The sequence below is a fragment of the Hemibagrus wyckioides genome, linkage group LG19 (assembly GCF_019097595.1).
Source record: "Hemibagrus wyckioides isolate EC202008001 linkage group LG19, SWU_Hwy_1.0, whole genome shotgun sequence".
Taxonomy (NCBI): domain Eukaryota; kingdom Metazoa; phylum Chordata; class Actinopteri; order Siluriformes; family Bagridae; genus Hemibagrus; species Hemibagrus wyckioides.
In genome coordinates, this window is record NC_080728.1 from 9,941,858 (window position 1) to 10,230,215 (window position 288,358).

Sequence of the window (288,358 nt, forward strand, 5' to 3'; positions counted from 1 at the left end):
CAAGAACCCTTCCTGGTCCCTTTACACATAGCAACCATCATCCCACTTGGTGGCCGATTACCAACCTTCCTGAATCATAGTCCCACACTGTCATTATGGTGATCATAGTCTGCTTCTCCAGGTCCCTCTGCCTGATTCCAATGCCTACTGCCTTTAAGACTTCCATGCTCATGTTGACACATGCTTTATTTCCCAGAATACACTGCAGTCTTCCACTAACTTCCACATCCATTGTCACTATCACATCACCAGACTTCTAATCATGCACTAATAATTCACTTTTCTCCAGTCACACCTGTCACTATATAAAGGACTCACAAACACATTGCCTGACTTACCAAGCTTGTCTCTTTTCTACCTGTTCTTGTCCTTGTTTAGTATCTGGTTCCGTGAGATCTGTCTTTGCCTAGTTTCTGCTGATCGCCTGAGTCACTGCCTGTTTTTGACCTGGACCTTTCTTCATATTTTGGATGGTACGGAAATTGTAAAGCAGCTCATCTCTTTTAACCAGAATGAACAAATGTGGACAGTGGATGAAATGAGCTGGCACTTAAGATGACATATCAGGATTAAAATCTGACTATTTTCTACCTGTTCTTATCCTTGTTTGGTGTCTGGTTCCATGAGGTCTGTCTTTGCCTAGTTTATGCTGATCTCCTGAGTCACAGCCTGTTTTTGACCTGGACCTTGCTTCATATTTTGGATGGTTTGTCTGACTGCTAGATCTAGAACAAAGTTTGCGGTTGTAAAAAGTAAGTCTACTGGTGGCAAATATTTATATTTAACAATTTATGTCTAAAATGTTTGAGAATATTAACAAAATAATATTAAATTACAAAATAATTCCATTATTCAGAAAGGTCTGATCTAAAAGAGAGGAATGTGTGTTATTTGGGAAAAAAATCTTGAAACAGGACAACAGAGCAATGTTGGAATTGTATTGAACATTGATTTAAAATGGGTTTAACCACTGAAACATTACAACACTGTCATTGACCTGCTAAAAATAAATGATATGCACATGATTTTGAGGTGGTTATTAAGGATATATTGTATCTGTCATGTCAGATAATAAAATTTATTTTATAACTTCATAATGGGATTCAGTGGCGGTTTACAGGAGTCTTGAGTGTGACAGCAGTATGAGTCTGACTGTGCTTTAATTTTGATCTAGTGACCCTAATTTATAATAATTAACAGATGGACTGATCATGCAGTGACACTGTCTGAAAAAAATCTGTCTCTCTCATCTATCTATCTCTTTCATCAACTACCAATCCCTCAATCAAGGAAAAATAAGGTATGTGACTATAAATTAGTCATTTCTTTCTGTGTAGATTAATATTCTAAGTTCTACCTATTTTTTTTTTCACATTTATTTAGTTATTTATTTATTTTCATTGGTTGATTGATTGATTGATTGATTGACTATTGATTGATTGTAGGCAGAGTAGCGGATTGTAAAGGTGCAATGACACACTACTGTGGTGTAAAATATGCACTGGGATCTTCCTCTTAAGTATTGTGTTTCACAGTACACTGGCATTTCCTGGAAATCTCATTATAATAATCATCTTTTACTGATATGCAGTGGATTCCCCAATACCCGACTGTGTAAACATACGGTGAAAATGAAAAGGCAATTATTTATTTTTAAGTGTAACAGTAACACACCCCATTCAGTCCTTTCCCTTGAATGTACATTCACTTCTTCAGCAGAGTGAGAACAGGTTTTTCAGGGAGACTATTGAGATAAGTAGACAAAAAATGATCTGCCTATACCTACTGCCTGTTTTCTGTTTCAAAATCTGTGACTTAATGGTAAAATAGGGGGTATATGCATCCATATAGAGGGGAAATGAACACTAAAACTTAAAACACTAAAACTAAAACTTACTGTAACCTAATTTATAAAACATCCTCTATGTGGTTACCATCTCTCTGTAAACACACGTGGAGTCATCTCTCCCAACTTCGGCTTCTAGTGTGGTAAGAGTGTCATGTTTGAAGTGCTTGCCAAGTTTCCTGTTAAGATACATATCAACCTTGCAGTCTGATCCAGTCATTAGAATGAGTTCATTGATGTCATAGGCGTTCTTAAAGGCTGTCTGAAAAAATGTAAACTACAGTAATAATAAAATATTTTGGAAGACATTTTTTTGTATGGAGTTCCCCGATGTATGGAGACATTTAGGACACCCTGTAGCCCAAGAAATAGGGCTTGGCAGGTTTGTGAAACTGTTTTGTAATGTGTATAAAAAATTCCCATTGTATGAAATTCCCATATCATCGAAATTGAAACGAAACCCTGGCACTGATTTGAATCCTGGAAACACCTTGAGATCATGCCCTCACCTTTAGTTATATAAGGCATTGTTGAGATAAAAATGATTTAATTACTTTCAAATAGATTTCACCAGGTTCATGAGTAAGTGTACTGTATGGGTATTGTAAGCATCAAGCTTTTTGACAGAGGTGACCTATGAGAACAATTAATTTGGAAGTGGCTTTGCTTATAAGCTAAATGTTACCATGCCTTGATACTGTTACAAACTGCTTTCTTTAAATGCTTCTGTTTCAATATCAATTGTTTCAACAGATCATTTGTTTGAAATTTCAAAATAGATAGATATAGTAGATATAGAAACAGTTTAAGCCAAAGGAAAACAGGTCAGCTGATTAAAAAATGTACTCATTTATTTATTGTTAAATATACTTCCAGTTACAAATGCACTCATTTTCCCACATTACTCTTTCAGTTTCCTCCCAAGATAACTCATCCACAGGATATTTGTCTTTCACATTCTGCTCAAGGTCTCTGCTGTACACCAGGACAATGCAACAGTTTGTGAGTCAATAATCTTTTTTCCTTATTGGTTATGTAATAACTGAACTTTGAACTACAATACCAAGCCTACGCTCCGCTCCACAAAGGTCATTTACTTTATTGGTTACGTAATAATAGAAATAACTTAAAGACCACACCTTACACTCCTCCCCTCCCACACTTACATTATCTACTGATTGATACAGTACCTGTTTCGATTACATTAACCCTTTTGGCACAAGGAAGAAAATTGTATAAGCATTCCCACAAGAAAGACAATCACTAATTTTCACTGTCCAGTCAGTGTAAGAATTGTTCAGACTTGATCATAAATGACTACAAACCTAGAGCTACAAATGCTTTAATTTTAGTTTAACTCTTTAACACAAAGTGTGCAAAAATCTAAAGGGATTTTAAATACTTTGCAAACACACTTTAACTGGTTATTGCTCCTAGGAGCCATACCCATTAATTTAAGGTGTACAGAGTTTCTGGACCATACCACAGTGTGTCACAAAAGTCTTCATAGATAGGAGACTATACATGCCAGCACTTCATCATCTGCAGTGGTGTAATGTAACAAAGTAAAATTACTTCATTACAGTACTTAAGTATTTTTTGAGAGTTTTTGTACTTTACTTGAGGTTTTATATTTCTGTCAACTTTTACTTTTACTTCACTACTTTTTTGAAACAAATTCTATAATACTTTTACTCCGATACATTTTCTGTTCTGCATTTTCGTTACTTACTACAAAAAAACCTGCATCCAAATTTGCGGTAAAGGAAGTTTGTGGTTAGTGATGACTTCAGGCTATGTCCACACATAGCTGGGTATTTTTAAATACAGAGATTTTTCAACTTCGTTGTTTTTTTTTTAATTCTGTCCACACAACCTACGTGTTAAAAATATCTTTGTCCACATGAAAATGCAAAACGCCTGTTAAGTGCTGTCAGGAGCATGCCTAGCCAATCAGAAGCCTAGACAAAACTTTATTACCGGGTTCCGGTAGTTTAACAACAATGGTGCGTCGCGTGAAAGCGATGCCCTTGACATGCGAAAATTTCATTGTAAAATGTAGAAGTCCAATCGGGTCTCGTCCAAAACTGCCATCGCTGTGTGCGTTGTCGGAGTTTTGTATGCAGCAGCAGTGAGCTTTGTATTACATTCCGGCCCTCTGTTCATGAAAGTAATGTGTCAGTAACTGCACGTGTATGTGCACGCATGTAAAAAGTCCAGTAAACAACATTAACACAGTCAGTAGTTTACATAAGTCTGCTATTGCACAAAATATCTTCATAAACAAAGCTCAGAAAATCAAGGGGACCGGCACACAGACAATGACGTCAGTTCATCAAAATCTCCATTTCCCCATCCAAACAACACCACAGAAAACGGTGAGTTTTGGAAAATCTTCACTTTGGCAGGAGTTTTCCAAAAGCTCCGTTTTCAACGACCTTAAACTGCATTAGCATGTGGACGAAAGGCCAAAACGTAGAGAAAAATCTCCCTTCTTAAAAATACCCGGGTACGTGTGGACATGGCCTTAGTTGTAAGTGCACATGTATGGAAACACTGATACTGTACACTTCATTACAATACAGTTCTAAAGGCCTCTTCTTTCTTTCAGGCAAGTCTTATTTTTTTGGTGGTGCACTTATTGAGAAGTTTAAGAAAGAAAGCAATACAGAATAAAATTCATAATTCTCCAAATTTTTAGTCTTGCTTTTTTATTAATTTACTTCTACTTTTACTTTCCATACTTGAATACATTCATAAAAATACTACTTTTAATACTTAAGTACAGTTTATTTCAGATACTTTAAGACTTTTACTCAAGTAGAAATATAATGGTTGACTTTAACTTTTACTTGAGTCATTTTCTAACAAAATACCTGTACTTTTACTCAAGTATGGCTTTTGGGTACTTTATACAACACTGATCATCTGTGCTTTCATCAGTGGATGTTGGTGGATGTTTGTGAACAGTTTCTTTTTTTTCCTAATGTTTGGCAATAGTGTATGATATGCTTGCCATATTTCCTGTAAAAGTCCATTGCAACCTTGCGACATCTTCTCATGTGAATGATTTCAATATGTTCTTCTTTTTCTTCTTTGACTTCTGGGATACCCTGTAGGATATACAAATGAAAGATTACTTCACAGCTCGCACAGAGACATCAGACAACAACTGCTGTTGTTTTTCTTGGCCAACTTTTTCAATGGTTTATCCTGTCTGGTTGTTAGTGTAACTGTTTTTCTTTCTTTTTTAGGACATTGTTGTGTTGCTCAATGCTTGTGCAATGGGTCTGATGGATTTTCCATCTTTTCTGAGCTTTAAAATGGTTTGATTTTCTCACATAGCTCTTTTTTCATGTTGATTTTAAGAGTACAAATACAAAACTAGTAACTGTTTAAACAATCAATCAAAGAGGGTACATATGGGTAACACGAAACTCACATTTTGCACCTTTGATCACCTGAAAAATGGGTCGGTTCAAACAAAAGGTGCCATGTTCTAAGTTGTTTAACACATCTAGATGTAAATATCAGAAAATGAAAACATGTTGATCTCACATTTATCTTTTGATCTTAAAACCAAATGTCTTCAGCGCATAGTAAAAACAAAAGAGTTGGCCTTGCCATCCCATTACATTCAGATGGCACTGTATATTGGGGAACTCTGTTACCCTGATATGGACACTATGTGTGTATGTGTTTATAGCAATTGCAATTTGAAAATAGGCATCCATTAGATGCATGAATATAAATTGTATGTATTGACTGCCCACATCTCATCTAGCATGTAGCTTATAGAAGGTTAAAAAAGTAAGTTTATCCTGTGGACCCTGTGCTCACTAACCACTAGTCTGTTTTATAATGCTCCTTGCTCTAGTTACAGTGGGGAAAATCATCCCACTGTCAGCTAAGGATTTTAACTGATGCTGAAACGGTGTTGGGATCTCCTTGCAGTTTCTGTACGCCATGCTTTAGACGCTTAGACACACCTTGGTTTGTCCTAAATCCACTTTTGTGTTTTCTTTGTTGCCATGGTAGTGCCTATGTAGCTGTCACTGGAACCTGCCTTTCATTCACTGTTTCTCCCTTTGAAACTCAACTCTGCTGAGAAAAATGTGTCCCCACAGATGAAAGTACGTCACAACTTTATGATGTCAGACAGAAGCAGGTGATCGTTTACCCTTCCTGGTTCAAATGACAACTACCAACAATGGCATCTGATCCAGTCAAACTTGTATCCTCATCTGTGTTAACAACCTGCATGATTCACCACACCCTGTTGCCTGATTCCCATACCTTAAAATACTTAAAGTCAGATCTCTGACCTCATTGCATCTCTTTCTGAAGTCATTATTTCCTTAAGTGCTAGTAGTAAGTGTGCCACTGATTAGTAATACAACTTACACTCACTTATGTTTTATGTGCTTCATAAACCAACAAGTGGACATCAGGTTCAGTGAATGAGGGGAGGCCACTAATAACAGATCAGGGGACATGTCTGCATGTAAGGGGTTGTACTAGGCGCCATCAACCTTGTGTTGTTATAACAGCCCTTGTATTTTGTCTCAGCTCTGCTAATCTGTGTTCCAATGCAGTACAATATTCCTCCTTGTAACTGCTCAACAAAGTCTTCTGCTCACTTTTTTTTTTTCTGCCACCCAAACAGTACAAAAGAGCTTATCTTTTTCCTCCTAGCAGGCTCAGCAGCCATATTGTCTTTTTACTTCACTTCTCACTGTACCAGAGGAAGGTGATGAATGAACATCAGTATCTTCTAATTGATGGAGATTGTCACGGGGTAATATATTGTGTCTATGCACAAGAGTGACTCAAATGTGATAACATTAGTAAATATAACAGCTTCTATCTGCATGATTTTCATCTTCTGTTAGGTCACAAGGTTAAACTGCAAATTAAACCCCTTTTTCTTTCCCATTGCCACTGGCACTGAGAGATTGTATCAGTTGTACTGACATCTGTATGGTGATAATAAAATACTGGGTTTGAGGGATTAGGATCTGGAGGTAAACTTTGGTTTCCACTGCTTTGGTAGTCTTCACAGTTTTGAAGTTGAAAGTTGTTTGCATTGGGGTTAATGAACACTTTATTCTTTCACTAATGTTCATTCAAGAGACACATAATGTATAGAGATTCGAAGTTCAAATTAAGATACATGGCCAGGAGAACAAGAGAGTAACCCTGGCCACACTTTCATTGAGGGAGTGATGGCATAATCTCTCTACCACTGAATCACAAGACACTAGCCAGTCTTCTGCTGTTGTATCTTTAAGGTTTGCTGTGTTGTGCCTTCCGAGATGCTTTTCTGCTCACTGCAGTTGTAAAGAGTAATAATTTCGATGACCATATCCTTTCTGTCAGCCTAAACAAGTCTGGCAATTCTCATCAAGAAGCCATTTCTATCTGCAGAACAGCCTCTCATTAGATGTTTTTTGTTTTTTGCACCAATTTGTGTGGAACACAATCCCTGCTCTGTGTGAAGATCAGCAGTTGTGAAAATTTCAACCAGGGTACCAACAAACATGCCAAAAAAGTCATTTCAGTCACCAGCTGAATGTAGGTGTGTAAAGGGTTAATATGGCTAGTAAAACAAAAACAGACATGTACATGTAACTTTCTGTTTCAATCACTAAGGGTTTTGTCTGTGAATCCTGTCCAAGGGGGAAATAATCCCACTCTCAGATTAAATAATTGTGCTCTCAACAGTTGGCAGTTACCATGTGGAGCACTTTATTGATAGCTTCCTCATACAAAAATGGCAGTGTTAAGAGATTTAAACATGACCTATAGCACAACCATAGGATAACAACAACATTCAACAGAAACAATAAAAAAATAAGTCTATCTTACAAGTATATAAACCACATATCACATAAATAAATGTATTTTGCTTTGTAACACAAAAGCAGAAATATACGCAACAGTCTTGTGATGGATGATGTCATATTTGTTTGTTGAAGTCTGTTCATTTTACAGAAGATCATTAATATGCTCTGTTCTATCATGGTATAATTCACTCTTATTAAATTGCATATCAAAAGAGAAATAAGTGCAAAATGGTCATTCAGTATAACAGTCCACATCAAAATACATAAACAATAACAATTAACATACAAATAAATCTCTGTGGGATGTTTTCATGAATATTTCCTTTTCAAGGTTTTTTTTTCCATTTTCACAATACAGGAACATGAAATGCAAAGCAAAATGAACACAGAACATTCAATCTTGAGCCATCTTTAGAGCTACACTTCTATGTGGTTTGTGAAGTCATTCAGTAGATTGGACCTCTCAGAGTCTTGTATCTCAGATCTTTCTGAGATATTTCCATCAGCAAGTACTGTTGTGGACATCAGCTCAGTTTTTGAGTTCACCTCCTCAGCCATTGTTGAGAATAAGGCTGAAATGCAAATGATATGATGATATGCTTTAGAGATGTCTATGGGTCAGACATGATTTGGTTTCCAGTTTTAATCTGCTTACATATTCAGTCAGCTGTAAATAAAAATTGCTAACTGCTTGTGGTAGGTTTTACCCAATCACTTATGCTCACATGATGATGATAGCAAACAAACTAATTTACAATAAATTCATTACTTTCCCATTTGTACTTAGTGCTAAGTGGTTCTTAAGTGGCTCTGTACTTCATAACACAATCATTATCTAAAGGAATTTATTAGGAACTCTTTGTGAGCTATATTTGTTGAATAAACCTTGACTCAGGTACACTAGATGTACAGTGTAATGCAGACTCTCACCTGTGTGCGGTCCTTGGAAATGAGCAATGACCCGAGTCTTTATTGTCCTTTTGATTTGGTAACCTGAAACCAATTTAACATGAGCATGATGTTAGTTTGAGATAACAGAGTATAATTTTTTATTTAATTTCTGTCTTGGGTAGTCAAGGTATGTGTTCCAAATGAGAGAAACTATAAAAGTCTCACATACTATACGAGGTCTGTATATTTCTATAGACATGCTTTTGTGTTCTGTAGTATATTTAGAAAATACTGGAGGAGAAAATGGAGTAGTATTGACACAGTGACTGACTCATTTCCTAATAAATTTTTGATGGGATGTTGTGTAAGCTTTTAAATTAGCTTCTATTATCTTGTTAATCAGATAATAGATAATATAAGGTTAATCATTCAGCAACCTACAGGATTGTAATATTACAGCAAAACAACATTTATGGTACAGCCTAATGAAATTGATACCGACCAAAAAATTCACATATTGACGACATGTTGACCATGTCCACATTTACACAACAGTGCTTTTGTCTTTGCATTGCTGTATCACACAAAAATAGACATATCCAACCCACCAAGCATCGCAATGGTCATCACTGCCGCAGCAACGGCTACAGCTGTGGTCAGTGTCATTGCCGGCACAATGAAGTACATCATCTGCCATTTACTGTCACGGTCCTTGGGCTTTGAGGAAAAAAGGGCTGTAGGGAGAAAAGAGAAATACATGTTAAGTTAATGTGCATACACTTCTCAACAACTTTTTGCATATTTTAGGAAGGAAGTGAATCTAACAAAAAGACTGTTTATGTGCTTTTTGTTTGAGGTCATGTGGAGGAAGGAGCTGTAACATGTTTGGAGGGCTCTTTTATAAGGCATTGGACACAAGCCAAGGTGATCTCACATGTTGTCAAGGTATGCTAGGACTTGTTTAGTAATTGAATACTATTTTCCACTCCCAATTTGCAGATAAAAGTTATAAATTCACCGGGCTGTCTTTTCAGGACAAAAAAGATATCAGTATAAGGTGTCATTATTGGCAACAACATTATTTACTACTAATAAATGTCTTAAGATGGCGACACGATGACGCGACAGGGTGTGTTGCCGCCTGTAGAGTTTGTCAAGTTCTGCATTGGCTTTGTCCAGGTGCTCCACTTTTCTCCCACCTCCCAAAACATGCTGGTAAGTGGATTGTGTAAGCTAAATAGCCCCTATGTGTGAATGATGATGTAAACGTCTGTGGAAATATGCAGTTATGCTGAGGCGGATTTATTTCTAACCCCAACTACTAATACTAATAATAATAATAATAATAATAATAATAATAATAATTGAAAAGGTAAACAAATCTCAAAACTTACAACATGCAGGCTGGCAATACAGTGTAGTGACTCCATATTTTACATCCACACGCTTTGCCTGAGAGAAAATAATGTTTAAATTAGTGCCAAAGTATTAGTATTAAGTATTTTCGGGCACTCTGAAACTTCAGCTTATTTACCTTGATGCAAAGACCTGATGTACAAAGATCCAAAGCCAGATTTGGTTGCACATGTTTAAATTTCTCCTGAAAAAGCAGAAAATTCAATTCATTGAACATTCAGAAACAAGAAACACTCAACTTAAAACGCACACAAACACACACATCTATTCCTATATGTTTGTACTTATATCTTGAATAGATCACTGCACCACTTCAGAAGCTTCACAATGTTGTTTTTAAAGATGTTTTACATGATAATAAAGGGATGGGATCCTTGACATTCATGCTTGATGACTCACTGCCTCGTGTATTTGTGAATGGTGCTAGAGTTAATGTCTCTCTGCAAGTGAAAATTGGAAATGTTCGATAGAGGTCATGTTTTTAAGTCATAACTTTTCCTAGTCGAAAATCTCACAATGCTCTCATGTTGAGAGCAATGTTGTGTAAACACATTGTTGTTTTGCTAAAAGGAATTTCTTATCTATCATTTTGACACAAAAATCATACATTTATAATACTTTCACAATTCTGTGTTCAGGGTATTGTGAATTATTTTACACATTGTGTTGCTTAGCAGCTGTAATAAAAAAAAAATGTATACTATTTTTATACTCTTATAGAGTATTGCCTTATAACACTTGCTGTACCTTTGCTGACATTGTTAATCAACCAGTATCTGTCTCACTGAAATGAACTTTGGATTGTCAGAATGTTTGAAAGTAAAGTTTATGTATACAGTTTACTACAAAACTCTTTTGTGTTGGAAAAGAAAAACACCGTCTCTAGCCCATTTAGATCCAAGACCTTTGTTGTATTTCATCCATTTTCTCCCACAGACACAGTAAGGCCCAGATGCGGTATCTTTGCAAACCATATTTAAAATAGTGGTAGCTGATATTTTTGCTGTAGAGCTCATTAAAGATGAACAGGCCACTACCTCTGACTGATTTCAACTCACCACATCAACTAAGATGGTTTGTGTGTCCTCACACTCAGACACCCCAGTGTTGGAACATACACTCAAAGAAAGGCTTGTTTTCACCCGGGAAGTCACAAGCACCTGTGGCATGTCCTCTTCATTAGAAACCTTTACATCCCAGGCTAAAAAGACAGAATAAAAAGTAAAAGTGTATTTAGTTACACAACATGTTGAACAAGTGAACTTCTAACAAACCTTTTAATATATAAATGTTAATATAACATTTGGCCAAAGGAATAATTTAGCCAAAACCCAGGATGTACAGAATTTTCACATAACCATTGTAAGTGAATAATGTCGCTACATCATCCAAGACATCCACCATTTATTTCACTATCTTATTGAATTATTATGTTTTAAAAAGTCAAACCTATGAAGCTAATGCAGCTCATACATCCATACAAAGCTTGAAGGCTTAACCATTACAGTGGAAATAATAATAAAGGTCCAGTAAATTTTGAGATTGTACTGGCCATATAGCTATACATAAATGAACATTAACTTATTTGTGTGATTATGTATCTTAATGGATTTACTGGCAGATTTTGTCGTGAGAATGATTTTAGGCAAACATCTAGTGGATTTTGATATAATATCATCTTCCAGTCTGAGTTATGAAGGACACTTCATACTGTTCCAGAAAGACTGTTTGTTATCTGCTATCTAAAAATCAGAGCAGGAAAACTGTTTTTTTAGGAAAACTCTAGGAAATGATGCAATTCAAGAAACCATTGTTTTTCAAGTTATTTAAGAGCCAAAAAAAAAAAACACGCAGGCCGCATCATGAACTCACTTTCAGTGAAAGATGGAGGTTTGATGACATTGAGACTTGCATGCACAAGTTAGTATATTATTAAGTGGAAGTTAATTACCTGGGAAATTTCCATCTGAAAATGGACACTTTATCCATGCACCGCTCTCTGTGATGAACTAAAAAGGCAAAATACATCAAAGAAAACACTGTCTGAGAGTTGAATGGAAGCATCAATTTCACACAGTAGAGGAGTGCCTACAATAAAATTAAAGCACGAGGACACACAGAGACATCAACAGTGTCTGATCAAAGGCATTTAGGTTAAACAAAAATATTTACCTTCATGCAAAGCTTGGGATGTGGATCCACTGTTGAATATGACACCTGAGAAAGGTGTGGTTGCATAAGTCATTTCTGGAATTCTTTTGTTTATGTTCCTTGTATATATACACTTTTTCAAAAGCTTTAATGTTTTCATTTCTTTGTATGCAGTAGCTTACCATTCCTTTGACATATCTCTGTGAAGAATTGGCGAGGTCTTGGCACAGACCTTGGTCTTGCATCTCACACAGTGAAATGACAGCATTAACTTGGCATGAAGCTTCCCATGACAGCGTTTCCTCCACAGGGTCAAAGGTTATCCCAGACCAGAGTTCCTCAACACCTGACAAGAAACATTTCTATCGGTTGCTTGTCCATCATTATGCGAAAAGAACCTTTACCTGTTCTGCTTATTTATGAATAAACGTCATACTTACGGTTTTTGAAAGGGCAGACTTGAATTCGGGAAGCATCAGCCATGGCAGACCAGCCCTGTGACAAAATAGCACAGTGATTTCTATCACTGCTTTTAAAAGAGCAACTATGACATACCTAAAAGGTACAGATCTAATCAGTTGTTACCTCAATGCACAAGCAGGGCACTGGTCTGGAGTACTTCAGGGTTACATTTTTCACTGGATTCTCCTTTTTTAACTGTAACAGGAAACAGGATTGATTGAAAACATATTATGTGTGCAAAGTTTTTGTCCTACTTTATCTTCCTAGCAAAGATGGTAAATCATAAACAAGTTGGCATGTCTTTATTGCCATCATGACAAAAGAATCAAGCTCATCATGCCAACACCCTGTGTGCCTCCATTATGCACTTAAATCTTATTCATGGTGCAGCTGTAAGTGTAATAACTGTAAATCTAGGTTCTTGACCTATTTTTAATCTTTCCACTAGTCCAGTCAACCTCTAGTCTATAATATATGTTTAAAACTAATAAATACTCTAGCATGGTGATTTAACCGTAAATGTATAACTTAAAATTTCTATCATCAGCATTCATGAATTAACAGTAGGTTCACATATCAATCCGAGGCCACTACATTGTATACTATCATATTGCATTATATTGCAGCAGATTCAATGATATCAAATATCAGATCATTGCCTCATGAGATGAAATTTTATAATATTGTGTGGAAGCCTGCTTTTTCATTCCTAATATTTACAAGTAGGAGCTTTGTAAAACTTTTACAATTATTTTTTTAAATAAAAGTTACTTGTACTAGTCAATAATTTACATTTTCATCTATGGCATTTGGCAGACAGCCTTCTCCAAAGTGACTTACATTCTCATTTATACAGCTGAGCAATAAAGGTTTAAAGGGCCTTGCTTACTATTAAGCCATAGGCACCTACATCTGCTAACTGCTGTTTACAGTTACTGTTTTATAAGAGCTTTGCAGCAAGTGTATAGAAATGTTAGAAAAGCAATTCACCAGTACGTGAGCTCCAGTGCCGGTGCAGATGTAATTCTTGTGGCAGAGTCTAACATGGTAATCCCTGTCCTCCAGCATGTCTGACACACTTATATGCAACTCTTTCCTCTCCGAATCCACCTCATAGTTAATCTTGCCGGCTGTGAGAAAGACCCAGATTTTCCATGAGACCAGAGATACATCTTTTTACAAGGGTATAAATTCTTGAGATGGATATAAAACTTTAGATAGTAATCTCAAACTTACTGGTGCACTCTGGGATGTTTCCTTGTAGATCTTTGTTGCTGCAGTCTGACAGAAGAAATGGAAAAAAAAAAAAAAAAGTTTAACCTTGTGTTTGGACGGGTTAGCAATCAACTAATAAGTAAAACATCCAGTGTGTTGCTAAATTTGGCATCATGACATTTCATTTAACAAAAAGGAAATTCTTGGTCTTTTGTATTACTACTAATGTAACATTACACCACACCCCGCCCCATACCTGGAACCTGGTATGATCTGGAATAAGACACATCACAGAATTGGGGCCAGGTTTGGAGGGTTAAGTGAACATCTTGGCCTATGCCTACTTCCAGGCAATCGTCCTGAATGTTCACCTGCGATAGAAAGTCACACAAAACCAGTTAGTCATCCATTCTTTAAAGTCTCTAAACAAGGACTGCTAAATCTGCAATATCTGGCACAGAATGAATTAAACAGACTGGCATGAACTTGCACATGAAATCCAATTTGCTGCAATCCATCCTTGAAGTGCAGACAACAGTACCTGATTGCCCACCACTTTTTCTTTTTGTGTGCGAGAGAAGGTCACGATCCTGCAGTGTTCCATCATTGCTGCACTGATTGTGCACATGTAGACGCCGTGGACGTGCTCTGGAAGATAGGAAGCGGTTTGCCGTCACTGATTCAAACCAGTTTTTTTAATCATGAAAGAGACCATCAGAAATGCTGTGTTGTGAAGATAGATGACAATGACTACACTAGATTCTTTGAAGATTAGCGGGGACATCCCGATAATCACAGTAACTTGAATGTGCCTGGCATGAGTCATTGTGCACAGTAGGACCATGACTCATAATGCATCAGGAAACAGAACTGCTGTATGTAACCTCCTACACCACAATGACAAGTGCTAAATTAACTTCCACAGTTTAATCTTAAACTAACTCATTTAACTTGCAAATAAAACACAAAGTCATTGTTCCGAGAAGTTTAGACCTACTGTTTAACTGTAGATGAGTGCTAACTCGGAGGTAAAGAGAGCACTGTCGAGCCCCTTCACACCTCATCACTGTGGAGATGCTTGTGTTCCTGAACACGTCTCTGGTCATGCCATTCGGACGTTTCCTGCATTGCTCAAATGACACTGTAAAGCACAGTTCCCGTCAAGTACATGCCAATTAAGTGAGGGTTTCTTAGTTTTCAGTAGCATGCAATATGATAGCTGCAATATTTCTGTGTATAATAATGTTTCATTATATTATCTTCAAAAGCAATGGCTCAATGGTAATTCTAAACACTGGTGAAAAGTGCCAAACCAAAACATACCTGTCATAGCAAGCATCAGTCATTCAACAAGATAAGAGTTTTTTAACCGTTTTATGTCTAGGGCCCACCCACATCACTATTATTTGTTAGATCCTATGTGACACAAACTACACAGAAGTGTATGATGCAAAAATAAAACAACAATGCAACAAAACGGTACTTACAGTGCGGCTTCAACTTGCAACGGAGTCCCTATAAATAAAAAAACAACCAAAATACAGTTGAGCGTCATGCTATCTGATACACAGTGTTCCCAAATGATACACAGAGGTGCAGTAATACTGATTAGATTTAGTCACAATAGTCCTGGCAAGAGGAAGCAGCTGAGACAGTAGGGGTTTGCCCAAAGTGCTTTGCACAGGCCAACATCCTGGTTGTTCACACCTCACATGAAGTTACGGCTATATTTATGCATCCTCAACTATAAAGTCCTTACTGGATATTTGTAATGTGACTGGAACTTTGGCTGTATGATTCCTTAATGTGAATGCCAGTAACTTTAAATACAAATGCTGCTTGAATGCTGTATTTCTTTAAAAAACATTGACAAGTAAAGACAAATGACATAAGCATGAGTCAGAGCTTCTCTTTAAATAGACGTGTAGAACTAGAAAAAAAAAAAGTGTAGTTCTTCCGCAAAATTGTGAACATTTACTATGGTGGGAAACTAGGACCGAAAATGGAAGAGGAAAATCACATCACACTTTCATATTGTGTGTGTGCGTGTGTGTGCGTGTGTGTGTGTGTGTGTGTGCGTGTGTGTGTGTGTGTGTGTGTGCGTGTGCGTGTGTGTGTGTGTGTGTGTGTGTGCGTGTGTGTGTGTGTGTGTGTGCTGTGATAGATATGTCTAACCTATAACATGATGAAGTAATTGATTAAAAACAATCTTACTTAAGCTAATTTAAATGAGTGGTTTATTTAAATAACACACACCAGCAAAATAGTTGCTAGAAAAATATTGCCTGGAGCTCTTTATTAAAGTTTAGTTATTAAGGGGAAATTGTAGAGATGACATGTCTACATGCCTGTTATAATTAAAAGATCCATTTAGGCTTGAATTCCATAAAAGGATTTGAGTTCAGAGTAATTTCCAACAGATTTCCATTACAATAAATTCTGCTTTTATTGGGAACTTATATAGTCATCATAGTTAATGAACAATGTATTCCGATTGATCTTGCCTTTTAATTGCATACCCAAGTTTGATTGGACCACTATAGTGGCAATTACATAAAACATTCTAAAGAGAGGTCAGATTTTTTCCCCCCTATTCAGTGTTAGGTCTTTTTCAAATCATTTAACAATGATAAATATATGCAACAACTATAAGAATATGAAGTAAAACATTAGACCTTTGACATGAAAGACTCTATGACCCACATCAATAGAACTTGATAGAGCTCATCTCATACAATCACACATTGGTATTTAGCCAGAATATTGTGTAAATGATTTTTAAAGAAATACCTGCGAGCAACGGGATTCACATTGCTCAATCCTCTTTATCCGTTCTCCCTGTAGTCTGGAAGTGCAGAAAGCCAGCAATAACAGCAGCAGTGGCAGTAACACACTCTTCATCATTAATCAGACTTAAGACTGGAGCTGGTTGAGGGGTAAATAGGTTGAAGGTGCTGAAGGAAGAGAACCCAAATGGTGGACCAAGGGCAGGTTAAGCCTGTTTGTACAGTCTGCTGTTTTGATCTGTGTTTCCTTCTAAGGCTTTATGGCCATTTCATTTAAAAGTGAAGGTGATGAGCTCTGATTATATAGCCATGGGAGGGTGGGACTTTCTCTCTCTCTCTCTCTCTCTCTCTCTCTCTCTCTATCTATCTCTCTCTCTTTCTTTCTCTCTCTCTCTCTCTCTCTCTCTCTCACACACACACACACACATACACTCTTTCCTCTATTTACACTTAGTCTACTCTGTTCACATATTTTCTCTAAGCACTTATGTTCTCTTCCTTCCCTCTTAGCAATATATCTTTCCGTAAAGCACCTCTACAGAAATCTCTTTCTCTCTGTCTCTTTCCTTTAGCCATATACACAATATACAACTCTTTCTCTCTCTGTTTTTACCCTTCTCCCTCCTGTATTTATACACACATTCTCCTTCACACTGTACACGCCCACACATGTTAAACCATCCATACACTTTCAATTTCTACCTCTTCCTCAGTCTTCTTCTCACACTTTCCATTACTCCCTGTCCCCTGTTTCTTCCTTTTATAGAGCTGGCTATAACTAATAAGCGAGGTAATCAACCACTAGAGGGCCCAATTGTAGTGAGAGGAAACAGACATGCATTTACTAGGGTGTAGGAATAAACATTCTAATAATGTCATACTACTGACACAAATTCATCCAAAGAACTCAAAAAATGTTTTGTGTTGCTTATCGTGTCTGTTCAAACAAGCATTTAAAAAGTTAAACTTGCAGATTTCCATCTAGTTTAATATCTTTGTTGTTCAGCCTAAGATATAACTATGTGTTAGGATGAAATATATGGAGAAAAGGGGGAAACAGACTGGAAGAAGCTCAAGCCAGGCATAACGTGTTGGTACTGATTAACTGATCAGCCTCTGAATTACTGTATTTTTATATCCTTCAGAACTGCTGTTAATGTGTTAATGCTGATTGTAAATGTTAAAAGGAATTAAAGGTGAACATTTTATGGCATTTGGTGCATGTGCACAAGGAAGTGATACAGCTACTGAAACTGCTGCTGAGGTTAGTTAGCTGTACAGTGAAGTGTTTTTTTCCGTACATGTTTTTTATTGTCCTGTGTTTTGAGATACACCTACATTTCATTTTCAGCATGTTTGTAGATAAATTGTGTAGATAAACTGTTACATATGCCTTGTATTCCCCCAGACATCATGAGGGTTGCAAGCATTTGCACAAAACTGTGCTGTAGCTAGATTAATGGTATTCATGCATTTGTATAGTTTAATCTGTGGCATTCTATGGTGCATTGGTGGCTCAGTGGTAGGTTTCTTGCCTACCATGTGGAAGGCCAGGGTTTGATTCCCAGCCAATGCCCAAACCGGTGCAGTGCTGGTCGCAAGCCCGGATAAAATAAGAGGGTTGTGTCTGGAAGGGCATCCAGCATCTAACCTGTGCCAAGGTGTTGTGCGGCCCAGTTGGTCTGCTGCGGCAACCCCCCACACACAGGGAGCACCCGAAAGATCAACAACAAATCTACGGAGTTCTATATTAACATAAAGAAACTCTTTGATAAACCACAGCCAGTATCGCATCACTGATCGTTCTTCTTATCTGAAATTCTCTTTATCATCTTCTTTTGCCTGCAATAAGATTGAAAACACTGATGTTTGCTGGAAAAGTCAGAAATGCGCCAGCCACCTCCCACCAGAAGGTGCTTATCAATCTTGCTTTGCAAAACATTTCTTACAATTCTCCATCATGGTTTAACTGCAGCCACTGTTGCTCAAAGACACAAGGAACCTGCAGCAAGACTTCTCCCTGTCCTGTCCCCCAGATGATGAAATAAACTTCTGAGTCACTGGATGTCTTCAAATGATCTGCGTTCTTCCCAAAGAACGCATATAACAAATACAAAAACAAAATGTAAAATAAATACTGTTTTGTGTTGCTACTGACTCCACTATAACAGTGTTTTATAACAGTCTAGCATTAGGATAAGTTTTGTATGGACTACTACAAAGCACTTTTAAATTGCTCTTGATAATGGGGACGATGATCCCCCTGTAAATGTAAACCTAGTTCAATCGAATGCTTTGTGAAAATATACACCTTTGATGTACAGAAGGGATCTGGTTCCAGTGCATGTGAATGTTAGTGCACGTGCCAGCGGTCAGGCTCCTAAAAAGGTCATGCAGAACTGTATTCATTTCATTTGGCCTGTACAGATACCACAGACAAATTCAATTGTCTATTATGTCGTCATCGCAGCCGGAAGGAGGGTGCTGAGGTACAGTTGATGGTCTGGTGGGAAAGGCCTCCAAAAACCATTTAAATTGGAACATGGAACAGATAATGTGTTTGGTGTGGATTTGTTTTTAGTTAGATACATTTTATTATCATATTTCACATTACAGATTTTGTTGAGTTCTTTTTTTTATTCGTTCATTTATTCGCCTTCAGTAACTGCTTTGCACTGATCATAGTGGGTCATAGTTGTAATTACATATCTGTGGAATATTTCCATTTTCTTAAATCTGTTCATGAGGATTACCCTAAATTACTTTGTTAGAGATAACAGGCTACACTTTCCATAAACACACACACACACACTTTCAAAAATAGGTCAATTTAGCATAGCCTTTCCAAAAACACACACACACACACACACTTTCAAAAATAGGTCAATTTAGCATAGCCTTTAGCACCAGTATCCACTATCATCAGAAGACAAATCACCATTGTTTTATGGGGTTATTGTGTTTGAGTCACATATCTGTGGGTTTATGGTGAGCTGATGGTATATGGAAGTTATATATGTGTGCACCACAGCTACACCACAGAGAACTGAATCATTCATTCTGCTGTACAAATTTCTGTTCTGTTCTGTTCTATTAATCATATATTAATCAGATACTTTACAGGATTATGTATTTGCTAAAACTATAATAGAACGAAAAATAAATAGTTTAAATATTATACAATTAATGCTAAACATACAATGAACCCTGGATGTTAAGACAAGTGAGTTTTCACCTGTTTTCTAATCACTGAGAAGATCTAGAACCAGTTATTAGAAATGTTAATACTGGCAAAAATGTAAAGTGAATATTATCTAGAACCTAGCATATCCCAGGACCACTGGGAGCAAGGATGCATCTCCAGTCTATCACACATACACATTTATTTATTGCTGGGGCAAGATAGTGTAGCTACTGGTGTGTTTTTGTTGTTGTGTTGCATTAATCACTCTTTGTGGGGTCGCCACAGTGGGTCATCTGAGCCACACATTTGATATGGCACAGGTTTCACTCCGGATGCTCTTCATGACACAACATAACCCCTCAGTGGCCTGCCCAGGGATTGAATCTGGACTATGGCAGTGAGAGTGCAGGATCCTAATGCTGAACCACCAAGGAACAGTTATGTTAGCTTCATTATTACTGAAAACAGACCCATCATGTTTTATTGATAAGTGCTTGAGTAGTCATTGATGATTGATCAGATATTTTTGCTTTATTGTACGACTAGGCTGTCTAGATAATTCAGTGTAGAATATTTCTTCACCAAGCTTCAAAGACACAATATGGCCATTAAAGCTGAATAACAATCATTATACTGGCAATTGATTTGAAGTGCAAAGGTCACATTATTAGGAACATCAGACTGAAAAAAGGAAATGCATCTCTGTTCCTCAACTAATGTTTTCTTTAGATCCCTTTTTTTTAAGCCAAATGTCAGTGACTCACAAAGCCCAGTGTAATTAAACATAGTCTCAGTCAATGTTGATGCAATCAGAACATTTCCTAATGAAGCAGAATGTTTATGAAACACAAACGTTAAAAGTTTTTAGAGAATATATTCATTTAAGACCTACTCTATTTGATCTACCCTAATCATAATCACATAGACAAGGCTGTTTGGGTAATACAGTCTCTAAACACTGCTGTAATATTAAAATTTGACCATGACATTCCTGACAGCACTGACTTTATTAATTTCACAGTATTAAGTTTCAGCAGAAGTAGGTCACTAGTGTCATACTGTAAGCTTCCGAGTTCTTCGTGCATATTTACTAGATTATCTCCAGTCTCATGTATACCTGTAATATGCTATTACCTTAGTGTAGAAATAAATAGCAATCTGAGGGCCAAGGGCCTAAGAATGAATTCCTTTACTGTAAATAGCTTGTGATCTGATAAGTCACGTTATTTTCCCCAGGAATAGTTCAAAGGGGGTTCAGGATTTTTTTAGGCTCTGTAGATGAGATGTCTGTATGGCATCGAATTAGCTGAGTCACTGGGCTGTATCTGCCAACGTACATTCTTTCAATACTCCAGCATCTACCAGGAAAAAGGGAGCCAAATTTACTGACTGCAACATCAGCCCACTTTGACCGACTTGCTTAAGAAAATACTGCAAGTCATTATGAGTCATGCAGTAGCCTTTATTCTTACCCTGTATTTACATTTGGTATATCATATGCTGTGTACTTTCAGTGTCTTTTTTGTTTATCAATTTTCTATTTCTTATCGTTTTCATTGTAATCAGCAACCTCATTTAGGCTGGTGAAACTTAAATATTTGCTGATCATTGGTAAAGGACTCCACCTACTGGATATGATACACAAATATTGTTGGGTTGTGCCAAAATAAATCTGAGTAAACATGATAAATAAAAGGATAAAAATTGATTGCTTTGTTTTCCAGCATTCTGTGTTATTTGGTATATTAACTAACCTCATAAGCAGCAGTTCTGGTTTTGTTGCTTCGTAATAGATACCTTTGAAAAAGACAGAGATTACACTCTATAAAAGTACTATCATAGATTGGTAATTATTGGAGCTACTTATTTGTAGCTGTTGTTTTATTCATTCCTTGATGTGATCAATTTAATTTGCATAAGGACAGAATCATTTACATGTTATGTCCAGAAGAGGGCATAAGCTCCCAAAATCAGAGGAATTCTGAGCAGACTTCAGTCATTTGGAGTTCAGACTCTACTGGGAAAGACCCAGTGGTTTTAATAAACATTTATGTTTATAACATTTATATCTAGATCTATAGTTTTATAAACTAATATTTCTTTTAATGATATTTATTTTAAATGTATCTCAGCTAAGTCAAAAATTTATTTTGGGATAGCTAAACCAAGTATTCAAATAACAATATAAGGTCTACAAACTACACACTGGTAAGTAAGCAGTAATGTTTCTCATTGATTTAGTATGACAGTGTTGCATTCACTAGAATGCCATCATTAAAATGGGAATTATAATCATAATATAATCAAGTGACTACAGTAAGTGTGCCATACTGAAATATTTGCTTGGTTTTTCTGTAGCAAGGGATTAAACTGAAATTCCTTAGGCCAGTCCACTGGACAGTGTATTACTGAATCTTACTTCATCACAGTGACTTTTATCAGGACAGTTAGGACAATTTGATATTAAATAGAGAAGAACAGAGAGTGACTGGGAATCTTGTTGGGTTGTTTTCACATTCAGCTTTCATGAATCTTTCACAAATCTCATTCCTAATTCTAATCCATTCTTTTACTGACAAGGCCAGGAAAAAGGGGTGTATCCATTTCAATATACCCCTATTGAAACATCCAGCTTAGTCTGACCAACTACCAGCTGTCTAAACACAGGTTGAGCTGGTCAAACTGGTAAACCATATTTAACTGCTGATACAAAAGAAACATTATCTTAATTACTGTTAGTAATGTTACAACATAGTTCTTTTAAGACAATAACACAACAGTAAGGACATTAGGAAATAGCATGCATTTACTGATTTTCGTGAAGTAATGAGGAAGCTGGGAAATGATTCACCAGCTGGGAAAGATGCGATAGCTACTAATTTGACTAGCTGTAGCCTGTGACTTGGCATTCATTTGGTCAGGCCAAGTATATTATTCATGAAGTATGCAAGGATTACATGAACAATTTCTTTTTTTTATACTATTATGGAATGACATGAGAACCTTAAAAAATATTATGCTTGCTTGTTTTGGCTTGCAAGTATGTAGTTTAAAATAATGACATCAGGCTGTTAACAGCGTGGTTTCTATCCAAGCCAAACAACTAAGGTATTTTATATTGTAGCCTATACAGTCAAAGTCTGAGTCAAAGCTTTTTACTGCCATGTCACTTTTTACTGCACAATGAAATTCTTACTTGTGTGCTGTTACTCATGACACATACTATAACAACACAGACATATTCACACACATATTCACACCCCGAAGACAATCCAAAAGCCATCCATCATTCATACAAAGAGGACACTGTATATTGTTAACATAGCAAAGTAGAATAGCATGTGTAATGTAGAATGTGGCATGTGTACTGTGTAGTGTTAAGAAACTGGCATTTGCTTTGTATAATTGTAAAGCAGCATGTGCATTGTAACTTGAGTGGCATGTGCAATACCAGAGTGGCAAGTGGGATGAAACAAGTTAAGAAACTGACATGTGCAGTGTTAGAATGGCATCTGTAATGTGCAATGCTAAAGTGGCATGTAAAATATTAGAGTGGCATCTCCATTGAGCAGTATTAAAGGAGCGTCTGTAATGTGCAGTGTTAAGAAAGTGGCATGTGGTTATGGGTAGTGGTAAGTGTTAAGAAGGTGGCATGTGGTTATGGGTAGTGGTAAGTGTTAAGAAGGTGGCATGTGCTAGGTGAAGTGCTCAAAATGTGGTATGTACAGTGTGCAGCAGTAACAAAGTGGCATGTGCAATGTTAGAGTGCCATCTGCAGTGTGCATTGTAAAAGAAATCAGCGTAGGTAGTGTGCACTATAAGGGGAAAGCACAATGTGCAGTGTTAAGAAAGTGGCATGTCTAATGTTAGAGTAGCATGTTTAATGTGCAGTTTTAGGAAACTGGCAGTGGTGTGCGGTTTTAGACCTGCATGTGCAATGTGCAATGTTTCAAGAAGTGGCACGTGCACTGTACAATGGTATGAAAGTGGCACGTGCATTGTTAAAGTGGCAATATGCAATTTAAAAAAAAAAAATGTGGCATGTGCAACGTAGAGTGTTAGGAATGTGGCATGTACAATATGAAATGTTAAGAATGTGGCATGTACGGTATGAAATGTTAGGTGTGAGTGGCATCTGCATAGTGCCCTGTGCCCTGCGCACTGTCAGACTGGCATGTGCAAGGTTAATAAACTGACATGTGCACTGGCCAATCAGAGCGCGTCAGATTAAGCAGTGGGCGTGGATATCGGACGCAAACTGATGCACAGTGGCTAGTGAGGCTTGGTCCAGCTCGCTCTCTGTCACATGACAGATAATCCACAGCAGCAGTTCCGCGTTTATTGCGACAGGCACAGAAGACACAGTGACAGGCTGAATGGATACTTAAAGCAGTGTCTATATTTATGGTTTTGTTGGATCATTTCCGCTGTGATCGCCTCGCGGCGTCGTGTTCGCCCTGCTGTGGACCTCTGTGGAAAAACGGAGTGGCGTGGGGACGTTCAGCAACATGTTCAGCAGGGTCAGGTCGGCCGTGGCCAGTTTAGTAGGCGGCTTTATGCCCGGCTCATCCAGCAGCGGAGAGCGAGCGAGCGGCGCGGATTTGCCTCTGAAGTTCCCCTACGTGAGGCCGGAGTTTCTGGGACTGTCACCGGACGAGGTGGAGTGCTCGGCTGATCATGTGGCGCGACCCATCCTCATCCTCAAAGAGACGAAGAGGTTACCCTGGGCAACTGGCTACGCAGAGTAAGTCTACACTGAACAGATGTAATGAGTCTTCATTAACCTCCATTATTCCTGTGCCCAGGGTTTGGTTTCACTGGGTTCAGGCTGCAGAAGTTGTGGATGCAAAAACACATTGAGTTTCACATGTGCAGCACGAGCACATGAGGAAGATTATTCTGCTGCTCTTACATCAGTTCAGTGGATCGCTTACATGCCACATGTCCTTCTTTTTTTCGGTCCCATAGGCCCTTGACATGCTGTACACAAAGCACATGTTGTCCTTTTGGTATGCACTATGTTTGTTACCCATAAGCCAGGCATGGTGAAGCAGGATTGATCTTTATTCAACTCTAACTTGGCTTTACACTCTTGGGCTTACTCTAGTCCCACCCTGAAGTTCCTGCTAGGAAATCTATGCTGCAAATGGATTCAAATTGCTACCCTCAATCCACTTAATGAGCACTTAAGTCTTTGCCGAAGCATTATGTCAAACTGAGAGTTTGTTTGGTGGTGGTGTTTATTTATATCATGTTATCTGACTAGACTCATTTGTATCAGCATGCACAGGTGGAGATATGTTCACCCAGCGTGCATCAGTGGCTAAATCTCATATCCAGGGTCTCTTCTTTTGGAATATTAATAAGAAATACACATTTGACAGTTTGCAATGTATTTTATAATGCAAATGACATAAACGTTGTAGTATACCTACAACATTAAAGTAAAAGGCCAACCACTGGACTGTGTGTTACTACATCGTACTGGCACATAGTGAGTTTTACTACGACTGAGAATTTTGAATTAAAAATAGAGAACTTTTCTCCAAAAAGCGTGTGTGTGTATATATGCCAAGTTTGTCTAAGAAACGCCACTCCAAAGGTCAAAGTGAACTCTTAGCTGTGATAACACTGTTGCTCTGCTGCTTTTCAGTTTATTGAGTTTAGCTGAGAGAGATTTTCCTGGATAAAAAAAAGCATTTGTTTATCCTTCCTCCATTTTTTTTCTTGTTGATAGGGTGGGTGGGGAAGGAGTGACTTCTTGGGCATTGTTTTAACCATCTAGGAGTTCAGTCAAGAAGAGAATGAACTCCATCATAGATACCCATTCAGAGATTTCTGGAAACATAGTATTTGACTCGTCGTAGGGACACCATAAAATAAAGTCCGATCATGTTTTCTTAGAAATAGTTTGACCAAAAGACAGCACAGTTGGCAATTTACACAAATGACACACATTTTCATTGTAGCATTTCAGCCTCATATACTTGCAAGTGATCTTTGTCTGTGTGTAGTAATGACATCTGCTACCATTAAACAAAAGCCATCTATCAGCCTGGGTACAAGCTGTGATGAGTAGCTGAAAAATTCTCTGTGTCTCAGGCATGAGTTATGGTTTCAGTTTGTCTTCTAAACTGATCTCTGACAAAGGTTGTGTTAAATCATTCATTCTTCAATGTCCACAAAGCTGCTTACACCCTCATTACAATTAGTTTATTTTTATCAGGGCATAAATTGCCCTTCTAATTCTTTTAACAAACAAATAATCAATACAAATATAACAGAATACTCCAGTTCAGAAAATGTTCAAAACATTCAGTAAAGAATTAATTGGGAAAACGAATAAGTACACTCCATAATTCATAACATGTAGACCCACCTTTAGTTATATCTCTGAGCATTAAATGGTCTGTCCTCGGTCTGAATTTGCTGGCAGCTGTCTTGAAGGCTTTCTATTTCCAAACATTATATTTCCTTTTCTGGTTCTGAATGTTGGTTTACTTTTTGAAAAGTAATTGACTGTTTATATTGAAATTCTTGCTGTCACCTGAAGTAATTAATGAGGTTATGAAATGAGGGTGTATAATTTTGTTTTTGGTCTATGGTTAGTGTTTGTGCTAGATTCATGTGCACTAAGCCACTGTGTGTGTATATATGTGCCCCTGTGTATGTACATGTGTACGTGTTTGTGTGTATCTACACACACGAAAAAAACAAAAAAAAAACCTGGCTTTTCAGCAATAAACCATAAATCTTTGTAAATGTTAAAATATTCCAAGTGTGACCAAGCCAGAAAATAGATGTTTGGGGTGATGAGGCTAGAAGGGTTGGAGTTGTTTGAACAAAACCCCCATGAGGATGGGATTGTGCAAAAATAAAGCTCTAGTGCATGGGTTGGTTTTGTTAAAAACATGTCTAAAACATGATATTCCTGCACATCTGTGAGTCACCCTGACACTCCTGTAATAGTAATTCACAGTCAGAGCTGTTGGACTCGATTTGGCAGGAGCTTTTAAACACTGGGTCAGATACGTCCTACTTCAACACACACTCACAAGATGAACAAGCAAAATCTCGCCCCCAAATTTTTGGTGCTGTGGGCATCGAAACACAGAGTAGCATTTCTTCTTCCGAAAGGCCATGTTGTTTTTATTTTTGTCAAAATGCTTGTTGAATTTGAACTCGAGAGCATGTGCAGAACTCGATTTTGACCTGTGCAGCTTACCACAATAATGTAATATTATTTTGTTGATAAACAAGATTCTATATTGATTATAAAGCTTCTCACGTGCACAAAGCTTCCTGCTCTACATTGATAGATTAAATGGCCGAATTCTGCACAGTCATTTACATATTTATGACATTTGTAACATATTTTATTATATGTGTTTGTCAGGGTGATCAATGCTGGGAAAAGTGCTGTGAATGAGGACCAGGCCTGCTGTGAAGTCATGGTGGTGAAGAGGAGGCCCACCGGATCTTCCACTCCCTGTAAACCATCCAAGAGGAGATCCTCACTGCCTAATGGAGAGGGTCACAGCCTTGCTGAAAGCTCAGTAAGTGCTGTGCTGTGTCATTCTTCCTGTGTTTTTACACGATACACTCTTTGACTCTTTGTTTGTTACTTAGAGCTGGCATTCACTTAACCTTTCCCGTTTTGATCACATTATTTTCTGAACTTAAAAAGAATAGAAAGAAAATGATAATTGAGGCATGTGCAAAAGTTTGGAAACCCTATTAATCAGTATTTAGTAATATCACAGTTTGCAAACACTTTTTCTATCAGTCTAGAGGATCCTTTTCTTACTTTAGGAACTTTAACCCATTACTCCATTCAGAGTGCTTCTAGTTCTGAGATGATCTCAGCCTTTCTTGCAGATATTCAATGACATTCAAGTCTTCGGACCATGTGACAAGTAGTTCATGGTGGATTCTGAGATTTTGGATCGTTTGACTGACTGTCTAGAGCTTTCTACATACACTTTTCTCTGTCATTGTGTCACTGGCTGCTACAATCCCAAAGCATAATAGATCCAGTCCTGTACTTAATGGAAAGGTGTTCTTCTTATCAAATGCTGTTGCCATTTTTCTCAAAACGCACCCTTCTCTCCAAACCTTTGACACAATTATGCAAAGTATGCCACAGTTACTGTTGTTTTCTGTTTTTGTGTCCATAAAACAAGTCAGAAACTCAGACGCTTTATTGACACTTCCACCATATATAGCTGATGCAGTACACGGTGAAGTGAAACAATGTTCCTCAGGGACCAGAGGTGTTACACAGAACAAAAACAAGGTACACGTGACGCGGACAAACATAGAGCTAAGGTGCAATTCTTTAAAAACGAAACATACAACATAAATGCACAGGATGACAAGATAGTTCAGACAAACGAGACACATAACACCGACTATGTGCAAAAAGGACAGTGTTAGACAGTGAGGAAACAGGGTTAGGGACAGTGAATAAAAGCAGAAGAAGTTATTTTAGTTATAATAGTAGCAGTGGTGGTTATTTTAGTTATGACAGATACAAATATTTATCAGATTTATTGTAACAGTGCATTGTTTTTGAGGCTGTTTATTTCTTATGGCTTCAAAGAGCAACAAAGGATGCCAGGGGCGCTCATACTTTTGCTCAGCTGTACCAGTATAGTTGAGTACATAAAGGGAGACAACATTATTTCTAGGTAATTTATAGGTGCCATTGAGTCCATTAATAATAACTAAAACAGTAGGCAATCTTCTAAAGAGCAAACATGCTATGAGTGTGGATCATTATCAGCTTTACTAATCTAACAGCCACATTTGAAACGCTTGCTATTTAAACATCCCAACAATCAGCAAACATGTCATGTTCATTACTAAGGACCGAGCCTTCCGTTTTAAGTTCATGTTGATGTTTGCACTGGTTAGTTCATATCTTTTTCCCTTTACAAGACACCATATGCCGAATAGCTCAACAATTTAAAATAAAATTAGAAATTCTATACTTACATTTTCCATCATATTACTAAAAACTAGAATGAAGATGTTTAATAATATGCATGCAGTGTTTCCTACTGTAGAAAAAAAGAGAGATTGATGACCTTTCAAAACCGTGAAATAAACCAGTTTGAATTATGTGTCAAAACCATTATTACCATTGTGAAATATACTTTTATTATATAACATCTATTGGTCTTGTAAACCACTGGTATAATTAATATAACGTATTTAAGATACCCAAATGCAAATCAGCAGAAAAAAACAAAATTGTCCCTTGGAAACAAGTCAAAAGTAGTACAATTGTACAGGAAAAAACTCCAGACCTGGCACCTATGTCTGTTTGGACAAGTGGATAAGGAAAGTGTTTCCATATTCAGCTTCATGGTTTTGTTTTGTTTTTTCTTTGCTTGATGTGAGACTATCAGCTGCTTGTGTTTCAACATTCTGCTTCTACATCACATGTTCAGGCAAAAATTCCATAATGATATATGATACATGATTCATTTATACGGGATATCCAAATATTTCTTTATCCATGTGCATCCCTGAAATATGACACACACACACAAAAACCTGCTGATGGCTAAGAGCCTTCCTCTTTAAAATAATACCTTGGCAAATAATGTAATCCTTGTAGTCCTTCAGTGTTAAATATAATATATAATGTCACCCTGTTTACTTGACAAAGTTAATATTAGTTATGCAGCAAACTATAACATTTTCTCTTACATTTCATTTCTGAATTCATCAGTATCTATGACCATGTCTCAGTTACACTGGACCGTCTTGTTTCCTTTATCTCCTCCACATCTCCAGCTCAGACTAAGGCACTTGGTGCATGTCTGTCCGCATTTGAGCTCTCCAGAGTCCCTGCAGTCACAATTACATTCCTGGACCTTTCCAGCTCCCACGCGTGTTGTTGAGCCACATGAGTCATGTTCCATTTCTCCTCCACACTCTCTGTCCAGGATTGATCAGAACATAGAACATAAACATCAGTTGGCATTTTCACACACAAGTCTAGAGTTTATACCGAATGGTGTGAAAGATAAAAAAAAAACATCCAGAGAGTTCCTCATCGTTATCTTCAGCTGTTTCATTGCTGTTCTTGTATGATAGGCGTGGAACCAAATAAGGTCACATGAAGGTTTGATGTAGTGCATTGGATAGAGTGGTTATTTGAGTTGCTATCAACTTACTGTCAGCTCGAATCAGGCTTTTTTTCCCCACAGAAAAGCTGTTTTTAGATTTTGTTTCTTTTGCACCATTCTGTATGATCTCTAAAGACTGCATAAAAAAATCCACAAGATTTTCCCTGGAGAGTTTGTCAGGCACTCCAACCTGCCCATCCGGCACCAGCAACCAAGCCATGGTCAAAGCCACCCTGTATCTGTATCTGCATGAATTTATGCAGCTGTAACATGATAGTTTCATGGATGTGAGTATGGGTGTTCCTAATAAAGTGGCTGGAGAGCGTATAAACAATCAATCATGTAAAGCCAGAACACTTTATCAATCTGTGAAAATAGACAAATTAAACAGTGTGGATGTTTTCTGAATGCAGATCATCCCTAGTTTTGGATTCAGTTATAACTGAAGCAGGTTCGTTAGACCAGATACAGAGTTAATTGCAGTCTGTAAAGGGTTCTTCTTGATTATTGTGTTTAAAGATAGTGTTATGAAGGACTTTGAAGGTTTATTGATTGTCTTCAACAAGCTGTTGTTTGTTGGTAATTATGTTCAAAATTAATGGTTTTAGGTCTAGGGTTACGGCTAACCCAAACCCCTAACCTTAAACCTGACCCTAACATTTCATTAAAGGGTTTCACCTTTAGGTTTTTATGAGTAACAGCTATAGTGGGTTATTTTATTTTAGTAAACAGCCATTTTCACCAGAACCTTCATTATTACAAGTATCATCGGCCCAGTAACAGTAAACTCATTTACTTAAAGTGTGTTAACATGTCGTTCTTATTAATTATTCAATAATCACAGTGAGCCTAATCAGAAAAAAGTGTGTAGACCTGTGTTTATCCATGTTAAAAACATATCTCACTGAAACCTATAAAAATAGGAAGTCTTGTTTTTTTTTACTATGACTTCTCTGAGGTTCCAGTTTTCAGTGGGTGTGTTTAAAAGTTGTTCCACTGAACTGATTAAAAATACAGCAAAATGTCAGATTAGTTAGCAGGTTAGTCTTTAACTGTGATTTATCCCTTGTTCACAGCTAATATCCTGCACATTGTAATTAGTGTGCTTTTTTGTCCTTAACCTTTATCTGTTTCCAGCATGTTAATAATAAACTCCCTTTAACTCTTTACTCATCCTTGACTCGCTTAACCTACTGCTCAGTTCACACCTCCCATGCTGTTTGAGTTTCCTCAGCTGTGGTTATTTGTATGAAGTAAGTAAACGGAGCCATCAAATGAAGCATCATATATTCACACACTGCTAAAATATATCCTTCTTATCAAGCTCATTACGTAGTATGATAGGTTATATATAGAAATACTCCTGTGAATTGCTCATTTTCTGTTCCCTTTGTGTGCAGGCTAATCCTCTTATGTCTTGAGTCTAGCTTTGAGCATTGGTACAGTTAAGCGCAAAACTATGTACACCCTTACGGCAAAAAAAGAAAGATGAAGAAAAGTAGTTTGCAGCAGCAAAGATATTTAGATAATAATGAAGAGGTACATGGTCATAAATTATGCACACAGTGTGTTCTTGTTTTGCAGGGGAATAACAAAAAATGACATGTGCAACACAATAGCAAAACATCTAGTCATTTCAACCAGATGTAGCTGATGCAGTACATAGTGAAATGAAACAATGTTCTTTCAGGACCATGGTGCTAGTTAAAAACAACACAGAGCTAAGGTCTAAAAAAGAAAGTAGGTTTACTTAGCCACATGAAGTGCATAGTGTGCAGCCTAGTGCAAACAGTGCAAGACAAATGTAAACAAGGTTTCTGTATGCATTATATGTTCTGGATAGCCTTGGTAATCTCTTAGACTTAAATTAAGCTAAGAGACTAAAGCTAAACCTTGTTCATTTATGCATGATTGTCCATCAAGGATATGTCTGTAAGATTCAGAAACAATGTTCAGCATGCATACATAACAGACAACATATCAGACAACATATCAGACATAACATTATGAGCACTGCCATAACACTGATGATCTCCTCATCATGGCACCTGTTAGTGGGTGAGATATATTAGGCAGCAAGTGAACATTTTGTCCTCAAAGTTGATGTGTTAGAAGCAGGAAAAATGGGCAAGCGTAAGGATTTAAGCGAGTTTGACAAGGGCCAAATTGTGATGGCTAGACGTCTGGATCAGAGCATCTCCAAAACTGCAGCTCTTGTGGGGTGTTCCCGGTCTGAAGTGGTCAGTATCTATCAAAAGTGGTCCAAGGAAGGAACAGTGGTGAACCGGCGACAGGGTCATGGGCGGCCAAGGCTCATTGATACACGAAGGCTAGCCCGTGTGATCCGATCCAACAGACGAGCTACTGTTGCTCAAACTGCTGAAGAAGTTAATGCTGGTTCTGATAGAAAGGTGTCAGAATACACAGTGCATGATGGGTCAGGGCTTTTTTGGCAACAAAAGGGGGACCAACACAATATTAGGCAGGTGGTCATAATGTTATGCCTGGTCAGTGTACAACATGATTGCAAAGTAAAAGAGTGTAGGTTTTGTTCATAATGTCTTTCTAAATAAAACATTTTCTAAGTTTCTGTTTCAATTTCGTGAGAATTGGAGACAGTATGTGGTAAATGTTTAATATGGAAGTAACTTTGCTGCAGTTGTATCATGAGATCATTTTAAGAAGTATTTTGATCATTGGGGTTCTTAATAAAAGTAACAAGCTAGTGAATGTTTGATCATTTTGGGTCGTATTAATTTGCTTATGCAAAACGCTGTGAAGGGACTTTCAGCTTTAGTAAATCAAATTGCAGGTGATGAAATAATATACCCTGTTACCAATTTAGTTTGTTTTTCCAGATGAATAAATTAGTAAAATATATTTTATGTATGTTCTCAAGTTTGTATGTATATTTTACATGCAAACATTAAGTAAATCAGGTAACACATAACAAATATTGTCAAAAAGAGTTAGTTGAATATAAGATTAATAGTAAAAAAAATAGTATTAATAGAAAAAAATGTTAATAATGTGTTTTAAAAGTTGCATCTTCCCTTGTGAATGTGATATTCTCTAATAACTTAATATTGACCATTCCATATTTCATCTTTGTTACTACTTTAAATTTATTTTGTCTTCTTTGTACAATGTTTGGACTTAATCAGATACAACACACGATTTTATAAAAAGTCATTAAAAAGTATGTCTGTTGGAGGTTCTGTAGAGTGTCATTATTTATATGCCTTGCTATATAATGAACACTGTTTTGCTAAGGTGTCTGTGTTGTCTGCTGTGTGTGTGTGATCATCAGGAGAAAGAGGAGCTGGCCTTCCACTACTGGGCTCTGTTTGATGGGCATGCTGGCTCAGGTGCAGCTGTAATGGCCTCCAGACTGCTCCATCAGCACATTGTGGAGCACCTTCAGGAGATTGTGGATGTCCTGCGCAACCTGGCATCACTGCCCCCCACTATACTGGGAGATGATCTGGATCATACCAGTACCCCCTGCATGCCTCGAGCCCTAACACGAGCATCCTCGCTGCGCAACTCACCCTGTACGTCTACGCCACGCTTTTTCACAGAGAAGAAGATCCAGCATGAGAGCCTGGTGATTGGCGCCCTAGAGAATGCCTTCAAATACATGGTGAGGATTGTCAGGGATTAAAAATCTTAAAAATTCCTGAATGTAGCTTTTTAAACCTCATATCTTCAGCTGAAAGAAAGTAGTATAGCATATAAATAATGCTGCAGTTATTAAAAGAAATCTCATTATTATATCAGTGTCAGGTGTTGTACTATAATCAGAGCTATGATGCTGGTATTATATCTAGAAAGGCTCTATATCTAAATATCTCTTTGAGCAAGTTTGACAAGGCCCAAATTGTGATGGCTAGATGACTGGATCAGAGCATCTCCAAAAACTGCAGCTCTTGTGGGGTGTTCCCGGTCTGCAGTGGTCAGTATCTATCAAAAGTGGTCCAAGGAAGGAACAGTGTTGAACCGGCGACAGGGTCATGGGCGGCCAAGGCTCATTGATGCATGTGGGGAGTGAAGGCTGGCCCGTGTGATCCGATCCAACAGACAAGCTACTGTTGCTCAAATTACTGAAGAAGTTAATGCTGGTTCTGATAGAAAGGTGTCAGAATACACAGTGTATGACGGGTCAGGGCTGTTTTGGCAGCAAAAGGAGGATCAACATAATATTAGGCAGCTGGTCCGACCAGGTGTTATGCCTGGTGCGTGTATAGCAGGGGGAATCAATACAACAGTATTCAGCTCTATTGTTGTGAAACCCCTAAATTAGTTATATTGGAAACAGATATGGTTACAGAATCAAATGTTTAGTTTAGTAATGCAGAACTACACATCATTAGCACATTTCTACTGAGTTTATGGCTCTGAGTTTATTACTCTTTTTTGCCTTCTAGTGAAGAAACTGAGGAGCTCTGTTTATTATTACTTAGTATTATTATTTAGTAGTAATTTTTTTTAGTCACTTGCATAAATTGCAGATATATTTTATAGACAAAATCTAAAACATTTTATTGTAAAAGTCATCATTTTCAAACCTCAGTCACATAGTGCAGTTCAGACTGTAAACCAAATGCAAGTCTTATTAAGATGCCATTGACTGTGCAGTTACTCTTCCATTCACATTCGTCTCTGGCCTGATGATCCCTAATGATCCTGTGACCTTGTCCTGTGTCATATAAGGTTAAGCACAAGGTAATTCTCCACAGTTTATGGTTCATTTCACATTCTTCTGATTACATGTATTTGTAGTTAAGTCAGTATTTGAATATCCAGGCTGAACAGAGTTGCACAGTTTGGAGTTCATGCATTACTGCAATGTGCTGCTTTACCACTAGATGGTAGCACTTGTCAGTGATCTGATGTTCAGGCAACTTGCCAGTTGTCTCTGCAGTTCTATGTTTCAAGTGATGTTCACTTCAGTAAATTTTTGTAAAGATTTTTCAGCATCGAATATAAAAAAGGATGTAGTTAAGGATTAAAAAGCTTGTTAAACCGTCATATAAAGCCTTCTTCGTTATATAAGGTTTCCTAGCTGATAACGACTGTATTTTGCTCTTAAGCAATAAGTTACAGGATGGGTTTTTAGCATAAAATTAACAATTACAGAAAATGCAGTTTAGTAGGATCCACACTGATGGTACGTGGGACACTATAAACATTCTCTTATTTTATCTCTGTATTTTAATTTTACTTTAATGTGCTGTGTTTCAGTTAACAGATTTGTACGTTCAAAACAACCTAATCACTCATTATAGCAATAACAAAATAAAAATGAAGAGCTTTCCTCTTCATAATCCTCAGGAAATTTACATGAAATAATTAGATAAAGTTAAAGAATGCATAAAGGTGAATGCGTTCAGGTTGAGGTAATGTTGGGTGACTAAATTAAAATGTACACTTTTCATCATTTATGAAAAGTGAAATGATGTTTCAGGCATGAGATGGACAAGATTCAGTAATATTTTCGAGGTATTTTAATGATAAGATTTTAAGTGATGTAGTTTTACAGGGTGATAATGGATTTTGTCACAGCTCTGATAGAGTGGGAGATGATCGTGGAATGAACTAAACATTTAAAGTAATACATAAAGTAGCTTCTGTTGTAATAACAGGCTACCATGGAAACACACACACACACACACACACACACAGTATTAATACACTCATCAGATGGTTCATTTGGAAGCTCAAGGGGGAGCTGGACAGAGCTGCACTGCACTTCCTCCCCCCCGCCCCGAGACCTTCTGCTCAGTCCACCGCCTCCTCCTCGCACTCGCTCCATCTTCGATCTGCCTCCTACACACCTCTATATGACTCAGCTCTCTGATCCACTCCTGTGCTGGCCTGGTCTCCCCAGTGACTCTCTCTCTCTCTCTTGAGATGAACAAAAATAAGTGTGGTATCACACTAGGACTGGGTAATAATTTCAGTAAAGTATGTCACCAAAATGTCATTCATTTATGAGGCTATTGTGCTATCAGCAATGCTTCTATGTTTTAAGTTTAGACAAATTATAAAACATCCCTAGTACCAGTGTGTGTATGTTTTTGTGTGAGTATATATCTTGCACCTTTAGACTTATTCCTATAGGATTATTTTTATGGGCTAATTCCATTTTTTTCCTACTGTATACTCAGTGATAATATTATATATGAGTGTTTCTCTTAATTGGTCTCCTCCTTTGAGAATTTGCTGGCTGGAATTATGGAATTATCTAGATTTTTTTGAAAGTCTCAGCAGTAGTCTGTTCGTTTTAATCCAGTCCTGATAGTATTCCTGATTATACAGCATACAGGTTATTTGACCACTGCTATTCTGCTGATATAGTTTATTTCAGGCAACCATAATTTGGGGGGAAAAAATGATGATTTTTATGATTTGGAAGAATACTAATAATTTAGATGTGTTATCTATGTCACATCACTTTGTGTACACATCTTCAGAGAGGGATCTTATTAGATGGAGGAATAAAATGATGAAAAATCAGCACAATTTTGCAAACTGATTAAATTGAGCATTATATGATACAACTACAGGAGATATAGAGCCTTGCTTTATGTTTGCACCTCCCACAAAGTCATCACTATAAATTGGTTTATGATACATTAATGATATTTGCGATATACAAGTTTGTAGAAAACAAAGATGCTGCAATCTTACTCTTCTCAGATTTCTCATACAGAAGAAATGCAGATATTTTATTATAAATATCTTATAAACATATTATGAACATGTTAATGTCTGTAATAATAAGAAACACAATTGAGCTTTTGATCAAAAGCACTGCTATACTGTGCATCAGTAATTATTCCATCAGTAGGTACAAGGCTTTGAAGGGTGATAAAGTTTAAATACACGAGTAGAGTGGGTCATACTTCTTTCTGTTGTCAGTAGGCAGCGGGAGATATTTTATAAAATGAAAGACCAATAGCATGTGTGTTGAATTTTACTACTAATACAAATACTAGTTTATGCTTTATTTTCCTCTGGCAGATTTACAAAAGACTTTCCCTCATCGCAAAGATGTAAAACTGGTGCACTGTCCAGCTGGAAATTATCAAACCGAGACAATTATGTCAAACTGTCACACTGAGGCTGTTTGATGATGACCAATGCTCAACGTTAAAAATCCCAGTTATTCATCACAACACTTCAAACTTTCAGGAACTAAACAGTCGTATTAAACCTTTTTCATTTCAAGTATAGTTTGTAATCCTACATTCATTCAATTGTATAAATACACACGCACAATCATTATATACGCATAACATAATTGTATTCATGTGTGTGTCTGTGTGTTTGTTACAGGATGCCCAGATTGAGAGGGAAAAAGCTGTATATAATATCACGGGTGGATGCACTGCACTCGTGGTGGTGTTCGTTCTGGGCAAGCTGTACGTGGCCAATGCAGGGGACAGCAGGTGAGTCACACTGACTGTAGCTCATTATCCCACTCACAGTACATGCAGCTTTCACACGCAGAACTCTCTTCTTTCTCATTAGTGCTCAATAAGGCTTGTAGTCTTGGTGACACTAGTGATCTACTCTCTGCTCTGTTCTAGCAGCATGTGAGGTTATCAAATAATTAGAGCTGTAGAGTCAAGCTGGTTCACTGGTCTTAATATTTACTGTATGATGCAACTATTCTGACTCACAGTGTTTATTAGAGAAAGTTGGGAGACAAATGTAGTTTAATCATTATGGGTGACTTTTTTATTACTAATATTGTTTTATACAATGTTGACACAGAAATGTGGTTATGGCCTCTGTACCTGTCTGTCCCGATAAAGAAGGCATAGCTTCTTTGTCTGTCAGTCCCAGTAAATGAAGTATGGCCTCTGCAGTATGGAGTCAGTTCAGTAAAGGAGATTATGGCTTTATGCTGGGAAGTCCCTGTGAAGGGGGTGTGGTCTTATGCTTCTTAGTCCCGTAAAAGGAGGTGTGGCCTTATGCTTGTTAGTCCGGTAAAGAAGGTGTCGCTGAATTTTGCAACCTCTGTGTCAATGCCAGTAAATGAGGCACGGCCTCAGTATGTCTCAAACACATTAAAGGAGGTGTGACCTCTGTATGTGTCTATCCCAATGAAGGAGGCATGACCTCTGTATATGTCAGTCTCAATAATGGAGACGTGGCCTCTGTAAGTGTCATTGGCAGTTAAGGACATCTGGCTTCTGTGTCGCAATAAAGGATACGTGGCATCTGTGCCTTTCAGTAACAGTGAAACAGGCATGGTTGCTTTTTAAAAACATTAACAGAGAAATTTGGGTGTGGCCTCTGTGTCCGTCAGTCCCAGTAAAGAAGGTGTGGCCTCTGTGCCCAGTCTCAGTAAAGAAGATGTGGCCTCTGTGCCTGTCAGTCCCAGTAAAGAAGGTGTGGCCTCTGTGTCCGTCAGTCCCAGTAAAGAAGGTGTGGCCTCTGTGCCCAGTCCCAGTGAAAAGGTGTGGCCTCTAAGCCTGTCAGTCCCAGTAAAGAAGGTGTGGCCTCTGTGCCTGTCAGTCCCAGTAAAGAAGGTGTGGCCTCTGTGCCCAGTCTCAGTAAAGATGTGGCCTCTGTGTGAGTCAGTCCCAGTAAAGAAGGCGTGGCCTCTGTGCCCAGTCCCAGTAAAGAAGGTGTGGCCTCTGTGCTTGTCAGTCCCAGTGAAAAGGTGTGGCCTCTGTACCTGTCAGTCCCAGTAAAGAAGGTGTGGCCTCTGTACCTGTCAGTCCCAGTAAAGAAGGTGTGGCCTCGGTGCCTGTCAGTCCCAGTAAAGAAGGTGTGGCCTCTGTGCTTGTCAGTCCCAGTAAAGAAGGTGTGACCTCTAAACCTGTCAGTCCCAGTAAAGAAGGTGTGGCCTCTGTGCCCAGTCTCAGTAAAGAAGGCGTGGCCTCTGTGCCTGTCAGTCCCAGTAAAGAAGGTGTGGCCTCTGTGCCTGTCAGTCCCAGTAAAGAAGGTGTGGCCTCTGTGTCAGTCAGTCCCAGTAAAGAAGGTGTGGCCTCTAAGCCTGTCAGTCCCAGTAAAGAAGGTGTGGCCTCTGTGTCAGTCAGTCCCAGTAAAGAAGGTGTGGCCTCTGTGCCTGTCAGTCCCAGTGAAAAGGTGTGGCCTCTAAGCCTGTCAGTCCCAGTAAAGAAGGTGTGGCCTCTGTGCCCAGTCTCAGTAAAGAAGGCGTGGCCTCTGTGCCTGTCAGTCCCAGTAAAGAAGGTGTGGCCTCTAAGCCTGTCAGTCCCAGTGAAAAGGTGTGGCCTCTAAGCCTGTCAGTCCCAGTAAAGAAGGTGTGGCCTCTGTGTCAGTCAGTCCCAGTAAAGAAGGTGTGGTCTATGTGTCCGTCAGTCCCAGTTAAAAGGTGTGGTCTATGTGTCCGTCAGTCCCAGTGAAAAGGTGTGGCCTCTGTGCCTGTCAGTCCCAGTGAAAAGGTGTGGCCTCTAAGCCTGTCAGTCCCAGTAAAGAAGGTGTGGCCTCTGTGCCTGTCAGTCCCAGTAAAGAAGGTGTGGCCTCTGTGCCTGTCAGTCCCAGTAAAGAAGGTGTGGCCTCTGTGCCTGTCAGTCCCAGTAAAGAAGGTGTGGCCTCTGTGCCTGTCAGTCCCAGTAAAGAAGGTGTGGCCTCTGTGTCCGTCAGTCCCAGTAAAGAAGGTGTGGCCTCTGTACCTGTCAGTCCCAGTAAAGAAGGTGTGGCCTCTGTGCCTGTCAGTCCCAGTAAAGAAGGTGTGGCCTCTGTGTCTATCAGTCCCAGTAAAGAAGGTGTGGCCTCTGTGCCTGTCAGTCCCAGTAAAGAAGGTGTGGCCTCTGTGCCCAGTCTCAGTAAAGAAGATGTGGCCTCTGTGTCAGTCAGTCCCAGTAAAGAAGGTGTGGCCTCTGTGCCCAGTCCCAGTAAAGAAGGTGTGGCCTCTGTGCTTGTCAGTCCCAGTGAAAAGGTGTGGCCTCTAAGCCTGTCAGTCCCAGTAAAGAAGGTGTGGCCTCTGTACCTGTCAGTCCCAGTAAAGAACGTGTGGCCTCGGTGCCTGTCAGTCCCAGTAAAGAAGGTGTGGCCTCTGTGCTTGTCAGTCCCAGTGAAAAGGTGTGGCCTCTAAACCTGTCAGTCCCAGTAAAGAAGGTGTGGCCTCTGTGCCCAGTCTCAGTAAAGAAGGCGTGGCCTCTGTGCCTGTCAGTCCCAGTAAAGAAGGTGTGGCCTCTGTGCCTGTCAGTCCCAGTGAAAAGGTGTGGCCTCTAAGCCTGTCAGTCCCAGTAAAGAAGGTGTGGCCTCTGTGCCCAGTCCCAGTAAAGAAGGTGTGGCCTCTGTGCTTGTCAGTCCCAGTGAAAAGGTGTGGCCTCTAAGCCTGTCAGTCCCAGTAAAGAAGGTGTGGTCTATGTGTCCGTCAGTCCCAGTTAAAAGGTGTGGCCTCTGTGCCTGTCAGTCCCAGTGAAAAGGTGTGGCCTCTGTGCCTGTCAGTCCCAGTAAAGAAGGTGTGGCCTCTGTGCCTGTCAGTCCCAGTAAAGAAGGTGTGGCCTCTAAGCCTGTCAGTCCCAGTTGGCATGGTCTTATGCCTTTCAGCTCCTATCATGGAGGTGTGACCTTTATGTCTGTCAATCACTATGACAGGAGTGGCCTGTTAGTTCCATAAAACAAGGTAAAGTTGTATTTTTTTCCTATTGTAATCAGTCTGCACAATATTCACTCACATTGTAGCATAACTGTAAATCATATTTTATTGGCAGCTTTAAGTTTCATATAGATGAGATGCACATCGGACACCCACACACAAGTGATTTAATAATTAGCAAATTATACATTTAAAATCTAAAGGAGTGGAAATGGTTTGATAGAACGTAGCTCAGAGCTCATATTTTTCTGGCAGCATTGTTAGTAGTCACAGTTTAAGTGGGCCCTTACAGTTAGCTAGCCTGTTTTCTTACACTGTATAGTGTTAATGAGTGTTTTTTGGAGCAAGGAGTCAGTGTTGTAAAAATAATTGAGTCTTACTCACTTTTCTTTGGAAGCCCCCTGGAGAGAGAGCACTCCACCAAACAATCCCAATGTTGGCATCAAACAGTGTGTGTGTGCCTATTAATACACACTCTAAACAGACTATTCTCCCGACATCCTTAATTTGTGCTGTCACACACTGAGAAACATGGCTTGGTGTAGCTGTTTCCTTTTTCATGCAAGCAGTAGGCTGTATTTAGCGGTCCTAGCCGAGCTGCTGTTAGAATCAAAGGGCTTAATTAACCTACTTTTCAGTGTTGATCAGTTTAGGATGAACTCGGGTTGGTCTTCCTCTGTGTGTGTATTTTCAGAGCTATCATAATCAGGAATGGTGAGATCATCCCCATGTCTGCAGAGTTTACTCCTGAATCAGAGAGACAGAGACTGCAGTTCCTGGTTAGTATAAGAGCAATAAAAAACATCTGCTGAATTATATATATTTAAAAAAAAACATTTTGGTAATGAAGTAATAAACAATTGAAAGGAATGCATTAGTTTTGTGGGAGCAGTTATCTTCTGTCAAAGTGGTCATCATCATGATTAATACTTGATGTAGAGTGTATTATAAGTAAAATATAACCTTATCTTATATCTGTGTGAAATTTTGTGCAGGGTTACATGAAGCCTCATCTGTTAGGGGGCGAGTTCACACACCTGGAGTTCCCTAGGAGGGTCCAGAGGAAGGAAGTGGGCAAAAAGATACTGTACCGTGACTTCACCATGACCGGCTGGTGAGGATCTCTTCTAGTGTGTGTGTGTGTGTGTGTGTGTGTGTGTGTGTGTGTGGCGTGAAGTGTTATAATAGTGTTATAATAGAGAAAGTGTGAAAGAGAGCAATGGATGATGATGATGGGTGTCAGAAAGATGGATCACTATAGTAACTACAGCAGATCACTATAGTAATTGTAAATTCCTTGATGTGGTGGCTTCACAGAAATGCCATTTAATCAACAAGAAAAGGCACACTTGCTGTGTGCTCACATTAACACGTTTTTAAGCAGTAAATATTAAAATATTCAAATTCAGAATGGAAACATTCGCAACCTTAGACACCCACTTCCGTAGTTCAGTAATTCCCCGTTTACCGTGGGGGTTACGTTCCAAAACCACCCGCGATAAACGAAAATCCGCGATACACAGACACCACTGCCAAATGCTTTTTTTATTGTTTAAGCCTCCCACATTCTGTAAACACACACACAAAACATTTGCAAGCATATAGCGAGATGGATTTTGGATAAATTTGTAGAAATATCACATTTATAGTGAGTACTGTATGTATGTATGTATGTTCTTTGCCAGAAGCCTTAGAAGGTGCAGAGCGTTTGGGCGATGATAGGGCTTGTAGAAAAACTGTAAAAATACAGCGTACACAGAACAAAACCAAACAATCGGGACCGTGACACGCGAAAAACTGGGATGCTGGAGAATTCTGCTTCCCTTTCCCCAGCTGCACGCATAGCCAGCAGCCAATCACAACCGTGATTAAATGAATGGGGCATTCTGATTGGTCAGACGGTCCAGCCGTACTGTATTTTGATTTTCAGCATCCCAGCACCGCGCTTTCCTAAACAATGCGACATGTTCTTATTAACATTTTACTTTTCAATTAATGTTTATATTTTGTAATCAATAATTATATTTTTATTAATACATAACCTTATTTCAACATAAAAACAATTCACTGTAAGGTCTGCGGATACCGCGATATACCGGGAAAATCTGCGGAAAAAAATTATGTATTATATTATATATTATGTTCCAAATAAAAATCTGCAAAATACCGGGACTGCGATAAATGAACTGCCATATAGCGGGGAATTACTGTATTCATTTTCCGGTTGGATAAAAACATACATGTCTCATGCTCAGTTTAATACTCAGCTGTGCGTGTTATTTTCAAAAATGCTAAGACTTTTCACACCTTCACTCTAATGAATTTTAATAAGCTCAGATGAATTCCCACAAAAGAATTATTAATATTATTCATCTACTAACATTAACAGATTAATAATAATAGTTTAAATAAAAGCAGTTTTGAACTGTAAAGTACACTCCATGTTCATACGAGTTTCCATCTTAAATTCCGTATTGTCTGCTTTTGTTTTTGCTCCTTTCATCATTCTTGCTTGTGTTTGGAGTTGTTTCGTGTGTAATGCAGAAAAGTCATTTCATCAGATAAACAGTCCACTCTTCTCATACTCTAATCGTAGAACATCAGACCTTTTTTTTTTGTTGTTTACTCGTTTGCTTTGCCCCATAGGATGACCTTCGTTTCTAACGCTCTGTAATTAAAAACAGCTTTAGTTGCTTTGTTAGGAAACAAATGTTGGTTTCAAAAGCATGATTTTTTTAACCCAGTAATTTAAGTGCTGAAATGGTTTGAACTCCACCTGTTCCTTAAGATCATTATATCCTTATAAATTACATTTGTGTGTTATTTAGGAAAGATACACAAGATTCTTTAAGTTACACAAGGCCATGGAAATGTAACTGAGTTAAAACGTAAGACTTAGAAGTTAACATTACAATTATTGACACCCTTAAAAAGAATGAGCAGCATTTTTTAAAAAAATGCTAAATTTCTAGTGATTGATAGCCTGGTGGTTCTCATTCAATACTTTTGGTGGCACAGAGAAGAAGGGCAGTCCACGTGTGCAGGTCTAAGAATATAAAGGTAGTTATATAGAGTATATATATCTTTGACCTTGTTATAAATTAAAGGAAGACTCTGTTTTTTTATTCTCTCCCTATTAAAATGTAGGGATGCCAATAACGTTAAACCCATTGTTATATAATGTGTGTGTGTGTGTGTGTTTTTTCATGCATGTGAGAGAGACACAGAAAATGCACTCAAAACTCTGAAATCAGTTATATTTAGTGTGAATGCTCAATCAATATTGTATAAAAGAGCACAATTTTAACAAGCCATCCAACTTTGTTTTGTTTTCAGGGCATATAAAACCATCGAGGACGAGGACCTCAGATTCCCTTTAATATACGGAGAAGGAAAGAAGGTGAGAAGAAAGCTCAGAGTTTACGGAGGGGTCCATAGAGTGAAAAGAGTGAAAAAACAATAGAGCAATTTGACCAGAAAAACAGCACAGGGGTGCATTCGTTTCAGTGCTACTCTCAAGAATATAGTACATATCAGACAGTTTGCTAGCGAGAAAAAGATAGATAAAGAGAAAGCAGTTAAAGTGAAGTGGTAAACTGATAAATGGAGGCATAGTGCTAAGTCTGAGAGAACGGGGGCAAGGGTAAGAGTGGGAGAGAAGAGATCTTAAGTGTGCTTGTGGGACCGATGAACAGAGAGCCTTTCTGTGTCTCCCTGAGGCTCTGTCTGCTCTCTGCTCCAGTGTTAATGCTCTCAGTGGAAAGCTGCTCTCTTCTGCAGACTGTCATTAGATACCACTGTCACTCAAATCACCCAGCTGCTGCTCCAAAAAACCGGAGGAGCTGTCTGACTACACGCCATGAACGCAATACATCTTTCTCACAGACACACACAGACTCAGACACACACACATACAGACTCAATCTGTTTTTCTGGCTTCTTCCACAGAAGGTTGCACTGGGAATAGATAGTAACTCTATCTCTGACATGCTGGGGACAGCGGCTTTAGAGAAACAGCACAAATAAATAAATAAATCATCTTTTGGAATGCTCAACTCTGATAGACTGGAAATGTAATAATAATAATAATAAAATAATTTTATTATAAATGTTTCTGACCTAAAGACTTAATTTAACCTAATTTAATAAACATGCCCAAACATTAGCTCACTAGTTTGTCAGTTTTGCAATCATCTTTAGTATTGCTTAAATTATCTTTTTGCATCATGGAAGGTAGCAGGAACAAGTTTTACTGTTATTTCTTTCGGCACACATCCCATTTTAATCCAATGCCATAATTCTTGCCACCTTAGACAGATAAATCTTTTTGCAGCTTTCATACTTTCTTAGAACTCTCATTCAGTAAACGGAATTATAAGGTACAATATGATGCTGTCTTCCAATCTGGCTAAAATAAGGAGCCTTAAGCAGTCTTTATACTGGTGCCCAGGCGGGACACAGACATTACCTCAGGAGTATAAATGCTGCCAAAAACAGAGCCGACTCCTGAACAGTATGAAGGGTTCGACTTCTTTTTTATTTTTGTATTTATTTATTTTAGTCAATTTGGTTTGCTCCGACATGTAAATAGGCCCTTAACATTTACATAATATACATTATGCTACTACAGAAATTGTGTAAGATAAATTCAGCTAGAAGACATCTGATAGGTTAGATGTTGTGGCAATGTCCATCAATACCACATTCAGGACTTGGAGTTAACTTTAGTAGCTGCTTAAATACTTGGACATAGTTGGATGTCAGGGTGAAAGGATTTGTGACATGATAGAAGTTCACACAATATGCAAATGGACTAAATACTGCAATTATATTGCTAGATATTAGCTTATTGAATAATAAAAGAGCAGTGTGTCTTCAAGCATATTAAGAACGCATTAGTGAAGACTTTATGGGTTTTAAAGTGTTCTCTAGATCAATTGTGATTGATCCAAACAGGCAAAAAATCTCTGTTGGAGTCTGTGATCTTGAGGATATCAACCTTATCAAGAGTTTATTAAATACTAGATAGATGGCGCATATTTATATGAAGCCTTGTGTAAAAATTGTAAGAACAACTTTGTGTATATTAGGCAGTCCTTAATGATGTGCTTAGCAGGTTGGACCAAATTTAAAGGTGAGGAGACGGGATATTAACTCTAGGTGGGGTGTCATGGGGTGTTTTTCCTCCACAGGCTCGAGTGATGGCAACAATCGGCGTGACTCGTGGGCTCGGTGACCATGAGCTGAAAGTGCATGACTCCAATATCTACATTAAACCATTCCTGTCCTGCTTTCCTGAGGTAAACTACCTGACTCAGCTGTACATGCAGTACATCTCAACCGAGATTCATCAAAAATTCGTCTTTCTCATACTCGAACTCTAGCTGCTCCACAGTTTGTCATTGTTATAAAGTAATGAGGAATTTTGTCAGGAAGAACGTGCAAAAATATAATCCAGTTGTGCAACATATTAACCCAGATATCACACGATACCAGATGTGATATCCTAACCCTTGTTAACACTACACAGTGTGAAAAGGTTTAATGGTTATGCAAAAAACTGTCAGACATTGGTTTTTTCTAGATTCTATGACATGAATGTTAATGAATGAACCCCGACTGCCATCCAGCTGGAGTCTCTTTATCACTTATCATTTTACATCTGCCATCATTTTGTAGGAAGCTGTATCCCTCAAATGCTGTTAAAGTTGAGGTTTGAACAGAAAGACACCTGGTATCCTGCTACTTTTTTCTTTCAGCTTTCAGACCTGATTCTCAGTTGCAGTAGAGGTTTTTTTTTGAAGCGGTGTCTCTGAGTCAGTCCTAATGGTCAGCTGTTTAGACTTAAAAATGTAACATGAGAAAAGATTGTTCGTTGATGTAGCTTCACTATAATAAAGCGTAACTTTGTTGTGCTGTAGCGCAGCAGCCGTTTCTCTAAATGGTCGCTTTCATTTTTAAACCAGCTTTTTTTTTGTCCGCCGCTGTCAGGCTTGATGTTATAGTCGCTTTGGAGAAAGTGCAGCACTACAAATTTATCGTCAGATCTCATCTTGTGCAAATCTTCATCTGATTGCAGTGTGGCCTAAAACTGTTCTGGACGTCGTAGTCACAGACCATCTCATTTCCTCACATCCAAAATTAAAAGCTCTGCTCTGTATCTTTGCCTGCCTATTCGGATATTCTGCAGGCTTTCCAAACCTCCCTTTCTCTCGCTTACCGCAGACTCTCTGATCTTTCTTTCCACTTCTTCCAGGCAAACTCCTTTGATTTTTAATTCATTACACTTGGAGTTCAGTTAGAGTTCATTTGGCAAGCTGCTATCTATGTCTTCGCAATCCTTGCCCTGAATTTGCAGTTTCGTCATGTTTTTTTGTTTTTTTTTCCCTTCTTGACAGCCTTGTTATCGATACAGCCTATGGTTCTTGACTCCTGTGTGCTAATGAGGTGCTTTAAGCCTCATACTTGTGCTTTTACACTTCATCAAACATACTTCTGTAGAAAAGGCTACATGGGGTGCTGTCAGTGCATAATACACATGCTCTCTTTGGCTTCTGCCCTACAGCCTTCTCCACACAGTTGATATGTTATATAATCAACTGCAGTAATGTAGAATACCTATGCTGCTTGTTTGTGCAGGTGAGAGTATATAACCTGACGCAGTATGAGCACGGCGCTGATGATGTGCTAGTGATGGCCACCGATGGCCTGTGGGACGTTCTCTCTAACGAGGAAGTGGCCGAGTATGTCACTTCTTTCCTCGCCAACTGTGACCCAGATGACCTGCACAGGTAAAAAAAAAAAAAATGCACATAAGATTATCGCACATTCTAAGAAATAAATCGCACCCCGATTTCTGCTTTTTAAACAGGTCGTATTAACAGACGTTTTAATTCCACATCACCGTAATTTACTGATATGAAAACTACAGCATAACCTAGTGGTGGCTGCAGGTGTGTAGATTTTTCACCTACATTATGTAGCTGCCATGCAGAGAGACATGAGATTTAATTTGGTGTTTTTGATAGTGTACATTAAAAGGAAAAATACAACACACCTTGTTGCAATGTAGCTAGCTAATGATGTTCGTGCTGAATGCAACTCTGGCACTGATTCAAATGACAACTAAAATGTTTTTAATAGACTGTAAGCTATCTGTTTAATTTGTTAGGTTTCCATATCACAATTGTTTGATAACATTAAATGTTACTTTTAATTAAATTTAAATCTGCATATACCATTACAGGTCTATGGTCTATGTCTTTAGTTTTGTTGTGAAAATCCATGTAGAAATCATTTCCTGATCTGAACACTAGGCAGGAGGTGCAAAAACACCCCAGATAAGACCATTGCAGGGCAATATGCACACACAGTCGCAGCTAGGGGCAGTTTAGCATAGCCAATCTGTACCTCTAGGAATCCCACATTGATTCAGGTGGAACATACGAACTTCCAAACAGAGCAACCTGAATTCAGGATCAAACCAAATTATAAGCATTTAAGTTGAAATTTGGATGTTTTGGTTAATCTACTGCTCACAGAGTAAAGCTAAAACTGTAGATTTTAGGCCAAATTGCTCCTTTACATATTGACTGAATTTTGAAAAATGTCTGATCTAGTAATAGCAGTATTGTGTCTGCAGGTACACAATGGCAGCACAGGATGTAGTGATGCGTGCTCGGGGCGTGCTCAGGGACCGTGGATGGCGTATAACAGACGACCGCCTTGGCTCCGGAGATGACATTTCTGTTTACATCATCCCACTTATGTATGGTAACCGACAGCCATAGAGCAGAGACTACTCTACTGAACCCTTTTCTCTTTCACTCTCTCTCCCTCTCTCTCACACACACTTAAACATCTTTCCACGCCCTGCGATACACAGTGTACAGTGTTCCTCTTTGTACTGAATTTTTTTTTTTATACATTTCCTATTGCCCATCACTTAGTAGAAATCCTAGTCATGTGACTCCAGGACAGGAATAATGAGTTCTTTAATTTTATTTATTTTTTTTTTTTTGCATAGATAGACATATTATTAATGTTTTGTTATTCAGAAGGAAGTATGGATGTATGAGAAAGTGTTTCCAAATTAGTCATTCTTTCCTGATCTTTCTGTCATTGTTTTCATTCATGCCCACTAAATGTATTAATTTAAAGCAATATAGTAGGCATATTTTAATGACTGTAAGTTGTAAAATAGGTCATCAGAGAAGGCTGAAGTCAACTGTGTTCGTTTTCAGCTTTAAAGCCCTTTCTCTCTCTCTCTCTCTCTCTCTCTCTCAGACACATGCACTTACATTATGATATTCTGAGACTTGATTTGAGATTGTGGCACTTTTAAGCCTGGATTATTTAAATCATAGGGAAGGTCAGTTTATATTTGGGAGATTCATTATTCACTGTTCAATCATGACCAAAATGCATAATATCTCAGGATGACATTGGTGCATAGACTCTGTGTATATATACTGTCTAAATGTGCTCAATACCGTCCAAAAACAATGCATTCTGTGTATATTGCAGTGTTCGAGACAATTTGTTATCACTATGGTATAGTCACAAGCAGCAGTTTACACATTTTGTAAAGTACATTCACTTGCCACTGTTTAAGGTAACACTACCTTGTATGTGCACTCAGTGGCCATTTTAATGGGATAATCTACCATCAGTAGGTGCAGGTGTAAATTTACTGACTGTAGCCCATCTGTTTCTATGAACCATTTGCCAGGGACCACAACAGGACCACTACAACCTGACATTCACAAAATAAACTCTATCATAAATGCACCTGTAATAAAAAAAAAAAAGCCTGTAAGTGTAGCTACACAATAGGTATATTGTGTCTCAATAAACTAACTTAGTATAGGTCTAAAATTCAAAATGTATTATTCATGTTTGCCAAGTCACATCGATTGAGGGTGTTCGGTTTGGATAATATAAATAAAGCAAAGCATTTAACGCACATTTTCAGCCAATCAGATTTGAGATCAATGTTAAGCTGAATGCTAACCAGCTATGTGAGAGGGGCTAGTTTAGCTGAAACATCTGCTGTAAATGTGAGAGGACCTAAGCATTTAACCCCACGCCTGTAATTACATTCCACTTTCAATAATGCCCTTGCATGGAAATGTATTCTGCACAGTATTGTAAATACTTTTACAAATATTTCAGTTTCAGTATATAATTGCAATTTCATTTGGTTAGAAAACGATATTTACATGTAAAATGCTATGAGTGTTCTGTTTGCTCCCCATGGGCTAAACTGCATGTTTTGTATGTATGAATAAAAATACAAGTATGTTAATCATATTAGAAAACTATGCCACACCATGCCAACCCTGCAAACGGAAGAACTGTTAAACTCAGGGGTTTTATGGGGTTAACGGTATGGAACGTACGAATGCAAAAACACATTTGTAAATGCTGGTTTTTAATCAGAAGCATCAAAATGTTGTACGCCGCGTACGAGGTTCCGCATCTGCAGCACAGTCTTTTGTGAAGAAATATTTCAGCATGTGCGGAAAAGGCTAGATGTGTACGCGGTTGAAACGTGGGTATTTATATGACACAAGGTTCCCAAGGATTTGGTTTGCGTGAAGTGCCAAATTGAGCATTACTAGTGTGCGTTTTTAAGTGAGTTTAAGAGACCTTTATATGTGAAGTAAAATATCTGTCCATGGATGTATTAACTGCTTCCAGACTTCCTTCTTCCTGATTTTGCTATATTTGTACATTGTTAAAGGACAGTTTTGCAGACTGTATGGGATGGGTATTTATTTCATATGCTGTACAGGATCATTATGCTTATAAAGAGTGTGGTTTTGAGTAATTGTTCTCCCATGTGAATGTGAATGTGTGTACATTTTGTAATGTTAATAAGGTGAAAGGATATTTTTAATGTTCATGGTGAAATGAAAATTTCCATTTCTGTGGGTTTTTTTTTTTTGTTGTTGTTTATTTGTTTGGTTCCGAAAATAAAATTAAATGATTATGGTTTTCTGTTTAAATCCAACTCTGTATATCTGAATTCTGTAACAACTTGTATCTTTAAACATTACTGGACATCTGTAGTATTCTTTCATTTCTTTTCTCTCACCACACACCAAAGAAACATTGTGTGGTGCTTTATTTGTTTCTCATAGTCTTCCCCACATCATCACATTCTGTGCTGTTGATTCCTTGACACCTTGCCCACTGCCCATGGAGGGAACAGTTTGAGTGTGCTAGTGGAAAATTCACTGCCTGCCGTTGGAGAGGTGGGAGATTTCCGAGGGTTGCTGCGGAGGCGCAGAATTTGGATATCAGTGAGCCATCTGCTCAGGACGTATACTACTTATTTCATCACCATTGCATTAAACTCCATTCTAATCTCCTTATCCTCACTAATGCCATTCTTAGCAAGTCCCTTTACAATTTTGCCATGCAGAGCATGTTTCAGAACAGTGTACATTTATCATCACTGCCTGGATATTTTTACAGCATCCGTCTCAACAGTCTTGCTTTTGACATTTAGCAGCTTCACTCCTGTTTTCTACACTGATAAACATTCATTTTGACATGTTAGTTATTCTGCTTAAAATGCTGGTTAATTAAAATTCTTATTCTGATGTTAAATGAAGAATACTTTATAAATCCTGGATGCAGATTTGTCCAGTGAGTCCAGGAACTTTGGATTTCGCTCATTGGAGCAGGATCTAAATCAAGTTATAAGGTACATTTGGACACTTATCTTTTAACACATGCATTTACCTACATTTTAAAATACCAGCCTTGGTACTCAACACCATAAACTGATCAGTAACAACAATGATTATGTATACATGGGGTATAGCTGAGGAGCCCGTGTGTGGTTGGGTATCAGGTATGTCGTAGAAAGTTCATGACTGCTGAAATACTACTACTGCAATGCCTCCACTCCACCATCATTCATCCTGATGCTCTGCTTATGCTTGGAGTTTATTGCATTGTTGTGGAAGGACCCACATGGATTAGCCTAAAGAGCTAGATTTCTCACTCTTTATTCAATGAACAGCCTCGGGCTGGATATTGTAGATTTATAACTGATCATAACATCCCAGGTTTTCTTTAGATGTTCATACAGAAAATCCTTTCAACAGAATGTCATTTCTCTGTCCTTTATACTCTATTGTGATTTGTAATCCTACTATAAGACAATTTTGAATCTGGTTCCTCTTTAGGATCTCTTCCTCGCATCTTCTCCAGGGAGTTTTCCTCAAGTTCCTACTGGCTTGTTCATTAATGGTCATCCACATTCCTGTAAAGCTGCTTTCTTGTGAAATGCACTATGCAAATCAAATCTGATGAACCATGGAGCTGGAGTTAAGAGTTAATTTGGATATTTTAAGCTATACACAGTAAAGTACAACTTTCTCGTTTATGTTAGCTAGCCACCATAACTGAAGAGAATAACGTTCCTCAAAGGATGTATTCATTTTTTTATTTTTGTTTTTGGAGTTTTGCTTCACAAAACAACTTGCCTTTTTTTTCCCTATGACTTCACATATGACCATTTTTTGAAGTGTAACCTTATTTCGTAGTTTATTTTAATTTACTCCTTCCAACTTATAACCAAGCTGGCACACTAAATACATGCAAAACGCCTAGCAGTGTCTCCTAGACCTAAAAATGTGAATGAAAGAGTGCCTCGTCTTTATGATTTTTTTTTTTGGAAAATAAGAGAGATATTAGGATAAAGAACAAAGAGAATGATAGAAAACCTGACAAAAAAAAAAAAGTTATTTGGTTAAGATTGCACTACAGGCAAAAGTTCAAAAATAAGTGGACAGAAGAAATGGCCATAGATTCGCTGCCACAGAGACACTGAACACACATGTAGGGTCACGTTCGTTTATTTATTAGAATAAAAAGTACAAAAGTTTTCCAGATAGAAGAAGAGGTTTAGTAGATTGTAGGCGGTTCATCACCAGCTCTAGCAAGGCAGTGTTTTGCGCCGTCATCTCCATCAGCGGGCAGAGGAGCGACCCGACCAACAGCACAAAGCACTACCTCAGCCAGCACATGGTGCTCATCTCCATCCCCGGCAGACACAGGACCACAAAATCATCAATAAATGCACCAGAAACATTTCAGGGGGGAATTTCCTTTCTTTGGCAGCACAGAAGCCGCAGCACCGCGTTTCAGAAATGAATAGTGAGTGAGAGGAGACAGTAAAAGCTGACCGCATCCTCAACCGACATCAAACAGCAGCAGTGCCCCGATGCGCGCGGCGCCATTCCGGGATTAAAGCCACGCGATAATCCGCTGCTGCTCCTCGGGAGAGACGGTAGTGCACGTGACGCCCTGCTCTCACTGCTGCATTAAATCAGTGCAGAGATTCGCATGCGATTTATCACAACTGTTAAAATCGCTCGACCCTCATTTAAACAGTTGATCACAGAAAATAATCGTTTATACTTACACAGGAAAACAAATTCCTCAGATCTGCAAATAAACCGCGAAAAACATCACGAGAAACAATTACAGATTTAATTACTCAAACCTGTGCACGTGGCTCGTGCCTCCTGATTTTTTTCCCCCCTTTACAAATAACACAAAAAAAAAATCGTGACTAATTTGATTTTTTTTTTTTTTGTATGAAGGAATCAAATAGCATTGTCTATAATTATAGCAAAAACAAATAAGAAGAAGAATAATCCTGTCCGAAACCACGCACACCTTCTGTAACCGAAACGAAAAGGACAAAATGCCACCGCGGCATAAAATTCGCGGGATCGTCAGGCAACCGGAAAAGGGCAGGGCCATGTTTGTTATTGGTGGAGCTCGTGTGGAGGGCGGGGAGATGTGTGTCATTGGTGGAGCTCGTGTAGAGGGCGGGACAAGGAGTGTTATTGGAGGAGCCATAACAGAGGAGGACGAAATCGCATTCAGTCGCTTTCTACCACAAGATGGCTGCATTGGGGCAGATTCTAACTAGAAATATAAAGCCAAAAAAAAAATCTTCAAAAAGGTTTAGAGAAAAAAAATTATATTTCACAATGAATAAAATTCACAGTTGATGATGTGCAATTCAATTCAACGTTGAAAAACATTCAGTCCCTGTTAGTTTTCGGAATAAACTACAAAAATAAATAATAAAATCTGAATACGTGATCTGACAAAAAATACGATTGAATATTGATGGTTGTTCCATCACATAGTATATTGTTACTTATATTTAAAGGTTAATTTATTCAAGCCCCAGCACCGCCAAGTTGCCACTGTTGGGCCCTTGAGCAAGGCCCTTAACCCTCTCTGCTCCAGGGGTGCAGTATCATGGCTGACCCTGCGTTTTGACCCCAACCTCAAAGGATGGGATATGCGAAGAAAGAATTTCACTGAGCTGTAATGTATATGTGACAAATAAAGGCTATTTCTTTTTCTATTTCTAAGTTCTGACCTAATATACACTATATTGCCAGAATTCAGGTGTTGTTTTTTTAGGGGTTAGGCTTGACCCCTTAGTTCCAGTGAAAGGAACTCTATAAGAGGTCAAGCCTCTTATCACTCTTGATAGAACACCTTTGGGATGAATTAGAGCGGAGACTACGAGCCTGACCTTCTCGTCCAACATCAGTGCCTGACCTCACAAATGTGCTTCTAGAGGAATGGTCAAAAATTCCCATAAACACACTCCTAAACCTTGTGGAAAGCCTTCCCAGAAGAGTTGGAGTTGTCACAGCTGCAAAGGGGGAGCCAACTCTATATTAAATTCATGTGCATGTCAAGGCAAACGTCTCAGTTTTGACCTGGCTTTCACCATTTTTAGGTCTCTTTTTAATTCCAAGGTCTGTCTTCCAAGTTCTGTGTCTGATAGTGCACTATGTGCAGAGAAGTCACAGTTTCATGTACGCAGTGGTGCACTGTTATAGAGCGCAGAGCCATTTAGGATTCAAAAGGAGTGAACCTTTCTATGGGAAACCTATACATAGTGGAAACAAAACCATTAAATAAAATCACGTTTGTTCATACAGTTTTATAACAGGCTAATCAAAATGTAGGAAATAGCAATACAGACTATTAACACATTAAAAACTCTAGGCAGCCTTTAAGACTTATAGGTGTATATGACAGGTGAGAGTTAGACTGCAGGCAGTGGGAGACTGGACAGAGAGCAAAATATGTCAAAATGATGTGTGACATTTTACTGAGGAGCCTGTTATTTTAACTCCTGGGTCCTACAGTACCACTTTTCCCAAAGAAATGGATACGGTTTACAACTGTTTGTGAGAATACACCAAAACAGCTAGGAACAAAAATCAATCGTACTACAATTTAAAGAAATACCCATATGGAAAAGCATGGTGAGGTACTTGTTTAAAACATTTTAGTCAGGCTTAAGAGATTAATCTATACAAAAGTCTTCAATAAGAGTGTTGTGTATGGTGTAAGAATATAGGGCATGTGACCTGATGTGACATACACCACTCATTTTATATAGGCATGAAGAATAATTCTTTATATGATGACAGATAATCCAGCTTGATAAAAATAAACGTTTCTGAGTGTACTGTAATTAGGACAAAGAGCATATCTCTCATTACTGGACTGAGTCAAAGGTTGGCTAATTTGCACTAAATTGGAAAAAATTCAAAGTGACACCTTAATACAGTACGTGCAAGGAGAAAACGGCAGCAGAAGACTTTACACAACTTTATTGAAGTTCTGTATATAAATACACATGCACATTTCAAATGTAAACCCAAGTGAACTCAAGTGCAGCCAAACGCTGAAACCCCCTTCGTCATGCAAGGATGTCCGTGTTTTAGCTTTACAAAAGACTCCAAGCAATAGCACATCCTTTAACAGGTCTAAATCCCAGTCCCGTTTATACTGCTGGACAATACATATTCTCTCATGTGGTCTTAAATACATTTTGTTTTGTAATGCTTACATATAAATAAATAAATTTATCAAATGTGCACTCACAGAGTGAATTCTTATGTACATTATTTATAAAGCCTACCAGTCTCACACAGTCTGATTATCCCCGTGCCCACGCTCCCTATTACACAAAGCACATACAGCAGTAGCCCCACTTTTTGTGTAGTTAATATTAAAGGCGATTCAATCACCCTCCCCGATCCCCTAAACTAAAACAAGGAAAAAAAAATCTTTCCATTGAAGGCATCAATCCAAAAACAGGTCAATTCCTTAGTCAAATACATTCTGGCTGCCAATCTGAGAGAGCAGGCAAATTTCAGCAGTCACTAGAGCATGTAGGTTTATGTTAAGAAGGGTGTGTGATGAACAAGTGAGCTTTCACCTATGGCTGCATCTACATTAGGTGCGCGTGTATGAGAAATGCAAACAAACTAACATCTGTGCAAACAGGCAACAGTCTGAGATTAGATTTAAGGCGAGGTGATGGAGGCAAGAGACAAACCTATTGCATCACCAAAATGTTCATAATCTCATTAAAAAGCATCTATGGTGAAAAAGAATGAGACATACATCTGAAGCAATGGTAAAGCTATGGTTCTTAAAAGTCACACTTTTAAGAAACCTTTGTTTTTGATGTGGCTTAAAGTCAAAGAGTCAGGGGACTCTTATTTGCCAGGCTTAGGTTACTCTAAAAACCCATAAGGAGGCATACAGCAGCACAATTGACTAAAGTTTTTACATTACGTATCAGTGCTCTCCTGACTTGAGTGAAATAGCTTCTTGATACATTTGCCATTGGTTTAAAAGACATCTTTCTGAGCAGCTGAAAGACTGGACACCCGGAAAGCTATATTCCGCTTCTGCAGTATGTGTGGCACTAATACTAGCTCTAAAAACAAAATGGAGTGTGCAACAATAACAGTCAATGAAATCTCATTTTCCTTAAAACCCAGAGGTTCACTGTCCATCCAACATTATATACAAGGCAAAATAACGATAAAACCTTTAAATGAACACCACACTACAATGAAGGAAACCGAAAGAGCAACATTGCAGACTTTCAGGCATCACATTTAGACCTCTGTTTAGCCGGTTCAGGCTTTCTTTCACCTTTAGAGCTTTAGACGCCTAGAAGGAGCAGAGGCAGGGGGACCATGTGGAAAACTAAAAAGAGGAAATAATAAAAAAAAAATCACCCTGCTGTGTTAGAGGCTAAAATCACAAGGGCTCTCATCACCCAGCCCATCCAGCTGTGGTACTCTCTAGTCTCGTTGCTCTCGATATGGCTTCAGATGACCGACACCACTATCCGGTGACGCCAGGTCTGTCCCACCTCAGTTGGTGTTCATGGAAATGTCATTTGGCTCCAGCTCTTCATCTTGCTCGTTGTCGTTTAGATCTTCCTCTTCTTCGTCGTCATCTTCGTCACTCTGGCCATTGACCCCCTGTGTGTCTGGCTCCTCGGGGTCCTCACGGTCGAGAGCAAAGTAGCCTGTTCCTTTTACTGTGTCCTGACGCTGGTAGAATAGGACATATGCTGCTTTGGACTACACACACACACACACACACACACACACACACACACACAAATGGTTTGTACTAGCTGTTTTTCATATCCAAATAAACCTTATCTTATTCCAAAAAAAAGCTAAAATAAACTGCCTGTAACTGTATAAAACATTTCTCACCACAATCTGATCCTCACTGACTGGAGATACAATGCTGTCATCAAAGTTGTACCACTTGTCATCGTCCCTGTTTTTGGCATAGGCCGTATCTGACAATTGCATCAAAGTTATGTGATTCAATATGCATACTAAATTAACCTCACACTGGGGACATTGTGTGCGTTTGTGTGTGTACACACTCACAGTGGCCTCCTCCCATTCCTCCATAGTGGTTAGATACAGCAATGAGGTTGTAGCGGCATGGCCCAGCATTAGGGTTGATCAGGAACTCGGACATGTCTAGGTCACTAAACGGATCAACAGAAGTGACCACAAACTGCAGCTTAATATTATACATAATACTTACAAGCATCACATGATAGCAAATCTAAGCTTATGTAAACCTACCGAAGGGGAAAGTCCACTAATGAGTCTAGCTTATCCCTCATGTAGCGGCTGTAAGAGAAGCGCTTCAGATGGACCACTAGTACAGGAGGCAGGGACCACAGGTCTAACTTCTTAGTGGCCTGCTGATGCTGCTTACAACTGGGACAGTACCTGAATCCACACACATAAAACCAGTTATACCCACACATATAGCGCTAAAAGCAGTATCTTTAAATCTATGCAGTGTTTGCTCAGTTAATAATTAATCAGCAGTTAAACAACTGAATCACTAAAACATCAAGGTAAGCATATACACTCACTGGTATCATCTGTTCACCTACACATTCATGCATTTATCTAATCAGCTAATCATGTGGCAGCAGTGCAATGCGTAAAATGAAATATGCTGATACAGGGCATCAGGTTTAATATAATAGCCTCTAGAATTTACTCAGAGAAGCGCAATAAAAAACATCATCCAGTGCACGTTATGCCTTTAAGCATGTTATGAGAAAAGCTGGAAAAGACAGAAGAGAGAAGCAAAGTAACAGTAATGAAAATTCTTTGGGGAAAATGGGGTATTCCCAATCTCACCATGGGTCCTCTGCTCCTAACTTTTCTTTGGTAGTGAAGAGTTCTATGCAGTCCTTTAATTTAAAGAAGGCCTTCTTTTGAGGTTTGTATTCCATGCTTTCATGTTTATCACAGTCCTGGGGCAAGAGAGGCATGAACATGAACATGTGATTGGGGAGGAAAAAAAAATAAAAAAAATTCTGCAAATTTTACCTCCACTACACTTTCATCAAAGTATTTCTTCTTTATTTCTGGTTCCCAGTCCAAGGAGAGATAGGATCTGTCTGTGAGGTAGAGGATAAAAAGATACAGCTCATAACTGGAGGTGTTCATAATCACTGTGCTGATGGTGTATAATTATTAAAATTATAGAAGAGTGGCAGATTAATGTTGGTTTGAGCTTCATACCGCTGAGTCGAAAGTGTCCCTCATCAAATCGGATCTGCCGTGGTTCTTCTTTAATAAAACTCAAATCAGTCTTGCCCATGTTGTTGAACTGGAATGTGAAAAGTCGCTTTTTGTGGCCTGTGAGCTGCTGGCCTTTGGTCGTGTTCTCTGGGCCGACCCCATTCTCCAAGTCGTTGTCCCCACCCACAGAATCTTCTGACTGGCTGTTGTCATTCTCTGATGGGAGTTCCTGGTCCTGACTGGACTCATCATCCTGCTCATCAGTCTCCATTTCACCTGAAATCAGATTCACTGCTCTGTAAGGGCCAGTTTCTCACTCCACATCCTCCAAATATATTTGCGCAGACAGATGCCCATATGTAGTGTCCATTTCAAACTTAAGATACAAAAGTCTTTCACATGAAAATCTTTGGTGTAAACACATGCCTATACATTTGTTTTAAACTGCATCCAGTTCTTGCATAATGTCATGTAGACGTTTATGCAGTTTAGTAAAGTTTTGCTTTTGTACATTGCAATGTGTAGCTGATAGATTTCAGCCACCTTGGACGTCTCTTTAACCTCAGACACTTTGCAGCCCATAGGTGGAGCATCTGATATCTTTTGTATACTTCTTAATCAACAAACCTTTTAGGTTGCAGTCTGACTAGCTGTCAGCACCTTTGCTAGTTTTCCAGTGGGACTTGAGCAACTTCACAAGTCAGTGAGCTGGTAAAAGCAAGATAATGTCACTGGAATAAAAAAATATTTCCCTGTCTTTAAATTTTATTGAAAAGTTTAAAGCAGTTAACAGTCTTTGGTCATTTGCCATGTCAATTCCCCCTTTTCTGTGCAAGTAGCTGGGTCATGGATACATTTATTGAAACATACCAGACTCCAGCAAATGTAGCAGACTCCAGCAAATGTCCACATGAGACAAAGGAACAGGGATAGTTGTGTGGATCATAGCACAGTTCAATTTTTGCACTTTTATCCACTAGGTTGTAAATACAGATGAGTCCTTCTAATTTTACAAAATGCAGCATTGCCATTTTGAAGCAAGTATATGTAGATTTGGGCATGCATTTATTTATTTACAAAATCGTGGCTGAGCCAGACTTCCATTGCATATTAACTACATTAGCTTCATTCTTTTGTTGTTTTTGCCAAACCATTGCACTTTTTGACAAACCATTCACAACAAAACTGTGACATGCTTTGTTAGTAGTAGCAAAATCCTGGAAAAATGATTAATACAAAACTAATTATAAAAACAAATGTCTGTATATCTGTATACTTAATAATCCCACAGATGGCGTATAGCTTGTGCTGTTATTGAGAAGATTTCTAAATGTGGAGCTTTTCATGCCTACTTCTGTCCTAATGCTATGGAGGACTTATTTCTGATGCCTTCAGTGACGGTTTATGTTCCAACAATTCTTACATGTGTTGCATCTTACATCCAACAATAGAAAATGCAAACCAGAGCTCACAGAAAGCAGATATGAGTCAGCAGAAATGTCACTGACGGTGTTTTTAAGGTGACTTTATGTTATCTAAATCTACCATGAAAATTTACAATCAAGAAAACTCTTCATACCAAATTATTCTTGTTAGATTATATAAATCGGTGCTGTCTTTACAATAGCACTAAAACTAAAATTTATTGCATCGTAAAAATGCAGAGCATATCAGCTTGTTTAAGTGTAAGGCACCTTGGGCACAGGATGAGTGTGCTTGTTTGCTTGAGCTTGCTTGTAATTAAAGTGATGAACATGCTTTCTGTGAACACAAGGGCATGAGATTAAAGGATGCACTCAAACAGCATGCTTACTGGGCGAGCCCTCCTCCAGAATACCGTTAGTGGCATTGCCGTTGATGGCGTGCTGCTTGGACAAGTGCGTTTCGTCGCAATCCTCTTCTCCCACAGCGGAGCGCACAAAACGACTGCAAATGAGACACCGAGAAATATTGTACCTGTGCTCTCAACTTACTTTTGGAAACATTAACTCAGGTTGTGGAAAAAAAAAAAAAGAGGGGCAGAGGGAGACCATGGAAACAGAGGGAAAAGAGAGGGAGCCATACCACAAACGGAGAAGTAGTAGGTTGTATAACTTCTCCTCACTCAGAGTGCGTGGGATGGTTATGAGGAAGGGTAGGCCAAACAGGGGCGTGCTGCTATGGTTATAGCCAGACTGCTTATACTTTTCTCGCAGGTGCACAGGAATCACCACATGCTCTGTGTCCTCTAGTCGGTTTACTCCAACCTCAAACCTATACAGAAGTAACACAATATCATGCAGTCATTACTAATTTTACACTGCTGATACTAAACCCTTCATCAAAAGGCATGTATTACAATGCTTCCTGAACTAGTGGCGTGAACTTAGAAGTTTACATTTGATATAAATATTAATATAAAAAACTGAAATGGTGAAACAGCTCATGTATTTGGGAAGTGGTAGCTCAATGGATAAGACTCTGATGGGACTACTGATTGTAAGGTTGAGTTTAAATCCCAGAACTGCCAAGCTTCCAATGCTGGGCCCTGGAGCAACCATCACTAACTCAGTTACATAAACGAGATGAAGGCCATCTGACAAATGCCATTAATTGTATTTGCCCTAATTACTATAAAACCGCTGCACAAACAGTCATGGGGATAAGAAGAGTGGGTGCTATATATCAGTTGGTGGAATATATCTGATACCAGACTGGTTTGTGGCACCTTTAAACTGTTTATTATAATTTTTCTCCTGTTCTAAATAAATAAATAAAAGTTGTGATGCTGAACAATGGAATAATACTGCTGTAATGAGTTGAACTGAAGCAGTAGTTCAGGTTCAGTGGTTTTCAGATGGCACCTACATAAAATAAGCCAAGATAATTACCATGATGTGTGAGTAAATGCTGGCAGCTCAACCTTAAGAAACCAACAAAACAAATGTGGAAATGTTTTTATTTAATCCTGCCTAAGATTTCTTCCTATAAAAAATTGTGGTATAAATGGAGTCAATATAACAAATATAATCTTAAATTCTGCCTAAAACCTTACCTAAAAACGTACTAGCTAAGTATGATATCCGCACAGAGTAACCAACCATTAGGCTTTAGGATTGATGATGTTGAATAATTATGTGCCAGAGCGAACTTCATTGAAGCCTAATCATATACCGGTTGTCACAATATCTGTAATGCTTCTTGGAAATGATTCTTCGTAATGCAATTTTACCTTTTTCATCTTTGGTTAATTTGTGGTTGAGATTTGAGTAACATGAGCATTATATGAGAAACATTTTAGTTCAGGAAAGCCTGGAGTTTTTTTATCAGTGTATATACAGTGTATATAAATATACAGTTTTTATATATAAAATGTCAGAACTTCACCATCAAAGCAGTGTTTATATTTCTGGGTATGTTGCTGATCATACTTACACATAGATATCGTCCCTTTCCATTATACTGCTCAGGTTCTCGTTGGTTGCAAAGATTCGATGGAACCGGTGGTTGTAGATATCTGTGACAATCATCTGAACAAGAACAACAAAGCAAAGTAAAACATTTGACTGCATTAATGTTTTCTTTTAGACCTAGACATTGTGAAACCCTAACTGTTTACCTTCTCCGCAGGTACTCCAGACATAGTCGAAAGAGAAGCACAGAGGTCTGAGATGTAGCCAACCTTGGGTACTGTCAGCTTGTACTGTAAAATACAGAGGAGAAAATTTTAACAGATATTAAATGACTCTCTCCCAAAGCCAGGCTGTTTAGATTTTCACTTACGGCAGAGTAATAAAAAAAATTAATGCATAAAAACTAGCATATCCCTCAATAAAAAAACCAGCAGAGAAGACTTTAGCTGTGCTTAGTCTTGTTATAGGTTTGAGGTTGTGAATAATGTATAGTGTATATGCGGCACGTTTACTGTGCACCAAACAGCATGGCTCAGTAATACATCTGAAACAAGGATTATCTGTGTCCTGTCTGCATGCATGTGTTAGTTTATCATAATCCCACACCACCTGTGAAAGTAAATGGATATTATTCCCTGTATTATTGTGTGGTGAAGGAAGTTATTTGGGTTTTGCCCAACCCGGATGGTACATTTTTCATGGATCACAGGTCAAGCTGTTGCAAATTACTATAAATTAATTAGTTTGACCAATCAATAGTCTGCTCTATCTGTATCTGTCTGTATATCCTGTTGTAATTTGTAGAGCTGAGCCATGTGGCACCTTCTGGTGGAAAAGCACCGATTATTTACCTGTGTGGGTTTGGTGAGGGGGTCCAGCCGCACCAAGTAGACCTCCAGTGTACGCTCCTTCTTCATGGGCAGAGGAAGTGTTAGGTAACAGAATGGATCAAAAGTCACAGAGACCTTTGAACACACCGGGCAGACCAACGTAGACTTAAAGAGGCCGTGAAAAATATCCACGATGATGGAGTCGTTCCTCTTGATATGGTTCTCCCAGGCCTCTTCAGCTACTACCTGAGAAGTAAGCACTTAGATTCAGTGCAAGCAATACTAATGTGTGCAAAATAACCACAAGGTGCTTAACACAATGGTATAAAAACCATAACAGTTAACATTTGGCATATTAAACAACGCATCAAGGTCCTATATTGTAGAGCTATAAAAACAAATCTATTAAGTTCATAATTTAAGCAGCATGTTTGTCAGTAATGGACAGCAAGTGTAACCTGAATTATGTGGGGTCAAAACTGGCAGCAAATTTGTACGCATACATCATATGCGTGATACAACGAATGTCAATCTGCCATCAAATGTCATCATGCCCAGCACACACAAGAGCAAGGGGAAATATACTCATGAATGATGTAATTCTGTGCTGCGTAGATCAGGCATCTGTATTTATTTATGTAGTTTTTATGTTGTTATTACGGATTAATTACTGAGTAATTGCTAAGCAGAACTAGAGAGAATATCCAACACTGTATGGATGTGTTTGTCTTACATACATACTATACAACAATTAAGTAATTAGTTTTAAAGACTTTTGTAATTATTAGCAGTAAAAGTGTGTGAGGTACCTTGTCTGGTCTACCGTCAGCATCTTTGAGTTGGATGTAGGGCTTCTTCCTGATGCGGTTCAAGTCTTCATGCAAGCCGTCAAGAAGGAAGGCCAGCAGTTCGTGGGAGTCCTGTTGCTGATAGCCTGAGAATTGAGGGGCAAAGCGCCCTACTTGGGTCTAATTGCACAGACAGAACGTTTTAGTTGCTTTAACCAACATTTATCTGTAAACCAATTTTGTTCAGTATAGCTTTTTGACAAGTTGTCACACATGTAAGATTTGGATATGGTGATTAATGGTTATTAGGATTTCATGTTGCTCTCATCAGACAATTATATCTTGAAACGAGTAAAACAAAAAAGGAGGCAAAACAGTGTCTTAAGCTAATTTTTCAAACCTAATACTAAAATACCATGGTACATTTCTATGCAGCTACCACTATATATATATATATATAATATAATATAATATATAATATATAATATATAATATATAATATTATATATTATAATATATAATATAATATATAATATAATATAATATAATATATTACATTACATTACATTACATTATATATATATATATATATCTATATATATATATATATATATATATATATATATATATATATATATATATATATATATAACAAATAAACTAAACCGGTATCCTTTGTTTTGTTTCTCAAATACTTGCCACTTTACCTTGAAAGGTCTAGGAGTGACGTAGCTGTATTTGCCAGACCAGAGCTGTTTGATGAGCTCAGCGTAAGCTTTAGCAATCTCTCCTTTCATTCCTAAAGGGTTGTCCTCGTTCAGCTCATCCTGATATTTGTCCTTCAGGAAGTACTCAGTGAGCGGAGGAATATTACTCAAGCACTGCAGGACAAACGCAGGGTACAATTAGAAAGATCCAGATCGTAAGAGTGCAGTAAAAACTCACTTACAAAAAAACGTAAAAGGGACAAAGTCCATACACACACTGCCTTCTGTCCCAAACACAGACTGCTGCAAGTGTCGTCACAACAATCAGCACTACAAAACATCAATGTTCATCCTGCAGGTCCCTGCAGTGCCACTTTTTGCTGAAACCACAAATTCCTGCTTGCTGAGGAAACATTACAGCCTCCCTAGATTTTTCAGTATTCTTTAAACACTGCAGTCCATCTGCTACAACATTCTATCATACTGTATTGTTTGATTTCCATGTACACAATCAGATGTGAGAGAGCTAAACTAATAGACTGCTAGTGGGTTATAGATTCCCCTACTAACAAATTTAGTGAATATGAACTGATCTCTTTTTTGGTTAAACAAATTCTTGAAGAGTTTGAAATGATCTTGTATGTGTAAACACACTCACTAATTCTAGCACATCTCCCCACTATGAAACACATGTATTATACTTTTCTTATCACTAATGTGGCAACATCAAGGATGCACAATTCATACTTTTGAAAGATACATATTAAAGGATCATTGAGGTAGCTTTAAAATATTACTCTAAAAGCTATATATAGATGCATCTACCTACATTACATGCATCTCTCCTGGTAAAAGAAAAATAGCAGCATGCACCCTTGATGTTATCACAGCAATGATAAAAAAACAACAGTTTGTTACTGAGATGGTAGTAAATGAGTTCACGAGGTGAATCCATGACCTACCTGTGTAGCAGAATTCATGAAGCAGGTATTGCCCAGGTTGGAGAGGCCACACAGGCCTGCTTTCTCACTGTGCCTACTCTGGTCCGAGTACTCATAACTGCTATAGGGAGGGTAGGATGAAAGGCTGTAGCTAGAGTTTTTCACACTGCAGTGAAAGAAGTGCCAGGAAAGACAGAAAGACAGATGGGGGAATACAAGAAAAAAATATATATATAATTAGAGGTAGCGAGAATCCAAGTGCATGGTCCAAAAAGAAGCTGCATCACATCACAAACAAAACGCTGACTTGAGTTTCCTGTTCCCATAAACAAATATCCAAATCCTATTACATCAAAAGCCTATCCTCCTAAATGCCTGAGCGTCCTACAATCCGAACTGCCATCCAATGCACGCAAAAACATAAGCTGAAACATCAAATCTGGCATGCTGAGTGACTACAATCAGTGCTCCAAGTCTCGCACGTCCTCCCCGCCAAGGCCCCAGTGAAAGCACATGGTTTTGCAGCAGACCTCTGGGTGCAGTGCACGCCTCGGTCCCATTGATCTGGCTGTGTGGTGTCGCCGCTCAGCACTCTCTCGAGCCTCTCCGGCCTCAGGCACCACCAGCAGCACAGGAGCATCTCCCCTCGGCCGCCATGCCCCCACAAACATGCAGAGAGAGAGAGAGAGAGAGAGAGAGAGAGAGAGAGAGAGAGAGGGGTGGGGGGAAGAGGGGAAAGGGGAGGAGAGGAAGGAGAGAGCAGCTACTGCTGAAGCAGGGAAGCTCTGCAGGCCAGGAGTGTCATCCGAGCTTGTCCTGTCCCTCCTGCTCCAAACAGGAGAGATGGAGAAAGACAGTGGGGAGGGAAGGGGGAGGAAGAGAGATGGTGGGGGGAGGAAGAGAGATGGTTGGGGGGGGGGATATTTATAGAACAGCAGCAGCAGAAAGCTAGTAAGGCAGCTTCAGTAGCCGGCGGGATGATCAGCTGGAGGGGAGGGGGAGAGAGAGAGAGAAAGAGAGAGAGAAAGAGAGAGAGAGAGAGACGAGGTTGCAGTATGCTAAGCAATCCAGGTGCTAAGCACTCCGGATGAGACTTGGGACGGCACTTCACTTGTGTGACTAAGCATTTCTGTGGAGTGCTACAATCCAATATACGGAGAAGAGAAGCCTGTAATTGAGCACACTACCCTAAACACTGCACTGGAAAGTGCACAGAAAACACAGTGTGAAGGTCATAAAGACTGCAGAGTGTGCAGAGATAAAAAGCTCACATAGACAGACAAAGATGGAGAGAGTCAATGAGGGGAAAAACAGAGCAATGGGCAAAGATAAAGAACCAAAATGCAGAAAAGGGGGAAACAACTAAGAGAAAGAAGACAAAAAGCACTATTATATACTGCTCTGCATCACCACTAGATGTGTGGTTAATTATTTATTAGAAGCTACTTTAGCACAAATGGTGCCATCTAAGACTGACAACGTCTGCAATTCAGCACACAAGCCAATTCTTTTCCTACAATTACTGGCCGTAATATTCTGCCTACGTAGTCGCTGTTACAAGGACATGAAGGGGAATCTAATCAATTAACTCTTGCTATTTCCATCATACACTCTATGTGCATGCTTTGGGCAAATGGGTTGGGAAAAGATGACTGTAAACAAGAGGGTGTGCTGAATATTTAACACACATTTCAAACAGATTTGCTAAACAAGATGCTGCATAATGGAGCAGTGCTGAGAAGGATACACAGCGCAGGAGACGCATGCCGTGTCTTCATTCAGTCCCTGTTCACTGTATATATAGTTCAGACACGAAAGCGGTCAATGTTCTGATGTTTCGAAGCACAGTTATCAAAGTATTATGCTTTCTTTTTTGGGTCAGGTGGTAATAGGGAGGGTGAAGAACAAAACTCAAAGATAAATAATAATTAATAAATGAATAAATAAATAAATAATAATACTTATAACAACTGCAAGACCTATTACATTTCACACAAATTGAAGGCAATTTCCCCTGTCCAACTGAATGGCTATATTTCTCAACATTTTCTGAATGATTTAGACATTTGGTGCACTGCTTTTGAGTCAAGTACTTGATGAATAAGGGCCTTGCTTAAGGACCTAACACAAAACTTTCCCAACTTTCCAATCAGTATTTAAAAAGATTTAATCTCTAAGCATGTTTTTTTCTCATATTTCACCAATACTAACACTAAGATCTACCAAACAGTCGAAACTCTGTTTTATGAATACAACATTGCTGTAGTAATCTGCCCAAAAAATAAATTATTCATATTATTCATTCTCTAACTTGTCCAGTATCTGTGCAAATATATGACTACTACTACTACTACTACTACTAATAATAATAATAATAAATTATTGTTATTAATAATAATAATAATAAATTATTGTTATTAATAAATTATTATTATTATTATTATTATTATTATTATTATTATTATTATTATTATTAATACTACCAGTGGGCAGTATATAAACGCAACTTTGGTATGATTTCTGGAAAAATCCACCCAAGTCTATGAAGTAGAGGAGTAGAGAGAATTCAGCATAACCTGATTTATTGAGATTTTGTTGTGCCGAGATCTGGGTCACATTATCTAAGCTCATATGAGCAAATATTGAGTAATCCATTACACCAAAGCAAATTAGCTGGAAGATAATAATGTGTGGCATCCAAATAATAGACGGCAGCAAAAAAAAAAAAAAAAAAAACCTCAGTATGATTTTAAAAACTTAAATTTAGCATATTAAATCTAAATCTATATTATAAAATAGCTAGTATGAAAGAACAATTATAACATAGGGTGTAGATTAATTGCATACTTAGGTAATGGGGGGTGCAGGACGATTTCACTCAAACATGAATCCCTGATTTCAAGCATACACTGAATTTTGTATTCTGTATTTTCTTTTAGTTTTATTACTATGGTGAAACACAAAAGCAATGAATAAGTGAAACTGTGCTTCGGTTAACAGCTGTAAACAGGCTACAAATTACATTTCCAGCTTCAGTGCTTCTTTAAGTATCATATTACTCTATTTCATACCATTAGAAAAAACTGTCTCTTTTTTCCCCCTTTCATTCGGGTGATCAGATATGAAGTCTGTGAGACAAAGAAAGGTAACGTTGCTTATAATAGGGAGCATACATGGACATGGCACAGTGCTGGTATAAATTAGGATTTATCCAGCTGCTCATTAACACATTCATATTTACTATTTACTCTCTTCACAGAGATTGAGATATATATACATATACAAATATCATAAAAATGTCTTGTATACACCTCAAATACAGCGATGACAGCAAGTACATTCCTTTAAAATAAAAGTGAAAAGTGTCCTGTTCTCGTATCTGCTTTACATATTTCCAGACTAACAACATACATTTAGCTCTTTTCTTCGCTGTCTAATTCTCTACTGTTTTTTTTTTCCACGGCCCTGACTAGCTGTCAATTCTCCACCGGTCGATGCAAAAAAGCTTTAAGTGGACAATTGGTAGCCAAGTGGTTAAGGATTTGGCTACTGATCAGAAAGTCAGAAACTCAGTTTGACTGAGTTTGCAGCACTAAGCTGAAACTGGTGCATCCCTGAGCAAGAAGCCCACAACTGGTCAAGTGTATCCTGCCATACATCTGTTTTTAGTAAAATTAATTTAAAGATAAGTCACCTGGGTTCCAGTAACAGGTTGCTGAAATATTATAAAGAACACCAGTCCACAAGAAGGTAATACTCATGCAATACTGCCTTCTAATGCAATGCAGTGCCATTATCTTAACACATGTGAAGTGTCTTTTTCAGTGTAACTCTTAACGCCTCACCTTGTGCTGCCTTATTCACACTGAGAACCCAATTCACTGCTCCAGCCCTCGTAACCATGCACATTGTCCGAACTGCAAAAGCTGCTAATGCACTGTAACACTACAAGAACCACTGTAAACTCATGGATTTAAAACGGTCATCAAACACGAATAAAAAAAAAAAAAAAAAAAAAAAAAAAAGATGTTTACAAAGCAATCCTAGAGACAGCAATCGTACAGAAAGAGTGGTGATACATAAGGTGGCCTTTTCAAATGCATGCAAAATGATGAAACAGTGAAAAAGAGCACTCCAACTGTGTTAAGTTGTGGATATGGATGTGATCTCTTCCTGAGGTTTTGTGTGGGCATGCAGCAGAGTAGAGAGAAGGGCAAACACACGCAAACTAGTGAACTAGTGGACACTACAAGCTAAATCGAAGCCTGTGCTCTCTTAAGCGCAGCTCAGAGGGTCAGTATGTGTGCTGATCATACAAAATCCTTCATTTCCCAAATGTGCTGATTCTTAATATTTTTTAAATGTCAGCATTTCCTTCTGGTGTCCAAGGTAATACACGTTCTCTAAATAAGCAAGTACCTCGTATTAACACAATACCTCACATGCATGCTATAAAATTAAATCATCCAAAAAAGACAAGAGTTTCCACAAGGCTGCCAATGCAAATGAATCCTCAGAGTTACAAAAGCGGCTCTTAAGCTCCCATTATGTACCTTAGAAGCTGTAGAATAACATTAAAACGTTTAAGTCCTTTAACTAGAGATACCATCCAAATAAAATTAAAAGGTAGCACCTGGGACAAGTGTTGAAGGTCTGAAAGGTCAAGTTAAGTAGCACCTTCTTTTCTCAAAAAAACAATTCTTGGGTACAGGGCATCTTTTTAATTAGACCTTCACTACTCTAAACCCACAACCAACAATAAAGGCTTCTTTTCCTTAAAAGAGGCTCATGTAACAAACGCTATAACACAAAGCATTCTCTGCTTGTCACTACTGGAGACATGTTTTCACCAACAGTGAGACAGTGATAGAGCAACAAAGACGTTCAAGAAGAAAACGTTGAAAGAAAGAGGCAGAGATTGTTGTCATCTCTGGAGAGTGTTTAAGACTAGCGTTCTTTGCTAATTTGCCAACACAGCTAGCACAAAGCCTAGCAATTATCATGTATCTCAAACAATTGATTTTCACACAAATTAGTGCACTACTTCATTTGCGTTTAACTCGAAGGCTTTACACAACACCTACTACTGTTCCTCATCAGAATTAAACCTACAAACAACAGTAGCCACACGAGACAAACTGCTAGTGAACTGTCTCATCCTAGTGTAAACACAGGAGAGCAAAAATTTTGGCTATTTTACATAGTGGCACTCTATCCTCACCCCTGATCTGTGACCTGAAGCACTTCAAATTACTCAGTACCTTTGGCTCAAACTGTGACAGACAGAAAGTTTTAAAATTCTGTCTTCTACCATTCCTGCAGCCTCTTCCCACAGACTTAAAAAGAGGGGGAAAAAACAGACTAGTCTGAAAACAGCCTTATATCACCTGCAAATTTATACTCCATGACAAAACTGAACAAATGTCTTTCTTTGCCCATTTAGAAAAACTACCTATCTATTTGTAAACTTCCCTCTGGGGTTAATAAAGTGATCTATCTAATACCAAAGAACCAGAGAAAAGCCAGTTTGATCTTGGGAGCCCTTAGATCCATTGTCACTCTGAGTATCGCTAGTGTGCTACAGTAAGTCAGTGGGACTGCATTAACTTATCTTCCCATGGATTAAGCAGTGATCCACTGCAGAGAAAAACAGCACATACACAGACACTCCAAACTGGCCAAAAGAACACACACAAGCTCTATCCCAATACTCCAAACTGTTCCCACCCTCCTTTCCCTTGCGCACTCAGCCAGCAAAACGGCTAATAATGAAGACATCAGCCTTGCTGTAAAGAGTTCACTAGAATTTTGCTGCCGAAGCAGAAATCTTTCGTCTCTGAATTGCCGAGGACGAGGGAAAGGAGGCTATTTGGCGTGCTTGGCTGGCTCTAAAGAGCACAAACACACACAAAACCATGCGGTCTTTGGGTATTAGACTATATAAGACTATATTAGATCCACCCCCCATAAACCCCTCCCACTGAACCACGCCCAATTTGGCGCTTACTTCCTGCTGCTGAAGCTGCTGTTATGATTGTTTGTGAGAGATGAAGGGGAGATCTTTGGTAAAGCAGAGAGATTGGAAGCACCAGATGACCTTCAAAAGATAAAGAATATCATGAGTTAGAAGAAATTAAAGCAAAGCCTTTACAGCCTTTGACAGCTGCTATTCTTCTTTTTCTTTTTTTAATAATGAAATGGGTTATGGAAGCAACTCAAGCAAAGTATAAACAGAGCATAGCAGTTATGCACAACATGACAAACAGTAAGAAAGAAAGAGAAGGAAAAAATGAATAGCAGGATAAACAAACTAGCTACAAGTGATCTCGGAGCTGTAAGAGGGTTTTCAAGCTTCTTCTAATCACGAAACAGTAAATACACTGGGAATGTGTGAGTTGATGGTATAGTTCTAGTAGTATGAATGGGATGCCACTAAATAAACACCCATACAGAACACGAGTGAGAGACAAACACGTTAAGACACTTCTACTGTTGAATTATGATGGTAAAAATCAGAGGAGAAGAATCTGCAAATCGCTTACTTCGGCGTTGAGGAACCTCGAGGCCAAGTTCCATCCTCGTTCTTCTGCTCTATAACAAGAACCTGCAAAGAAAGGGCAATTCAGTCACATATAATTCAGCTGAAGTTTCAAAGGTTTTTCGACATCCAAGATCTGCTGCTTGCATTTTCCTATTTCCTCATAAACCCTGTAACATACCACTCGGATAAATGTTCTAATCCATTCCACAAAATAATTAAAAAAATGTTCATTAAAATAGTCTTGTGGCTTGTCATTGAACTGAACTGAACTGAAAAAAAAAAACCTCTCTTATATTACACTAGGGGGCAAAATAGAGCAAAACCCTCAGTGCCATAAACTCAATTACATGTAATTCTTCATTAATAAACGAATCCATTTTATATATAATCTCATTCGGATGCATTTAATATTCAGTAAAAACCTAATGAAGTCCATGTCAGTTCCTGGTTGCAACACTACAAAAAGTCAAAAACATATCACAAGACACTGATTGTGTTCTTGGTTGTGAATAGTAGTGTGTTCATGTGTTGTAGGTGGTATGTTGATCTATGTTTAACCCTTCATGCATTCAGAATGTAATTTTCAGACAAATGAACACATTCACAAGGAGATCAAGATGTGTTATTGGTCAGTAAACATTTTTTGTACAGCCCACTTGACCTGAGACTGTGTATAATGCTGGCTGTTACCTAAAATGTTTTACAAACCTTGCCACAAAAAAATCTAGACATCTTTCTGAACTATGCTACTGCAGTTAAACAGTTGAGACACACACCCCTGCTGCTTACAGTCAGTGTCCTTTACATAACCAGCTGTCCTTTACCACTCAGTCTAGAAACAACTGAAAATACTATTGTGGAGCTTTTATAACGTGTCAAACGTGGGGCTGGAACAACACCAAAGTGGAAACTGTTTACACAAAGGTTAAACGGTGACATACAAACTAAAAGTAGCTCATCAAAAAGCAACATTTAAGGAAAGAAACACTGCAGCACATGCTGCAATAACACAGTGGTGTGATGTGAAGCTGAGGGGCATTACTATCACAAAATTGATTATTTACTTACAACAATATGTCTCAAAGTCCTGTATTCCTTTTATAACACAGCATTTTGCCAATAATTAAAAATCGATAATTTATTAAAATATGAGATCCACTTATAGTTACTGAGCTATAAACATAAAAAATTGCAGCTTGCAGAAAAAAAAGCACCACCCATCCTTTGGAAAAAATGTACCGCTTTGCATTTGACTATTACAAAGCACAGACACCGGAGGCAAACATTAAACATCTGCTTAAAGAAAGCTTCATCATATTGAGTATTTTCTATTTTAAAATAATCACATTTTTTTCATCCGTCTATTATTATAGTAGAGGATGTGGAACAGCAACCATAAAAGTCCCTATGAATTAGCTGCTATATAAATTATAATATTCTGCAACACCTCTAGCTGAAAGAGTGACAGTGCCAAACTCTCAGCAACACAGAAATTATTTACAGACACTTGAAGACACAACCATAGATAAGCAAACAACAATCAAAATCAAATTCATGAATTCATATGGTTTCAGTGAACAAAAACTAAACCGCTCTGCACCTGGGACAAAAAGATGCCCTGCTATTTGTGCATCACTGTTTTTACATTGTCTTTTATTTTCCTACCTGCCCCTGGTAGAGTCCAGCGTCCTGAATGGTGCTGTCCGGTTTGTTCAAAGGCTCAAAGGTGTTACTCATATATTTGTTCCACAACCTGGTCTCCTTTTCATCAGGAATGCTGAACAGTTTGCGCATCTCCTTTTCGATAGTGTCTGCAAGGGACAAGTCTCATATCAGACATCAGTGAATTCAGGCATGCTGCGAAGTGTGTCTAGTCATGGTTGTCGAAAAATCAAAGCACTGTATGTCAGTCTAGTTATACTGCTATGAAGAAACTAATTAAAAGGTAAGCCTTGAATTCTATTCAACAGCAGTAATCAATCACTGATGAAGTGAAGAACAATGCAAAATAATGTGGGGGGGGACTACAAGGACACAACACAGCACAACAAGGGCAACATACAGAGATTCAGACTTCTATCACAGATTTCATATTAATGATGAGAATATTTGTTCTCTGTAAATATTTAATATTTACAACTACCTACTACTTCAACACTGTTAAAGTCTTTCTGAACATTTTCATTTTCACCCTTCAGTTCCATTAATTCTACTTCAATCTACAATGTGGAAAGCATTCACTCAACAGTGTGAGTATTTGTAGTTTCATTTTTACAGGGCATAAACAACATTTTGGGGTGAGGAGAGGTATTCTATGAGCTAAAGAAAGGAAAGTTCAGCAAAATGCCACTCATTAGCTTGGATGACATTAATTATGGGTTGAAAAAAACAAAACCATTCCCTTGCATGGGTAAAGTGCATGACAGTAGTAGTGACTTATCAGTTTGGATTGGGTTTAAGTCACCAAATCACAAAAACTTACCTATTGTGTCCGCTTTACTAAAGCGTCTAGTGATGACATTGTCCATGTTGCTGTCTTCACATAGCTTTAACTCGGTGAGGTAGACCTCCACTTTGCAGTGCTTGACAAACATACCCTGCTCAACCACCTACAGAGAGCAGAGCCAAGATGCCAACAGGGAAATGAACAAATTGTTTGGAAATTAGATATTAATGCCCAAATGTAGAATTTTTTTGCAAATAAGCAAGCCTAACCAAAAAAAAAACAGTCTATGTGTGAAGTCATTGCTCTAAGACCTGTACTGAAACAAGCGAATGAGAGACGCTTAATTTAGCAACCGTGCACAGAGACAGCTGAAGAGTCCCCTACTATTTATTTCACACCACTCCTCCATGAGTGAAGCAACACACTATATGTATAAGCTGGCGCATGTTCTTAGTTTGCATTTGCTATCCTCAACACAGCCAAAGTGTATACATTTACCCCGTGACTCCTACTACTCTCAACTGAGCAAAATGATTCGACTTGACTCATGTCTGTGATACTTGCTCTTATTCTAGCACACATTCGTTCACTCCCTGTCTCTCTCCCTCTCTGACCTCAGCCGGCAATCCTCCTCTTTCCAAACAAGGACACACAAATGCAGGTGCCTAGAATCAGCCTCTAGGCCACATTGAGCACCAGCCAAAACGCTAAATCCCAATCGGCCTCCATGTAGAACTAGAAGCCACGGAAAGTGAGGAAAAAAGAATGAACCTCTTGCATGTTGTGCCTAGCAGATCGCTCCATGTAACGGTGCAGTCATCCAGAGTCCCTCTTAAAATAGAAACGCACGGGCTACTTGATACCCCTGTGACATACATGGCTAAAAGGGGAGGAACAATCAGGCTAAAGAGAAACTCCAGAAGCAGCCATGATGCCATGACTGGATACATTTGAATAATCAACATGGCCGTCTACTGTAACGAAAGTGAGGAAGTAAAATTTGTGGAAGTAACGTAGAAAGAGAGAAAAGTTTTAGGAGCACTTTAACTAAATGTGTTATTACATGACTTAATGTAAAGTCAAAAACATATTCTGGTAATAATATAAAACAAACACTTGAGCAAACAATGGATGCACCACTTAATATTTTAGCACAGCCACAAATCAGCAGCTTGTAAAATTATTTCATACAGAAAATAACTGTGACGACTGAGGTGAAAGGAAATGGCTCAGTGGAGAACTACACCAATACCACAACCTCAGCAGGCTTCACTCAAACATCCTCATCAAACACACCCAAAGCAATCCACTCAACTCTGCATTAAACTAAACTGACTGTTAGAAGCATACAGTGCTTTTTATACAAAATTTGTAACCCACACAGAGTGATAAAAACCTACCTTTCGGGCAATTGGTTCCTGGCCCTCAGTCAGCCCATACCAACTCACTAACTTATTCCAGCCCTCAGTAGGCACAAGGATGTAGTCCAACTCATCAATAAGGTGCTCCTTAATGGCAAGAACATCCCCATCTAAAACAGTACAAGACAGAAACAGGCACTGGTCAAATGTGTGGCTAGGAGCGTACATTTTAATGAATAAGAGTCATGTGATTAGTATATGACTATACAGGATACATGATTTTACTGTTAACTCTAACATTTGTGGCACAACATCAACATTCTCAATGTAAACACAAAAACAAGTTTTGGCTCTGTTGCACAAAATCAAAGCTCTGGCTGACCTTTAAGGAGACCCGAATTGTCCACTGGTCCAGGGTAGACATTCTGATCTCCCATCTGGTACTTGTCCCAACTGTCAAAGCCCACATATTTCTTCCACTGTTTAAACCAGTGACTGTCTATCAAGTACCTGTTTAAAAAAAAGTAACATTCGCATGGTTAAATCTCCACATGAAGGAAAAAAGTGACAGTCACGATGACACTTCATCATAAGAGGTCAAATTTCAGTGAAGGTTTTGTGTTCAAATGAGTAAAGTGTAATGCACTACATGAGAATTTATATATTGCAATATAATATCCATAAAACAAGCAAGGTCGTCTAGGTTTTATTCTTACATGACAGGCTGAGCTGTTGCTGTAATTCTACATTATAATTTAACCAGTCTATAAAACATAGATGCAGGTGCATTCAGTAAACACATGACCAGCTCATTGATCACACAGTGCATTCAAATAAAATCCATCAAAGACGACAGACATTTCTATGAAGGCTTTTATGATCAGTGAGATCTCTGCTATAGTGATATGATATGAGCTCCTAATATAATATCCATCAAAGCCACCGATATTAGACAGATCAATATGGTGCCTGCGTTGAGCAGAGCTGTTGGCTGTAATTCTACATTTAGAGAGCAGCTTCCAGTCTATAAAACACTCAGTACCATCATCTTTCCCAGTCCTGGTCCTGAGGCAGCTCATCACCACACATGTGAACGTGTCTCTCTGCTTTAACACCTCATGCAGCTCGTGTTAAAGGGCTGATGAGTCAGGTGTGTCAGAGCAGGGAAACTTTACAGCTGAAATCTTGCTTGTTCGCTTAAATCAAATTCATGGTCAGTGTATACGAGTGTTTCAGTAACGGTAACGTTAGCTGACAGAAAGAGGTGGTTTGTGTGAGAGATTTTGTTGACAGGTGCCAATCTCTCGTCTCCGCCCTGGCTGCTCATGACAGACGTAGCTAACGTTAGCGAGCTGGCTAGTTAGCAACTGGCTACAGGCGTTAACGCCTTTACTACACTGACCATTTAAAGAGTTTGGTAGGTATTTTAAAAACAAACAACACCACTTATTGTTGTTTGGTAAACGTGAGTTAAGTCAACACTACGTGCGGGACAAACCTCTATCAATATTTGTGCTAACGAACGCTCAGGCCGGCTAAGCTAACAGCATCGTTAGCTAGCTGTCAACACGGGCCGTTCCGTTTATTTTTCCTCTTTTGTGGCGCTTGTCATCACATGACTCGGGCTGCAGAAGGCTACACCACTCCTAGGAAAGCGTGCTGTTAAATTCTCACCAAGTGTCTCCTTTCCGGAGCTGAGTTTTGAGCAGCGTTGCGACCTCTCCTCTCTGAGTATCCAGATCAGCTGCTCCTCCCTCCGCCATCTTTCCTTAGACCCTTACCCCGATGCATTGTGGGAAAGGGGGAGCGTCTCTGTCTTACGTCAAGGTGAACGAAGCTACCCATTTTAGCCAATCGGCTGCAACATCGTGCCTTCCAACAGAAGCGAAGCTTCTGATTGGTGGGCTTCGGTACACACCGGCGCACTGGTTAGCACTAGCTAAAAGGAACATAGCATGGTGAGTTAAATAGAGCGATTCGATTCATGAAATTCGGGAGTCGACTCCTATTTGAATTGCAGCGAGTCGATATAGTTGACTCCAGGAGTTGATTCGACACAATGAATTCTCACCTCTGGTTTGGACAGGAGGTTTGTAAAATAAACAGTTCAAGCTTTTATCACCTGTAATGTTTAATTGTAAGATTTTTTTTGTCATGAATATTAGTATTTTTAATCAGTTCCACAGTGTGGAATCGACTCAAAAGCTTTGGAATTGACTTCGGAATCGACTCCATAAACCAGTGCCTAAAATTGGACTGGAAAGTTCCTTCCTGTGTCTGTGATGATGCACTCTCCCCATCTCAGCAAACATTAAGACACACATTCTAGAAATTCTGTAACTAGCAGTGTACATCATTTGACCTAATTACTCTTTCTGCAGTGCATTGTGGGATTTCCTAAGCAGACTGATTATTGTCCTTTTTGCTTTTAGACAGTACTTCAACATGGCACAACTCTGAAAATGCCTGTGCAGTTGCTTTAAAAATATATAGTGACTAGGTTCCAGTTTCAGACGTGTTACTAGTATTCACTTATTAGCTTGTAAGATAATATGGTAAGGTGTATTTGGTGTACATACACTCACCGGCCACTACAAATTGAACCTCTGCACAGCTGCTCATTTAATTCAGTTAAGGTTCACTCCAAACATCAGTATAGGGATGACCACACTCATCTCTCAGCTTCCACCCAACATCGCCATATCATTCCACACAATTTCCACTCATTCTGATGTTTAACATGAACTTTGACTGAAGCTTTTGACCAGAACTCTTGATCGTATTAAAGTTCATATTAAAGTGACTGGTGAGCAGGTGAAGCTGGAAAGGCAATTGTTAATTATTATTAAACCATTATAAACATGCTGTAGACCAAATGTAATTATTTATAATGCTATAATCAGTTATTAAGACTGGGATGTTATGCACTAGTTAAAAAATAGTTTGAATTATGCAAAAGTCAGGTAGAGGTATATATTGATATTGTAGTTTCTCGTATTTGCCTTTTGTAATTATTCCATTCTTAAATGTGTTTAATAAGTATGTCAACTTAAAATGTGTATTATAAGAAATTAAATAGTAAATTGTAATAATATATCTCTTTTTCATGTGTCTCAACAAATGTAGACATTACTTGAAATTACTGAATGCAATTATTATTATTATTATTATTATTATTATTATTATTGCTGTCATAACATTCTTGGAAAGACAAATAAAGCCTTATAAATTCACACTTATATTTTGATTCCAAAGGTACAAGCGTATAGAAAATGAACAACAAAAACACTCAGTGAACAGTACATTCAGGGGTTAAACAATGCTACAGATGACAAACAAAATTAATGAATAGTAAATAACAGACATTTTAGTATTCACTACTGTAATACTACTGTAAGAAAAAAAAGCCTAGGGCATTAAAATGTGCACAGGCTTTTCAACAGTCATGTGAATTGGTATATTGTGCACAGCACTTGTATGAAATGTAATAATGCTCAGTATCTGAGTACCCTCAGTACTTTGCTCAATAAGAGAATTGTTTCAGTCCTTCTAAGTAAAGAAGGGGAGCACCAGCATGAATGGTGAGTCTATTAATATAAAACCTCTCTTTCTCACTTGATTTCACTCTTATGGCTGGCATATCTGAAGTATGCTGATGATCAACTATCAGATTTATGGCTGTGAAATAAAGTTCTAAAACTTTGTGTCCATCTGATGCCCTGGTGGAGAGCCGTCTTTATTAGGTGAAGCTGCTTCTGCCAAACTGAACACAGCAAGCAAGCTCTCCTGTTCCTTCTTGGTTCTGGGTAATTCAGAAGATGGCCTGATGAGGATCTGTATGCGCTAGAAACACAGAGAGAAAGAGAGAGAGAATAAGTCAAAGACATTTGCTTTTAGGTTCTACTATAATACAAGAAGTCTCACAATATCAGATTTTTTTCTGTATCATACCTCCTTTAGAGTTCCTTTTGTGTTGGCAATTTTGTAGATCATCCATGCAGGAATGCAGAGCATTGAGGACAACGCCAGGAGCCAGCCTACTGCATAACCCCACCAAGGATATTCATAATGATTGTTGTATTTAAGAGGCGTGTATTTGATGAGGGAAAAAGCAAAAGTGCCCTAAACAGAAAAAAAAGATTCACTGGGTAAAAAGCAGCAGCTCTCTTTAATATTGATTCTATAACTGCACAGACTACTGACTACCATCCAACAGCACATGAAAACTAATGTTATGTTGGATTTGTATTATTATAATTTCAGTTGTCTGTAATCTGAAAGTTAATCAGTATCAGCGACAGCCTTTTTCCAAATTATATAATCAGCAAATGTGATGCTTGTATCTTTTTAACACTGGGTTATAGTAATAAAGTGTGTCTCACTATGCAGGTGACTGGGGTGAAAAACATCCAGCAATACTTAATTAGAGGGCCTGGGCGGTAGCCAATCATATCCTCCATATTATCATAGAAGCGATCTGCACCTGAGAAAACAAGATCAAGAAAAGAAAAAAAAGAAAACAAGAAAAAAAGATCAACAAGCAGAACCCCCAGACTTCTTACACATTTCACCCAAATCTGGAGAAAAGATATTCTGCACATAAAACAATGCCCAGGCAGAGAGCACTAGCAGAGGTAACTGTGATATAATTATGAGATTTTAAATTCATGGAAATATCAAATACCAGAAAATTCAAAAGAAGTGCCGCAGTGAATATTCTTTATCTTATAGTCTTGTCTCCAACCATAACATACCATAAATCCATGCAATGCAAACAGTCTCAAATATGGACATGAAGAGCAGACACATTCCCGAGGCTGCATAGTAGTCGAAGAGCTGGAAGACGTACATCCCACCCTGTTTAACGCAGATCAAAATAAGCAGGTTATATTTAGTCAAATAACTTTAAAATGATAATCTAAAATGATATTTGCTCAAATGGTTAAAAGATTCCAGATATAATCAGATGTGCTTTTGAAAAAAAGCATCACAAGACATTTTCCATGGTAAAAGATTAATTATCAATTATGCAGATTTTAAATAGAGGCACCCTTTAATATGTATTTTCCACAACATATCTTTTTCCCCTGAAAATGTCAATGCAGTGTATTCAAGGTAGATAAAAGATTTAAGGTATATAATTGGACCATAATTATCTTTCAGAGCAAAGACCAAAAGACCAGCAGGACTAATTCTCTCCTCTGAAGCTCCTGGGATATTCTACAGTACATCATTCACCTTTTTATTCTAAATGGGAATTAGATTAACCGTACTCCAAGTAGATATCTGCTTCTGTTTCCCTTCTTGTATAACTGAAATACTTACTTCCATCAGCATGATAAGCCCCACGAGAAAGGACACGATGCACACCATGAACAAGAAGAGTTCCCTGCGGTTCTTACGCCGAAACACAGTGGGATACATGTCCACTATGGCTGTGACCAGGCTCTCGACACAAACAAACTATGACAAGACAGATAAGGAAAATAAAACAACTGCTTCAAATTCCCAGTACTGTCTAATGGTTGTTCAAAATATTATAACGGTGAAAGATTGTCCCACTGTTTAGACCATGATGATTTAAAAAGGGTCATAATGAGAACAAAAAATGACATTCCCAAATAAACAGTACTTGGTGTTAGTAAAAGGTCAGTTTTGGTGTTTTATTTTAGCACTTATTATTTTCTAAAATGAGTATCTGCAGGATGTATCTTGTTACTTTGTCACTCAATGTAAATCTTTCCACACAAAGTAGCACTGGCATCCTGCACTTCAAATTAAGCCTTATTTTTTTGTTACATACATTACAGCACAGTGAAATTCTTTCTTTGCATATCACAACTTTGGGGGTTGGGATCAGAGCTCACGGTCAGCCATGATACGGCACCCCTGTAGCAGAAAGGGTTAAAGGCCTTGCTTGGGGGTCCAGCAGTGGCAGCGTGGGGCTTGAACCTAACCTTTCAATCAACAACTTAATTTCAGTCAATTAAGTAGACAGACACAGTTAAAAAGGTTTAATACATTTGGTCATATAGTCTATCTATGATATAAACTCACAAATAGATGCAAATGAATTTACACCAATGCAACTAAAGGTTTTTAGGTCATGGAAGTGGCTAAACACTGACCTGGCTGTCCAGTCCGAGGAAAATAATCATGATAAAGAAACAACAGGCCCACAGAGGAGAGAAGGGCATCAATGTTACAGCACGGGGGTATGCGATGAAGGCAAGACCAGGGCCTGAAATGCAGCAGGGTAGAAGTGAAAGATTTAGTTATATCAGTGGACCTTTGCACCTTATATCAAGCTCATCTGCTGAAGATCATTATAATCAAAATATACACTTAACCAACCTGTAGGTGTTTAGATATACTGTGTTTTAAAATAAAAATTTCTGACTCTAACCAGTGAAACTAGTCGACTCTCACAAATGCACCATTGTTAAACAATTTTATATCTCTAGTGGAAGGCAAATATTTGAATATTAATTTAGATCATTTCGATCTTATGAGATGATGCTGTGAAAGAACCAAAACTGATCAAACACTTCATCAAACACATCAATCCCGATAACTTCCCCAGAGAGACGTACCTGATACAGCCACTTCTGAAATCGGCACATTCTGCTCATATGACATGAATCCAAGGATGGAGAAGATGGCAAATCCAGCCACAAAGCTTGTCCCGCTATTTAAAAAGCATAGAGCCAAGCAGTCCCTGTGACAGATGGAAATCCAAAGCAACAATTTAGAATACAGCTCACTGAAACTGAAATACACCATGTCTGGTCCTGTCTTGTATATTCAGCGATGTCAGTGTTGAACTGCTAAATCACTGGCAGTCTTCAAACCACATCTAAACTCCGGTTTATTCAGAACTCTCAATAAACTGAGATTTGCACAGGACTCATAACCACGCAGTTTTTGCACATCAACTAGGTCTGTAACCTTAAACACTTGTTTTGCACATTACTTGTCTTGTTTTTCATCTAATTCTCAATATTTATTCCTTAAATCTCTGTATTTAGTATCTTTCTGCTATATTTTGTTAAATTGTGTAATATTTTGTTATTTGATATATTTTTTGTTATATTTTTGTACCCTAATTTTGGCTTTTTTAGTATTTTTGTTATATTCCTTCCTATTATATTTATCTATTACCTGTTTTGTGGATACTGCTGGAAGCTGTGAATTTCCCTTTGGGATGAATAAAGTATGTATGTATGTATGTATGTATGTATGTATGTATGTATGTATGTATGTATGTATCTATCTATCTATCTATCTATCTATCTATCTATCTATCTATCTATCTATCTATCTATCTATCGCTTTCTGAAGTACTTAAACTAGCACTCTAAAAAATTCTTCTCTGTGTTGTCTGTTCCTGCTATATTTCCTTAAGTTTTTAGACTGATAGTATTCTTAGTCCAGTGTATCAGTATTACAAAATATAGAAACTCAAAACACTTGTCTTCTGCCAAACGCCATAAATGTAAATGTCTGCATTTATTATGCATTAGAATTGTGTAATACCTGTAGCAGTTGTTGTTGTACTTGTTGTAGCTCCCTAGAGCTGTTAGACACCCCAGGCACAGGGCATATGAGAAGAAAATTTGTGTTCCTGCATCCATCCATACCTGGACAAAAAAATATGGAGGAAATCGCAACAAAACAGTTAACAAAGCTGTACTGTTTCTGAATGAGTTCTTGTGTTTCTGATTTGTAGAATTTTCTGATTTGTTGTGTCTTTGTGTTTTCTGGGATGCATTTTTGTTTGCTGATGTGTTTATACACAATTAACAAAAAAGATCTGAAATCTGTTAATCTGTTAAATGTTAAAATACTGATTAAAGCTGAGGTTCTTGAATATTCTCAAATAATTCTCTATTCCAAAAAGCACCCAAGGTACAAAGTCTCTTGAGCAATATGAATTAGGTTAAGTTTCGAATAATATAGAATGTACAGAATGATTTCAGTTAGTAATAGTTTTTGTAAACAATAACACTTAAACAAATAGTTTAAAGATTATAATTAGCTACTCATCAACCTGTTAAAACAAATATGAATAAATATTGCTGTGACAATATCTATTTTTTATGATTTTAAACACCAACCATGAAGAACCTGCTGCCACCAACAGGAAGCAATGTCCATAATAAGGTGTGGTGCAACTCTGAACGAACAAGCTAGCATTGTTCATATCAAATCCATGTGAAACATAGCTCAGAGAGCACAGCGTTCAGAGTCGCCAGCTTGCTGTGACCTTTGAAAGAACGTCACTAAGCAAGCAAAGCTGATTTAGAACACTAAAACAAAAACATTTCAACTATGTGTGCCTGGGATCACTCTGTTTGCAATCACCACTCTGTGATCTCCATCCCAGAACCCAGATGGTCTCAGTAAACACTCTGAACTCCGACTGAGGGTCTCGACATCAAATAAGGCACCTGTCTTTTGACTCTTAATGCACCGTGAGAGAAACACTGAATTTACAGGGACCTAGTTTGGAGATGGAAAAAGGCACGCCAGGGTTGTACCTGTGGATCAGCTAATCGTCCGAGGTCAGGGTACAGATAAAACTGGATGCCTCTGCTGGCCCCGGGCAAGGTGAGACCTCGAATGAGGAGCACCAGGAGCATGACATAGGGGAAGGTAGCAGTGAAATAAACTACCTGTAAGGAAGAAAGTTCGTATTTAGTAAGTCATCTTAACCATGGTACATCTCAAAATCCTAGGGAGAATAATATGATAAAGGGAAATGACCACATAATGATCAAATGCAGTATTTTAAATGAAAAAGACACTAGCCCTAAGTTAGGCGTGTCCGATCTCATCCACAAAGGGCCAGTGTGGGTGCAGGTTTTCATTCCAACCGAGCAGAAGCCACACCTGAGTCTATTGAAAGCCAAGATCAGTTGATTAAACAGGAGGAATCAGGTGTGGCTCCTGCTTGATTGGAATGAAAACCTGCATCCACATTTGGCCCTTTGTGTATAAGATTAGACACCGCTGCCCTGAGAAATATGACTCTAGAGTATCCATATAGCAATAAATTCTTACATCATGTATGGTTAGAATACTGCACATCACTGCCCACTGCTAGTAATGACTGTTGTTACTTCCAGTAATAACTGACTGGCTGGATGCTCAAGTGCCTCTTTTTCTGTTATATCATTTTTGTTAATGTTAAATAATCAGTCACTATATGCACTTTGTTAGTAAAAACTAAACACCAAATACAGTGTTTTGACAAAATATTTGCCTCCTTAATCTTTTCCTGTTTCTGTGAAATCATTTGCCTTCATTCTTTCATTGTCAGTAGCTGCTTTATCCTGGTCAGGGTCCCAGGAACACTGGGTGCTAGGCAGAAATATGGAATAAAATATGGAGGCACCATATACACACTTTCTCATCTAGGGATGCACAGTTCTTTTGTATTCACTCCCCCTACATGCTCGTTTTTGGCTGGTGGGAGGAAACCCATGTGGACAAGGAAAAAGGATCATGCAAAACTCAGAGACAGACAGCAACCTGAGCTAAGTGTCACATAATCTCAACATAAATAAGCTTCTTCCTGGAAGGCCAAAAGTTAGTATTGGAAAATAAACCTAAACCAATTGCATCATGAAGCACAGGGAGATATCAAAACAGAATAGGGCTCAATCTAGAAATCAGCAAAAGTTTAAAAAGACAAACCTTTCCAGTAGATTTCACTCCTTTCCAGATGCAGAAGTAGCAGAGGATCCAGGCTATGAGCAGACACAAGGCCAGATCCCAATTTAGGGAGCCCATGTGGTCGATACCCGATGAGAGTCTCAACACTCTTCTCCTGTTTCCATACATCAAATAGACATTATTTCACACAGACTGGATTCCTGTTACACCCAGATGTACAGTCAAATACAACGGTTTGAAAACAAAATGAAGAAGACAATTTTATACTGACAGAAAATCTAGTGTTAGGCTTCAAAATTATCCCTTTACCACATCAAGTTATGTATATAAATGTATTATTGGCGAAAGAAAATCATATATATGCTTATAGGCTTTCATTTTTCTTTATGAATGTGATCCAAATATTCTCTGGTCACTTGTATATCCACTGGCTGATAATAACTTGTCCACTGCCTGTGACTTCTCTCCTATTCTCCCAACAGCTGTTCAGTCCCTTCAGTCAACATTCAAACAAATTTTTACTGACGCTTAATTTTAAACTTGCTTGAAGAACTTCTTTATTTCTTCTCACTATAACTGTTACAAAACTAGATCTGGTCTTTAAGAAACAGAGTTGATTTTGGATTACTTTTTTTGGTGCAGGATATAATACACCTCATTTAATTTTTACATTCCTTAAGACTGGATTATTTAGAAGTAACGTTTAACATGAAGCTTCAGGGTCTATTTGATTCCGAGCTCAGGTTACCATCTGTCTGTAACTTTATGTTCTCTGTGTGTGTGTGTGTGTGTTGGGGGTTTCCTCTTACTTCTCTGGTTTCATCCCACCGCCTAAAAACATGTTCTCTACTATACTATACTATACTATACTATACTATACTATACTATACTATACTATACTCCACTCTACTCTACTCCACTCTACTCCACTCCACTCCACTCCACTCCACTCTACTATACTCCACTCTGTTATACTCCACTCTACTCTACTCTACCCTACTCCACTCCACTTCACTCCACTTCACTCCACTCCACTCCACTCCACTCTACTCTACTCTACTCTACTCTACTCTACTCTACTCTACCCTACTCCATTCCACTTCACTCCACTCCACTCTACTCTACTCTACTCTACTCTACTCTACTCTACTCTACCCTACTCCATTCCACTCCACTCCACTCTACTCTACTCTACTCTACCCTACTCCATTCCACTTCACTCCACTCCACTCTACTCTACTCTACTCTACTCTACTCTACTCTACTCTACTCTACTCTACCCTACTCCATTCCACTCCACTCCACTCTACTCTACTCTACTCTACTCTACTCTACTCTACCCTACTCCATTCCACTTCACTCCACTCTACTCTACTCTACTCTACTCTACTCTACCCTACTCCATTCCACTTCACTCCACTCCACTCTACTCTACTCTACTCTACTCTACTCTACTCTACCCTACTCCATTCCACTTCACTCCACTCCACTCCACTCTACTCTACTCTACTCTACTCTACTCTACTCTACTCTACTCTACCCTACTCCATTCCACTTCACTCCACTCCACTCCACTCCACTCTACTCTACTCTACTCTACTCTACTCTACTCCATTCCACTTCACTCCACTCCACTCTACTCTACTCTACTCTACTCTACCCTACTCCATTCCACTTCACTCCACTCTACTCTACTCTACTCTACTCTACTCTACTCTACTCTACTCTACTCTACCCTACTCCACTCCACTCCACTCCACTCTACTCTACTCTACTCTACTCTACTCTACTCTACTCTACCCTACTCCATTCCACTTCACTCCACTCTACTCTACTCTACTCCACTCTACTCTACTCTACTCTACTCTACCCTACTCCATTCCACTTCACTCCACTCCACTCTACTCTACTCTACTCTACTCTACTCTACTCTACTCTACTCTACTCTACTCTACTCCATTCCACTTCACTCCACTCCACTCTACTCTACTCTACTCTACTCTACTCTACTCTACTCTACTCTACCCTACTCCATTCCACTTCACTCCACTCCACTCCACTCCACTTCACTTCACTTCACTTCACTCCACTCCACTCTACTCCATTCCACTTCACTCCACTCCACTCTACTCTACTCTACTCTACTCTACTCTACTCTACTCTACTCTACTCTACTCTACTCTACTCTACCCTACTCCATTCCACTTCACTCCACTCCACTCCACTCCACTCCACTCTACACTACTTTACTCTACTCCACTCCACTCCACACTACTCTACTCTACTCCATTCTACTTTACTCCACTCAACTATACTCCACTGTACGCTACTGTTAATTTCCCCTGTATATGAATCAGTGTGTGAATTTGCATGTGCATTGTGACAAATTAGAGTAACATCCAGGGTATATTATAAATATATTCCCAGTGACCCAGAGCAGGTTAAAGCACTTACTGCTGATAAATAAATTAATAATTTCCTTTCATTCGCTTAGAAACTACAGGATGCAAACATTGTATTTGCTGTTAAAGTAACTATACTTTCAAGTTAAAAAATCTCACACCTATTTTTCCCCTTAAGTTTTAATTGCAAATTTTTTTTTGTAAAAAAACAAAACAAAAAAAACAAAAACAAAAGCAACTGGTCTGCTTTTTATCACTTACTCCCAAAATTCAATGACAGGAGACGTGGCATTAGCAGGCACTGTGAAGTTGACCGAATCATTCCTCTTATGGAACTCCACACAAGTGTCTTCCAAACAAACAAAGCACAACAACCGATTACCCAACATGCCCTGCATTACAATTATGTATACTAGAAAGATGAATAAGTTTGGCAGTGTCAGTTTAGTTGTCTCACCTAGGTTCCAAACATTTTGACATGAGGACCAGGGCAGCTCCCAGGAAAATGAGTGGTAGAAGTAAAAAATGCCCCATGCCAGAACAATGATATAGTAGAAATTCAGTAATGATACAATGACTTGTGTGCCATAGCCTAGACCTGTGAAGAACATGAAGTGCAGAAGAGGAAATAACCAGGAAATAACCACAAAAGAGGAAATGGATATTTGAGTCTGAAGCAGGGAAAAGATTAGAGAAATGTTTTACCTTCAAAGAGAGGGCTGATCTTTCTCCAGCAAGTGACACCTCCTTCGCTAGTGTACTGGCCTAAAGCTGTCTCCAAGACGAACACAGGGATCCCACAAGTGAACAGGAAGATCAGGTATGGGATGAGAAAGGCACCTGCAATTTTCACCAATGAATAAAAACTATTTGAATCATACAGCAAGAGATGAAACAAACAATATGATAGAATTAAAACTACATTCATAACTCTGAATAACTTTTAAAGATACACTGGTCACTTTATTAGGAACACCCATGCAATTATCCCTTAAGAAATAATGTGGCAGCAGCAAAAGGTCATGCAGGTTAAAATCTTTAGGTACACATCAAATATCAGAATGGGGAGGAAAAATCTGATCTCAGTGACTTCTCAGAGCGTTGCAGGATTGTTGGGGCTGGATTTCAGAAATTGCTGATGACTTGAGATTTGCATACATTACAGTATCTAGAGTTTAGTGTGAGAAGGAAAAATCCAGTTAGAGGAAACACCGTGTTGTTCAGAGACATCAGAGTAGAATAGCCAGAGTGGTTTGAGTTGACAAGAAGGCTACGATGACTAAAATAAATACTCCTTACAACAATGGTAAGCCGAAAAGCATCTCAGAACATACAAAACTAGAAGGACTTTGAGGCATATGGGCTACACCAGCAATTGACCACCACAAGGTCTAGTTCTAGCAGCCAAGATTCTGCAGGAATCTGGGGCAAGATTTTGCAGCTGAAGATTAGCAAAAGACTAATCTTGCATGGTGAGTATATATTTAGTAGCTGAAATGATAGAGAAAGTAGTTGTTTAAAGGGTGGTCAGATTTCAAAGACCCCAAAACAGTCACAACTGACAAATCACTGAAGGAAACATTGGTGGGAATCCAAGCAACTGCTGTCATGCTGAACTTTGACCTGTGAGATTCACCAAAGGGGGCAAGTGTGTAACATTAACACAACCTTCAAACCTAATATAGATTTTTTCGACAGTATCATCCAGAATGATAAACCTTTTGCAACCTGAGACAACCTACAACTGTCCAACATCTCATTTACACTTTTCAGCAGTCAAGCGTCTGAGAAAAAACAAAAGAAACAAGCAAACAAACAAAAAAAAAACCCCTCACCTCCTCCATTCTTGTAGCACAAGTATGGGAATCGCCACATGTTACCTAGGCCAATGATGGACCCAGCTACAGATAGCACAAATTCCAGCTTGTTGCTCCATTGACCTCTTTCCTGGATCTTCTGCTCGTCTTCTTCACAACTGATCCCATTAGCATGGCTTGTGTCGGCTGTATCTTTGAAGCATTTGAAATTGTGAAGTTGAGCTACTGAACATCTCAACCATAATGAGACAAAAAGCTAAAGCAATCATAAAAAGCAGAAATTCAGTTTTTATTCATGGAAATATTGTATTTCTCTGGTCTCTAATTTTGCAGGTACCTTTAACAAATGAAGTTCATTGTAACAGAATTTGTCTCATTCTGTATGTCAATGGTTCATCATAACAATGAATGAAAAACCTTTCAAATCATGTCATACAATGATTTCTTGTAGAAAGAATTAGTACACTTCTTTACAAATAATTTAGCCACATAAATATCCTTACCCTTCATTGCACCGAATCACAACCACAGCAAGTCAAATTCCAGCGTACAGTCTGGTTGTTACTATAGAAAGAAAAAGCAAGTGAAGTGTGTAATCCAACCTCATCTGGCCTGCTACCTCCCACTAAACCTCCACCACCACCACAACCCCCCTTACTCACACACACAGTCCAGACTACACTAATGTTCACAGTGTGCAGAATGGCCACTGATTTGTGATGACCTATTTAAAAGTTCCAACAATGCTTTTATAACATTTTATATTATGCCCTCTCGAGCTCTTGCAGGCTTTCAGTTTATGCTTCCCGACTGAGGAATAACTAAGTAATTAATAACTACTATTTACACATTCTGTTCCAAGTCCACATAATTAGGATCAATGACCTTACATCAACCCTCTTCACCCTGCAAATACACCATTTATGTTAAAAATATATATATTAAATATATAACAAATATACTAAATGTTAAGGTGTGCATGTGTAAATAAAAATCCCAGAGGTAACTGCAGTGTACGTCTTAATTAAAATGAAAATATATAAATTATCACTGAATAAAAAAAAAAAAAAAAATAGATGACATTATATATATATATATATATATATATATATATATATATATATATATATATATATATATATATATATATATATATAATCACTGAATTATAATTAAAATTAATAAATTATCACTGAATTAAAATAAAAATTTATAGATCATTACTGATTTAAAATTTCCTTTCAAGATTAATAAAGTTCTATCTTAACTTAAAAAAAGCTGTTTTATTATTATTGCACAGTATATTATACATTTTCTTGTTTCTGTCACTATTATTTATCACATTTTTATTTGCCTTGTTTAGTCTTGCTTATTTTATTTTTGACTTAATTTATTTCTTTATTTCTCTGTTTTTTTCATACACCTTATGATTATTATTAATGTATTTGGTGCTGTTTTACAGAAGTTTTATTAATTAATTTATTTATTTTTTACAATTTTTTTTTTTTTACAATTTTAATATTTACTATTATATATTAATATTGATTTCTGATGCCCCTTTTAGTTTAAAAAACAAAAAAACAAACAAACAAACAAAAGAAAACAAGGAAACACTCAAACGAAAAAAAGAATAGAAACAAGAACACCACTGGTCACCTATACAATTCATTCATCCATTTTCTATATAGCTTATGCTAAACAGAATCACGAGGAGCCTGGAACCTATCCCACAGAACTCAGGACACAAGCTAGCGGACAGCCTGAAGGGGGTGCCAACGTATGTCTTTGGCCTTGTAGATGAAACTGGAAGACCTGGAGGAAATATACAAACTCCATGCACACAGGACTAAGGCGGGAATCAAACCTCCAACCCTAGAGGTGTGAGGCATACATTTGCTTAACACAAACAACATTAGTAAACACATACAAACATTTGCCTACACAAGAAACACAACAGTGATGCAGATTTGTTTCACTAGGAATCGTTTTAATAAAGTTGAGCAACAAAAACATCCACATTGACTCATTAATTCTTTAAAATCTATTTACATCATAAATATTTTACTACATACATCCATTTTAAACTACTCCTACATATTTGCATGGTAACTCGTTTATCTGGCAGGTGTATCAGACAAATAGCTTAATAATCCTCCTACAGGCTGTTAGTGATAGGACGTCTGGAGCAAACCAGCAATGCATTGTGGGATTCTTCTTGTAATGTATGACAGTTCATTTAAGCTGGTTAAAATGGAGAGATGCAAATACAGTCTGGTCCAGCGGAGACAACCTAGAGCTAATGTGAGTGTGATGGGAGAAAAAGAGTAGTCTTAGGCTTTGAGGTGAGCTCTATGATCTGACAGTTCACAGACAAGAAAAAAAAAAAGAAGTTTAATGTCTGGTGGAACAATGCAAATCTCCAGCGCGCCATATCCAGTCATTTCCCCCTTAAATATCCACATTTATTGTGTAGCCCATGCACAGAATCCGTAAATGGATTCACCTGGGGGGAAAAAAAGCAGTTGCTTTTATTCATGCAAAATCCTCATCCTTCTTGTATACAGACTTTTGAATGGTCCAAAATGATAGTCAGCTCTTAGTCATATAGAAGATACAGAGAGCATCACTCTGCTTTCTGCTTCCCAAGTACACAAAGAAGAAGAGCTTGCAGTGGAGGTGCAACAGCAGTTGTTGGGTGTCTGTGTATGCATGTGTTAGCTGCCTTCTTGAACCTCTGCTTGGTACAGGGGGGAGAGAGTCTGTGTGCTACACATGGCTGAAGTCATGACCACAGTCTCTATGCCCACTTTGACTCCCATCACTCCGCCAGCCTTACGCGAGCAAGCCGAACAGATGTAGTCTTCGTTCTCGGCCATCTCGCACGACACACCCACACACACCTGATGGAACCACTCGTCACATCCTCCGTCACACTGAACCCAGTCCACCTGAGAGGGAAGAAGAGAAACAGAAATATTAGAAAATATATAAGGTAGTGTTTTAACCCAATTATCTATGAATTTTTAAAAGGTGCTGATGAATTATGTACAAAACGAATAATTTTTATTTTCATAATTTTTATATTCACTGATCATTCTTCTGCATTATGGTTTCTATAGTAACAACTCTTTTACAGGGTCTTCTGTAAAGGATTGCTCCATATAAACTTACGCTAATAATAAATAAAAACATGCCCTTATTTGCCACATAAAAACACAATCTTTGACAGGGTAAGGCTTCCTGTTAAGAGACTTGACATTTTTATTGAAGGAGTCTCCGATGTCGGCCCTTTGTAAACAATCAGTAAGTTCTCCACCACAGGGAGAGGCGAGGCTAGTTATAATGTGATAACAGGGCCTGACTTTAAATATCGATAGTTAAAAGGTGTTTAAAACGTTTTAATTAAAAAATAAATAAATAACTAATCTTACAGCTGGAGACTAATACATTTCAGATAACATGTTTTTTGCTACATAAAATAAACATTCACAACATAATGGAAGATGAATCAGAATTCAAAAGAGGGCAAATTAATGGCGCACATCTTGCTGGTGCATCTGTGTGCTGGATAGCAAGTCTCTGTGGTGCAGGACCTTTCATTCCCAAGACAAACTGATGTATTGGCTGCGAAAGCAGTTCCTTGACTATTCTATAAAGGATATAAATTATTGTGGTCCAAAACAGATGTTTCACTCTTATTGTCCAACCCGTGTGTGTCTACATACACAGACTCAAGATTTAACCACATAATAAATCATACTATTGCATGTTTCTATAGAAAAGACTCATTTCTGAGTCTAAGAGGATAAATGGATACATGGCTCTGAATAGAATCCCCAGACAATCATTTCATTATTATTCAAAATCCAACATGAAAATCACCACAGACTTCGTTATAATCATGAGATGAACATGAAATCTCTCACTAACCTTGTCCTTGCATGGTCTCTGACAGTTCTTTGCTGCACAGACAGCATTCTCGTCATTGGAGTCCTCTGCACCTGACCAGTCGTACTTAGACGGGATGTCTAGGATCTTCTTTTCCTTCTTCTTCTCCAGACCCTCCTTGGCGAACTCGGCTTTGGCCGCAGCTTTCTCCTTCCTCTTTCTCTCTTTCTCCTCCTTGGCGAGGCGCTTGGCCAGTTGCTTCAGCTCACGCGACTTCTCCGGACTGAGCTTGAGCTTTTTCTTTTTGGGTTTTCCACCAACCTCGAGTACCCTCTTCATGTCTTTGCATTTGGGCCGGCCTTCCACTCCCGACGAGGCCAAGAGTAACTGCTGCTCAGCTCTCTCTAGTTTCCTTTTTCTCTTCTTCTCCATTTCCTTTACCTTTAACTTCATTGGCTTCTCCAGCAGCGTGTCCTCCGACTTAGGAAGAGAGTGAGAGCGAAGAAAAGGGGATGGGGACAAAGATGAGATTTACAGAAAAAAGTTAGAACTGCAAAAATACACTGGATCAAAATGTAAAATATACACCCTGTATATTTCAGGGTGCAAATGCTTGCCAAGCTGATCAAGGTACCTAGAGGACGTAGCGTAATATATTTCAGCAACGCATTCTAGTGAACTTTGGAACAAAAAGGATCAGTACCTTTCTTCCCTGATAGTGCATTATCTAGCTTCCTGTGACACTCACCTCCACCTGCAGGAAGCGCTCCTCTGAGGGTGGATGCGTGGCCTGCAGGATTCTCCAGATGTGCTGAGTTTCATCCAGAGAGACCTCCAGCAGGTCTCCCTCCATCATCAGCACCTCTAGCTGGGCCTTGGCAGCAGGGGATAGCTCCAGCACAGGAGGCTCCAAACTGCGTGGCACCAGAGGCGTCTTCCTAGGCTGCTTCCGTGGAGTGGTAGGGTCTGGGAGAGGGATGCAGAAAACACATGATCTAACAGAGCTAAAAACAATATACATACAAACAAACTAAAACAAAATACATACATAATAACTGTATTGTAGCTAACTTGTAATTTTAATACAAAACAAGCTCCAAATTAAACTTTTCATGCATTTCTAAACGTTTACAGATTTGATACAAAGTGCCTGTAAGGTAACTTACTCTGAGGGCAAGACTTTGAGGCAGAGGAGTAGGCGTGTTCAGCACAGAAAGAGGGCGTGGTGGGCCACATGTGACTGACGACCTCTTCTGACTTCACAGGGATCTCCTCATCACAGAACAAGTAGGGCTTCACCTCACCTGTGTCCTGGAGACAGTGGAAGATATTACATTAATATGGATTTGTGAAGTTTTTAAAAATATATAAAACAATGAAAATATAACTAAAGAAATCTATGGATTTTTTTTCTGCAAAGTTAATATTCTTATCTAGGAGTCAAACATAATTAAATCTAGAAGTCTGAACTCTAGTGTGGGTATAGACAGTTTGATAGCTCAGCAATATAGCAGTTGATTAATTTCACAGGAAACACATCATTGCACAACTATAAATGCACAACTTTCTTAAACTTACCTTCATGTCATAGCCGTAAGTCTCACGGATGTCTTCATCCGAGTCTGTCTCCTCGTCGTCATAATCTAGAGACGGCCGTGGTGAGGTGGTCCTGTTGAATCCGGCCTGCTGGAACGTCTGTATGTGTCCCTGAGAGGATGAAAAGAAGAAGCCTTTGTCAGTCACATACACATTACAGCACAGTGAAATTAATTCCTTTACACATTTCACGTTGTTAGAAAGTTTGGGTCAGATCAGAGGGTCAGGAGAGTGGAAATAACAGAAAAAATAGACATCCCAGGCTTAAGTGTTAAATGTTAAAGTGGTTTTGAGGTCACAGACTCACCTGCAGGTCTGGATTGGCAGCAGCTTTCTGCAGCTCAGCATTGATGATCTTCTCGGTCTTCTCGCGTGCTGCGAGCTCCACCATGCGCTGACTGAGCACAGACAGCTTGGCCAGAGCAGAGGAGAGTTCGTCGGTGGCCAGGGCTTGCCGCGCCCGGTCCTGCCAGCTCATGGCACGCTCTGTCAAACACTGCAGCGCCTCACCCTCAGGCAGTCGCACAGGAAGCTTCTGCAGGGACACCAATAGCGAGAGGATGGTCTCGAGTCGGGGTCGCCTTGAACGCTGGCATAGCGGGCACAGAAACTTTGACTCTTTGCTAGCACTTTGCCAACTGCTCCCTGTTGTCAATTTTTTCTGCGAGCCTGCTTTGGGCAGGGGCACACAGGCGCCATGGAACCAGTCTTTGCACAGCTCGCACTGTAGCATTACACCTGCAGCTGTTTTGCGGCACAGGCAGAAGCGGACCTCATCGATTCGCTCGGCCATGCTCATCTTGGCCAAGTTGGCAGCCCGCAGTGAGTGCATGGCTTCAGCCTCCTGCTGCTCCTGAGCCTTAAAGGCAGCCACCACAGCAGAGGGTGAGCGCTCCTCGTCTGCGGCCTCATCCAGGTCACTCAGGCTGTCTGGCTCTGCACCACGCTCTTTTTCCAGCAGCTCTTTGGCTCGCCTACGCTTGCTTCGGCTGCTGCCGTACACACCAATGTCAGTTCGGGGACTCAGAACCTGAGAGGCAAACACTCAGAATGAGACAAGGCTTAAAAAAAATACATTGTACTTGCATTGATGTATTGATGAAACATTGATGAAGTCGCTCACCTGTAGCAGCGTGTAGGTGGAGTTTTTCTTAAGAAAGGTGCGCGCTGTCCTTTCTCTCCAAGCTCGTGCCGAAGCCACCTGCGACTCCACCTGTGGCAGGGCATCCAGACGTACAGGAATAGAGCGGCCCCTCGCTAACAGAGCTTCCAGCTGATCCAAGTATGCGTAATTGGTGCCATTCTGTCCCAATACAAAAAAAATAATAATTAATTATCAGTTCACCACAGCCAAATCTCTATGCACATTGAACCATGTTTTAAAAAAAAATGAAATCAGTGCCTACAGATTGTACTCTCAGAGATTCTAATGTACCTGGATGGCCTCTACTCTTGCTGTCCACTCTTTAGCTTTGTGGAGCGCTTCTCGAAGAGCTAGAACGTTAGGCAGATAGGCAGGGATGTTCTTGGCCTCCACAACAATGCTTTCAAGGGTCGCCATACTGTGACGAGGTCTAGAAGTAACATTTAACATTGTAAAGTTTATTTTATTTACATGAAATATGAAAAACTAGATATGCTTAACAAATATATTAAGAAAAGATGCTAAGGTAAGAAAGGTGCTATAGTATGCAAAGAATATTTGAGAAAGCATTTTAAACAAGAAAACACAGCAGAACAATTAGTGCATGAACTGATTCAGATGTTTGTGTTTCACCCTCTAACCCATTGCATAAAAACAAGTTCTAACCTATTCTCTAACACATGTGCAAGCTTTAGAGAGATTAAAAATCAAAGTGTTTGTATTTATGTTTCAGCTATTACCTGGCATGCAGGCATGCGCGTGCCTTGTCCTCCCAACGCTCAGACACAGTGAGGATTTCCTGCAGGTCAGCCATGGCTTTCTCAACAGCGTGGTGCGGGGCCAGACCCACACCTGAGTCGATGAGGCGCTTCATGACCTCCAGTGTGACACGCTGTGGCTCGTGTAGGGTGAGACGCACCTCATCTAACCAGCGGGCCTGCAGCAGCTCCTGTTTCAATCGCGCCAGCTCTGGAAGCTCCACGTCAAGCCCCGAGCCCAACTCCACCAGAACCTGCAGCTTCGCCGAATCCGGGGTCTCGTCTGCCAGAGCCAGCTGAGCGCGCTCGTGGAAATCCTCCACATTCTCCAGCAGCTCCTGAGAGAAGGAAAGAGGACACGATGAGGGAAAAGTGACTAAAAAATAAAATTGTTCAGTAAGGAGATTGTTTCTAAAAATGATTAAAAGTGCAGCTTTCACACTGCTGCTTATGTTGTGCTTTATAATTCGTGAGCAAACTTAAGGAAGTGTTGTACATTTTACTGGCCTGGACTTAGCTCTACCCCTTAGCTGGAATAGCTCTACCTCTTTCCTGAAAAAGCATATGATATATTTACCAGGCATACGTAGTTTCAAAACTCATGGCTTCCCATTTCTTAATAGCACTTGCAAAGCACCTTAAGCAGCATAAAATGCTCCGTTCAGCCATGTTTGTAGATTAACAGCTATTTCTTAAGGAAGCTTGTGTCTCAGAGCTTTGATTCTGACATTTCCGATTTTCTTAAAGATTCTCTGATCTGGGTCCTTAAAGCACACTGTCACGTTTATTTTTCTAACGGCCTTTTTTTTTTTTATTCATAGCTTCACCTAGGAGCCAAGGATGGAATTTTTATATTTAATATATATTTATATACATGCATGTAAGCATTTATAGAGATTGTTTACTCTAAGAGCTCTAATGATCCGGGACCGTGTCCAGTGTCGAGTGCTTAAGTATTTATAGAGAATGCAAGAATTCTGTTTTTCATAAATAAGTATGACGTAAAACAATTTTAAACAGAGTAAAATGTATTATAAACCAGCCTGGAGCCTGTTCCTGCACACGCAAGAAAACAGCAGCAGTCCTACACTCCCAAGAGAAACAAACTAGGTCAGATGTCAAAGACTTCTCCTGATGTTATGGTTGCATTAGATTTACAGACTCAACATCAGACATACTCTAGCTGTAAGGTGAGAAGATGCGAGTCTGACAGTGAGCTGGAGTCTTACTTTGACTTGCCGCGCCTGGCTGATGACACATGGCAGACGGAACAGCTGCTCCACGAACGCCTTCAGCTCCTCCACTGTCAGCTTGGTGCGTGTACGACTGTTCTCTGTGCGCTCTCTTCTTAAACCACAAAAAAAATAAAGACAATAAATTCATCCATCGATTAATCCATCAGTTTGTTAACCAATCCATTTCAAGCTAATTTTTCATCCAGACAAAGGTGATAATGGAAAATTATGTAACTGTGGCTTTTATATTCGTTTTTTAACTGATCAGATTTAGCCTGTGATGACCCCAGCCCTATCCACAGTACATGAGCACTCGATGCAATGGTTTAATAAGTGTGAAAATGATGACACAGTTAACATCCCAAACTTTTTTAATCACAGATTTTGGAGCAGTGTGTTAGACAGCACTCTCTTATACCAATATCAACTGAGAGAATAATTTTGGGAGGAATGGTGTTGATCCTCCAGCACAGTTCTAGGTACTTGTTGAATCTGTACTAAAGTTTGCTGGAACTGTTTTGGTGGCTTTTGGCAGACCAACACTTTACTAACCCATTTTTTCCTTTGATTTGTCAGAGTCTATGATAACAGTTTCATAAAAACTTTAATATAAAAAAATAAAAATAATTAAAATAAAATGAAATTAAAGGAATGACAAATAAATAAAATAAAATAAATAAACAAATAAATGATATAGATATACAAGATATAATAATTCCAATTTTAAATAATTAAGGGTACTACTTCCTAACATTATGAATTTATAATTCCTAACCTCATAACATAAAAGGATGTTAATTTACTTGTGTCTTTGTTTGTGGTTGAGCAGAAGCTGGGCTACAGAGGAGCAAGTCTCCGCCTCCTTCACCATCTCTCTCAGCTTACGGAACATATTGTTCTCTGGGTACTTCCTGTCCTCTGCGTCCTCCAGCAACACCTTCAGTTCGATCAAATCTGCTAGGACAGACGAGTGTGTTAGAGTGTTTGTGTGTGCTCCTGTAGTGTGTGTGTGTGTGTGTGTTAATAACCTTTCTTGTTCTTCTGATCAGCTGACAGTGCCTCACTGACTCTCTTGGCCCAGGTGTCGTAGGACTGGGCGCGGGACTTCACCCCATACAGCATGGCAGGGAACTCCTCCAGATCATACCGGTACCTACAGTACACACAAAGTTATAGAATATGTTTTCATTACAATAGAAGACATTCTCTATCTTGTATAAAGAGCTTTAAATGCTGCATGATGCCACCTCTATAATGTGTGTGTAACAAAACAAACCCTCAGATAAAGATCTGTGGTGTAGATTTTTGTTTGTGTGTGTGTGTGTGTGCTCACCTGAGGCACTTGTTTGTAAGAGGACAATTGCAGAGCTCTGTGGCATGATGCAGACAGACAAGGCGCTCCGGGCTGCATGAACATGTGAGAGCTGACAAAAAGCAGGTGGTTTTACATTTGTAACACTGCCGCTCATCATCTGGAACCAGCTCAAACACTTCCTGTTCTGAGGACTGCAACCCCTACAGGCAGAGAGACAGGACACAATAGACACAATACAGTTTACCATCACTCACACTGGTCCTGTCCTGACCTCAAGCTTCTTTTCTGTTTTTACAATACTGATTTCAGACATATGGTCAAATGGCTCTTTTGAGCCTCCATTTTTTTTAACCTTAACAGTGTTCCATGATGTGAAACATTTTATCCACAATCATAAGATAATAACAAATCAGTACAACAATAAAGAATAATAGCACATGATCATATATCTTACAAGGCTGAGTATGAATCTGCATGATAAGTGTTAAGGTTAATAATAAAATGATTAAAGCATGTTATTTAAACAAGGAAATGATTTAATCCTTGATATATTGAAGTGTAGAATTGAAGAAGTTCTCTTCCTTAAGAAGGCCTTTTTTTATTATTGACTTTAAGAAGGAGAAAAAGAGAGGCAGTTGAAGGAAGGACTGTTTATAGCTGCTATAATGCAAGAGATAAAAGGAAGTTGTTTTAACCACAACATTAACACCAGTATAAGTTTTATTATAATTCTTATCTTTTATTTACAAAAAGAGGAATAAAACACTTTAGGGTATGCTGTTAATGGAAAATAATCAACTTTACATCAGGCAGTAACCCGCCACACCCGTGTGGATTATTTTAGATATAAAAGAATGCTTCACTATTCATTACGCAAATAACATTTATAATATAATTTATTATATTTATTTATAGATTATATCATCTTTGCCAAAAAAAGGTGAAATGTTCTAAAATGTGGACTGAAGAAAAAAAAAAAAAAAGGCAAAGAGAAAGCAGTGTCTCACCATGTCCTGCACAGCCTGTCGGAGTCTGCTCTCTTCATCGATCACCTCTGCCAGCTCTCGGCACACGGCTGCTGCCAGCTCCACATCCAGGCTCTCGGGATCAGCCGCCATCTTACACAGCAGCTCCTCGTGGGAGAACACACAGTGACGCTGCAGCCGCCGGTAGTGCGCCACACACTGACGGCCCATGGGCAGCTACACAGTGCACAGGCATTACAGAGAAATGGAGATAAGTAAGCAAAGTTTACACATACACACACACACCATAGCAACATAAATGGGTCAAGATTCTTCAACAGCTGTGTTACAGATCTCTGCGTATATCAACTGATAATTAAACTGAATAAAACCACAGTGACACATACTAGTGTAAAAATCTATTCATGTTTGCACCGAAGAAACGAACGAAAGAACTTATTCTGAGAAGACTCAGTTCCATTATTTTATAATGGGATGTTGCACTAGTACTAAATGCATGACTGCCAAAGGTTTTGCTAAAAGCTGGGTGGAATAGTAAATTCCAAAAACAACAGTGTGGTAAGGTAGACCTCCTGTACTTTATATTTACTTATCAAAACACCCATAGCAGTGCTAAGCAAACTGCTAGGGACTATCGAGGATTTGTGGTACTCTTTGAGTCCAGGATTGAGCTCTACAGACTATGAAGGTGGGGCAATGTTACCCAGTCTGCGGTGCAGAAGTTAACAGCTTCAGCAAAGTTGTAACCCTGGTTGAAGCCGCTGTGATAAGCTCTCGGGAAAGTCACTACAAACTCTCCAGCGCACTGATTAGTCCGATACACCTATGAGGAGAAAAATCTGTAAGGTCTCTGTACAGAAGAACTAAGTAAAATCCTTGACAGTTGTGCGTGTACAGCAAGTGCGATGACCCACCGGAACACCGTGCTCCATGAGAACGTTAGGGTTCATGATGGTGACCAACTGGTGCAGTAGATCAGGCTGAGAGTCGAAAAGCTCTGGTGCCAGTTTCTTCATCACAGCCTCCAGCTGCTCCGCTGCATGAGCCGGGACTCCATACCAGGTCTTGGGTTCTCCCCTGATCAACACCAAGAACAAATTTTCCATATTTCTTCAGGACACTAATATGATACCAATAAATATCCAAAGTGGAATCAGAGTTTTACAGACATAAAAATCTGTTTGATGGATATTATTTCTGTAAATTCAGTACTGCCAATGATTTCATTTCATTCGATATGTATTCAAAGAAAATCAATTCTCTCTTGAAACAATTCTTTACTGATGCACAGATCTCAATAATCAGACACCTGAGTCTACTGAAAGCCAAGATCAGTTGATTAAACAGGAGGAACGAGATGTAGCTTCTGCTTGATTGGAATGAAAACTGCACCCACACTAGCCCTTTGTGTATAAGATTGGACATCTCTACTGTATCCTGCTGACCATCTTACCAGTGCAGATAGTTAATGGAGTAGCTCCAGTGATCCTCAATGTGCCAGCAGAAGGAAGAGAAGCACATGCCTACATAAAGCCAGGGTACCTTCATCCCCGAGATGTCTGCATTAATGTGTGCAAGCACTGACTGCTCAAGCACTGGCATGTTGTTTAGGTTCCAGCCTGAATTGGTGTAATCCTGTGGAAGAAAGTGTCAATCAAGGGAGGTCACTACATCCAAATCACACGAATAGTTCGAGACATCCATTTACTGACGATTCTTATCAGACATCAATCGGGGACACTGTGTATGTTAGTGTAAGTTTGGAACAACATAAGCTTAAATTATCATCGGGAAAAAGTGAACTCAAGCTGACCTCCTCGTCCCCCAGTAGTCTTCTTTTTCCATCTCGGACAGGAAAGCCACTCCCTACATCTTTGGAACTGATATCTGCTCCATATTCAACAATCACATCCTCCTCTATGCTGCTTACGAGCCTCCAGAACTCTTTCTCCACCAGCTCTGTAGGGACCATCTGTGTTCCAACAAACAGGTTAACAGCAAAGTATGGCTATCTATGTACATGTTTATTAAAGAGGTGAAAGACTAGGCAGTGACTGTGCTGCTCTTACATGAACTGGCATGTTGAAGTAGTCCGATTTAAAATGGTCTGCCATTTCTCCAAAGCTCTGCAGCGTGTATTCACGCACAGCCTGCTCAAACCCAAATGCTTCCCGGGGCTTGCTGCACTCCTGAGGGATAAGAGATGAAAACTGTCACCCAACACAGCTTGGTTTAATCACAATCACCACAAGACACCTGGCTTAACAGCTGGGATAGGCTAGGACTAAAAAAAACTGCGTATACAGGAATAGTTTTGTAACATCTCAGCTCTGCATACCTCTGCCACACACTTAGGACAACGCCAGTCTCCTTTGGGCACATCCTGAAGGGGTGGAATCAGGCAAAAGGTGTGGTAGCTGTCATCACAGCCATCACACAACAGGAGACGGTCCTCCTCATCACCCCGCCCACATGACATACACATGTACATGTCGATCTGTAATATGATAAAATCAAGTTTGTTAGTTTAAATATAACACACAGGCCTTGGTATTTAGTTCTGCAGCGATTGAAATACTTCAAGCAAAAATAAACACTCACAAAATTGACCTCCAGAGTTTCTTTGCGTGGACGCATCTTAATAGCAAACGCTTGAGCCTTCAGGTGCTTCTGCTTCTTTATGAAAGCATCATCTATATAATAGAAACCCAGATGTAAAAGACAATTCTGAAACTGCGAATGCACTGCAGAAACTCTAAACTCTGTTAGTCAGAAGCTCACTTACATTAATTCAGTTTTAAAATTAGGTGAATGTGTGTAAATCTTACCGGCAGGAACAATCTCAAAATCCACCACTTTAGGGCTGCTGCTAAAGATCTGAAGGCCTTTGGGCTCTTTGTTCTCTCTCTGAAAGATCAAGCAATGACACTGGCGCTCAGACATGGTGCTTTATGGAGACATGCAGTGGGTTGGAATGACAAACATGTTCTTCCAGACTGTGTGTTGTTGGTAGCTGGTAATTCTAGGATGGTGATGGTTGCCTTACATATCATATTTCTTCCTAGCTCTAACAAGTGTTATCATTTGCCATTCATTAAAGACACTTATTAACTTCTTCATAAACACTTCAGCAACACAAGTAACATTAACAAAGTAACTAATACCTGTGTTGATCGGTCCTTTTTAAAAAAAAAAATAATATTCAAAATAAACAAAATAAAGTAAAGTTACTTTTAAAGTAAATTTTTTTGATTCTTCTGTTTCTCTAAGTTTCAGGAATATCAAACTCTGACCTCAACAATGCCTTTATTTAATAATAATTACTGAGGAAATAATGTAAATCTTCTTTCATTCATCTTTAAATTGCTCACATATATTACTCCATGATGTGAATACATTATTTTGGTATGATTTAGAAATGTTATTCACACATTTGTATATTTTTGACTATTTTTGCCATACATCATATCATATCTACATCATCTCGAACAAACAGGTCAAACCAAACAAAAGGTCACAGCAGTAAGAAAAAGAATGTAGAAATGTGCACACCACAAATGTTCACGTGAAGCTCACATGATCTGTAAAATAAAACTCTCCCAACAAACCTCAGACTTCAGGCGTCGCGAACGTCTCTCAGGAAGAGAGTGCTTCTTCTTCTGCGACTTGTCACTCAGACCGTCTTGCTCCTTGCCTTCCTTCTCTTTAGGTTTCTCTTCATCATCATCCTCGTCCTCCTCACAGCCACGCTCTATTCCTTCATCCACCTCCTCAGCTTCGTCTCCTTCCTGGTACAGCCGGTGTATGCCCTGAAGAACAAGAACGCTGATGTGTCATAATGTTTACTAGCTCTTAATCATGTGCATATAAAGTCTATAAAAGGTATAAATAGGGCAATAACGAAATAGTATATTACAATCTAATATGCTTGCAAAATCTCACTGTTCTAAACGTCTAAATTCGTAAAGGCACAGACGTGTTTTCATGCACAATAGCTAAGATTTAGCGATCTATTCATTTAAGAGAGCCTTTTCCCGTCACCCAGAATGCAAACATGCGCTGAACATTTGCTACAGTTTGTTACCCAATCCAACACACTCACTCATTTTGAAAGTCAAATACAGAAACAGCATGCGATGACCTTTACGTCATTTTTTTTTTTTTATTTATTTGTTTATTTTAGATTGCTAACAAAGTTTGCATAACCTAGTGAGAAACTGAAACTAAAAAATTTTAATTCTATTGTGTAGCAACAAGAGAAGTAGTGTGTTAGGTTTTTACAGATACAGATATTAAATATTAAATAATAATTTATAATATATATATATATATATATATATATATATATATATATATATATATATATATATATATATATATATATATATATATACACACATACACACAATAATTTTAGGCATTAAAAAAAGAAATGAAAATAAGTTCAAAACTTTGTGTAAACATTTCCTATTTTTTCCACTATGTTTTTTTGTAACAACGTTAACTTTAAGAGAAATTGTTAGAGAGATGTATTTTATGTATTTTTTTTTTTCATTTTATATGCACTAAACTGTAGCTCCAGCAGTCTGGCATGGGTATTTACTTGTATCCTAATGAAGAAAACAAAATGCCTATACATAAACGCCTGTTATGTTTTATAATTTCTTTAATCTTTAACCAGTGCACTAATATATACAGCAAAATCTTTCACACAAAACGCAAATATAATTATTTTCCTTGAGGTTTATCTGCCACTTTGTAGACAATACCACTGATTTTTTATTATTATTATTTTATTGAATATTATTATTATTATTATTATTATTATTAGTTGTCAGTACTGAGTATTATATCATCAGGCAGAGTAAACTCACAGAGAGTGAAGCTCCAGACTGAAAGAGCTCATATGGGTAGAGGATTCTCTCATAGTGAGAACGCAGCAGGGAACCGATGCCCTTCCCGGCTGGGAAACCCATGCGAGTGGCTATTTTGGACCAGCGCTTCTCCTTACAGACGGCCTCGAAACCTCCCTCGGAAGATACAATCTACAAGAGAAAAATAATAGTTAAAAGACATCTCTAAGGGACAATCATAAAATTCACATAACATATCAATATATTGAACCTAAATAGGAACATGACATATGAAATAAGTACGGCAATCTGGGTAAAAACCTTCACATGGTGAAACTGTGTATGTAAAGTTCTAAATAAAAAGAAGCCACTCTTGTCAGCTTGAATTAAAGAAACATCACAGATATTTTGATATCCAGCTTCAGCTAACAAACTGAGGAGAAGGATTTTTAGATAGATCTGATAGTGCTAAAGGTACACTATACAATACTAGCTCAGATTCCTTGTATCAGAATAACACATCCGTTCACCCCCACCCCCACGCTGTCATGTGCAGCAGATCTCTGAATCCAGTTGTGCAAAAGCAAGGCCACAATGGTGTAAGCACAATAATAATGCTTCTCTATTCCCTAATAACTGTTAGGAACAGCAAAAAAAAAAAAAAAAAAAGAACAATCATAACATGGCATGTGCCATGATAATAAAAATTTTGTTATGCCTCTTTGCATAACAACAGACAATCCTTACAAACTAGTGCAGACAGACCTGAGACATCCTACATTGTTTTATTTAATTCTGGTCTTTTTTAGATTCTTGCAACTATAACATTTCTTAAATTGTATTAATAAAACAAAAAATATCAATCAAAATGAATCATCTTGTGCTTGTAAAATAAATATTTTAATTATAATCCTTACTGACTGTATTTATTCTGGTTTCCATACAAACTCGTGCAGACAGACATGAGACATCTCTTACATTGGTTGTATGATACAAAGGGATCTGGGGATCATTCATGCTCTGAAGGTGTAGTGTGTGGTTTTTCTAATCACAACATTGTAGAGCTATTCATTTAAAAGGCGTGTAGTATCCACTAGGTATATAGGACAGACTTTCATGACCTCTGTAGAAAGCCAAAACAAGGTTCAAATCTAAATGAAGAAATATTTTAACATCATTATGGTGTAACATATTTATGATTTTATACTCCAAGGTCTCAAAGTATGTCAGAAAAAGGCAGAAAAAGTCAACTTTGGATATTTTTAATTGGGTTCTGCGACAGTGACATCTCATGCATTTCCCAGACCATCATTTATACAAACATGCTGCAGCTCAAATAAATTAAATATTGCTACTGCTGCATGTGAAACTATGATTTCATACTACTTGCACATTTTGCTCCTGTAAAGGAGCAAGGTATTACAATCGTGCTACAATCCTGCAACAACCAATCCTGCTTTATCCATTACACTTTCAGTATTTGTTAGAAAACCAAATGTGGCTGAAATCAGTGAGAAAGCCTTGCCTTGCTGAGCAGGTACAAGTCCAGGATTTTTCTCTCCACATGTGGAAAGCGCAGTTTAGAGCCCTGGAGTTCCCAAAACTTTGCGATTTGATCCAAGAAGTTCAGTTTTACTCTGGTGAGGGCCTGAAAGGAAAGGCGAATGATGAAAACATAAACATTGGCATCTTAAACACAATGATAAACGCATTTACAAATATAATTTGTGTGTAACATAGAATATGCTGCTATACAGGTTATTCTCTGTAACCACCAGATCACCCGCAATGCTGATAATAGCTAATAATGTTAGTAATATTATCTAAAAGAAATCTTCTTGAAGAAAACCTGGGGTGAGCGAGTCATTATCTAAGACGTTCAGCATAATATGATGTATTTATACACAAACTGCCTGTCAAGTGCTTTTGAATACACTGTACTTAACTATTTGTATTTAAGTAATGTCATCAAACTGGTTATTCGTAAGTTACATGCCAGGCTTTGTAGTAGACATTAGTAGATTAGCAGCACAAGCTAACTTTATGAGGAGGAACACTCTCCAGAGACTCCACTGATCTTTGCTTCTTCTTCTTTCCAAGCTTTATTTTAATTAATAAAGTTCTCTATACACATTTAAATAGAGGTAATATATGACAGGACGAGATGAGATCACAAATATTCTTCTGTTTTTCTTCTATTTCAAGTCAGAAGGAATTAATTGAAGTTAGGAATTAAAGTTGTGAGAGAGGTTATATTAAAAATAATCTCGTAAAACACAAGCCATAAAACTGGTCAAAGGATTGGGTGGAGCAAATTGTGTAGATTTAATGATTCCTATAATGCTAATTTGCATAAAATTAAGAACAATTCAAGTCTCATGCCGCTTGGCCTGTTGGTACTTTGTGCTTTATGGAACAATTACAGCTCAATGTGCTGCATATAAACTTAAATCAAACAGTTGCATGCTGCTTGCTATTGTGCACACATGTGTTACTTATGATAAGCAATGAACCAAACACACTCGCTGCTATAAAAATACGCTCCGTTTTCCTCTTGATTTTGTCCTGTGGACATGTAAATATTTGAACTCAGCTGTACTTATTATTTCATTATACACTCTACCAGGGCAGTTGTACATTCAAGAGCAATAAGGCTGTGGGAAAAAGTCGCTTCCTATGTGAAATTAAGACAGTACAAGCAAACACGGTGAGAATTCTGAAAGCAAGTCACTGTGCACAGGACAAGTGACAGAAGGAGCAAAACAATGACAGTGTTGTTAAAGAGCTGAAAGGAAAACTTCACCTCAAGCTCATTGAGCCGCTGGACCCGTGGCGTGAAGCGGAAGTTGCGTACATCACATGCAAAAGGAGGCTGCCAGTCCTACACCAGCAAAATACCACAATTGAACAAAGTTAATTCTGCAATTAACATCGAGTCTAACCCAATCCAGATTTTTACTCAGTGTTTACGTTTAGGTCAATGTTAATCCCATTACAGATACTGTATTAAGAACAACGAGCTAGAACTCATTTAAATACATTTTTTATTATTAATTCTGAATGCTCTTTAAAAAAAATCACTGCAACAAACCAGTACTACTGAAATCTACTTCAAAGAATTTGAATGGATGACAACTGAAAGGGTTGTGGAAATGACAGTGTCGGTAAAAATGTGCAGGATTATCATTAAATTCAAGCTGAACAGGTTTAATACAGAGGAAAGAAAGTGCGTTTATGCTTTCCTATGGCCTACGAATCAGACATCATGCTGCATGTACAGTACACAATACGCATTTGATGGAGAAACAACTTTGATTTTCATTTTTCTTGCATCTATAACATATAAATTATATTGATAAAACTATAAACAAGAAACTCAGTAAAATAATTTCACAACTTTTTGTAGCAAACCTGTATTGTCAAAATAAATCTTTTAATTTTAATTAAACCTTAATCATCTAAAGACCAATTTTTGTGTTGTTTTACGTGGTATGCAGATTTATGCAGATTTGGCTTGTCTTTGAGGTAATAACTGGATATTTATTAGAAAAGATTTCCAATTTCACAAAAAAAAAAAAAAGTCAGCATTCAGTTCACAAAGTGCAACATCTAATCATTTTTATTAATTCCCCTGTAGGGCTTTACAAACGATTTGTAGAAATGTTGATCATCTGTCACCTTGTGTAATCAGTTACAACATTAAAACATTGTGGCTTCATCGGAGGCTTTGATGCTGTGTTCTGTTACATAAGACATCTGTAAAGTATAATATTCAGGTGAAAAGGCAGTGTGTTTGTGTGTGTACACAATGTCCTCACCAGACACTTCCACATATTTAAAGGGACTGATTGTTGTGTCCCCCGTGCGGCTTCCTGTACTCTGCATCAAAGAAGGACGGTACAAAAATAAAGTAGATGTAAACAATAGTAAAGCTGGAGCTGTGTACCTGAGGTGGCCTGATCTTGCAGATACCGCTTTTCTCTGCGATAGGTCTGATCTTGCTGATGAAGCCGAGAGGATCGGAGAAATCCTCCCAGCTCGGCTCAAACACCGGGCACTCCGGAGGGGGCAGGAACTCCGTGTACACAGCCATGATGCGGGGTAAAAGCCTCGATTTTTCACTTCACAACAACGCGATCGTCACACACTTAGAAGTGCAGGAGACATACTTTCTAATGCATCAGTACTGTATGCATGATCGGGTCGCAAGATTTAAAAACGAAAAAGACTCAAGTGAGACACCGGAACTGCTTCAGTTCATCTTCACCTCGCTATGGCTGTGGCCTACGGAGTACAAAGCCATGAAAACACTCACGTATCGCCCATTTTGTACCACGTACGAATGATGTATCCGAAGTACTAAGAGTCCAATGCGTTATTTCCCAGGATAAAAAACCCCCTGGGTTAAATTGCATGAGGTGTAGTTAGGGTATATCCTCTATCGTTACGAAAACAGTAGGTCGAATTCAACACTACACCACTCCCGAGTTCGGTTTTCCTACCCTATTTCGGGCAAATTCCACCGCCTTGAATCAAATATCTTTGATTGGTTGAATCTGTCTAGGGATAAACTACTAGCCAATCACAGCGCATAACTACAACTGCTTCCAGCCAATGCTATAATGTATGAGGCGGGACATCTCTGAATACAGGCAGGAAAACACAGCAGGCATAGCATTTTCACAAGGTTGCCGAAAAAAAGAGATTTATTTATTTCTGTGTTATTTAACAGGGACAACAGATGTTCTTTGTCTTCACGATTTAATACAGTGCTTTTGCGATTTGTGAATTTCCTTCATGACGTAACACAATGCCCCCTGTCTAGAACGGTTTGTTTAGCTAAGTAAGCTAGCAGACGGTGTTCATATACAACAGCCCCCGATTACGTCACACCGGTGCCGGAAGTGAATTTCATCATTAATTTCCATTCCTCGAAATATTCAAACTCCTAGAAATATTCAGACTGCATTGTTTTAACTCATATGTACGTATGAAGCTAAAAGATACCCTAAATAATAAAAATATTTATTTGTATAATTCAATAGATTACAAAAGTCTCGCTCGCAAATGCTGCCGGGAAATCCCCGCCCACACCGTCGGGGAAACGCCTGTTATTACGTTACAAATAATTATTTACAGATGTACAAGTTAAAAAAAATTTTATTGGATGATGTTGCTGTGTGCCTGCTTTAATAGCCCATACGTCACTGCATATGTGGTAATCACATCTGTATACTGGATTTTAATATTTACATATTTTCATATACAAACATAGATCTTTTATATCAGTCTAAAACTTTTTAATCCATCCATCCAACCTGGAGCCTATCTCAGGTTGGATGGATGGATTAAATGCTAAAATACATTTGGAAGCATATCGTCGTAATCCTTTTCAGTGTCAGTTCATGTTTAGTTTTTTATTAACAGCTCCAAAAACAAATTCCTTTCATAACTATATGTAACCCTAGGCTGCATCTTTTCACACTAGATTGCCAAATGTTTTGGAACACACCTGTAAATCATTGAATTTGTTTTTCAGGGGTCGGGCTTGGCCCCTTTGTTCCAGTGAAAGGAGCTCTTAATGCTTCAGCATAGCAAGACATTTTGGACAATTTCATGCTCCCAACTTTTGGGGATGACCCCTTCCTGTTCCAACATAACTGTACATCAGTGCACAAAGCAAGGTCCATAAAGACATGGATGAGCGAATCTGGTGTAGAGGAACTTGACTGGTCTGCACGTTGTCCTGACCTCAACCCTATAGAACACCTTTGGGATGAATTAGAGCAGAGACTGCGAGCCAAGCCAAAAACTGGGATGTTTGCCTTTATATGCACATGAATTTAATATGGAGTTGGCCCACCCTTTGCAGCTATAACAGCTTCAGCTCTTCTGGGAAGGCTTTTCACAAAGTTTAGGAGTGTGTTTAGGGGAATTTTTGACCATTCCTTTAGCAGCGCATTTGTGTAGTCAGGCATTGATGTTGGAAGAGAAGGTCTGGCTCACAGTCTTTGCTCTAATTCATCCCAAAGGTGTAATTTTAATAAGCTTCAAAAGATATAAATGTAAAATGCTTAACACAATGCAATTATAAAACTTCCTTTAAAGCAGGACTGTCCAATCTTATTCACAAAGGGCCAGTGTGGCTGCAGGGTTTCATTCCAACCAAGCAGAAGCCACACCTGAGTTTATTAAAAGCCAAAATCAACTGATTAAACAGGTGGAATCAGGTGTGGCTCCTGCTTGATTGGAATGAAAACCTCCATCCAAACCAGCCTGTTGTTAGACACCCCTGCATTAAAGGTTAAAACCTGAATCATATTAATCTTATGTTGTTTTGATTTCACTTTACCTTACTGCATGGTATTTCCACAAAAACCACAAAATAACCTTGGTGGAGTGCCATGCTGTTATGCATTATGCACAATATGTTAATTACAAACAGCCTAAAACCAGTGAATAAACAAAAGGAGGCATGATTTGTGATAAAATGGTTTATTTGTATACTGTATTAAACATTACAGTAACTATGAGGAGTACGCTGATATCTGTCAACAAAAAAGTGTCACATTTATATCATGCATTGATGTTCATTTTGTTGCAGATATAAAACTGCTTTAATATTCTTCATGGAACGGATATTCAGGATGATCACTCCACCTATGAAAATAGAATCAATGATTAGGCTGTTTTATCCTTTGATTTAGATTAACTGTCACACATTCACTATTTTGGATAAAATATCTTTTCAAATGAATAAAAATAAATGTAACGAAATGTCTGTATATATTAATGACTTACATGAGAAGCTCCACAAAGCGAATGTTCTTGTTAAGCCCTTCAATCGCTTTTATTTCCTCAGCAGTCAAAGAGAAGTCAAATATCTAACAACAAAAGAGAAATACATTACAGCTTGGGCAAAGATCTTGGTGTGCATCTCTTTTCCACCCCAGAAACAATATGAGAAAGCTAATGATCAGCTAATTATACTGAGACAAACATCTGTATCCATTCAGTCTTTAAAGTCTCCTGGGTTTTTTCCACATTACTCATTGTAAATATACCAACCAGTGCAGTGATTCGATCCAGGATATCAAGCATTGTCTAACTTCACATCAAACAAGTTTTAGGTTCAGGTTTGTTTCAGAGATAAATGTTTTTTAAATAAAATCTATAAACGCAGCTCAAAAATAATCGACTTAATATTTAATTCATATTACAGCAAATGACACCACAGATCACTTGATATGCAAAAATTGCTCTCCTGTTGATCTGCTATAGTTCAGTTATTTGGCTGTATTTCATTAAAGTGCCTAAGGCAGGGATGTCCAATCTTATCCACAAACGGCCGGTGTGGGTGCAGGTTTTCACCCTAATCAGGCAGGAGCCACACCTGATTCCACCTGGCTTTCAATAGGCTCAGGTGTGGCTTCTGCCCTTTATGGATAAGACTGGACACCCCTGACCTAATGTTTTAAAACCTTTAACACACAGCAGTGACAAGACCTCACACCGACCACACTGACCATTAATAACATTATGACCATCTGCCTAATATAGTGTTAGTCCCCCTTTTGCTTCCAAAACAGCCCTGACCCATCATGCACTGTGTATTCTGACAGCTTTCTATCAGAACCAGCATTAACTTCTTCAGCAATTTGAGCAACAGTAGCTCATCTGTTAGATCGGATCACACGGGCCAGCCTTCACTCCCCACATGCATCATTGAGCCTTGGCCGCCATGACCCTGTCGCCACTTCACCACTTCTCTTTCCATGGACCACTAGACACTGCAGACCAGGAACACGCCACAAGGGCTGCAGATTTGGACATGTTTTGATTCAGTCGTCTAGCCTTCACAATTTGGCCCTTGTCAAACTCGCTCAAATCCATACGCTTGCCTGTCAGTGGTCATAACTCAATACAAAAAAATGAAAGAAACCACCAAGGGTTGAAAAGAAAATTACTGAAAAACTGCTTAAAAAGAAATCCAATCCAGTCAGCAGGAAAACCCTGAACAAAAATAGTGACTGGTGAATCTTGTTCTAAAATATAATTTGGATTTTTTGTTTACTTTTATTTTAAAATACACTTTAACCAATTTGATTCATTTTGCTAACGAAGAAACATCTACAGAACCTCAGAGTATGTCTTGTTATTTTATCAAGTTTGTGTATTCTGACTTTTTCCCTCAACTGTACATTACTCAGATCTGAGAGCACACAAACCTCAAAGTTCTCTTTGATGCGCCTCGGGCTGAAGCTCTTGGGAATGACCACCACACCTCGCTGCACATTGAATCTGAGCGCAACCTGTGCTGTGGACTTCTTATACTTTTTAGCGATGGACACCAGAAGCTCGTCTTCCAGCAAAGGGGGACACTTTAAATTCACCCTGTAGCACAGAAAAAAAAACACCTTTATTCATCCATAAAATTAGTGATAAGCTTTTCATATCAAATAGCAATAAACTAGTACACTGGGCCTCACTGATCAAAGCTGGATATGAATGAAATCATTCTGAAATTATTTATAGGAGCATTAATACAAGAAACATTTTATTCATGAACATCCAGTTCCCTCAGAAAAAAACATTTGTATCCTATGAGAGTTACTGAGTTTGTGTAGATTTATTAATTAAAGAGAATCATTCATTGATATGAACCTCTATACATATGCTTCAGAGCGTCTTTAGATGTTCTTTTATATACAGATTATGTTAGATATTATATATATGTATATATTCCTAAAATAGGGGAGAGTCCGCTAAACTCATATCTGTTTGCCATCCAGCTTGATTGAAACACCTGACTTTACTTACTCCTTTTAATTGTCTCTTTTTACGATTTGGCCTATAAAAACATTTACACACAACTTTTTCATAAAAAACCTTGCTCATTTGATGCAAGAATCTATAGTGGATATGTTTATAAGGAAAAGAAAATCCAGTTCTCTTGAGTGAATTTAATGTGATTGGGACAGGATGTTTTTGTAGATAATTCATCTATAATGAATTAACAGCCAGAAAAGCAATGTCAAGTCAAAGAACTCGATTTGTAACATACACTACATTGCCAAAAGTTTTGGGATGTCTGCCTTTACATGCACATAAATTTAATATGGAGTTGGCCCGCCCTTTGCAGCTATAACAGCTTCAACTCTTCTGGGAAGGCTTTCCACAAGGTTTAGGAGTTTATGGAAATTTTTGACCATTCCTCTAGAAGAGCATTTGTGAGGTCAGGCACTGATATTGGACAAAAGGTCTGGCTCGCAGCCTCTGCTATAATTCATCCCAAAGGTATTCTATCAGGTTGAGATCAGGATACTGTGCAGGTCAGTCAAGTTCCTCCATGCCAAACTCACTCCTCCATGTCTTTATGGACCTTGCTTTGTGCACTGGTGTGCAGTCATGTGGGAACAGAAAGGGGTCAACCTCAAACTGTTCCAATAAAGTTGGGAGGATGAAATTGTCCAAAATGTCTTAGTATGCTGAAGCATTAAGAGTTCCTTTCACTGGAACTAAAAGAAGGCCAAGCCTAACCCCTGAAAAAAAAAATTCATGATTCGGAGGGGCGTCCATATGGCAATGTTTAGTACACGCAAATATCTTCTTTTTTCCTTTAACGCTTTATTTTTTCTTTTCGTCCCACTTGATTAATTTTTCCAGAAGATTCCGCCAAATGAACGAATGAATATAAATGTGAAGTAAAGAAATGATTTATACCAAGATGGGTCTCTGGATGTTCCTAGAGGACTGTATCCAACAATGATAATTTCATTCTGCTTACAGAATTCCATCATTTTAGGCTGAGTGAAGTACGGGTGGCATTCAATCTATATAAAAAAGCATAATAAACAAGTACATTGATATCTACATAAAGTTAGTAAAAGTAACCAGAAAAGGTTTTCCACTGATTTGCCACGTGTATCAGGCTGTGGAGAAGGATTACCTGATTTGACACAGGTTTGTACTTTAGACCTGGCTTATTCAGGATCAGCTCCAGCTGCCGCTTATTGAAGTTAGACACTCCGAGAGATTTTACCAGCCCTGCATCTTTACAGGCCTCTAATGCCTAAAACGAGTAAAATAAATGGAAAACAGGTGAGAAAGCTGCTGCATTTAAGAAACACTTTATAAATGTTTTGTTTAAATGCACTTCATTTTCTGTGTGCCAAATAAATAGTGCATAACTCTGACCTGTTCCGGGTCAGGTCACAGTGACTCGTAAATTTTATACTAGACATTTTCAAAACAAAAACATTAAAAGAACTTTTATGGTTAATGTTTTATGAAAGGTTTCTCAGAGTAAAAGCCTGAAGATGATTACTGAGGTGGTTTCCAGCTCATGAGAGTCGTTAATATGGTTAAAGAAAAAGTTTAAACATGACCGGTGTTTGTAAATCTGAGGTTAATTTGGTCTGTGTCACATTTTCTCCATCAAACATTTACCCTTCTCTACACATGGTTAAGCTGAGGGGGTTTTCGGGGTCCTATTAATATTAGCAATATTAGCCTATTAATATTAGTCTCCTATGAATTACTGCTGATAAAAATAAATCTGGGTTGACAGTATGCACCATTGCTAAGCAGTAAACAGAATACAAAGGTTAAAACATCTCACTTTCAATTCTAATCTAATCTAATCTAAACTAAACATACCTCCCATGTGGCACAGAGGTCTGTGTCGTGGTAGATATGTCTCCCATTCTCATCTTTTGGATAGAAAGCATCTCCTGGCTAGAGACGTTAAAATAAAACCATATGCAATCAATTCACATACAAATGAAATTTCTTTTGGTGGATTTTCTGTATTATAATAGATTGTGGATGATGTGATAAAGGTAGAAGGACCTTAAAAGCTATGGGGAGTTCGATGATGTAGAGATCCACATAGTCCAGCTGCAGAGCCTGGAGAGTTCGCTCCAGTGCTGGTCTCACAAGCTCAGGAGGATGAAATGTGTTCCATAACTGGGTGGAGAAACAAAACAAAGTGGTCAGATTTTCAGACTGTGGAAATGAACGTGAGAGTAAATAAAAGTAGGTCAAAAGTCAGTTACAAGTAAAATAGCAAGTCAAATTTATACAAGAAACGGTCCTTCCTTTATCATACACAAGTTACAGTTCGGATTAGGAGCAAAGACAATATTTGTACCTCTGCGTCAAATTTCTTAGAAACTTAAATAAAGTAATAAAGCAGGAGGCTAATAGTCCTTGCTCAAAGTCGAGTGGTTGCAGTATCATATATTTCCAGATTAAAAATATATACATTTTTCTTAAATCAAAGTATAAGAAATGTATTTTTCAATATTTTCATTATTGCAGAATATCTTTGAAACTAATCTAAATCCTTATTTTGGTTTTGTTTTGCAGCATTTCATTTCAGACCTTTTTATTTTTTTGCAAAAATGAATACAACTGCAAAACATTTGTGTTTATAATTCTTTTATAATCTAATAATGAACAATGCCCATAAAGATTATTCATAAATAATGCATGCAGATGATAGTGTACAGATGATACTTGGAATATTGTATACTTTAAAATGTGAAACATATTAAGGAAATATATTAGGATGCACCACCACAGACAAAACAATATACATTCAAAACTACACACACATACAGAGAGAGAGAGAGAGAGAGAGAGAGAGATTCTTTAAATGTCTCCATTCAAAATCATTTCATTCATCAATGAAATTTGTATTAGTAGACAAGCAAAAGCCATCTTTTACCAATATTTAAATAACAAATGACTCTGTAGTAGGGGCATTTTTTATTTTTTTACACTGTGTGATTCCAGCAGCATAATAGTGTTATAACTTATCACACTGCACAAGATCATACCAAGTGTGATAATGTGGTCTTCATGTCAGATTACATGCAAAAGACAGCTGCAATGTTGTGCCATACTGTCATCTATACTGAATGCACAGAGGTTTGTAGGTCTTCAACTGGGAAAGCATAAAATTAGTTCTCACTTTGTCATAATAGGAAATTAACTCCTAAACATAAACAAAACAAACTGTGATTGGTTGCTACATGTCATTCAGACCCTCTCTTAGGCGGTTTCTTGGCCATGACTTGCTTGTTTGTATTTCTGCTGTATGTTTTGTGCAATCCTATGCCATCCTCTTATTGGTGGATTTCATGAGAGTGTCGCAACAGCACTCGCACTCTTCAGGGTAAAGATTAAACTTGTCGTCGGCGGCCTTTGAACTTAAATAAACCCTACGTCATCATGTCACATTATGCTTTCCTAGACCACTAATCTCAATTCACACCCAAAGATGATCGATTGTACCTGCGACAGCAAACTCAGGCTGAATACCGTGCAGTGTTCCACAAATTACAGATTTTCACCCATGTTCATTCATGACGTTCATATATGCCCTTATAACAACCGACTTTGCTTCATCACTAAAAATCAGCAATAAGTGATTTAAGCTTAGAGAAAACAGACTTGTCTTTTACCTTTCCACAGTAGAAAATGTCCTCTCTTTTTACTGTTCCATCAGCTATTTTGTCTCGGATGGCTTGTCCCACTTCAGGCTCATTGAAATACACCAAAGCTCCATCGATATGCCTGTATCCAACCTCGATGGCCAGCTTGACTGCGTTATATGCGGTTCCTTTGGGAGTCTAAAAAATGCAATCAAAACTTATCAACTTTTCTGGGGAAAAAAAAAATCAGGAAAGTGAGTGAATAAATGAGTAAATAGCCCCTTACCGTCCGAGGGTCTCCATAAGTCCCTATACCGATAAGAGGGATTTTTAACCCATTACTCATGGTGGCAGAGTGACTCTTGGCTGTCAGCTCCATTTCTTTAAAATAAAAAAAATAAATAAAAAAATCAGATAGCCACTAGAAATTATTTCCAAATCTAACAATAAAGAGCTAAGCTGCGTATGGACAGTCAGAGCAGATCTCCAAGGAGCCCCACATGCACAGTATCTCACAGGTTAATGAGTAATGCTTTTATTGCCAACTTTTGGTCATGGGCGTAGACCCATGATCAGAGGCGTGATCAGCTATGACATTTCTAATTCTGCAATGGTCTTTCGGATCTAGTGTACGGATCCCGTGTATTGTTCACTAGATCTAACATATGTATTAGCAGTTGGGTATGTATTAATCTAGTGTTGATGGTTAGTAATAATAAATTAGATGTAGTTGTCAGTGATGTTGAATTAACTTTGTTATACATGCTGTAATAAAAACATAACTGATTTTCCACGCAGACCCCCCCCGCCTACTCGTAGCAGACCACCCCCAAGGGTAGGGGAGTGTACAGAAACGCGAACAACAAACGCGCAGTCAGTTTGACACGTCACGCTTACCGTAGTCGTTTCCGCGGCCTCGTTACATGGGCTAAATCTCAAATACACTTGATTAGGATATGTAGTGCACTATGTAGGCGCGACAAGCCGTAAGTTCTCATACTGCGTAGTGCATACAGGTAGGCTGTAAGGATCTGTATTTGAACTCCGTCTGTTCGTTAGCTAGCGAGCAGCGATAAACACAGTCTCCGAGCTAGTTTCGTTTGTACTAAAGCTTTGTGTTGGATGTAGTGTTTGTAAACACTGAACACTAATTCTAGGCGATTTAGATTGTATGTAAAGTGTGTTCCGTCGAAACGAATTCCCCCTGTATGTGTATGTGTTTTTTGTTTAATAGTTAGCGTTTTGCTTGCTAGCTTGCTGTCACGGTAACACAACTGGAGTTAGGTACATACATATACATTTTTAATTTTCCGTGTTAGCACTTCGCTATGAGAACGTTACTCGTGAATACGCACGTGCCTTCTGTAAAGCAGTAGTTAGCTATGTACCACGGTTTTCGATACCTTTTCTAAACAAGAGAAAGCTTCCATGATGCCACCATGCGACTGCTAGAGGCGACTCGATTCAGGATTTTTATTGTTCATATGCATTACTCTTATTAGGAAGTTGTAATATCCAGACACATTTTGTGCTTTGAGACCATGGAGGAAAACGGGGATACGATAGAATCGGATGATATCGTGATCATCGTGGAAAACGAGGCGGAAAGCAAACCGATCCAAGAGGCCAAGCCGAAAGAGGAGGGCAGCTTGGGCCTGCTGGACATCTGCCCCCTGTGTAAGCTCAGCTTCCACAGCAGGGAGCCCAAACTGCTACCATGTCTGCACTCCTTCTGCAAAAGATGCCTTCCATCTCCATCGAGGAGCCTGGCCTACACAGAGCAGAGCACAAACCACCAGATGTCTGCTGAGGGACAAGGCAAGCCATGTATGATTACTTCAAATCATCCTCATTATTCAGTACTCTGTCCATGTTCAGGGATCGATCGGCTCAATTTATTTCATTATTTCCGTCCATCTGTGGTCCAGTTTGAACTGAGCCTGGGTTCACTTATGAGTAGGGGGGATTGAATATTGTTAAATCATCCTAAACAGTAAGCTATGGTCTTTCACCTGGTCAGTTATTATATGCTATCTTTACATTGTGTGATTTTTGTTTACAGACATAAAGAAAAAAAATGCATCTTGTAGGCAAGTTATTCGGTTGCGAATTGAGATATTTGGTCTTAGGACACACAAGGTGATGTGCTCATCAGTGGCCGATCAAATGCCTTTGTAAACAAAGACAGCTGAAAGTCAAAGGTTCTGGGAATATTAAAAATTCTTTGAGAAAATGAGTGATTATATGATGATTCTCTAACAATAGAACTGCCATTGGAGATTTCTTTTATTTTCCATGTGTCCTCAGACAGTGTGATCTGGGGTCATGCAGAACACAGGGTTACATAATCAGAAACGTACTTCAATATCAGTTTAATATGATTAAATGATTTCACCATTATTTCTTTAACTTGTCACAATTTCCTTTGTATCTGCTCTGTTTGTTTCTCATAATCCCGTGCCATCATCCCTTTGGTGGCTTTGTAGCAGCCTCAGACACAGAGATTTTAACACAAAAAATCTGCCACTGCTTGAACTGTGCTCATATACGTCCTAAGAAAACAAAGAATTTTTTAACAATGTGTAATTTTTGCCCGTGATGGCAGTATTAGGCTGAAAACGGAACAGTGTAAACCTAGCTTAAAAAGCCTCCAATATTAGAACAGCATGGGGTTAGCCAAAACTCCAGAGACAGCTACAAATACAGTAGTGGAAAGGCAGAATGAAACTCATAATTTGAGCCCGTTCACTGCACAGATGATTTATTGATATAAGCAGAAATTTTCTTTAGTCATGTTGTATAATCGGGCATGGGCACGTTATCATACTGGCTGTTATAGAGTTCAGGTAAGATTTTCTCATCGTCTCATACAGTCTTGTGAGCAGTAATAATCTTCACGCTGAAATCACACAGTGTAAAACAGGTTCAATAAGCCTGACTGAAACCAGGGTTGATTTAATTCAACAGGATGTACATGCATCATGCACACTTTCCTGTATGTGCCTACTAACATATTGTATGTAACATAGCATTCACTAGTTTCAGACAGGACCTCAGAAGATAGTCAAGATGTATCCCATCTTTCCATTCACTATAATAAAGCTATTGTCATGTCCATGTTACAGTGACTGATGTTCTTTGTTTGCGCACAGCAGTAAACGTGATCCGATGCCCGGTTTGTCATCAGGAGTGCATGGAAGTGGAGGTTTTGGATAACTTCTTTGCCAAGGACACTATGGAGGTGCCAAGCAGCACCGTGGAGAAGACCAGTCAGGTACACAAATGCTCTGTTCTCGCTGAGATTAGAAACCGGTTCTAAAGAGAAAAGCACATAATGGCTTGTAATGTGATCACCTAATATTCTACTATTCTTTTTTAGCTTCTGTCAGCTAGAGTGTGGTTAAACATTCAGTTCATTTCAGTTTCGTTTCTATACTTCTTTCAACGATAGACATTGTCACAAAGCAGCTTTACAGAACTCCACATGTAGATCTAGATCCCTAATGTGCATATAAGCAAGAAGCAGGAATCACGAGGAAAAACTCCCCAGAGATGACATGAGGGAGAAACCAAGACTTGAACTCATCCTCTTCTGGGTTGCACTGGAAAGTGTGACTATGAGACACATTAATATCTGTATGTTGCAAAATCAGTACCGGGTGTGTTGAAACCTCAGGATGAGCATCAGGGTCATTTATGAGGTCATTAAAGCTTTTAGCTTCGAATTGTCATAGAAATCATGAAAGAAATCATTCAAATACATAAGTTATTTGAGTGCCTTGGTATAATAGATAATTATGCGTCAGTGGTTACTTCAGACAAAGAATCACGTATGTCCTTAAATTCTAAGACTTTAGATGAAATCCTTCTCCAGTCGTGTGTCTGTTGTGGTGTGAGGGAGCATTTCACTCCAGGGTGGATACTGAGACCACAAAAAATTTTAAACCATGCTGTGTCCAGACATTTCCTTTCTCATGAGAACGCGTACAGGCTTGTCTATCCAATGAACCTTTTTTAATGCATGTAGGGGGGTGTAAAGGGGGAAAAACCATAGTCATTATATCTTCAGTCTATGAGGAACTAGTTGTTTTCAGACACATGCGCGCACACGCACACACAAGCATTTTTTTAATGAGTATGTTGCTGTTATGTTTGATGGATATACTACTAGATAGTTAAAAAAAGTGAACTTATTCACTGATGAATGGATGAGACTTAAATGGGTTACAAAGGGTTCGGGAAATTTCTGGAAAGTTTCCATGGGAGTTTCATCTCAGGAATTTTGGAAATATTCCAAGTTAAAAACTTAACTTGGGAATTAATGAGAATTTTACTTAAATTATTTAGAAATTTGGGGAAATTTATATAAACTGTATATACAAATATAAATATAAACATTTTGTTTGGTCATGAGCTGCCATGCAAGCAAACTAATGCATAAATGAGATTTTTGACTGATTTAATTGTAAGTAGAACTTTAATTAATTCTTTCACTGAAGAACGCAAAAGCATAAACATTGAATGTAAAAATAAAAAAAAAAAAAAATTCCTTATGTTTGCTGTAAAACGAAAGTATCCCCCATCCTTTCCCTTCCAAAAAAAGTCCCAAAATTGTAGTCTTCGGGTTCAAATGCAGAACTGTGGCTTCAACGTTCTTGTGATGGTCAGAGCCTGGAAAATAGGGGGAATTGTAATGTAATATTTATGTAATTTACATGACTACTCACCAAGATGGACATTTTTTAAGATTATTTTGTGATTCAAGAAATGAACATTGCATGTTATGGAGAAATGCACAGTGCATGTGGAGGTGCATCCTCAATAGCCCTGCAGTGCTGTGTGCATGTGATTGAGGAATATACAGGGTAGAAATTCAACTGAAATTGCATTCAATCTGGTCGTTTTAACCAAGATTATGCTGCAAGATAATTTTTTCAACTACATTTAATTTCCCTGTTATAGGCTTATATAACCAATTTTGCAAATTCACATTTTATTTCCATATATTCCTGTTAACTCCCATGGAAAGTCCTTGAAAATCCCCAGAATTTTGCAACCCTAACTGGACATAAGGCTACCCATGTGAGACCATCCACAGAAATCTTACTTCAGTCTTTTCGTTTCTGTCTGTCAGTCGCTGACACGTTTTGCTGTGAAGAAATACAGAGATCTGTATGTCTGTGAAGGAATAAGAAATTTTTTTTCTCTTTGCGATCATGTCAAATCTCACCATTCTTCTCACGTCACTCATACATATCTAATTTACCTTTTCTGTAAATCACATTCCTTTTCAACTTCCCAGTAAAGTTAAACACTCTGAGCCCACTTTTGCTGACCTTTAACAAACCACATGACTAAACAAGCCAGAATTAAAGCTTGAGACTGCATGTGGATAACCAACACTAATTAGAAGGCTGGTCCATGCTGCTGTCTGTCATTACTTTAAGTGTGCTGTGTGATACTGGTAAGATACGAAGCTTATGAAAGACAGTACTGTTCCAATGTTTCATTTAACTTACTTGTACACCAGTCAGTAGCCTCATGATTGCACGCTGCATGGTGCTTTCTGTTTTATTACTTTACTGGTTTAGTTAATATATTGAACAAAGATCTGTGTTACAGTTTATTATAAAGATGTGTTACTTCTGCTATAATCTAAAATTCTGAGACTGTTGAGACCAATTTGAAAGAAATATTGCAAGTACCTGTCTGTCTTGGGTGTCCTTTCAATATATATCACTGCAGGTCAAGAAATACTTCTGTAACTCCATCTTGGCTTACCAAAGCAAGTATAACTGTCTAAGCAAGATGGTTGTAACTGAACGGACACTTACTCTTCTTTAACATGCTCAATATTTAAAATTATTCATTGCGAATGTTCAGTTTAGGAACGTTCAGTTTCTTAAATATACTTTATATTGTGTTTGTGGAGGGATATCGTAGCCTACCTTGTTTAATGATCATCAGTTTTTCATGTGCAGCTGAAAGAAAAGCAAAAATAGACAGTCATGCTGTGTGATTGAGGAGTGATATGGGCATACAACACAGGACACATCATCACATGAAATACTGACCTCATACTTCAGTGCAGATTTTATTTCGTTCAGGAATTGCATTAATGTTCCACTGTTGCATCTCAAAAAACGCTTTGCTTTCTTTTTATTGCGTTACCTGCTAATGCTACATTTGTCCCTTTCCCCCCCTTCAGCTGTGTATGAGCTGTGACGACAACACAGAGGCAACTGGCTTCTGTGTGGAGTGTGTGGAATTCCTGTGCGTCACCTGCATCGAGGCTCACCAGCGTGTAAAGTTCACTAGAGACCATACAATCAGGCAAATGGAGGAGATGTCTTCAGGTAACTGAAATGTCTTCATAAAGGCAGGATAGAATGAGTACATGAAGAGAATAAAATGATGCAAATGAAGAAGTTGAACTGTACTTAATTCCAGGAATAAAACAGGATGAGGTGTGTGTTCATAGCAATATAATTAAATAATGAGCTGCTACCACACCAGAGCTGACCATTACTTTATTATGGTTACATTATTTAACCAAGTTTAATGTTTAAGTTCCCTTTATTAGTTACACTATAGCAGCTATAAACAGTCATTCTCCTTTTTTTAAAAGTCCCTGTAGAAGACCTAACCCAGTTTATCAAATCACATGGTCAGATTTAGACATGTTTTGCTATATTCTCCTGTATTATACTACTACATAGTTCTGAAATTACAGAATTTCCTGAACTTTTAGTATTAAAAAAAACAACAGAAAATGACGTTACTATATTCCGCTTGTGGACAGCTGGTATCTTATTACAAGCTGAACTGATGAGGCCTGTGTCTGTTTTACCTCAGCACATTGCTATTCAACAGCTTCCAATTAAAAAATAAAGTTGTAGCAGACAGTTTAGGCAAGATTAAAAAGTAAATAAAAACATGGCCATGCAATCCTGGTGTAATATGGTGCTGCTTTCTTATAGTTGAACAGAAAATGACGATCTTAGCCATAAAAAAAGGATTTTTCTCTCTTCTCTCATGTTTGTTTCTTTGCTTGAATTCAGCCACTTCAAAGCCCAGCAGGTTTTCCCAGACTGCCACACGCATGTATGTTTTTTAAGATAATGATTACTGTTTGTTCCCATTGTGGTAAACATTATTTATTTTTCATTAACAGAAGCAATGGGTGCTTCCACACAGAAACCGGTTTTCTGTGAGGTCCACAAGCAAGAGCCTCTGAAGTTGTTTTGTGAAACTTGTGATCGTCTCACCTGCAGAGACTGTCAGTTACTCAAGCACAAGGACCATAAGTAATTATTCTAGTATCCCTTGTTACTTCGGTTACGGCATTTACAAAGTGGTGATATTTTTTTAAACCTGACTTGCTTCACCTTGCAGCTATCAGTTTCTGGAGGATGCATATAGAAACCACAGGGAACACCTAGAGAAGATGACGAGCCAACTTCAGGAGAAACGGAAGGCCATCGGGGAGGTGTCCGACACTATAAATAATGGGTTAAGTACATTTCCAGAATACATCTATGTGAAGTGAAATGATGCAGTGTTTCTCTTGCAAGCTCAGACTTGCTTAGTGTTCAATCTTCCTTTTCCACAGTCTTCAGCAAGTGGATGAAAACCGCAAAACTGTTACCAATGAGATTAAAAAGGCCATCTGCAATCTAATTATGGAAATAAACAGAAAAGGGAAGATCTTAATCAACCAGCTCGAGGTACTAGATAAATAATTATTCACACAATTTTTAATTGTGTAAAAAATTCAATTTTTTTATGTAATCTGTATGCACTGTGTCTGTAATGTGTATGTATAATTACCATGAACAAGACTTTTCAATTCAAAACCAGAACATTCACACACTCTTGAGATTAGAGCACCCAGGATACAGTCTTTACTACAGCTTGTGTAGTTTTATCCCATTTGGCAGAGCAATAAAGTGCAAAGATATTCCATATACAGATCAGGTGTCCTGTGGTGTTTGAGTGCGATTAAGCACAAGCTTAATAATTTGGTAACACCTAACCACAGATGATTCTAGTAGTACTATCTCTGATGGCATGCATTATACTTAGAGCTGATGTAAAGTATTAATAGAAAGGGATAAAAAAGGCATTTTGCATAAATGTTTGATTGCCCCACATCTGATTTAATAATTAAAACATTATTTTCTCTTCTTGTTTGTGGTAAACACACATGCTACAGATGAGGTAGACACAGACTAGGTTTAAAACAGTTGGAGTATTTAATTTAAGAAGAGTTACAAAGTTATTTGATAATTGTGTCCATTTAGGCACTGACAAAAGATCATGAGATGGTGCTGAAGAAACAGCAGGAAGACATCTCCTCCCTCACCAAGCATCTCGATCATGTGATTAGCTTCACAAAATGGGCGACAGCCAGTAACAGTGGCACTGCACTTCTGTACTGTAAACGGCTGGTAAGTCTTCCAGCTCAGTCAGACATGAATACTTGGTTGAATTTCTCATTGTCAGGTTACTGATGGAGAAATCATTTTCTTTCTCTGTTTTCAGATCTTGTATCAAATCCAGTATCTTCTCCGAGCAAAGTGCAATACTTCCTATGTTCCTCAGAGTTCAGTTCGCTTCCAGTGCCGGGCTGCTTTTTGGGCGTCAAATGTTGACCTTGGTAAGACTGAAATCAGGTATCTTAAACTTTGTGGTATCATGGTGACCGTCAAAGACTGATGAAATGACTGACCGACTGATGACAGTTCGGCTGATCTAGTGGCATGAAGCTTCTCAGAAATGGCCCAAAATGTAGGTTATCTGGAGTATCTCACTTTCAGGTCAGACAGGTGAGGGGTCATTCTGGAAAGATAGACTGACAGCTGATTGTCTGAAGACTTTTAGAAAGAAAAGGCTAAATATAGATAAATTCAGATTTTTCTCTCTGCTCACTAGCACTTTGTATTAGCAATGTTGGCCGTAAGTGCTCCCTTCCAAGCACATTGCTAGTAAATAAAAACATGGCCATGCAATCCTGGTGAAATATAGTGCTGCTTTCTTATAGTTGAACAGAAAACAACGATCTTAGCCATAAAAAAAAAGGTTTTGTTTTATGGCTCTCTCGTGGCTTCTCTCATGTTTGTTTCTTTGCTTGAATTCAGCCACATCAAAGTCCTGCAGATTTTCCCAGACTGCCACACGCATGTATTTTTTTTTTTTTTTTTTTTTTTTAAAAAGATAATGATTACTGTTTGTTCCCATCTAAATTCTGATTTTTCTCTCTGCTCACTAGCGTTTTGTGTTAGCAATGTTGGCAGTAAGTGCTCTCTTCCAAGCAGGTTCAACTGAAATATGTTGCATGAGCATTTTAAAAAGATGTGTTGGCTGGATTTATGTCTAAGAAGGAACATGTCAGCCACCACTCTAACAGATTGTTATCGATGGTATGAAAGAAGAGACTTCCCCAGGGTAAAAAAAAAAACCCTCTGATATTATGGACATAATCAAGAACCATGCAAAACTCTCAAACTCTGAGGGAATTTTGCAGTACTAGTTGCAACATTGCAAATGGTATCCATTAGTATGTTCAATATGTAGTTGCTTATATTCACCAGTATAATCTGAAAAGTCAGGACAAGCAATTGCATGCATTCAGTGAATATTTATCTTTCAGGTTCCCTGGTGGTAGAGAAAAGCTCAGCTCGGCAACCGACTGGCCCCCAGCCGTTTCCTTTCCAGCAGATGAACCCTGGCCCCAGAGGCGAGGGACCCCCTTTGGCCCTGACAGGATCTCAGGCTCAGCAGCCTAGGCAGAGCACACTGGCCCAGCTACAAATGCAGGTGGAGAAACTTGCTCAGCAGCCAAACCGACACGTATCTCCCAATCACTGGTCTTGGGGGATGCGCCATCCAGGGCAGCCCCCACCCAATCGACCAATGCAGGGGGGATCACCTTCCCAGAATTTAACCGGCATGCCCCAGCAGGCTTGGAGGTATGGCAACCCACACATTAATACGAGAAGTCCCCCAACTCTCATCCAGAACTCTGGCATCCCACAACAGGTAAAGGTGTGAGGAAACTCTAATACTTCTTTTAACTTTATGATAAGGCCCTTATAGTTTTTAGACAGTATTCATGTAAGATGTAGGGTTGTGCTAAACCATTTTTTTCCCCCCAGACCTTGAGGGGTCTCATCAACAGTTCTAACTTCCCTCCCAAACCTATGGAATTGCTGCAAGGACCCTCTCGCTACTCCCAGAATGCACCTCACCCTAACTCTGGTCCACTCACATCTCAGGCCTCTTATATGCAGGTAGGTGTGACTGTTGAGGTTGTGTGGCTTGGGCAAAAGTGAGTGGATAATCATTTTCATATTGCAATGTATGCTTTTGCAGAGAAACATGATGGATGCCGCATACCTCAGCAGGAGAAGTGACCCTGCTGTTTCCTTGTCGGTGTCTGGCCCTAGAGCTAGTTTTATTCACACTCTGCCCCCGACTGTGCCGGACAAAAGTGGTGTGTACGATTACAAAAACCTTGAAATTTAGGCTGAAGTTGTTATTTTAAGCTTTTGCACACAACACCATTTAGATACTTTTGTGAATTCACCAAAGCAGACAAGGGGGCTCGGAAGTAGTGTTCAGCAGGAATGTTTTATTGTAGATCAGAACACACTGCGGTGGTGCTGTAGTCACCAAGTCCAGTGAAAAGGAACTTGCATTACAGTTTTAAAGGCTTTGAGTGGGCAGGCCTTGAAGGTGTGACAAAACAAAAGCCTTCAGGTGATGAAGGGGAGGTAGACCTCACAGGTGTCGACTCCCTGGTATGCTAATGCAAAAGCTTAGAGGTGTTACTCTTAAACAAAGCATTGAATGGGAGATTGTTACTGTCTGATTTGATCACCATTTGGTGATGAGAGCTGGGATATGTAAATTATTATTCAAAGAGAAATGTATGTTACAGTAGATTCTAGAGTGACCTCAAAATGTTTTCCTACAATACACAGCACAGATTTTCACACGAAAACAACTCGCATCACATTAAACAACTACACAACTCGAAGAGCGAAAATGAACACAAGAAATGTGCCACTAATTTTATTTTACCTACCTCTAGTATTTACAGTGTTTGCTCTCTCAGTATTCCATTTCTGATGGGATTTATTCACATTTATTCTTTAGTTATTAGTTATAGTTTAGTTATTAGAATATATTTAGTTATATTCTTTAGTATTCTATAGTTATTAATCCTACAATGCTAAAGTGTTTGCGTTATTAATCCTACAATGCTCAAGTGTATTCAGAATGAAAAATGAAATGTTTGATATGCGACAACTCTGACTGAATGATGACTAATTCGCTTTGGCCTGATTTTTATGGGTGGATATGAAATTGAAAAGTCTTCACACACTGAGTCAGTGATTCATGTCTATAATTGAGGAAAAAGTTTTGTAAAGTATCCTATTTTTAAATAGAATGCAAATAAATAAATATTTTTGTCATTAATAACGCATATGTTTGCTATTTTTTTGTTTTTGTTTCTAGCACCAGTAAGACAGATTTCTCCTATGTCTGCTCCTACCTCATCAGAAGCACGGACAGGGTACTGTTAGACTAAACACACTGTCTGCCTTCATCAAGCACTTTAAATCTTTCTCAGCTTGCTCATTTACCTTATGTTCCTGCATTCCTTTTCTTCAACTTCAGGGCTGGTCCCTGGAAGCGTTCAGAGCCTCCAGTAAGTGGGCCATCAAGCCTCACAACTAAGAGAAGGAGAAAGTCATCTCCAGGGCCTGTCATAGTCATCAAGGATGAGCCTGAGGATGATGACGAAGTTCGGTTTGTAAGTATCCACGTTGTATCTGATTGCAATTATGTAGTGCATTGTTGGGTCTAATCAGAATCAGTATGTTTGATCCTCCACACCTTTGGGTTTCTTGTTCGTCAGGTCCAGACCACTACCAAAGCTAGTCTTCCTGATAGCACAGGCGTGCAGTCTCAGAACCAACAGCAGGAGTCACCTCCCACAGAAGAGCAGCAGACAGAGAAAAGCCCTGAAATTGAAGAGGACCCCAATGAGGACTGGTGTGCTGTGTGCCAGAATGGAGGAGAGCTGCTCTGCTGCGACAAATGTCCCAAAGTCTTCCATCTCAGCTGTCATATTCCCACTCTCAATGCATCACCAAGGTAAGCAGAATTGATTTTGCCATGCTTAAGAAATTCTGTTTTATAACTAAAATCAGCATAATTCAATTTAAAGGTTAAAACATTGCACAAAAAAATAACAGAAAAGGAAATTAAAGAAAATAACTTCTAATCAGTATGTAACTAACTATTTTATGCTAAACATAATATACATGATATAAGAAAAGCATGTTGATGTAATTTGTCATTATATCTATTATATATAATTATTAGAACTCTTTGAGATGTGTATGTGTTTACTTTGTCAATAATGAAATTATCAAAATAATTGTATGTGACATGAATTCCCTACATTTTATTAGCCATTTACGTTTTTGTTTTAGCCTTAGATAAACCATAAACTAAATAGAAGCCTTGTGTAGACTGTTGTAAGACTTTATTTAGAAAGTATGGTTCATTGCCTGCCTGTAATGTTTTGTCTGCAGTGGCGAATGGTATTGCTCATTCTGCCGTGACCTTAACTCCCCTGAAATGGAGTACGACACTGATAGTGGTGGGGAGCCAAAAAACGTGAAACCAGATCCGGATTCAGTTACCTTCACGCCTGTGGATAGACGAGTATGATCCAATATTTTATATTCATTTCTAAATGAGTGTAGACCGTTTTGGTTTCAGGCAGAGATTAATTATTCAATTCTCTCTTCTTTGAATTTGCCTTACGTTTATTAAACAGAAATGTGAGAGACTGTTGCTCCGCATCTACTGCAATGAACTCAGTACTGATTTCCAAGAGCCTGTAACACCATCGGTAAGTTTAGCTATACTCCTAAAGCCTTGATGTGTGCAGGTACACATGGAGGACAGACTCTTACCCCTTATAGACTTATAGAAACTTCAAATTAGATGACCTCTGCCAGGGTCTTAGCTTTACAGTTAAACAAAGTTATTCTGCCCAGCTGATAATGCTGTGAGAAGTTTTGGGTAATGAATTGTAACATCTCTGTAACATGCAGTCCATGCCAGAATACAACGAGATTATAAAAACCCCAATGGACCTGTCTAAAGTGAGGAGCAAACTGGAGGGCAAGGAGAGTCCCTGTTACAGAAGCACAGAGGACCTTGTGGCAGACATGAGGCTTATTTTCAAAAACTGTGCTACTTTCCACAAGGTATGATTATACTTTTTATTTGACATGGTATTTTAGTTGGTGGCTGATGTTAAAATATATTTGAATTGTTGTTTGTGTGCACTTTTTTCAGGAGGACACAGAGATGTCCAGTGTTGGTGCTAATCTGGAGAGTTTTTTTGAAGAGCAGCTGAAACTCTTGTATCCAGATCGAACCTTTCCAGATGTAAAGGCGGAGGAACCTGCTCCAGAAGCTGAACCCGAACCCGAACCCGAACCCGAACCCGAACCTGAACCTGCACCTGCACCTGCCACTCCACTACTGAAAGAGACAGCAGATGCAGCAACTCAGTCACCAAAAATACACTCGCCAGAAGCCCCTGCAGCAAAGGAGGATGGGGAAGCTTCTAGTAAAAGTCCTCCAAAGGAGGAACCTCAGTCAGAAGAACCCGTGGAAAACGCTGAGGGCACAGAAGAACCACAGGAAAGCTCTAATCCTGAAAATACATCCAATGAAGACAACAATAATGATCAGAACGGGTGATCAGGCTAAAGCACCATGTCTCTATCTCATTCTCTTTCTTTCTCTCTCTCTCTCTCTCTCTTGCGCTCTCTCTCTCTCGCTCTCTCTCTCTCTCTCTCTCTCTCTCTTGCTCTCTCTCTCTCTCTATCTCTCTCTCTCTCTCTGTCTGTCTCTCTCTCTGTTCATGGACACTTGGAGTGTTTACCACCTCATGGTGTATTAATTCTGCAATAATAAGAATATTGCATTCAAAATAACGGTTAAAAAGAGCAATACAGCTCATTAGGGTATGTAAAATAGGCACAATAAATGCAGGTGTAAAAAATTAAATGATTTTGTTTTTGAAAAACTGCATTACTTTGTATTGCATACAAAATTGCATACATTATCTGTGCTTCTAATATGATCCTTCTAAAAACACGAATAACTTGATTTGCTTTATATATTTATTTGTCTTGTTCCTAAGTTTCGTTTGGTGCTCCAAAGATGAGCATGCTTAGAAATAAATTTGATGAACTGTTCAGCTCTTTTTGTGTTGTTTTTATCCCAAGAGTGGTGTATTGTTTTCATTTACGAAACCATTAACTTATCAGCTTTAATCCTGACAGCGGATGTAAATCTAACCGTCACACAACACCTAGTGGGGCTTGAATGAATTTCAGGGTGAAATGGAAAATACAAAACTTAAAAAAAACATAAGCCTACAGTAAAGGACTATAAATTTATTATTATTATTATTATTATTATTATTATTATTATTATTATTAATTAAGACTATCAGACAAGAGATTTGTAATGCAGTAACTGAAAATGTGTTTAAAGGGTAACATCTGGGGAAACATTTCAAGGTTTTGAAGGTAAAAAAAAATAGTTTTCCTAAAATGGTGTTGTAGAATTTCTGCCTCACAGCTCTTGGGTCTCTGGTTTCTGTTCTTGTTCTGGGTCAGTGTCGGTTTCCCCTGGGTTCTCTGGTTTTGTCCCACACATGAAAATTATGCCATGGTGTATTAGTGAATCTAAATTGCCCTGAAGTCTATTCCCTCACAATCGGTGTTCCCAAGACAGGCTCCGAATCCACCAACCTGACCAGGATAATGCACTTACTCAAATAAAGTTTTTCCTAGGACCAACCAGCTTTATTAGCTCTCTTCAAAATTATTACTGTTTATCTGTCTTTAAAAGTAATGATGAACTGTTACATTTTAATTCTTAGGAGTTTTCTAGAGCTCTTTGAGTAAACAGTACAATTATTTACAATTGTTTAATTATCTTTTATTTCTAGGAAGTTTTCGGAACTGTCATAAAGATTACAATACATTAATAAGGGCTCATCCAGCTCACTAACATTTTGGCCACTTAAGTAATCTGTTCTGTTGTAAAGATGTAAAAGAGTGATCAAAAGTCTAAAAGTTAATGTAATCATTGCTTGTAAATAGCTTTCAATAGGCAGGGACCTGAAAAGTTAATCAGACCTTTTAAAAGGATGATAAACCTAAGTTAGATAAGCTGTAGGTACTTCTAAGAAAAGCTGGCTGTCGCTCAGATGGAAGCATACAGAGTTGGGATTTGAGATTTGTGTTTCTTTATCTGTGACTATGACCAGTTCGAAGTCTTTCATAGGCATTCAACACTTTCTACACCTCTGAAATCAATCCCTAGCCAGATGATGAATGCAGAAGTGACTCAACCATGTCAGTCATGTTGAAGAGCAGCATCATTGGCCATCTGGTGATATAGCCCTATGCTGTGTGCATTACTGTTAGATGGATCGACACCACATTTAATACCAGATGACTTGTTTCTCCACGTTTTTGTCATGATGCATGGTAGAAATTTACAGACCACCTTTCCTTTAGCTGGCATGTCAGCAGTTCAAGGTGTGTTATCCACAGAAGACAAAAATGGACATTTGGTCTCATCACATCAAGGATATCTGGCTTCTTAGAACTCACAATACCAACATGCATCAGCCCATCATTTAGAAGTGAAAGGGGGGTGAAGAAGTTGCATTTCTGGCACTTGCACAATGATTCCACAAGACATCTTACCAATCAGCCCCTTTAAACCCACTTCTGCTTTTTAACAGGTATGCCTCACCTTTCAGAGGGTAGCTGGTTCCTGTTTGACCAAATTTACATATGCTACGCTTTTAGAGGGTTTGAAGTATAATTTAAAATCTGCAGAATAGTTCTTCTCTCCTTTTTGTGGATATGGATCACTTGATCAAAAAAAAAAAGTATTCTAATAACCATTCCTGTTCAAGTTAGTTAGTCGGGCAGAAATAGTTCATTAGTGCTGGGTTCAAATGTGACCACAACAGATTTTTATTACCAATCAAATGTTAAAAAAAAGATTATTTATTTATTGAAAACAAGCTTACTGCCAGTCATTAAATTTAGCACAGATCATATAGATGACACAAAATATATTTTAAAAAATTAAGCAAGGTTTTTTAAGAAGAAAAATGATTGGACCATCATGGCATTGGGGTGTGGCAACATATAAGCACCCTGTGTCCTGACTGTAAATGCGCCTCAGCAGACGGCACGAGCCCAAACTCCTGAGTCAGAGCGCGCGATGGCTATAATTTGGGTCTCAGTGTTATGCGCGTTGCATGGAGTTCTTTCAGGACAAGGTAAAGTTAAAAAAAATACTTTTTATCCTCTTACCACAAGAATTAATTTACGTGTCAAACGATGCGTAAAAGATGGAAGTTACAGACGAGTGTCTCAAAAGCGCAGCGTCTTGGATAGAATGCTTTTGCTTTTGGATCGTTGTCTTTAATCTGCAGCAGATTTCAGCTTTCAGGTTTTCTTTCTGTGCGTAAATTGTGGCACACGACAGCTCAGAAAGAGCTAGTTAAAGGTCATGCCGTTTTGCTGGACAGAGTACTAACTTGAGGTGAGATGTTCTAAGTCATATTCTGCTGCAGACATCTGAAGTGTGGTCTGTTATCTGGTGTGTTGTCCTAGAAACACTAAAAACTTATAAAGACATACTTGTCTGCTTCTCCACCTGAGAATGTCAAGGTCAGATAGCTCTCTGCTGAAGGTTTCATCAGACCTGCCCACATTCTGCCCTTTGGAGTGAAACTATTTTTATCTAATTTTTCAGATTAATATGATCATTAAACCTTTGTCTAAAATGTTTGCTCAGGGACAGAAGGAAGGAAACACTTTATACCGATATCAATGTATCACTGTGAATGTTTACTAAACACTAAATGTGATTATAAAATATTCTTTAATAATCTTTCTTTAATTTCTAATGCTCACTCTATCACGGGTCTATTTTTGTTGTTGTTATTTCGTTCGCACAATATATTGCACACCCACAATTTAATATTAACTGGGAATTATTTCTTTTGTAGATAAACTGTAAATTAAACTGTAAAATTGTACATTTCCTTTTCCCTCACTAATAAAACAATGTAAGATGCAAACATTTGCACTTAACTGTATGTTTCTAAACTTCATCCTGATTTCTTTAGCGCTTGGCAGAGAGCAGATGCCTTTAGAGACATGCTGTAAAAATGGGAGAGTCTATGGTCTGAGGAATCAGCACTGTACTTCGCTTCTCCATATGTCCCAATCCTCTATCTGCAGGTAGGAAAACACCTGGTTTGGACCTCCATTACAACTGTTAACACCATAAATGCCATGTTGAAGTTTTTCAGGAAAGCAATAACTTCTGCATAGCTTCAAACAGCTGGTTGACCCTCAGGCACAACAATGCTGTGTTCTGTTAGACCTGTAAGGTCAACTGTTGTTGTAGATTCAGAGACATGTTGGATGCGCTGATCTCTAAAAACGGGAGTATATGACATTCCTTAAAACTGGTGTTGTAATTGGATTGAAAGTGGGGTGAATTGGCTGACTAGAATAATTCATAGCTTAAAGCTTGTCAGTTCTTCACGTTCAGATGCTCCTTAAGCTCCACTTTTAGACATCAATAAACTCATAGTCCTAGTCATTCACTCACTCATGCCTTCCTTCACACACTTACCCTTCAATTTTTTCAAACACACTCTCACTCTCCCACTTCTTCACACATACACTCTGCATAAACCGATTAAACATGGTGATGTTATATACTGTATGAGCAAACATTTGCCCTTTATGGAAGTTTCTAGTATCAGCGGTGTAACAGGCAGAAGTAAAGCTTTGCTGCACATCAGGCTGCATCAGTCCACCCTGTAATTGATTATTTTTCTATAACAAGATTCCATATTACACTTACTTATTCATAGAATAATCATACCACACCACCTTTATATAGTACCTGCCAGGTTAAAATATAAATATATGGTATATAAAAATATACAATATATGGTTCAGTATACAACAATTCTATAGTATATACAATAGAACAACAGAATAGTATATTACAATATTATAAGAGAATATATTAAATGTATATAGGCAGAAAGGCAAGTGGGGATTTGAAAAATTTATAAATTTGATCCAGAGGCTCCAAGTTCAATTAAACTGCAGTTACTGCCAAATTTGTAATTATATATGCCAAGAAGAGATATATATTCTGCTCTGTGTTTTTCTGTTCTCTGTTAGGATGGCTCAGAAGCAATGCTGTGAAGCTGCACTGAAGGAAAGTCTCTGTACCAATGGCATGACCAGTGCCAAAAGAACTGGAATGTGTGACTTCTCCCTTTTTCAGACAGACCCTTACAAAGTCAACACTGCCAAGGTGTGTGCATGATTCTTTTACAATGTGGAACATACTAGTAATATTCACAGCTTCACAAAAAGCTGCCAGACATGCCCTCTATAAACTACTTCCTTTTCTCATGTTTTTCTCCTCTTGCTCCAGATGTGTTGTGAGTGCTGTGTGCTCGGGCAGCTGGCTCAGAGAGGGAATTATACCTGTGAGCTGCAGATTCCCGTCACTGTTCACTGCAGGAATGTGGCACAGGCATGCTGCATAGTGAAAGAGCATGGATTAATCCACCAAGGTAACTCTCTCTCTCTCTCTCTCTCTCTCTCTCATGACCTATACATTCAATTCATGAACTGATACAAGCCTTCAAGATTACAAAACCCATGCATGACCAGTCACCTTGATTATCTACCACTAGATTTTTCAAAATGATCTACATTACAGATCCAGCAGCAACAAAATATGTGTTAAATGAACATGTTTTTAGGGACAATAGGCAGAAATATGACCTAGAATCTCATACATCATGGAGAACAGGGAAATATTTCATAATATCATATTTGTTGAGTCATAGAAAAATGGGAGAATGGATAAAATGTTGATCAAACATTGAAATAGATAAAAAAAAAAGATCTCCACTGATACTGCAGTGTCACCTACCAAAGTCAGTTTACCTATATTTATAATGACCATTGCATTTAATTATTAAATGGATCTGAAATTCTTGGTCAGTGTTTCAATACTTTGTGCCCAAACGTTTTACTGATAATCTGAAAGCTCCTCAGTCACACATGTCTAGTAAGAATCTTTACTTATGCTTTAGTGACTTATAAAAAACCTCACTACTTTGCTAAAAGCCTGCCAGCATGTCTTTGATAATTTTTTAAATCGTTTTATACACTATGTATGCAAGAGTGCAAAGGATACATCCAGATAATCTGTGTTTTGCTCATTCCATGTCACTCTAATGAAGCTGTTTTTGGAACCCCCACATTGTCACCTCTGCTGAATAACAGTACCAGTGGTGGAGATAATATCCAGGGCACTGACTTGTGTGCAGGTAAGAATTAATCATTATATATATATACATACTGTATATACATACACACACACATACATACATACATACATATATACAGTTGCAAAAACTTTTTTGTTCTTTACTGTCAAACATTAAATCAGAGTAAACTTTTTCTGTTTTAGATCAATAAATATTAACATATTTTTTGCATTTGTTAAATGTCAGAATTGAGTGAGGGAGAATTTTTATGTTTTTTTTTTTATCACTTTCATCAAAGTCAGAGGTATACATACACTAAGTTTATTGTGTCTTTAAACAAAAAGAAAACTCCAGATTATTCCATTCTATTATTATTATTAGAGACACTATTATTACTATACACATTATTTTCGCAATAGAGACACAGCACAGCACAAGAGCTCCTCAAAATAATTCTATTCTCTTAAAGAAAGAGGCCAAAAATCCCCAAACCAGAAACTTGCATGTAACTCGACCGTCTAAAACTTTAAACGCCATGAAATGGAACTAAGAATCAGGCAACTTTAAATACACCCAGGACATGAGAGCTATGATAGAATAAAGGGACAGGCTGAGACATAGAGAACAAATGAGGACCTCTAGTGGCAAGACACAATATAACAAGTACAAAATCCTGGATAACATAAATCCTCGGGATTTTCTTATTATTATATATTGGAGAATAATATGCTATAAGACAGCGGTGTGCCAAGGTCCAAATGTGGTCTAGTGAAACATTTTAGTAACCCAAACTAAGTACATGGAAAAAAATACTTGATCCATGGTATAGACTTGAGTGATGGGGCCAAACTTAACTATGACTTGTTATTCAGTTTACTTGGTTTTTATTTTTAACACTCATTATTGATTTCCTGCATGTTAATTCAATAGTATATGTTGTTAGCGGTGTGATATTTTGTCTTTCTAGCCCTTGGGATTATTGGTCAGTCTTTTTTACTTACCTTTTATCAGATGACTGTCTGTTATAATTTCCATGCATGCATTTATGTTCTGCATTTCACTCTAGTAGTTATCTTGTTCATGGGCCACTTGGTGGTGGTATAAAAATATTGTTTTGAAAATTATAATTTGAGAAAACATTTGTATTCATTTTTCATAACTGATGAAGTGAAAACTTAATTTCTCACATTTGTGTTTCATATAGAAGGGGTAACAAGATGTTCTCAGCTTTGTGTGGGTAACGGTTCTTGTGTCTGCCTGAGAGGTTTCCACCTTAAATCCGATGGCTACAGCTGTGAGGGTGGGTTTAACGCCTTGTTTTGAATTCATACCCCTTTTATATTTCCACCCCAGGTGAAGCTTTTTTCCCCATATGATTTTCCTATTTAAAAAATGCATAAGATATTATCCTTCGTTTAGTTTTTCTGGAAAGAAAATACAAAAGTATTTTCAACACAGGTGAAATAAAATGCCAGTACTGAGTTCAAACATCTTATCTCTTGCATGACTTTTGGGATTATTTAGAGCTCAGCTGCACAGTTTTATAAGATCAATATTTTTTACCGAAGGACATGCAATTTTGCAATCCTGCAAAGACAATCTGCGCATTTTGGAGATTAGAGCTCTTCGGTATCAGCAGAGTGAAATATTAAAAAACAAATATTGAATCTTGACTACAGAACCAGAAAGCATATTTAACTGTATATGTGTATTGTTAGACTTATTATGATAAAACATATTAAATATACAATATCTAGTGAGTTGACCTGGGCCAGTGTGAAATCCATTGTTTAATAATGAGCTTAACATAGGATTTCTCTAATGCCAGAAGAGACAATTTTTCTTTCCCTTGTGCCATCAGATTACAATGAGTGTCTGTCAGGCACTCACAGCTGCAGGCCAGGTGAAAGATGCATCAACACTGAGGGCTCGTACCGCTGTCAGAGAGAAACCAGCTGTGGCACGGGATATGAGCTGACTAACGCCAACACCTGCCAAGGTTACCCTTAAGCCCTATCTCATATTAAACTTTATTGTTCTTCATGCTAAAGTGATATAGTGCACTCAGCACTCAGTTATATTGTGTTTCTGTTAGATATCGATGAGTGTCTGGTAGGAACACATAACTGTGGACGTGAATTCATGTGTCAGAACACTGTTGGGTCATTTCGCTGCCATCCCCGACATCAGTGTGGGCTCGGATTCATCCAGGATGCCGCCGGAAACTGCATTGGTTAGATACTTTGTCCATATGAAACTTTAGACATTGCAGTAATATACTCTTCGCTATATTCCATACTGTTTGTCATCAACAGTCATTCAGTGCTTGCTTTGTTTCTCAGACATCAATGAGTGCTTACATGAGAGGAGCCCATGCCAACCTGGTCACACATGTGTTAACATTGTCGGCTCCTACACATGCCAGAGGTTCTCAGTGACCTGTGGACGTGGTTATCACTTGAACACAGAGGGTACACACTGCATAGGTAAGGAAATTAATTCCTGTTCCTGTAGTATTTCCTGTACATTGTTTTTTCAGACCTATATTTCTGAGCTATCTGTGCAAACTGATACAGCTGGATGGTTTCTTTGGTCAGAATTAAGAGAGAAGTGTCACATAAACACTAAATATATGTCCTTCCATCCTTAAAATTTCAAAGACAGTGGTTCAGGGTCAAGATTAGTAAAAGATTGGTGGAGAGCATGCCAAGACCCATGAAATCTGGGCTTGAAAATCAGGCTTATCCCCAAATATTGATTTTTGAACTTCTTTTAAGTTAAAACATGTAGTATTGTGGTCTTTAAAAATGAACATGGGCTTGTTTTCTGTGCATTATTTGAGGTATGAAAACAGTGCTGGGGGGAAAACTCATTTCCAGGCCATAAGAATATAAACAGAAGCCAGAAATGTAGAATCTACTCACTCGTATTGTCCTGTTCTCAACTCTTATAGACAATATGCTATATATATATACAATAGTATATTATATTATATATTATATACTATAATATATACAAAGATGGTTTTGTAGAACAATAGAACATCTATTACTAAGAAAATGAATGTCAAATGAAATGTTCCTAAAAAGACAATTTCTCACATTTCTACCAGATGTGGATGAATGCACCAGAGCAGACAGAGCCTGTCAGGGCCATGACTGTGTGAACCTTCTGGGCTCTTTCCGCTGTGACTGTCGTTCTGGATTTATGTTTAATAGCATCAGCAAAACCTGTGAGGGTAAGGCCAGCTTTTCCAGCCTGGCACTCTGATATGGTGTGAATATCTACACAGTGTGAATTATTTTTACCTGTTCTTCTTAGACAATGACGAATGCAGGAGCTATCCAGGGCGCTTGTGCGCTCAGAAATGTGACAATACTCCTGGGTCATACCGGTGCAGCTGCCATCCTGGGTTCAAGCTGGCCAGGGATGGCAAGAGCTGTGAAGGTGGGTTTGTAATTAATCAGCATAAGTGCTGTTGAAAGAAATTCACGGTGTTGGTATGAACTGAATTTGATCTGTCCTTTAGATGTGAATGAATGCGAGAACAGCCCATGCAGCCAGGAGTGTGCGAATGTCTATGGCTCCTACCAGTGTTACTGTCACCGTGGCTACCAGCTCAACAACATGGATGGATATACATGTGAAGGTAAAATATCCTCAAGAGAGTTATTTGAAGATCCTTGTCTGACTGTAAAAATAGTATGCAATTAAAGAATCAGTTAGTTATTCTAGAGGCCTCTGCTGTCTGTGAGGGACAAGCTAGTAAGGATAAAGTATCTTTAAAATGTAATTATTATAAAATGATCATTTCTTTTCAATTTCTTTCAATTCCTCTTTCCTAGACATTGATGAATGTGCCTTGACCTCTGGGGGCAAAGTTTGCTCGTATCACTGCTTAAACACACCTGGTAGCTATGAATGCACCTGTCCTCCAAAAGGCTACACACTCTCCCCCAGTGGACGCACCTGCTTGGGTAAAGTTTTTTAAAATATCATAGATGATCCTCTTGTTATTGTATTCTACTATGATTGGATAGGGGTTCCTTTGCATATGTAGCATATCATTCTGCAAGAGAGCAGATTAAAGACTTCATAATTAAAGATGATATGAAGGAGATATGAAAAAGATATAAAGAGATATGAAGGTATGTAATCGGAAATGATGTAATCTTGAGACGGCAATAACTTGTGTGCAGATATTGATGAGTGTGCAGCAGGAACACACAACTGTTCTGTCGCACAGAACTGCTTCAATATCTTGGGCGGATTTCGCTGCCTGTCATTTGAGTGTCCACCGAAATACCGGCATGCAGCAGAGAAGTGAGTATCTCGCACTTCTTTTCTAGACAGTTAGAAAGTTCAAAGCCACTGTTTTGGTATATAATAGTAAAAGAATAAACTTGTGAGGAGAATTTTTACTCCTTTACACCTTTAAGATTGAATAAGGATCTCCCCTTTCCATTTAAGTATTTGGTATTTATACCAAATATACACCAAATTTATTTTGTGCTGCTATTTTCATGCTACTTCCTACCTTTCCAGTCGCTGTGAACGCTTGCCTTGTGAGCAGAATAGTGAGTGCCAGACCCTGCCCCTGAGAATCTCCTTTTACAATCTCACATTTCCCACCAACATCCCCATACCTGCTGCTGTTTTCCGCATGGGGCCGTCCAGCTCTGTGCCTGGGGACAACATCCAGCTCTTTATCGTGGATGGTGATACAGAAGGATTCTTCAGCATCCAGAAAACAGCCCATGGTGCAGTGGTGTCTGTGCAGCGACCACTGGCAGAACCCCGGGACTTCCTGCTTACTGTGGAAATCAGGCTGATTCGATATGGCATCACAAGCATTTTCGTGGCTAAGATCGCTGTGTTTGTTGTTAATGACCAGCCCAGTGTTCCCAACAGCTGGCAAAAACCTTAATGCTGCTTCACCTTCTGTGTCTTATTCATTTTAGTATTATAGCACAAATGTGTCAACCTTTATTTGTTTTATATAAAATCAGATTTTTACATAACCATGGTTCTATAACCATTTCCTTCCAGAACATGTGGAATTTTCCTTTGTGTGTTTTTTCTACACTGGCTACCAAGTCATCTCCTAGTGACTATGAACTCATAAGTGCTTCCTGTATAAAGTCCATTGTACCTCACACTAATCCTCTGGTCTTTCCCATCAACAAAAATCACCTGGATGTTCTACACTTGGTAGTAGAACCATGTTTACATATGTATCATACCATTCTACTTCTCAACGTTCTTGAATTTCAGGGCAGTTTCCTTCCAGAAGTAGTTGAGACCATATATTAAAATCTATGTGTGGCTTCGATAAACTTCCTGAAGCATTCACTGGAGAGTGCATTGCTTGAACATTGCTCAACAAAAATGCTTTATATATTTGCTTTGTTTCACATTAGTTGTAAACTGCCTAGCCTCATGTCCAGGTTCCACTGTGGGACCACTGCTTTGCATGGAGACTGAAGACATTCCACAACTTTAAGAAACTAGTCAAAATTTGACCATTTGTGTGTGTATACATCCAGGTCCAAAACCATAGATCCAAATTAGCTGAACTGTATGTAAATTCCTCAATTTCTATACACCATACTGGAGTGCATCCAGTCTTTGATTGTAATGGCCTGAATGAAAGTATGCAGTTCTCTGAGACAGAAGGTGTGCATGTGCCATTTTCAGAGCTTACGTGCCAAATTCTATTTCAATTTTGTGTGATTTTCTGCACAGTATGGACATGGCACTGTCTTCTTATAGCTCTCCCGAAGCCACTGGTCACTTTACTGACAGCACTGATTTCAGCTCTGTCTGCCACAGATATTGCAGCTATCATGTATGTTTATCAAAGATTTCCTGTATTCTCAAATGCATATGAAATACTCCTTCACAAAGCAGGTGCACTGTGGAACGGTCTAGCCACTTCAAATCAAAATTGGTGAGGCATTTGATCAATTGAATAGCATTTGTTTTGCCCTGATATCCTTGATACCAGCTTTGCTCTGCAGCTTGGTACTACTGCTCTGCCTCATTCTGGGGTTATACTCTGACCTTCAGAATGTTGCAATGATAAACTAACAAGCACTCTCCAAAGTTGGCCTCAAGCTTACAAAATGCAATGCATCATGTCAATGACTGTCTCTAAATACGAATCAGCTGTACAGCATTTCATTGCCACTAAAAGCTCTTGCCCATTCCCACTACCATCACCTTTAGACTGCATTCTAAGACCAGTAAGGGCCATCATCCATTTCTCTCCATAAACCTGAGTAACCAAACAGTTTGTTGGCTGCTGTTCTTCCTTTGTTTGCACCAGAAAGGAGCAAGCCTTTCAGTCACATCGGTTTCCCACTTCACTCCCCACTGTACTCCTGCAGCATGGGGGAGGTTGCTCAGTAGGCATGTCCGTAGACTGCGAGGCACATTTCCCACCTCAGAGTTGGCATTATTAATGCATTTGCAGGACCACTATGCTGCACACCTACACAAACAACAGGCCACATGTCTGCTTTCTGAGTCAGTGACGAATATTGATAAATCAATACTAAATTGCCATCACCTAAGGTGCAAGTCAATGCGCTCGTCTTGAACGGGCAGATTTTACATAACAATTTAATGCAATCTTTTTTTCAATGGATTTTTGAGTATTTCTTATCATCTTCAATCAATTGCTTCTGCGCTTCAGCATAAGGAGCATGGGAAGTGTGATTTAGAGCATTTTATACAGGCTATATATATATATATATATATATATATATATATATATATATATATATATGACACCTTTGCTATTAGAAACTGGCTAGGAAGCGAGCACACTGGAAACTCTACTAGTTCTAGAGGTAAAGGAAGTAGAGCCGCACATTTATGTTCATAAGACTATACTTAATAACTTGAGTCTCCACACACTTGAGCCAAACAGATTTTAATTTGCACAATGAGTTTACTAGGTTATAGGATATTTTACATCTATCTGGTTTATGTGATATATTTATTATATTTGGTAAATGCAAAAATTTGAATCTTATGTACTGTATATTTATATCAGTGATTGTATCATATTTTACTGCATATGTACTGACTTAATAGACCTGAGGCAAACATTATTTGACTCAGTAATTTTACTATTTTTAATACATTTTTTTCTCACATCAATTTACATGAGTGTTGAGTGTTTCCTGCAAGAAATGGGACCAAAAGCTATTTGCTGGTTGTTTTTTCCAGTTAGTCCAGCATTTCATTTTCTGATGAACAAAACTCAGCAGCTTAATGTAATAAAAATGGGAGCATTTTTGAGTATATAGATCAATGGATCATTAATATGGTGTGGGTTTCACAATTAAAAAAATATTGTCAGCATAAGTTGATTTGTACATTGTACACTGATTTGAGTTTTCTCCACATTATCACTGTTAATGTCTCATTATGTTCCATTATTGTATCGATAGTAAAATACACCAACAATTGTTTTCTTTATTCATGTCTTTTGATTTTCCGAAAAATACTGACAAAACACTGCAACAGTTAAAGGGGTGGAGTTTAAATTAAATGAAGGACAATTTCGCTGCTTGTTTTTCAGGATGTTGGAGGTCAGAGGTAAACGTACTCTTAAGAGCAGGAGCATTATTAGGAAAATATATTCAGAAAAATCTGAAACCCCCAGTGTCTAGTTTTATAATCCAATGACTAACAACATACCCATGGTAATTCTGGTAAAACAGATATAACACGCTTGTGATGTAAAGACAAATAGTGGTACACAGAACAGAGCGGCACTGGGGTATAATGAAGCAACACTTGATTGTTGAATATAATGAAGGTAGCACACTATAGATGTTTATCATATCAAAGTATCTAAAATGAGCTTGTCATTCTAGGCATAGATGTTACAATTCCTTAGTGTTGATTTCAGCCATATCCCCTTAATATCAGGTCTCTGTTTTGGTTTCCAATAGTCCATTTTAAAAATATTGAAGAAAAATGGCTCGAAATGCAGGAGATTCATTTTTTTTTAAAAATGTTAGGAATGGAAAAAAGCTATTGGCCACACATCAACAGCAAATTGATATCCACTTCATTAAATCACATTAGCCTCGCTATAAAAAGCATAAACCTCCTGTTATACACTGAAGGCTGAAAAAAAATCTAGATTAAAATAAATCCCACTTAGGAGAAACAACGCTATTTTCTTTGCCCTGATGAAGAAACTGGGCATTTTCGTTGCTGAAGCCTTTATACTGAGCAGTTTATCTTTAAGTGTGCTTTGGGTTTCTTGGTCCATTACTGGGAGAGAAATTTTCCTTTAGAAAAATAGAAATTAGGTAAACAGCATTACAAAAATAAATTGACTGAGCAGAGTCAGTCCATAATCTACTTCCAGGTGATAATGGTGATGAATATTGCACAGCGAGGGATCACCTCCATTATGCACTGATTTGAGTTCCACACCAAAGGTAAGATTCCAACCTTAGATGTTCCTCGTCCAGTTTGTAGAGAGCAAGTTGAACTGGAGTCATCAGCAGGATCTGTCTCTATATGGTGGGTTGGGTGTGCTCCGTACGTCAAGGGAGTGTCAAAAAAAACAAAAACAAAACAGGGCTTGGTCGAAGGCACAGGTGTCTAAATAACTGTTAACTAGGTGGGAAGAGTTAGGATGGCTAAATTGTCCTCACTGCTTCCATTATCTTGGGATCTGTTAAACAAGAAAGAATGGGCATTAGACTGAAATGTCATGTCAGTAACCCCGGAAAGTTGCTGTAAAGACAATAGAGTTATTATAGCAAAGACAATAAGAAGTAGAAAGATGGGAAAAAAACAAACAGTGTATTTCATGATGTGTGTATATTATTAATATAATGGGCATGAATTAAAAGGGTGTGAGTGGATGGTGGTGCAGCAGGTATCAGTGGTATTCACAACTTCTGAATTTTGAATTTTCTTCATGTCTGTGTGGTTTTCCTTGCCACTCTGTTACTGGTTACAGGCCACTCTGAAATACTTGTGTGTGTGTGTGTGTGTCTGTGTGTTGCCCTGTGATGGACTGGATGTGACCCTTGGATAGACTCCGGACTCACTGTAACCCTGATCAGGATAAAGTAGTATCTGAAGATGAATGAATAATTAAAAGCACCAGTCATTACTACTTAAAACAAAACATAAAACAGTAGCATCGTGCATTAAAAGGATTTATTAAAAATGCATGAGGAATTGAAAAAATCAACTCAGCATACATAACCTCAAGGCCTTCAAATAAATTTTTTTAACTAGAAAATTCATTGCTAATCGTTGAATAGTAATCAGGCATTGATTTCTGTCTGGACTTGACATGTAGAGATGTTGAGTAAATAAAAACATATACAGAAAGTACTGGAACGGCAAGGTTGTTTTGTTTAAAACATGATTATGAGAGGATAGATCAGAATTTTCAGCTTTCATTTTCTGATATTTACAACTACATCACCAAAGTTCATGCTTTTCATGCTTTTCCATGCAGCTTCTTTCAGTTTTGAGGGGTTTCTTCTTTTACTCTCCTCTCCAGGACTCACTTCCTCACTAGTAATTAACTTGACCAGTCTAAATCCTTCCATTGTTTCCCCTGTTAAAGTGCTTTGTTTTGTTGGTAGTGTGTTTTGGATCATAGTCTTGCTGCATGATGAAGTTAGATTGGACGATTTCTCTGTACAGAATGTTTTTATTGACTTCTGGATCCATTCTTTTGCTACCATCATCGCTTAGATCATCAGTAGATTAGTAATCCTGTTCCAGAAGCAGCCCTGCAAACCCAAGCCATGACCCTGACACTACCAGCAGCATGTTTCATAAATGAGCTTGTATATTTTGAGTCATGAGCAGATCCTTTCTTTCTAAACACTTTGGCCTTTCCATCACTTTGCTAGAGGTCAAAAGGTGGAGTGTGAAGCCTTCACCCCTGCCATGTGGAGGTTGTTGGTGATGTCACTGGCTGTTATTTTGGATTTTTCATTACAGCTCTAACAATGTTGTCATCAAATGCATCTTGATGTGATGCTACAAACAGCATATCAGTATGCCTCTTATTGTGACAATATAAACTGACAAACTGAAGGCACATTCCACTTATCTCTCCTGACCTACATTTGATTAAACTATATATAACTATATCCAAATAAGCTGATAGGGATCTTGTATGGGCAAATTCAGATGTCAGCTTGTTCTCCACACAGAGCATGCTACGATTAAAATGCAGTTTCTACTGTGCCAGCATCACCATGCTGTAACCTCTATCACACAGCCACCACTGGCATCTCCCTCAATTTTAATCGGTGACAGATGGTTACATGGAGACCCGGGGCACTGGGCTCGGCACGAGCCTGCACACTGCTGTAGACTCTGGATTTATGAATGATTGCATGGTCTTAGGCATTAAGTTGGATAAGTGTAATCCTGCCCAGCATATGCAAACAGCTCGTGAGGCCAAATCTGTGCAGGACAACCTGCTAGCAGACTACTGGTGCTTGTGTTTTTCTCTTCCTACTGCAAGTACCTTACATTTACAATGCACTCTTTACATTTTTTTTTCATTGTAGAGGTGGCTTCTTTACTGGTGGGGAAAAACGTTATGTAGTAAAATATCGAATGCGATGTCAAATTATGTTTTCGGGTGGGAACAGTGGGTAGTGTTGCCCTCTGTGTTGATGTCTTTGTGCATGTTCTCCGCATGTCTGCTTGGATTTCCTCGTTTTTCTGGTTTCCTTCCACCCTTCTACAAATGTGCTTGAAGGTGGACTGGGTAAATTAAATTGACCCTATATATGTGAGAGTGTGTAAGTGGTTAAGGCTCTGGGTTGTTGACTGGAAGATTCGGGTTCAAACCTCAGCACTACCAAGCTGCCACTGTTGGGCCCTTGAGCAAGGCCCTTAACCCACCCTGCTCCAGGGGTGCTGCATCATGACTGACCCTGCCCTCTGACCCCAACCCACAAGGATGGGATATGCGAAGAAAGAATTTCATTGTGCAGTAATGTATAGGTAACAAATAAAGACAACTTAATTTAATGTATGTGCATTGTGTTTGTGAGTTCATATATGGTGTACTGCTTTGCTGTTCTAATCTGTAAATGGATTTATATTTATGAATGAGTTACTTAAAAAACAACAGCCATTCAAATTTCAGCAGATATTTCACAGTGTTAGCAGTGAGTTTTTCGTTACAAAACATGATACGTATATCCATCTGTTCTCTCTTTACTGTTGTCTGTAACTTGGAAAGCACTAGCCACTGGGGACCCTACCTACAAAGGGTGCTTGGACCCTAGAGATTACGGCTTGCAGGTATAAAACTATAGCATTTGAGGTCATACTGCAGGGCCTTTTCATTTCACAAGATGTCATATCTCTAATTCTGTTTACTAATTGTGAAAGCTAACACATCAGCAGGCCTTCATGAATGTACCTCAGTCCTCTGTCAGCCTGCAGGCCTCAGTATACCATTAGTGCTGTGGTAGTTGAATCTCCATCTCTCTCTTTCTCCCTCTCCCCTCTCCTTTATTCCATTTTTCTCCAGGTCAGTGAACCTGAAGAAAACACTGCTATCTCTCATGCTGTTGCATAACACATCCTGTCATCCTCTCTTTAATCTCCCAGTCCTGTGCACAAAGAGGACGATGCTTTCCCTCTGGGATGTGACTAGCCAGTGCGAATGTTAAGTGCCCTCGGCTGCCTGAGGGAAGGTGGACGTAACCCCCAGTACTGCTGCTGCTGCTCACAACCCAGGTCCACTTTCAATCAGAGTGAGATAGACGGAAGTTTAGAAAGAGAATGAGAGAGAGAGAGAAAGAGAAATGACCAGATATTTTTTTAGACTCAGATATAAAATCTCGCTAAGGTCTTGATGCTCTTGTTGTTAATATAACCAGTTATACAGCAGTACTACTGCCTTATTACGCCAGTCGTCTACCATTTTACCTACCAAATTTATTTATTTATTTACTTTTTTTCCTTACAATTGGTGGAGAGGATTATCAACTTCAAAAACTGACTCATATCTTAAATTGAACAGGTTTCTCTAAGAAAACCATTCACTTAATAAATAATAACATATTTGCAGGAAAAGCAGTCTTATTTAAACTTTTGAAAAAAATGCTGTTAATATGTTATAAAATTCAAACCTATATTTTAACCCACTGGATTGGGTTTTATAGGTGAAAAGTTCTAATAAATTAATAAATATGACCACATTTACTGTATTTGTCCAGTATCTCTAATACTTGGATCATGAAATAAAGATGAATTATAAAATAAATCTGTTACATTTAGCATCAGTTTGCCATTTTCTCCTCACGTATGTTTTCTCCAGGTTCTTCAGTTTCCTCTCATATCCCAAAAACATGCCAGTATGTGGACTGACTACACTAACTTGTTCCTATATGTGAATATCTGTCTGATTGCATTTGTGCAATAAACTAGCAGTCTATCCAGGGTGTTTTCTTGCCTTGGGACGACCACTTCCAGGATAGGCTCTGGATCCACCACAACCTTGATCAGTATAAGGTTGTTACTGAATGAATGAATGAATGAATGAATAATATCTTTTCAGGGAAGATAATGTAGAAATCTGCTCCTAAAGTGAACGCCTACATATCTGCTCCAATTAAAGTATAGGTTCTTATGCCATTATCCTCATATCTCAAAGTAAGAGCTTTCTATCACATTCTTATTACATTTTTTATTGCACCCCCCCAAACCCACACACACACACCTCACTCTCTTGTCCTGGTATTTTACTCCATATGCACACTCATTCACAACTGGGGCAATGTAGCATCATCAATCAACCAACTGGTATGTTTTTAGGAGTTTGGAGGAAACCCACAAAGACACAGGGAGAACATGTAAAACTTTACATAGACAGTAACCTGAACTCATGATGCACAAATCTAATCCAATGCTGGATTAGTGCTGGGTCTATTGACGTATTTTACTCCACGTAGGAGCCAGTTCTTGCAATGGAAACAGGACACAGCTGTCATGGTTCTGATGTTCCACATAACTCGGTGACAGAAACTTGCAGAGTCCATTATTAAGAAGTGGTCAGCATAGAATCAGTATATGATATCTGTATAGCATAGAAAAACATTGTATAAAATTTTATACAATTTTCTAACTGCACTGTTCGGTAGTTTGAAAACAGGACAGACAGCAGAAACCTCTAATATCTGAGAGATCACATACATCTGCCACTGATTATTCATTTAACAATTAAATAAATATTATTGCGTGACAAATATGTACATAAAGTGGCCCTACTGACTGCCTAAAATTATATAATCAAAGCTGCTGATTAGCCTGTTATGTTAGCGGCAATTATCTCCACTAGATGGCCTTACACCTCTGTCTAAACACTGCAGTGTCTCAAGGCAGAATATTCTGTGTTCTTACTGATGTTTCTACTGTGTACTGAAGAACATAGACACATGTTCTCTATGATGTGAGCTCTCTGAACATGTATGTGCTTTTCACTAATCAGAGCACACATAGTGATGTGAGAGCACTCTGGATTGATGTGCCAGGCTCATCATGCAATGTGGCTTCCATCTCATGGACATAAGATAACCTGATGATTTGTGTAATCTAGATGTATGTTAAGGTTGAAATGGGTGCTATGGCTGTAAAAGTCTATCTACGTACCCTCTAAAGTATATACAGCAGAATTTGCATCATCATTGCAAAGTAGATGAACAAAAGTGGTCCAGGTTATTTTTAGAATTCACAGAAATCATAACTGACATAGCTGAATAATGTTACAGGCTTCTCAAACATGCTATTTCATAAGAAAGTTTGCCCAGCAGATATGTACAAATTATATGGATCAAGAATTTCCTTATTTTACTAAGATAAAAAAAAATTTTCATGCACTTTTTTAAGCCAATGCTCATTATATTTACTGAAATTTTCTAATCGTACTAAATAAAACTACCTCTTGTCAGTTATAGAATCGTATTAGTCTTATTAATAGAGTCATTGGACTAAATCAGACACTGTGCCATGTTCAAGAGAAGGGCAAAGAAGAACCACACTCTTTCAAATGGATGTGTTGACACTGGGTTGCTAAAAGCCTTCAAAAAAACACACACATTGTAGGGAAGTGTGTGAGATTGCCTCTGGGAAGGTTTCACGGCTAGCAACAAGGAATTATGGGATGAGTTTATCACATTTCTCAGTGAGGAACCTCTCAGGGATCAAAGTGCTTAGCTTAGCTGATAACTCTTAATCCATAGAGACCCATCATTTTTACATCTTCTGGCATTTGTGAGGTTGTTTTTTTCTACCCAGTCATGTGCCATTTTTAGAAAAGTGACTTAAAGAGGCTTGAGAAGTTCAGAGGCCATCTAGGTTCACATTCAAAATGTGAAAATATTATTTGCCAACAAATAAAGAGATGTAACTAATAATATAATGGTAGATAACGTAATATATTTGTAAATGTAATGGGAGATAATAATATAATAATAAGATACAATAACATCTTGAATTGCGAATTTTGAACTGTGAAATAGGAACGTCTGTGTAATTGTTAAAAAGGTCCAATCCAACTGAGTGAAACCTTTCATAGGGGTGTGCTAATATTTTTAGATCCTTTAGCAGCACAGCTGTACTCTGAAATATTCACAGACGCTGTATACTTACTGCCACTGTTTTTCATTCTCCATATAACTGTATTCATGCAATATTAAAAAAAAAAAGAATATTAGCAGCCTATTAAAATCACATTTGTAAACCCGTTGATATTCGTGGTTAAAGACTGGCCTGAATTAATTTGATGAAAATAATTTCCGTTTGTTGGATGATGTGAATGTCGTGATTCATCCAAACCCCCACAGGAACTCTCATTTGAAATGAGACTAGTCAGGATGCTCACAACTCACATTTAATGATTAGTCATAGGGCTTATTTGCATATTGCAGCCTTCTGTGATATCACTACTGCAAAGGCCAATACTCCAGCAACAATTAACAAATGTTATATAGTGCAGAGTGAATTCTCAGTTTCATTCTGATACGTTACATTAGGTCATTATTCATTCATAACTGCTTTATTCTCAAGGTCACATTGGAAAGGGATGTTTTTGGGACCAGCGACGTCTGTGGAAACCCATACAGACATGGAGAGAGCTTGCAGATCTCCACACAGACAGTAAGAGTTCATGATCAAACAAGGAACCCTGGTGCTGTAAAGTAGCAACATGATCTGCTGCCTTTACGTCAGCTTTTAATAGAGCAGGAACTGCTAGCTGGATTTTTGTGAGATGAAGCAGGAAGTGCCGCTCTACTAATCCATGATAATGTCTCTGTCATACAGAGCACAGTCAGGCGAACTCCAGCTTTAGTCTCCAGCTGCAGAAATCAATCTAGGACAACCACAATACATGAGATAGGATTAGTGCACGACCCTTTGGTGCTGGAGTTATCAAAACTGACAGCATATGATCATTGGAGTATGTGAATAATGTAAAGTGTACCATCTTTGTGTGTGTGTGTTTTTTTTTTTTAATTTTCTGTAAACATCATGAGAAATTTGGTTGAATTCATAATAGTGATGACATTGCATTTCATAAAGTAGGTACACTAACCCCACACCTAACCCCAACCCTAATCCTGTTTGACTGATAATATATGTGTATCCCTTCACAGGGACAGAGTTCTGTTATCTATACTCATATAAAACTACACACATTCCAGAACTGAACTCTGTGTCCATTCCGGGCATACTGTATCTTAATTACAAAAGCAAAGTTCAAGCATTTTAAATTCTACTTATTCCCATAAAAATGAATAAGGAGAAAATTGGCTTTCTAGATGCTGAACGATTAATGATTTTATTCCGACCCTGATGAAACACTCTCCTCCTGCCTTGAGATTTATAACCTAATATAACTTAAGCTAACTGTACTAGGTACATACACTCACCAGAGACACTAACAATCTCTGCTACTTTCTTCCAAACATTATTTTTCTCTGTAATTTCTCCATGCACATTTAATGATGGGGTTATTTAACAGGATACGATAAAAACACGGTTATACGATGGTCTACAACTTTTTGGGAGTTTTTTTCAAGTCACGTCAAGAAGCTTTTATTGTCATTTTTAACCACAAATAGCTGATGCAGTACATAGTGAAATGAAACAACGTTTCTCCATGACCCTGGTGCTCTATAAAAACAACATAGAGCTACATATCAACACAAGGACTTTTAGCTAATCTTTTGAGTTTGTCACTTTAAAGTGAATTTGTCGCATGTGTACACGGAAATGAATGAGTGCCTGTTTCTTTGTCCCTCACTAGTGTGAACACTGGTTACTCCACGGCATTTATTATAAACCCCCCAAAGCTGAAGACATGCTCCATATACCTGTAAGCCATTAGCAAATCTCTGTAGTTGATATAAAACTTAACAGCTTGTAAACTGAATAAAAATCTTCTGATATAATCAGACCATCTTTTCCTGGTAAGACTGTCCTTACTAATTTGCAACACAATGCTGGATTTTCCTGCACTTGTTTCATTTTGTTTGTGAATACTGCAGAGTGTGCAGGCTAGACACTCCAGAGTCTGGATTGATAGTAGCAAATATATTCAATTTCCTACCAGTCAGGATTGATTATTTCATTACAACAACACATACAACAAGTAAACAGTGTCCTGAGGGAATGTGAACTTTCACAACTGTCATGGCTCAGACATTCGAACATTGCTATTGTGAGCAGAAAAAAACCCAGTATCTAAACTGTGTAATTATATGCAGAAAGAGCTGAACTATAGCAATAAAATAAACACCCTGTCAATCAAAGTGTGGGCATGAGGACCTGACAGCTGGTGCCTTCTGCTGTTACATATAAAATCTGCACCATCCTGACATGTGGTGTGTGGAGTATATACACTCTATATTATGTTTTACTGAGTGGCTGCATATTAAGTAATTAAATCAGTACTTTCATGCATGATAATGTAGTACATGGATGGTAACAGTTTAGGATGCGGGAGCTCAATCCCTGAATCAATCCCTTTTTCAGTGGGAAACCAAGTATGTCCAATGAAAATGCATGAGTGGTTATGGAAGAGTATATGATAGGTGTGTTTCAATGTGCATTGTGTGGGAAAGGACATGTGATGATGTGTGTTATTCAGACCCATGTGGGAGGTGAACAGCACACACACATACACACACCACTACAGCATAGTGTGTGCGTGTGTGTTAAATGACATGTCTTCCCTGGTTGGCCTCTTTGGTAAAAAGTCTGATTGTTGTAGATAGTGATTTTGAGGAGGATACGTGGGCGGACTCTCAGCACTGTTCTCGCAGGGAATCTGTGTGCATGTGTGTGTGTGCGCGCGTGTGTGTGCATGTGTGTATGTGTGTTGGGGGGTGGCTTTAATCACACTGTGCTTTTTATCACACTGAGTGTTACTGTTCATTTTACAGGACGGCACTACAAAATGCAGAGCTGGAAGCATAAAAAAATCACACTACACTATACACTTATTTTTGCATGCAAACTTTATACAATAACAAATGAATTGTGCCATATGCTGTTATTATTACCTGATAAACAAGGGTTTTTATTATCCATATAGTGTCTTTTTCTTTTGATGTTTATCACTGACCACTAAATCCTGTGAGTGATGTGACCTGTGATTAATGTAAATTCATTAGTCAGACTCTTAAAGCACAAATCTGTAAGGACATAATGACTGACTATCCAGTCTGTCTTTCTTTCTTTCTTTCTTTCTTTCTTTCTTTCTTTCTTTCTTTCTTTCTTTCTTTCTGTCCATTCAACCCTTAGGTTTGTTATTTCTCAACATTTTTTGCATTCATTCTTCTCCTGATCTAAAATCAAGCAGTGATTGATAAACAACTTAGGACAAATTATTATTTTTTGGCTGCACTTTCCTAAGACTCAGCAAATTATTTTCAGAATATAAATAGTGTTAAACTTCCTAGTTATACATATGGCAGTAGTGTCAAATAATCGTCACCTGTCCTAACTGAAATACATGCAGAAACTACATTAAGGTACAGGAATGTCTTAATATGTGTGTGCTTACTCTATTGAATAAGGATAGCAGCAGCTGGCCTGTTAAAGAAAATACATGTCTTCCAAAGGGCCTCTGGCTACAAGAGCAACGGAAATGGCCTCATGAAAGCACAAAAGCTGTCCATGCTATAAGTAATGGGAGATTGGCTGTGTGAGCATATAGCCAACCATTTCACAATGTGTTCACTCAGATAATGATTTGAGCACTTCGCTCTCTTTCACAAGGCAGAAAGATAATCTAAATTTTGGCATTCTTTTCTCGCCTCTGTATGCAGTGAAAGAGAAATTTGGATTTCATACAGATTTACTGTTTCAACATGTCTACATGTTTGGCAGTGATTTGGCAGGTGGAGTAATGTAATTATTACTGGTGGACCTCTGGGATTTTAGTCTCTTGCAAATCTGTCATGTCAATCTTTTTTACAGACTGTGTGCGTCGTATACTATATATAGAATAAACTTATATATACTCATATATTACATCTAGTCCATCTAAATTGCCAATTTGCACAAGAGATGTGCAAAAGATGCGTTTATATCCTGTGGGAAAAGTGGGAATTGTGGGAATTTTTTTTGCAAGTTTATAACGCATAACAATAAAATATTGATGATTAATCAGTGCATCTTTGGCCACATGTCCTACAACCACTGGTTATAATAAAAGTCAAAACTATCTGTTCGTATTAAATTGAGGTGTATGTAGTACACATGGAATTTGTGCTGTGACAATTATCCATACATAATCATAGACATTATTTATCCTTTGTAACTCGATCATAACTATTACAGATGTTCTCCAGCAACATTATGTAAAAGACATAATCCAGAAATCTTATTGCATCCAAATAGTACTATTCATAAAGTACATAAGTACATGACACCCTAGCCAAATCTAAGATAGAATGATGCTTAATTAGAATTTGTTCCGATTGTTTGCTGGCAAAAATGCTTGATTTGCCCCGTTTTCTTTCAAAATCCTGACACAAATGTAATCACTTTCTATGAGAGCTGTACTCATGTGTGATACACGTGAAGTGCAGAAAACCTGTACTAATTAAAAATACTGCAAGCTCCTCAGAATATTGCAGAGTTTGCTTGATTTCGCGTTCATTTCTAAGATCACAAACCCTGAAGAGACTGATTAATGAAAGCACTGCTCCTTACAGTACCACAAAAAGAACACATTGGAGAGATGACATCAGAGCTTGACCTTACTAACACTACTAATAACCCAAGAAAAATGTTAATCTCTAATGATAATCTGGAAAATTATATCCCTTATACAGCACATTTGAAGAATAGTTTGTCTCAGGTCTTAGATTGCTGAGCACTAATACAGTGCTGTGCTTAAATCCTTTGTAGAACATTTCCATCAACAGGAGATTAGAGTGAACATGAAACTTCAGACAGAAATGCACAGCATCAGAAATCCACTAGAGTGGCTGTCAAAGTGGGTGACCTAGAACCTGAGAACTAGCCCTGGCTCCACTGTGGCACCAGCTGTTCATAATCAGTCCCTTCTTTTTCATTATTGTGCCATCATTCAGTAAGACAAATAGAGCCTTGCATAAGTATTCACCCCCTTGAACAGTCCACATTTTGTATTGTTTCAATGTGGAACTGAAATAGACCATATGATTTACATTCAAATATGGCTAACAGTCATGACTCCAAAGAACTGACTTTGGCTGCAAATACAAGTGCGATTTTCTGGGATTGGTCTCAGTTTTGCACAACAGGTTCCTGATATTCGTATGTATTCTTTTTGAAAAACTTGCCTTTAGCTTTGCTAGATTGGATGGAGACTGTTGTTGAACAGCAATTGTCATGCAAAAATAAATAAAGCAAAGTCTAATACATTAAAAAATCTTGTCATGTGTGAGCAACTTGCTACTGTGTGGCTCCAGTGGCGCAATCGGTTAGCACGCGGTACTTATACAGCAGTACAGGTGAAGCAATGCTGAGGTTGTGAGTTCGAGCCTCACCTGGAGCAAAGGTTTTGCACAGTGGCAGCTGAAGCCCCAGCACTGCCTCTGTTGGGTCCCTTAACCGTCTCCAGGGGCACTGTATCATGGCTGACCCTGTGCTCTGACCACAACTTCCAAGTTGTGATTATGTGAAGAAAGAATTTCCCTGTGCTGTAATGTAAATAATAAAATATCCTAAAAATCCTAAAATATTTCACATATAAAACCCACCAGCAAGAAACCAGAATAAATTTCTGTGTATTTTGCGACCATAGAATCTTATTAAACAGACACTATATTAAATGTGATGATACAGATAAATGTCAGGGTGTTTACCTATATGTTATATTTTGTGTAAAAGTGGTGTACTTGGAATTATCTCTGCTCTTCTTCACCATTGTGTATTGATTTCCAATACACCTAGTAGACAAAAGGGGATTAGTGTTTTCTAAAAATAGTAACCTAAATATCTTGTGCCAAAATCCCACTTAATCTCTTGGGTATTTACCTGACCTTAATAAACTGATTTGTGTTTTAATTGATTTTTCCCCATCTCCTCTGAGACTCTATTAATCCCCTACCTGAAAACACTGTTCAATAAAACAGATTATATTCAATGATGCAATAATACACTCATCTACAGGTTTCTCATGATATATTATGATTTCCTTTTCTAACATTTTTTAAAGAAAATAATAAATGCAAAAGTGATTAGAAGCAGATGACATGAGTTTTATTTTTTAAACTGTATTGACATTTTTATTTATTATAAGAATTTCTTAAAATATTCCACTGTTAATACATGAATTATGATCATAACTTATGTGGTCTTAATCCATTTTGTGTATCACAGAAATGTATTGGGATATGATGAGGAAGATGATATTCCTGAAGACCTGTTAGACATTAAGCACAGAATAATTACAAAATACAAGACTGTTGATTGCTTGAACTCCTGAGCAGCAGTTACTTGGACTTGTAAAGACTTTTCTAGATATACAATCATGTAGTTTCAAAAATACCAATTCAGTCACGCAGCAAATCAAATCACCTGAGATTCACAAAGATGAATGGTTTCCTCCAGTTTCCTAAACTGTATCCAAGTTTATTCGCTGTAGATCAGCAACAGAGTGAAAATTGTCGGTGATGTTATAGAGATGAAGACTCAGGACTGACATGTGGCCCTTAAAGCCAAGCTTCTTTCTTTGTTTCTTTCTCACTCTCTTTCTCCTTTCCTCTCTGCCTCCTAACTAGCCTGTGTCACACTGTCCACCCAAACATTTAAGATCAATATTACCACATCACCACAGATGCACAAAGAGTAGAAAGTATGTGTGTGTGTGTCCAAACCTATGTGTAGAGTGTGTATGTGGGTGTAAATAAATGTGTGGGAGTGCAGAGAGCAAAGTGGAGAGAGCAGAAGAGAGACTACATGTGGGTGTGTGTGTTTTCAAAGAGCACAAAATAGAAAGAGAAAGTGTGTGAGTGTGACCCTGTTCAGATGTTCAGGACAGCAGGAGTGAGAGCAGAAGTGTGTGTGTGTGTGTGTGTGTCCATGAGCCTGTGCTTCTGCATCTATTTGTCAAGATGGTGTCACCCAAGGATAAGTGTCAATCCTGTTGTCAAACAAACCTTCTAAAATAGACCTGCCATCATTTGAGGACTCTCATCTTCTAAGCCATCAGAACCGAATTTAGGCAATTCAGTAATAAGACAAAGATATTAGACATTAACGAACAGGCTGTCATCAGTGTGCTCCACACACGCCGACTCTGAGCAGTTTGTGAAGGGAACGTTCTTGCCTTCTGCCATCATGCTGGCATTGACGTCAGTGACTAACAGTCTGTCTCATGTTTTGTTTGCGGAATTGGTCATATAGTCACTTCTTGTGGATTTCTTGTGACTGGCTACACTACAGCAAAAATGCGATGCATTCACAAACAGCAACTATCCACTTTATTAGTACAACTGCTCATTCATGCAATTATCCAACCTAAACAGGACAGCTAAAGACTGGAAAAATCCAGGTGTTTTTCCCCTGAAAATTTTTCATTACATACAGTTTTGTTCCAGAGCCTGTGCCCTCTGAGGCTTCCGATTCTTGTTTATGGCTGACAGGAGTGAAACCTGATGTAGTCTGCTGCTGTTGTAGTTCACCCACCTCGAGGTTTGACCTGTTGTGTGTACTGAGAAGCCTTTCTGTTCTCCACAGCTGTTAAGAGGTAATTATTTGAGTTGCCGAAAGCTCAAACCTGCCAGGCCACCTTCTCTGACCACATCAACAAGGCGTTTCTGCCCACAGAACTACTGCTGCATTCTGTTGTGTGACTGTTATGTGTGAAAATCCCAGGAGATCAGCAGTTTATGAAATACTCAAACCAGCTCTTTTGGCACCAACAACAGCCGCTGAATCACCAAATCATTGAGATAATATTTTCCCCTCATTCTGATGTTTGATGTGAACTTTAACTGAAGCTCTTGACATGTATCTGCATGAGTTTTATGAATATCCTGTTGCCACATGATTGGTTGATTGGATAACTGCGTGAATGTGTAAGTGTACAGGTGTTCCTAATAAAGTGGGTGTTGAGTGTATGTTGTATTAAGCACTCCTTGGTGCAGTTTGTTTGTTTTGGAAGATGAACACAGCAATCACACTCAAGTGCGGACCAAAGGTGCCACTCAGAGACCACACACCAGAGTTCTCAGACCCGAGGGTGCTTTAAACAGGAAGAAAGTCGGGATGATTACAAAAGATAAACTGTAGAAAATGAACACAACATGCTGTGTATCATGGGTTATGGTCAAACATTTTTGGACATGTGAGCTAGCTAAACTAACATGAGACTAAGATACCTTTACAATCATTGTACATGTGATAATCATGCAATTAAACTGCTATTAAATATATACAGCATATGGAATATAGTATTTACGGCATGAATTATTACATTCTAGCTCAGGCCCATGAGGAGGAGGCTTCCCCTGGCTCCAACTCATACTTCAGCACTGTCACATTAATATAATATAGAATATAAAAAGGGTATTGCATAATATCCTACCATTAAGACCTACTGAAATGTGTAACTACATATAGCTGCATACTCTCTCAGGCTGGAAGACATGTGTGTGCTTGAAGTAACTACCAGAGGAAGATCGTGATACATGACACAGAGCAAAGATTTACACAAATGAACAGCTGAAAATGCTATCATTAGGTTTAGACTGAAAAAGGTGAATGCTTTTAAGCAGAGCTTCAGGGGGAAAAAAAACCTGCTACTGAAAGTCAGAGGCACATCTCTATCAGCATTTTAGTTTTAAATGAAATAACCATTAAACCATTAATTTTATTGTAAGAGAAGATTTAATAGGCATTTTATATCGATCTTACCCAGTAAACATTTAAAGACAGAGTACTTTCAGTCTGTTATATTCTGCTTTTTTTCAGGTCTATATAGAATATCTGATACTAAGAAATATGATATGAAAATGGAATCAATTCTCACTAAAACAGTTGAGAAACAGCGATAAGAAATCTCTGCTCACATCCACCCCTTTTTGACCCCATTCCCATACTCACCCATTTTTGTATGTTTAGGCTTTCCAGATTCCTTATATGGTCTAATTTTCCTGTTCTCGTTTACTACTCTGTAATTAGCATCTGCTGGTTTTGTGCTTTCCACTCTGCACATTTGTTCAGTAATTAAAAACCCTGTTTCTCATAAACTAGTCTGATCTCTTTTTGTTATCTGGTATGATCAGGTTGTTCAGGTCACCTGTTGTTTTGTTTTATGGCTTGTCTGCCTTCACTCAAAACTGTCTGTGATTCGAAGACGAAGACTCGAAGACCTGAAATAAACATGTATTTTGATCCATACCACTCTTTTCCCTGAGTCCTCCCTGTTATACCCACTGTATAATAATTTACAGCAGTATGTGCATGCACAGAAATATTTTATGCAGAAAATGCTATAAAGATATCACATAGTTATGGTACATTGTGTTACCTAGTGTCCATCTGCTTTGTATTATGATCAACACCTACAGTAGCTAATGCCCATATATACTGTGAATGAACATTTTTTCTCCGTGAAAAGATGGCTTCAAAGCAGCACATTCCACTGAAACTGCTCTTATGGGTATCACTGTGAAGCTTCATGCAGCTAGATCAGCCGAACTGTCATTAGAACTCATCCTCCTTGACCTTTCAGCAGTGTTCAGGTGACAGCCACATCTGCTCTCTACTGGTGTCCCACTAGTCTCAGTACTCGGCCCCTTTTCCTTTCTGCTCTTGGTGAGGTCATATCCTCACATGGGCTTTCATATCACTGCTATGAGGATGATACTCATCCTATCCGCTTTCCTTTCATCCCTCAGGCACTCATGTTTCTGCTCAGATCTTAGCTTGTCTGTCAGACATCTTCATGAACAGCAGCTCCTCAGCTGAAGTTTAATCCCAGCAAAACTGAACTGCTGTTCATATCAGGTGATGCATCCTGACATCAAGGTTTTTGTGATCTTCTTGGACAGCTCTTAGATTTTACCTCATGTCACTGCAGGCAACCTTGGGGTAACCAACTGTCCTTCTCCTCTCACTCTGCTAAACTGACATGTCAATGTCTCTTCTACAACATTTGAAGGATTCATCCATTTCTTTCCACTGAGGTCACTCAGGTGTTTGTTTGGTCATTTTGAGACCTCTGCAACTGATTCAGAATGCTGCTGCATGACTTGTTTTAAACCTTCCCAAGTTCTCACATACCACCCTACAATGGTGCCTGCCTACAAAGTCAGAAATCAACCAGAATCCATCTTCCTTAAAGCACTTATTACATGCTGCACTGCACTATATAAATGCCTTAAAATATAAATGTAAATATAAATTATTATAAGTCAGTCAAGCTCATTATTTTGTTATTAACTGCAACCTAAAATCAATCCACATACAAATAAAGCAAAACACTGCATTGAACATCATGCAGGAAATCTAACATTCATTTTTGACACTTAGAAAAAAACAAAAAAAAAATTGGCGTCCATTTTTGGTGCTAACAATAAATATGTCATTGCTTAGTAAAGGCCAGTGATGTATTTGATGAAATAAAAAACACAGCATTGCACTGCTTTCATTACACAGTAGTGAGAGATGAAGCTGTGGGCAGTGTTGAAAGCAGCTTATGTAAGAAGCCTGTGCATTGTTTCCTCATTGCTTCAAGCACTTCCATATGAAGACAGGATAACGCACTCACAGTCATGGTTGTTTGTGCCCCCCACCCAAACCCCACCCCCACTACAGAGATTAACACTAGAAGCCCCACTTCAGCTAATGCTCTCAATCCACAATGAAGCAAGCCGTCTTCAAATAAGCACACAGTTGGAAAGGTTTAGCAGAGCTGAACGTGTTTTACCTGCAAAATATCAGACCTGCATTTCGGTCTTTCATCAGATTTCGTTTACAGGCTGTCACTACATGAATACAAGTCATTGCACATTGTGTTTATTCTGCATCACTCAAACGTTTTTGTATGAACTGTGTGCTCATGGCAGTGTTATATGTACGTTTCTGTTACGGTGATACTGGATGTCAAATTTGATATATAAGCACGTCAACAGCATGCATGTGTGTACGTGGGGGTGTGTACATGCATACATACGCACACATACATGTTTGTATATTCAGACACATCAGCACATGATGGAACACTGGGTACATGCACATCTGTTCCTATGTATCTCACATGTCATTTTTTTTTCATTATATCCCCATAATGCCACCTTAACCACATAGTAGTTCCCATTGCTTTAATAATTCTCTCTCAAATCAAAGGTCAGCCCATTCAAACTGCAGAGCTTGAGATTTTGAGCACTCTGAAGAACTCCAACACATTTTGCCAGCAGGTGCAGAATAGTGACCTTTGAACTGGGACCTTTTCTGCTTTAAAATGATATTTATTCTTTTCTCTATTCATTACTGATAGATTGACTGCAACCCATGGATTACAGCTGTATCTCACTGGAATTTTAATCCCCTTTCCACAAAATACTGGAAAGCAGAGCATTCTCTAGAAAGTGGTCTAGCTATAGGTATGACATCACAATATGAGTTTACAGAGCTCTCTCAGGATCTTGTCCTAGAAAGTTCTAGCTATATAGGCCAGGGATCAGTTTCCTTTACACTACAGGAACTTAAATTATACCTGGGATGCATTACCATTTTTAAGGCTATTAATCTTTAACAACTGATCTATTTTAGTGATAACACCAATAATATAAGCTCCGAAACTAGACTAGGACTGTCTTAGGAAAGGTAATGGTTAACAAAAACTATTCAAATGTATGTAACATTAATTGATAGCATTTGTTATAGTAATAAATATCCTTAGTCTCTCATTTCTCTTGTCTTCGCATTCCATCAGCTTTCCCTTTTTCAAAAAATATATATTTATAGGTCTCTATACTGCATGATACAATCACTGAATCACACGAAAGGCCAACACTGTGTCTGAATCACTTTTAGAATCAAGGCTGACATCAAGTGCAGCTGATAGGCATCCATTTTAACCAGCGTTATGATATCTCACAACCTGTGAGATGTGATCTCATACAGGCTGTACGGTGGCTCACTGTAAATATTAAACTTGTTCTATATTTACAACATAACTTTCTGTTTGGTCAGGAAACACCAACTGTCTTATGGCAAAAAAAAAGAACTTGTATGAAGGGCTGATAATCAATGACAGCTGATCTAAAGTGACAACAACATTTGCTTGTATCTAAGATGCCCAGATTCTGAGATTTATGGTCATAGGTTGAGAATGGTTTAAAGGTGATGTAGTTAAATAAATGAGTGAAATCTGTCACATTAGCAAGTTAGTTAGTCTTGTATAAATCTTGTAATGTAGCCCATTATAAGCGATTATGTAATAACTGTGATAGTCCTACACTCAAGTGTACAGTGTCACCAGCCTACTGACAACCGGCTTGCCACCTCCTCACAGCACATTCACCTGTTCAATGATAAGAAACCAACAAGACTTCTGTCAAGTCTCTATTTTCCACTTCTCTGACTTTTTCCAATCATGATAATTCCTTGAAATGGGACATTTTTCTGTGTATCAACTTTTGCCCGTTCAACACAATTAGTCCTAGCTATAGTGTGTACTAGCTATACTGTGCACTTAGCTCTGTTACCAACTAAGTTACCTTCTATCAGCATGTGTGTGACAGTTTAACTGTGCTCCAGATGAAAATACTAAAAATATAAATTTTATAACGTATAAATGATGTAAAGAATAGACCCAGACAGGACATGCCAAAAATATATCGATTTTTGTTTATAGTTAGGGTAAATGTCAGTTAGCAGCTTCATTTGTATCATCACTTGTAGTATATTACATTTATACAACAGCCATTCCACTACTCACCAAATTTTCCTTTCAAAATAAGTCAAAGTAATTCCAACTTCCCATGTTACAGAGGAACCACAAAACCCTCTGTCCTGAATACAATCCTGTGCTGAAAAACCGAAAGTTACCACTTTACCTCGGACTGGTAAAAAGTGTTGCCACTCCTTCCTCTCAATTAAACTGATCTATTTAACACTGGTCACTGCACAAATCTATATGACTTCATAGTTTTAATCTAGCATATGGCTTGATGGATATATTTGAACATAATTCAGTTTAGACACCTTGCAACATCCATCCACCCAGTCCCCACTCATGTTTACTGCAAACGCTAACCAGGAGATGAGTCACCTGCATTAAGGTAAAGTAGTGTATCTCTTCCATCCTAGCTGTTGATGGAACTTTTAGAGAGCCAGGCGGTCTTGTATATCTTGCTACACCCAGACAGTTAAATGTAAAAACGCTGATTTTGATAAATGCTAGAGTTCAGTGCAGTATACTGTATGTGTGGAGCAGTCAGCATTGTGAGAAAGCACACTTCCAGATTTAACCTGACGCCACCTCCAGTGCAATGTCGCACTTTGCAATGTTCCCGTTCATGTGAAAATGAACGGGAGGTGAGAGAAGCTCGGGATAGTTAAATGAAATCTGAGAATTGAGTATTGACAGCAATTCTTAAGAGCCCAGCTCAAGAATATCATTGTAGATAGCACAGATAGAAGAAGAAGTATCCTGTCGCTTGGTGAAGGGTAAAACATTTAACATTTAATTCAAAGACATGCAAACTTCTTTAAAAATAAAAAGTGAGGCATGGACTGAGGAGGTCAATCCACAGTAATTTAAAAAGTAGGTGACTAGTGTAATGTTAAGACTATATTCCTGTGAATGGAACAACTCTGTGTCACCATACGCTTTATCTTGTCCTGCAGTAGCAAATTCATATTGATACCATGGAAAAATGGCTTTGTCTAACATTTCAGCTGTGCGTTATACTAGCATTTGTTTTATAAAACAATTTTACTGTCCACTCTTCTGTATTTAGCTCAGTTTTGTCAGTGTTTCCACAGCCCTAAGCATTCATGATTCTGAAGGAAAATATGTGAGAGTGATTTTATCACAAGTTAGTAAATGTACTTCCTCAGTTCCTACATCACATCTTCAGTGGCATGCAACAGATAGTGGGATTTGGGAACAAGTAGTGCATGCTACAGTCACAGCAGTGAAGTGCTGCACATTATCAAAGGTTATACATACATACATACATACATATATACATACATACATTCAGTATACACACCGCTCAGGCATCACATTATGAGCAGTGACAACCGAAGTGAATAACACTGATTATCTCCTCATCATGGCACCTGTTAGTGGGTGGGATATATTAGGCAGCAAGTGAACATTTTGTCCTCAAAGTTGATGTGTTAGAAGCAGGAAAAATTGGCAAGTGTAAGGATTTGAGAGAGTTTGACGAGGGCCAATTTATGATGGCTAGACGTCTGGATCAGAGTATCTCCAAAACTGCAGCTCTTGTGAGGTGTTCACCGTCTGCAGTGGTCAGTATCTATCAAAAGTGGTCCAAGGAAGGAACAGTGGTGAACCGGTGACAGGGTCATGGGCGGCCAAGGCTCATTGATGCACATGGGGAGTGAAGGCTGGTCCGTGTGATCCGATCCAACAGACGAGCTACTGTTGATCAAATTGCTGAAGAAGTTAATGCTGGTTCTGATAGAGAGGTGTCAGAATACACAGTGCATGACGGGTCAGGGCTGTTTTAGCAGCAAAAGGGGGACCAACACAACATTAGGCGGGTGGTCATAATGTTATGCCTGGTTGATGTACAGCTGTTTTGCAAAAGTCAATATGAAGCAGTGATTTTCTTTTTCTGTTTGTTAGAGAGGAGGAAAGGCAACCTTCTGTTTGGGGTGCCTGTCCTTAAGATGATATTAGGTAACAATTTTAGCTGTCACATTTGTAAACTGAACAATCATATAGCCGTTTTAATGAAGGCAGCACTCAGAGGATAAGGAACAGCAATGTTTCTGATCCCTTGGTGTCTTGGTGACAGTAAAAAAAAGGCTACACTTAAACTGTCAAATATTTGCATTGTAAAAATGGTGCAAAATAGAATAAACCAAGCCTAGTCATGCAGAACATGAGAGATATACCAGCTATAACAATATCACCATCAGAAATCATTCGTTTGTATGTATGCATATATTTATAATATTAGCGTTTAAATATTATTTTAAAATCATTTCAGTCATTTCCAAATAGTCTTTCCTATTGCAAATTCAAAATGCCAGACTCCTAATGTGGAGTAAATCATTATCACGTATCACTGTAACATCTTCTTCAGTGCTGTCCTCTTAATTAGAGGGTGCCTCAGAGCATGGTGAGCAGCTTTCCTGGAGAGAGTAATAGAGACTAACTGCATAATGCAATTGGCTGTAGAATGCAGATGAGGCAGGCGTGTTTGGGATAATCTAGCGCAGATGCTGCAGGAATCAGCAGTGAAATCAGTGTACATAATTAGTATGATGATGGCACTACAGGTTGGCAGAACAACTGAGCACATGAATATTTCGGGGGAAATTCTTTACTTTACCAATGTAAGTCAACTCTAAGTTGAAGAATTTTAAGTCTCTCAATTGTTTGATATGCTGTGTGAAATACTGTTGTTTTTTTTTACTGTATAAAGGATTGTAATCTTATTTCGAGGTTTCTGCATACAGCTGTCACTAGAATTTTTGCAAATTAGATAATAATCTCTGCTCTAATGGTAACAGCTTTTACTCCTGGCCTGGTAGCCTTGACATACAGAGACAAATGGTATATCCAGATTATTTTACACACACACACACAGTCCAGCAATATACTGAAAATATACTTTGTATATTTGAATATATATTTTGTATATTTTCCTTTAAGGACCACTGTCAATGAAAAAAAAGAAGAAGAAAAAAAGGATAATATATTTTGTTGAAAATATTAAAGTAGTAAATGTTTTAAAACTAAGCTGCAAAAACAGCCCATTCTGGATTTTTTGTTTGTTTGTTTGGCATCACAGAAATGAACCTATTTTATTTTAATTCACTTTAAAGCAGGTTAGCCCCGTCCCTCCATCTTACAGAAAGTCAACCCTGCCTACTATTTTTATAGCAGGTTTGCCCCACCTAATCATTTTGAAGTGTACAGCACTTAATGGAGTGAAGGCAGCATTCTAATATCCCAGAACATGCCACATTTGTGCTGAACAAATTTTAAAAACAATCCTAGACTTAAAGAGATTTATTCTGGTTAGGTTCTTGGTTGATCTGGAGCCTAACCCAAGATAACTGGTTATGACGCATGAATACACCCTGGATGGGAAACCTATTCATCACAGGACACTGTGCACACACAGTCACTCACACCTAGGGGCAATTTACCACAGCCAATCCTCCTACTGGCATGCTTTACGGAGATGGAACAAAACCAGAGAACCCAGAGGAAACGCATGTGCACATGAGGAAAAAGTAGCTGTGATTCAGCAATGCTACCCATCATGCCAGCCATAAGTCACATATTTGATTCTTATATTTGATCTATTCAGTACTATTCAGCGTACACTGATTTCAGGCGTTTCTGTTAATGTTCTCAATATGCTAATGCTAACAAGATACACTATATGGCCAAAAGTATGTGCATCATTTCACTTGTAAGATTATCATTCAGTCAAAACGAAAGAAATTATTTACATGTAGCACTCGTAAGGACATAGTAACAAAAGCAGGCTGATTTAAATCTAAGGGACAAAGAGAGAAACAAAAGAAGTGTTTTAATGTACATGAAGTCACATAAAAGTTTCAAGTAGACTGCAGGGAAAAGGATAAAACAACCTAGGATATAGGACCTTTAAGCTTCTCTAATATAGAGTAAGTGGCTTTGAAGCTTGCCAGCCCTAAGCCAAAAAAAATATTCTAACCCATTTTCAGCTCTACTATATGCATAGTGGTGCAGTGAAGTGGAAATCATGCAGTCATACTTTTTTTAAGTAATCAAAGTCATATTGACCATATGAACAGGCAAGCACAGGCATGGCAGTTTCATTCACTTGTCTCTTTACATCCACAGAACTCTCAGTCTTGCATATCACTGCAGTTCTGGCTGTTCTCCATGTCCTAGCAGCTGAATACCACCAGACAGTTAGCTGGATGTAATAACTACCATATGGGCCACTTCTTGTCTTTCTTCTATCACTAATGAGAGACTGAGGCAAGATCAGGCTTCCAAGAGGACAAGGTGGCAGACTTTATAATAAAATAAGAAAAAGCGTAACACAAAGTACGAGAGTATTTACTTATAGCAGGTATACCTGGAGGTCATAATGTTTTATTCCTGCTTTAATCAATATTAATACCACACACAATGGTATCAAAAGGTATTATAAAATATTACTCAGGTGTTCCACCAAAGAACAATGTTTATGTTTTTAAAGGTTTTCAATGGGACTGATCCTAATATGACTATAAATAAGTACTTTATAGTCTAAAGTCTTTACTAGATAATAATCTAGGCCATTTCCTAATTTGACATTCAGGGGTTCTAAGAAAATAAAATGTTCTAATACCTATACTTTTCTTATACAGATGAGTCCATTTCTTGTTTAAGCCAGAAATCTAAAATACAGGGTGTTTAAAATCCTTCGACCAGCACTGTCAGTTCTGCAAGTTTGGTACTAACTGCATGAATTCAGAATTTGTCAGACTGAAATAATACAAAGAGACATTCCCTTGAACCCGTGCCCTCTTTCACTGTTAAAAATACTTCTGGCTGCTTTGCATTTGAAAAACAAATTAGTAGATTGTGCATTACCAGTCTCATGGCAAACCAAATTACTGTCAAGCACAAATGTATCTTGCATAGGGCTACAATTATTCCTCATGGAGCTGTATTTGTAATAAAGGTTGTGTTGTTTGTTACAGTAGGAGCTTTAAGGCAGATTCAGGTCAGACATGTGGAACAGATGTGTTTCCCTGCAGCTTAGTCTGCCTGCTCTAATGAAGAAAGCGTGTCGTTATTTAAAGGGCTTGTATGCTTCTCCCTAGTCATGTATGCTTGTACTAGTTTAGCACACATATACGACTATATTCCTTATTCCTCTAATGCATGCATGCATAATGAGCAAATGCTGAAATTGTGCACAGTCATATTCTCACATCTAACAAAACTACAGGCACACAGGGTGGAGTTCACCTAAAACAGAGGTGTGTCTTAGTTACGTGTAATCCTGAGTGAAATTTTCTGTATGATATCAGGTAGAGTAAGGAGCAGTATTAAGTTTAGTGCCATCTTCCCACTGCATCCAGAAAAAAAAACATAACCCTAACCCTATGTGTGCATATGTTTAACAAGCATCATTTTCTTTGCACAGTGGTTCACACAGGCTGTATACTGGTCAGCACAATTTTATGTTTCTGTCCTTTAGCATATTGTATTGTCTGTCTGAGCTGTCTCTTGTCTTGCACTATTTGCCCTAGGTTGTACACTATGCATTTTAAGTGGCTAGGTTAACTTACTTTTTAATTCCATAGCGCTGTGTTATTGTATGTAGATCTATGTTTTATGTAGCACCATAGTCCCAGAGGAACATTGTTCCATTTCACTATGTGCTGCGTCAGCTATATATGGTTGAAATGACAATAAAAACTTCCATAAAAATCTGACGACCTCAGAGGCATGATCTATATGAAGGTAGTTTTAATAATCTGAATGGACCACTCAGAGAATTAACTTAGGTATAACCTAAATGGACTCTAAGTAAAAGTGCGTATAAAAATACTGATGCTGTTGTATGTCATCAACTTAAGTCAACAATTTTGAGATAGCCAAGGAGAATAGTTTGTCATGGGTTTCTTACCCACAACACTGATCTAACAGTCTTATGAAAGTGTATTGTCATCTGAGCACAGGAGCATTTCCCGTTGCCCTCTTGCCCTGTGCTCTATGCCAGTTGATATGCCAACCATTCCATGGCAACCATGCCAAGGCCTCATGCTGTTGGCCTTTTCTGGTCTGTGACCTTGCACCATGCCATGCCATCACAGCTATAATCACTTCAGCCTCCAGAACGGATGGAAGATTGTAAGACTTGCCAGTTGCTTTTGTCCCTGTTATTAACTTAATTATGGATGAGATTCGGAAATCCAATGAACTTCCTCTCTTCCTATTCAGGATTAGCTTGTGCAGGGTGTTGAAAATATTTGTTTGATTATATCACATTTCCTACTTAGTCATCTCTAATATGAGGGATGGGTTTGCTGGGCATATAGAATATATACAGTGAATGATGGCAATACACAGGCGTTGTTTAGATTAAGATCTATGTCTAATAATTTTTCTAAAATACTAAATAAATCTAATAACAGTGTGTTATTTTTTAAAAATGCCATGCCGGTTCGAGAGCATCATGAATTAAAAATCAAATTCAAATTTTATTTATCACATAATCATACACAGTACGACATGTTAGTGAAATGCTTTTTATGACTGTCCTACATTTGAAGAAAGAAGTAAAGTGTGTGGACAAGAAAAGTATAGGGATATAGGTAATAAAAATATATATATAGAAAAATAGGAAGAATAAAAACTCATAGTAGAAATTAAAGACATGATAAATTATGAAAAACACCAATAGTTATGTAAAGCCAATTGTGTATCAGATATACATATACAAATATATGTATATATATATATATATATATATATATATATATAAATAAAATTAAAAGTAAAAGTAAAAGTATGTATATAATATAAACATTAATAATAAATAATAATCATAATATAATATATTATATATAATATAATAATATATAATAAAATAATATGATAATGTAATATAATATAATATTTATAAAAATATATAGTATATACATGTATGTAGATAAAAAAAGACAAATATAAATATAAATGACAATAAATAATACGGTATGTGCAATCTGCATACATAAATATATATATAAGGGAAAATATAAATGTCCAATTTTAACAGGAATAACGATATCTATTGATATCTATCTTGCTAAAGCCCAAATCTTGCTAAAGCTCAAAGCACCATTGACAAAAGGTTGACTAATAATCCCCAACTCAGCTGTTTTTGGACAAGACTCTTTTCTAGCACCCTCCAAGTTCCAGGTTCCACTGATATTCACTTTAGTTTCTAATACACAAATCTCACATTTTTCATCGCAACACTACTGTATATATATAATATCGATTATACTCGTATCAAAATATTCAGCATACTGCATTACAATAATATACTGTAATGTATAATAATGTATATAATGCAAATTAGTGAAACCTTATATTGTGGCCAAGCCTTGAAAAAGCCATGTTTTCCCACAATTCACAAATTCCCCCGACACTGAGCTGGGGAAACCGTCTGCAGATTTAGAGCGCTTTTAGAGCACTTCTCACAGACGTTTAACATTAAGACAGAGATCCAAGGCCCCGTGTGAATGCACTACTTAATAATGCAAAAGTATCTATAACATTGGCATGGAGATTCTAGTCCCAGCGATGGCACAGTCTGTAAGTAGTTGGACATGTTTTTTTGGCTCTGTACCCTAGGATATAATATTTCAAATGGAACAGTGTCTATGAGGTTAACTCGTCAAACCTCTTTAAAGTTTCACTGTAGGTGCTGAATTATTCATTGTAGAAACTTAATAATCTGCTTTATGATGAATAAATGAATAATAGGTTGGGTGTTTAAGGGGTTAAACTGCAGATTGCCCACTTTCCTTTAAGAATATTTATATCTACAGTATATTAATAGAAATATACCAATATATATTGACTGGACCCATCCAAATATGTTGTGGGAACAGGCAGTTTATATATTTTCCTTCAGATGGGAGCTGGGGATCAGATATAATGCTTACATGACATGGAAAGGCTGCATTCATAACACTGGTGTGTAGTGAATGTGGTGGGTCCAGAATTAAGTAAGCAGCCGGGATTAAAATACACAGTGCCAAATAATAACCAAATGAAGTTTTCAGTGACAGACAATAAAATTGTGAATATGTTTGTTGTGGTTATAGATAGATACATGTAGTAGTTATGTAGTTATGGATACACCAACAACCATAAGCTCCCCGTTTTTTGTTGCTGTTGAAGTGCACTGAAGGGCAACACAAGGTAATTGGCTAACAGCTACAGCCAATTGCAGGGGCAGGCAGATTTGTCAGTAAAAATGAATTGGGAAAGTTAAATGCTAGTATTAAGAGCTAGTATTTCCTAATAGCTAGCATCTGTAAGTTATTGCAACAAAATAGATAAACGTAGCTACTCTTTATGAAGCAAGTGATTCATTCCTTTTGAGGGATGATTACAGCAGTAATTAATAATGCATTATAATACTTCACAAGTCTTCAAGCTTCCTTTAGGCCTCCGTTTAGCAGTGCTCATCGTTTATTTTGAACATGCTTCATATTCGCACTTAGCTCGAGCTGAATACGAACAAACCGGAAGTTACTGGTGTGTTTTTGAGGTCTTGTGCTCTAATATGTTGTCAGATTTATAAACAGTGGTAAAAAAATACACTGCACTAATTTATATATGGACAATATTCAAGATCTGTTTATCTTTATCAGCCATATTTATTTATTATTTCGCTAAATAATTGCGGAGGTAAATTTATAGCTGAAAAGGTAGAACTAATTTTGGAAATTCTTCTTTTTATTTTTGTCCTTTTTTTGGTGATTAAATATTTATTTGTTTATTCATGTGCTCCGAACAAGCATATCAACATCATTAGACAAAGTAATACGTGGCCGCATACATGCATGATAGCAAGACAGGAAAAACAATATTGAAATCTATTTTCTTGTTACGCAAAACATTTTAAATCTTTGATCAAATCTTTCTATTTAACCTTTTTAAAAGCAGTTCACAGTATTCTAAAAAAAAAATCTTCATTCCAGACTAGATAATATTAACATGAACCAGTATGACTGAATGTGAAAATGTGTTGAGAGAAACAAGCACTCATGATCCAAAGATTACCACTTCATCTGTGAATCACTGTGGCCTGGGTATGTATGACTGCCAGTGAAACTGGCTTTCTTATCTTTACTGATCATGTGACTCACGATGGTGTCAGCAGGATGGATTTTCTTTTGAACAAATGCATTTTACTGGCTGGGGTCAAACCCAATACCCAATGACAATTGCCTGACTTAAAAGATTTGCTCTAATGTATTTCAACCTAATCGTTAAGATCCTTCTATTCATCTAAGACCACCTTAGCCCTGCATGAAAAAAAAAAAACATTTACCAAAAAGTCATATTTAACAAAAATACAAATGTTTTCTTTTTCATTTCATTTTTTTTCTGTTACTGGAGCCATAATTACAACAGCCTTTCAAAATAGTAAGATTAAAAGTATTACTTAGTAAAGAAAAACTTACATCTAAGCAAATGCTGAAGTTTCAACAATGATTTGTACAAAAAAAGTGAATGGAGCTACTGACCTTTTATCTGTAAGACAGTCTAGAGGTGATCCTCTTGAAGATTTGTATTGAGCAAACCTGATGCTCTCACTGTCAGGTTTGGATTCTTTATTCCCAGTATGCCTCTCTGTCCATCCTGATTCTGAGGTCCAGGTCAGAAAAAAGTAGTCTTATCCTTATGAACTCAAGCTTTCCATGTTGGTGGGAAGCACTCTTACACTTTCTATTTTAATGGATTTGATCTATTTTAACAGTTGTGATCATAAAAGTATGAATCTTGTGTTAAAGAAAATACTAAGCTGTGTTTTGGAGGTGTCTATAATTTATTCAAGTGATTTATGTGCTTCCATGCACTACTGGAGCTCCATGATTTCTTTTGCATTTGAAACAACCATATCAGCAGCCATGAGCCTGACATGGTACATTTAACACAATACATTTCAGAAAATAAATTTTCTTCAGTTTAGATTGTGTTGAACTGACACCTGAAGTGTTAAGTGTTAAGTATTCGTTGTATCCAGCTTGGTTTTATAGAAAAAAGTAGCTCTGTTGGGGGTCTACTGAAAAAGGATTGCGGCAACAAAATCATTTCAGGTGTGCAAAGACTTACACCAGTCTATAAGACATACAGCGTCTTAAGCATTTTGATGATCTATACTGATAAAATTCAATTTAAAGGTATCAAGACACCTTGCTGTCTTGGTGACTTATGGTTATAATGCAAACTTACTCTACAAGTCTGTTTCCCTTGTGTCTAAGCAAAAAGCATAGAGGGAATCTTTAATGTCTGTGCTGCTGTTTGCTTTAATGTTGGCCTTCCCCACGGGTGTGTCCTGACTTTCTATGTCTCCTGTGGAATTCGGAGGTGATCTGTTGCATCCATGGACATCACTGGAGGGATCATCCTTAAGAGCAGCTTGCTCCTGGTCAGTCTCTCTGTGGTAGAAGTAGTTGAAGTTGGATACGATCACAGGCACAGGCAATGCTATGGTCAACACACCAGCGATGGCGCATAGTGAGCCTACAATTTTGCCTCCAACTGTTACAGGCCTCATGTCACCATATCCCACGGTGGTCATTGTAACCACAGCCCACCAGAAGGCATCTGGGATGCTGGAGAAATGGGACTCAGGCTCATCAGCCTCGGCAAAGAACACCGCACTTGAGAAAAGGATTACACCAATAAATAGGAAGAAGATGAGGAGGCCTAGCTCTCGCATGCTGGCCTTCAGAGTCTGCCCCAAGATCTGGAGACCTTTGGAGTGGCGTGAAAGCTTGAAGATGCGAAACACTCTCACTAGTCTAATAACTCGCAAGATGGCCAGAGACATGGCCTGCTGTTGCTGTGGTCCGTTGTCATGCTCCGGACCGTGCTGCTGCTCCACCAGCTCTGTCCCTACCGTGATGAAGTAAGGCATGATGGACATGATGTCAATGATGTTCATGACAGTTTTGGAGAACTCTGACTTGCTGGGGCAGGCAAAGAACCTCACAATAAGCTCAAAAGTGAACCAAATCACACAGGTGGTCTCAACAACAAAAAAAGGGTCGGAGAATGTGAGTGATGGGCGAGCTTGTAAAGTGGAGTTGGCAGCTGTCCTGCTTGCTGCTTGAAGCTCTCTCTCGTCCCTGAACTCAGGCAATGTCTCTAAGCAGAAAGTGATTATGGATATGGTGATGACAATCACAGATACAATAGCGATGCCACGGGCAGGGCTTGAGCTTTCGGGGTACTCAAAAATGAGCCAGACCTGTTTCTGAAACTCATTGTGTGGTAGGGGTTTCTCTTCTTCCTTTATAAAGCCCTCATCTTCACGAAAGCGCTCCATAGCCTCTTCGCCCAGCTGGTAGAACCGTATTTCATCAGCAAATACATCGATGGACACATTGACAGGCCTCCGGATTTTCCCACCTGACTGGTAGAAGTACAGGATCCCATCAAAGCTCGGCCGGTTTCGGTCAAAGAAGTACTCGTTTCGAAGTGGGTCAAAGTACTTGATCCTCTTGTCTGGATCTCCTAACAAGGTGTCAGGAAACTGGTTTAGGGTGCCCAGCTGGGTCTCGTACCTCAGACCTGCGATGTTAATGAGCACGCGCTCATTGCTCCCGTCATGCTCCACGTTGTCCACCACGTCCACCACGTCCGACAGGTCCTCGTCAAAGAGGTGAGGGACGCGGTCGGCGCGCAGCAGCGCATCCACGGCGCTTTCGGCACAGCTGAACGTGTCGCTCACGTCGTTCATTCTCCACGAGCTCGGTTCCAGGTTCAGCTCTTTGACACACTCGTCGATTCGCCCTAAAGCCGAGTGCTGCTCCCGTGCGCTACGACAGCCTTCTCCGGCATCGCTCGCGCTCCCTCTCGCGCCGCCGTTCTCCAAACTCACCAAGGCTATCTCCATTCCGGAGCCATGAAATGTTCACCAGGAAAACATTAAAAAAAAGACCTGTAGATTTCGATCAGATTCACTTATTAGGAACTGTTTTCTCAATTTGATTCCGCACTGAAGTTTAAAAAATGTTAACGCTGTTTTAACCTGGCAGATAAAGAGCGCGCGCAAGGAGCGCCAGCGCGAGCTCTGTGGTCACTGGAAAGTAAATAAAGCCGCGAGAGGCGAGTTGAAGACCCGGATGACAAAATAACGAGGATGATTCCTGACGTGAAAACAGCGCTCATCGTTCAGCGCGGTGAGGGAATCCTCACAATGTCAGAGAGACGGGGAAACCTCCTCATCCTCCTGTCACTTAGCAGTATTTAAACGCCACCCATCTTTTTACCCCCTGAATTAAAGATGACCGTGTTTACAGTGAATACAGGTGCATGTTTCTGAAACTGTTGACAATGTACATGCAAAAGGAAAGTGTTTAGATCATATCCCAAAAAAGAAAGACTGATCGAATGAGACATGTCTGATTTAATGATATGCTTAATGACATGTCTGGGAATTTGGGACAGAATGTTTGGGAATTTGGGACAGCGTATTTGGGAATTTGGGACATATTTTCCCTGGATTAGGCGTTTACTTTGATTCTGAACGACATGTGTAAAACATTATTTGTAACATTTATTTATGGCATCAAGAAATCAAATTTCACAACAGGACAAAATATTTTCCAAATACATCTAATTTTCTAAGAACATCATATTACTACATATTTAAACTTTGGCATAAGTAACATTGTATAATCCATCTATTTCTGCAATAAAGGTAAAAACATACTTCAATTTTCAAAACCCATAACGTTTTTCCCTGAAAAAAATATTCTAAACATATGTACATTATTTGGAGTATTTTGTTACAGTTAGCCTGTTTGTGTATCAAATATTTGAAATATATTAGTCATGATAATTTGATAACCTTTTGAAAAAACATCTCATTTTTCTTAGCCTAAGATTTTTGTGGTTAACTTCCTGTCTGATGCTGATCACACCCCTTCATAAGGTGGTACAAGGTGGTATTAAGTCATGCTATCAAGTATGGATAGGTTTTTACTTTCACTTATCAGGCCAGAAATTAAACGTTACTAAATTACAATGTCCCAATTTCCCAGATGTCCGAATACTCCTGACTTATCCCTATATTTGTATATTAATTAATACATGCATTAATCCTTAGCACATCATGAAATAAAGAAACATATATAATAATAGACTCTGAGTCATATAAAGAGCTATTTATAAATTTATCAGTTAAGTAACTTTTGACATCTCATTAACATTTTGTACAATTACTTGCAGTATTCACAATAGGTAACCCAAAATATAGGCTATAATCTAGTGGCAATTTTAGACCAACTTTTGTTTTCCAACCACCCAATTATAAGCTAAACACTAACACAAGATGGACAATGAAAATAATTTTAATAAACAAAATAAGTTCAGAAGATGTATTATTACCTCCAACACCATTGTCCAATTATCAATCAGCAAATCACATGAGTTCAAATCATGAAGATACAGGTCAATAGCTTCAGTTAATGTTCACATTAAACATCAGAATGGGCAAAAAATGTGAAAATGTGCGGCATGGTTGTTGGTGTATGACAGGCTGGTATTAGTACTTGAGAAACAGCTGATCTCCTGGGGTTTATATGCACAACAGTTTCTAGAGTTTAAACAGAATGGTGTACAATACAAAAACATGCAGCAATTGACAGTTTTGTGTTCAATTTCTTATTCACAGAGACAGCTGAAAAGAAGTTGTACCTGGAATGTGGTTAGTTCCTGTTATGGCTGCTTTCCTAGGACTTGTTGGTGGACACCAGTAGTCAAATAACCTCCATTCTGAAAAAGAAGGCCTTCTGAGTATAGCTAATAGATAGCTCTTTTTATTTATTTATAAGGCATAGTAGGGCCAAAAGAGCTGCAACAAAACAGTACTTCCAGAAGCAAAAGTTCAGGAAAGACAGTGGAAAACAATCCTCTTCGGATGGCTGCAAAGATGTGCTGGCAGTTTGTTAGGTACCTCAGGAGAGGGAGATGAGGCCATGCAAATACTGTACTAAGCAAATGCAGGTGAGTGTGGATGCAGTGTAGATGAGATTTTGCCCAGGAAAAAGTTGCCCTCTTCAAAGTTTCATGGAAATCTGGAACTGGCAACCTGGGATTGTTGCACCTATTTTTAAAAAAGGGGACCAGAGGATGTGATCTAGTTATATGAGAATCACACTCTTCAGCCTCGCAGGTAAAGTCTATGCCAGGGTCTATGTGCAGGTATGCCAATGGATCTCATCCATTAAGTCAAACAAGGAGCTAGTAGGACACATGCACTCTTGACAAAGGTCATGGAACAATGGACAACCTCTTTACTCTTGTCCAGCTTTTGGAGTGTCATGGGAGTATGAAGTTCCAGTGTGCAAATGATTTTTTTGGATTTGGAAATTGCATATTATTGGCACATCTGCTATGGGTGGTATTGCAGGGGTATGTGGTATCTGGGTCACTATTTTGTTTCACCCAGTATCTGTATGAGTACAGTGAACGTTCCTTCTATTCAGCTGAGGGGATAAACCTTGCTCTATTTAAGTAGTTTAAGTAGTTTTAGAAAGAATGTGTGTGACAAAGAGATTGGGTCAGTGGCAGTAGTGTTAGAGTCAATGCATTGCTCTGTAGTGCTTAAGCAGTAGCTCAGTTTCTGGAGGAATATCTTTGTTTACTGGTCAAACTAGAATGCATCCCTGGTCAGGTGTTGTGGGTAGTGACTGAAAGAATAAGGTCATGAGAACTAGCTTTAGAAATTAGGTTCCTCTGCTTCTGTGCATACTCTCCATGATTGGGTGAGGCAATTTTGGTAAGCCTTAGAGTGGAGCTGTTGCTCTTCTGAATAGAGATGTGCCAGCTGATATATTATAAAAATGGCAGCTGCTCAGATGTAGATCTGCAAGAGGTGTATCAGTCTCTGGATAGATAACTTGGGGTGCGCACATGACTCACTTGTAGGGATTATATCTTACAGATGGCCCGGGGTCTATCTAATGAGCTGGAATCTGATATAGATGTTTGACCTGAACATCTCAGCCTGTTGCATCCCAACAGAAGAGGAAGAATATTTTATAACAGCATTTATCATACATTTAACAGTGTTAAGACAGCTCTTTACTGAATGGCTGGCATTAACCTTTATGTACCTTATACTTTATATGCAGGTTTTTGGCTCTAACATCTGTCAGGACTTATTTTCAGTTACAATGGACATCTGTCTTTGCCCATCTGTCACAATTACACTACACACTCCTGGCTTGTAAATCCTTTCCGTTTCCCTTAAGCTCTTACATAATCATTCACACACAGAAACAACAAGATCTGGCCTTGATAGATGTGTATTGTGTATTTTGCAGGGTGATCTCTTTCTGACAGGTGTATTGTGGTTAAAGTGTCAGATTGAGCCTTTAGAATGGAATAAACCTTAGCAAGCATTCAATCATCACAAATTGTAGTGAATGTACATGTTGAAATAAACACATTTAAAAAACATGGCTGAATGGGACATGCCTAAGGAGGTTACTTTCTTTGGCACACAGAAGGGAGTAAAATATTCAGTGTCTGAAATGTAAACAAACAAACAAATAAACAAACAAACAAATAACTTAATAAGGGATAGTGGGTTTAAGTGTGAGGTTTATGTATATTCAAGTCTTTATTGTTAAATGTACATAATATCCACAGCGTTAGTTAGCACCTACTTAAAACGACTAAAAATGACTTAAAATGACTAAAGACCTACCTCTTCATAAAGTAATTAAATTTGCACTTTATAATTTGTGCTCTTCTTACAACATTACCTCCCCAACAGAATACTAATATCAAGAATGTAATGTGTGTGTGTGTGTGTGTGTGAGAGAGAGAGAGATACCCAGGGTGTTTTCCCACCTCATGCCCAGTGTCCTTGGGGTAGGCCCCTTATATGCCAGGATAAAACAGCTCCTGAGTGTAAATATGGTGCACAGTATCCTCAGTGACTCCTGTGGGACAGCTGTGTTCATATGTGTATAAACACAAACAAATGTCTGCTGTTGTTCTAGAGAAGGTTATATGCTGCTTCTGTTGGTGAAGAAGTGACCTTGGATGTTTCCTGTGCTGGCCACATTGAAAATGACAGGCTCGAGAAACACGACACCAGGTTTGCATTTCACTGGAACATAGATACACAGAATATAAAAGATGTTGAGAGAATGATGGAGACAAGGTAGTGCCCTTTACCTTGCTGGTTAACACTAGCTTCTACTCAAGAGGCAAAAGGAGATGTGACCCACTTCAAAGGTTAAAGTGTTGATGAAAGCAGTGTCTAAACACCTACAACATCCCAAAATAACAGCACCAGTGAACAGCCATCTCATGGTTATAATGGAATGTGGTAGATATGGACATCTCATCACATTAACACTTTTCAACAGATTGTCAGTGCATGTCAGGATTGACCTGCAGTTAGGCTATTTTGAGTGTAATGCTTGCCCAGGTGCAGGAACAACGAGCTGTGAAAATTGATGGTTATTGGTAGATCACTTCATCCAGAGCAACTGATGGTTAAGGAGCTTGCTCAGGGACCCACCAGAGGCACCTTAGTGGACTTGGGATTTGAGCTTACCAGTAACCACACACTTTAACCACTGAGCTACCACATTCCCCACAGCCTGTAGTTAAGAGGCATAGCATTTATTCTGGTAAACTTAAAGGAGTTATGCTTCGTTCTTTGTCAGCATTAATTGGTAGGATCATATTGGTGTACTTTGGCCTAGAGATAAATTCAACTTCTGAAGGAATTTTGTATGAATGTTAACGTGTATACAGTTGCCTAAGTTTTCTGGACACTATATTGAACATATACCTCGGTTTTACATTTTATTTATAAAGAGCAAGTGAAAAACTCATGTTCAAAGGTTTGTGTTCATTTAGACATCATTTGTCTAAATTAAAGTGACTAATGATTGATTGTAGTTTATTGAGTCCTTTTCAAGTTATATTCATTATATTCAAAGTAAATTTCAAGCATTTTGGTTAAAGCAGTAAAGTTAAAAAGTGAAGTTTAGATATGATCAGGAAAATGGTCTGCAAAAAAATAGCAAACATTCACAAATATCAAAACATTTACACTGTACTGTTGCCAACATTAATGACAGTAATCTAGAAATGTCAAAATGTCAACACAAAATAACCATGGAACAACCAAGAAAAATAGCAGAAATATGTAGACAGCAAACATGTCTGAAGTGAGTGGCAGTAAAAGTCATCAACAAACCAAGTTTTGGAACAAGTTTGTTTGTTTTTTTTGGGAAGCAAGTGGATTTATTGGTGGAAGTATTGGGTTATTTAGGGAATGCTGAATAGTTGATAAATTATTTGATATGACTTATGATTACTTACATAACTTATACAACTCTAATGAATTCAAGAATTACCCTGATGCTCATAATCATAAATTGCTCCAAAGCTACTATATGTGGTTACTTGGTTACTATATGGTGTACAATTACAGAAAGGAAATGCTTTATAATCACAATCTCTAGTGTTACCCAGATGAGGATGGATTCACTGTTGAGTCTGGTTCCTCTCAGGATTTCTTCCACATGTCATCTCATGAAGTTTTTTCTCGCAACTGTTGCCTCTAGCTCGCTTATTGGGGATAAATATAACATATTTCCACTGTTAAAAGCTCTATACAAATAATATAAAATTAAATGGAATTGAATGTGAGTAAAACAGTCATAGTGCATAGCCAGGAGTTATTGGTCACTCACTTTTGCCACATAAATAAAATTAGGCAGAGGAACTCAAATAGCTTGATTACAGCTCTACTGGAAAAGATTTTTAAAAAATGAATGTGATAGTAAAGGGTGGAAAATGAGACTTGAAGAAACTAGATCTACACTTCTTTTTTTTGCCACAAGTTGACTTCCAGTATTTCATCAGCTTCCACCTTGATGCTCAGTGTGTAGCTAGGTGCTTAAATTTTCAGACAAAAATGCGAGGGAAAATCATGTTTCTGATTGGTTAATCTTCTTTCATAAAAAAGCGGCATGTAACAATGAGAGAGACGTGTTTGTTGGATGTCTAAAGGCCTCGTAGGGACATAATTATAGTGGAATTTTTGACACACATATAATAAACAGTGCTATAGGTGTGTTATATTGATCACTTGTAAGCAACTGAAACTGTCCTAAAATATTTCAAACGAATTTCTACGAACGAACGTGATAGATGGAGGACTGATGATTGGGTGGTGTGAGTCTTCATCAGGATCTCAGCAGAACGTGAAAAGTTAAATAAATGAACTTCAATATAAACAGATCCTAGAAAAAAGCCTCTTACCATCAATCAAGAACTTAATAATGAAGCGTGGGTGCATCCTGCAACAGGACCATGAACCGAAACATGAGGCAAAGTCAACAGAAAAAAACGCCAAACAGCCTGACAGATTTAGCACAGACGTGTCAGGAACAATTGGCAAAGATTACCACTTAGAGGCTCCAAATGTTGTTCAGAGGATACTCAAAAGGTCAGAGGCATTTATAAAGGTGAAGTGTGGGCATACAAGTGCTTAAAGAATATTTATATATTCTGACAGGGGATGAAAACGGATCTAATTTTGATTGTTTCATTATGAATATGTGAACATACAGTACAGTTTGTGACCACTTATGAAGATTTTATAATAAGCATGAACATTGAAACCCTTGTTTTCTGTCTTTATTATAATAAAGGGAAAAACTTTTGCATTTATCTACATGTACCCAGATATCCATTTGCATTTTTTATGCATGCCGTTTGTTGAGTGTGTGTGTGTGTGTGTGTGTGTGTGTGTAAGCAAGTGTGTAAGCAAGTGTGTTTGCTGAGGGAAAAGACAGCGTTTATGTCTAGTGTCTCTGTACTGACGCTGAGCTCACAAGCACTTCAGGTCTTGTTGCCAGCAGCAGAGGGAAACTGTAACCATAACAACAGGTATCCACTAACAACAGGCATTCATGGCGGTAAGCGCTCTGGCGAGCACCTCTAATTGCAGTGGAAGAATTCAGCGGCTGGAATTAGCAGCCTTGCCCTGATGATATCTGCAGTGCTGTGTTTCACTAACAGAGGAAACAATGGCGGGCTTTTTTCCCTCTGAAACCCAAGGAGCCATATCACAGCAAATGCTTTATGGTAACAGCGTCTAAGATTACAGCAATGGAGGAACAATAGCAGCTCAAATGCATTTGTTTGGAGAGAAGAATCTCAGTTAATAACGCAAATGACATGGCAGTTATTCCTTAGTGAATTCTGAGAATGGCAATGGCTTTGCTGAACCAATCTAATTATTTATTAAACTATTTGCATAAGTAACAGCAACAACAACAACGATAATAATGATAATAATAGTAATAATAATAATAATAATCTTAAAGTTTATATAAAAGATTAGATGTTCTTAACAAGGTAATTATAATAACACACAGTAAAGACACACTTTAATCAGTGCAATAATTATGTTTCCTATAGATGGGTTGACCGTTTATTGCAGGGCACACATTCTCCTTTTTACCCACCTAAAGGGAATCTAACATCAACAATCCATCTACACCCATTTTTTTTGGAAGTGGGAGGAAACCATAGAACCCAGAGATCCATCCACATGAACTAATGGAGAACATGTATAGAAACTTCACACAGACAGTAACCTGAGCTCACTAAACAAACCAACGGCCCTGGAGCACTGAGACAGCAATGTTACACATTACATCACCACAACAGGCCATTAAATAAGACCTTAACCAAGCAGGAAATTGTCTGTTTAACATGAATGCATTTTATGTAAATTTCTTGGTCAATGGTAGCAAACATTGCGTTCATGTCCAACAGAACCAGAACATAAACACAGCCACAATGTGAGGTAAGAGATGACTTTAGTCAGCTTTGATTGAATTGTTCTTATTATATACAAGTGTTGGGGAAACATCTAACCTGTGACAATGTGTAAATAGTGATGGAAAAGATCTGGCATCTATTGTGTTTGTTTTAAGATTTTAACTGCGGTTAAAAGTTGGCATAATGCCATTCTAAGAATCTGTATAATGAAGCTGAATTGTATTTATAAGAGGCCAAAATATGGTGGTGTTAGCTCAAGTGGTTAAGGCTCTGGGTTGTTGACTGGGGTTCAAACCCCAGCACTGCTGCCACTGTTGGGCCCTTGAGCAAGGCACTTGACCCTCCCTGCTCCAGGGGTCCCCTGCATCATGGCTGACCCTACACTCTGACCCTAATCCTCCAAGGATGGTATATGCAAAGAAAGAATTTCACTGTGCAGTAATGTATATGTGACAAATAAAGCTACTTCACAACTTAGTGGACAGAGGATATTTTTAAAATACTGTTTTTAATCTTTGCTTATTTAGAGTACAGAACATCTGTGAGCTGTTTTGGTTTTCCTGCTATAAAACTAGATCTGAATTTGAATGTTGGACACAGCAAATGTTAAAGAGTTTAAAGAGGTTAAAGTAGTATTTGCTGCTGCTTGTGAATGAGTGTATGAATGTGCATGGTGCCCTCTGATGTACTGGCATCCCATCCAAGATATTTCACCTCGCGCCTAGTGTTCCTGGGCTGCTGACCCTGAATAATGTGCCCCATGATTTATATGTGTTCCTGTATTCAACACTGACAGTAAAAATATTTAACATTACATGATGTCACATCACTTGCTTTTCAGAACCCAGGCAGAGAAAGACAGAAAGAGATTTTCAGTCCTGAAAGGAAGAAGATTCTACCGTTGAGGGTAGGCTATAAGTGGGAGAGACAGAGAGAGAGAGAGAGAGAGTGAGAAAAGAAGGGACAGAGGGAGGGATGATTTATGCACGCTGGCATGAGCATTAGGATTCCTGACAACAGATGCCTTCATGGAGATACGGGTGAACAGAGAGGGTACATGCGTGCAAGGGGAAGTGAGGACACACCATGTCATACTTACCACTCACTTATAGACAAGTACTCTGATTTGGGACTTTATTAGTGTGTATGTACAGATGAATAAGACATGAGTGGCTATTTAACACATTTCAGTTTTCCTGGCACTGAACAAATCATTAACATCATTAACAACTGTCTTCAAAATGGCATGCTTATTCTTCACCACTCTATACTATCTAAGCCATACTATTCACCATAGACATCAGTAGTACAGATGTGAATAGTATGCAAGCATGATTATTTAGTACACTTCTTAGTCACTAAATCACTTAATTACCTCAGACTGCTGCATATTTTGCTATGTATTTAAAATTAGTATGGCCCAAACTATTAGTTAATCTGGTTAACACAGTTAAAAGTCAAACTTAAGACACAGGATAAAGACAGTCATGCAGTCAGTTGCTTTAGGCCCAACTAATATACAATATGTAGCTAAATGTTTTGTTCTGTATTAATTAAGCTGTCATAGAGATGTATGCTTTTAAACAAATATTAATAGATAATGTATACATTTTTGAATAACTGACATACCACAATGAATAGTACATTTTAGCCATTGCTAATAGCTGTTTATTAGCATTCGACAATAAATTAGTTGTAAATTAGCATTTTTGGTATTATTGTAATGTTCTTCACCCTTGATTTAACAGAAAGTTGCAACTCACCTGGAAAGTTGCAAGGAAAACCTCTCTGAGGATGAAACGTAGAGAATAACCAAACTGAAAAGGGCATTTGAGCTTGTCTGGATGACAATGGATAGTGTGATTATAAATCATTTCTCTTATAGAGTTGTATACTGCCAAGCAGAACAGTACAAAGTGTGTTCAGTATAAGTGCATTGTACAGCAGCAGTTCTTAGTAGGCACAAATCTACCTCTGGCTCGCTCTTCAGACTCTAGAGATTTTTGTAAATCTTTGATTGATGTGAATGTTATAGTAATGTATAGTGCCTTTCAGTATCTTTCTACCTTACCTTCTACAAATGAGCCATCAGTTGGAGATACACATGTGCCTGGCAGTTTGGAAAAACCTGGCAGATGTTGCTATGGCTGAATTCTTGAACTTTTACAGCATTTGGCAGAGGTCCTTATTCAGATCAACTTACATTTATCTTATTTATACAACTGAGCAGTGGAGGGTGAAGGGCCTTGCTCAGGGGACCACCAGTGGCAGCTTGGCAGTGCTGTGAGGTGAACCCACTACCTTCTGATCAGTAGTCCTATCAGTGAGCTACTTAGTCCCAAAAATGAGCTTTTGACCCAGATTTTCTTCCCATAATATGCTTTGACATCTCTTCTTTAAGAAAGCAAATATATAATGTAGAAATAGTTTATTTAGGCTGCTTTCTAATCTTGTCTTGTCTGTCTCTGATAGCTAAGTAGCCAGTTAACAAATGCAGCACTTGTGTTTGTCAACGTTGTTGGGTAGCAACATGCCATAATGAAATAAACATAAGGCTAATCAATTAAGTTTGTAATCAGATACCAACTCTTCAACTCTCCAATTTCTTAAGTGGGCAATATTCAAACACATTAATGGCATTATTCATCCAAACAATGGGGCAATCCAAAAGATAGTGAACTGGTCAAGACACAGACATTGCATTATGGTTAAACACAAGCTGTCACAACAGGAAATACTGGCAAAATTATAAACCTATATGCAATAGAATCAGGACGTTTACAAAAAATAAACCGATTAGACCTCGAGAGACAGTGGCAGATGAGAGAGGATACATTTTTTAAATGTTTAAACAACCCAACAGAAAGACAACAAAAAATAGGCAACAGAACTGACCAAAATAATCAGTGATTATTTCCCCATCAGTAGTAGTGCAAATGACAATGAGGCTCATGTTGAAATGCCTCAAATGACTTAGAGACTGATGTGGTTGATGCTGTTCAGTGAGAACTCATTTTCTGTTTCTCATTCTTTAAAACTTGAAATAGGGAAGTCATCATCTTTAAATGCAGTTCTCTCCTGTCAAGTGTCAATTTCTTCATTTTGAAATTCCAAAATTCTTTATTTGTACTTGAGATATGTGTAAATGAGACCCCAGTTTCAGTTCAGGACACCCAATAGTTTTTAGGAATACTACTACTATTACTACTACATCCTCTAGCATCATGTAGGTCATTCAGAATTTTCTGTGCATGTAACTGATAGGGTGGGTCTTAACTGACCCATCTATAATAAGCCACACATAACCTGAGTAATTTTGGTTTTATCAATCAATCAATCAATCAATCAATCAATCAATCAATCAATCAATCAATCAATCAATCAACATTTACTTGTATAGCACCTTACAACAACCTAAATTGATCCAAAGTGCTTTACAGCGTTAAAAAGGTGATTTAAACAATATCTATGTAGAATGAAATTGAAATAAAATAACAATGAGATATACAAAACACAGAAAATGATTATAAGCCAAAAGCCATTTTAAATAAGTGAGTCTTGAGTTTGGCTTTAAAAAGAGGCAGGTCAATAATAGTACGCAACTCATAAGGAATTGTGTTCCAGAGTTTAGGACCGGCCACTGCAAGGGAGCGATCACCCCACTGTTTGTACCTTGACCGAGGGACCTCTAGTATGTTATGGTCAGCAGAACATAAAGCTCTACTTTGTTGGTAAAAGCTTACTGTCTCACACAAGTAAGAAGGTGCCAGGTCATTGATTGCACTAAAAACAAACAGCAGAAGTTTAAACTGTATCCGGAACTGTACCGGAAGCCAGTGGAGGGAATACAGGATTGGTGTGATATGATCATATTTACGAGTATTAGTCAGCATGCGAGCCGCAGCATTCTGTACAAGACCATTAGACATGTTGATAATGTTCTGCCTAACAGAAGCCATCTTGTCAGCAAAATGATTAAGAAATTCATCATAAGTTGACTTCAATACATGTTTCAGAACATTACAAGATGGATTTATGACAGACTGGTTTTTAAACAGTTTCCACATAATGGTAACTGAGGTTTCTTCTCCTAACTTTTTCTCCTATATAAAAAATCTATGTAGTCTATAAAATCCTTGTGTTTTGACATGAGCCAATTCTCCAGTATTGTTTCAAAATATTTATTTAGTACTTATGAAAGTATTATGAAGACTAAATTTTGTTACCTTTCAGAGGAAATACCAAAATGTGTACATAACATGTATATCAACTTGTACAACAGTGATTTTACTCCAGTGATTTATGTGCAGTATAACAGGATATCTGAGATAACCCTAGTGATTAAATTACTTAAAATATTAAAGTGCATAGAATATTGTCTGAATCACAATCAAACTGGAATGTAATGTCATGTGCCAAGACTACAGCAGGACTATTTTTTATTCAATAGATAAAAAGTGATCAGCTTACACATACTGAGCCATGTGGCTCTATCCAAAAAAAAATTGCAATACAGTATGTTGAATATCTGAGAAGGTTGTGGTGATTGCAGTGCTTAATTTGAGCCGGATCCTGTTCCGAAAAATGTCCGATTTTCGTGTTTTGCGTTCCGGTATTTATTTTAATCGATCCGGCATTAACTTGTGCCTGGTGACCTGACAGCGTATGTGTGTGTGAGTGTGAGTGAGTGAAACACAGCGAGCAAGTCTGAGTGGGTTTATGCAGATACACTTAGAGGTAATATTTAGCTATTGGTCCTCAACATATGTTTTTATGTGACTGTTGTAAGGAAATAAACAAACACAGGCAACCAAAACATTCACAGTTCTTCTTAACTAAGAGCTACACTTTGCATGAATAAATTGTGATTAATTCGTCGTCTTGAGAAATCAGGTGGTGAATGTGCTTCAAATATAAACCACAAAAATGCAGGTCTTAAGTCACTGCATAGTCACTGTCTTCCATTTGATAAGTGAACAGATAAAAAGTGAAAAGCCGAGAGCATACATTGCCAAATCATTGGGGAACAGAGAGACATAGTGCTATGTAATGCCTCAGAGAGTGACAGAAAGAGATTGGGCAGAAAGAAAGAGAGAGGTAGGCAGACATGTTGACTGAGAGCATGACAGAGAAAGAGTAAAGCAGATAGCAGTTCTAATTGGCAGCTATCCAAATCCCCAGATGCATCTTGGTGGTTCTTTCTCTCTGAGACCCGGAATTAAGGAAAACTATTAGGGCTTTGGCAGAGGTCAGTAGGAGGGATGGGGTAACGCACAGATATAGCATCAGGATTTAACTGCTCTAATTTTTCTTCCTTTCTATTTAGGACGTAGACCATCACACATCTGTTTTCTGAAGATAACACTGGCAACTTGAATCTGCCTGCTGTGCTTCAGTCCGTTGGGATTTGCAGAGACACCCTCGATGTGATACAACAAAAGAGAGATATGATTGATTATATGTACATTATGGGTACTGTTATACAAACAGAGAGATGTATTATTTAACAGCGTGTGTACAGGATTCTACTATTGGGATGGATTGTTAAAAATAGTCTGTCTTCTAAATATAAAGTGTACATAATAGTTGATTTAGTTGAGTTAACTGTATTATTGATTCATTTGTCTTCACTAACTGCAAACACAGAGGTTATGGTGTGGATGTTAACAGATGCTCTGTCTCTTCAAAAGGGAGTGACATTGAAGCCCTTCGGGAATTACCATGGGGAATCTGGGACAGAGCTCAAACGGAAACCCAGTCTTGGATTCAGACTGTTCTCTTCATTTCACACCTGTTCTAAAAAAAAACAAGCATGACAGAGCTGGATGTGTCTTTACACTCAACACACACACTCACACACACAAACACACACATTTAAACTGCAGATTCACACATACATGCACACCTTATTTGAAGGGTACCTATTTAGAGCGTCTATAAAACATTACTATATTTTTGTATCCTCATCCTTCATTTTTTCTCCTTTGATTGATGCTTCATAATACTTTTTAATACAAATTGATTACCTGCACTTCAGGTGAAGAGCATTCGAGTCCATGCTATAGAGTATTTATCATTACTTCATGTATATGCTGTTAGTAAAGACATAAATAGTTCGCAAGATATGACCGATTTTAAACAGTTTCCACATAATGGTAACTGAGGTTTCTTCTCCTAACTTTTTCTCCTATATAAAAAATCTATGTAGTCTATAAAATCCTCGTGTTTTGACATGAGCCAATTCTCCAGTACTGTTTTAAAATATTTATTTAGTACTTATGAAAGTATTATGAAGACTAAATTTTGTTACCTTTCAGAGGAAATACCAAAATGTGTACATAACATGTATATCAACTTGTACAACAGTGATTTTACTCCAAAATGTGCAGTATAACAGGATATCTGAGATAACCCTAGTGATTAAATTACTTAAAATATTAAAGTGCATAGAATATTGTCTGAATCACAATCAAACTGGAATGTAATGTCATGTGCCAAGACTACAGCAGGACTATTTTTTATTCAATAGATAAAAAGTGATCAGCTTACACATACTGAGCCATGTGGCTCTATCCAAAAAAAAAATTGCAATACAGTATGTTGAATATCTGAGAAGGTTGTGGTGATTATTTACAAATGAGACAGCGAAGGATGTACTCTAATAATGTCTTGGGAATCAACAATATTTAGAAGGTGAAACTGACAAAAATATAGGGGATTTTGGATTTGACACAACAAATTCTAGCTCAGCAGTGCCTCTGGTGGCCAGTAGGATTACTACAGGTGTTTATGCTAGTCATGCCCTGTAGAGGGGTTTCTCCATTTTCCATCACTAAGGTTTCATCTGACTAGCACTGATTATGTGGCCTAGTTTAAAATGATTAAGCACATTTAGATTAGGAATGTGTCGGAAGGATTGATTGGTCAGACCATTTTTATCATTTCAGTCAGGGTTAACATAATAATAACAGTAAAAATAATAACAATAATAATGATAGTAATAATAAATGTAAGACTCATTTCTCATTTCTTCTAAGGCTTTTTCCTGCTGTGAGCAATGTTCCTGTTATTCTGCACAATCCATCATGATGTGTGTTTATGATTATCAGAATGATACCTTATTAGACAAGTAGACTGGTGTATAAAGGGAATTTATCTAAGATTTACCTCACTGGTGAAATAACATTGTTGCTATGAACATATGTGGAAACTACATACAACTGTTGCACTCTAATAAGAACACTGAACAAGAATCTTTAGAAGTTTATCATTTTTAAATAAAATGTTTGTTTCTTGGTTTTGATGCACATTAATTTAAAGAGCCTGCTGTAGGGATGGAGATCAAATATAATTAATTCTTTGCAAGTCATTTATATAGTTGATGTATAGATCTACAGGACAATATCTACAGTAGCCTAGTCTGGAGATAAGTCCATTTTACAAACATGTAACATACTGTACATAATATGTCATATAACTATGTAATGTCAAACTGATAGCTCATGTATACATTCTCATTATGTTTATAATGAGTCTGTATTAAATATGACCCTGACTTGTCATTATCATTCAAGCCTAGCTGTCATGCAATCTTGATGTGGAGCTTGTGTTGCCTTATGAACCTCATGTTCCTGCCATCCTGATGTCCTGTTACCATGGAGATGGATATGCAAATTCTCACGATGCGTTTTCTTATTTTCTATCCAGAAGCCCATCATGCTGTTTCATGGCAGCACTCCCCTCTTTTGCTGTATTGAAGTGAATGACACACATCTCTCTGTTAACAGAGATGGGGGGTGCTGGGGGTTTATTTTCACTCTTGCCACAAGCTGGCACTATTGCATTTAGATGGTAAAAAACGCAGTATCCACACACACACACACACACACACACACACACACACACATATATATATATATATATATATATATATATATATATATATATATATATATATATATATATATATATATATATATATAAATGTAAGCAGTTGATTATCAGACAGATTTTGAAGTTAAACCAATTACTCTAATTATTCTTATTTTTTTTTGCAATGTGCTCACCATACATTTACATAAACTCATAAACTTACACTGATAAGATTCGGGATTCTTCACAGTCATAGAGCTACATGGAATAGCAGATTGTATTCACTCTCTGTGGTTAAAAGATAAATATTTTGCACTGAAATCTGAGGAATGTCATGAGATGTAAGCCATAGAAGGATGCGGATGAAGATGTAGGTGCTCTCTGTGGTTGGTGATGCAGTTACAGTACCTGCAGGCTGCCTCTTTGCCGCAGAGCCTGGTCAATAATCCTCTCTCTACTGCTCAGTATTGGTGAATATAGGTACTGCAAGAAAGGAGTGGTGCAAAGAAATGGTATATTCTAGAAAAATAGAAATTTATTCCATCAATAAAAAGATGCTAAACATTCAGTATATTGCATGTAGTTATATGGCCTGCTGTTATTCAATTAATGGATACATGGATCACATGCATGAGTCAGGTGTTTAGCTTTTAAGCATGTGCACACAACAGTACCACATACACCATGCATCAGAGTATGTTAGTCTTTTAGTTTATACAGAAAGAGCACTATTTCAGCCAAGACACCACCACAAGATGGTGTAGCATATTTATATTACATGACATTTCCCATTGGCTGAGGAGTTGTGCTTCTATATATAGGCATTATGAACTTATGAGCTGTTATGTAAGTGTAGGAGGGATCTGTGATTGTCTATATCAGGCTTGCTTTCCCACAGAAACATAGATGTGGGTGATGTCAGGGTCACTTTTCCAGTTTTTCATGCTACGATTTGAACATATACAGCACTGCAGGTCTCTTCCAGGAAGAGATGTCTGACCCTGCCCCAGTGAAGTATAAACACATGCGCCGGATTTTCTCCATGACTGGAGGCGTGATGCTATTTGCGACAGCCATTTTGTTGTTGCATCCAGGTCATGTTTCCTGAGGCCATAAAGAGGTGATGACGAGTTCTGTTACACACTGTACACTTTGTGTAATCCCAGCTCTAGCTCAGATGGCCAGTTTTTATCCCCCGCTAACTACAGATCCAGGAGGAAATGATGGTCAAGGTTAAGTTGATATGATATGAACATATTTATCTCTGGGTGTAAGCTCAGTCTTAATAAACAGCTATTGGGTTTCACACTTTACTCTGGCACACTGTAGGTGTGTGTGTGTGTGCACTTATATAACACTCATCACTGTCTGAATTTAAAGAGCAGTGCTAGTTTTCATGCTCAAAAAAAAGAGAATGGACAAGAAATTCTGACCAATGTACTGAAAATATATATATTTGAGATGCAAAGTCCTTCTTGCATTTGGTGGTCATAGAAAATGACAACATGTTTACGATATATTAAAATAACAGTTCCTATCCACCCCAAATGGTTACAAAAACTTTTCTTTGCAAGACGTTTAATATAGGGATGTTATAGGGATAGGGATGTTAAATGAAGTATTCAGATTGAATACAAGTACAGATATGAATAGGAGATGCTCTACGGTGGTGTTTCTTTTTCTTTTTTCTTTTTCAGAAAACTTCCTGTTGGGACTATATGTGCTCATCAGAAGGAGGATCCCACAGGATGAAACCAACAGGGTTTCTACTTTTATACAGAGCTTGAATGGAACGATTGCATAGCTTGCAGTCAAGGTTGCCATGTTTCAGCAACTTTCCCACCCAGAATTTCAGCCACTGGACAAGGATGACAATTTTTTCAGATGTATTTACAGAGCTGCCAATCCATATAGCCCATACAGACAAATTAATGTTTTTCATCATTATTAAAAGTAAATCTTCCCAAAAGACTCTGCATTGCAGCTTCATCATAGATGCTGAGAGCATGTCTATGTAATTTTTCCTAAATCTCTTCTTTCCTTATTTGGGAAAGGCATTGATGGTTTGAAACATAGTTACTTTAATTGAATTCACAGTATAGGCAACCCAACCCTATCTCTATCCCAAACTCTAACCCTAGCCACAGCCCTAACCCTAGCCCTAACACTAACCCTAGCCATAGCCACAGCCCTATCCCTAGCCCTAACCCTAGCCCTAGCCACAGCCCTATCCCTAGCCCTAACCCTAGCCCTATCCACAGCCCTATCCCTAGCCACAGCCCTATCCCTAGCCCTAACCCTAGCCCTAACACTAACACTAACCCTAGCCATAGCCATAGCCACAGCCACAGCCCTATCCCTAGCCCTAACACTAACCCTAGCCATAGCCACAGCCACAGCCCTATCCCTAGCCCTAACACTAACCCTAGCCATAGCCACAGCCCTATCCCTAGCTCTAACCCTAGCCCTTTCCCTAACACTAGCCCAAGCCCCAACCCTATCCCTAACCTTAGACCTAGCCTTAACCTTAACCCTAGCCCTAACCCTAACCCTAGCCATAACCGTATCCCTATCCCCAGCCCTAGCTCTGTCCCTAACCCTAGCCATAGCCCCAATTTATTTGTTAATTTTATTCAAATCTAATGCAGCTATATTAGATTTTAATTTTAATCTAATACATCTATTTATATCTAATTATACGGTACATACAATCCTTTGCTGCTGTTCTTGAAAAACAAAAAGATATTGTAAAAAACAAAAAATCATGTGTTTTGAGTCAGAGGAAAAAATATGATTATAAAATAATGTTCCTGAGATTCTGTGAATCATCCAGACAATCCTATGGTAATAATTCACAGTCAGCTCTGTGTCAAGGGTTTCTGTTCAGAACTGACAGGAAATTTCTACACATACATCAAACACCAATTTAGATACATTAAATCAGACCCCAACCTTAGACATGAAAGTAGTCCTGCTACACAGTGCTGGTCATTAGCCACAGCCAATCAGGAGAGACGAGTGTGAGAGTTTGTTTGTTCTCTTATGTGGTAGTAAATAAGTCAAAAACTCACTGGTATCTAACGAAAGTTGACAGTGTCTAATGGCAGGTTTTAGTGGGTTTCTTCATATTTTTGTATTTGGTAATATTGTAGACAAGTTGTTAAGTTATTAATATTGTAGAGTAAGTGATTCAAGCCTGCTTGTCTGGTCAGTGTCTCTTTTTTTACAATTTGGTGACCCTGTTATACAGCTCATGCCATGTTTTTTGACAGAATTGAAACATAGATAAGATAATAAAAAAAAATACCTGGAGAACACAAATCAGAAAATCCACAGAGTAAACCTGGAAATCAGAAATGACCAGGTTTAATGTTTTTGTTCTCTTTGCTACATTATGGCTAGCTAGCTAGTGTTAGAAAGCCTCTTCATTCATCCTGTCTTATGGTGAATGTGACTTGCTGTGAAAGTACAGCAAGACAATCTTTTCCCCTTTAAGCCATATATTTATCATATATAGGTAGCTGGTAGGTGACTAGTTTGTCCTGTAGGTTGTGAGTTGCTTATGATCTTGCACAATCAGATAAGATGAGACTTCATTCATCCTAGTTTGGCATTTTTTAAATGATGATGAACTAAGTTACAGTATGGTATCTGATACATGTGACTGCTGCTTGATCAGACTCACTGGGAGCTAACTTTCTCTCTGAGAATATTGTGAATCTTTTCTTTCCCTTAATGTGATTGTTCTCTGCTAATGGAAGTGTATAACGAGGACAAGGTCAAAGAGTTTCTAGGCGTCACGTTTTGCTAATTTATTCAAGTGCAAGATTTTATGAGTAATGCTTATGCTTGTGACAGATAAGTATGTGGGGAGGTGTAACAGAGAGAGAGAGAGAGAGAGAGAGAGAGAAGAACAATAGAAGGATACAGAGTGAAACAGTAAATGAGAGAGAAATGGGACAGAAAGAGAATGAGAGGAAAGAGAGAGCAGGCAGTGAGGCAGAGATCGAGAAGGAGAGAGATGGTGAAGTGACTCAGAGGATGAGCGTATATGTGTGTGGCTGCCTCTGCCTCTAGTGGACTCGAAAATTTCTACCATCCCAATTAAATGCAGCAAGGCTGTCAGTGGGGATTGGAATGTAGATAGCATACAGATATTTGCAACTCTTTCCCCTTTTGCATGAATTCTGATTTGCACTGTAGAATACTTCTAATAGCAACAATAGGCCTCTCTTTTATGCCTTATGTGCAAAAATATATATTGACATAAGCTGGTCTAATGTAAATGAACTACACTTCATGATATTGAGATAGTACTAAAAATGTGCATCAAGGAAGAAGAGGACTGATTACAACAATTTTATTTTGCCTGTTTAATGTGCTGATAATCGATAGAGATAATGATTTGGTCAATATCTGGGTTCTGACATTCCAACTGATCACCAGGCAATATTATAATGGGAACTATGGGGATGCCCTTCCTTTAGACTGGAGTCCATGTCTCAGCTTCCTGCCTTCTGGCCCAACATTCTGTGAAGAGATGAGCAAGCCAAATTTACCAAACACTCCCGTTGATTTCTCTCTTTGCTAATTATAACTTATTTATAAACTGAATATATTAAAATAGCATCATGAATTGAATGGGTATGTGAGAGTTTTTGTGTGCACAAATGCTCAGAACTGCTTGTGGTACTTTGGTTTAAAAAAATATACACCTGTAAAGCTCACTTTTGGATCGAAGAACATCCGAGTTGCTCTTTCCCACACCGTGAGTTGTGTTATTTCTGTGCCATGATGGCATCACTGTATGCTGAAATCCCACAGTCAAGGACTCCTGTTCCTCACAGTGCTAAGTTGACACACACACACACACACACACACCTGTCTTACTATCCTTGTGAGGACATTCCATTGACATTATTATATTAATTACTGCTATGCCAAAACCTAGGTCAGATATTCTGTCAGATATTCAGATGTTGATTGCTGGAACATTTGTACATAGATTTTGAATGTGTGTTGATTTTGTTGCTCTTACTTGTTAGCTTCCACATTCTTTCAGCTTTGCTCTCTCTCCCCTGCAGTCATTCATCACATTAGTTACATTACTGCTGAGTGCTTTTAGCTTTAAATTTCATTGTGCAAGGTTTTGTCTTCACAGACCCAGGCATGGGTAATAGTTTTATCAACACTTTTTCAAACTAGGAGGAAGTGCCATCTAAATTTGGGTAACGGTCACATAACTTAAGAATTATCGTCAATTTTATAAACAGTACTTAGGTTTACAGACATCAGGACTAAATCCAGAGGGTGATGATATGATGAAAACATTGTTTTTGTTTCAGCAGCCACATTTTTGTTCATTTCAATGTTAGCATCCTTATCTTGTTCAAAGATATACCAAGATTTTTTGGCCAAAATATTCTGTGACTTGTCAGACTATCAGGAATTTATACCATTCTTCATAAAAGCCTAATGAACTCAGTTTCCCAGAATACACCTCAGCCTCACAAAATGGCTGTTCTAGACTAGATATTGAGTCACACTATTGCTTCATTACTCTTTAGTAAGCACACCTGTGTTCAGTTTCACCTTCAATACTTTGGTTATTTAAGCCTTGACAAGGTTGTAGTTCATTGACAAGTCTCTGTTGTCCAAGCCATGCCTTTTAATCCATGTCCTTTGTTCGATTTTTTTTGTTTTTGTCTAACGTCCTTTATTTTTAAATCAAAGCATGCACTTGCATTTCTCTCTGCCACCATTTGACCTCAACTGTGGCTCGAGAACACCAATAACCCACATATTTGTATGTAGTCCTGGTTCTTCTTCATGATTCAACATGATCAAATGTTTGATTTTAGTCTCGTTGAACCAATACACAAGCTTCCAACTGTATATTTGGTGTGAAAACCCAGCTTCAGAATCACTGTCTTTAGGGTGAGGATCAATTTAATTGGTTTGGAGTTGCACGCAATTTCAGTTTAGTTGATTTTTGGGCGTGTTTCAAAATCAACTATGACACAACTACTTCTCACAAACACAAAAAGTCAGATGCAGTGTTTTTTTTGGTTTGTTTTCAGGAAGTTTTTTTGTGTGTATGAAGAAAAAATAACACTTCAATTTCCATGCCTTTGCCTGAAAACTAGCTCCCATGATCCTCAGCCTACAGACAGCAATTCTGAGGCTAGGTTTTTACACTCTCAGCACATGGGAGCTGTATATGTGATACTTGATTTTTCTCTCCTTTTAAAAAAAAAAAAGTCATACCTTCTGTTCTTCAGTCCAGAATCTATTTCACTCTATCCATAGCTACATCATAGAATACAAAATTATCATCAGCATGGTTAGAGCTATAATAAGGAGATAATTCTCTCACTCTCTCTCTCCTTCTCCTTCTCACCATTTAATGGCATTTTACCTCATAGTCTTTTTCCATCTCTCAATCAGTCCCAATTAAGGCAAAGCCTCCAGCTTGCTCTTGCCATCTGGACACTGACTCATGTGTAAGAGAAGACTCTGACTCACTCTCAGATATAAACAGGCTAGAGAAAAACAATAAACACGCTCTATGCACCTCATATAATGCAAGGTCCATATTCAAATGGATAGCTATGAAAAAAGGGTCTGTCAAAAAATCACAGATTGTTCTCCAGTCTTGCATGAATGTGTATGAGTCTCAGAGAAGGATTTGGATACTGTATGTTGTTTCTTGTACATTTATTCACCTCTATGCAGGCATCCATGCAAGCATAAGTGACTACTATCATACCAGTATGTCACTGATTTGGTTGGATGTGGGCCAGTTTTTCCCGTTTAAACCCACTTGCTATTTCTGTGGTCAGAAATGAATGGACTTGCAGTGACATGGTTGGAGTCAGGGCTACATTAAGCTAATGCATGGCCTAGGGCTGATAAATATATATGACCACCACCATCCAGTTCCTATGTGAAAGTGACTAGATGGAGTATTTAAACATCTGGGACAGCGTTCTCATGGTTATTGCAGGACAGAGAATCAACACAAATTACTACAAGCAGCATTGTAGCAAAAAAATCATTGTATTAATATCTACAGACCAAACATAGGTTACATCTACTTACATTTACCACAATATTATACACAATGCAACAATAAGTCTCATTACACTATTATAACCACAGACAGTCTAAACACATTTTATTTACTCTTACAAGCCCTTTTCCTTCCTCTTTTAAAAATATTTGACATTAGGTGTGCTGTGTGAGTGGAAATCAGGGACAACAGAAAAGAAGTAGAAACATAATAATAACTAAATGATTGCTAAAAACTTTTAAAGAACCTTGCCTACTATAATGAAAAATGTTATATTTCCTTTCCAAAAGGGAAATTACAATTTCCAGGCAGGTAATTACAGCTGTTGTCTGATCTGTGCAAATGAGCTGATAATGTTTACATTTTCTCTCACACACATAAGCATGTAGCTTATAGTATACATAATTCAAGGACCAATCATAAAGCTGGATAATACACAATTTAAGGGCTGCCATATATTTCTGAAAATTATAAAAAGTAAGATGTTGCTATTACACTGTATATACAAGAACAAGCATGAAGTAAAAAATAATAATAATAAAAAAACAGTTAGCATAGAGGTCAGTATACAAAATGGTGTCGTCTGTTAACTGGAATTCCCACCAAAACTCTCCCTTTATATTTTTTCAAATACAATGGGGTCATTTCCAATTTGCCCATTCCTGCTTCACTTCTTGGATACCCTAAAAAGAGACAGACACAGGAAGCCTAAATACATACAGAGATGTGACACTTGCTATGGGAATGTTTGTAAATGAAGCAACCAAGTCAGTGGAAGAGTGCATTATGAATATTTATGGAGGGAATCCCACATTGTTCAGCTTGAGCACACTTTGTCCAAACCAGTGAAAGATTTCTGTCTCTGGTTTTTCAACCCACGATGGGGCAGGAGTATGATGGAAATGGAAATGAGGAGGATGTGGGAAAAATCTGACCCTGTGATGTGCTGGTGGTGATTAGCTTTAAAACAGAAGAGAGAAACAGAGAGGCCAGGTAGTCGGTATATCCAGTATATAGGGCACTTTTAATAGTGTTCCTATTAATGTTCTGCTTCTTCATGCCACTTCTGAGACCATGACTGAAATACATGACCCTGTGTATTTGTTGCTTTGTTGTGAAGGAAAATTTCAAATTGGCTGTTTTTTGACTGCTATAGTTTTTAGAGCAGATGGAACACAGGTAGACACAAACACAGAAGTACTTCATGCCTCATTCCCTAGCGAGACAGTAATCTTTTAAAACACTGGTACAGTCTGTCCAAAACTCCACTTTGCTGATTCTGGCAATGAAATTTTTAGAAACAGCAAAACTTTGCCTGTACTTTTCTCATGCATTTTCACACTGTTCATTTCAAATAGAACATCATGAATTCAAGTCGTAAATAAAATAAAACACAAAGGGGTGGCATGACACAGCAACTCCATGAACTCTACTTCCCAGTAAACATTGCAGCGATAAACACGGCTCCCCAGGACTGCACTCTACACACACACACACACACTCAGTCACCAATCTACTGATTGTTCAATCAGCCTCACACACACACAGCAATGTTAAGGACTTTCATTCATTTAATTCACTGTGAAGTATTTCCTTTATTGTTCATGCTCTCACAGTTATGACCCCTTATAATGCACTTCGTTACCTTGCCTCACCCACATTGTTTTGTTTGCTGATTTCTTGACCTGTGCCTGTTGACTGACAATGATTCTGCCTGCCGTTTTGGATTGTTTGCCTTTGTGACATTAAAGCTTGCTCACCTGCATTTGCATCTGCCTCTGTGAGTTTTTCATGACATGGGGCATGCTGTTCTAGGTGAGCAAACAAGTTGAAAGATTGTTACTTCCATATAATATCATGTGGCAAAATGTTTTATACCTCTTATACCACAGCAAGTTGCCAGTCTGACAATGATTACAATTATTTAATTATTATAAACTTTATATATACATTTATAGTTACATTAAATGTTGTGCATTGTTTACAAGTTTTTTTTTAATAATGGACCTACAGTTCTTTCCTTTACTCTTGAAATCAGAAAGTAGCAGGGAATTGTGTGCTAAAGTGCTAACAATCAGCAGATTTGGCAATCAGTTCAATTCTATTCTATAATTCAATTCAACTTTATTGTTATAATAGAATTTAAGGGTACAGAATGATGAAACACTGTCAGGTTACTTCTCTGGTCCACAATAGTAGAACAAATAGTTATGAAGACTGTAAACAAACGACAATCAATAGATTGATAGACATTTAATGCAAAGATATGTACAGTGAACAGTAACTGCATGTTAAATGAACAAAATAGATTTTTAGAAAAATCAAATGTATTTAGCAGTAAATAAGTCCCTGAGTGATTTATTCAGAATAGGTTAATGATCACTGAGAATGTCTAAAAACATTTCTGTTTCACAAAAAAGATTGCAATGGCTACAGTCACCCCCTTAAACTAAGCTCCACTAGTGTGGTCCCTGATTGAAGTGTGATCAAATATCAAAGAAGCTCAGATCCTTACACTTGGACATGTTTGAAGCTTCCAACACAAATTCGAGAACTGACTGTTCACTTGCTGCCTAATATATCCCAAGCCTTGACAGGTTTCATTGTCAATGATTCCTTTATTCCTTCCTTCCTTCTGTCCTTCCTTCCGTCCGTCCATCCATCCGTCTGTCTGTCCGTCCGTCCATCTGTTTCATGTTGCAGCAGAGTACAGTAGTTCTTATAGATCCACAGTCCTCAAGAACCCAGTCATAACACAATGCAGGCAGTGGTGTAAGGGGGAAACACTGATGTCAACATGGTGCTCTCTGATATCCATTATATCCAGCTGAAATCTCAACACTGATCTCAGACAGATAAATATGGAATGGCAGCAGCAGTTGACTTGCAAGATATCTATTGTGAGTGTTAGTTATGAAATATTCTGTTGAGATATATATGAAATAAGTCTGTGTAGTGTGCTGTGAACTGCATGTGATGAAAATGTTGAATGATAAACAATATCTAGCAATTATGATGTTTGAACATCATCACACCATTGTTTGTATGACATGCAGGTTAAAGAGTGGTCTCTTAGTCTGACTAGATGAACAAGAAGTCAGGAGATAACCTAGATTGGGCAGTGGAAAATGAAACCAGAGCTGTGTGTGTGTGTGTTGGGTGGGTTGCATATTTTTCATATTTTGTTGGTGACTAAATGCCCCTACAACAATGGACTATCTAACAGTTTTGACCTTTGGGGACATTTGGCTGGTCCCCATAAGGAAGGCAAAAACTGCAGATTTTATTAAAAAAAAAAAAAAAAAAAAAAAAAAATATATATATATATATATATATATACAGTATATATGTAATCTGAAAGAGAAATAAAAAGGTTATCTTTTGGTTACTACTCAAGTTTGGTTTAGGTGTAAGCATTGTATTAACTGTTTACATTAATAATTGTGCCAATGTAAGGTCCTCACAAAATAAGTGTGTGTGAGAGAGAGTGTGTGTTGCTGAAAGAGTTTATTAGATAATAGTTTTTGAATTCCATTAAAACTTACTTATCACAACACCAACACCGCAATGTATTTTTTGGCTACACAGCAATGTAGCTTTTCCAGAAGCTTCCAGAAGAAGAGGTTTTGAAGCTACCTTAAACACATATCATTGTTGTAATTCACAGGGTTGTGACCTGACAAACATCTCATGTCGTCTCACACAGAAGGTAACGATATACTTCCATCTGCCCTCTGCCAAGAGAGAGGTAGGGTTGCACTGCTGGAATCACAGTCTGCCAAGTGATATATAGCTTCAACAAATACTGCATGCTGACATGCTGTTATAAATATTGCTGACGTGAATGGTTGTATCTTGTCCGGCTGAAAATAGGCAGCATGAAATACACTTGTATTGTATGGACATTTCCATCCGCTTCTTGCCATCTGTTGAATAATCTTCAAGTGAGATCTGGAGTGTTATTAATGTGAACAAACTGAATGTAGCATGTAACTGACCTATCAAATTCTTCAGAACACTAACTCTCCTGAAAGATGTCCATTTAGTGCCATTTCCTTTGTCATCTTGGGTGTATCAGATGACTTTGGAGACCTTAGTTTACATAGATTAGATCTGTTTAGACTGGAGATAAATGATATACTAAAGCCTGTCTACCCTCTTAGACAAATAATCCAAGCTTGAAATCTTACTGCTTTTTAGTTATACCTATAAAAGATTCTATGAGGTGTGCCAGCCTATGAGTTTTGGATCCAGGGTATAGTCATATATTATAGTTAACTATAGCCAGGCTATAGTTCTGAAAACTGTATATTTTTCCTGATTTGAAATAGTTTCTATTTTTGCATGTAATTCAAATTATTACAAATATAACAGTTATAGTATTTTAATCTCTTTTATTCCAAAAAGTGAAAAGGGAGAGTCCATGCTACACTCTGCCTTTACATTATTAATCTACTTACACTATATTTTCAACAGTTTTGGGACACACCTCCAAATCACTGTATTCAGGTATTGTTTTTCAGGGGTTGGGTTCGGCCCCTTAGTTCCAGTGAAAGGAACTCTTAATGCTTCAGCATTCCAAGACATTTTGGACAATTTCATGCTCCCAACTTTGTGGGAACAGTTTGGGGATGACCGCTTCCTGTTCCAACATGACTGTACACCAGTACAAAGCAAGGTCCATGAAGAAAATTTTGGTGTGGAGGAACTTCAGAGTCCTGACCTCAACCCAACAGAACACCTCTGGGATGATTTAGAGCGGAGACTGCAAGTCAGGCCAAAACTGTGATGTCTGCCTTTACATGCACATGAATGTAATATGGAGTCGGCCCACCCTTTGCAGCTATAACAGCTTCAACTCTTCTGGGAAGGCTTTCCACAAGGGAAAGACACACTTCTAAACAGAAGTGTGTTTATGAAAATGTTTGACCATTCCTCTAGAAGCGTTATTTGTGAGGTCAGGCACTGATTTTGGACGAGAAGGCCTGGCTTGCAATCTACTCTCTAATTCATCCCAAAGGTATTCTATCAGGTTGAGGTCAGGACTCTGTGCAGGCCAGTCAAGTTCCTCCACAGCAAACTCTCTCATTCATGTCTTTATGGACATTACTTTGTGCAGTCATGTCATGAAGGGGTCATCCCCAAACTGCTCCCACAAAGTGGGGGGCATGAAATTTTCCAAAATGTCTTGGTATGCTGAAGCATTAAGAGTTCCTTTCACTGGAACTAAGGGGCCAAACCTAACCCCTGATAAACAACACCTGAATTCAATGATTTAGAGGAGTGTCCCAAAACCTTTGGCAATACACTGTATGTAAAAACATTATTATAAGCTTACTGGGGATTTTGTCATTTTTAGAATTTAAACATTTTAACTGCAGAATGACAGGATAGTCTTTTGTAAGATACATTTTTCTATCACACTGAATAACCCTTGACTCTAGTGGATGGATATTGATAATAAAATATAAGTATATAAAGTAAATAAAGTATAGCTCTATGTACTTGAAACTGATACAGCACTGATGCAGAGCAACACCAAACCATGGTAGGTTATTGAAGAATAAAGTACAATGAGTATACAGCACTGCATTACTAAACCCCGGGCTTTTTAATAGTCATACATTGGGTTAAAGTGGAGTGGCATCCTAAAAGGTTTTTTGGTTTAGCAGTTTGGGGAAAGGAACCCTAAAACAAATGGCTTCCCTTTCAGAAAATGCTTTGAAAGTTGTAGTTGTCCAATTGGTTGTATGTACTGTACCACAGTCAGGGATAAAATTAATTAAATGACTAAATATAACGGGGTCTCGAGTGGTGCGACAGAAAGGCACTCCACCTGTCATCCAGAGATCACAAGCTTGAACCCAGTGACGCCACAGCCATCCATGGCCAAGAGGGTGAAACAAGAGAACTATTTAATAGGTGGAAATCATTCATGACTAAATAAGGAAGAAAATCATGGAAAATCCCAATAGAAAAGAATAAATGTAAATATTGCCAAGATGAACCACCATCCCCTCCAGGGTGGATCCCTTCCTACCATCCAGTGCTTCAAAAATAGGCTCTGGATAAACTGCTATATTGACCAGGATAAAGATGGTGCTGAAAATGATTTATTTATTTTTGCATAGCTTATATGCAATAATAAGTACATTTTCTGCAAATGTATGACTCACACCCCCTTGCCCTGACTGCTGGCTTGTGAAAGTCGTGGAAAACATCCTCTCTGGCATGGATCTTTTCTTCGATATCAATGATTTTTCAGTGCAAGTTTCTTTCAGAATACAGATCCTGACTATATTTAGACAGAGAGAGGAGAGAAAGAGCAAAAAGTCCACTTCACAAAGGCTCAAGTTTCATCCAGATCAACTCACTGATTTTCACTCAAACAACACAGCCATGGAGCATTTCTAAGTAATTGAACAGGCCGTGGGCATTATGCAACCAGCCCACGAGTGGGCCGTCAGAGCCAGAAGAGGAGAGGAAAGGAGAGAAGTGGACTGAGGGGGGTGCTGCTAGTAGGCAGGATGGTGGGGGTTAGCAGTGCTTGGGAATGTGTAGGAGGATGGATGTAGAGTGTGAGTGAGCGAGAGAAAAAAAAGACACGAACAAGTGATACAGTAGGTTTTGGGTTAGCAGTCAGTACATATTCCAGTGTTATGATGAAATCTGTTGAAATGTTTTTTTCAGTTGTTGAAATCGTTATAGTGAGCAAATTTGTGAGAAGCAGAAGGAGCAGAGGGATCAGCCATGGAGTGCAGGTACAACCAAATTCAGAGAGATATGCCTCTGTTCTGTTTTATCTTGATTGAAGGTGTCAAGGATCATTAATTTTCTTTCTTCATCTGAAAAACATGGTCTAAAAAAGGAGAACAGTTTGTAAACTGTTGAGCTGCTGCCAAAAGACCGCCCAGTGTGTGAACATATGTTGGCATAAAAGATACCTCTATATTTTTAGTCATGCCTGTGTAGAGCAGCCAAAAGCTCCCCACATCCTGCCATGCTCAGCGTGCAACACTGATGTCCCACAATGCAATGGGTGAGGATCATGGCAGCTCTCAGCTGTGCCTCTGCATGCTGCTGTGTACATCTATATGTGCATGTGTATGTATTTTCCTCCTTGTTCTTTCCTGGCAGACATACATGCTCTATTTTCAATGACTTTCACTCTATTTTTCACTTTCCGCTTTTTGCGGCTGCCTCTCTATGCTTTCTTTTTTATTTTATTTGCATTTTCATTTTTTCTCGCTCACTCTACTCCCACGCTAACCCCACATGCACAGTGCCTGAGGCTCCACTAAACCATCCTTTTCTGGCTCTTCTTAAAACATCTGGATGCATACATGGAAGTTTGCTAACATTTGGACACAAGTAATGATTTTGGCTCAGCAATCCTACATCTGCTTTGACATGACATGTTTATGGTTGTATCATGATATTATCTAACAATTTGGAATTGTTATATTACATTCACTCGAGGTATTTAATTATGATTAATTATGTTTAATCTTTTAATTGGTGTGAGTGTGGTTTAGAAACATGTGATTGTCGAGTTTCAACCAGTCAAACATTCCTCCTTTTTTAAAACAGCTGAGCTGGCAGAATAGCAAAACACTGAAAAATTCAGTGTCATCGTTATGAGAGACCAAACATCACTCTGTATTATTACTGCTGAACATTGCTGTGTTATGCTGTATTATTACTGTTGAATTCTGTTGGCAGTACTCATACTGCACTCCATTAAATTGACCAAATTTGTGAAACTTACTTGAAATTAATGTGATCCTCAATCCTGGCTGCTTCTGGAGGTTGCATAACTGAATCCATTTAGTTATGAAACCATAAAAAGTCGGGTTTGGCTTAAATATCTAAAGACCATTAATGAATTCTCCAGTCTGAAAGTGTTAATTAATTTCATATAACAGCACAGCACTGACAACAGTCCTGTCTGTAAAATAAATGGCAAGTTTATATGAATGCACTTGTTTTCATTTTTATTGTTTCCACAGTAACAGAAAATTAACAGGCAGATGCTCTACATAATCCATGCCTACTAATAAATGGATTAAAAAAAAATTGTCCCAAGTGTCGGCGCACTTTGACAGTTTTCTCACAGAGGATTTTGTGCTTTCCAGTTTCTAAGTAACATGATGAGCTGTGTTTTTTTTCTAACATTAAAAGAGGAAAAAAATAAAAATAAAAAAGCTGGTATGAGAGTGACTGTTGTTGTTGTCATAATTTAAGTGTTACCTAATTATATTTAATGTAATACAACATTGATATTAATTATTATATATATATATATATATATATATATATATATATATATGTTAATTAATGACATGCCTCTTTTTTATCAAATAATTAATATCAATGTTGTATTACATTAAATATATATATATATATATATAAAGCTTCAGGAAAGCAGAATAATCGAATAATCCAGAATAATCTATAATAATGTGCAGCAGTGTGGATTATTTTTTATTTTTATTTTTTTTATTATTTTTGTGTGTTAGACCTGATTTAACACATACTCACAAACTCACATTAAGCCCATAAAGTCTCATCTTATTATTCAGATTATTCAGTAGTTGTTTTAAAGCATATTACTCAGTAACTACAGTGACACTAATAGGAAGATGTGTAATTAAAAGGATGGAAAATTTAAGTCTGGACTGCTAACAGATCTTGGGATTTTAAGCAGTAAATCATGGGTCACACCACTGTTCTCAAGGGACTTATCTGAGATTTTATCAACACCCCAAATCCATCCATGAATAAAACATTGTGACTCGCTTCCCACATGCTCTCTCCTCTTGCTTTTTGGATGCCACACTGTGAAATGGCTCTGTGGGGAAGGAGCTTGAGTCGAATGCTCTTGATACCTAATTTATGAACAGCATTTGAATTCCAACTGATCCAGTTTGATTTGGTTGTAGTCAATGTCCAGACACAGTTGCTTGGGATGTCATCTTGAGATCTAAGGGAAATGTGAGATGTGCACAGTGTGGAATCCATTTGAATTTGATGATTCCATGTTCCATGTAGGTCTTTTCTGTGGTTTTTGTTTACATATATATAAAACTGTATATGCATCACTGATCTGAAATAAAAATAACATGGTCACTACAACCAAGTACTTTCAAATGTCTTATGTAGGTGGTCCAGTTTCTGCTTCATACACTAGGATGGGAAGAAAGACAGCTTTGTGAAATATGAGGTAGGAGTTGGATTGAACCTGGAGGTCATCATTTTCAAAGATTCAGTTTGGAAAGGGCTATACTTGTATAGCTTAGGTGGTTGTAGATTTCATATTTCATAGCCAGTGTTTGCCTGGGGGATATGTAGCCTCCAACGTCTTAAAAGCATGTTCACCTTTAGGTGTGATTATAAATCCTCATATCTGCAAGACTAAAGAACTGTTTTGGTGATGGGTAATAGAGGAACTGGGGTTTTTCCAGGTTCATGGATAGGCCCAGGGATTTGTTTTGTGATGCAGATCTTGCTCAGAAATGTAAGTAATTGTGTTGTCATAAGAATTTCACAAATGGTTTTGGTGTTCTTTCTTTAAACAAGGGCGTCTTAAACTTTTTAGCCAATGTAGCCAATATTCATATATTAGACTCATTAAATAAATATATCCAATAATATTGTGGCAATTTATTTGTGGACTTTTTAGTCAACCCCAGAAGGCCCAACATTATTTATAGGCACGTGTGGATTAAACCATTTCAATTACTTCTGTTGTATTCAGGTAAGTGTCTAATAACAATAGATACTTAATACTAAAGTGTAGCAGCTTTGATAATGGTGGGTGGGTTTGTGATTCCACCACTGAAACAAATTGTTAATGTAAATACTGTAATGTGTTCCTACTAATAGTACTGCTGCTAATAATACATCATTATAACCACTGTTATATGAAAATTTCTAACTATATATCATTAAAATTAGACAATTAGGCAGTTCCTTATGATAAAGTAGTTCTATGCCACCACCACAACCATGCTGCACTGTGGGTATAGTGTTCTTTGGTTGATGTGCATATTTTGCCCAAAACATTTTTGGAATTCTAGAATCAGATCTCATCATATGATTCAGTCACATGTCACATGGTTTTGGGTGATTTTAGATTAGATGTTTAGATGTTTTTTGTAAGAAAGGGTTTCTGTCTAGCAATTCTACCCCATAGCCCAGATATGTGTTGTTAATTTCTTTGGACATGGGATTGATTGTGCATATGTATGTATATACACACTCTAGTTCACCTGATGAAGAGCTATCATACTCAACATTGAGAGATTGCCAGTGGTGATTGTTCTTTTACTGAAGTGGTACTAATTAACATGCAGTGCTTGTGATTTATTAAATTGTAGCGGCTGCAACTATTGACTGTACATTTATCTGAAATTGGTGCGTTTAAAATCCTGCTTTCAAAATGAGAAGCCGAAAACATTGTATGCTTTCATTTCAAGTGGTTAAAGTCATGTTGCTAGGCAACTAGGCAGTATGGACGCTCAAAGGTGGACTCTTGTAGACACTGAGTCTTTCTCATACAAACAATGTAAGGGCATAGTTACACTGAAAAAAAGTCAATGTTTTCCTTAGATACATTGGCATATGACAAAAAAAAAACCCAGACTTAAATAGGGCAATTTAAGTTCAAAAGATATGTCTACACACACACACACACACACACACAATTTCCTTTAAGCATAAAAACCGGATAATTGATAACTTTTTTCAATATAGTATACACTATGTTATGTTTGATCAGCTTGGCATAATTTGTCTTTCTCTCTGCTCATAATTGCCAGCTGGGTCACAATTACATTGGGCCATCATCAGCTGCAACTGTCAACATATGTTCCTATGACTGAGAGACAAGGCAAGAACTGTTTAGTCTCTCTACATATCCAGCCAAATACAATACTAGATGAGCATTCTTGGCCATTACCTGCTTTCTTGATAGACAAAAGAAATTCAGAGCTATCTGCTCTTGATTGCTGTAACACTCAACAATTAAGATCACTACAAGAATGGTGGAGGTTGGCAAAGCCATAGACATTTGCAATATAAGATACATGTCTTGGTACCAGTCTGATAACCAGGCATGTACAATAAAGGTATAGTAGATCACTAAAAGGCTAGTGACCACAAGTTGTTTAAAAATAGCAATTTTCTGTGATGAAATCCTTGACTATACTTGGAGAGAAAAAAAGGCACAAAACAGGCCATTTACAAATAGGTTTCATAAAAATGTATTTATTTCCAAGTAAACAGTGCTCCTGTTTTGAGCCTTAGCCATTTTGGGTATTTGAAAGCAATATGGATGATAAACAGTACTTAAACATACTGATTACACAATGATGATGAAAATATGGAATTATTTACATTTTATATATATTTTAAATTTAGTCACTTAGCAGGCAGTCATATACAGAGATACTTACAAAACCAAGGATTTCATAAGTTCAAAAACAGTACAAAAGACAATCCACAAAATAAATAAATAAATAAATAAATAAAACCCAAAGTAAAAAAAAATGTTAAATTGTAATAAAGGACATTTTTCATAGTTTAGTCAGTAAAATGTACTTCCGTAATTGAACATATTTATGAACAGCTTGGTGGTGAGGGTCAGTTCTTTAGTGACCAAACAGATGTACTGAGAAAGAGAGATACAGAGGGCCTCGACCAACACTCCTTAGCTTTATGTGAACAATTTAGTTTGTGTGGCTGAAGACTGCACTACAAAAATTTTTTACGGTTGTTGTGACAGAGCTATTCAAATACCAGGTCCTACTTAATCACCTAGGCTCAACAGGGCAAAGTTGGCTATGCATACCATGGCAGTCCTACCTGATACTTGCCCTCCAGGTGCTAGTTTCAGTCAGTTAAAGCCTCTTGGTTTATGTGGGACTTGTAGAGATAACATGTCTGAGCAGAGGGCATGGTTTTTTCTCTATGTTTCCTTGCTCTAGGTATAACTATGAATTGCTTAAAGGAGGCAACTAAGCAGGCAAGGCAATTCATCGTTCTCTGAGAAATGAAAAACATCTTCCTCAAAGACAGGGCTCCAGCTCAGGAGTAATACCCCCAAGAAGGGAAGTGTAATCTGCAACAATAAAGTACAACCACTGGCAATGTGTGAGACCATTACCAAGTTGGTAAAATAGATCAAATCCTACACTGGCTTTTAAATGGTCACAGCAGACAACACAGTGCAATAGAATCTTGCTAAAAGTTATTTACTATCCAATAAAAGTAAAGGCTATCTGAGATAGTTAATAAGTTTGACCTATAAAGGACTCCAGAGTACTTGCAACTGCATACAGTCTGACAAGATCATATCCACCATGGTGCAAGTGTATCCTTATCCATTTAAAGGAAAGGTCAGTATTACTGGAAGTTTTACAGCTTTGTTTTGATGCCAATAAGGATGACATGCTGTCAAAACTGAGGAATGTAGGAAGGAAACCTTTAAAAGATCCGGAGAGGGCCAAGGCCTACAATACACAGATAGAAAAGTTGGTCTGGGTAGGATTAGTGATCTAGTGATCTTAATATGATCTTATGTTACTTATTCCGGACAAGATATAGTACATGTGTCAGTATGGTCATCCACAATGCAATGAACCAGCTAGTGGTTAGTATTTGGGAACTTGAATGAATAGCTTTTGCTAGGGCCAACACTAGGGTCCTCATGACGACAGGTCAATCTATTTCACCTTTCTTTAACATACAGTTACAGTCAGTGCAGACACTTAGATCATGTGGTGCATGAATTGCAGGAGCTGCCCTTCACCACAAATGAGAGTTTCTGGTGTTCTACATTTATTCTGTAGCACTATGCCATTGATCAGCCAGAGTATAAGGTTTGATATATAGTGGACAGACATTTCTCCAATGACAACTGGCTGCAGGTCCTTCCATAGAAGACAGAAACCTGGTTGACAAATTAAGCTGTCATGAGCTGTATCTGAGCGTTCCCACTAAGGTAGCAGTGAACCTGGGGCCATCATCCACCTACATGAGGTGATTGGGTTAGATAATATTGCCATGCACAAAATGTAACAGACTCCTGAATCAATGCTGGGGCTAAGTTGGCACTTTGAAGCACATCCAGTCAGTGTTCCAACCATAAGGATTATTTACAAGGTCTTTCAGAGCTGCTATGTCCCACTTATATTTATCCTACACACCTTACATCTCCACCAAATGCAGACAGTGGGATGAACTACTAGTTCTTGAAATCCTGTTACAGAAGAGGAAGTAGTTGGGAGAAAATCTTGAGAGTCACTCTTCAACCTCATAACCATCCCTGGGATTGTAACCCTTTATTGCTTGCCAGAAGATACACATGCTCTGTGCTGCATAAGACTTAGCTTATGGCTTAGTGGCTTACCAGTGAACTTCTGGCAGCAAAGGTGTATCTTTCATAACACCCACTTTAGAGTTCACTCATGGATCTATTTTGGGTTCATTTTAAATTGCCCAGATTGTGATTCCACACCGTGAGAAATATGGTCAAATCGAAAGGAATGGACACAAGAGTTGACTGGTGTCTACTGAAATGTCTTATAACTTCTAAAGACATAAACGTTTTTATAATAATAATGTTTACATTTTCATAAGTTTATCTTCTGTTCCAAGTTCTCCAAGTGTTTAGAGGTTGCACTAGCAAAAGGCTGAAAAGGTCAATCCAGACGTCTCCATCCCCAGCCACACATTCTTGCTCCTCTTGGATCTCTCTATTCCTCTATTCATCTATTCAGCACGATTTGCCTGACCTACAGGAAGCCAACTAGGGAGCTTCCTTGTAAGGTACCCAATTTACCTCATCTGGCTCCTCTCACTTTGGAAGTGGCTATACCATGAGACTCTGAACCTTTAAGCTTCTCACATTTTGTATGCTTAGTAATGAGTAATAAATTTGTTCATGTCTGGCTCCAAATGGAATCCCTCAGTCTTGATCAAATTCAACATTTTCCCATAATCCTTTTCAGGAAAGAAAAACAATAGAGATCATATTTATTGGCATTTATATTTATTGATATAGATGTGCAATAGGATGGACATGGGAGGAACATCCTTGCATAGACCATAGACTATGCCTTCACCAGCATCATATGATGAACAGAATATGTGTGTGTGTATGTGTGTGTGTGTGTGTGTGTGTGTGTGTGTGAGTGTGTGTGTGTGTGTGTGCGTGCGCGTGTATGTGTGTGTAACTGAACACACAGCTATGTATGGGAAAGAAATTTGTGCATGTACTTACAAAGATGTGATGATTATATAATAATAATAATAATAATAATAATAATAATAATAATAATAATAATAATTTGGCATTAAATTGAAAAAAAAAACATGTGGGTGTTGATTCAGCTTGATTTTCATCATTTTAATTATTTGAATCATGCAGTTCTTATTTTTTTTTTCATGCAGACTATAATTAAGCAGTTAAATGAACACAAAAGCTCACCACATTAACCATTTTTAAACATAAACAGAGACATGGGTTGAATATTAAAGAATATGTCATAATGAATTTCAACTTAGCAATTCAATACATTTGAATACTTTTAGACCAAATGCCACTTTGTGGTACTCTGCTTTACATGGCTCTTAGCATCTCAGAGTAAGGGTCAGATGACGTTTGTGCAACATTTCTAAAAATGGAAGGGAATTTATATATTCTATGTAAAGGCAACAGAATGTATGAACATCTTTTGTCATTAGCTATCATGTTGAGTAGAGATACCCAAGAATCCCTCTGCACTAAAGCTTACATAATAATTATTAAAGCTGATGTAGAAAAAAAAAAAACTACTAAAAATCTAACCCAGCTGGGTAATAATACAGATGAGGAAGAATGAAAAAAGGTGAGCACAGTTTTCCTCTTGCAATGATTAAATAATCAATACATATTTTTAAAATATTCAAGTAGTTTTTCTATATCAAAATTATTTTAAGTTGTACCACATTTATGACTCATTTTTTGGAAGTCTTCTTGATTTTCAATTCTATTTGCCCCATGCATTTTCTTTCATTGCAGTTTAATTACAAAAATGAGAAATATTTCTTGAAATGATAAATGCTTTTGTCATGCTTTCCACCTTTCCTGTGTGATACATAGTATAATGCTCAGATTTGTATGCAATTAGTTATATACTCATATTTTGAACAATGCAATACGTTGAATCATTATCAAATGCTTTAAAACATAAGGGCAGTTCAATTTTCGGTCATGCTCTTCATCCAAACTGAAGAGTTAAAATAGAACTATGCTTGGTCCTTGTGTTTGTCTCTAATGGCTTATTAAGTCAGTTCCTTCCTACAGCTTTGGCCTCATTATCGAAGTTATATGTTGTTATTATTATTATTATTATTATTATTATTATTATATAGAAATATATAGGAACAGTACTTGGCTTATTAAACACTTGTGCTATCCTGGGATGAAAGCATACTGCTGCTACATTGTTTCCCTTCATTTATAAGATCTATTTATACACTTCCAGGCGACAAAGTGCTGCAGCTTTTTCTAGCAGTAACAGCCTAACTCCTTTCTAACTTGGCTCCTCTCTCTGAGAAGATTCGTGAACTGCTTTTCCCGAACACACTTTCATTAGACATGCAGCCCAGCATATCATACAGTATAATCTGTACTGTGTAGCATTATTTGTCTGGTTTACAAAGTATTTGTTGCTGTTCCCTGTAATTACCAGTTGTCTCTATATGGTTAAATATATTGTTTTCTCTGTGCAGTAGGTTGCTGTATTTCCTGGCAGTGTTAAAAATCTGCTAAAAATAACACAATTGCTTGCAAAACGGAATACATATGGTCCTTCAGATTATATTTAGATAACTGATCACTTATTTTAACAGTGTCACACATCTTTACACTGTTTTGGAATAGACTAGCAGATAAAGGTTCTTTTAATAGCTGTTTGAAAAGGCAGTGGTAGAATGCCTAGCAGGATGTTAAGCTTCTGGGATTTTAGTCCATACATGACCACACTGAGGTAGACGAACACTTAAAAATAAATAAATAAATAAATAAATAAATAAATAAATAAATAAATAAATAAAAGATATGAATGGACAGACATCAAAAAGATGTAAAATATATATTTCTAACTCATCTCTACACAACATTGACTGTTTCTCAGAGTAACTCATCGACCAGGTTTTATGTACAAGGTTTGACAGGGCAGAAATTAAGATATCCCACTGGTTTTCTGAGGTCTAACTGTTTCCTTGTACAACTTCTCAAACAGATTTGATTTTAGCAATCATCAAATCATGACGTTCTGCCCACACTGAGGCCATGTGATGAACCTTTGTTCATTCTGAAATTTGTCATGCACTCAGAAACACCAAACTTTGTTTTCCTGTGCATATTGTGACTATTATTGTACAAATCATAATCAGATTGGTCCTTGACATTGCATCATACAGTTAAAAGGAGTTGCACAGTAAAACTGATGTTGTTATTGTACATGGAGGCACTTTTTAGAATTCTGTCAGTAAAGGGGTTAAAGGCACTATATGCAACATATACTGAGTAATATATGTATATCTTCAAACAGCATAGATGTCAAAGCAGATACACTAAATATTGTATGTGTAAAGTTGACTGGTTAATATTTTGTAAAATTTAATTGTGTTGCAAGCAGTAAAGGGTAGTTAATGAGAGCTGTGCAGTGGCTTTTCAGAAGTTCGCTGATTCTTATTAGGTTGGTAAGACAAGCATGAATGCATTTGTTTGACTCTTTAAAGCATTGCATTGACAGGTGTAGGTATAGCCTAATGAATCAGCCCATATAAAAACCGTTCAGCTCACTGACCATCAGATACCCTGGAATCCTACGAAGACCTAATGAACAAACAATTTCTGTTAATTGCCAGTTCTATAATCTGTATGATTTCACCTCCATGTCCCATTAACTGCAGATGTAATACTGTTTAGAGTGTAATGGCATGGTTAATAAATGCCATTACAATATACTTCTATATTATTTCAAAATATATTGTTGAAATTAGTATGGATCCCAGTATTAATCTACAAGTACATACAAAAAGATCCATTATGATCTTTTAATAATGGTGCCATGCTGTAATTATACCAAGATACATAGTACCTGAGTTGAGTAGGCCTCAAAGCTTCACTGCTCCTTCACTAACCTTACGATTAAACATTCATTTCTCAAACCATACCAGGAACAAAACATAATAAGCACTGCATTTTGCGAAACCAAAGTCTGAAATCTGAGGGCAATATGTAAATGAATAGAAAAAATATTGAGGTAATGATTTGAGCATGCCATGATCGATAACCAAAGAATATTTCAACATGCTTATACACTTCCAAAAGCCATGTTCTTTTCTTCACATGGAATAGGATCTCATAGGAATAAGAGTTTTAGCATCTGATGGAGAAATATCAGCACTGGCTAGAAGCCATGATTTTCCATTAAGAATGAGGTGCATTTTTCTGTGAACCTCAAGATCAACAGCACCTATCCCCCCAAAAATGAGACAACACATCAGAATCTGCATAATGCTCTAGGAACTCAATTCCAGATGCCGTGGACAGTCTGTTATTGTAATAATCCATGTCTAGTTATTTTCCTGATGATCACACTGTCAGGTGGACTGAGTTCCTATTTGGACCTGCATTTTTATCTCCTTTTTATCCACAATATCTTTATTTTCTGCAAGCATTTTGAAATTCAGTGGCATATGAATGTATTCCTTGTCTTGGTAAAGCAAATGCAATGCAATAATGCATTGACCTAGGCCTATAGAAAGCATTCCCGTATTATTAATACGTCATGTTTGTTGTTTCTTGAAAATAAAAGTGGAACAAGAATTACACATCTGTCAGAAGCTTGCCCTTATTCACACAGTTCTGGTTTGAGAGAGTGCAGTTCCCAGTTCTCAGGTTTGCCTCCCTAAAATTATCAATGCTGTTATTCATATCATCGTCTGTCTCCACGTATTCTGACTTGCTTATGATAGATGAGCTGCGTCGACTGGAGTTGGAGTCGGATGCAATGTTGGGATTACTCACATTGAGGAGCTGTGCCTGCTCCTCTCCTTCTGTTTCTCTGTGGTAAAAATAGTTAAAGTTGGACACAATCACTGGGACGGGAAGTGCAATAGTGAGCACACCAGCAATGGCGCAAAGGGAACCCACAATCTTGCCTCCGATGGTCACAGGGTACATATCACCATAGCCCACGGTAGTCATTGACACCACAGCCCACCAGAATGCATCCGGAATACTGGTGAAAAAGGATTCCTTCTCTTCAGCCTCTGCGAAATACACTGCGCTAGAGAACAAGATGACGCCGATGAAAAGGAAAAAGATTAAGAGGCCCAGCTCTCTCATGCTGGCCTTCAGCGTCTGCCCCAATATCTGCAGTCCTTTAGAATGCCTGGACAGTTTGAAGATCCTGAACACCCGGACAAGACGAATTACCCTGAGGATTGCCAGAGATGTGGCCTGTTCACCCGATACCTTTACTTCCTTCCCCTCTTCATCTTCAGCAAGCTCTGTGCCAAGTGTGATGAAATACGGGATGATTGCCACTACATCTATCGTGTTCATCATGTTTTTAAAGTACGCTGCCTTGCTTGGGCAAGCGAAAAAACGAACAATCAGTTCAAATGAGAACCAAATGATGCAAAGGGTTTCCACAATAAAGAAGGGGTCTGTGAAAATGTTTGGCTTGTAGTAGAAAGTGCTGTTCCCAATAGTTTGCAAATGCCCCTGTGGATCCTCTTTGAGTTCTGGTAAGGTCTCCAGACAAAATATGACTATAGAAATCAGAATGACCATTACTGACACAATTGCAATGCCACGTGCAGGGCCAGAGCTTTCTGGATGTTCGAACAGGAGCCACACCTGTCTCTGAAATTCATTTTCTGGCAGTGGACGCTCCTCTTCACGAATGAAGCCCTCATCCTCACGGAATTTTTCCATGGCCTCTACTCCAAGCTCGTAAAATTTGATCTCTTCAGAGAACATGTCTAAAGGGACATTGACAGGTCTTCTCAACCTCCCACCTGACTGGTAGTAGTAGAGGATGGCATCAAAGCTTGGCCGGTTCCTGTCAAAGAAGTATTCGTTCCTTAAAGGGTCAAAATAGCGCATCCGCTTTTTGGGATTGCCCAGCAGTGTGTCAGGGAACTGGGCAAGTGTTTTGAGTTGAGTCTCAAAGCGCAGACCTGAGATGTTGATGACAACGCGCTCGCAGCACTCGTGGTCCTCATGGTCATGCGGGTACGGATCATGTGGATGCCCTGGCAGGGTCGAGGTCTCATCCATGTTATCTCCTGCCACCACAGTCATTTCTGCAGCTTAGGCTCACAGTACCAGAAAAAATATTGAAGCTAGATGAGCAGACATCCAGCTCCTGTATTGTTGCTGCTCTCCACTGTTTACACTGGCTATGACACAAGCCCCATTAGAAGAGAAAGCTCATATGGTTCCTTTTTACTACCAATTCGACTGCTCCCAGTTCCAGTAGACCACTGCATCATCTTCTTTCACTCACCACTCAACCGGAGAAAAACGAGACAGACAGATGGGGAGAAAGGATGGTAATTAGATATCAGAAGATATCACAGCAGAAAAAGCCTGCAGTAGGTTTGCCTGGTCAGCAAATTGTTCCTTCCTGTCTAAGACAGATAATGCTTGATAAAGTAATCTCTTGGATGGTGTGCAATCAGGAGGAGCGTCATTTATGCATCAGTATTTATGTGTCAGCATTCAAGTTTAAGGCTCCTGTCCACCTTTTAAGTGCAAAATTAGTAGTGTATTGCACCTTGCACTACAATACGTCCTAGTTATTATGTTACAAAAGCAAAATCTCTAATATTGAGTTTAGAGAATACATAGCATGTGACAGTGTTGCAGTGATTATATAAACGCTGTAGGTGTTAATGCAGCACTGGAAAATTTACAAGCAGGTTTTGTGACGTACTGATCACTGCAGTGTGGTCCTAACAAACAGTACATAGTGAAGTGTTTTTGCGCTTACCTTTGGCGAGGTTTTCAGGGCTTCCTCGGTACCGGGTCACTCCATCAGTGCGTGTGTGTGTGTGTGTATATATGTATGTGTGTGTGCTGTCGGTGCTCCAACTTTGCTCTGGCCCCCCTTGGTTTTTTTCAATATGAATATCGCATTACAGCAGTACGCGCAGCACTATGCGCTTTCTTGAAATATTAATCGGCTTCTTTGTCTTCGTTAACATCCAGAGGTGCTTCCCATGTTCCGTTTCAGACGCAATCCGAGTATGCAGTAACAAGCAAGTGAAGTCTTTAAGACGGGGTGTTGAAGTCATGCCGAAGGAACCGGATGGGTGCAAGATGAAAACGCGTGAAAAAAAGAATGATACCGATGACAACGTGTGGAGTGCATCTTCTCCAGCGAGGCGCAGCTTCAACAGCTTTTCCTCTCTTTGGTGCAAATCAAAAAGACACGAACGTCCCGAGATGCACAGACACTCTCTCTCTCTCTCTCTCTCTCTCTCACACACACACACACACATACGCACACACTCCCTCTCTAACTCACGTACGCCGGCAGGCTGAAGAGAAAAGGAGAAAGGGAGGGTGGGAGGAATGAATATTTGCAAGCGAAAAGAAGTCCATGATGATGTTAAAGCACATTGCAGGTTTTCATACACACACTCAGCGTGGTGAGGAAGAGAGAGAGAGAGAGAGAGAGAGAGAGAGAGAGAGAGGAGGGGGTTCCGACGCAATGCAGACACACTGTACTAACACAAGTGCTTTCCACGCCACAAACCCACAAATACTTGAGCAAGCGATGGCTTCCCTCCTCCGCGTTAAAGGCCAGTTGCTGTTTTTTACAGTAAATGTGCATCATTCTCTGGACATATGTGTGTAACGCAAGCACGGTGTAATCGGATCGTGTATTAACGCATGCTCAAAATACAGAATTTTGCTGTCGACGCATGTGAAAAAAAGTTTTTTTTTTTCTGCAGGTTGTTTGTAAAACGCATTTTGCCTTAAAGAAAATCGTACTTGTTCAACTAAGACGGATAATAACATTTTTTTTTTACATATTATATATGGACTGTATTGATTTTGAGTCGACGTTGTTTAAAGACAGAGCTTAGATCGAATTACGCGTTTTGCTATGAATGCTGTTTTAGAGTAGAAACCTTCAGTCTTATTCACAAAGCAACGGTATGCAGGCAGGATTTCATTCCACCTAAGCAGAGGACACACCTCATCCCACTTGTTTAATCCGATTTTATTCTTCAGTCCACACAGGTGTGGCTCCTGTTTGCTTGAAATGAAACTCTGCAGCCCTTTAAATAAGAATATGGTTTGAATAAGATTGAACACTTCAATTCTAAATTGATCAGCACAGTGTATTACTGTACACTCTCATGAGAGCTACAAGGGTTCATTGACACTGTTTTGTGAGAAAGTCAATAACACTGTGAATCACCAAATTCTTGTGAACTTAACTGTGCCTTTGCATATTTCTGGGAACATCATTTGTACCTATTACATGGTAAAGTGAATATAATGTATCTTTAACTGATACAAGGTACATGATTGGAACTTAAGGATCACGCTTGACCATTTAATCAGAGCAATACACCATTGCACAAACCTTTATTTATTCCTGACTGTTTGGAAATTTGATTTATTGAACAGATATTATTCACTTTTAATTGCATGGGACATGCAACCTTGAAAATTTTTAAGCTGGTCAACAATGTTGTGCCCTAAAATCTACATCGTTTTGATGAGTAAAATGCTTCAACAACAATAAGAGTATCTGCACAACAGTGACTGATTATCATCATCTCAGACCATCTCAGATAATCTCAACTGAAGGACTATATGCATTCTATTAAGGGTCCCATTAGTCCAAACCATTTTGGCCTGTCCTCTCCTGCAACCGAGTCACAACAACGCTTATAAATCACAGTTGCAAAACAAGGTCAAGTCACACGAAAAACGGCAGCTTTCAGCACCTTGGACAGTGGCATCTTGAATAGAGGTTTCCTGGTCTTAGAAATCTACTAAAACTACAAAGTTTAGATTGGCCTTATAACTAACACTGTTCATTCAGCTCCGACAAAAGAGCTAGGTTAGAGATAAGACACTATTTGTAAAGACAATATTTTGGACTGGGTCTCAAGAAGGATAGCAAAAAAAGGGGGACAATCTCAGAATTATTTGTCCCTCTGTAAGGGAACCTGTAATAGCTTGGGTGTTTACCTGTGTATGCTACCAGAATGTGAATTGGTAGTGGCTTGCAACCATAGATTTTGATGGAGCAGCCTGGCATTAATGATGACCAGTGAATTTATAGAATAACCCTGTAATAGGCAGTTAAGTATTTCACAAATGTTTTTGATGTATTTCTGTACTGACATTATCTACTCTATAAACCCCGTTCTCTCTCTCATTCTTTGCAATATATTTGCATTTTGAATCATTCAATATAAATGGTTCTGTACATCTAATACACTGTCTGGATTTACAGTTTGCTGTTTTGTAGAAAACTAATTTTTTTCAAAGTATTTAGAACTAGTCAAACTGGCAACCCTGTTCTTATCTGTCTGCTTCTCCTCCTCTGTGCCTGGGGCAGTATGAATCTTTTCCCAGTGGATCTCTATAAGCACTTGTTGTAGTTCTCATTTCTGATGCAATAATAATAATAGAGCTAAATGGGGCAGTGAGCTTGCTACTGTGAGTGAGGTGAGCAAATCAATGAAAAACATTGACTTATATGTTTCAAATAGCAACATTTTAAAAATGATTGATCACTCAAAATAGATCATTAGGGTTTCAGTGGAATTTGAAGCATATGGAGTTGTATATGAGAACTGGATGAAGATTAATATTTGTTGAACAGTTGATAAAATCCTACTTCTATAAATGAACAACTATTGCTTCAAGAAAATTCAGGAACTTTTTTTGTATACAGGTTGGAGAAACCTGGTCCAGAGAATAAGCCCATCATCTATGTCTAAGCACATGGCATAGTAACATGACTTAGATTATTATGCAAAGTATCAGCTTTGTCTGATTTCCTTATTTAAATTTCCAGCCAGCATATTACATCCTAAACAATACGTACTGCACTGCTGTGAGGAGGCTGGATTAAACACCAAACTGTAGTAAAAATAATGGTGACAAATTAGACAAAATGATATTTCTTAATTTTATCTGTACAATTTTCACTTCAGAGAAGAGGAAGTCTGTTCCAGAAGCAATATCCATATTGTGCATCAGTGTAATTTCAACAAACACCAGTAGGATGGGTTACACTGATTTATATTATGATGGCTTTCTAACAATATTTATGTTTATTTGCAGAACATACCAATAGAGTATTTTTTACTAAGTGTGTGACCTGGATGGTGTACATCAATATATTAATTAAACAGTCATCTAGAAAGCTGAATTGCGTGGCTAATTATCGATGCTCCCTATTTTGGTGATCTCTTTTGAAGAATGACTCAACCTGTTTTACAGCTGTTATGTGGCATGGGAAAAATCAGTGATATACAGAGATCACCTGAATAACAGTTTGTTTGTTTTTTAAAAAAAACTACTGGGCATAATACACACTGCTCCTGCAGAGCTCTAAGCTCAAACCACACTCATTCTCTCAGTACGTATTCATTAACACTGACTCCCACCATGTAGCTTCCTTAATGTGAGCCAGGACATGAGCTCACTCACTGGTCTTACATAGGCCTGATAGTTGTAGCTTCTTGCCCCAGTTTGCCAGCACTGCTGTGTGGGGACATCCTGCAGTTAGCAAGAGAGTGAGAGAGGGTTCAAAATATACAGCATGTTCCACACATTTCTCCATGGTAACCAGGAGCTAGCAGGCACTAAAAGAGAGAGAGAGAAGAGGAGGAGGGAAATGGAAAGAGATGGAGTGGGAGGGAAAGAGAAAAAGAACCGACTGGTGCTGTGCATGCAGAATTGAAAGCATACCTGAGTGATAGCTTTAACACACAACAAGCCATTATTTCTGCTACTTATAGGACAAGGTCATGCAAGTGATTATGCCACATGATCTAAACATATCTGAAAACATGTTGATAAAACAGTTTGACCACTGCACACAACAGAGGTGTTGTATTTCAAGACTGCTCGGAAATAATAACACTCCTATTGACTGTAGATTTTCTTTTAAACCAGAAATCTACATTTTAAACCTGAGCTTAATGTTAATAGGGAAATATAATACATATACAAAGCCTGAGTGCAGTTATATAATAAGCAAGCTTCTGCTGGTTTACAGACAACAGGCAGCTGTTTATGTACTTGCTACAGACAATATTCACGCGATGTAGAGTGGTAGCTGTGTCCAGTGTTTTTGATGTCAGTAGTATGAGGAGAATGTCAACTCATCTGTGCTTCTTGGCAGGCTGCAGTGTCTCAGCAACCTTTAGCTCAGTGGAGCACAATGTGGTGAAATGTTTCTGAATCATTTTATTCCCACCTCTCATCTTTTATAGGTCACTGACCATTCCACTCAAGTGCCTACAAATGTCTGTGGTGTGATATGTTCAAGAATACTGTTACATTGCAGCTCCAATTAATTTTAGGTGGATAACAGTGTGGGCTTTTTTATCAATATATTTTTTAGGTTCCTACAAATATTACTACCAAAGAAAGAGTAATAAAGAGCATGGAATGTGTGAACATAGATTTAGCATTAATTTAAGTGGTTTGTGTGATATATTGTATATTTATCCCGATTTTCCTCCCAATTCAACAATTCAGGTTTTGCTTCTTTCTAAGCTACCAACCATGAAATTGCTTATTATGTGAGCGAGTCTGTGACAGAGTTATCCTGCCATTCTTCTGTTTAAAGAAGAACCCTGATGGTTGCTTTCAAGAGGACCCTAAATCACATATGGCTCACTGAACATGACTCACAGAGGAAGGATGCATGGAAATGCGGTGCATTCAGGCTTATAGAACACAAAACGCTGATCGAACTGGTGAAAAGGCATGGATGTGGAGAGATAATATAGACAAACATCAGACCAAACAATTCCAATACACTGTACTATAACCTGTATCATTTTTTATGTGAGTTTAATCAGCAGTTTTCTTTACTCCTTATTCTTTGTCAATGCCATTGTTCTGATCTGACCTTCATATATAAAGACATTGCCTTTTGATCTTGCTTGTGAAACTGATAGACGTGAGTGGCCTTAGTATTGCTGCTCACACCTAGAGAGAAGAAGTACCGATGGATCTGAACAGGCTGACACTTAATCTTGGTGCCTATTGTGAGTCATCTTGCAGCTTATTATTAATATTTACAGGTCACTGAACTCACATCATTGTTCTTATCTGAACTGTGTTGATCATACTCACTGTTTTCATGCAATATATTACAACACTTTCTTTTCTGTGCAATTACGTGTTTTTGCAGGGAGTTACTCATGAGTTACTCATATCATTACACATCTTCTAGTTAGACACTGAATTTTGTGTAATGTGATGATGGGTACATTTCCAAGAAAAAAAATAAAAACAAAATTTTGACCTTCAAATGTTTAGACTTTGAACATTCTCTCATTAGCAAACTTTGCAGAGTTAGTCATGCTTTTTGTGCTTGTTCAGCTCATGCACAGCAAATCATTCTAGTCACCAACAAACATACAGAGAATGAAGGACGCTTTTAAATAAAATGGCATTAAAATACATCTTCTAGCAATTTTAGTTAAGTAATACAAATCCCTTTTCACATGAAAACAGAACATTACTTAATCTCATACTTACTTTTTAACTTTTTCACTTAAATGTATGCTTGGTTGAAATACTCCATTTTTAATTTATTTATTTATAATAATAATAATAATAATAATAATAATAATAATAATAATAATCATTATTATTATTATTATTATTATTATTATTTATTTATTTATTTATTTATTTATTTATTTACTTACTTATTTATTTATTCTTAATAATAATAATAATAATAATAATAATAATAATAATAATAATAATAATAATAATAATAAATATTATTATTATTATTATTATTATTATTATTAATTCATTCATTCATTCATTCATTCATTCATTCATTCATTCATTCATTTATTTAATATATATTTTTTAATTTATATATTATGCTGACCACTGCATTGGTCATGAACTGGAATACAGCTTAATAAAGATAGTAGTCTCAGTAAAACCACTGTGTGACAGCCAGAGGTACAGCTTTAGCCAAGTGTTTAGGTTTGAGTCAGAATTGCTGTCCACAGCTGAAGATGGCTTTAAAAGCATTTGGCTGATTTCTCACTGCAAGAAGGGGAGATTATATTGTTAGCTTTGGTGGATGTGTACTAAGACTTACTACTTCACATGGAACTGTCTACAAATCATTTTAGGAGAGAATGTGTGTAAATGGGTGAGGTTTTCAGAATGTGGCTGTAGGTAGGTAAACTGGTAGAGATCTCCATACATGGTAGTGTGTAGTTATATACTGGTAGCAATATGTAGTCTATGGACAGAATGGAGGCATAGCAGGTAGTGTTCAGTTTGAGGGTCAGGGCTCTGATCCTCAGCTCTGGTTGTTGTCTGTGTGGAGTTTCTCTCACACATTCTCTCTGTGAACAGAAGGATTTTCTCTGCTACTCCACCTGGCAGTAGGTAGATTGGCCCCTAAAATTGGCCCAATGGCCAATTTACACACACACACACACACACACACACAAACACACACACACACACTCATCCAGGGTGTATTCAGGCCTTGTGCCCAGCATTCCCAGGATAGACTCCAGATCCACTGTGACTATAATCAAGATGAAGCACTTACTGATGAATGAATAAATGGTGGTACTGACTGAGTGCACATAGGTGTATCTGATGTGGTACATGTACAGTATATACATATGTACACACTAGTAGTTTTGTGTATTTCACAGACCTGCCTTTATAAAGTGCTGTCACATCTCCCAAATTTCATTTCCATTTAGGTTTTTTGTAAGTAACTTGTCTAGGTGATGAGTCACTAACATGGCAGGAAGAGCTCGTGTATTAGTTGGTATCAAGAACATACACAGACCAGTAGCAGAGTCATCATTTGATGACTGGTAATGCCTGGTAATTGACATTAAATCTGCCTCACATGACCAGATCAAATCACCATCTAATTAGCCACCTGGAAACCATATTATAAGAATAGACCTCAACTCTTCATTAATTTGCAAGAGATGATGAGAATATGTGACTATTACACCAGTGATCCTTTATCTTATGAAGAGATGAAGGAATTCTTCATATATAATGTCTTGGTAGTTGCACACAGCCTGTGTTTCATACAGTATATATCACATCTCTGTATTACATGCAGTAAACCTGCTGGTGTGGAACTCCTGATCTCTGATTTTGCCTAGCAACAGCGGTGTAGTAGAGGGTTTCTACGACAGCCTTCACATGCATTTAAAGGGGAACGGTGTTCCACATAAGAGAGACAGTCCTTTATTTAATTTATGTCTCTATTTAAGATCTTAAACACTATTTTTATTCTCAGGAGGAAAAGGCTGTAATTGTTGGGCTTCTTTTTTGCATTGAGTGTATGTGCTCATACACAAAAATATGCTCAGAGACACCATCATGCCATTTGAGTGGGATCCATGTGTGAAATGAAGTGCAGTTATTGTATGAATGCAGGCGCCTCCACCTCCATCCCCCAAAGTCTCATTCACAAAGCGCTTATATAATACCTGTGTTCCATTTATAAAGCCAATAGTATGTGCATGGGGGAAGAGACGTACTCGCACAACGCCCTTCAAGATGAGCACTTGTGCCCCAGGGGCTGTTGAGGCTGGACTCTGGGGAGCTATTCTTAGCTTCGTGCTCTAGCACAGCCAATGGAAGAGAGAGAAGAACTGACAGATGTAGGGGGAGGGAATCCAACAAATGAGGAGTGTGGTGGTGTCGTATGAGAAAGCGGGAGAGTGGGGATGTGCATATAAGAGAAAGTGACTGTGCGTGTGTGTGTACGTTGACAAAGTCATGGCTGGTGGTATAGGAATGCCTTGGAAATGGCTTGGAAGCATTTGGGAATGTGTTAGTAATTGGATGGATGACTTTAAACATGGATGATGACATTTTTTTTTTTTTTTCAAAAATCCTGCTTGAGAAGTTATTTTTCGTTGCACCTTCAGATTCTAACAATAATTTACAACCTGCGGTCTAATTTAAACTGCAGTTCTAACCAGGCAGTTACTAATGACGACTCAATGCTGTAAATGCATTGTTCACATTGATGAATATGGTCTTTCTTTCCCCACAAGATTTATGACTGCTTGCCTGCATGACAGTGAAAACCTCCCATTAGCATGACTTTTTAGTTGTGTCCTGTGGGATCCTGGGCCTGATGCATGCCTCTTGTCTCACTAATCAACCTGAAGTCATCAATTAGATGCCATGTGAACCTTTCTGGCAAGCTTTCGGGAAAAAAAAGAACCCTGGGTAATATTCCACATTTTTGTATCTGCTGCGTATGTTTAGAACATTACCTGTTCATTCTAAATAATGTATTCATATTCGGTTACATCCCTATGATGCCACTTCTAGTTGAGCTAATGACTCAGTAATAATGATTGGCATTTATTATCCTAAACAGTAAAAAACCTGCACTCTGCACTAGCAGCAATGCATTGTATAATATTTATAATAAAAAAACATGCTGTAATATTCATATCTAAATTAATGACTGGGTCCAGAACCTTGGCCACATTTAATTATTCTAGGCCTGAGTGGCATCAATACTTGCCAAAACATGTCAAAATCGGTTAGTGTTCACCTGTAAGTGATATTTCTCAGAAACCCTATCTTTAATAATTTAAAGAACGTATAAACAACTTATAACAATGTATGTGAGTTTATATCAGTTTAAATCTCTTATCTCCATAAATGCTGTAATGACAGTTGCCAGTTTATTGCCAGTTTGATTGGTATGCCTAGTACAAACACTATATTATATACACTATATAACTATATACACTCTATAAATAGAGAGAAGCTATTTTATTGTCTGTACCATCTGGAAATGAATGAAATCGCAATTATATATTATATAATAGTACAGCATTATCAAATTGCAAGTATAGTGTATTTTGTGTACATGTGTTTCAGTGATAGCAGCATAGCTTGCACATTTGATGTGGAACATTTTATCCCATGGCATGAAGCCCATGTGACTTTCACATCAGCTAAAGTGGTATTTGTTTCAGTAATGTAATTTAGGCAGGTGAAAGCACAGCAGCACTAGTTAGACCCTCTAGCGGTCCTGCTGTGCTCGCTGTGATAGAATAGATACTAGGATGCCTAGTGGAGGGGTAAGTGCTGTGATCACAACTTGAGATGTTGAAAGTCTAAGGCCATGTCTATTTTTAGAAACCATTTAGTTTTGGTCTCCAATCTACAAGAAAAGGTGTTTTGTTTCACCCGAAAATTAAGGATGTTGAATATGTCCTCCAAGATGAAGTCATTTTGAACTTTTCACTGTTTTCCTCTGAACCTATGTTTTTTAAACACTGATGTTACTGCATGAACATCATGAACATGAAGCTTGCTCATTGCATGTTTGTGTATGCTACGAATGTGCTAGGACCCCATTATCATTACTGATGACCAGGTTGTTACTTCGTGGTTTGCAATTCATTACTTGTGTCACTTTGTTGTATTATTACAATTTCATGCAAAGGCACTACAACCCACATAGCAGATGGGTCTGGGCCTGATCTGGCATTAAGCTGGCACTGCTGTTCTGGCACGGCAAGTGGTATGTCAACCATACCAGGTCTGGCAGTGATGGCACTGTTTATATGATGGCATGCCAGATGTGGCCCGGTTATGGTTTGGTTTATGTGGTGCGGCCCAGTGCTGGCCTTGTGCTGGCCCATGTTTGGCCCACCTCTGGCAAACCAGATATGGGCCACCTAAGGGCTGTCATTCTTTGTGGTATGTGGGCCAAGTGTAAGTGCACTGTGTGGGCCAGATCTGGGACAGACTTATTTTGATATCTGGGAATATGATCACCGATCAGACATAACATTATGAGCAATGACAGGTGAAGTGAATAACACTAATTATCTCCTCATCATGGCACCTGTTAGTGGGTGGGATATATTAGGCAGCAAGTGAACATTTTCTCCTCAAAGTTGATGTGTTAGAAGCAGGAAAAATGGGCAAGCATAAGGATTTGAGCGAATTTGACAAGGGCCAAATAGTGATGGCTAGACGACTGGATCAGAGCATCTCCAAAACTGCAGCTCTTGTGGGGTGTTCCCGGTCTGCAGTGGTCAGTATCTATCAAAAGTGGTCCAAGGAAGGAACAGTGGTGAACCGGCCACAGTATCATGGGCGGCCAAGGCTCACTGATGCACGTGGGGAGTGAAGGCTGGTCTGTGTGATCCGATCCAACAGACGAGCTACTGTTGCTCAAATTGCTGAAGAAGTTAATGCTGGTTCTGATAGAGATGTGTCAGAATACACAGTGCATGACGGATCAGGGCTGTTTTGACAGCAAAAGGGGGACCATTAGGCAGGTGGTCATAAAGTTATGCCTGTTTGGTGTCTGTGCAATACTGAAAGACGATTTTGCGTAAGAACCCAGCAAACACATTATATCATGTTCACATGTGAGACTCCTCCTGCTTGCTTGTTTTTGAACTTGGCCATGTTGGTGTTTTTCTTCATTTAGACTTTCTACCACTAAAACTCATTTAACATAACAGAATGATGTTTTATCACTGGAGAGTTTTTTTTTTAATTATTTTGAAAATTATTTTTGCATTAACCTGTGTGGGTAAATGCTGGGGTAAAAACCGTTTTTAGAAAACATCCATATACATGTGACTGGGGCCTTAATCTCACTGTCTGCATGTCCTTATCCTAGTTCTGGTATCACATAAACCTAATTACCACCCAGCAAGTTAATGTCTGTAATCAAATCAGCAGTCACAAATGTTTCATTATAGTGACTGCTACTAATAGGATGACTTTGTTCACTGGTAAACTAGGTATTTTATGTCAATGAGACAAGGTTTGCTCAAAAGTCAAATTGCAGAAGTATTCAAATTTAACCCTAAGATACAAAATGAGGTTCTCTTTTTATACAAGAATATTTTCTACTAAGTTTATCATTTCTTGCTGGTATATACATCATGCACTTGGGTGCTCTTTTTTTGGTTTTCTCTTCCAAACATATTCAATGTAAAAAAACATATCGCATTACATTGCAATCCACTGTCTGATGAGGCTGGCCCTTGATTTGTCCCTCATAGTGCCATGCAGTGTTTCGAACATTTTCTCCCTCATCAGCACATCTCAAAATGAGCAATGTGTTGCACCAATGCCACAGGCATGTGTGTGTGTGTGTTTGTGTGTGTGTGCTTGTCAACTGGGCTTATGTCTTCTGTCATTCCCCTAAAGCTCTTGTGGAGTGATGAGCTAATGTCACGTGCCATAATGGAGGCTAGAGATGTGATGGCGCCTAGCTGAATGGCAGGGAAGGGAATACATTTTTGATTGCATTAACATTTCAGTAGGGTTGTGTTTCACTGTGCCTCGATCAGACCCATCCATACTGTGGAACGCATTGTCTCAAACCTCTTTAATAATTGATCAAAATGGTTTCATTTCACTTGAGTGAAATGAGTTTGAATAAGAGAGACTGCTGACAGGAGGAATTCAGGTGAAGACCAACAGCCTGCAGTTGTTGCTGTGAGAGAGTGCATATGGGTATTTGTGAGCAGAAAGTAATCGTTACATATGTGGATTTTTACAGGGTTTTTCTTTCTAACTGCAAGCATAAATCTGATGAGAAATACTGTTATGCACATACTGTAGATATACAATAGTTTCAGTTTGGATTGCAATCATTCGTGGTACCTATACAATGTTATTGTCTTCAAAATAAATCAATGAATAATAATAAAATGTTCACATTAAATACTAACAAAAAATCATTGGACAATAAGCAAATAAAAAAAAATATTTTGTTATCATTTGAAATTTTCTGAATTACAGACTTAACAAATATACATTTCATTTTAATTTTCTTTTATTTTTGGTGCTGAAAATTGTTCGTAGCAGAAAAGTAAAAGAAAAATCGAAGGCTTGGTGAAAAAAATGTAGCCCGAGTGATCCTTATCACTGGATAACGTACATTTTGATCATTATTACAATGTAATATCTATTCCCATGTGTACATTCACATTTTATGCCACAATGCAAATAATGTAGAATCAGGGAGAATACGAGCAAACATTTATCAGCCACCATGTATTATGATATGTAGAAGTAAGCTTTTATATTTTTATTTTATTTTCAGCTAGGTTACACCTCATACCAACATGCACAAAATGTCCATTTTCTAGAATTCCACCAGTTTGCCCCTTGTATACATTTTATATACACTTGAACTCATGCCTCCGTGACTCCATGGCTTGGGTTACTGAGAGTCTGTTACAAAAAAAATAGATTTGCTAATCCTCTTGTGTAAAAAAGGTCTTCTAAAAATAGCAGTCAAGGCCTGGAAGGGGATTCCCTAAAGACCGTTCTGCAGGACACAATATAATAGCTTTGTGCTTTTAATGAATTCTTAATATCTGTCTCACTTACTTATTAATCAGTTTTGCTTACTGAAGCAGTGAGATAATACATACAGTTAGACTGAGTGTGATTTGTATATATTTTTGACGGTTTTGTAATCTTAATAAGAATTAATTATTAATAAATTATTAATAGCAGGAAATTTAACCAACAGAACTGAATAAATCTGCCATTTGTCTCCTATATTAATAAACAGAGATCAGTCAAAAATGGGGAAATGTACATGCAGGCATCATTTTGTTTGATGTTTTTTATTTAATTATTTATTCTGAGGTGATATGGTCCAAGGCCAAGTTGTCTTACATTGCACTTTTTTTTACACAGTCAGCATCATCCGCATCTTACATGCTTATTTAAGTAAACAGCTTGCTTCTTTAAGTAAAATCATTACTTTGTATAAAGACAGGGCACTTTTAAAAGCCTTAGCTCTCTCTCTCTCTCTCTCTCTCTCTTTCACACATCCTTCTTTCATCCCATTTCCTCTAAACATGACTCTACTGTCGGGAAAGTGCAGGGCTGGCCAACACTTATCTCATTGATTCCTTTGCTCCTGTTACTTTCTGATGCTCAGCAATCTCCACCATGTGGTGCCTGCACTAAGAAAGACCTGCCCTACAACCACTTCATAATCGTTACATACAGTCATTAAATACAGTCATCACATTACACATTACATTAAGAACCTTTTTTTTTTTTTTTTTATTTATTTCAATTTTTGTTCAAGATAAATCAGTTGTAATGGCTAACAGGACAATCAACTGAGATGTAATTTAAACTCATATTTGACATAGAGTATGCGAATTCATATTTGTATATCTGTATATCTAAATCATATCTGGGTAATAATATTACTCGATATTATAACTCAGATTAGAAATTTGCAATGGAATGATTTTGTGTACTGTACATTCTTGTAAAAGTACAAGTAAATGCTATGAATGCAATTTTGGAGCAGATACAAACACACTGGAGCTGCTAGAAATTTCCTGAACTACAGGAATATTAAAGACGTTATGAGCTTTAATTAAGATATTCTTGCACAAGTATAGCGTACATGACTCATTTTATCCTAAAGGCATTCAACAGACCCATAAAACATAATCCATTTCCTGTTTGACTATGGAGAGTTGCATTTTTATACCCAAAATACAAAATGGTATAGTAGTCCTTATTAATGCTGTAAAAACTTCAGACTAGTACTAGTTATCAGTACTGCATTTTTTCAATACTTCTTACAATTCGTTCTCTTCTTTTTCTTTATTTGCTTTTTCTTTTTAAAAAAAAAATAAAAATCCTGGTCAAGATGGTGATGGAACTTGAGCCTATCATGGGGACACAAGGGACAAGCTAGGATCACACCCTAGACAAGACTAGTCCTTCTCAGGGCAACACACACAGAGGAGTACACATAATAGCAAGGAAAAGGAAATCCACATACTAACATGTTTATAGCAGATAACATACAGTGATTCCAAGACAAAAGACATCACTTTTATTCAAATTTATTTTATTGCGTACATATACCATGTACGTTTACAGATCATACATATATACATTATTTTAATCAGTAGAATATACTCTCTGTAAGTATACACTAATTTACTGTATTTCACACATTGTACATATTTAACCACACATTTAATTCATCACGCACTCATCTTACCTAAACAGACAGAAGACACTACAAAACAGCAATTTCATTTTAAGGTCTCTGTTGTATTTTTCACATCACGAATGATGGCTAATGGTACAGTACAGAAGCAGGACGAGACACAGTGACCGCTCACGGAGATTCTTGAAGCTCATACTTCATGTATGATAAAAGACTGCACAGTGTTAACATGTTATAAATGGACAAGGCTTCACTGTAGGCCAGTACCTGCATTAGCACATGCAAGCATGTGCATAAAGTACACATAAACATAGAAACACATAGGACTGGACAATATAGCTTCTGCACTGATTTGGAGAAATGCAGTGTGTAAATTTCAGAAATGCACCAGTGTTTTAGTAATGCTCTACTTCCTGACAGCACATTCTTAACGAGAAAAGTTATGCAGTTTAGTCTAGATGGATGACGCTATTGCTGACATCATACTGTTTTGTAATTACATATAATTTCCTATAAAAAACAAAACAAAACACACACACTGTCTTAGGGTGGGTATTTAATAGGGTCAGACCTTATTACAAACTGACTGCATGTGGTCTGTGGTCTTGCCTGATTTACAATGCTGCTGCCTGAAGCAAACTGGAAACCTCTAGAAAACTGCCTGTTTGTAATGGTTTGATATTGATTTGCTCATTTTGGTCCTTCAGACTTTTCATGATAAGGCATTGCGAGGTCTTGATGGAATTTGACGGCCTGCAAATTGATTTTCAATGGAAACATGATGTGCATATGTGCACACACACACACACACAGCTTGTGTCATATATACTGTATATATATGTATATGACACAAGTTGTGTCCTCCAGGGATACCATCCTGGGGGACTTTTACATTCAGTACATTCATATTCTATTTACTTTGTTTTACTGTTGTGTAGATAGATCAGGCATCTAGCGTCCACCTTTTAATCCACAGGATCTACATCATCTAAAGAACAACCCACATAAACTACTTCTATGTATACTATCTATGTTCAATGAGCTCTCGATAACAAATAACAATGACACAATATACTGTATGTAAGGCACCATTTAAGGGTATGTATGCAAATACAGCCAGACAGCATGTGTGCAGTAATGTGTTGCAGCTCAACCATTTTGTTGCACAATGTTCTTATGATTTGCTCATGGTTATAACATACATTATTGCTCACCATACATAACTAGGAACCTGCACATAGCTAACTATAAATATAGTCTAAAGATTTAACTGCATAACTCTTTGTCTTCTATATCATTCCTCATAACGGCTTCAGAACATATGGATGTGTAAAAGAAGGTGGGAATGAACTGGATATTAATGTTACATTACATGTCGCGAATCTACCATTTGTGTCTCAAGGTGGCATATACAGACTCTACAATACCATTTGCACACTGAATCTAGGACTAAATCTCTGACTGCACCATGTACAATCATTATTAGCATGACATATCTATGGAAGTATAGCATTGCACATCCCTATTAAGCCATATGATTAATGTTCTGCAATTGTACACCCATTAAAGACAGAGGGAAAATATATACTGTGCAAACGCATGTGAGATATGAATATGTCCTCATTTAAAGGTGTGATAGGGCAGATCAGGCTGTGCTAGCAAGGCTCAAATCACCTTGAATTTCTCTCCAATACATTTGTGCCTCTCCATTGTACCAATACTTAAGGGCTTGCAGTCACATATGCACCTTTCAGTGATGAGCTGTGTGTGACTGAAAGCACCCCAGGATAAATTTATCACCCTAACTTCAGCTGCGATAAAAAATTGTTGTTGCAGTAATAATAACACCTGACTACTTTTTCTGTAAGTGGGTCAGTCAGTAGCTGATGAAAGCTATGCTCCATCACAGTTAGCTAATCCCATTTTGCGGTGGTTAAATATATGCAGCCCTCAAGATCTGGAATCGTTTGAGAATAGAGGGTAGCACAGGAGGAAGTACCATGTTTTGTTATATGATGTTTGTGGGTCCAGCATAAAATCCTGTAGAAGATCTTTACATACAGCACAGTGTTCATATGGGTTCAAAGACACATCTAATGAACACAGCAGAACACATATACTGATGCAGTTTCAGAATGAACTTGTTGCAAACAAATGTTGTTTATAATATCAGGAAGAGTATTAAGATATTTACTAGCTCTAGTCCTGCTTATTGTGAGTTGTAATATTCAGCCTGGTATGTTATAGTAATATGCAAAATAGAATGAGGTGTAGTGCTCTTAGGAACTAAGTGGGGCAAATAATATAATAATCATATACATATATCAGCCATTTAACAAATGTTACCTTTCATTTACAACCCCATATATTTTAAATTCTGCTGAAATATGAATTATCTTGATTGAGTGGCCAACAGTTTTGAATAAATGTTTTGCTCTCCTTTCTAGATGTTGTGCAATTTTGGGACAGCATGCTCACTGACTTGTTTATCTCCATAGAGTAAAAAATGGCACCTACAACTAGCACTAACAGAGGCCCACTGAGACAGGACTCACGCTGCCCATATTCTAAAATATTCTAAAAAATATTCTATAAATATTTTGTTTATATATGAGGAGGGGAAGCAGAAAGGACAGTTTTATTTGAATTATTGTTTGCCTCACACACCGCTATAGGAACCACTGCACCAGTGGTTATAAATATATAACTATATATTTATAAATATATGGTTATATATACTGCACCATGTATTATAAAACTTTTAAATCTTTTTGCATCTGATAACAGAACAGGTCAGATTTCTTTACAAATGGAACACATTTTAGTTGTTCAAGTGTTAACAACACTCAGCTTGTTATCAATATGTTGTTACTTTTAAAATTTACTAGATAGTAGCTTGTAGCTTTCATGTGTGATGAGCTGCCCCACCAAAATCTATGGTCACGAGCCCGTCCTAATTAAGTGAGTATTTGTGCTTAATATGACAAGGTACTTTGCACAGTCTTACACTAATTTCTTCATTAAATACCCATCCCCTTTATATAATAATTGTTTTCAAAATTTATTTATCCATCCATCCATCATCAGTAAGCCAATAATCACCATCTCAGACTTCTACACAGTCCATATGCAATCATCAGAAAAACAAAATACAAAACATATTTATCAAAATAGGTATATATTAAATTGAATAGGAGGGAAAAAATTAAAAAAAGGACTTATTTACAGGAAACAAAACAAAGGCATTTTGCTTCCTTTAGGAAGACCTCAAGGTGTACAATGACTGAAATGCATTACATTCTCTACTATTGCTTTCCTTCATACAGTCCCATTGGTTCTTGTCCGCCATGTGGTCATGTTTATGAAGGTAAACAAGGTAATTCTTGGACAAAGAAATACGTATCTCTGTCTTTCTCTCCACCATATGGTAAGGCTTTTGCCACACTTGTCGGCTTAATGAACTGTGCTTACTGCAGAACATGTGATTAGAGATTTGCATTTTGAATACTGTATCTTTTCTTCCATAGATTTAGTTTGCGTATTTGCGTATTCGGTGTTGCATATTATAATTGCAGATTTTTCTTTTATGTGGATAAAGTTGACTTGGATGGAAACAGATTATATACATTACAGTGCAATATTTATGCAGCTTGACAGACACTACACCAAAACAAAAGATTTAACGTTTGGATGCTGTGAAATGTACCGATTGATATGAACGACACCCTTACGTTACAAACTACCTGTTGATCAAGGTCAGATATTGTATTAAAGACTTTGCATAACTGTACCAAACAGGATACAAGGTGGCACTGCAATGGACGAGAGTATGTGTAGACACAACAGGCAGCAATGCATAGACGCAACAGCCATCTAGAATGGACAATAAGGACAAGTGAGTCATGCTATTTTTCAACAAGATACATAACTGCTTCTGACTGCATGGCAGAATCAACAACACATTGCTTTAATGATGGCCCAGTCACATGACCGATGCTGCTTTCCCAGGGCGAAGCTTTTGGCAGAAATGAAGATCATGACATTGAGGTAGATGCTTTACATGACAGGTGATACAGCATTCTGATCTGAAGGTTATTTTAAACAATATGAACATGTCATTATAAAAAGGAATAATGTGAAATCAAAAGCTTGCAGCTTTTGCCCTGTGCCAACGTTGTTGAAAGGGGGACTGAGGCTGTTCTGATGATGTGAATATTCAAACGTTCATCCAAGCTTTGAAGGCAAAATCATTCACGAGAACGAAAAAAATCCCCAAAATCAGCAGACATATTAAAAAAAGTGTCACCAGTCTAACCAATTTGATTTCCTTTTTTTTTTTTAAAAAATGAAATATTAAAAAATAGAGATTTAACAATGTTACCCTCAGCTGTCAAACAATAGAACTATTTTTGATTAGTGCTGCTATTGCTCCCGTATTCTTTAATGAATAGATATGAAGCATTTAACTGAAGAATTTGTCTGATTGCATGCTCTGTTCCCAAGCAAGCAATTGTATGTTTTGGTATAGCAGGTGATATGCAACTTTTGTATGTGCCATATTCATGATGTGTATCTGTGAGAACATACAAACACACGCATACTCACACACACACCTGTTCTTATAGCCTACAATACATCAGGAACACAGTGTCTCTTAAATCATGTATGAATATGATCTGTTATTCAAGTAAATTCTCCACTATTTCAGTTTGGTTCAGTGTGTAAGCCGCTTGCTGTCTTTAGACTGTGTCAGTTTTTCTTCATCTTGAAATTCATGGGTGAAAAGTATTCCATTATCATGGATTCTTAGAGGTTCTCTCAGCTCCTGCAAGAAAATTGTTTATGGTTCTCCAGTGAATGTGACCATCCATACTCACTCCTTTTATTTGATTGAATTGTTGACGTGTGAAGCAACTTCCTGTTCCAGTTGATCTTCTATTCCATACTTTGGCGAGGCTGTTCTGATTCCTCTGACTATCCTTGCTCTTTTCTTTTTTGATCTTGAAAAGGTTTTATTTTTCTGCTCCTGCAGGAAAAAGAGAAAGAGTGCTTTAGTCCATTCAAAGAGGGTTATGTGACATGGTTAAAAAATCAAGTTAAGCCAAATGAACAGAATCATAGTATTGTGTTGGTGCAGCTATTATGGCATTCTCATGCTGTTTAAGTGGATTATTTTGTCCTTGGTTTCAGTTGGAAACATTAATGCAACTTGTAGGGAAAATGCTTATCACACAATTCTCAAATATTACAGTTATATAGCAGATCCTATGTGCTGGAAAACATGGAAGCCATGCACAATGGTATCACAGTATTTATACCAAGTACTTTCGTATTCTGTAATCTGATTTGTCAGAAGGAGTAAAATAATATTCTGTAAAAGTCGTTCTGACAGGATGGAGTCTCCAGTGTCAGAGTTTGTACAGCTGTATTCCATCATGGGAGATTTTCATAAAAGAGAGAGAAAAATAGAGAGATTGATGAGGGAATGTTTATAGATGTTACACTTATGTTAACATGTGAGTGATAACCGGAATGCTCTTGTTTCATTAATGGGCCACAACATTAAATATTACAAACATTAATATTATACTGTACGTAAATTGCTGTGGGTAAAATAATAATAATTAAAAAAAATTTGCAGTTTTATTTCTGAATCGGCCGTATCACACCACTATATCATTAGTGTTTTCCTATGATGACATGTCAGTTATGATTTATGCAGGTTAATATACTTTTGCATAGATTAATTTTACAAACCCATTCTAAAGAAAACATCCATGGACCAGACTTTTGACATATTTCTCTGCACTGAAAAAAAGACCAAAAACCTGTTCAGACAAAAACACTTATAATGGAAGTCTGATGAATAAAATATGCAAGTATCCATTTCAAAACTAGAGCTAACCATAAAGGTCTCAGGATGAGGTGGACATGAGAGGATGACTTAGGTGTCTAAGCTGTTCTCACTGTTTCACACATTTGTCATGTAACTACATACCTCTTATCTCCTCCTAGTGTCAGCGTGGTTACTGAATAATTGATAGGATTAATGAATAAAATGCTTTAGGATTAACAAACAAATAATACATTGAGTAATTAGGAGGTTAACCACTGGACTAGCACTCGTATTACAATTATCTGGTCTAGTTTACACCTTTCGTTGAGATCTGCTACACACTATGAGTGAAAGATTCTATGTGAAATTGTGTGATATAAACATGCATCTACATATCTACACCATGCAACAAAGTCATAATATACTCTATTAGTGGATGTTCATAAGCAGGGCCAACCAGCTACGCAGAGCTTACTCAAAAGTCCTGTAACATGAGCATTGTGACAATATAAAGTGAAACCAATTGATGGTTAATTTATTATTAATACGTAGATAAGTTGTCATCTGAGCATGAGCATTACATGAATGTTACATGTGTAAGCATTGCTTTGTGTGTACTATTACCAGGAGATTGATATCATTTTTTTTTTCTGTTTTGTCCTAAAAAGGATGGGGCTTTTTGAAGGCTGCTGAGGAGATCCACAGCGCAACACTGACACAGAAACGTCAGCCTGCACCAGCAACCGAGCAAGCAACAAAATGTTCCCAGTGCTCTGGCAAACAGCAAGCGTGAGAATCTCTACAGCCCCTACATGAAACCATTTTCTCAAGCTACAATCACACTTTTTAAATGCTAATTAGATGCTTTAAATATTAATTGGATTGATCATACACTTCCCGCAAATCTGTGAAATAACATGCAATTAATTGGATGCACTTAATTGGATTGCACTTTGTGCCCTAAAAATGTTCATAGCCTCATACATGCTAATTGCTAATATTAGACAACTTAGTAAGCAAACAGAGATTAATCTTAAAGCCAAAGTGAGCCATTGCCGCAGTTCTAAAATTCTTATTAGATCACAGAATTGTCCATTATATAAATATATATATATATATATATATATATATATATATATATATATATATATATATATATATATGATCGACCCAGGACAAATAATTCAAGCCTGGAAAAAGTTGTGCTATTAAGAGACTACAATTGTGTAGTTCATATATTTTCTGCTCCGATATGAGCTTAGCAATATGTGTGAAAAACATTATAATCAATAAATGACTAATGTTTACATATACAGTACGTTACATGACCAAAGGTTTGTGGACACCCAATTATCACACCCATATGTGATTCTTCTCCAAGCTGTTGCCACAGGGTTGGAAGCATAAGATTTAGCATAAGATTTCCCTTCACTGAAACTAAGAGGCCCAAAGCTGTTCCAGCATGACAATACTCCTGTATAAGCACCATGAAAACATGGTTTCGCAAGGTTGGAGTGGAAGTACTTGAGTTTCCTGCACAGAGCCCTGACATCAACCCCACTGAACCCCAACCAGACCTCCTTATCTGACATCAGAGCCTGACCTCACCAACACTCTTGTGGTTGAATGAGCAAATTGTCACAGCCATGCTCCAAAATCTAGCAGAAAGCCTTCCCAGAAGATTGGAGCTTATTATAACAGCCAAGGGAGAATTAATCTAGAATGGTTCAACAAGCACATAACAAGGGTGTGATGATCAGGTGTCCACAAACTTCTGACTTGCAATTATTATAGCTTACATGTTAAAATACACTAATATAGGTCTTGAATTCTTAACTAATCTACTTTTTGTGTATGCTTTCAATGTTCAAGGATGATTTTATACAAATCTAATCTTAACTATTAAAAGTGTGATACCTTGTTAAGGCTTTACAATGACTAAGGCAGAATCAACAACTGTCATGTTTATAGTTCCTGGTAAATGTACTGAATTTGTACAAAATGATTTCTTAAAACCAGTGGAAACCTGAATTATACATAATCTGTATTAATGTCTGTACCAGCAGCCACGTGTTGTAACACAATACAAAGCCACAAATGCCACAAAGGAGTCCACCGCTATGCAGCTGGAGTCCTTGCCAATTCGTCTCTACAACAGCGGAAACAAACAGAACACTTCTGGCATGTGTGGAAATATTTCTGACGGACATTGCGGTGTTAAGAGGTGAGACATGGTTTTGTGTGACACATTTGGACCTAAAATAATAATAATAATAATAATAATAATAATAAATCTGTAATTCCCAGTGTAACAACCACTTGAAAAAATTCTCCATTTTGGAAATTAATTGTATTTAATGTTCATCCATCTTTTTCCAAAAACTGTTGACATTTATTGCAGTCCACTGATTTTGTGCCTTCACTTGTCCAATACACTGTTGATCACTGTGGTATAACTAATGTATTGCCCAAAGGAAATTATTGCAGACAGTAAATGTCAAAACAAATAATAGCAAACACAGTATGATTTATTTCTGAATATTTACCAGCAATAAAAAGTTTAATTTAAGAAAAAGAGGCAATTTTTAGGAAAACAATTTAAGATTTAATATATATATATATATATATATATATATATATATATATATATATATATATATATATATATAATATTTACTATGGTTTTTTTTCCTTAAAAATCACTGATGACATATACAGAAGACATCTAAATATCTGCTAAAATCTGTGACTAGATTTTTTGTTTCATATTTTTTTACAGTCTGTCTGATACAGGTTCTTTGCTTCATTGACTTTCCTATACTAAAGGGCCTACAGACCAAAAATATGCCTTCTATTCAATTATATCATTTCCATCTCGGCTCTCTCGCATAGTGCCTTTCAGAGCGTTGCACCCAGTGTGAATCTGATAAGTGAAACCCATCCCATTACACTGGCTATAGTTAACCTTGTTATGATTTATTGCTAAATCTCTTGTCGTTATTTCCACCATATAGAATCTGAACAGCACTATATATCATGAAGGATGGCCTAGGTGCTGTGCAGCCTGAGGTTTCAAAATCTAGCCTACTGCTGTGATTTATACTTTTAGATATTTATCATTTCAACTGGGGCTGACAGAGTCATGGAATGAAAAATATAGTTCATGTTTATGTGTTTCCCCCATTCATTTTCTAGACCATGGTTACACGAGGAGGACTATCACACTGAATGGTTCTCTGCACCTAAACACATATCAACTAACTAATAGTAAGCTTGAATCCGGCACTGTGTTGGGTAGGGAATACTCTGTAGGAATCTGGAATTCCAGGTCTGAACCCGGTTCTATTACAGTCTTTTCTGTTACAATCTTAATGGGCATTACCATAAACAAAATATCCACTCGCCGTTTATTTTCAAAATTACTTAAACAAAGGAATCCTTCCTGTAATGTCCTGATGTAATGTTTAGGAAATTAAATAAGCTGTAATCTTCTATCATTTCTACGTAACACTTAGTAACGCTCAAGTATCAAGCTTACGAATCAGTATAGTGCCCCTTTTGGAAACCTAGGACCAACTAGGTACACATTTAAACTTCTTGTTTAAACAGACTTGGTGCTGGATGTCTGCTTCTGATTCCAGACATGACACAGTGCAAGCAAGTGTATCGCTACAAATCTGCACATCTATACAATTTGATAGTGTCTGATGCATTAGGACAACATAACACAAATCCAACACAACTGCAATGAATTTTTTGATTCATATTCATTTGAACAACAGCAGCCTACCTTATTTAACATTATGTTAATATTTAAGCCCATAGTAATTAATCTACAGTGTACGAAGTGTCTTTTTGTCTGCATTTGGTTAAAACCAAAACAGATCCACATCAAGGTGGAAAAAAATGTCATCCTCATCCCAAGACCCTGGAGAAAAGCAGCTAAACCCCATAAAACATTGTCATTAGCATTAGCTGTGTAGTATTAACTTGACACTTGTGTGTGGTACCTAAAATATCACATCTATGTCACATTTTCAAGTGGCAAATATTATTACAAGTCAAATATGAACTGCATTATTCAACAATTTCAATCTGTTATTTTTTATTTTAAACTGGTTTCAAATTGTAGGTTTGTTTCCTGAAACACAGATATTTAGCTAGCTACATTTGCCAGCTTAGATCATTCAGGGTTTGTGTTCCATAACAGTGTGTTAAAATTGTTTTCATTTCATATTCTTAGTAAGGCCCACAGATGAGACAAATCTATTATAAGCTGGTTAAATAACCATTGCGTTAATATGGAGAAATATTCATAACACATTGAAATGTATTCATTCTAGTGGAAAAACTTGAAATACACAAGTTTCTTGCCATGTAGAAATGTGTCAGAAGAAATTTGTCATGTCATTTGATTTACAGTATTTACTGAAGAACAACAATGTGTAGAAAATATAAAAATTCAAGTGGAAGAAAAAGTCAGAAATGAATTTAAAGCAATCAGTTATTATGTTCCACTGGGCAGAGCTTCAAATTTGGAGAACTAGCTGCTGAGAACATTATTATTATTATTATTATTATTATTATTATTATTATTATTATACATGTGATGTGAATTCTTGAATGGGGGGGGCTTTATAACAGTAGCTCAGGGATTAATTTTGATAGTAGTTAAAATTTTATTAATGCACTCGTTCTAATAAGTTACCATTTCTGTAGTACTCATTCTCAAGGATCTGTATGGAGGATGCTCTGATTACATAGTAATCATTACATGTAATAATACCTAGATTAAGAAATTGTGCTATCATTTACCAAAGAACAAGGTCTAAATGCTGATACGGTGAAGCTTTCTGTAAACAGATCTTTATATATAATTTATGGAAGGAGTCAGGTGTAGCATTTTGTAACGGTCAGTAGGTTTCCCATCACAGACAGAAGACTTTGAACTCTCTGGTTTCTCTGTAACATGACAAAGGTGTGTTTTTTCTTATTCACCTCAAGAGAGAGAAAAAAATTAAGGTTGGAGAGGGAACAACTGTTTATAGCTGCTTTAAGGTAAGTGATCATGTAACATGAACTAAACTACCTCATAGTAGTTGAACAATGAAAAATGCAACTGTAAAGGTCTTAAATGTACAAGCTGCCATTCATTCATGAAAGAATAAATAAACTGCAGTCCTCTTCAGAAACTATTCATGATATGCAGTTGTAGAAGATTATCCACTTGAAATTGGACACAGTAACTCTATTTGGCATTACACCAAATTGCCATGCATTATTATCCTCAGCACACATCGAATGTTTTATTAGTCTAACAACTAATCAGAAGTCTGAAATTGGGGCGTGGCCAAAAGGTAAGTGGTTAGAGGTAATAACAGTATTGATAGAGTTCTATGTGTGAATCCATTTCATATTTAAAACCAGCAATATGCTTTGTATTTTTTTTTTACTATAAATAAAATATTTTCCATGTCTAATAGATAGAGATATGTTATTCTTGAGATCTTCTGGATGATCTACCTGCCATTATCTGGAACACCACCCAGATCACATTCATTACTATGTGCTAACGGTGCTTTCTCAAGTATGTAGTGTGTAGAGTAGGGACATTTGTGTCTTTGGGACAGGAAGGGGCTCTGCTTGAAAATGATGAAAATGATCACACTCTGATTTTAGAATATAAATGGAAGACTGTGGAAATGAGAGAAATATATGAAGTTAAGTTGTTACTTCTGAGTAAATTGAAAAGGGTTATGTTTGCAGAATATATACGTGTGCATATAAATGGTTAAGAGCTGCTGAGTATGAGAGCATTTATATATATATATCCTGTTCATGGTCTGGCTGTGAACAGGAATTTTCAATACACTTCACTTATCTTCCAAAGAATGCACATTCACCTTTTTTCTGAGCATTCAGAGCACACAACCATGATGTTTTATTAATCTCACTTCACATATTTGATCATTGGCAGTGTGCAACTGTAATTTGCTCTCTGCTGAATTTAAAGCTTCTCCCTCTAGTGATGGTTTTGTGAACTGTACTATGCTGCAGTGGAGTTAGGAATTATTATGAAAGAGGTTGCAAAACAAAAGAACAGAGAGAAAAGTTGTTGTGTAGGTGATCATGAGCAAGATTTTATGAAATCAATTCAAGCTGTTATGAATTTCATAACCTGACCAGATCACTTAGTGATCTATATTATTATCTCAATAACATGAGACTACATAATGTTGTCCTTTCATCTCCAGGCATGTTGATCCACTAATCTGCACAGTTTCAAGTTTTCCCAAGTCTTTCTACTTACCTGATCCAGATAATCAGCTCACTGCATATCTCTTTATGAGCTGGATCAGGTGTGACATTGAACTTCAACAAGTTCACAATGAACAATGAACTTGAAACTGTACATGAAGGCCATCCATAGAATAGAATATACTTAGTAAATGCTGCCATCTAGTGTCTACATCAGGAATGTTTTCACCTTAGCCTCTGTGGATGTATAGGACGTTATAGATCAAAGATCACTTGCTGATTTCCTGTTAATTAAGTGGGGTTAGGCAAAAAAAAAAAAGCTACAACACACACACACACACACACACACAAATGATATCAGCCAAGAGTATGGAAAACCCCAGCTCACCTTGTGCAGGAATCCACTCCACAGCTTCAACAGGAAAGAAGTTCAAAAAGCAGATCAAAGAGATTCCATAATTCTCCGATCCTGATCAGTGATTGGTTGCCGAAACTCTTAATCCAGCCAATAAGATTCCATCTTTCTGCGCCTCACGACAGACGCAAGTGCCAGTAATAGTGATGGGGTTGTTGTCCTCCGTTTGTTATTTTTTTTCCTCCTTTGTCATGTGAAAATGTCTCCAAATCAGCTGCAATGCACATAACATGTGTTTCTATCATGACCCCCCTCCCCCCACCACCTCGCCCAAAATAGAGAAACAGAGACCGACAAGTGAAGCCAGAATTAAGCGACAATGTTATGTTGCTTACAGTTAGACATACTTTGCAAAAGTATTATCTGGGCGTCTATAGCTGCCGAATAGGCCTATTCAATCTAATCTCGGGTTTCTATTAAGGCTACATTACTTGGTCGGCGTTATGTAGAAAGCAGCAACACTGAAAGCAACAACGACCTGGTATTGTCTATCAGAAAAAAAGAACTTAAGGCAAAACGTCAGGCACGTCCAAAACACTACTGCACAGACATATATGCAAAAAAAAATAGTATTACAGATGATAGCATATATATAGAAGTAGTACAGTTTTGGACGTAGCCATTGCCTGATGTTAGAAGATTCAGAACAGTCTGGAAGGTTGCTATAGAAACACTTCCGTCTCCAAAGAGTGTCTGAGAACCCGCCTCTCTCTCTCTCTCTCTCTCTCTCTCTCTCTCTTGCCCAATAGATGGCACTCTAGGTTTATAAACATGATCACACACTTGGTTTTGGTAAAGCTGCACATTTTGCCATCTTCACAACCAAAACCCTGGCTTTTTTCTAATCCTGTTATTTGAAATGGAACCACAAGCCAAAATTATATCTTCTTCTTTTTTTTTGGCTTAGCTATACACCTATTTATTTGGATGATAAGCAATAATCAGAGATCAATTAAAAATACAGGGCAAATGAAGTGTAAACGGCGATTAAAAGCTGTTGTGAAATGGGAAGAAATGTAATTAAGATGTCATCTGGATAGTGAAAGTGCTCGTCGATAAGTGCCAACTGATCATACTTAATCACACCTGACCTTTACAGCCATGGAAGAAAAACTGAGGAGCATTACCAAAACAAGAAGGAGCAACACTGAGTGACCTCCTTGCAGTCGCCAGGCGTAGAAAATATATAATAAAAATATAACATGATTTAGATATATTGGTCCGTTTCGCTTTGTTCCGAATAGGTAAATCATATGTAAACTTTTAAACCCCAGATAAAGCGAAGCTAATAGCCTAATAAATTATTTATTACTAAGAGTACATGAGTAAAGTGCTATTCCACGAGGTCGGGCTTGGTTATTTAGCCTAGTTGTTTTCTTATGTAATTATACTTTGAGGCTAGAGATGCAGTCTCTTCTTTTTTAAATGTCGATGATCACAAGCGTGGAAGACAGTTTTAAAGAGAAAGAAAGAAAGAAAGAAAGAAAGAAAGAAAGAAAGAAAGAAAGAAAGAAAGAAAGAAAGAAAGAAAGAAGAAAATCGGAACCATCCCATTTTCGCGTCCTCGTCTTATAAATCCTCTTCTAATGAGTTTTTAAATGAAAATGACTCCGTTTAGCGCGCAGGATGCTTGATAATCAGAGCTCAATAACCAGATCTAATCAAGCTGGAGCGCAGGATGAGGAATTGTGCTCACAGAAATGCGCCTTTGTGTTTTTGCGTGTCACTTTTTTGTGTTTGTGTTTTACACTCATACATCTGTGAGTTTCCCCTTGTAGGCTTTATGTGGGCTGCAGTTTGTGTACTTGATTGAGTCCGCGTCTTCCGACTCTAAATAGTCCGATTTGGAGAGGGAAGGCTTGCTCTCACTCCTGCCGAAATCGCCGTAGCCAGGCTGCTGCTGGGGCTGCTGACCACACGTAACGTGCGTGTACTGAAGCTGCTCCTCGTGCTCTGTCTCCCGGTGGTAGAAGTAGTTAAAGTTGGACACGATCACAGGTACAGGCAGCGCGATGGTGAGCACACCGGCGATGGCGCACAGCGAGCCCACGATCTTGCCCCCGATGGTCACGGGGCACATATCTCCATAACCCACAGTGGTCATGGAGACCACGGCCCACCAAAAGGCGTCCGGGATGCTGCTGAAGCCTGACTCGGGGTCGTCCGTCTCAGCGAAGTACACTGCGCTGGAAAAGAGGATGACACCAATGAAGAGGAAGAAGATCAAAAGGCCAAGCTCGCGCATGCTCGCCTGCAGCGTCTTGCCCAAGATCTGAAGGCCTTTGGAGTGGCGCGAGAGCTTAAAGATGCGGAACACGCGCACGAGCCGGATAACACGCAGGATGGCCAATGACATGGCCTGCTGCCCGTTACCTTGGTGCTCGGCAAGCTCAAGACCGAGTGTGATAAAGTACGGCATGATTGCCACCACGTCGATAGTGTTCATTATGTTTTTGAAAAATGCCGCCTTGCTTGGGCACGCCAAAAAGCGCACGACCAGCTCAAAGGAGAACCAAATGATGCACAGCGTCTCCACAATGAAAAACGGGTCTGTGAACGGATTTGGCTTCTTAATGCTCACCGTGCCATTCAGCGGAAGGTGCTCGTCGTACGATTTGGTGTCCTCTCTGAACTCTGGCAACGTCTCCAGGCAAAATATGACGATGGAGATCAAAATCACGAGCACGGAGACGATTGCGATCCCTCTGGCGGGTCCTGAACTCTCTGGATATTCAAACAAAAGCCACACTTGTCTCTGGAACTCGTTCTCCGGTAACGGGCGCTCCTCCTCTTTAATGAAGCCCTCGTCCTCTTTGAAATTCTCAATCACATCTTCGCCTAACTCGTAAAACTTGATCTCCTCCATGAAGATGTCCACGGGCACGTTGACAGGTCTCCGAAGTCTCCCGCCCGACTGGTAGTAATAGAGGATGGCATCAAAGCTCGGCCGGTTGCGGTCGAAAAAGTATTCATTCCTGAGCGGGTCGAAGAAGCGCATCCGCTTCCTAGGGTCGCCGAGAAGAGTGCTTGGGAACTGGGCGAGTGTCTTGAGCTGCGTCTCGAAGCGCAGGCCTGAGATGTTGATGACCACCCGCTCGCAGCACTCCTGGTCCGCCCTCTCGGGTTCGTAAGCGTCGTGACAGAGAGCGGCCAAGGCCACAGTCTCGTCCAGGTTCTCCCCTGGCACCACAGTCATCTTTTTCTCAGCGCCCAAAATAAGGGCGACACTGCTCGGTGCCTGCTCCTATTGCCTCGCCGTTTCGGTGCGCGCTTTAGGTCTGCGTTGTGTCTTCTCGAAAGAACCCCACGGGTTCTGCTGTCTGTCCCTCCTCGCTCTCCCCGCCGCCTTTCCTCTGTCCTCCTCTCGGTTTTTCTCTCCGACTCGCTTTTTCAAACCGTCACTGTTTTCTCACGCATTGTTTTCCGCGCCGGTAGACGCGCGCGCGCTCTTTGTCCCCCGTTGCCTCCGCGCGCTGGCGGTCTGGACTGCTCCTGGCTGGCTGTTGTCACACGCGCAGCATTAATAAGCAGCATCTCATTGCCCTCCCCGGACTGACGTGCGCAGACGCTCACGCTGAACCAGAGGGACAAGCTCTAACCAAATTCAAAATATTCACCCAACCTTCTTTCACCAAAAACACGGCAAGATTAATACAATGAAAACTACTTCAGGAGAACAGGAAAACGGTAGAAATACAGCACATGCGTTCTTCTAAAATGCCTGAATTTTGCAGACCTTCACAAAATATTACCGTCACTGAGAGTTTTTACCTGTTGCTCAGATCATTCTTTAAATAAATAATCACATTGAAGACTTTCAGGCGCGTTTCTATTCTGTGAAGGTTTCTTCCCCCAAACAAAATATCATGTCCACTCTGCACAAGCTTCTCCAAGAAGGAAATTATTTTTGGTTACTTTTCACGGTCACTTCAAGATTCGTGTGAGCGTATGTGCAGTGTGGAAGGCCAAATGGGCCAAAAGTGTAGCAAATTCAGAGCAAATTTTGAAGAACGGTCTCAAGTGTCATGCTATGTGAGAAACATTATATGCCACACTGTGTAGTAGAATGTGTAATATTCACAGATATAAACTTGTGTCTGAAATCTTTCCCCACTTTTCTAGTAAATTGGGACACTACATTCACTACTACAAAGACTACAAGTACCTTTTAATACATGATCCAAGTATAAATTAACACATCATCCAGATTGTTCCAACTGATTCACAGAGCAGCAGCCATTTGTATTTCCAGATAATCTTTTGGAGATGGTCGTTAATTTTGAACATATATATCATTTCACGTCCAAAATGTACTGCCCGCCTTTTCTATTCCCTCAAGCTTCTTCTTCCACACTTGGTCCAGCCTGCAGAATTTAATGAAAGTCTACACAGTCACAGATGGTTTGAACATTTACTTGTGGAAATTTTTTTTGCTTTATTCTTTGTTAAAAAGTGGAACATAATTCAGTGTTTTAAAAAATATGGCAAAAGAGTAAGTGGCAGCTATGATGTCTTCTCTTTCAGTTGAACCATAGATAGATAGACAGACAGACTTACAGACAGATAGACAGAATTTTCACAACCATGCTTGCCTAAACTTGGACCGTACTTTTTATCTTTTGTCATGAAGCAAGCAGCAATATTTTAGCCTACTTTGTTTCAAGTTGTTACCTAAATTTCTTTACCTGGGATTTTGTACACATTGCGGTATAACCACTGATTCAGTCAAGCAGGTTTAACAAGTTTGTGTGTCTTAAACAAAAACTATTCACAACTGTCATGTTATTTACAACTATTAAAATGAAACAACGTGTCACTTATGCTGGGTTAATATGTTTATATATCCAAAGTTTTTTTTGGAGACATGAATGAAACACTACCCTGGCCATGTGGTTATATGGAAATAATAAATCTCCAGGGGGTCCTTCTCATTTATGTTATAGCCAGGATAAACATCCGATGATTATTCCCTCACCAGCTTCCTCCCCAAAAAAATAGTACAATAATTCATTTAAAAATAATGGCACATTATAAACCAGGTAACCACAACATATGTAGCATTATTATTCATAGAAATGGTAATTTCTCTGTTCATTTCCAAATTTTCTACACTCACAATTTCAGAAATATCAACGTCAACAAGAAGTGTGCAAGTAATGTATAAATTGTGTCTTTTATTCAGAAGAATTGACACAGTACTTCTAGGGAGTAGTTGCAGGAATTAAATTTTATTGCATGGCAGAAAGTGAATTTCTTTATGTTTAAAAAAAAACTTCACTCACACAGGTAGATTCTTTGATTTACATCTTTCTGAAAACCTTTAGAAATCTTTAGTACATTTTTATAAAGCATAAATAGGAATAGGAGTCTGTGGCAACTAATGTTTGCTTATTATTGTAAATTGGTTAACAACCAAGGTAAACAGGGTGTGATTCATTTGTTTACTGAAGCAATTATGTACTAACTTGAACAGTTGCATCAGCCAGTTGCCTTGTGCAAAGTTATGTTGAATGAACTAGAGCCTTCTACTACATGGTTAGCCACATTTTGATGTCCTGTGGAAAATTTCCTAAATCCCAAGCCAGCTCATCAGATGATTATTAATTATTTGTTACTTATTAAAGACAACCTTGAAACAAGGCATGGCAGGACTGGAGATTACAATTTTTAATATATGGTGGTTGCAGATTTGGAGGAAGTGACCAATAAAGTTTGCATAGAGTCTATGTAAACACTAACAGAGCACAAAAGTTCTGTTCAAAGCAGAGTTATGCTGGAACTCCTAGTGGAAAGTATTGCTAAAAGTCATCGGACATGGACAGAAATTAAATAGTGTCTATGTTGGTGTATAAACTATGCCATGTGTGCAGGATTGTGCTTACACAGTTAATAATTTGGGCCATGGAAGAGCTGACAGTACAATAAATGCTTCAGAAATGAAACATTTGAAAATAATATGCCTATGCTACTGGCATTAAAAATAGTAACTGATTCCCAAATCCAAAATAACATATAATCCATTACATACAGCATATAAATTATTATTTCATGCCTTACATGTAGTGCACTGAATTAGGGAGACATTGTGACTCCTCCAGAGAGGTGTAGGCCAAGTAGAGAAGAGTGACTTAGGCAAAGGCCCAGTGAGGCTGCAGGTATTTTTACTGAAGAAAACAGCAGCCAAACCTGATAATTCAATGGAGGCATTTGTCAACTAACAAAACAGATGGAACCAATGTGACTCTTGCATGGTTGGAAGATGTGTGTGTATTAAACAACCCTGTTCCATAATTAAGTGTTGTGTAAACTGTGGACCTGCAGGTGTCTCAACTGTAAGATATTTACTTATTATCAGGAAACTGTGATGTCACTGTTAATCAAACAATCATTAATGCGAATGTAAATTCAGTTATTTACTTGAGCATTTATGGGCCTATTCAGAATTTAGTTGCACATAAGTAACAAGGATTTAATACTAAATTAGCAGTACGCAGACCTTAAACATAACTAGATGCTTTAATACTATTCAGATTTTGTGCAGGAGTTGCACAGACAAGGCGGAGTTTGAGTTAAAACTGAGGCGTTGTGTTTTTGAGCTTGGACTTAAACCTATTTGTCTTGAGTGATAATGGCTTGAGCGAGGAGCAGTATCGAGTCCAGTGTCAGTATGTTACATCAGACAAAACCTCTGTTTTTGAGATAACCATAAACTACTTTGAAATTTGTGCATTGGGGTGTAAATAAATGAAATGACATTTGAGGCCATGTTAAATACATAAAGATGACACTATACATTAATAAATAGAACACAAAAAGATTATTTTTCATGGAGGACTTCTAAGGAGACAACATTTTAATCTTAATCTTTTTCAATATAGTTACATTTAAAATGAGCCATAAGTGTAGCAAGAGTGGTCAAAGAAGTGCATCAGGATAGATGTCATAGTAGTGTGCATGATGATGTATAACATATGACCAGGATTGTTAACAGTTTGGACCACGGAAAAGGCGAAAGGAAAATAAATCCTTCTCCAAACCAATATTAATGAAGATAATGTGAAATAATTTATTGTATAAATAATGATGTCTGGGCTACTCTGTCACATACAATACATACAGTATCGAAATTATGTCATACTTTATGTATTGCAGCAAAATAGAGTGTAATTTGAGATTCTTCCAGAGAGTTGTAGGCCAAGTAGAACACAGTGAGTGACTGACGTAAACACAGAAAATAGCTTTTTTTTCTCATGCTCGCCAAGAGAGCTTTCTTTTTCCCATGGAATACCTCGGGCAGCAGCTGCAAACAAAATGGAAAAATGGAATAAAAATACTTTCTTATATTTCTAATGCAGACAATGAACTTATAAACTTATACTTCATGTATGTATATATATATATATATATATATATATATATATATATATATATATATATATATATATATAATGTGTGTGTGGGTGAGTGGGTGTGAAATAAGCACAATGCACATTTAACTACATCAACACCCTGAAAAACGAATCATGTTATAATAATCATGCTTATGGCTATATTGAACATCATAGAAGACTGCCTGTTCTCATTAACCCTCATTGATTTATTTAACCAACATTATTGCTCAGTCCAGACCTACAACTCGGCTGTATGAAAAATAAATAAATATATGTTACTTAATGGGGTGTTTCTTCTTGTGCATATATAGTGCAAATGGTCCTAGATAGCCTTTGCCATAAAAAAAGCACTATTAAGATTATTGTGCCTTTTAATATACCATGTCTAGACCAGCACTTCAAGGTCATTCCCTCTACATATCACCCTAAATCATTCTATGCTGCATGCTGATAGAGTGGACGCAGCGTCTGACAGGAGTCTCAAGTTTGCATGTCACGTATGCAGTGCCTGACGGGAGCTTTTTGCCGTGTAATTCTTATGCATGACCATAAAAATAAGCTAAGAGACTGGACTTTGGGCTAATGGACTGATTGGATTGAATTTTGGAATGTTCTTAATATTTTAACATCATATAGAAAAGTGTACTTGAAACATAGAATAATGGCAAAACCATATCATGTTAATATCCATGCAGACAATACAGCCAAGCTCCTGATTTGAGGCACAAAAATATTTGCTGTAAGAAGGTACTGTTAAAGAATGTTACTCTTTGGAAATAAGTTCAGTTTCTTGTTTTTTTTTCTTTTTCTTTTTTAAAGCATTAAAACCGACCCCCCCCCCCCCCTTAAAGCAATTTGTAATCACATGATTATGTATTAAATAAGGTGCTGTGTTCTATTACAGGCTGCGTCTATTTCTAGCAGAAAATTACATTGCTGTATTAACATGCAGAAATCATTTCTACAGCCACTCTAGTGCACGCTCTTGAATGTGTCACTGGTATTCACCATACTTTTTATTTCTGTGTTCAAAAAATGACTGGACCATTAACATTGTTTGCTCTGCCTTTGTCTTTCTAATAATAAAACAGTCAGAATTATTATTGATCACCATCTCCAGGCATATATGATGATGAATTATTATAAAAGGATGTAAAGTGTATTTATATTCAAACTCCAAACAGAACCAAAACATATTTTATTTATCTAATCATAATCATCTGATCACTGTTAATTAACCTGCACCCACTGGAGCCTTAGATTCCTGTTCTTGACTAGGAACCTGATGTGGTCTTCTACTTCCGTGTCCCATCTGCTGTGACATTCGGATTATTGAGCCTTTTCAGATCCTTTTCTTTCATCATGGGTTTAAAGAGTAATTATTTGAGTTACCATAGTCTTTCTGTCAGCTTGAACCAGTCTGGCCTTTTCCATCTGACCTTTCTCATCAACAAGACATTTTTGCCAACAGAACTGCAGCTCACTGAAAGTGTTTTTTTTTTTTTTTGCACTGTAGTGATGGTGTGTGTGAATATCCCAGGAGACCAAACCAAGTGAAATCTTGACCTGTATCTGCTTAATTTGTGCACTGTGCTCTTGCCGATCGTGACAATCAAGGCTGATTGGATAATTGCATGAATAAGTTATATATGTATTTAACTGCATTATATGCTCCATATGCACTTGAAAATTATTTACAAACTCTTTCCTCCAGCTACCATTCCTGCATTACTCATGTCGGATGAAAAATAATAAAATGAGGTCAGCCTGCTGACACTTACTCCTCTAGTAACAATAGCGATACACAGTAAGCACAGTATACACATGCATAAATCAATATATAACAACTTATAATAGCAGCAGGCAGGAACATTTTTGAACTTTGTACACACTGTACACTTCTCTTTTCCTTCTGTTTTCTTTTCTACCATCTAAGACCTAATCTAAACTCTGCCCTGTGTTTGTCTCTCAAATTGACAACATGATGTGATTCCTAATTGCAAGCTGGAATAGGAGCCGCTCTTATCTTCAGCTGCAATAAAAACTTTGTGTTATCACTAAGGCAGCACCACTGAGGCAGACCCACTGGCTCAATTAACCTTATCAGTGTGCTGGAATTTGTTAAAAAAGCATTGTGCTTTTAACTATATATATTTGCATTATTATAGGGAAACAACAATAAGGGAGCAGATGCAACACCTGTTATCAGAATGATAAATGAACCAAAGTGTTGCTTGATTCCATGTTTTCTATTTGACAGATACTAGTACTACTACTACAACAACTAATAATAATAATAATTGGGCTAAGTAAATGAATACTGTATGTATTTAAGGTAATTACAGTAGCCTATTTTTGGGGGTTTCACATTCACCGAACTGAAGCTACCTCACAAGCTTTTTGGAAAAAAAAAGAAAAAACAATAGTAATGAAAATAGTAATGGAAATAACCTTTTCATACTGTTTTGTATAAAAGACAGTAAGATAAACATATTTAATGTATAGCAAAAAAAATAAAATAAAAAATCATTCACAATGTCAAGTCAACACCAAGTCTTCATGGGTTGAGGCCAAGTTAAGATCAAATCCAAAAGGCAAAAAGAAAAGGTAATCACGAACATTATTTTTAGTTTATAAACAAATTACTTATTAATTATTATGGTTAAACGTAGTGGATGTTAGAATACTAATCTTTAGAGTTTACACAGAATGATGTGGCTAGTTTCTCTCAATTTTGCTTCTATAAAGAAATCTGATCTTAACTTTAGCTCAGTTGCTATGGCATTAAATAGACTAATGTTTGATTATGTATTCTGTTGACCATTTTCTGATAGGCAGGTTCTGAGCCCTTATTAATACTTATTTATTAATATGCAGGGTATTTCCTGCATCCTGGAAATGCCGTCTCGGTAAGAGAGGCCAGAGGAGAATGGGCAGAGTGGTTTAAGTGGTTCAATTAACCACTCCTCATTGTCAGCAGAAAAGCATCTCAGAACTGTGAGGCAAATGGGATAGATAACAGAAGACTACAGTGGGTACAGCTCCTGGCAGCCAAGAACATGAATGTGAGGCTACAGTGGGCCTCGAAACTACAAAATGTGTTGTTACAAGTGTCTTGAGAATAACTGATGGGAATAAACCGAGTGTTTAAAACGCACAACTGATCAGTGCAGAGTTTGCCACATAAGCAAATGTAGGGTGGGGAACAATTAATATTTTCTGTACCTAGATGTTTTGATGATAAAGGTGTTTATAAAAGCGCTTCGGTGTTTATCTGTTGTGTAATAACATTTAGATATGCCTCATCAAGCAGCTATTATTCAAGGCTAGCTTTAGGTGAAGAAAATTGCTTTTGAAGTGCCTGGGAACTGTCTTTCTTCCCAAGAGAAAATAACAGATATGTGCATTACAGTGGTGTGAACAGTTAGAAGAAATCTTTCTCTTTTTTCAGTACTCATATTAAGGACAGGCTGCTAAACCAACAAGAGATTGACCTTAGACATACAGTACACACTACACACTGCTGGTACAGCAACAATAACAAGTGCAGTGTCAAAATGCGAAGACATTTTTCTTCTCTCTCTCTCTCTCTCTCTCTCTCTCTCCCTCACACACACACACACACACAAACAGCTTCCAGCTAACCATCTTCACCCAAATGATAATCACATTGCACTCTAGTACTCATGCAGAAACAGCATAATTATGCAGTGTATACTCAATTCATTATAAAGCAGTGCAGTTCCTATAAAACAGCCTGTTACTGGATGCTATATTCCTAGAGTTAATTCAAGAAACACCTGCATGGTTGGGAAAAGCCACTCTCTTTTCTCTGAGCACTAAAGTAATCATAGAAATACTATTCCACTACACACACATGCTGTACCTCTTTGTGTGAAAAGTGGGAGTAATGCTTACCAACGTGCACAGAAGTAGGCCACAGGTACAGACTGTCTAAGTTTGAAGAATTGTCTATTTGCTGTGAGGAGTCAGCTGAAGGATGTATTATTTACACAACCCATGGGCTTGAATCTGTTTAAAACTGTACACATTTACAGGTGCTTTGGAATGCAATTGAATGAATGGGATAGATAAATGACTGTGATTCCTTTTAACGTCGAATTAGATTTACAGTAGTGTATAAAGTAAGAAGAAAGCAAAGGGGTGAGAGAGAGAGAGAGAGAGAGAGAGAGAGAGGAAAATCATACTTAGAAGATCAATCCTTTAAAAATGTTTAAATCATATTTTTATGCAAATTAGATATCCTTGTATATGTTATTGTTCAGTGTAATGTGCACTTTGAATGCTAGAGGAACGCTAAATTGTTCCACTTTTTGTCAGCTGCTTCATTTTAAAACAATTACTAGTATCTGATGGCATAACATAATGGAGCAAAGCTTGCTGTTATGTCGCTAAATATAGAATTCATTATATATCACACAATAAAGGGAAAAAAAACTGTCACAGCACATTAAGTGTAAATGTGTTTTAAGGATTTTTCAATTACCTTTTTTTTTCCTATTATGTAAACACCAGCATTTTGCTCATTAGTTCATTAGTTGTTAAATTCTTGATGGTGTAATTTAGATATCCGCCCTTACAGCCACCTACGAGTCTCAGAAACGCACCAGGAATTAGGCTCAGGGGAGATGTGCTGTATACGATCACTGTAACATGTAATGTGTAACTTTACACTGATAAGTATGACATGCTCATGTTTTGTCTATGCCAGACAGTAGTCATAATAGAAGTGGTGTTTGGTGTGAAAATTTGTCAGTTAATTATTATCACTGAACAAATGAACCTACTACTGTGTACAAGTTTAGCCAGTGCCACTGACACTTAGTTTACTTTCACTCACGGGGAAAGTGTGTACAGTTAAATGTAACCAGTCATGTGTGTAAATGTGTCGTCAGTCTTTCATTTGTTTTTGTGAAACGAAGTCCATGATGTCAGGGGAGGAGTTTTTGTCCTTATGTTCTCTGGATCATTTCTCCTGAACGCCACCTCTCTTCATCCCCCTGCAGTTTTCAGTTCTTTTTAAACACACTGCTGACTTGAACAAACAGAATCATCGTTATCTGAAATGAACAGAAAAAGATAATTCACTGAATTATTAATTCATTCATTTTTTAAACATCTCCAGTATAACTGACTTATAGCTTTCAAACAGAATTATACATGGTTTTTAATTATTATAATTTTGTTTGTTTTTTACAATATAATCTGATTGCTAAATAACAAACTAAAGGACTCATTCATTTGATTTGTGGGACGTTTAAATAATAATTTACCTTTTATGAACAAAATTATACAGTAGCTCAACTACTGCAACACAGTGTTTTCTGACACATATGTATATAACCAGCTCCACTGTGTGTTAACCACACACAAATAACAACATAGAGCTGTCTTAACTGTTAGAGAACAGCATGCACTGTCCACCAGGGGCCATTGCCTTCATCATCACTGGAGACAGATTTGATTCCATGACTTGTCTTAAATTATCAGACCTTGAGACTGATGTTACTGCCAAGATGAGTCTTCCTCCCTATCATGACCGAAGGAGCCTTTCTGAGAAGTGACCTCATATCTATGCAGATGGGATAAATTTATTCAGCGATGATTTAGCGCCCAAACTCTGCGCAATCTTGCCGGCTCTTCTTTCAGCTGCGAGATCAAGATTACAACAAGTTTGCAACAGTAATTGCCAGGAAATTATTTATGTATCCAGTGTGCTAGCTCACAACCACAGACATGATATCAGCTTTGAAGGTTTTAATATGCTTAGTGCCATGTAGAATTCAGAGACTGGCTTACAAAAGTATACAAATATTGTAGAATAGAATAGAAATTTGGAAGCACACAATTGTACAGGATGCTTTTGAATGATCTAGAAGTACAATTTTCCTTTACTATAACTACACATTCCACCATAATAATGCTGCTGTGCACAAAGAGAGATCCAGGAAGGCAGAGTTTATAAAGTTTGAGAAGAACTCAAGTGTCCTGCAAAGACTTCTGCAAAGACTTCTGACCTCAACCCCACTGAACACCTTGGGGATGAACAGGAACACTGAGTGCACCCCAAACCTCATTACCTTGACATCAGGGTCTGACTTCATTAATGCTCTTATAGAAGTTATAATAACAGTATAGGTTCTGGAACAAGGTGTTCAGAAATGGGTGTGATGGTTCGGTGTCCACAAACCATCAATATATAGTGTATTTAATGTTCTAACGCTGGGCAGCACAGTGGATAGTATAGATCCTTCACAGCTGTATGGTCCAGGGTTTGATGTTGAACCATGGTCTTTGCAGTATTTTTGTAGGTTTCCTCTGTGTTTTTTGTGTCACTGTGTAAAGCATGCAGGTAGAAGGATTGGCTAAATTGCCCCAGGTGTGAATGAGAGTTTGCACATGGTACCATCCAAGATGAATTCTGCCTTGCACCCATCGTTGGAGGGATTGCCTCCGGATCATCACCAACCCTAGCCAGGATAAAGTGGTTACTGAAAATAAATGATAAATGGTCTCATGATCTAAGATAAATGAGCTCCTCAAGAATACTTTTATCTTTTGTGAGAGGGTACAAGTGAGCAATTGAGGATTAAGGGTCTTGCTTAAGGACTCTACAGTTTAGCAGTGCTGGGATTTGAACTCTCAGGCTTTCAGTCAGCAGCTCAGTGCTGTAACTAATGAGCCACCCTGGCTCTCAAAGGGTTCACAATCTGATAGCTTATGTTCTACATAGAAGCATTAAACTTTTCCCAGAGTGACAAATCAAAGAAGCCTTTGGGGTTTCAATCATTTTTATGAGTGAAACACTCTGGCGTCCTATCCAGTGTGTATTCCCAACTTACACCCAGCATTCCAAGGATAGACACCAGTTCCACTGTGACACTGACCAGAATAAAGCAGTTACTGAAATTAATTAAGTCCACTTATTTTAGCAATGTATGTGGAATGTACAATATTACATTTTTATACATTCAGTTACATAATAATGAAGTTTTAATAATAAAGGCAATTTTGAACAGCAGCACACATTTTATTGTACTGCGCACGTTTTGCTTTTTCTAAATATTCACTGTGGCCCACACAGCCTCTGGAAGGTTTCTGTCCTTTTCAGAAGAGCACTGTGTGAACATTTTTGTGTGAACTCGGCCTAACAGCAGGAGTGAGCGATGGAGAGTGATGACCTCTGGGCAGATCTGGTCAGTGCTAAAGCAAACAGTGTCCTGAAAGGGATGCGCGTATTTTTGCCATGTGACTGCTTTTACATAAGTCTAATTATAGTCCATTGATCACAGCTCAACCATGACCAAGCATTCCATGAGAGCTGGGAAAAAAGCGGATGTTATATACAATCACATTGTAATGTTGTGAGTTCTTCTGTGTAGTCTTTTATCATCCAGTGTTGGCCTAAAACTTTTAAACACACATATCTTTGGTTGTAATAAAGAAGAAGAGGAAGTACATCACTGAGATCCAGTTTCAAAGGTTACAGTTTTGGATCAAGGTCTCAGTGGATCCAGAACGTTCCCCTGGGTACAAGGCAAGAATACACTCTGGATGAGTTGTAGGCACACACACATTTGCACATCTTTCACACCAGGCAACAATTTAGCATAGCCAGTCCACCTAATGAAATTGTTAGGGAGGTGGATGGAAAGCAGAGAATCTGGAGAAAAGCCACATGAGCAAGGGGATAACGTGAAACAATCAACCCAGAGACCCTGGAGCTGTGAACAGGCAATAAGACCTTCAGTGCCATGATAATTGGTAATTATGTGTGTAATTGGGTTTAGACACTAATGATGTCATGCTATTATTTTCATGATGATTCTTTAAATGCTTTCACTGAGAGCAATTTTCATTCAGTTTCTCTCTAAATTCTAAATCAATAGTAGTGCAACATTTAGCTATTTTTATGGATCTATTAGTAATAGTAATAAGAGTAACCGTTCTGTGGCTAGTAGGATATGAATGAGAGAGTTGAGAATAACATAACAATATGGACACATATGATGTTTGGGAACAATTTCCATCATGTTTTCTGGAGGTGCTGTGTAGACAGATCCACCGGCTGGCCAAGGCAGGCAGTCATTAGCGCTCGGATCACAAAGCACATGGTGAGTGTGTGTGTGTAAGACAGCATGCCAATGATGGTCCATGTGCTCCTACCAAAGGACATCGTGTGTGTGTGTGCATGTGTGAGTCAGAATACCACTGATTTGTTCTGCTGGATAGTCTGAGACAAAAATATCACTTACCAGATAAAGTGATACAGTAGAATCATGTAACAGTCTTGTAGAAGCTGTGTTACATAATCTAAGATTAGGCTCATGTACAAATTAGCCTCTCTAACCATTTTTAAAAGAACATAATTGGCTCTGTAAGTTAGTGATTTGCATAACCCTGTGTGGGAGAGTTCTGTTAACCATGTCTTCTTTATTTTTCTTTTTCATACTCCATCTGCCTGGTGCCAGGTTTTAGCACCCACCTTTAAATGCATTTTAGCTACACAGATTTTCAATCATTGAGCTTCCGTCTTTACTGTTCAAACAAAACGAGAAAATAGTGTTTATTCACTTTGCCTTGCCAAAATTATTATGTAAGGACACAGATTGAAGTGTTAAAGCAAAAGTACTGGACAGGTCCATCACAGAGAGCCGATCCTTATTCCAGTAAATTGGCTGTCATGACATTCAGCTCAGATGCACCTTTTCCTAAAAATAAAAAATTTCCAAATGAGAATCTGTTGCGTGTAATAAACCTCAGTGTTTCATGGGTCGACATTGTGCCATTGCATATGATCATTCTGAAGATCAGCCCATCAGAATGGTGCAGTTTTCTCAGTGCACTATTCTGTCATGCCCATCAGCCAAATGGCATCCAATGAGGCATGACAGGACTGGCCCTATCACATCGCCTCTGTCTTTGCTGAAATGGAAGTCCAAAGTGAAATTAATTCAGTTTTTCCCCTGAGCTTTGCTTACCCACCGTATCGGCTGCCTCCTGTAACCTTGGTAACTCCGCTGCTGCTTCTGTTTCCTCCTTCAGAATTCAGAAACGACCTTCCAGCTTTTATCAGCGCTGTGCTAATACCTTTACGCAGCCTACTCAAGTCCTGATAGCTAATTAGGACAGAAACACACTCAGAGAGATAGCATTAGTTTGAGGTATCACCATGGTGTAAAGCAGGCCTCAGGATATATAAAGCTAGAAAGGACAAGTGCATCCTTTTCAACTTATTGCCTGAATTCCTACATGATGGAATTTTATGTAGATTGGCATTGGACAGAAGAGATTCGGACTATCAGATGTTTGTGTCGGCGTCTGGCAGTCTCAGTTTGAGCCATATAAAATGATTCAATCAATATCTAATTTGCCTTATAGAGAAATTTTCAACTCAGTGGTCTAAACTGCATCCATGTTATTCTGCTTTCTTTCTTTCTTTCTTTCTTTCTTTCTTTCTTTCTTTCTTTCTTTCTTTCTTTCTTACAACAGTCTCTGCATCTTCTATATCTGATTACCCTTGACACTCTTCAACAGAATGTTAGTAAGATGGTTATACTGTATAAAATCCTGTTACACATGGATACAAGAAGAACTGACACTCGTCTGTATATCAACCACAGTGAAGACTTTATTGAGTTCAAAATGATGACTGGCTGCTAGATACCTGAAATATTGAATCAGTAAAAATGACCAAATTTTGGGTGCAAACAACAATTGTTTTGCATGATCTTCCCTATCTATGTTCCCTAGCACAACATCTAAATACAGTTTTCCAAGCTGCAAATCCAATTTACAGTATCAATCACACTTGGACTTGCGCTGATCGGTATAGTTCAATCTCTAAGTCTATCCAGAGCCAATGTCATGAGAAAGCCACCCTCCTGTTTCACTGAATCGCCAGCAAAGCAGCTATTATTTTGTTATATTTCAGTGATATGAAGCCAGTCACTGTATATCATCAAAGTCATGTAGCGCCATCAAACATGTTGGCACACTTCGAGGCAAATACAAACTGCTCTTTTATATAAAAACACACCTATCAGAACAGCCCTTTTTGGATGCAAGACATGTCATTGTGCAAGAATACCTGCAAACAAGCAGGCCTTCTTATTTAAGACTATATTTAGATAGCTAAGCCAGAATGAGATGTGTTTTTTGATATATCAATAAGGTGTTCTGTCCACTACTGACCATAAATCCCTTACTCTAGAATCTTGAGGCAGGAAAAAATATGACAAGTAAAAGTGAGCTAAATGAGCAGGATAGTAGATACTTAAGGACCAGTGATGGGAGCCTGTGGGCTACTATATCATTTCCAACTGTCTTTCCTACTAATAAAAAAATCTGAGTAGTGAACACACAGTGAGTTTTTATGTCATTACTGCTAGGGCGCTATAGCACGCCCCCTGAGGAAGGCGCTCGACCCTCAGTTACTGAGCTCTGTGCTCCTTCATTGTGTCCTGTGTCACTTTGTATAACAGCATCTGCAGATGAGGAAGAAAAGAGAAAACAGTGTACTGAAAAGAGAAAACTATGGGTACTGGGTCAAATGTTTAGAAATATGGAGTGAAGGATTTTCTAAAGTAACTACAAGTATCTACAAGTATCAAAACATATCCACATTCACATACTAACTCACTAAAGAATTCAAGAGTAAAAGTAAATATATTGAACGGATGGAAAGTGCTGACAAGTTCGTCATGTCTGAGCCTGCTTGACGAGCTAGCTTGCTAAGCATACAGTCATGAGGAAAAAATTCTGTTAAACTCTGACAAGATGAAGCTAGAATTTGGCTTGCTGGTTAGCTAATATTAAATAATTGTTTTGGAATGAATACTAAGGCGCATTAGTAACAGCAACAATACTTAACTAACTGGAATATTTAAGAAGCTAATTTATAAACCATGACTAGCTTGTTATTTAACTAGCTAAATTAAAACCTAACTAGCTAATTTATCAAACGTAAGGTTAACTCCATGCACTTCTTTAGCTTTGATGGCAAAATTTAAAGTCTGATATTCACATTAAAGGCAACTGAGATAGTCCAGCAAAACACAATACATTACGAAGAAAAAAATCTTTGAAGGTCAAAATGAAAATGCAAAGAGGTAAATGTTTAAGTAAGACTACATGCATTGAGTTGTAATGCATTAATACGTGAGTAAAGTGCACATCTACCAAAGTCTAAAACCACTGCCACTGGTGATACTGTAGATTAGATTTTTCAGTTCTTACTCTACATGTTACATCCTGGTATACTAACTTGGTCCTGTTGGCATAATGACTCATCGCGATAAGATGACTGATGTTATAGTAATTTGAATAATAAAAAAACAACAGTTATCTAATCTTATAAGCAAATTTCTTATCGATGAAACTTTGTCCTTCACTTTGGTAAACAGAAACTGATAATTTGCTTGCAGGTATGTGCTGTTGTTTTGAACAGGACTGGACTAATTTTCATATTTTAGGTACATCTTAAGAAGAAACACACAATATCAGTCCTTATGCAATACTCTGCTTATTATTTTGTTTAATTATAGAATTAATGAGCCTTGTAATTCAGCGCACTTCTGGAAAACATCAACAGCTACCCTAATTAAAATTAGGCTAATACATTTTAAAAAGATCAATGTTATTCCAATTTCATCCATTGAATTCTTATGCAGTCTGCTTTCAAAGGAGGGCATTCAGAGGAAAATGTCAACCTGAACACATGAAAACACACACTGAAATATGTCTGATGTGCTTAGCATTTCTGGTACTAATTTGTTGGCTAGTTCTTGTAAGAAGTTATCAGGTGTTTGCCACTGTGCCATTAAAGGATATTTGAGGCAGTTACAATGGCATTTAAGAGGTGAAAAAATTAAACTAACTAAGAAGTCTATAACATAAGTAATAACAGTCAGATTTCACTGCTTGCACCAATATGGCATTTTCTGCCATATCTATTAAAAATGCAGTATAGAATTTAGACTTTCAGAATGCAATGACGTTATGCGATGCAGTTGTGCAAAGTTATGGTAGTGCTTCTGATTAGCTAGTTAAAGATATAAGAAATGACAAGCATGATGGTGTTTATGGCCGATTACAATCTATGTTGAAGCCTTAGTACTACTGCTGCATATCTGTCTTTGAGGTAGAGATGAAGCAATGTAGCTGGCAGTCAAACAGCATTGTGGATAAATGAAGGAAACCATTAACCACAGTGGCAACAGACCAACATGTGAATAAAAGCTACAACAAAAAGAATCAACATGGAATTTCCAGCTGAAGATCACATGTTGATTATGAAGATTAATATGCATGTCAGTCAGCGTAGATTTGCCTTTAAGTACCATCTTCACAATCACATACTTTAATCTTGTATACACTTGTAATGTTTCAGTTCCACACCACTACTGTGGTAAATGAAGCTCAGTCTTGCTGTAAGACATATTCCAGGTTCCCAATTTATGACACGTTATTGGCGACCAGAATGTAGTTTGTCACTACAAAGAACCCTCATTGAGAAAATAAACACTGGATTCACTAGAACTCCAGGAAGAGCAGGAACGGCCTCGCCCAAGAAGCCAAGACCAAAATAAGACACGGCTTTCCCTGCAAACCAATTTTATACCTTGTTGAAATGTTCTCTTGCTATGGGCAGGGACTCATTGGAAATATGAGCCTGCCTTTAGGTGCCTGGTATGGTGACATGTAAGGGCAAAACAATTTTGAAGTCCTTTATATGGCAATGTCCCAATGTCCTTGTCTCCTATGTTAATAATGTTAGATAATGTCCGGTTGGATTTTCGTCCCATTCCATTTCACTAGGTGCCCTAGATAAGGCATATAAGGGATATAGCTATTTGTTTAATAATAAATAAGTCTATATGTTTAATTGGTCTAATCAATGTGGATGCATGACTTTGACTACTAATTCTGAACATTTGTTTCAGTATGGTCATATCCACTTGGAATACACTGAAGATGGGAAACAAATTGACTCTGACTCTGCACGAATAATTGTATTCTTGATATCTTTGGACAACACTGTTCAGGATTCTTTGCAAATCCCTGAAATTATGTTGCTGGGCAGGCCAATTTTGACTATTTCCAGCAAATTATGGACAGTATAATATTTAATTTGGATTTTGAATTGGTCTGAAGTACAATGCCAGAGAGCTGCATTCAAGGCTGATCTGATAACTGGAAGCATTAAGAAATCTGAGCACTGGCTTGAAGTCTTGCTGTGCACCAAATAGCCCCATTATTCAATGTTATTGTTGTTGTTATGATTTGTTGATGTCATTGATTTAACATTTTTATTATTACTACCCTGTTGCAGCCCGGTGCACCTCCAGCCACCCACAGACAGAAAATGGCACCACTAGGAGTCTCATGCAATTGAAAGGACCAGCAGTCATTTGCACAAGTGCAGTGCCAGAAGTCACACACAAGTGCAGCACTAAACCGTTGCTCTTGATTTAGTGAATAACATCCTTGACGTGGCTCTCTGACATTGTGATACAGTCACAAAAATATATATGATTGCAAAAGTATTCAGCCTTTATTAAGAACTCTTTTAGCAGCTTCATGCTGTCAGATATCTCAAAGAGAAGGAACTCCCAGCTGCTACATGCACTTGGTGTCAGATATCACTATCATGACACAGTGTTGTGTGCTGACAAAGTGCTAATTTCTACTGACCTCATAAACAGCAGCTGATGCTTCTGTCAAGAGTCATGGACACTTTTAATCAACAGAATCAATCATGATATAGAAAGGCTGTGGGAGATTATGTGATGTTTTGTATAAGGTCTTGGTTGTAAGTTGTTACAGTGGACATTTTGTACACTACTCAAAACAATGGGGTGTTTAAATCTCTTTCTTGAAGCTAGCAAATGTGGATTATCTAGACACAAGCAGGTGCCACAGGCAGAACTGGACAAGCTGATAGATAGAAACAGTTTAGGAATTACTACTAAAGATGCAACATTGTAATGCAACTGAAAAATTTAAACATTAATCAATGTAATAAAGTTATTCATTTATTCATTCATATTCAATAACCACTTTATCCTGGTCATAGTCATGGTGGATCTGAAGCCTATCTTGGCTAAACTAGGTGTGAGAGCCAGGTTTACCAGCTTGACTAGCTTGGTCTATGTTTAAGCAGTTAGTAACTCATCACATAAAGCATGATTTTTCAAAAGGGATGACAAATTATTCATCTCAGCCTCTACTGCGCTCTCCAGAAGTGCAATCTACTGTCAGAACATGCAGAATCACATGATTGATGAGGAGGAAATCCAGTTTCCCTCCCAATAGAGAATACTCTGTTATTTTTTTTCTCAGTCCACCCCCTATCCCCACCACCTTATTTCTTGAATAAGCAGTTTTGTATGTGATGGATGCAATCACCTCCATTTTGGTTTCACATACAACTTGGTTCATCACCCTATCAGTGCAAGTTGTTGAATGATTGCCAAGGGTTAGAAAGGAAGCGGTTTTGTCTCTCTAAATGCTCTATTTGATTTGGACAGAGGCTTCAATTTCAGCAGACTTCACAATGGAGACTGATAAGAATGATCAATAAGGGACTTGGGGCAGTGCAGTCCTCATTTGCCTTTCTGAATCACACCTCACAAAGGTTTCCTGTTCCTGAAGGCCATAAATTGTTGATCATTAACATTGAAACAGTCGGAATGCTTTGCATTGCTTTACAGTTTTGCTTTACTGTGCTTGCACAAGTGAACAAAAAGACATTCACTGGTTATAAATGAACCTTTACTGTATTACGGTAAAAGAGGAAGTGTAGTTTGAATACACACTGCCTGTTTGTGTCCATAAAAAGACAAGACATGGAAGCCAAGGACTTCAGGAACGAGTCCCTTTGGGCAGATATTTTTGCTGACGAATCTATAAATATCCATCTTGATTACAGGATATCGACCGTCCCACTAAGGCCCCCAAGATAACGTAATGAATAGTCCCTGCTGCAATAAGGCTCTCATACAGGTGTTCTTCTGTGGGTGTTGTGGAGAGGTTATTTTCTCTCTTCTCTCCTTTATTCTCCTTTCCTTTCATTTCATCTCTTTCTTTTCACCTTCACTTTGTCCTTTTGCAATCTCCAGAAAGCTATCATCTGCAAGTCAAAGCCATTACCTCAGACTCAGTAAAAGAATTAAGTACTGGATAGCACACATATGGGGTTTTATGGATGTTAACATCTAAATCAGATTCTCTTCCATTATGATGATTAGATTAATTTTAATACTCTGGAAGACTTTTTGTGGAAAGGCACATAATGGTGAAAACAGGCATACAACCAAATCATACCAGACCACATCATAATGCACACCCTAACAGTTTGGTAAGAGAAAGTGATGGCTTCAGGTTGCTTGCCTGGTCCACCTCAAATTTTCAGACTTCATAAAGTGTTCTTTAAACGCTAAGAGTTTATCAGCTAGTGGACGATAATTAGTGATATGAGAGGACATGTCACTGCTATGCACATTATAACCCATTCTGCAGGAGCATATGACTTATTCATTCGGGTGGAAGATGAAGCAGTGAGGAGGGATGTGTGTGAATGGGTCTCAGTGTGTGAGCGCAGGACATGCATGAAGGCCACAGGGTGCTGGCGATAAAAAAATGCTGACTATGTGTGAAGCTAAAGGATCATGGTACATAGGTGTTGCACTACACTAATGGCAGGATGCACTGGCTTTGTTCTTGTCAAGGTCAGTTTTTTTCTTTATTATAAAATTGCTAGCACTGGATTAACTCCTACAGGATGGCCTGGATCAAATTCTGATGTGTGAGCATGCATTTCTGTTATAGATGGTTTGACCTTGTTCTTTGTGTGTGGGCTCAATGTTACAGTGGTGTGGTGTTAACAAATACAAAGATATTGACAATTTGGGGGAATAGGCATAATAGATACGAACGTTATCCTCAGGAAGTTTGTGTTACCTATCAGTGCTTCTTGTCGAACTCATCCTAAAGTTCTAATTAAGACTCATGTCAGCAGATAAGTCAAGGAGAAAATTCCTCCCAGCTGCTACTCAAGTTAAGTTCAAGTCAAGCACTGAATGAGGTCAGAGCACAAGTTCTTGCTTTAGGGCTGCATAGAAAGGAAGCCCAGCTTCTTCTAACTGTGCTCATGTATTTATTCATCTTCATTAACCACTTCATCCTAGTCAAGGGTCATGAAGAATCCAGAGCCTATTCCCGGAATAATGGGCATGAAGCAGGAATACACTCTGGATGTTATGACAATCCATCTCAAGACACCATGCATGCACATATTCACACAGTAATTTGCAGCGAATAGAAATAGAATTTGAATAGAAGCAATTCAGCGTAGCCAGTTTACTCCCCGGGATATTTTTAAGAAGAGAGAAGAAACCAAACTGAACCCAGAGGACACCCGGCACACCGAGGGAGAACATGCAGCACCCCATAAAGACAATACCTCAAGCTTTGAACAAAACCTATCAGTCTTTTTTTTGCTTAAGAAAGTTCAAGAAAGAGGAAAAAAGAGAGGCTGGAGCTGGAACAACTGTATGGCTATGGCTACTATAACATAAGTAATGAAAGGAACTTGTTTGTCAAACATTCCACAATATTAATCATAACTTTAAATGTCAAAATAAATGTAAAATTAACATTGTTGTTGTACTGTATAGGAGCAATAAAATACCACAGGTCCTAAGAGTGGTAATGAATCTCACCACTCTATCTGTGATTATTTTCCTATAACAACATTCCCCATCATGATACATCATTTTATGCAAATAAAAGGAGGCTGAAGTTCTAAAAATAGATCTGGATGTTGTCTTGTTGATTCTTTAAATTATTAGAGGGTCACTGATAATATATGACTACTAGAATGAACTGTCTAATAACACAGCTTAAGTATTATTATTTTAGCTTGGAGAAACATGTTAGACCATTCAGAAAAAGATTCCACATAACAATACTAACAACAAAGAACAAATGACTACCAGTAACATTTATTATGCAAAGCTCTATCTTATCATGCAACATCTCATATCTTCATACGTGTAGTGTATTTGTCCAATGTCCAATTTAATATAATATAATGATATGTTACAAAGAAATCAAGCCTGTGTGGAATAATTACATTGATTATGAGATCATGGTCTTGCTTATTTTTTTAACTTAAATTAATCCTGTGTAACAATCGCTTAGCAGATGAACAGATGTCTGCCCTTGCCGTTTCAGCATCTCCTGTTATCAGAGAGGAAAGTGAAAGAGAGACGGAGACAAATGAGAGGGAATACAAGAAGGAAAAGGAGAATAGAGGAGAGTGAACAAAGAACAAGGATGAAGGAGTAAAAGAGAGGAGGGAAGAGAGAGAGTAAGATACGTGCAAATCAGGAGTGGTACAGTTAAGGGCTTAAAATACAGAATGAATTCATTTGTTAATGAATTCTTGTGTTTTTCCCAACATCTCTGTGTTTCCCTCTGAATTTTGTCACACTGGTTCATAAGACTTCCCTCGTCTCCCCATCTAAAGATAGATGGGAATCACCCTTTCTCACATAGCTCAACAATTCTGACACCACTGGAATCTTGCTACGGATACTGTCTGCTTCCTTCCAAGCAATACCTGGGGAGGGGGCATGGGGTTCGGGTGATTTTCCAACATGTGCTCAACCAGTCAGCAACTACAATCTATGGGCCTGTGTTATGAACTCTCTCATGCTGCCAGCAAGCTTCTGCAGATATTAGGTTATCCAACAGTGACTGCCGAGGACAGCTACAGCTTTTCTTAATAGGGAATAGAGAACAGAAAGTTGTCTAAAACGATGTCCAGGATAAGACAAATTAGCCGTGAGTTTCTTTTTCATTAGTGGGTAGAAATTAAACCTGATTGGGTAGTGTGTGCTCTCTCGCTCACACTCTACACAGTAAAATGGGCTTGTCAGGACTGCTTAAGCAGGCTGTCTTTACTTTGCAAAGAGGAGGAAAAGCAATTCTTATATGGTACCTATTCATTTAAAGGGTCATTGGATATACGAGGGTTTTTCTTTCTGAATTTCTCTGTATAAGTGGACCCCTCATCTTTTTCACTGCAGAATGTCTGAATAAATATGTGCTAAAAACATTATTTGCATTTTTGTAATAAATAAATAGATAAAAATAAATAAATAAATAAGCATCGTTCTTCATCCTTTCCAGGTTAATCCGTAAAACATTTTCAAATTTAGAGACTAGGAAGTTGAAACTTTTTAACTGCAAACCATGCAGTTGCTTTTTCAGTCACAGTAAGGATAGAGGAAGGTTAAAAGCAGAAAGAGCTTCTTGTTATACATCTCCTCCAGGTGAAGTCTGTTTTTGGAAAATTTCTGCTTTGGAACAAATAATCATGCTTAACTAATCACAATAATTTCTGGCCAGTTTACATAAATTATTCTTAGTTCATCATAGAAAATCACACTCATGGAGACTGAACAGAGACACTGTTATTATTAGGGAAGAGTAAGAAGATAAGTAGTGTTGAAGATTAGTTGCAGAAGAGAAGTGGAGGTTTGTTCTCATTTTCTCAGTGGAATTACTGTGACATAGTTCGCTCCTAAGAGATCATTATATATAATCAAATAATACTGGCTGAATTCAATATCTTTAAATTCATTACCTGATATACCTGTTATTATCTGCTGTGAAATGAAGGTGAAAATATATGTTTTAAATGTGTTTTATATCTCTGGAACTTTATCTATTGAAACAATACATACTGCATTTGGGGCATTGTTTTTCTCCTGTGAGCAATGATTTTACATCTATGTCCATTCACTATGAATTACAAGTTGATTTCATTACTGTCAAAAGTACACAATATACATGCATGATGTATGCTTTCCTAAACAGGATCTGATCCCCTGTGGCTGAATCTAAAGCTGCCTTCTGCCTTGTGAGGATTACAGTCACAGTGCAGCCAGTGAAATGCATTTATGGAGAGCGCAGCAACAGGTGCACATGGAGTCACTTTTCTAAGTATAGCTGTGTACAGTGCTAGCATTCTCCACACATCTCCCACTGTCAGAATAACAATACAAAGCATCTGAATTGCTGACGCCTGTGAGGCTTTTTGTCTTTTACCAGGCCATACGGTTCCTCCTTCACCACCCTCAAACAAAGGCTGCTTACATGAACCACCCACCTTTTGTCCATTTGTTAGTAGAAAATTTATGTTCATGCTTCCAAGAATACATGATGTTGTTTCCGGATGCTTCCAGTTTGCTTTACACTCTCCAGGCGTTAAGAAGTAAACAGGGCAACTGCTATGAGATGATTTGACTCTGGCAGTCAGTGTAACATTACATGTAATAGAAACTGTGGGTAACTAGGAAAGATTTCTTAATTAGTCATGATGGATTTTCCATTCAAAGTGCACCAAGGAAATGTTTAATTTTGGAGATATGAGATAAGAGTTGTGAACTCTGACTCACGCTACTGTGACTTGTCATACATTAAACCCATGACTTTGGTGAATTGGTGATTGTAGTGACTAATGTGCATTACTGGTTAATAGCAGCTTTGCTGGATCACCCGTTAAGCTGTTGACCACATGATTATATGTAGGTATAATATCTAATATGATATTTTAACAAACGCTGTATGGCTTCAGTTCTCACACAGAATGTCTTAAGTTTATGGCTTTATGATTTTTTTTTAAGGTTGTTTAATTTAGCTTCTAAAATGAATTCATTAAATGATAAGATGTCACAAAATAAATTGCATTTGGGTGTCTGGATGTCTGCTATTAAAATGTCCTCATTTATATCTTAAATGTAGTATGTATAGGTCATTGTAATACATTATTGATTCTATAATAGCAACTCATTCGTAGTGACGCTCGTATGATGGAAGCTCCACTTAATTTAAGTCTAACTGCAAATGGACTGTATGATTGTATGTTTTATCAGTAACGTCAATCTGTTTTTTTTTTTCCCTTATTAATTCCTGTAGCAGATCTTCTATTGCCGAGGATGTTTCCTCTTGTTAATTACATGCATTTAGACATGCATTTATGTAAAGTATTTAAATGAAGGCAGCTAATTAGACTAGAGAATAGCTACAGGGTACAGAGAGACATTAAATCAGAATGAGGAGAGATTGTCAGTTTTTGGGGTTTTTTTTTTTTTAGATTTTAATTTACCCTTTCTGGAAAGGAAATGCCAACATGCACTGATTGGAAAACAGAAAATTTACAGATGAATAGACAGAGGGGTATGTGTTTATTCTCCTCTCTTCAAATTCGAAACAGACGTCTCATCTGTTTTCCGAGTCTGTGTATAACATAACATCTGCAGTGTGTAAATTTGATAACGAATTTACTTTCCTTATTTAGCAGCTCACGTTTAATAGGCGACTTTTGCACACTGCGTGCTCAGAGCAAAATAGCATATGAGTTTATTCTTTCGCATTTCCCCCTAACCAGCTGCATAAACAGATAGGCAAAACACAATAGACTTCTAATTCAATATTCATTGGAAATAAGCCACTCTGCACGAATGTCCAATCAATCCCAAATCTATTTCCACTATGTTCCATTATCTGTGTGTTAGCTTGATTGCTAGGGAGAGATGAGCAGCAGTTTGTGTCAAGGTATTTATTTATTTTTTTATGCCTTCTTTTTTCATTATCAGGGATGATCATTATCCTGCCTCTTGTTTGCTTCTCCTTTAGAAAACACCTTTGGTTGAGGAGGTGAGATTGTCAGTTCTTTTTAAGAGCCTGCACTGAATGCTGACACCAACTGACAGAGGCACAGCGCTCCCCATGCAAGGTGACCAACCTTCCTTCTCATGGTTATTTTTGCTGTCCTCTGGGTTTATTGGTTTGTTTTCGGCTTGTGTCTGGCATAGCGCTAGTGATTCTTTAACACCCCTCCTACATTTTGCATCATAAATTACAAAACAACATATACAAACTTTATGGTCAAGGGGTTTGAGCTCACCAGTACCATCTTGTGACTAGTGTTATGAGACCTGTGTTAACCCTTCCATCTGATTCCATTTGCTGTAATAGTTTTACAAGGAATGGTTCAACATTTACTTCTATATCTATAACATATACAGTAACTGAGTAGCAAAGACAATTACCCTGTGTAGTGAGAAAAGAATTGAAAAATCGTTTACATGAAAACTTATTTAAATAAGTAAATGATGAATGGGTGCATTTAGTAAAATGTTTATGTATTTTTGAGAGAAACAATTTTTTTTTTGCAAATTGTTTGGTTAAAAATATTTGGAATTTAAAATGGGAATGTGCAGAATTTGTCATTTTACATGAGGGGAGATTTTGTGGCAATGTATTTCTTACATAGTGTCTCCATCAGACTTTAAAGAAAAGGAACCGCTATGGTAAGTCATTTTCTAATTTATTTTCTGATGCAGACTATAATGGTTGCAGTTTTTTTTTGTTTGTTTCATATTATTTATCTGCACACATTATGCAGCTGCCTATATTTTCAACATTTGGCAGACTCTCTTATCCAGAGTGACTTACAGTCAAGTGCTTTTGAAGTCACTATCAATGGTTACATCAATGCTGGTTCACTAGGTCACAGACTAAGAATACTATCAGTCTGAAACTCTCTTGGGAAGCAGTGCAGCAAGCCAAATGCAGACATTTTTGTTAAACAAGTGCTAATTTAAGTACTTTAGGAAGAGGTAGGTCTTAATACATGTTTTGAAGACCAGTTACTCGACTGTTCGGATAGCTAGTGGAAGTTCATTTCACCAGCTAGATGCCAGAACAGAGAAGAGTCTTGATGTGTACCTTCCATGTATCCTGAGAGATGGTGGGACCAGTTGAGCAGTGCTGGAGGATCGGAAGGAGCGTGGGATCATGGCTTGAGTATTTCAAGGCAGGCTTGAATATTTCAAAAATGGCTGATCTCCTGGGATTCTCATACACAACACTCTATAGGGTTCATACAGAACAGTGTGAAAAACAAAAAATATCCCATGAGTGGTGGTTCTGTTGGTGAAAACGTCTTGTGGATGGGAGAGGTCTGAAGAGAATGACCAGACTGGTTCAAATTGATAGGAAGTAACTCTAGCAAATGCTTCACAAACGTGGTGAGCAGAAAAGCATCTCAGAGTGCACAACAACATGCTGAAAGTTTAAACTACAACAGCAGAAGACCTCCTAAGGATCCGTTCCTGTCATCCAGCAGGAATCTGAGGCTACAGCGGGTAAAGGCTAACCAAAACAGATGATGTTTTTTCAATATTTAACAGTTCAGTTTCAATAAACTTGTGCCCACTGTAGCCTCAAATACCAGCATTCCAGTAAAAATCACAATAGTCAAGAAAGCATGGAAAAGGAAGTTGGTTCACAATGTCTGTTTCACAATCTACAGAGAGGATGGCTTGATTCACTCTTGAGACTCGCTCGTAACTTACGATGGAGGAGGTTCTGCATGATTTACTCCCTCAAGGGGATCTCTTTAAACACTTAAACCCTTCAGCATCTCCATTTAACCATAAAGGTAGCTCTCTTGCCTCAGATTCGCAGCCTCATTCATCTTACTCAGGCTGTGAAAACATGTAAAAAAGCACTTCAGAGAAGGGGACTGACAGTAGACTTTCACTGAGTTTAGTTTCAGAGTGTAGAGTGTATAAAATATTAATAAAGATGCCATTTTGTTTTGACACATTTGTTCACCTTATAGCACTTTATGCCAATGATTACTGAAGTGTGCCCATTTGTGACGCCTATTTAGACAGATAGTTGGCAGATTTACTTTTGCCAAATAATTATAGCTCATATTATTGAACAAAAGAAATTCAATAAACAATTTAAAAAAAAAAATTATGCCTTTAGCATTTTACAGACAGGTCAGACCCTGATATATTTTGTGATGAATATTTTCTACACTTTTTTCTCTTTTTTTTTTGCATTGATTTTACATAGAATTTATTAGAATGATTAGATTTTTTCCCCCAAAATTTGTATATACTGTTCCAGTACACAGCAGCCAATCACAGTTTCATCACAAACCCTGTGAGACTGGACCAGTATCAAGGATTTCTATAATACAGAAAACACACATTAGTGGTTCAATGTGGATTTTTCCTGTACAGGTCTAACATTCGCAGTAACAATCCTGAATAATCTGCCAAAAAATGTTTTTCCTTTTCAATAAAATATCTTATGTCATCTCGTGTTCGACAAACCCATCATTGATTCATAAAATCATTACACCAGATAATGTTAATGCTACCTAAATGTGGGAACAGAAAGTATTTCCGTTTGTTACGCCTGGAGATTGGAGATTGTCTAGACAGAGGGGGTAGCCTGGCATAGTACTTGATGTTGTGCCAGGTAAAAATTCCCCCTCTGTGTCTGTGGCTACCTGCTAAGTATGCACCTGTTAATATAGCTGTGTTTCTGGCATGCAAACGTGCAAATGAGGATTTCGCCTTGTTTGCTAATTCACACACAAAGTGATAAATGTAGAACATTTGGGTCATTGTGCACCAAGGGATTGCTTCGAAGGGTGATCCAGTGACAGCCAAGGAAGTTTTTTTCTCTCTCATTTGATAAATAACTCTCATTGGCTCCCCATTGCTCTGCATTGTTGCTTTGCCCTTCATTCATTTCCTTCTGAAATCAGCCCTCTGCGTCATGCTGTCAGAAAGTTAATGAGGTACTTTGACATGGATGACTACTATTCCTTGCATACTTATGGTTGTTTTTCACACTATTGTAACTCTATGCAATACAGACAAGTGTGCAGTCTACAACAAGTAGATCTAATTAAATGTTCTAGACATTTGTGTATTGAGTGTCTCTTACTGGTTATTAATCTCTTAATGGGGTCAAAGCCCATCAATCAGACGTCTTTTTAGCACATGCCATTGATTGTGAATTTGCCACTAAATTGCTAGTCAGGTCACTCACCACAAGCCTGAAGCTGCAGTCCCACTAGAAACTTATTTGTGGCAGCTTTGCAAGATAGGCATGACTAAGACAGAACTGTTTTTCATTCTTTAAAGTATGTATGTAGGATCAATCCATAGCAGCAAAAGCTGAGTCACAGTGCAGGAACTAGAAGAGAGCAAGTATCAGTCTTTAATATCATAGCTAGGTCTGATTTCAAAAGCTTCATTTTGTTGGATATCCAATTTGCTTATTAACATCAAAAGGTTGCTATCAGGGAACACAGCTAGATTTAGTGACCTTCAGGGACAATTTATTCAATTTATTTCATTTCAATTTAAGTGATTGAGAAGTTGCATATGAAATACCGTAGTGTGTGTAATAAATATGAAAGAAGTGGATTGCGACATACATCATAATACATCAAAATGTTTCCCCAAAATACACTTGATGGAGATACTAGACGTGAATAAACCAAGCTCACATTCATTCCCAATTCATTCATGCATTCATTTTCTTTCCACTTCCTGTACTTTTGGGGGCGGATAAAACAAATTGCACAAAAAAGAATAAACAACAAAACAGTGTTTTTTGTAGTTTTGTGGTTTGAGTAAATGTTTATATGAAGGCTAATATCAAGCATAGCTTTTTTGCTGACCAATGATTGCTAATGTTAAAAATTTAGGACCATGCACAGTGCTGCTTATCTGTATTTCGTTGATATGTGCATGCAAAATAGTTTTATGCCTATATGATGAAATTCCATGCTATAAGACTAACCCTAATGGTTTCATAATAGAAACAAGGACATTCTTGTGGATAATAAACACATTCTTACATTACGGCGCTCGTCATGTGTGATGTTATTTATTTTCTTTGTTGTATTGCTAAAGGTTATTTAATAAATCTGACTTTGTTTTTCTTGTGTTGAGCAGTACATAAGAATTGACTTTTCTCCTGCATTGTAAGTTATTGTAGTAATTAAATTGGAGCTCTCCTACAGGGAATTGGATTGTATTTTTGTGCACATTCACCATGAGTCAAAATCTTGTTACTATAAGAAGGTACAAGTTGTCAAAATATCACTTGTTTTTTCTTTCAGAAGGCCTCTGAGAGCCTGACCAATGGAAGTTTCCATGAGATCAACATATTGTGCATCCTACACAGACATCGCTACAACTGAAAAATGAAAACACTATGCACATCATTCCAGCATGTGTCTACTTGCCAAGTTTCAGTATAATATTTAATCCCACATATAGTATAAAAAGATTAACAGAAAAAGTAGTCATTTCCTTTCTTACTTGAAACATGCTTTCATATTTATTTTGGATTTTTTTCCACATTCTTCTCCACTGCCAAGAGATTTGACTCTACTGATTGCAGCTAAACCCTGTGCTTTCTTCCCTCATCTGTAGGTCACAATGAGCAACGTCTGAGCCTGAATCTGCGCAGTCGGCACTGAGGGACGGAATCAGACAGCCACGCAAATATTACTGGACAGCTGAACTGGCAACATTTCAAAAAGCTAAATGTCAGAGAGAAGCTCATTTGCAGCACAGGGAAAGGAAGGCACAGAGGCGGGGGTAGTGGAAGTGGAGTAGGGAAAGATGAGACCTCTTGCCTAAAATCACTTTCTCACCACTTTGGAGACACAACAGTTGCAAATAATAAAGGCTGCCAAAAACATCTCAAGAGAGCTGATAGAGCTGGCGAGAGTACTCATCTTTTTTTCTTTTTAAGTACACTTAACCTTTTCAATTCAACAGAGATTCCAAGGTTTCTCTTTTACAAAGCTTGAATATGTTATGGCAGTATCCTTAAAGATCATGGACTTCTTTAGGCAGTGGCTTGTATGTATTCAGTTCAAGATTTCAGGCTGTTGTTTTGCACAGCTGTTGGTATCATGCGCATCATTATTAATCCACTGGCACCTGCGCTGCTCTCTGGGATGAGAGAAAATGGTGGTAATGATCCCCCTGTTATTTTGAGCCAGACAAGCTTCAATTGCCAGGCAGCGTCCATCCATTGTTTCCGACAGGTGACTTGTTTTGCAGCTAAATGTGCATTTTCTCCTTCATACATCACTGCTGTTATTATAATGTGCTGGATGTCTCCAGCGTACATCCATTTCCTTATTCCCCAGATTCTCACCTAATCTTGGTGGCAGTGACAGGGTTAGGATTGCACTATTCACAGTTTTATGTCACTACTGTGCTTCCTGGTTCCTTTTCTTATCACTGATCTGCATTTCTAAACATGAATTTATTGCACACCTCCTACTGTAATGATCCCTAATAGACCTCACCTTAAGACAACAGCTCTGAGACTGGTACCATCTGGTGCACTTTCTAACAGCCTAGATAACCAAGAAGCCATAAAGCCACTGGTGAGGTGTTTTGCATTAAGGATGTCAACGGTCTTAGCTCATGTTATAAGATAACCATGACCGGATCTGATAAGTCGTTCAAACATCTCATACATGTTTGGACAGCAACACAACACTGATGTGGGATTAGCAGTGTTTCTTCCTGTTTATTCGTTGTTGCTGAAATGAGGTAGCATCAAACAGCATCAAACAAAACAGCCTTACAGATAGCAGGTCAAGTGTGGAAAACTCATCGATGCCAAACTGACCTTAACCACTTATAGCTTTCATAATAATTTGATTTTGTTCTATATATTGATTTTGTTTGAGATTGATCTTGGAGTTGGGAGTATCAGCCATGAGTGCTGATGGTTTTTATGCAAGCTTCATTGGTTAGAGCTGGTAAAGGTCAAAGAGTTAAATCAATCAGTTCATTATTTAAATGTATAAGTTACTTTCTTTATAAATGGCAAACCATGTTCGGTTCACAAAAAAACCACGCTACACTAAAAGGAAAGCTAATCTGCTAGGTAAGTGTATCTACCTAAGAAAACGATCTTGGGAAATATATAACATGGTCTACATAATGGAGCATATCATATATTCACAGTCAGCAAAAAGCCAGAATATCGATGGCAAACGTTTTGGCTATAAGATGTGGTGTCCTGTACTGCATGTAAAAGATACTATTTGGGTCGTGTTCATTTTATATTGATGTGTGATTTACCTCAAAGTAGAGTAATGTGAGAGATTTGTGTTGGCTGAACTTATTTTGTTTGTTTTCGTCAGTGTTTCCACATACTTACATGTTCCTGATTCTGTTAAGCAACAAAAAATCATTCTTCCATCAAGCAGTCTGTGCCTCAGGTGATGTGTGTAATGCAGCATGGGACTGTATAACATATACAGTATATTGAAGTAACACAATTATGTATTGTTTTTTTTTTTTTATTCCCAACAGATCATGAGAGAGTCACAGAACCAAAGCTGTAACAAGGACTGTTGTGTTCTGCTCTGGTCCTTTTCTGTTCAGGTTCCATAAAGCTTAGATGTCTTTTGGTTTTTGCCTTGATATCAGTGTCCCTCAGTCATGCCCCAACAGTTTTCCATTTGCCCTCGTCCCCTCCTCTCTCCCACTGCTGTCACTGTGAAATATGTTCAGGCTCCCTTCTTTAGTCCCAAAGCGGAAAGGAGGTGAACAGCCAGACAAGGCCAAAGACACTCAACCAATTGCTTTGAGCTATTTTTTTTAGTCATAAAAGAGAGGGATGATGTTTTTAGAAGCTACATATATGGATGCATTTTTAAAAAACAAAGACTCAATTACCCAAACAATAAAAAACACCAATAATATACTGAGAAAGATAATGTTTTTGAGTATAATATTTGGAAAATTTCTCTCAGTGTGGCTCTCCTTGCTGGAGGCAATGCAAAGAACATCCATCAACAAACTCTATGTAAAAAATACTGTGATGGGCTGTTCCTTGTCTAATATTATTTCTCGTTTGCCACTCTTGCCTCTGGCTCGATCGAAATCAGCATCCGGATTTCTGTAAAGCTGCTTTGATACATTAGTTACGTCAAACATGAAAAGCGCTATATAAATAAAATGTAATTACATTTATTTGAATTGTCAACATCATAGCGGATATGTACTGTGTGGATTTTAATCAGCGGGACGCAGAGATGTGTTATTTACACAAAGTTGGCTCTAACACTTCACAGCCAAGTCCTGAAGATCTTCTACTTATTCATTTCCCTCTATACCCATGTCATTTTTAAATGAAAGTGTTTCACATATTGAATACTGATGCAATATGATTCATCTATTTTTGAATTAACCAAAAATGCTAGTTGGCAACAGTAATATTTTTAGACAGGTCAATACATCATAAGAGCTGCCTTCGACTATGTAAGAAGATCCTTGTCCTTTTTTTTTAAGACAGTGAATCTTCTCATTTCTGCATTGAATTGAAATATATAGCGTGAGAAAAAAAAAGCAACAATAGATCAAAATAGTACAGCAATCTTCCAATAGTGGTTATAGATGTGGAAAACGGTTTTATTAAAGTTCGATGTTATGACATTGAAACAATCCTAAAAAAGAAAAGGTGGCTTTCTGTGTTAGCTGTCACACATTCAAGCTGGTAAATATTTAATAACTGGGGAGAACTGAATAGTGTGGTCACAATTTAGAGCAGTCCATAATCATTAAATTTGCGTTTATTGGTCAATTCATTTGCTAAGAAAACAGATCAATTGCTGTGGCAGCATATCTGCAAAGCCATTGCATGATTTGTTTGAAGGAAGGTGCCACCTACTGATGCTGCCTACTTCTCGCTTGAGTAAGTGCGTTGTGCTTGTTGCTGGGATCCTGACTAACAAGCAAGGCACTCATACTGTCACAAGCTGGACTTGTATGTAATCTTTGTATACAGTTTAGATAAATAATATAGATGATCCTTAGCAGAAACTCAGCTGAAGTATTTTTTTTTATTTTTTTTTAATACAACTACAAAAGAAAAAAATGTCTGGATGGAAAGCAACAAAACAAATAAAATACACATGCAAATAAAAATATGTGAACCCTGCAGACCTTCATATAACCTTTTAGGCATTTACATAACAGTGAGTTATGTATACTGTTTATTTAAGAGCAGAAAAGGCTGAAATGTTAAAACCCACAAGAGGAAACAAGTTCCTTATAAAAGCAGTTTATGAGATGCAGTAGAGTTTTTGGCTCTTTTTCCAAAAAAAAAAAAAAAATTAAGCTTTTCTTTTTAATGTGTTGTGTTGTTTTTTTTTGCTCTTTTTTGTCTCTAGCTTAGGCTTTCAGTTCTGCAGGCTCTCAAAGTTGGATCAATTTGTAAATCTGTTGATCGATATTTAGGCTGTTTTAATCAGAAAAAGTTTTGCCTCATTTAATGTTATCCTGTTTTCATCGGCTTAGTGCATTTTCACATTACAAACATGTCTGTTAAAATAAATGATTGTTTCTTTGCAAGGCAGCGCATGCATAAACTTTTAGCAGAGCTGTAAATAAGCCAGCATCCAGAGTTGAGTAGATGAGGAATAAGGGGTTTTCTCAAGAGATTAGGAATGGTTTGCTCATTCTGTTAAATATGGTATTTGTTTATCATACCATTAATTATCATGTATTTATATATATTAATGTTCCTTCCTATAAATACTTGAGTTTTTTAAAATCATTATTATTATTCTTATTATTATTTACTTTAATTTCAATAAAGCTACTGTAGAAATCTAAAATCTCCTTAGAAATACATTAAAATTGGAAAGGCTTATAAGTGACTTTATTATTATTATTTATTTATTTATTTATTTATACAATGATTTCTATCCTGCATGAAAACCTGCGCCTCCATATTTCTTTCCTACATTGCAGCTTACCTGTGGTCAGGGAGTTCTCGAAGGTTTCAGGGTCATTGACTCCTCTTCTGTCTCTTCTTCCACACTGTAAATGCTCTCAATAACATTTACAAAAGAGAACAACTTAAATGCCAGCCACATGTTGTACAGCTATGTGGATCATTGATTTTAGTGACCGAGCTGGGCAAAAGAGAATGACCGTATGATGTTAGCTGTCCTACTGGTGCCTTGAGAGTATCAGTGTGCTGAGCTCTTTGCTACAGGCAGTGGTGATGTGGAGGGAATTTTGGTTGCCGAGCAGCACATAATGAGCTCATAATGAGGAGCAGGTGCCCTTGAACCTGTGGCAAGAGGAAGGCATGTGATGGCTGGCATGAGCCACAAGCTGCTTTTGTATGAGGGAATCTATTTATGCCACATCAACCAACCTACTGTGTGCACAAAAAACACACATTGTGGACAGTTGTAGCTGATGTTAATACTGTACTTGGCCCTGGGGCATCTATTCATTTAAACAGCAGTATTGCAAGCAACTCCTTTAATGTAGTTCTAAATATAATGTTATTGAGGTAAGCTGAAGCATAGGTGGAACAAATGAAAACACATTCACATTATGTACTACATTGTGTATCTAGAACATAGTTGTCATACCTTATCCGGAAAGGGCCGGTGTGGTTGTGGGTTTTCATTCCAACCAAGCAGAAGACACACCTGTGTCTGTTGAAAGCAAAAATCGGTTGATTAAACAGGTGGAATCAGGTGTGGCTCTGGCTTGATCAGAATGAAACCCTGCACCCACACTGGCCCTTTGCAGATAAGGTCTGACACTCCTACTCTAGAATATACACCGACCAGTCATAACATTATGACCACCTTTTGCTGCCAAAACAGCCCTGATCCATCATGCACTGTGTACAGTATTCTGACACCTTTCTATCAGAAAGGTCACCCAACAGAAGAGCTACTGTTGCTCAGATTGCTGAAGAAGTTAATGCTGGTTCTGATAGAAAGATGTCAGAATACACAGTGCATGATGGGTCAGGGCTGTTTTGGCAGCAAAAGGGAGACCAACACAATATTAGGCAGGTGGTCATAATGTTATGACTGGTCGGTGTATATTCTAAAGTAGGAGTGTCAGACCTTATCTGCAAAGGGCTGGACCAACGCTGATTGGTGAATATTTTTTAAAATTCACAGACCTTCTTAGCTATACTTCTGATTCTACTGACTTAATTGATAATCTCCATTTTATTATAAGCTTACAAAGAACATAATACTGCACACACATCAAGTAAAGTGAAATAAATGATGTGCTTTTATGAGTCGCTTTGCTGGAAGCAGTTAACTCAAACATATTTCCAGTAATTAACACTGTTTTGTTTTTATTTTTGAGGAATGGTACTCCTTTACCTCTTCATACATTTTCTAGTCTATTTCCTATTTCCAAAAATAAGCACACGATTGATATTTTTCCATTACAAAATAAGGCACTATAAGGACAATAGCTGAATATATATTTTTAAAACATGATAAACAGGGTACTGCAGTTTTCATTTAATTAATAATGAAAGTTAGTTTGGTCTTAAATATGTGTTTCATATTATAATTTCAGACCATAAAGTTAATTCTGTGTTGTTTGATATGTTATTTAGATTTTTGGAGGCTTGCCATTGTGCTGCACTGGGACTAGCTGAAAAGCCTGTGATGGCAAATTCATACATGTCAACTCACAAATTCTATCACCAGTACATTTTAAATCCAAGGTGAAGCTAGTATTGCAGTAGTAATATACCTTTGTTTTTTTTTAATATCTACTTATTTAAATTTAGCTAATTTTTATAAAGTTCATAATAAACACTTATGTTCTATTTCTTCAGGCTTTATTTTTGGAGTGTTATGGTATATATTCTTCCTTGGTAAGAGGATCCTGCAATGGGGAGCTGTGCCTGTCTCGCATTCGCCTGTCTCTCACTGAGCCGGTGAACATGGCAGCGTAACTCAAGCCTACAGAGTCCTGGAAGTCTCGGCTCGTCAAATGATGATAGTCTTACAATCATCTATCAGGCCTTACTGATTCTTTCAAGGACTTTTGTATTGCTCTCACTGCAGCAATCTGCAGTCTGCACTAACCTCTCATTATGTTAATTTAAAATGTATTTTATTTGCTAAATCTGTTTATCTAATAAACCAGCAACTAAACCTTTATTTGTGAGATCTTAAAAAGTATGAAATTAGATAATGATATATGATAAGATATATGATTAGATAATGAAATGATAAATAGGATGTGCTATCTCCTATCATGTATCATGTTCTAATTATCTCACATCACTACTGTGACAGTTTTGTGAATACCTCTTAAAGCGAGGTTTGTCTGTGTCCTGTGTGTCCTTGTGTGAATAATTCTTCGAGCAAGAAATAATAAACTGCGAGATGTTTGACACTTTATTAAACATAGCTGTAAACAAAGTCTGAAGGCATCTATAAGGGGAAGTAACAGTTACAGCACAATTTACCTACTGTATTTGCTAACAGCTGCCCCTCCCGCTCCTACAGGGTATTTTTAGGGTCTTTGGTGAGCTCTGCTCTGTTCCAAAGCTCATTTATCATCATATTTTCCAACAAGGTCTGAACCCACCACACATCCCTTCCGCTCACCCTCTTCCAGTGTGTGTTTTGGGTGCTTACCCAGTTGCAGCTGGCAGCTCAACCTACACCTGTCCCAGGCCTGTCTCATCATATGTTACGTCCAACCGGCAATGAGCATGTGACGTTCAATGACGTTCTGTTTTGAGTTAAGGTTGATGTGCTTCTGAATTTTTGTCAAGCAGCTACTGCTCCAAAATTGAAAGCATTCATCTAAAATTGTAATCATTAATCTAGGTCTGATTGCTTAAGTACAAGTGTTTATTATATGTGGTAACCCCTTAAGCTCTTGATTTATTCATTTTATTTAGCAACTACTATAAATATTGCTGTAATGAAGTATTAAGTAAGGTCTGTGCTGATTTGTTTGCTGTGTTGGGCAGAGAGGCTGGAATCAACTTCCTGCAATGTGTCATGGGGGTTTGGAGAGAGGCAAAGGGTGTGTGTGTGTGTGTGTGTGTGTGTGTGTGAGAGAGAGAGAGAGAGAGAGAGAGAGAGAGAAACACAGCCTCACCTCAGGCAGGAGCAATATTTCATCAAACAGTTCATAAAGCTCCGATCTGCTCACATCTCCACATTTCTCTGAGAAGCTTGAAATAAACATATTTAATAATAATAAACATACTGAATTATGCCCAGTATGAATTATTTATATAAAACAAAAATTAAATATTATATAACACAATTCAATGTGGAGTTAATATGATTGGATTAAATGATTTTGTGTCTATATTAGGATAAGAAGACAAACAAAATTACCCCACGATAGTTACTTAATGCTATGCAAACATGTGGAAATATGAATTAGAGGTCATTATAATCAGTTTAACAATATTCTTGCCTCAGTTACCTACTTACTTTTTTTCCTTTTTGGTGGTGAAAATATAAGTACTTATTTGTCTCCTCCAAGTACAGTGAGCCATGTGAACATGTCAGGTATTTTACAGACAAAAATCCCACCACAAACCTCTTAAAAATGAAATGCAATATTCAGAAATTAAATAACAGCCCTTGTAAAATATTCCTCGTAAAATAATAAGCTAAATCGTAGGGGTGAGGGAAAAAAATGTGTGATTCTTAAATGCTTCACAAATCTCTGCAAATAATTCTGCATTAATCCACAGATCTTTAGGAGGAAACACTACAAAACAAATTGTGAATGTGTGTGTGTGTGTGTGTGCTTTGTAATCTTCCTTCTCAACACAGAACCTACAAGCTTCATTCAGAAATGTCTTGGCACAATAACTGGGCAGGTTGCAGTAGTATCTCAAAAGATTACACACTACATAGCATTTTATAGTATGTTTTTAAAAGTAAGAGATGGTCACAGTCAGCTACAGGCCAGATGTGGCAACCCAACATTAACCAGATGTAAAATTTTTCTGTTATTATTATCATCATCTGAGCCACACACTGCATCTCACTTCCAGAAGTAAACTAACAGTAATATATATATATATATATATATATATATATATATATATATATATATATATATATATATATATATATATATATATATTCAAATTATATATGGTTCAGTCTGTTTAGACATGCAATAACTTCAGTGTACCAAACCAAATAACAGCTTACATGTGACCCAAGGGTGTCTGATATCTGACTGCCTCCTAGACTACACACAAATCCATCACAGAACTAAATAAATATTTTTATTGTTTGTTTACAGTTTCAGGAATCAATTTCTCATGCCTAATCTTTATAAAGCCAGTGTTTGCATGGTTTTAATATTTTAATGTATTCCTGGGTATATGACTTCACATCGCCAGGCTCAACGTGTTACAACCCACCAGCTAACATTCCACCATGAGGTTACACCCCTGTGCATCTAAAACAGGTTCCTGGAAGTGCAGTTAACACAGTTACATTCCACACTTGGATTTACAACTGTGTCACTTCTGCTTAAAGCCTAGCCAAGATATATGCCTCTTCTCCCCTGATGGTATTACAAAGTAAACCCCCTTGCAAGGCTATAAATGTTAGCCACGTGGCGTCACTTACCTTGTCATTGCCTATTGGGGTGCCTTGTATGGCCTCTGTCCTGCTGACCTAAATCTGAAAATCAATATTGCAACAGAGGTTCTTTTAAATTTAACAGTTAATGCTGGAGTTAATAAAAGGATTTGGATCTGACTCACAGGGGTACCACTTGGCACTCTTACATTCACCAGATTAAAGAATCCTAGTGTCATTACTGCTGTTATAACAACAATGACATGTTACAGCAAAGCGTACCAACACATGAGATGTTTGTGTGGCCTTGCTCATCAGCCTGACAGTGTGTGTATACAGGACTGGAATAAATGTGTACCAGTGCCAGTTGCCGTTCAGATCTGATTTTCAGTTTGCCTAGTGAGCAGATCTCAATCTGTTCTGTGATGCTGGGGAAGTGCTGTGACAGGAGCCATGTGTTCTCGCTTCTCTCATACAACACCCACACACACACACACACACACACCAAGAATAGTGATAGCCCTTTAATCAATTATCAGGACTCCCTGCTCTGACACAGTCTGTTGTCTGTTATGCTACTGTATATCAT

At 38.0% G+C, this 288,358-nt stretch overlaps 11 protein-coding genes, 2 long non-coding RNA genes and 1 other non-coding gene across 30 annotated transcripts; 6 read left to right on the top strand and 8 right to left on the bottom strand.

Annotated features, from left to right (window-relative positions):
• Positions 1–355: 355 nt before the first annotated feature.
• On the top strand, positions 356–3,060 carry LOC131370441 (uncharacterized). The gene is made up of 3 exons (XR_009207416.1): positions 356–752; positions 1,201–1,300; positions 2,760–3,060. It is a non-coding gene; the product is annotated as an uncharacterized LOC131370441 (long non-coding RNA).
• A 4,510-nt stretch (positions 3,061–7,570) lies between these two features.
• On the bottom strand, positions 7,571–17,272 carry il17rel (interleukin 17 receptor E-like). The gene is made up of 18 exons (XM_058416564.1): positions 16,618–17,272; positions 15,315–15,342; positions 14,825–14,968; positions 14,369–14,475; positions 14,084–14,198; positions 13,849–13,893; positions 13,603–13,742; positions 12,736–12,807; positions 12,591–12,645; positions 12,333–12,496; positions 12,172–12,216; positions 11,951–12,008; positions 11,058–11,200; positions 10,118–10,183; positions 9,978–10,035; positions 9,192–9,317; positions 8,623–8,685; positions 7,571–8,264 (listed from the first exon to the last, which is right to left on the bottom strand). The coding sequence occupies exons 1-18, from the start codon at positions 16,729–16,731 to the stop codon at positions 8,110–8,112; spliced, it is 1,698 nt and encodes a 565-aa protein (XP_058272547.1). The 5' UTR covers positions 16,732–17,272; the 3' UTR covers positions 7,571–8,109.
• Positions 17,273–24,066: 6,794 nt separating this feature from the next.
• LOC131370289 (protein phosphatase 1H-like) lies at positions 24,067–50,531 on the top strand. Its single transcript, XM_058417535.1, has 10 exons — positions 24,067–24,541; positions 27,194–27,353; positions 33,247–33,579; positions 37,278–37,390; positions 41,216–41,300; positions 41,517–41,635; positions 43,858–43,921; positions 45,714–45,821; positions 47,161–47,312; positions 48,164–50,531. The coding sequence occupies exons 1-10, from the start codon at positions 24,306–24,308 to the stop codon at positions 48,309–48,311; spliced, it is 1,518 nt and encodes a 505-aa protein (XP_058273518.1). The 5' UTR covers positions 24,067–24,305; the 3' UTR covers positions 48,312–50,531.
• Positions 50,532–55,181: 4,650 nt separating this feature from the next.
• Positions 55,182–77,288, bottom strand: LOC131370143 (ubiquitin carboxyl-terminal hydrolase 15-like). Of its 7 annotated transcripts, none has more exons than XM_058417255.1 (22): positions 77,141–77,288; positions 75,849–75,976; positions 75,506–75,636; positions 74,142–74,268; positions 73,325–73,470; positions 71,661–71,722; positions 71,126–71,215; positions 65,140–65,284; positions 64,178–64,351; positions 63,492–63,650; positions 62,704–62,928; positions 62,059–62,142; positions 61,875–61,969; positions 60,525–60,713; positions 60,298–60,386; positions 58,461–58,736; positions 58,266–58,336; positions 58,074–58,189; positions 57,501–57,650; positions 57,297–57,400; positions 57,114–57,202; positions 55,182–56,972 (listed from the first exon to the last, which is right to left on the bottom strand). In XM_058417255.1, the coding sequence occupies exons 1-22, from the start codon at positions 77,227–77,229 to the stop codon at positions 56,760–56,762; spliced, it is 2,952 nt and encodes a 983-aa protein (XP_058273238.1). In that variant the 5' UTR covers positions 77,230–77,288; the 3' UTR covers positions 55,182–56,759. The 7 variants fall into 7 exon arrangements, with proteins under 7 accessions (XP_058273238.1, XP_058273237.1, XP_058273239.1 ...); XM_058417254.1 differs by having other exon boundaries at positions 60,274–60,386; XM_058417256.1 differs by lacking the exon at positions 71,126–71,215 and having other exon boundaries at positions 60,274–60,386.
• A 1,402-nt stretch (positions 77,289–78,690) lies between these two features.
• LOC131370256 (sodium- and chloride-dependent GABA transporter 2-like) lies at positions 78,691–90,018 on the bottom strand. Of its 4 annotated transcripts, none has more exons than XM_058417489.1 (15): positions 89,867–90,018; positions 89,382–89,555; positions 88,252–88,386; positions 88,004–88,144; positions 87,808–87,895; positions 85,166–85,298; positions 84,007–84,141; positions 83,003–83,106; positions 82,060–82,184; positions 81,595–81,707; positions 80,792–80,929; positions 80,221–80,323; positions 79,849–79,949; positions 79,418–79,588; positions 78,693–79,309 (listed from the first exon to the last, which is right to left on the bottom strand). In XM_058417489.1, the coding sequence occupies exons 1-15, from the start codon at positions 89,871–89,873 to the stop codon at positions 79,160–79,162; spliced, it is 1,818 nt and encodes a 605-aa protein (XP_058273472.1). In that variant the 5' UTR covers positions 89,874–90,018; the 3' UTR covers positions 78,693–79,159. The 4 variants fall into 4 exon arrangements, with proteins under 4 accessions (XP_058273470.1, XP_058273471.1, XP_058273472.1 ...); XM_058417490.1 differs by having other exon boundaries at positions 89,382–89,619; positions 89,867–89,924; XM_058417487.1 differs by having other exon boundaries at positions 78,691–79,309; positions 87,808–88,144.
• Positions 90,019–91,331: 1,313 nt separating this feature from the next.
• kdm5a (lysine demethylase 5A) lies at positions 91,332–109,231 on the bottom strand. 2 transcript variants are annotated; one of them, XM_058417480.1, is made up of 27 exons: positions 109,085–109,231; positions 107,942–108,019; positions 106,664–106,786; positions 105,160–105,330; positions 103,894–104,094; positions 103,114–103,192; positions 102,887–102,978; positions 102,624–102,782; positions 102,355–102,474; positions 102,099–102,257; positions 101,739–101,920; positions 101,200–101,362; positions 100,989–101,108; positions 100,307–100,501; positions 99,318–99,499; positions 99,013–99,137; positions 98,788–98,938; positions 97,979–98,093; positions 96,732–97,087; positions 96,283–96,421; positions 95,971–96,150; positions 95,155–95,877; positions 94,830–94,958; positions 94,418–94,562; positions 94,000–94,217; positions 93,294–93,731; positions 91,332–92,311 (listed from the first exon to the last, which is right to left on the bottom strand). In XM_058417480.1, exons 1-27 carry the CDS (start codon positions 109,229–109,231, stop codon positions 92,078–92,080), a joined length of 5,124 nt encoding a protein of 1,707 aa, XP_058273463.1. In that variant the 3' UTR covers positions 91,332–92,077. The 2 variants fall into 2 exon arrangements, with proteins under 2 accessions (XP_058273463.1, XP_058273462.1); XM_058417479.1 differs by having other exon boundaries at positions 91,333–92,311; positions 97,979–98,096.
• Positions 109,232–111,617: 2,386 nt separating this feature from the next.
• Positions 111,618–118,107, bottom strand: LOC131370258 (aldo-keto reductase family 1 member D1-like). The gene is made up of 9 exons (XM_058417491.1): positions 117,865–118,107; positions 117,609–117,776; positions 115,990–116,106; positions 115,798–115,875; positions 115,088–115,210; positions 114,862–114,971; positions 113,367–113,532; positions 111,940–112,022; positions 111,618–111,798 (listed from the first exon to the last, which is right to left on the bottom strand). Exons 1-9 carry the CDS (start codon positions 117,955–117,957, stop codon positions 111,756–111,758), a joined length of 981 nt encoding a protein of 326 aa, XP_058273474.1. The 5' UTR covers positions 117,958–118,107; the 3' UTR covers positions 111,618–111,755.
• A 468-nt stretch (positions 118,108–118,575) lies between these two features.
• trim24 (tripartite motif containing 24) lies at positions 118,576–131,874 on the top strand. Of its 6 annotated transcripts, none has more exons than XM_058417485.1 (18): positions 118,576–119,396; positions 120,731–120,852; positions 123,787–123,934; positions 124,753–124,885; positions 124,974–125,090; positions 125,191–125,305; positions 125,882–126,028; positions 126,123–126,237; positions 127,231–127,625; positions 127,736–127,870; positions 127,953–128,073; positions 129,102–129,159; positions 129,264–129,399; positions 129,505–129,743; positions 130,187–130,319; positions 130,435–130,509; positions 130,715–130,870; positions 130,962–131,874. In XM_058417485.1, exons 1-18 carry the CDS (start codon positions 119,120–119,122, stop codon positions 131,370–131,372), a joined length of 3,033 nt encoding a protein of 1,010 aa, XP_058273468.1. In that variant the 5' UTR covers positions 118,576–119,119; the 3' UTR covers positions 131,373–131,874. The 6 variants fall into 6 exon arrangements, with proteins under 6 accessions (XP_058273468.1, XP_058273469.1, XP_058273465.1 ...); XM_058417486.1 differs by having other exon boundaries at positions 120,734–120,852; XM_058417482.1 differs by having other exon boundaries at positions 118,577–119,405; positions 120,734–120,852.
• Positions 131,875–133,876: 2,002 nt separating this feature from the next.
• On the top strand, positions 133,877–142,342 carry LOC131369733 (fibulin-1-like). The gene is made up of 15 exons (XM_058416573.1): positions 133,877–133,986; positions 134,842–134,956; positions 135,920–136,055; positions 136,179–136,320; positions 136,999–137,085; positions 138,230–138,325; positions 138,887–139,024; positions 139,121–139,258; positions 139,368–139,511; positions 140,138–140,263; positions 140,347–140,472; positions 140,555–140,674; positions 140,871–141,002; positions 141,225–141,348; positions 141,571–142,342. Exons 1-15 carry the CDS (start codon positions 133,929–133,931, stop codon positions 141,950–141,952), a joined length of 2,064 nt encoding a protein of 687 aa, XP_058272556.1. The 5' UTR covers positions 133,877–133,928; the 3' UTR covers positions 141,953–142,342.
• Positions 142,343–143,409: 1,067 nt separating this feature from the next.
• On the bottom strand, positions 143,410–176,693 carry LOC131369734 (potassium voltage-gated channel subfamily A member 5). Its single transcript, XM_058416574.1, has 2 exons — positions 174,010–176,693; positions 143,410–145,729 (listed from the first exon to the last, which is right to left on the bottom strand). The coding sequence occupies exon 1, from the start codon at positions 176,385–176,387 to the stop codon at positions 174,720–174,722; it is 1,668 nt and encodes a 555-aa protein (XP_058272557.1). The 5' UTR covers positions 176,388–176,693; the 3' UTR covers positions 143,410–145,729; positions 174,010–174,719.
• trnai-uau (transfer RNA isoleucine (anticodon UAU)) lies at positions 157,010–157,102 on the top strand. Its single transcript is given in 2 exon segments — positions 157,010–157,047; positions 157,067–157,102. It is a non-coding gene; the product is annotated as a tRNA-Ile (tRNA).
• Positions 176,694–215,035: 38,342 nt separating the features above from the next.
• On the bottom strand, positions 215,036–219,929 carry kcna1b (potassium voltage-gated channel, shaker-related subfamily, member 1b). Its single transcript, XM_058416581.1, has 2 exons — positions 219,326–219,929; positions 215,036–218,841 (listed from the first exon to the last, which is right to left on the bottom strand). Exon 2 carries the CDS (start codon positions 218,632–218,634, stop codon positions 217,150–217,152), a length of 1,485 nt encoding a protein of 494 aa, XP_058272564.1. The 5' UTR covers positions 218,635–218,841; positions 219,326–219,929; the 3' UTR covers positions 215,036–217,149.
• Positions 219,930–238,437: 18,508 nt separating this feature from the next.
• On the bottom strand, positions 238,438–250,083 carry LOC131370207 (shaker-related potassium channel tsha2-like). The gene is made up of 2 exons (XM_058417402.1): positions 246,043–250,083; positions 238,438–238,586 (listed from the first exon to the last, which is right to left on the bottom strand). Exon 1 carries the CDS (start codon positions 249,263–249,265, stop codon positions 247,820–247,822), a length of 1,446 nt encoding a protein of 481 aa, XP_058273385.1. The 5' UTR covers positions 249,266–250,083; the 3' UTR covers positions 238,438–238,586; positions 246,043–247,819.
• On the top strand, positions 240,061–283,913 carry LOC131370208 (uncharacterized). 2 transcript variants are annotated; one of them, XR_009207398.1, is made up of 4 exons: positions 240,061–240,185; positions 241,460–241,620; positions 244,401–244,454; positions 274,191–283,913. It is a non-coding gene; the product is annotated as an uncharacterized LOC131370208 (long non-coding RNA). The 2 variants fall into 2 exon arrangements; XR_009207399.1 differs by having other exon boundaries at positions 241,463–241,620.
• The last annotated feature ends 4,445 nt before the right edge of the window (positions 283,914–288,358 follow it).

Coding starts and splice junctions, on each gene's coding strand:
- il17rel (XM_058416564.1), bottom strand. CDS start 16,731: ATGATGAAGAGTGTGTTACTGCCACTGCTGCTGTTATTGCTGGCTTTC. Junction 14,199..14,368: donor AAAAAGTGGTGGGCAATCAG/GTACTGTTGTCT, acceptor TTTCTATCGCAG/GTGAACATTCAGGACGATTG. Junction 12,646..12,735: donor TGCCCTGCTTGTGCATTGAG/GTAACAACTGAT, acceptor ATTTTGTCACAG/GGCTGGTCTGCCATGGCTGA.
- LOC131370289 (XM_058417535.1), top strand. CDS start 24,306: ATGTTCAGCAGGGTCAGGTCGGCCGTGGCCAGTTTAGTAGGCGGCTTT. Junction 41,636..43,857: donor GACTTCACCATGACCGGCTG/GTGAGGATCTCT, acceptor TTTTGTTTTCAG/GGCATATAAAACCATCGAGG. Junction 43,922..45,713: donor TATACGGAGAAGGAAAGAAG/GTGAGAAGAAAG, acceptor TTTCCTCCACAG/GCTCGAGTGATGGCAACAAT.
- LOC131370143 (XM_058417254.1), bottom strand. CDS start 77,229: ATGGCGGAGGGAGGAGCAGCTGATCTGGATACTCAGAGAGGAGAGGTC. Junction 60,387..60,524: donor CTACTACTTCTCCGTTTGTG/GTATGGCTCCCT, acceptor TCTCATTTGCAG/TCGTTTTGTGCGCTCCGCTG. Junction 58,337..58,460: donor GGGACACTTTCGACTCAGCG/GTATGAAGCTCA, acceptor TCTACCTCACAG/ACAGATCCTATCTCTCCTTG.
- LOC131370256 (XM_058417487.1), bottom strand. Junction 83,107..84,006: donor GACGATTAGCTGATCCACAG/GTACAACCCTGG, acceptor TTTTTTGTCCAG/GTATGGATGGATGCAGGAAC. Junction 81,708..82,059: donor TTCAGAAGTGGCTGTATCAG/GTACGTCTCTCT, acceptor GCTGCATTTCAG/GCCCTGGTCTTGCCTTCATC.
- kdm5a (XM_058417479.1), bottom strand. CDS start 109,231: ATGGCTGTGTACACGGAGTTCCTGCCCCCTCCGGAGTGCCCGGTGTTT. Junction 102,475..102,623: donor GTCCTAAGTGTGTGGCAGAG/GTATGCAGAGCT, acceptor CTTATCCCTCAG/GAGTGCAGCAAGCCCCGGGA. Junction 99,500..100,306: donor GACAGGCTGTGCAGGACATG/GTGAGACACTGC, acceptor CTCTGCCTGTAG/GGGTTGCAGTCCTCAGAACA.
- LOC131370258 (XM_058417491.1), bottom strand. CDS start 117,957: ATGGAGCTGACAGCCAAGAGTCACTCTGCCACCATGAGTAATGGGTTA. Junction 117,777..117,864: donor CTTATGGAGACCCTCGGACG/GTAAGGGGCTAT, acceptor TGCATTTTTTAG/ACTCCCAAAGGAACCGCATA. Junction 113,533..114,861: donor ACATCCAGAGACCCATCTTG/GTATAAATCATT, acceptor TCTGTGCTACAG/GGTGAATTTAAAGTGTCCCC.
- trim24 (XM_058417481.1), top strand. CDS start 119,120: ATGGAGGAAAACGGGGATACGATAGAATCGGATGATATCGTGATCATC. Junction 125,306..125,881: donor TCTTAATCAACCAGCTCGAG/GTACTAGATAAA, acceptor GTGTCCATTTAG/GCACTGACAAAAGATCATGA. Junction 130,320..130,434: donor TCACGCCTGTGGATAGACGA/GTATGATCCAAT, acceptor TTTATTAAACAG/AAATGTGAGAGACTGTTGCT.
- LOC131369733 (XM_058416573.1), top strand. CDS start 133,929: ATGGCTATAATTTGGGTCTCAGTGTTATGCGCGTTGCATGGAGTTCTT. Junction 139,512..140,137: donor AGAGGGTACACACTGCATAG/GTAAGGAAATTA, acceptor CATTTCTACCAG/ATGTGGATGAATGCACCAGA. Junction 140,675..140,870: donor GGATGGATATACATGTGAAG/GTAAAATATCCT, acceptor CCTCTTTCCTAG/ACATTGATGAATGTGCCTTG.
- LOC131369734 (XM_058416574.1), bottom strand. CDS start 176,387: ATGGAGATAGCCTTGGTGAGTTTGGAGAACGGCGGCGCGAGAGGGAGC.
- kcna1b (XM_058416581.1), bottom strand. CDS start 218,634: ATGACTGTGGTGGCAGGAGATAACATGGATGAGACCTCGACCCTGCCA.
- LOC131370207 (XM_058417402.1), bottom strand. CDS start 249,265: ATGACTGTGGTGCCAGGGGAGAACCTGGACGAGACTGTGGCCTTGGCC.